The sequence below is a fragment of the Nipponia nippon genome, unplaced genomic scaffold (assembly GCF_047370975.1).
Source record: "Nipponia nippon isolate SJK-2023a ecotype South Korea unplaced genomic scaffold, ASM4737097v1 scaffold_1, whole genome shotgun sequence".
NCBI classification, from domain to species: domain Eukaryota; kingdom Metazoa; phylum Chordata; class Aves; order Pelecaniformes; family Threskiornithidae; genus Nipponia; species Nipponia nippon.
In genome coordinates this window covers 110,263,852-110,552,209 of record NW_028262290.1, presented here as the reverse complement: position 1 = coordinate 110,552,209, position 288,358 = coordinate 110,263,852, and the positions used below count along the sequence as shown (strand labels likewise).

The 288,358-nt window shown below is 43.0% G+C and overlaps 1 protein-coding gene across 4 annotated transcripts; it reads right to left on the bottom strand.

Moving 5' to 3' along the window:
- Nucleotides 1–64,191: 64,191 nt before the first annotated feature.
- Nucleotides 64,192–275,195, bottom strand: GLI3 (GLI family zinc finger 3). Of its 4 annotated transcripts, none has more exons than XM_087766885.1 (15): nucleotides 274,780–275,195; nucleotides 260,052–260,214; nucleotides 206,314–206,556; nucleotides 157,597–157,702; nucleotides 133,277–133,482; nucleotides 128,694–128,840; nucleotides 120,391–120,592; nucleotides 104,283–104,499; nucleotides 102,711–102,827; nucleotides 101,236–101,376; nucleotides 75,031–75,180; nucleotides 74,267–74,431; nucleotides 71,590–71,880; nucleotides 67,998–68,325; nucleotides 64,192–66,818 (listed from the first exon to the last, which is right to left on the bottom strand). In XM_087766885.1, the coding sequence occupies exons 2-15, from the start codon at nucleotides 260,173–260,175 to the stop codon at nucleotides 64,528–64,530; spliced, it is 4,728 nt and encodes a 1,575-aa protein (XP_087623011.1). In that variant the 5' UTR covers nucleotides 260,176–260,214; nucleotides 274,780–275,195; the 3' UTR covers nucleotides 64,192–64,527. The 4 variants fall into 4 exon arrangements, with proteins under 4 accessions (XP_087623011.1, XP_087623020.1, XP_087623027.1 ...); XM_087766894.1 differs by having other exon boundaries at nucleotides 102,711–102,824; XM_087766901.1 differs by lacking the exon at nucleotides 102,711–102,827.
- Between the last annotated feature and the right edge of the window lie 13,163 nt (nucleotides 275,196–288,358).

Genomic DNA, 288,358 nt, shown 5'->3' with positions numbered 1-288,358 from the left:
GTTTGGCAGAAAGACTGGATGCAGGTGGATGTGGAAGAGCCGTATTGCCAAATGCAATAGGACGCTGATCCCTTCCACTCACCCGAGGAGCCGCCTGCTTTTCCCTCAGCAGCAGAGGCCATAAGGACCAGAAACTCATGCGGTGGCGAGCAAGTTAATAGTTCTCCTAATGGCCTACATGCGCTACATGCATCAAATGAAATGAGTATGAAAATGGTTCATTACCTGCCTGAGATCCAAGGTCAGGTTTTTCAAAGGAATTTAGGTACATAAAGTTGCAGGTGGACAGCTAGTAATGTTTACAAAAGCACTTACATGCCAGATTCCCATGGATTTCAGTATTGGTTAGACGCATGGAGAGAGAGTGTCTTCAGGCATCCAAGTCCTCTGGGAGGTGAAGTATTTTGCATTTACTGCAGTGTCCTGCAGGGTGCATAAGGATTATTACTATAGAGCAGCTTGTGTGCTGTCAATCCAACATACTGGCTTACCCTGCAGTGACTTGTTCATCTTCCCATACCCAGTGGAACAAAATCTGTTGCGTACATCCCATGTATCTCCCATCCAGGGAACAATGCCTATTTGTGTTCTGGAAGCCTTCTCTCGAGTTTACTTTTCTTATTAAGAAGGGAAAAAGATGGGGTGGGGGTGGGGAGGGTGGAGAGAGAGAGAGAGGCATCAGTGTCCAGCACACAGCGCATTACCAGCTACACTGCCAATTAACGTGCCAGGATTCCCTCGCTCGCACATGTTATGTTGTTTTGATGTAACTAAACGACAGTTGCATTCAGCTGCTTCTTTCTATGGAAAAAATATCTTCAAAAGAGCAGATGAGCGTGACCCCATTTCTCATTTTGTTTCCCATTACTTTAATTGTATATATATTGAATGTATCATCTATCGTGGAAAATTGCTTTCGTCTCTGTAACATCTGCAGGACACTACTATGGCAAAGACTAGTGCATCTGCTGATGCAGCTTTTCCTCTCCCCATGTGTTATTCCATTTCATATTCACAAATTTCAAACCTGTTCCTAAAGCTAGCCTGCTAAACCCACTCGTTTCACTGGGAAGCGCAGGTGCTCAGCGACACAGCAGATCAGGCCATTTTTGTTTAGGTGTCTAAATATGCCTTTACTAGCTTAGGCGTTTGGACTCAATGCTTTTGCTCTGGGAGCATTAATCTTGCATCTCAAGTGTACACTAAATTCCAGTTTGCTTCCTCCGTCTCAGTCTGTTAAAAATTTGGTTCCATGTTTTTATTAATACCATTCAGCAGAGTATTTTTTCTTTGCTTCAACCACACTGTCAACCCACTGCTTGCTCACTGGTGATCCCAGAATGATCTACAAGGAATGTCCTGTGTATGCATACAACGTTCATTGTTAGAAGGTGAATGTAACCCTGGTGCTGAGTCCCATACCTGTAATTCCTTTGCGTGCCATCCTGTACTCCTTCTAATCCTTGTAAACTCGAAGAGACTCTGGTTTGACAGCAGGACTGGGAGGTTTGTGCGATTAATACTGAGGCTAATTTATTCTGTGAGTGGCTCTGTTTAATCCCGTGACTGTCTGTGTGCAGCGCATGCATATCATCCCCAAATGCCTTGGTACACATGTTGACAATGGGAAAAGTACTTGGTGGAAGAATGTAACTTTCTAACTCAGCTGCTGCAGTTGGCAGAGGCTGTTTCTCCCTTAGTCCACAATTTGTCTTACTTGATCTTGTGACTGCCTGTGGAAATGCCCCAAATTGTTTTTCTTGCATTTTCACCTGCAGGACTTTAAATTAGAGACAGGAAAAACATTTCAGCAGTATTGAAATAAATGTTCTTCTAATTGCATGCTTTACTTTTTTAAACTGAATTTTTCAAAGCATTTGTTTAGAGGTGAAAATACACTAGTTGGGAAAAAGAAGGAGGTAGGAAACTGCAGAGTTCCACATGCTGAGTTCCTTTTAATCCTATTTTTAGAGAAGTAAAGACAGTTTGCTTCCCTTCAAATGAGCTGTCAGTTTACTCTAAAGTGAGTGGAAGTCTTTCTGAGAGCTATAGAGATCCTGGGATATCTGCCAGGGACAAAGACACTCGTGACAAGGTTTAGTACCTGGTCTTTACTTCTCACCTTTTTTCTTCTGCTTGGTAGCATCACCACACGCCAAGGGGGGCATGCACCTTGGGAAGTCAGAGCCAAGATTAGTATTTGGGACTGGGCCTGCAAGCCACTTTTACCCACTCCTCCGAGTACAAGCAGTTCCTTCTCAGACCCCATTAGTTACAGAACCTGCCCAGTGACGATGCCCTGCAAGATAACGCTTTAGAAACATCCCAGATTTATGTTTGTGTGTGTGTGTGTACACATGTCCTGGGCAAAGCAGGGAGAGAATGTTGGGTTTTTGCTTCTCCTATTCTGCCACTGCAGAAGGGACCCCAGCTATCTGTAGGTGCTTTTCAACCAGTTTATGTTAGTTCAATTGCTGAAGGCCAATTTTTTGTGATAATAAATTTTATATATATATATAAAATATATATGTGTTTTATATTTTTATATATATATATAAACACAATCCAGGTTAGAGGTAGTGAGAACATTTCGAGAAGCACTGAGCCCTGTCTTGCAGCTCCCATCTGAAAGATGCACTTGCATCCAGCTCCTGAGGCACTATCTCTAACAGTGCGTGTCTGTAAATCCTTACAGCATTTTGAATCTCTCCTATATTGTACCTTTGATCAGACTGAGTTCCTTGCAGAAATGAATGGCTTTAAATTTGTAATATCTTGGGCAAGTAATAATTATCAGGGAATGTATTAAAGAATAAATCAGTTTTTGAAAAGGAGTGAATCTGCATCGTAAGTAAAGCTCATAGCTGATTTTTTTTTAAACCAAATAGGTAATTTAGTTCAAATGTCTAAATGCTCACATGTAACATATTCAGAAGACTCTGAGTCCTTTTCCAAGAGCCATGCAATTCCTAAGTTCCTGAGACTCTTCATGGGAATTAGGCTTGCTAGGTATTTTAAGAACAAAGAAAACAACCAAAAATTGATGTTTCTAAATCATTTTGCAAATGTTACATTCCAGTCAGCTCAGTTCTTATTTTAAGCACAAAAGCTTATACTTTCACCTGAAAACTGATGTTCTGGTTTTTGGGGTCAGGGTTTAATAGATTTGCTGGTCTCTTCCTTGCTTGATAGAACTGGCTTCCTTTTCTTTTTTTGAATCACAAACAGAATAGCCTTACAGTCGCCAGTAAACCACTTCTTGGTAAAACAAACTAACACACAAGTATTGTAAATTCACCACAAGCCACAGATAAGAGGGGAGAAGCTTTCGTTAGTGCAAACATAAACATGGTTTTAGTGTTTGTATGTATTTAAGCTATTTGCACATTTACGCCTCATTCCTGTGTGCAAAGTAGGAGAATGAAAAAATGTGCCAAAAGCTGTGGAAGTCAAATTGGAAGAGTCCTTGCAGATTTATTAAAGAAACCCACCACCTCTCTAAGTTTTTCCATCCCTGGCTCTAATACGTCTGCCGGATCAATCCTCTGTTGAAGTCAGTGGGAGTTTGCCACTGATTTCACGGGAAATAGGCTTCGGTTCTTCTGCCGTAAATCCCCTGTTAAGAGAATCATTCTGATCAGTAATGACTCATTCAAAAACAGAACTTGTGAGCTCTTCGAAAAAGCCCTTTTCCATATTTAGCACTGCTTAAAATGTATTATTTAAAAAATCATACAAAGAATTAGCTCAGGAAATACAACTGAAAAGTTCCCTTTTTTTCCTGAGACCCAGCCTCTTCCTCTCTCTACCCAGCTCCTCCCCCTCAAAAAAAGTGAAGTATACAATAATGCCAGTAATTATGTGTTATGTGATTTTTATTGCCTTGCAATTTATTACAAATGTTTTTGTGGGTGGTACAAAGTATTTGAACAGGTTTTCAAACTAGTCAGAAATTTATTAAATATTGGTGATTGTTATTACAGGTTGTGTTTTATGATCTAAGGTTGATTTATATGTACAAAAACCAAAAGGCAACGCAGTGTAACTCTTCCAGCATTCTTCTTGTGGTAACGCTCCACAATGCACAGCGAGCCTCTCCAAGCTGAAGGGGCTCTACGTAAGCTGAAGAACAAAAAGCGACCATTACTGAAGCAGAAACAAAAGCAAAAATATTCTGCATGCCCTGTTGCTTCCGCTAACTCATGTAGAGTTTGTAGATGGTCAGCATTTCCAGAGTTTTTTGCAAATTTTAGGGAACCTGAACTTTAGATGTTGGATTCAGAATGTTTTGCTAAACTAAATGTTGAAGATCACTTGAAATGTACACGTCGAAATGTCTTCCAAAGAAGCAGTCAAATAATTGCTGCTATGATGTATGTCTGATTAAAAACCTGTATGATAGATTCAAGGAATGGCACAGGGCACATCATGTGTAACAGCTAGAACGTAAGGTTACCCAGATTATTTCGTGACACACACATTTTAAACTGTGCAGTAATGAGTAGTAGTCAAAAAAGGACACATGGATGTACGTGCCCTGCAGATGTCCTGCAGATCCCAGGCTGTCTAGCTGATTTTCTCAGAAGTGCTGGTAGATCCTCCATATCCTATCCCATTTCAAATACAGATTGTAACATCAACTACACCGTGCAAGGATCCCCCATACATCTTCTCTCCTCATTTGTTTTATTTTCCCTGTTGGTCACCCATCAGAAATTACTCCCATCCTGACTGGTTTGAGAACAGATAATAATGAACAGCAACCAACCACAGAAAATCTTAAATTTGAACAGGATGTTTTCAGGTAAATAAGAAACATGCTTCTGCCTGGGAAAAAAAAAAAAAAAGGAAATTCAAATGCAATGGCTGTTTATGAATATAAAGGTTTTCCTGACCCTTCTTTCCTCCTAGCTGGTATAAAACTGTAGGTTGCTGATAAATTTATAATTGCATATTTGTTCCACCCTACTTTATGATGGAAAATCTTGAGGGAAAAGGGCATGGTTGTTGCATGCACTGAGGTGGCATCACCTCTTCTCCACAAGCCTGGTGCAGTTGAGCTTATAGACAAGCAACTTGCTGGCCCAGAGACTGGGCACTAATTTGTCTTCAGCTGCCAGAGGTAGTGGTGGTTGGGAAATGAGTCACATCTCCCTCTGCTTCTGTTGTTGAAGCAGAGGGATTACCAAACTAATGAGCTGCAAGACTGCCTAGGTTTCTCAAATTGTAAGGTCCCAAAGAAAAAAAAAAATGCATGGCTTGGGCTTTGGGCCATCTCTATGTACTTGTATTGCAGCCAGCAGCAAAAGGTTTCTGCTTCATTTCAGCCTTCAAAACCCATGGGATTTTTTTTCTCACATCCTCAAAAGCAATGCAAAAAGATTGGTATTCCTAAGCATAGAAGGAAGTAGTCCAAGTGACCCTCTGGACTGACAGGAGAGGGGAGAAATCCCAACAAGACATATATTCAAATCCATGGTGGGCTGCTGAAGAATAGTCTAAATTTTGATCCGAGTTTCATTCTGGCCTTGAAAGCAAATCCTGTCTAAACCAAGCAAGGATCCACACAGAGGTTTTCTCTTGAGCCCTTTCCCTCCACTGTGCTGTGTCTGTCAGCATAATCCTAAACCTTGCCTAAATTAAAACATGACACTGGACACACAGCTCTCCCCTAGGCAGCAGAAGAGACAAACGTCCTTTAGCTTTAGCCACCTTTGGAAAGTCTAAAAGCATTATACTGATGAAAAAAGAAGTATCATCCTGAATGACAATAGAGGCTTTTATTTATTCATTGGTTGTTGGAGATTTTGGTTGAAAAATTCTGTAAGCTCTAAATCTTTGGCACAAGTTTTAAGTCTCTGCTGAATCCATTAAAACACAAGGCTGTAGCAAAGAGGCACATCATTCCTTCTTTAGGCATTTAACTCCCATTTACATCAATGGAAATTAGATAATTCACACATCTGGTCCTTCGTCTAACATTTCCAACTGTGCGCTTGGGGTGCTGAACTTCAGACACTAAAAAGGGCTTATTTTTAATGCTAAGCAAGTCACCTTCAGACGTCTAGGTGCTGTTAGAGCGAATAAAATTTGGCTCTCCAAAGTGGAGGCATCTAAATTCCCTAATTATTTTTAATCTGTTTTGTATCTTCATTTCCTTTTCTGTAAATGCAGGCAAAAATATATACAGCTTCTCTAGCTATATTTGTATCTTCCATCATTAATTTCAGGTTTAGGGTATATTGATAAATATTCCTTTTCTTAACTTTGAGGAAGGTTCAATTTCCTCCACTGTTCCTTGATCCATCCTAAATGTCCTTCTTCTTACTTGCTATTTTCACTTTTCAAATTTATTACTAAAAATACAAGCATGCACATGTGCCTACACACATACATATACACCCATAATTATTGTTTAGGTGTTTACACATAAGGGCTGTGCATTTTGCTTCATAGGGTAAAAACACACGTCTTAAAATACAGTTTTATTATGTCATATTTGTAATGTCTGTTTCAGCATCATTCTCATTATGGAATATATGCATTTCAGAAGTATGTTTAAATTCAACACAGCTTAAAAGCCAGACAATTACTTTTCTCTAAAGAGCATATTCTTCTGTGGGTAGGTGAGATGCTTGCTTTTAATTTCTCATCACAAATCATTCTTTCGAGTCTCTTGGTAGTTTAATTGTTTTTTGTCTAGAACACTTCCAGGCAGTTAACTGGTTTCAGAAATAAATACAATAATTCAGATGATGTCAAAGCCAGCATGGAGATCCACACGCTGATCTTACAGGACACTAAGTGCCTTGAGTGCAATCCAGAAAACACATTTATCTGTAGGCACGCCCTTGTATCGTTTGTAGCCCATGACTGAAACTCTGAATCCAGCAAAATCGAAGTCAGATCTTCCTTTGAGCTCTGTAATGCTGGGGCTTCACCCAGCCAGTCTTTAATCAATGCATTGTGGGCACATTGCCGTATGGCTTGGAAGGGGGATCCTTGCCTACCGTGACGTCCTGCCCTGTGACATTATGCACCATGGCAGCGCCCCAGCAGTCAGCCTTCTCCTTGAGCGCTAAGTGCGTATTTGGGTCAGATAGCATGGCTTCATTTTGTATCTTCCTGGACACATATCTAGACATCATCTAGGCAGCTTACTGCGTTGGCTCTGCCTCAGAAATATGCTCGGATGCCTTTCTGGCTACTAACTGTAAGAAGCCACCATGATGCTAAATTAGGACTAAGTATACTAATCATCTTCTAGGTACTGGCCTTTCCCAGAGACTTTTTTTTTTTTACACAGAAAAGCAGAGAGAAAAGGGCCAGGAGTTCTTGGTGGGGACTCTGCAAAGGACAGCAGCTGAACATGGGTGAGTCCTGTGTGAGAGTGTGTAGAAAACAAGGATGGGCTCATCCCAGCCCTTGTATTCACAGAAAGGGTGACTAAGCCAGGAGTTTGCCCTTTTTCAGTCTATGATTTTCAATTCCTTTTAAGAGTACCATGTCTGTGGTTCAGACGTTCTTCAGCTTAAACTTTGCTCCTTGCTTTCCCATCACATTGTCCTGGTGGGGGGGGGTTAAACTGGAAGTGTGGAAATGCTCCCCTGAAGCCCCAGATGAGTTTCCCAAAAGTGTGTGTGAGCCCCAGGCAGCATGGCAAGGCTGGCTGCCCTGCAGGGTTTTGTTTCCCTGGAAAGGGGTTGGGGAGTTCCAGGGCCACAGGGAGCACAAGGAGAGGCCATTTGCCTCAGAAACGACTGGGTTTGAAGCAGGTGGGACCCAATGGATTGAGCCCACTCACAGCAGACTGGTGACCTTACACGATGGGACTGAGCCAAGTTGTGACAGATGGTATCCCTGGATCTGAGACTGGGTCCTGGCTCTTACTGTTTAGTTAATTAATTGGGAGGAACATACAAATTAACTTGGTAAATTGTGAATACAGTATAAAACCCTCTGGTTTTGTAGATACCTTGAATCCTATGCTGGAGTAAAATGACAAGTATAATCTAAGTTGCTGGTAGATTTTAGCATTTTTCTCCTGGCCCTTGTCAGTTGATTTGCAGAAGTAATTCTGGAAGGACACTGCTAAAAGACCTATGAACTGATGAGGTTTATTGGACAGGCATGACTGATGGGATAGAGACATTTCTGGCACTAATATGTAACTCAGTAGGGTTTATCTCTAGCAAGTCCTCATAGTAAAACTGACTTGGTGGAGTGTATTTTTCCACAGCATACATAATCACTGAAGTGACATATCTTACATCAGGTAGGCTGGAAGTCTGATTTCTGAGGCTGCTGCCCAAGATGTTTTACAGAGTTAAGAAAGAGAGAAAAAGAGACAGAAATACCCACCCTCCGTTGACACTGGCAGACATCCCTGTGCCAGTGGGAGAAATGGGTAGACTGGGTTCGTTGCTGTGCTTTGGGGTGCAGGCTGGTACTTGGGGAAGGGCTGTGCCTGTCGGATATAAATCAGCATTTTGTGGATCCACAATGGCGCAGGGAACCAGGGATGTCAGGGCAAGGGTGAGCATTGGCCACAAAGCCTTTTCTTGCAGGCACACCCTCCAAGCCAGCAGCTCACGGGGAGTCAATTGTCCCAGCTAAACCTCCAGAGGAATGTCCTCCTCTTTGGTGAGCTTCCAGATAATACATGCACTTTAAAGCATTTTTCTGTCCCGGCAATGCATCAAAAGGAGCTGCCAGTCTCAGAGCAAAAGCCCCATCCTCTTCAGTCAATTCTTTTGAGATGTGGGTGATGCCTCTGTGCCAAGATAGTCCATTTACCTCCACAGTGGCTTTTTCCAGCAGGTTTCCAGGAATGAGAAGAACAGCTGGAGAAACTGAATGTTATGCTTCATTGGTGGGGGGAAATTCTCTGTACTGCAATATTAGTACTCACTGCCTATTGTGGTCACCAAGCACTGTCATCAAGGAGGTTTCAAGGGGCTGGTAAGGAAGTGGGATGTACCGAAGCTCTCATGCTTGAGCAATACAAGTCCAGAAGGGTAATGCAGGGAGTATGTTTATCATGTAAACAGTGAACTGTCTGTAAAAAGGGAAGTTTTATGCAGCAATGGGGATGTGGGAAATGAGAAACCACAAATTAATGAGAAACCCTACCGAGGTTAAAGTAATTTACTGATTAATTTTGATTTCACTTCGTTGGGTCAGAGTAGAAGGAAGAGAAGACATAGCAATGCATGATAAATCTTTCATTGGCACGGATATGAGATTATTCATAAGTGAGACTAACCCACATCAGTACCAATAGCTTATGCTGTACCGTTCTACCAGGTATTTTGGATGTGCCACCTGGACAGCTGTTTCAGGCAAATTTTTTGAAACCTTATTGGAAATCATCTCTTCTCTGTTTACCTGTAAAGCTCCAGTAGGGTTCTCTGGTATTTGTTCTTTAGGGGGATTTTGGAGAAATAAATAAGTCGCTAAAAATACCACTGTAGTGATATTACGACTAAAAGCAACCCAACTTTCCAGTCTGATTTCTTGGGACCTTCCAAGTATAGTTACAGGGTTGTGTAGAAAAACAGGAATCTCTCCTTTCTGTTCTCCCACGCCTAGCCCTCAAGGTCATGCAGAAAATTACTTCCCTCCAATATCAGGATTTAATCCGATTGCTCCTTTTTGTCAAAGCAATATTTTTGGGGACTATTTCTCCAATTTGAGGAAAGGCTGAGAATGATGGGATGATAGAGGATAGCTTCATTTTTTTGGAACAGAGATGAGGCCCAATTCTTAAAGGTTGGGGTTTTTTGTTTTTAGTGAACCTTCTAGAAATGCACAGTTGATGCAGTTTATGACAAAATGCCCTGATTATACGGATATCAGAGTAACAGTGTAGCCCGGAACAGTGCCATTTGAGATGAGGGAGAGGTTTTTTTACCAGGACTGGGACAAAGGTAGAATCTTATTTTGCAGCTGAGTTCTCAGTTGTTTATTAAACCTTTGCCTGCCTGGAAAGTGCTCAGAAGGTCAGCTGTGGCACTGGTGGTGGCAGAGAGAGCAAGGCTCAGGTCAGTGTCTCAAAAGCACAAAGGTACACTCAGCTCCAAAGCGTATTGCTTTGTCCTCCACCTCTTCATACCCTAACACGTGGGAACACTTCCCACATTCCACAGCTGGCAGCAGTTTTCAAATTATTAAAAAAGAAAGAAAGAGAGAAAGAAAGAAAGAAAGAGAGAGAGAGAGAGAGAGAGAGAGAGAAAAGACAGAAAGACAGAAAGAGAAAGAAAGACAGAAAGAAAGAGAAAGAAAGAAAGAAAGAAAGAAAGAAAGAAAGAAAAAGGAAAGAAAGAAAGGAAGAAAGGAAGAAAGAAAGAAAGAAAGAAAGAAAAGAAAGAAAGAAAGAAAATGAAAAAAAGAAAAGAAAGCCAGCCACAAAATAATTTCCTTCTTACTTCCCAAATGTAGAATTCTCAACTTAAAGTGGCATGTGCCACAACAAAGGCTATGTTAAATGCTGGATTAGTTACAGGATGAAGATCCATTATCTTATGAATCATCTAGCAAGAAATGGGTGCTATACCAAAGAAGAGAAACTAGGAATGTCCCCACTGCAGTTTCCAATCAGAAGCAGCATTGCACTCTAGTTCTGGCAGACTGTGAGATGCCAGACAGTCACCATACCAATGCTGTTTGACACTGCTTGAGCAAACTGGCCTTCATTCATTGTATTTTATTATGAAGTGGTTTAGAAAATTACAAGCTTCACTCCTGAATCTGCCAAGAGAAACTGGTGTTTTTTCTAGATACCCCAAGATATTTGTATGAACAATTTCAAATATTAGGGACTAGAATCTCATAAACTACTGGATGTTGCATGTGCATTTGGTACACAGTTTCATATAAGCCTACTTCCATCTGCTTTACCTGCCATGTTTTCTCATTTCTTTCTCATCTTGGCTCCTTTTTTGCTCATAAGAGCAGGTCATTAAATAAAAGCTTTCTAGTGTATCATCGATATAATTACATAAGCATACAATATTGAGCGCTATGGTTCTGAAGTATGACTTGCATGGTCACAACAGACTTCTGGAAAGATGACTTAGAAAAATTATCTGACAACTTGGTTCACTAATACAAATTCAAACAGAAGAGAAACTTCTGGCTATAGAGGATCTTGATTAGCTCTAGGATGAAGGAGAATTGGGAAAGAAACTTTCTTAGAAACACTTGCCTTATCCTACTTTGGTGAGAGGTAGGAATGTTTTCACATGGAGAACAGGAAAAACAGGAAAGTGTGAAAACCAGCAACAGTCTCAACTCTTCCAGTCTTTCGTAGATGAAGAGAATAACCACCACCACGCTATTGTATAAGTAGTGTAGAGTCATGATGACAGAGCACAATTTGGCACTAGATTTGGCATACCACAGGCCATTTTAGGGCCTTCTGACTGCACTGTGTTTTAGCCAGCACTAGTATGATGCTAGATTATCTATGCTAAATTGAAAGTTAATCTGGCTGTTTCATCTTCCAAAGGAAAATTCTTCATTTAAATGCTTGGCCTGAGAGCAAAACTAAATCTTCATCTGTGCAAATTTATTTGCTCTTTTTATTCTAAAGCTGGCTGGCCATGAAGAAATCATGGCATATTTAGCTCACACATATTTGCCATGCATTCATTGCTTCTAGTGTGTAGCTGGCTTGCGTTTGACCAGCTCAACACATAAGAAAAAGAAAAGTTGTTTGTTGCGTCTGTCCCTTTGGACTTGGCTCAGTTGCTTTTGCTTGTTGCAATGTAAGGTAATTTATGCAGTATTACTGTAAAAGCGAAGTTGAAAGGAATAAGAAGACTTGGGGTTGCTTCAGGAACATTGTTCCTGTAGTGTGGTCATGTTGCACTTGTACTTTATGACCAAATTGTTAACTCCTTGAAGTTACGATATCACTATGATCTGAATGTACAAAGTTAATTTGTTAACAAGGTAAAAGCATGTGAGAAAGAGACAATATTTCCCTCCACATTGCATCATATGAGAAAAAAATAGCCATTTGGGAAATAACTGTCTCCTACACACAAGAAGTACCAGAGGGGAATTTTAAAAATGAAGTGTCTGCACAGATTGAAAGCAAAACTTTTGAAACTATTCAGAACTCTAACAGATGAGACATGCTTACAATGTTGACAGCTCCTATCAAACTCTACTTCCAAATATTTTTAACTTTCCAGGTGATACAGATGCATGGCTCTGTTTCAGAGCATCAGAGTTCACAGTGTTTCACGTCCAGCAGTACAGTTCTGACATTGTGTGTATAAGCCAAGAGAATAATTTCTGGATGTAAATCCAGCTTAGGTCAAGGTCAGGTCTGAGTTCAAGGAAGTCTAAAGTTTCAGTTCAGATTTGTTTACTGTGAAATCTTGCCAGACCTCTATTGTCCGTTATGTCCTCTATGTCTTTTAACACAACAGTTCAGTGATGGTGATTAATTCACAGGAGCCCACAAGGAGTCTCTTGATCATGTTTTACCACCTAATTGAAAATAAAGTTGAGAGAGTTCTTCTCGTGATGCTGATGGAGAAGTGGTATCCCTGGGACTCATAAAAATGTTCCTATCTGTACCACATTTTGTAACAATAAAACTTCTGATGCAGAAAACTCATCTCCATGTTCCAGCTCCTCCCCACTAATGATGCCTATTGTGCGATGCTGTCATTATAGTTACTGGGTCTTATTAACCTAAAAGCTCTGATAATCCCTGTATCTTGACTGAGAAGGAGCTAGATACTTCTCAGGATTTCTGAAAAGAAGTTCAGAAGACCTAAGTGAAACATTTTGATCTGTGAAAATATATAACCATTTTTTCGTAAGGCAGGTCTTTTGTAGGCCCCTTGATAAATGACTGGCAGGTCAGCAATGTGATGGCTACAATACTAAGTCCATGCTTCTAGTGATACTTCTACTATCAGGTGAAAGCATCTCAATATTTCACCTGATATCAAACTGGAAGCAGACTCTGTTTCCATTGCGGGCTGTCTCAGAACTGAAAATTCGCAGTGCCTGAATCCAACAGCCCCACTCACCTTCGGCATTTTGCATGTGACCACTACAGAGTGGTCATGGGTTTTGATTCAATTATCCCCTTGAGACCCACTGTGCAGAAGTACATTGAGTGGTGCTGTATGGGTGGATGTGTCTTCAATAGTACCATTCGTACGGTAGTTCTCAGCCTGAGTAATCTGTCAGAGTAAGGGCCTTTTGCTCTAGTTCAAACGTTCCTGAAATCCACAGGGGGGCTGATTTCATGGGTCCAGTAGAGGTTTCTCACAAAAACAGAGGTATTTTCAAGATATCCAGAACCACAAATCCAGCCCCCATTGAATTTCAGTTTCTTTTACAGGTCATTATTGTTTTCACCACTTTATGGCAGTACGGGCCAAAATCAATCTTTTACGACTTCACTTCCTACTCGTACTAAAAGAAAAAGGTTGGGGCATTTAATTAGAGCTATTTATATTTTCAAAATGAGGAAGACATTCTGAAAAAGAAATTGGTTTTGCAGCCAATTCGGGGACCTTCTGTCTACAAAATCTGCTCTAGACACTTTCCCACCACAACTTTCTTTCCATTATTAGGAACTTACACCACGTTGTATTTAGCTTGGTATTTTGCCAAAAAATGTTCTTTAGGTCTCTATAGTACAAAATCTGACAGAAAGCATAACACAAGGAAAAAAAGGTATTTTTAAGTCCTTACTTTTTTCCATTTTCCCATCAGAAAAATTTTTAAAAAAATATTAGTAATATAAATCCATCTCTGTTCCAGTTTTTGCTCTGGTTATTTATACCCTTTAAATATGATCCATGTAGAGAAGTCCAAAGTTATTAAATCCATTCAGATAGTCCTTCAATCTATTCAGGAGCTGAGTGTACCTGGCACAGGCACCAAGTATTTCCTTTTGGTTTCTGAGCTAGAAGTAAGTCTTGAAGTAAATGATTTTCTGCTATGATAATGATGATACTACCAGACGTCCTGAGTGGAAAAGGCCAGAGAGGTTCCAATCCTGACTCACGTTCTGATATTGTCTCTTTCTTTTTTACCCTAGGAAAACTCAGCTCAGATTCCGTCTGTGGTTTTCAGTAAGAATAGTGCTTTTCCCTTCTTTTCCCTGCACAATTTTCCAGCCAGATTGACTGAACTACCGAAAGGTCAAATGACTTACTTGGAGGGTAAGCCATGAGTCAGTAGCACAGCTAGCATTGAATCAAATCCTTTCCTGTCTTCCAGTCCAACCACTAGACAACACACAATTGCTTTCATTGACCAGAGGGCTTTAATGAAGTCAGCATTAGCTGTGGTATATGGTAGCATGAGTCTCTGAACAACGTTAGTATACATTAGTGTGAGTCTGTGAAAATCAGCCACCTTCTACCAGCAATTCATTTGGTATGTGGCAGACAGCAGACAGCAGACCTTGGGTCCTTCTCTTTGCATGCCTTGTGTCCTGTCTGTGCATATCGCTATTTGCACGCTTAAGTCATGCAGCTGTGCTCCCATCTGCACTTGGAGTTGGTGTGCACAGTTCTATTCAGGGGCTGAACTACAGCCTTCGTTCTCAATCTTCGGGTCCTGGGACCTCCAACAGGATTTCAGCTGCCCTTCCTTTACAGTCCAGGAGAGGGAAAAGGGCCCATTATCCTGTTCTGTAGTAATATGAGATCATGGTTTGGAAAATGTTTAGAAACGCTGGACAAGATAAACTCAACAATCTGTTTTGACCTTAGACTCTACCGATGTTTGGATTTAGCTGACCTATATGCATCTGCACATATTTTGGCAGATAGATGTCTGGAAATTTTGCGGAGAGACCAATGGAAGATGCTGTAAAAAACAGAAAACAAGGCTGAAAAGGAGCTTGAGCAGGCGTCTAATCTATCATCTAAAGCAGGATGGGCTTTATCTACACCATTTCTAACAGGCGACTCAACTTCTATCCTCTACCTCCCCAGGCAATCTGTGCTATCACTTCACAACTCAAATTATTAGGTTAGACATTAAGGGAACCTTTATTGCCCTCCCTCATTGAAATGAGAGTGTGCCACTCATGTATATGATGTAAAGCAATCAAAAAATAGAGCTCATGCAATATGGAATGGTGTGTATTACAAAGTCAATGGTACAGAAGTAAATGTGTCTTCAGCAAGAATTCTCTTTCTCTTATGGCACCTTTTGCAGTACAAAGAGCCTTTTTTTCCCCTCTTTTTACTGAATAATGCCTGGTTCTGCCTTTCTCCTAATAAGGGTCTATTTACAAAGATTTTCCAAACGTTATTCTACATAACTGCCTGTGTATGTGAAGAAAAGGTAATAGGAAAAAGAAATAGTTTTCAAATGACACTCAAGATTTGAGTTTCAACTTTTCAAAGCCAGGAAATTAATATTGAGTCATCTGACTGAATTTGCTGTGTTGTGCTGTGATGTTTTATCTCATACAGCACACAAGATAACCACTGTTCAGAGATCCTGCAGTAACTCAGCAAAATAGGTTGAATGGAGGATGACGTTTCTGCTATAAATCATCAGGTCTATTGTGTATACATGTAATAGACAGGACTTGGGAAGTAGGGAAATATGGGACTGTTATGGAATACCAGAAGGAACTTTTTAGCATGTTTCTTTTACTGATGACTGGTTGGCAGCTCAAAAAAACCCCCTCTAATATAAAGTCACCATATAAATTAGAAATGGAAAGAGCTACTATTAGATCATCTTTTCCATCCTCCTGTCACTGTGGAATTGTTCCCTACAGTGTGTTCTTGAGTGTTTTGTCCAGTCTTCTCTGAAATAACTTAAGCAACAGGGTTTCCATTGCTTCTCCTTGGAATCCTACCCCACACTGTACTAGGTCTTGTTAATAGGAAATGTTACTCTAAAGCATAAATTTTCCTGCGCTTAGTTTCATCTCATTAATTCCACTTATACTCCCTTCTCTGGTCCTAATCAATTCCTTTGCCTCTTAAGTGTTTATATCCTTCTAAGACTTATGGGGGATTATCATACCCCAATTAGATATCATTCAGCCAAGATATGTGCAAAGCCCATTCCCTTCATTTTCCTTCATCCCACATCTAAGCCTTGGATCATTTTTTCCCCTCTCTGAAGTCCCTTCAGTTTGTCATCGAGTCGCCCTCAATTTAAGTTGAAGAGAGTTCTGGTCCCTGCACTGCAGCCGGAGATGCGGCGATCGGGTTTCCAGAACTCCAGCAAACCCCAACTCACCACAAAGTCAGATGGAGAAGAGTGGCCACGGAGACCACTCAGGAAGAAGAAAAAAAGGAGAGTGGCGATTTGCAGGGAAAGAGCAACGTAAAATGCCAGCAAAACAGCATAAGCAGTGGTCCCGGTGGGAGAAGAGCCACAGCAAACCCTTGCAGGACTCCTGGGAGCTGCACTGCCCCATGGCAGTGGGGTATGGCACCAATGGCTTACACCCTGGCTGGCAGCCCTGAGTAGTGCCAGTGGGGTAGAAATGCCCCCAAATCACTCCACGCCCACCCCGTGCCAGTCGCGCCAGGCAGGGCCGGCATCACTGCTTTGGCGGCACTGCTAACCGCTTCGCAGTGTCCCGTGCCATGACCTCATGAGCGGCAGCAACCTGGGAGAGCGTGTGTTTCGCAGATGGACAAAGCCCACTCTGTGTACAGGTTTTTTCCTTGTGGCTGTAAAATTAAGGAGTGGGAGAGAAACCTGGGCTGTATCATAGTCTCCCGGTGGTCCACCCCCTCCGCCCAGCCCTGCAGACCATCCAAAACGTTGTCATTTTACCCCAGAAGGCAAGCAGGCCTGGGGTAGATCCAGAACGGATTACAACATAATCCAATTCACAGGGAGGGGTATTTTTGAAAGAGGATTATATTTTTTTTTCTGGCTGGCTGCCAAAAATAAATAAATGCTGTAAGTATAATGTAATGTTTTTAAAGGGCATGGTGATGGAAAGAGAAGGCTCGTTTCCACATCCACGTTAGAGAGCAGGGGGGAGTAATTTGATTTTTGCAGTGGTGTGCAAAGCAGTCTGAGGATATGTGAGGTATAAATGCTGGTATTTCACACTGGAATTTCAAACACACTATTAGCCTGAAGAAAGCAGTGCTTCGTTTCTAATCAGAACAATGTACTATGGGTGTCTGCATTTCAGCATCAAAAAGCCTCCGCCTGAACCTTTCGTGACCTTCAGAGAGTTTTGCATAATTAGCTTGATTAAAGACACAGAACAATTTTAGCACCGGGGACCAAAAACCACAAATAACTGAGGATCGCATGTTTTGCAAAATAATACTATTCATGTGATTATTTGTTTTGCTCTAATCATTTTTGAAATGTTACTCCATTGCTTCGACTTGAATTGCTGGTTGTAACAGATAGCCAGTTCCCAAATAAAATGTAAATCTCTATGAAAATATTTCCATTGCATGAGAAACTGTTCTTGGATTTCTCTAATGTCATAGGGCTGAGTTTGATGTTTGTATTAGGGATATGACTGAAAAAGGCCCGCAGTACAAATACTTCTCAGCTATGTATGCTGTCATTTCACTGGGCCTTCCTCAGACTTTGCTTTTACCATTTTGATTTTAGTGTGTTAATCTTGAATTTTCAGTGTGGCAAATCCAATAAAAAACAGAGCCAGAACGTATGATAATACATAGCTAGACTCTCGCATCCAGGGAGCATCAGGTCATCTTACAGAGAGCAGTTTGGGGACTGCTTTCATCAAGGGATCCTCAAGATAAACGTGGGGACTTGTAACAGAGGGAAGTACTGCCCTAATGCTCCTTGGACCGTGCGGGGTAGAAATTGAGTACACAGCGCATCCCCAAAGCACTGCCAGAATGGAGATACCTGTCCATTGATATAAATAAAAGGCACCCCTTTGGCAAGGCGACCCACCTACCTCCTGCATGCTAAAATGGAGACTGCCTAGTTGTTTTCTCTCCACTCACACAAGAGGTAGTAATTTCCCATCGCCTGAGGGTGGTGGAAAGAAAAATGCTCAGAATGTCCCAAGTGTCCCAGGCCCAGACGGAGAGCTCTTTTATAGGATCCTCATCTTCTGCCAAACACCATTTTTCCACACTGCTTTGGTACAGAGTGGCTGTGGATCCCTGCCCATCTGCTTGCCTTTCCTAACAGGTTTCCTGACAAACTCCTTGTCCCTCAAACAATAAAAAAAAGGAACCAGGCAAGTGCAGTTGGGTTCAGGCAATCTGTGTTCACGTGCCTAGGTAGCTGTGTAAGGCTAAGCTTGCATCCTTCTCCTCTGTCCAGTTTCCAGTACCTTCCAGACTGAAGAAAATGGTCGGCTACATTACAGAGCTTGCAGGCTCTTTAAAGTAACCCTGCCCTCGTCCACACTGTACCTGCAGCCCTCACGGTCCGCTGGCCTGCTGCACAGATTTATGCAACCCTCTGCTGTTAGCACGCCCTCATTGCTGCAAAAGATCTCAGCTCAAGACCTGCATGTGTTAAAAGAAATTAAGGAAGTTGCAAAATCTGTTGGTACAATAATAACAGTGGGTGTTCTTACAGAAACCAGTATAAGCTGGTTGAGTGGCACATCTGGGATGGTTTTAAGAAGAAACTTGATTAATACCACAGATGACTGCTATTTAAAGCCACTCGTTTTGATGCGTAGTTTGGGGGAGGTTCAGTTTACCCCTAAGGAAAAAGCAGGAGTTAATACAGACAGTGAGTGTACGTGCTCCGCTGGATGGTATTGATCACTAGCAATTTAGATTTGATATTTTAAAAGTGGGGAACTTGATTAGAATAAGTACAAGGAAATTCCAGTGGGGCAAAAATTACAAGGAAAACAGCAGCAAATTCTTCTTCCCCTTAGATCAGAGATTTAACCTGAAGATCAGGTGAGACGATCTCATTTGGAAAGTAAAGTGAAGGAGAAATAAAAGGTCAGTTATGACGTGCGGTTAAAGAGGAATCTGCTGCAGCTAGCTCTACAAGACTAACAAACAAACCAACCAATGACTTAACCCAAGGGAGGTGAGGTTTAAATGAGAAATGAACTGGGCCATGACAGTAGATAAAGGTAGGAGAGGACATGAGGATAAGTCCACGTTCATAAATGCTGCTTGTTGGATACCATGTATGACAGTTGAATGCCAGTGAAAGAGGATTTTGGAGCAGATAAATACATTTGTGTGTTGGTTCAAAGATTCCTGTTTCCAACTCTCCACTTGCAGGGATGTAAGGTATGATCAGGGTTGAAGACTCTCGGGTTGGAGGAACTTGGAAGAAACTCATATTCAGTAATGTAATGGGATACCAGAGTACTCATCCAAAGGAAGCGAATCGTGAAATAATAGGTGGGATACTGGCACAGATGTATTTTCTAAGTAATTAGATATAGCTGTTATTAACCAGCACTAGAAAGTCCACGCAGTGACTGTTTGTAATAGACCAGAGGAAGAAGCTGGAAACCTTTTACTTCAAAGGGGTAAGCTTCACATGAATCCTCGGGAAAGCGAGGAGTGAGTTAGCAACAGAGTGAAGCACCATATTTGCAGTGTGCAGTTTGCAAAGGGCCAGGACCACATAGACTTAGTACTTCCTTAGTAGAGGAAATTCAGCTCTGCTCTTTGCCAGAGAGCCTGATCTGAGTATCTGTGTTCAGAAGTAGGTGAGGATGAGTGGTGAATCCTCCATAACACACTGGAACTTTTAAACAGCCCTGTGACAATATCTGTGTCTTTGCAGGTCGGGGAGGGAGGTTCTTCTTTTGGTATAAGAGAGGCTAAGATCAGTGCAGATTTGGGGCTGAACAGATTTTAGGCAGCACTCGGTTCAGCATACGGCCTAGTTGCGGCACCATATGGAAGGTGATGATATTATAGCAGTAGATGTAATGGATCTGATTGTGGTCTGGCTTGTGCCAGTTCTAGGCAGATGCAACTCCTTCAGCTTTAATGGACTTACCACAGCTTCACACTAAATGAAGTGAAACGAGTTTTGGGTACAATATATCTACATTAAGCAATGAAAGACTTGTGATTTGTGTGATATCTTTTTTAATTTCTCTCTTTTTTTTTTTCTTTAACTAAAGTGCTAACATGTTGTGTGGGGAGACATTTTTTATTCTTATTAACAGTTGCCATTCTGTTTGTTGTAAGCTGCGTGTGGGTTCCTGTGCAAGACAAAGGCATGGCACTGCTCTGGCTGGGGAGCTTTGTGCCAGCTCTTCACTGAGGAACTTCACAGCAGTTTTGGCCACATTTTTCTTCATTGGGAGTGGAGGGAAGAAAACCGAGCATGTGTGCACAGCAAAGGCAAACTTTCCAAACCTGGTTAATCTCACCGTACCCTTGCTGTGCAAACCCCGGCTGCTGTAAATGAAGTGGAGCTGGGGGAAGCAAAAGCACACGGAATAGAAGAAAGGTAACAAAGGAGAGAAGCAATGGAGAAGATGGGGAGGTAACAAGCTAGGGAGAGAGGAGCACGAAGCAGCAGGCAGTCTGTGATAGCAGCGCTGTTCTTAGAAAAGAAGAAAGCAGAAGGAAATATTTCTTTGCAGATAAAAAAGACCTAGAGATTTGGAGCTGTGCTGCCTTTCCTCTGTGTGAGAACTTGCTTCCTGACAATCCGTTTCCCACCACTAGTCATCAGTTTTTCCTGAGAATGGGTGGCTGGAGTCAATGGGCATATGCTCTTCTAAAAGAAGAGCTCCTGGCTTGGTTTAACATGTACAGGCAATTCCTCCTCAGCTCCTGATCAGCACTTGGCTCTTCCCATAGCTGCCTAAATTGATATTGAGCAGCAGGTCTCTTGCCCCCAGTGAGCAGCCCTGCGTTTGGAAGGACAGGGAGGAAAATGGGGGAAGGTGAACAGGGTAGGGAAGATGGGAAGAAACAGAGAAGGCCAGGGCTGAAAAAAACAGCAAGAAACTCATTCCATGGCCCTCCTCCTCTTCTAGCCTCCTGCTTGGCTGTGGCTGGAGCACATCTGATGTGTAGGCAGCACTCAGGGCCCAGGAATTTGTATGGCCTTGTCATTCACAGGAATATGCCTTCTACAGTTGTTCGAGATGCTTTTGTCTTGTCAACATGGGAAATGCCCTAGTTAAGTCCAGGCCTGGGAGGCAGTCGCAGATTAGGGAAATTGTCTTTGGAGTTGTCTGTATAGGCCAATGTAAATTTGAAAAGGACAGTATGCTATTGTTTTACTTCTTTTGGCCACAGCTAAATAAAGAAAATATGTTGCAAATGTAAGAGGTATCTACTTTCAGCTTGCAGGCTTAAAAAGACTGATGATCTGGATAATAAAGTTTGGGATTTCATTTTCCTATAGGCCGCTTTGATGAAACATGAAGAAAAATTGCCTTTTAAGTGTTGTCCTTTGTGCAGAAACACATTACTGATTCTTTCAGCTGATCCGCTGCCTTAGCAATTGCTAGCTAGTAGAAGTCAACAGAAGGATGCACTCTGACAGCGTGGTGGAGGGGCTGGAAAGGCAGCCTGCAGGATGTTATTAACCCTGGATCATGCGTATTGGGTACCACCTAACTCCGCAACAACTCTGCATGACACGGTAGTGGTACAGAGCAAGAGTAGCTGCACTGAACTGCACTAGGATAAGACCAGGGCTTCAGCTGCATAAACGAGAAGTTTGAGGAGAGATGTGATGTGACCACAGCCAGTAGAGCAAGATGCACCCTGAGAGCGACTGCTTCGCCACCCTGTCTCTTCCTCTTTGCAGGCACAGTCATTCTGCCAGAGTTCACTGAGCCAGACGCAGGTCAGCCAACGGAAACGGCCCTGCGTCATTCCTCTTTCATATGTAACTGTTGGACCACATGACTGGTCAGAAAAGGCAGAAAAAGAGAAACTCATTGACAGTGCATGAGAAGAGGAAAATGATAGTTGAACCAGTGAAGTCCCCACGGGTCTTGGGGAACCGATGAGGTGGAATTGCAGCGTGAGGCACGTCATGTGAGTGCATTAGCCATACTTGCAGTCATTTGGGTTGCCACAGCAGCCGTGCAATGCCAAGGGCCAGGGCACACACCTCTGCAAAGTTGCAGAAGGGAAAACACAGCATTTGTTCTGCTCTTAACTACAGTTGGTGTCAACAGAGTCACAATCGACCCATGTGAAAGGAGAAGCATTTCTGGTTTGATTTTTGAATGTTTTAATCTGTTCCATAGTTCTGTCACCAATAACCTGCCTTTGAATGTAGCAACAATCCGCATTACACTTACCCCAGAGCAATCCTTAATAATATAATTTTTTCTAATATGTCAAGTGTTGCTAGGAAGCTACTCCTCAGTGAGGACTAGCTATGTGGAAGGTTTCAGCTCTTGGAGTTCAGCTGTTTTTAATTACCCACACAGATAAGTGTAGCCATTTATTTTCTTTGAACTGGAAAAGGTTGCTTTTCTATTTTTAACCCCTGAAGACGGCTGAATAATTCAAATGAAAGTCCTCAGTCCAGAAATAACCTTTTTTTTTCTTTTTGCCCTATGAGGACAAAACCCAGTTTCTCATGAGCCAAGCTTTAACCCATGCCTACTCAGTTCAGTTTGATTATATTCAGGTCAGGCTTTCATAGCTCGGTAATAACCATAGTATCTGAGACTCGTCCAGCAGGGCATTGAGCAACATGGCTTGCATTTGTCTTTTAAGAGGGAGTCCTTCTGCAGCAATGCTCACACAGAGAGGCACTGCTTAGTAGGATTCTTCACCGAGTAAGATGCTACTCAACATGTATAAGGGTGACAAGATCTGGTCCAAAACAAACGTGTATGACCAGTTTTCCAAAAGAGCTCCGCATGTTGCCATTAATGTCACAATGTGGAGAGACTGCGTGCTAAGCACTTACAAAAATCTGGCCCTTGTTTGGATGTGAATGGGGGCTTGAGCTCTTTAGAAAATCTGGCTGCAATTGTGGGTGCTGAGTACTTAGGAAGCAGTGGTGGTCTTCAACCAGGGCTGCCATTACTCCCTGATTTACACCCTTGTCAGCCATGGATTTTCAGCAGAGTTACACCCATCTGGAATTGGAGCAGCACAGTCAGGCTGCCATCATTTATAAATCAGAGCATATATAGATAGCTTATTTTATTATTTTATTTTATTTTATTTTATTTTATTTTTTATTTTAATATTTTAAGAAAATGTTTTTGAAATATTACCCTGTTGCCTGAATCCGGGCTGCTTCTGACTGCCTGCCAGCTCCTAGATTAAATGTAAGTCATTACGGAATGTTTTCCTCACATGGGAAAGACTGGAGTGGCTCGGTGTTAGTTTTGCCCTCCAACATTAATTCTAATTACCTCAAAGTGCAAACATGTTTGAGTTTCCAGCAGATGACATTATTTTCTCTTTGACATCAGACATCAAAGAAAGAAAAATAAACATGGGACAGTGACAGCATTAGGCCTCTAGTCATTTTTCAGAAGGTTTTTCATGTTCTGTTCCAGACTGGTTCTTCTTTAAGTCTTGTCTCGGATATTAGGGAGGGGAAAGGTTTACAGACTCAGAGACTGATGGAGCCTTTTCCCTTCCAGTTCTCTTCAAATAAGAGGGGGGTGGGGGGAAGGAGAGGAACAGTCTGGTTTAGATCAGGGTTGGAGTCTTGGTTTTTAGAGACGCACACACCCCCCCAATACTTGGGTTATTTTCTTAAATTTATTTTTAGCTTTTCTTCTGAATGTTCATGGATGATACTGCTGCACTTAAAAACTGCAATAATTCAAAGAGAACAGAAATTTGACAAAGGTGGAATATTTCGCCTGTGCCTAGCAAACACAAGAGCAGAATCTCAGAATTTTGCAGATGTTTAGTGCTTTCAGGACATCATTGTTCAGTCAGGTGTCACTGCTGCTGAAAGCTGATGTTGCCAGATATTCCCTCTACAGAGCACTGACCTTTCCAACCTTTCAGACAGGTCCATAGGATTTGAAAATAGACCAGCCAAGGGAGCTGCCTCTCCTTCTACTTGTAAGGGTTTGGGATGTGCTAGCTTTTACCCCCACGGCTTTTGTGAAGCCGTGGCGCTGGCAGCTCCAGGTCAACCGTCGTGCATCCTGACACAGTGCCAGGATCCTCTTGCCTGCAACCCTGCCTGCAGCCAGAGCCCACTTCTTCCCAGTTTTGTCCAGGCTCCTGGGGCGACCCTGGAGCTTGTGCTGGAGCCTCTCTCTGCATCTGAGAAATGGAAATAATACCACTGCTCAATCTGACAGACACCATGGAGAGAAGTAATGGCTCAACGATTAGAGCCCCTGACTGTGCTTTGGTGAGGCAGGCTATAGAAAAGTCTATACAAGAAATCAAATCATGGGAAAATTACAAAAGTCTCTTCCCAAGGACTGGGATAACAAGGTTATTGCAGGACATGGCTAAGATGCACTGTGCTGGCAGAGCTGTGCAGGGAAGCTTGGACAACACATCTGTGCTACTTGCTCCTCACTTTCTTGAGCACTAAAACTGACTCGCGAGTTTTAAAAAAGGTCAGCTTGTGATGGGTACAGCCTGCAGGAGCTGCTGCCGTTGCTGTGCAGTGACCCTGTTCAGCATGCTCCTTTCTTCCCCTGATGGAAAAATAGCACCTTCCACTGCACGGGGCAAGGAGTAGTTTTGTATAACGCGCCCCCAGCCCCCCTTTAAAAAGTGTAGAAACAGATTCATTTTCAGTTAATAAATAACAATAAATAAATAAATAAGCACTGCACTCTGCAGTTGTTGCCTGCGGTGTGAGCTCTAGCGTTTTGAAGTGTTCTTGTTGGGACGCCACAAATGTTTGTAATAAAGCTGACTGGCAAAATCTTGGGCCGGAGCCTCTGGGCTGCTCAGCCAGCTTCACACCCATTTTCCCTTGCTGCGTGCCCAGGGCAGACAGCAGATCCTCAGGGGCCCTGCAAGGGCTCTGGGCTGGGGTGGCTGGGCCAGTGGGCATCAGCCAGCGCACCTCAGGCTCCCTGGAGCACGTTTATCCTCATGCTGAGGCAGCTGAGGATGGTAGAAAGATAACAGGGCAGAAAGTTGCACTAAAACCATTTTTGCATTTCTCCTCTGTTCTTGCAGTGGACACAGCTGTAGCCTAGAGCCTGATGCTGCCAGACTGAAATTTTTCCAAGAGATTTTATTTAGTCATTCTGTGCAATACCTGGAAACTTCACTGCAACACTCCTTCTGCCAGGAAGCATGGATCCCTTCACAAAAGGTAGAGAGAAAATACTTGATTGAGGAACGCGCTTTACCTTTCCAAAACCACCTCAGTGACTCTGGGAGAGGTCTAGCAGGAGACATCCTGAAGGGCTCTTTTGAAAAAGACAGTACTGAAAACCTGCCCTACAAAAGTCAGTGTTTCCATTTGGGCACTCAGAAATGAATGTACTTAAAATCAAACTTTGTACGGAAATTTGAACCAGCCTGAGTACTAAGATTGGTAACAGCTCTGCATGTTGATAGAGCATACCAATCCTCTTTGGGCAGAGTGTATCATTTGGGGATATGTTTTCAAAATTAGATAACCAAAATGTTCTTACAAATGGATTTGATTACTTTCCGTCTATACAAGACCAGATTTTTGTAAGGGAATGGACAACTGCCTGAGGAGAAATGGTGGTGGAGTACGTGAGTATCCTTTTTCGCACACATCAGTGCATATTTGGTATATGAGGTGGTGCTTACACAGTTTTCCTTTCACTGTTCAGGCAGACAGTTTTTAAAATGTGGCCTGTGGTGTTTCTGTTTCTTTGATGTTTTTAAATGAGATTTAGTTATTTTAACATGTCCATTATATCTAATTCTCTGCTAAGGCCATCTCAGAGGAAATCTGGATCAGGCTTTATTATGTCCAACCTATTTTGCCCATCTCTAATTTAAAAGGAAAGGGTGCAGTATCCTCTGGTAAAATGACATTCACAACTTTGTGTTTATGATGTGAGAGATCCTCTCTTGCTTCAGAAATGCACAGGCCTTCCTTTCCACTTAGCAGAGAGTCTGTTGGCTGCTAGAAACATGGGGCCAATGAGGAGTGGGTGAGTTGTTCTTGTCTCTTCTGGATGCCGAGTGACGGATAGTAGTCAGTTACATGCACACATTTGGAGTCAGCCCAGTGCTTCACCCAAGGTCATAAAATGAGACCAATGATACTGGAAGAGGATTAAATCATCAGTGAAGTCTGAACCAGACACTGCTGGGACTCCACCACGGGAGCAAGCCTTACCCAAATCAGTTTGCACTCAAGCCATTGCTATACATCAGCTGCATGCTTTGCAGCATGGAGGACAACTCTGTACAGCACAGGCTTGCTCATGAGAGGTACTGGGCACCCCCAGCCCTTTGCTGGGATCATTGCACATACAGAGCTTGCTCAATCATTCCTCAGGTCAAGTCCTCACTAAATCGTATCCCTAGCAACAACATAAGTGTACAAAGCTGTACAAAACTATGTGTGTGTGTGATAAGTAGCAATGTATCCATTAATATTGTGTGACTTGGTGGAACAGAGATTTTTCTAGTGCAACTTCAGAAGTGCTTAGGACAACAAGATATTCTCTGTGGGAGCCGTCTACTTTCCACGTGGAAAATGCATGATGGTGTTTTGGGTAGGATTGGATATATTTTGCTGCTTTGAATTACTGTCTGGATGAGTCAAGCTACTTTTTGTCATGTCTGATCTCTGTGGTGCTGGCGAATGGCTGTTTCTGTGTGGACTGTGCGTTGAAGTTCCTGTTAATGGTCAGGTTCTCTTCAGCTGCAGATATTAATCTTTTAAAATTAAAATAAGTATTTTAAAATAATTCTTCTGTTATCAATACCTGTTTGGCAGTTTCACTCTTTCTGAAGCATATGTCTGGATAGGAGTCAGAGCTGGTTTTGGAAGAGATGGCCTATTGCCATACCCCCCTTGCTGTTTCTTTAAAATCTGTCTGTAGTGCATGTTAAAGCTTTGTGGATTTTTTTTTTCTCTCTCTATCTGTTTCATGCCTAGCAGTGGTGCTTTATACATTCACTAGGAATGTCTAGAAATAAAGATAAGGCATTTGGGAAACTGTAAATGTCCTTATCTCTGTTGCTGGTTTAGGTAAAATGAGTACCCGGGAGAAAAATATTGTTTTGTATGAGGTAACAGCTGCTGTTGCCGTAGGTATTGAGTGAGGCTGTGCTGCAGTCATTAATCTTGTACTCCTCCTGTAGCCTTCCCCTAATGAGAAATAAAAGCAAGAACATTGCTGTTTGGGGATTAGAAATGGAGACTCTGCCATTCAGGAGGGAAGACCAAAATCCACTACTGATAGTAGCTGAGCATCTTTGCAGATGAAGCTTGGTCTTCTGAGCTAACGCCACGTAACTAGTAGTATCTCTTGCAGAGAAATAGCATCTAGGTACTTTCAGTAGTTGCTGTGCTTTGGACAGGAGTTGACCTTCATGTGCACATTTATATTATTGGGGCGTGGGGAGGGGGGTGTAATACAAAATAACCATCGCTTGCTGAACCTACAAGCAGCCAGAGACTGATGACAACTGTGTGAACACCAGTAGAGAGCTCCCATCACAAGCTGGTTTATTATCCTGTCCATTATCACTATGCAGCTAGCACCCCAAGGAATAATTGCAACAAAAAAATCATGATGATTTAGATATTTACAGACATGATGTTTTATACTTGCTTGAAATTTTAAGATCTACTGGAAAGAAAAACATACCTTCCAAACCCAAAAATATGCAAGAAACATGAACAATGTGCTCTGTGCTGCCCTGTACTACCAGTGTTTGGGTAGCAGTCACTTGCTCCTATCTGCCAGAGATTAAGCTGGCAATATATGTACAGGAACACCTACAGAAGTTCTTCATAGCATGTTCAGTTCAAGATTAGCTCTTTGGGAAATGCCACGTAAGAAAGACAACAGGCAGTCAGGATATTCTAGTGATTTACTACGTGCTCTGTGGGAGAAAAGTGAGTGCCCTGGGTGCCTAGCAAGCCTGTTGTGTGTACAGTGGTGATAATCCATGCAAACTGGGCAGCTGTTTCACCTTGAGGCCCTCAGGAGAAACTGGTTAAGGTAGCTTCTGGTTCCTAGCCACTGGACCATGTCACATGCCATGTAACATGAATAGTGCTCCAGTTGTCCTATGTGGCCTCTTGACAGCCCCACTTCATAAGATATCTTTTGCACATGCCTTTCTCAGCACATCTGTGAACTCCTGAATGTGCTGTGGGAAACATAGACCAACCTAGTGGCCTTCCATGATGGAGTGACTACATCAGTGAACAAGGGAAGTGCTACAGATGTCATCTATCTGGACTTCTGTAAGGCTTTTGACACACCCTCCCACAACATCCTTCTCTCTAAATTGGAGAGATATGGATTTGATGGATGGACTATTCGGTGGATAAGGAATTGGCTGGATGGTCACATCCAGGGAGTAGTGGTCAAAGGCTCAATGTCTGGATGGAGATCAGTGACGAGTGGGTGTCCCTCAGGGGTCCATATTGGGACCACAACTGTTTAATATCTTCATCAATGACAGACAGTAGGATCGAGTGCACCCTATGCAAATTTGCAGATGACACCAAGCTGAGTGGTGTGGTTGACACTCCTGAGGGATGGAATGCCATTCAGAGGGACCTGGGCAAGCTTGAGAAGTGGGCCCATGTGAACCTCATGAGGTTCAACAAGATCAAGTGTAAGGTCCTGCACCTGGGTCAGGGCAACCCCTGGTACCAATACAGGCTGGGGGGTGAAGGGATTGAGAGCAGCCCCTGGAGAAGAGAAGGCTCTGGGGAGACCTTATTGCAGCCTTTCAATACTTAAAGGGGGCTTATAAGAAAGATGGGGACAGACTTTTTAGCAGGGCCAATAGCGATAGGACAAGGGGTAATGGTTTTAAACTAAAAGAGGGCAGATTCAGACTAGATATAAGGAAGAAATTTTTTACAGTGAGGGTGGTGAAACCCTGGAACAGGTTGCCCAGAGAGGTTGTAAATGCCTCATCCCTGGAAACATTCAAACATCTTGTTGTGGGAGGATCTCTGACCACCCATGTCCAAGCGATCAAATCCTCCCGGATAAGATACTGAGGATGTACTGGAAAGGGATGCATGAGCTCTGCTTCTTCCTGGCTGAAAGGAGCCCCTGCAGGATGTACAGCTGCTTGGTGAGCCAAACACGGTAGTTTATCCTCCAACTTGCTACATCATGGCCAAGAGGAAAGCATCATGGTTAGCAGTTGTGGTAGCTGCTTAACTTATTTTACACCTTTAAATTGGTATTTGGAGTGTCAAGAAAGCGAGGCCAAGGTTTGCTAAATTGGATAAAATAAGGCTTCTACAGCCATGCTTTTAGGGGTGTCTAATTCCTTTTGATTTCAAATGCTTGTGAAAATCAGAGCCTTCTTCCATATTGTGGCACCAAAGCAGTCTGGTTTTCAAATGCGATGAGCACTAAATAGCCCTGTCAAAACTGAGACCTCTCCGTCAGGCTGTTTATATAAGATATCAACAAAAAGCTTCCTTGGTACACATAAGGTTCCTGTTTGCTTGTAGTTCCAGTCCTTCCCGTAGCCTTCTCATGGCACACACATATTCCACATGCATCCCAGTACGAAGTGTGTGCATGGACTAATGTTTCTAGTGGAGTCCAACACCCACAGCTTGAGATGGTGCTCATCTTTCAACATGTCAGTTAGTAAGAAACCAAAAGAGAGACATATTGTCCTTTCAATATTGCTGGGTTCAGCCGTGAACCATGGGAAGAAACCCTTCTGTATGTAAACATAGGGACTGGGGCTGAGCCTGAGCAGACGGGATGGAAGAAAAAGAAGGACCCATCTGTATTTCTGGGACGACAAAACGGTACCAGTGGGAAGCAGGATGTACCAACTACCTGGTTGTTGGGAGAGAGGGCAGTGTTTCACGGAGGAGGCGTGTTATAATAAGAAGTTCAAGGAATCCGCTGTGATTCAACAGCTGGTTCAATCAAACCAGCTGAAACTGCCTTCAATACCATCCTGGACCAGATTTTTCAGAAGAATTCAGCAGCTTGGTAGCTAAGCCCTTTTGCAAAACATCTTGCCACTTATTGTCACAATAGAAGCCGCTGGATGCTGACCACTTCAGAGAAGCTGGACCAAATGCGAGATGCCAAGCACTTGAAACTCTGGCATTGAGCTCTGTGGAGAATTTGATCCATTATGTGCTGCTCCACTTCAAAGTGGGTAGCAGCTTGTGACAACCGTACAGCATCACAGCAAATGTCACTTTTTGTGCAAACATTTAACCAACAGAAAGCGGCTTTTTAGCGTGGTAGTAAATTTCACCCAAATTTCAATTTGCTTTGATTTTTTTTAGAATTTTCACTGAATGGAAAAGAAATACTGGGTTTGGGCCTTTCTGATGAAAATATTTACAAAATTTTTCAGGGTAGCTTGGGGTGCAGGAATGACAGAGGAAAGCAGTGTTTCCTCACCACGTCTTGTTTACTGTTTTCTGATACAACAAAAAGAACATTATTAGGACAATTTTAAAACCAGAAAGAGAGATGAAACCTATTTTTCTGAGATTTTGTTTTCTTCCCAGATTCATGTTTTAACTCTGGGAGAAGAGAAAGGACACACACCTCAAAGGAAAGAGGAAGACAGTTTAGCACAGACTAAGAGCTGCAGTTCAACTCTGCAATCTGGGTTCAGACGCATCTCCAGCTTTCAGTATAATCTTTCTTTGGATTTTTTTTTTTTAAATCAAAACCAGGAATTATACAGCTGTTGAGATAAGAATAATTAAGAACAATGCATTTCCTTTTAAAACTCCTCAAAGGATAACCTCTAATAAGATGAATTGAGCGTCTCATTCAGGCCACACACAAATGATGGCTCATATTTAGTAACAACATTTTTTGGGGCAAAGATAAGCTAATTTTGCTCAAGAACAGAGGGTGGTCTTTAAGCCTTGCATTTGTCAAAGAAACAAGCACTTTTTTATCTGTTGCGTATAATCTTCCACAGCTCAAGAGGAATAATGTAGGGGGAGGGAAATTCAGGCAATGTATTTATGTTGGAGCACAGGCCTGAGCATTTGAACAGAGCATAAAGTTAAAGATACAATGGGCTAGATTGTGGAAACCTCACTTGCACTCCAAGACTTATATGTGCTGATGCCATTGCTTCTGTAGGTATTCAGCCTTGCAAATAAGTGCTGGATGATCTGTGACCTGTGTACCACAGAGCTCATCTAGATTTATAAGGAAACTGAAAATCTGTTTTTCATAGCTAACATCTCTGTTGGTTTTTTTAATGCCCTTTTCTTTCTATGGAAAAGAATCACTACCGATCTACACGGAGCGTCAGCAAACGATGTCACAGTGGAAGCGAGCCTGCAGGATGCCAGGGGATCCCTGTGGTCCTCTTCTCCCTCCCCTGCTGGGATCTGTGCCTTGTGGGTGCTTAGCACTGGGTGGTCCTGCTCTCACGGGATCCAGAAAGGCCCAGTCAGACGAGGAAGTAGGACCCACCTCTGGTACGTGGCCCCTCTTGTTCTGAACGCCCGCTAAGACAGTGGCTCACAGTTTGCTCTCGCGCGCACCAGTGTGAATCCAGAGAAGCACAGTGAGGATGCTCCTCAGTAGCCTTTGTGCAGGGTGTTGGAGAGCAGAGCACAATCTAGTGCTGGTTCTCCATGCTTGTGAAACCGGCCTCATTTGGAAGAGTTCATGGGGGAAAGCCTTAATATGGAGGAAAGGCAAGACATAGTGCAAAACATGCCACTGACAGGTTCTCCTCCTCCCCTCGAGACATTTCACCTGAAAAAAGAGAAGTACCAGCTGGAGTTATAAACTATTCCAGCTCCTAATTGCCAAATGCTTCCCCTCTCCCCTTTGTATCTGTTACAGATGCATCATCCACATATGAATGTTTCCTGGAATTTCGTTCCAGAGATTTGAGCCTGTGAAGTTTTGGGGCCAGACTTACTCAAATGGAACTCCCAGGGAGCAGAAATTGCTTCTCTGTTTAAATCAAGAGGCTTATCAGGGAATGTTAAATGATTTTTTTACAGCTAAAAGTCAAAAGATCTGAGTCTTTTCCTTGCTATTTGCTGAATAGCTTTCAAATTAAAAATATGAAAAAAAACCCAAAACCAACAAAAAACCCCCTCTTTCCAGTCCTCCTGGTCCTCCAGACAGCCAAGTCTGTTCCTGTCACCACCCTTCTAATTACTGGAAAGACCCCACTTGGCTGGAGAGATCAATGCAGGATTGTTTTACACCAGCCCAGATATTTTGCCTGCTTAAGCAGAATCTAAAAGAGTAATAGAGTGATCCATTAGCCAATGAAAGAGCATTCAATCAAGCAGTGCTCTACATTTATTCAGTATTTTTCACCAGCAGCGATTAAGCATTCATTGATTACAGGCATTAATTAGGTCTAATCACATGCCTGCAAATGAGGTGTTATGAAAACATGAAAATGAGTGCTGTGTTTTAAAATGGATTTTGGTGGTGAAGAAGGAGATAGCCATCTCACGGGATTCTCAGGAGCCCCTCATGCACAAAATTTATAAAAACAAGGTACTCATCACCCCCCAAGAATCAGGCCCCCTGGTCCCTCCTAGGCAGGGCTGTCAAACATTAAAGCCTCTGATTTTGTTTTTTGCTGAAGTCCAACCACTACTCCATATTACCCCATTATAATGAAAGAGAGTGCAACAGGGGAGCACAGGCAAGTGAGCCAGAGGCCTGGCAGCGCTGAGATCAGTGGCACAGCCGCCCCGGCCAAGGACCACACACGGAATGGGGAGCTGCCAGGGTCAGGAGTAACTCAAAGCAGTCGTAGAGTTTGCCAGATGCTGTAAGATTACCTGATGTGATTTTGCTGTCATTTTTAATCCAGAGGGTTTTTTTTCTTTTTTTTTTTTTTTTTTTTTAAGAAAATTTAATTTACACATATGCCTATACATATTTAATAGATTTTGGCTAAAGGCAAGGTCATCTGGTTTGTGCCTTAGGCTGAATACTAGCTTACAAAACCTCTGTTAGCAACTCTATACCTGTCTCTGCTTTCTGTACCTACTGGGTTGGTATTTGATGCATACGTAGCACAGCTATAAGACAACGTCTAAATACATAAAAGGGCTTTTCTGTCCCAAGCCTGGTCCTGCTTTTCACAACCTCAACCTTCTTGTTTTTCACACTCCTCCATTCCACTCTAATTTCCATTGTTTTATCTCACCCAGCTCTTTCTGTCCCTCCCCTCAGCAGGACACAAAACAAACAAGAGGCAAAGCCTTGATTTTGCAATGTTGCAAAATTGGGTGGGTTCGTAGGAAAATATCAAAAAAACAAAAAGGAAACCCAATCCTTTCTCCCAGCACCCATGGCTTGATTCCAGGGCCGAGAGAAGAAAAGACTGCAAGGCTGCATTCGCAAGGGCTGGCATGGACACCTGGCTGCATTGCTGCAGGGCTGCCAAATTACTCCCAGGGAATAGCATGAATCATAAGTGAAGCCTGGATCCTCCACAGGCTTAGCTTTATGCACTTAGACGGTCCCTACGCCCACTCTACCACTAAAAGTTAATCAATCAGGGGCAAGGAGGTGGGGAGACCCGACGCGGTTGCATGAGTAAAATCTGCAGGCATGTAAATCCCACAGTAGCACGATACAGATCACATTCCCATCTCAGTCTAGCCTGCTCCACCCTTCCTCTGTGGATGGGGGCGGAAAGTAGATGCTCAGACTGACACTTGCTCAAAGGCTGTTCTTGGTGTTCAACGTGGTTTGCACCCAGCATAATTCGCATGCCTCGCTTCTTTTTGCATGATGCAGCAATCCTTTCAGCACGCTGATGGGAAGGCTCACAGCCCTAATGTCACTGGTCCCTGCATATTCAAAAGGGCCTACTTAAAAGAATGTTGCTTCAGCCTTGACTTTTCTCTTGCCAGCATTAATGAGGAGGAAGGTCAGGGGGCGTAGCACCACTGTAAACCAGAACATACGGCCCAGTATGTGGTGGAAAGGCAATCCCTCAACAGGGGTGATAATGATTATGATGGGGTATATTGCAATTAGGGTACCGGAAACGGAGCCTTTCAGCAAAGCGGGTGCTGCATTAGCTCCAGCATTAAAGTGGTTGCAATATATGACAGTAATTTAAGAGGAAAGGGAAATCTGGGCACCAAATGGTACGGCAAAGGACCCTTTAAAGCCTGTGAGCTGTGATGATTTGCAAATGGCAGAACGCAGATGCTAACATCCTTGTAATACTGCAGGTAGGCCCAAAACTAGGGTCTAGATAAACTGCTGACCTCTTACTCCTGGAGGTGGTCCCCCCTGGACTCATGGGTAAGACGATGGGCAAAGCAGATCGCGGAAGACCTTGCCAGTGCTGCTGCTATTGCTCAATGGATGAAGTGTTTGGGAAACGCATGCTGTTTCTTGGCATGGTAAGTAGGGTGGCAGCATCTGAGTCTCTGCTTTCTTCTGTCAGTGTTTAATGACTCCACAGGTCTCAGTGGAGTTGCCTCCATGTAAACTGGCACATCAGCAAGCCAAATCAGGCCTCAACATCTGTAGAGCTGGATAGGTTCACAAGGATTTAATTCCCTCTTAAGTATGTACAAATCACATGGGATGACACTGCCTAATTCCCTGCATTTCTACATAGCACGGTACTGTCACTATTCACTGGGAAAGAATTTCATATTTGCATTTTCCCAAATGCGGTAATACTGACATTGCTCATCTTCTCCTAACACTCAATAGCAATAACTTTTCTCTCTGTCTCTGGAGAAAAAGGCCCAGATTTTCCATATTGCATCGTATTGTCTATGAGGGTCATCATCCTGGTTCTGTCACCTCTGCAGTGAAGTGGAGAGTAAGCACATCTAACCATATGCGCTTAAAAATCAGAAATAAAAGCAAACACAGATTTTTGCCTATGGCACTCATAAAGGCGCAGGGCAAGCTGAAGTTCTGCTTGCATATGTCTGTTGGTAAGTGCCACCAAGTAAAACAGGTATTGGAGAGCAGACCAACGTCATGCAATGGATGCCTCAGTTACTCACTCCACCACCAGCTCCAAAGCTGGGAGTACTACAGAGCCATTGGGGACCAGGACTTCTTGTCCCGGGTGCGGTACTGATAACCTGGCTTTTCTTTCAAGAGTCATACTAGTCTCCCCACATGGATCCATGCTGAGCAGATGTACCAGCTCAGTTGTCTGCACCATGCACCACTAAGGGAGGTAAGTCTTGCTCTGAGTGTGCAAGTAGGGTTTTCCCCTTGAAGAGACATAATACATTTTTAGTTTTTTACTTAGAAGGGTGTGTGTCCAGGGAGCCTCAGGAAAGAAAAGGATGTGCAGGAAGCGTGATAGACTTTGCTCTTTAATTAGATGACAGTCTAGCTCAAATGCAAGAATAGAGTCACATTTTAAATGCCCTAGGGTGTCCTTCTCAGTGCCAGTAGAGGGCATGTCCCAGCCCCAAGCTGATACCTGAGGTCCTGCCAGGTACCCCAGAAGTGCCACATGCTCATGCTAAGGCAGCTAGATCTGCTTACATGGATTTCACACTGCAAAGGCATTGCCTAGGTGTTGAAGAAACAAGTGGGTTACATGTGGTACAATCAGATCATTTCAGTGTAGTTAAGTCTGTGATTTAAGGACCTGACCCTGCTCTGTTGGTTTCTCTGTCAGTGCAAGAAGCAGTCTTAAAGGACAGCATCTGACATTTGTCAATGAAGGCATGACACTGCTACCCAGAAGAGACTTTCTGAAAGGGTTGTCTCACTAGAGAGTGACCAGGAGCTGCACAGGTGTTACCAATCCTCCCACGCTCAAGCTTGCTCCGTCCCCTAACCAGGCTTCTCACACCCAGGAGGGCTGGTCTCAGCATTTAACCTGAAGGAGAATTTAAAGTTTCTTCTCAGCACACAGACCCCGATCTGTCAGTGTAGGCAGTGGCAGACTCATCTCCCCCTGTAGGGAAACCTGGCGAGGGGGCATAGTGCCACACAGAGGCAGCGGTGCATCACGGGGGGGGGGGGGGGGGGGTGCTGTGTGATGCTATCAGCCCAGCCTGTGTAAAGGCTGCATCGCACCTGTGGCACAAAATTCTGTACAAACATGTTTATGTAAGAAATCACACCTCCGGGCCCATGTTTGCCATAGCGTGCTGGGGCCGTGTTTCATTTCACCCAGGAGTAAAAGGCTGTGCTGCTCTGGAGCAGGGTCATTCCCAACCGTCAAGAGAAGTAGAAGAGGGAAAATTGGCTGTGGTTTTTTGCTCTGGGTCCAGCTCCCAGAGGCTGTGCAGATCCTGTACCATTAAACAAAGCTAAGCTCATGAGCTACACTTGTGTTTCGATTGTCTTTGCTGCTGTTCTTGTTGTTAATACCTTGGCTGCTGCTATTATGTCTGGTGTTTTTAGTGTGGGAGCCAAGAAAACAGCATTAACTGAACAACCTCAAGACAGCAGAGGTTGCCAGGTTGAGAAACCCTGTGATGCTGGGAAACAAAGCGAGCGTCTCTCCCCACCTCAGGGCTGTGACCTGTGTTGGCTTTCAACCACGGAAACCCACACAGCCCTGTGGCTGAGTGACTACCGTGGTAAGGGCAAATGGTAATGGCGGATGCTTGGGCTTGATTATGTTGTTTTGTAAACCACACCTGCTGAAGGTGAGAGCGTAGGTGTTGGACAAACAGGCTACTTGAAAATACATAGCCGCTAGAACAGGGGAAAAACAGTTGGTGTATTGGGGATTTTTTTTAATTGCTCTGAATTATTCGCAATATCAGTGGTTTCCTGTGACATCAAGCTTCTGAACATTGCCTGATTGCCATAAACTGCAGTCTATCCAATTTTCCATTCCCAGCTACGCCCAAGCCGCAGCTCATCTGAAAAGCTGCTTCTGCAGAAGTCACGTACCGGTGGCAGCCAAATAACTGATAGATAGGGGTGACACAGAGGCACCTGGTACAGGGCACTCAGCACTGGCATGGACGGATCCATGTGATTTCTTCCATTGAATTTCAAGAGAAATTATGGTAAAACAGCTAATGAGTCAAAGGAGGAAGGGAGAGCTGAGGCTAACGAAGAGTGTGTGAAAGAGAGAGAGAGCTCTGCGGACTGCTCTGCCTGTGCCAAGAGCAGGGGAGAGTTTCTGTCAGCTGGTTGGGAAAGTCGAGCAGCTGGCGAGTAAACTACTGTCTTGCCTGCGTGTCTGTGTGTCTGCAAGCACCACTGCCCTCTTTTGGGTGGAATTAGACCTGTGCGTCTGCTTCATCCACCAGCACACACTCCTGCGTCACCTGGGTGCAAGGAAGGGGGCCCGCTCCTGCGGTGATGCTGGCAGTGATCCTCCCGTGGGGAGAGCGGAGCAGTGGGATGCCAACGCGGGCAGGCGCTGCTTGGCAAGGCTGCTGGCTGACAGCACTGTGGCCGTGGCATTACAGGTGTGGCACATCAGTCTGCCCGCATGCTCTGAGCCAGCTATGGCAGGATCCTCAGACAGGCTTCAGCGCCTTGGGTGACCCCTGCCACCGAAGCCACAGTTCCTTCAGGCAGTGATTTTCCCCATCTCCAGTGCTGCTCTGTCCCATCATCTGCCATGCAAGAGGACCAGAAGAATGGCTGAGCAGCTTTTGGCTCCAGCCTCACTGCAGGCAGGTAATTATTTCAGGTGTCGCACGCCGGTGCCAAGTTCTGCTGAAAACAGTACATCTGAGACCATCACCATGGAGGTGTCGAAATTCGTCACGTTGGGGCAGGGCGCACCTTGAGCTGAGCTCTCTTCCTTTGTCCAAGCGCTTTGCTGGGGGGCTCCTCCGCAGCTGCAAGGGCTGTTGTTAGCAGAGGCATAGATTCAGGATATGGGTCGACCTACTGGTCCAGCATATTTGGTGGCCTGTGTCCAGCAGCAGTCAGATCTTGGAGGAAACGTGTAGTGTCTCAGACGAGAGAACACATCCCTTTGAGAGCCAGCTTATGCCCACGGAAGTATCTGATTACACTTAATTCAGCTTCCACAGCTACAAAATTTTATCGTGCCCGGTCACAATCTGACAAAGTCCTTACAGTGACCTAGCCATAAAATTTGACTTGATGAGTGACACTTTTTATAAGACCCAACTGTTTCATTATGAAACTTTTGAGGTTGGAAAAAAAAAAATCCCAAACAAATAAGAGCATGCCACTATATTAATAAGGCCGTCAGTGCATTTTTACGTATCCTCCTTGTAGCAATTGTGGCTGCGTGTAAAAGGCAAGCATGCCTTGTGATCGTGAGAGAGTGGCTAAAAAACATGAGTCACACAGTCGAACCTTGTGACTTGGTAGAACTAAGGAGGTCTCCTTAAAGGCAATTTGTGGAAGAATTGGAGAGAAACACAATTTTTCAAGGTCAGCCAAAGGCTAATGAGCGCTCTTTCATAGTGCGATTGTATTGCCTGAATTTCTGTATTTCAAAGCCAGCCTAACTACTTTAATGCTGAAGCACTGTAACTGAAGAGGCTGTAATAATATTGACAAGTAATCCTGCCAGAATCCGAGATGGTATTCAGCATAATATGAAACATTTTCTCCTTGCCTGGACGAGTACGGAACAAAGAGTTAAACAAATGTGTGGTTCCCCCGAGTACCACTTATCTTTCTTCCCAAAGGGCATGTGTACAGATGCTTTGTAAGTTGGGTTGTCAACAGCTGAGGCTTGTGGCCAGATTCACATGTTCTCCACCTTTTTGCTTGTGAGCTGCAGGAGACTCATCTCCAGAGGGACAGTTTTTCATAACTTAATTAGATTGGCGCCATTCGTGCAGCTACAGTTTCAGGTTGGCTCAGCTTTACTTCTGCTCCAGCTCTCCAGTTCAGGGGATTACAGTAGCACTGAAATTGGTTCTGAACTAAACGTTTGGCAACTACCTCGGGTCAAGGAGGCAATTTGTGTTACTGCTGTTGCTAAATTAGAAATAAATAAATAATCAATGTGCGGCCCTTAATGAGAGACTAAGTAAGAGACAAAATGTTTTTGCAGCTCTCCACTTTGTGTGTACGTAGGAATATGTTTCAATTTTTTCCCATGAATGAACAACTCTAGTCTAGTAAACTACTTTAGTTGAAGGAGAGCAATCTCCAGTTGCATCCTCTTAGCACGGATTTACACCATGCTTATTTCAGTGTAGCTTTAATCGGCTGGGAATCCGGATAGGCTAACCAAAAATCAGCCAAAGAAGAAGTGTTCCCACTGGAGTTTTCAGTGGTTTAACTGAACCAGTTTAGAAATGGATCAGAGTAAAATCACTGAGATTTTTAGCATGGAGACAAAGCCCTTAGCCTTGGCTAGCTGTATGCTTCATACTACTAAACTGCAACTCAAGAAAAAGGAGATTTACAAGCAGTGAGTGTAGACTGGAGGAAAAGAAAGAGTGGGGCCACCTTTCGAAGCGCTACATGTAAAATGGGTGCCTCCTGCCTGCGATGTGCAGATGTTCACTACAGAGAACAATCTACAAGTATCTGGGCTCACTTCCACTCCCCGTGAACCACAGAGACCCACAGCCCACCCGCTCCCCCAGGCTCCTCAGCGTGGCTCATACTGCACTTGGGCCCGCTGAGGTTTTCAGGTTTTACCTGGGCAGCCGGTAGCTGGAAAGCTGCAGGCTTGTGACTTCCTCACCAGCTTCAGTGATGCATTGCAACCCATCCCTAGCAAGCCGTTTTGAAGAAGTCAGCTGATAAATGGCACTTTAACAGAAGCCAGATGGAATAAATTAAAAGGCATCTGGCAAACCCTCTGTAAAGGAAGAAATATAGGTGTTTGCAGGGATGGAGAAAAAAAATGACCACTCCTGGTAGAGAACTAATAAGAGGGGGGGAAAAAAAGTGTCTTTTCACATCACTTCTGAGACCAAAACAAAACACAGACAAATCCACAGTCCAGATTTTCTCACCTGGATATAAATAAATGCAATTAGACCTTGCTCTGTCCAACTCAAGATTTTTGGTGCTACAATTCTTCCTGCTACAGTGCTTACAAGACTGGGTGTGCCTATTTACTGTGGGTACTGATTGCTTTATAACTTTTCACTTTCCCTGTGATATGAGCCATTTGTGAGCTGGAAGCAAACCGTGGAACTCTGTAATACTGAACAAATACTTTATAAATGGAGCCAAGCCTGTGGGGTTTTTTTGTGATCTGTTTGAGGCAAGTGCTCTATTCAGGGTCTGAATTTTATAGGTCATTGCTGGATCTGCACAAAAGCCCACATGCATCGTTTGCACCAGTGCCTGAATCCCGACCTTAAGAGAGAGTCTGTTGCACTGATTTGTCCGTAGAGGGTGGGTAGGACTTTTGTGCTACCCAGTCGCTTACCTGGCACACACCTGGTCTCCTTGGGATCTCTCGGTAATCATGGTGGGGTGAGGGAGAGAGAGAGATGGGCCTCTCCAGAGGGCAATTCAAAGCAGACGCTTAATTTAGGTACACTGAATCATCCCCTGCAGGAGTTGTTACCTTTCTCTATGGACAGGGGTGAGGCTAGAGAGACTGGCTGAGTGACTCGGCTGACTGCAGTTGGCGGTGTGAAATGTCTCCTCACTGAAGCCAGTGAAAACCTCAAGAAACAGAGCCATCCATGACCGCTCTAAGTAAATGAGAGTATTCACCCTCATTCTTAACACTTGGTGCCAGCTCTTTCATTTGATCTAGTTTGAGTTCTTCTCCTTGAACTGTTGTGATGGCTTTCTCTGCTAAAAGGAGAAAGATTTAGTAGGGACTGTTTCCATCCTTCACACAGAAATCGAGGCGCCTCTGAATTTTCTTTGTAATGACAGGAATAAACTCCTTTCCGAAAGTCGCTCACTCAGATGCAGTTTTGCCATTTATTGTGTGGCTTTTTGGCAGGTTTGTAAACCTCCTTTGGCAGTCATGGCTTGCAGCCGCAGCCAGCGCTCCAGGGCCAGAGAGCAAGGCTGGAGTGCCCTGCTTCTCCTCCACCCCCCCTTCTCCTCCATCCCACCTGCTGCTCCCAGCCCAGGGCAGATGGATATCACCCCCGGGGGTGTTCCGCTTACCTGCAGCCCAACTGTGTATTACAGAGTGGTATGTCTGAAACAGAGCTCTTTGCAGGATGCCTCTTGAAACCCCTTTGGCACAGCTGTCAGGCAGAAGACGACACTGCTGCATTTAAAAAGTTATCTGTTTCCTAATGGACTGGAAGATGATTTGCCTTCTCATATAAAATAAATTCCTTGCCATTCCTTTCCAACACAGAAGTAATAAGTAACTATTTCAGTCTTTTCAGGTCAGTTCAGATGATAGTAACTTCCAGTTACTGCTGAATTTGGGTAAGTTTTTAGCTTAAGCTCCAAGCTTGATTGTGGAGGGAAGAGGATTGACTACCTATTTCTCTTTTATTTTTATTATCCCTGCACAATTTTCATTTAAATTTCATTTATTTATATTTTACACGCTAACTAATTTGGTTTGTAGTTTTCAGAAACTTTGAGAAACCTCTTTGATACAACAGTTGGGTATATTAATCACTACGTGCAAATCGCCTCTCTTTGCCCATACAGAATGTAATCACACCACAATTGACGGTCCCGATGCAACCAGTCACTTCCATCTCAGGAATCAATCAGCTGTTACCTGCCTTAATGAGGTCCACAGTAAAGTCATCTCCTTCTGTGTGCAATTCCTGTGTAAATATTATCTGCTAGTTTTAGACGCTCTAGACTGTTTAACCACTCTATTAATGGGACCTCAAAAATATTTTTCTCAAACTCAAATTGCCTATAACAACGAACACACTTTTTCTTCCTGTGTAAAAGACAACTGCTGAAGGAATAAATCAGCCTTTTCTTTTCTTTGGCCAAGTGATCCTGAGAGCTCCACATATTTCCTCTTGGGTTTTCCCTATGAGAGCAGTCACCCAAATTCAAGATTCTTTGCTCTCAATGAGTCCCCCGAAGGCGATGGCACCCAGAACACGTTTGTCTTCTTGCTTCTCCCATTCTTGATGAGATTACAACATCCCGGTGTTGGAGGTTTTTCAGCCAGGCTAATGCCATTTTTTATCTCATTTCCTTTCACCAGTTACTGCAACTCCCAGAATTAATATGTAAGCATCTGGAAAAAATTTTTCATTCTTTGAGATTGTTATCAGATCAGCTTGATTCATTTTTGTTATGTCAAATTTGAGATTCCTGTCTACTTGCCTTGAGTTGCTGATTTAAAATCATCCAGAAAATAGGACCGGGAAGATCCAAGCCGTTTGGTCTGAGATGCGAGGCACCCAACCGGGTCTTCCTGCCGCAATGCGTTTGACAACACAAACACCATCAGCTTCATACCAGCCAACACAGCCCCACTATTTTCTGCTATCTTTAGTGTCAAAGAACCAGAAATCTCTGTCACTATTTCTTCAGTACTTCTCTTCTTCGTCCCCACTCTGGCACTCGTGCACACTTCTATATGCAGAGGATCCCTTTGACACAAATAGTTACAATGCTTTGATTATACAAAAAAGTAAACACCATGGGTGAAACTTTTTGAATTTTTTCTCCTGTTTTTTTGACGTGCCTAAAGAACCTAAACAGCTTTGGTGCTGGCTGGCAACAGCTAAGTGGTTTATTAAAGTGTATTTCTGAATGAATAGCTTTGTACATCGAGCTTCTAAGCTGTTATGAAAGTCCCAGTCAGAATCACCTTTCAACATTTTAGCAAAAAAAAAAAAAAATTCAGCCCTGCAGACTTGGGGTTTCAGACTAGGCTTCTTCCTGGCATGGCGATGCACATGCTGCTGCAATACATACAATCAAACTAATCTATCTGTAGAATAAGATTTTGCCTTGCATTTATCTTTTAACAAATATTTCTAGCCAAATAAGACTATAACTTAATTGCATGAGCTTATAAGTGAAAGAAAAAACACATATGTGTTTTGTTTAAAAACAGCATAAGCAAGTATTTGACTGATTTTTAGATCTACATAGGCATTTCTATTGTTATTTGCACTTTACAATCACAACTGAAATTGTTGTTGATGTTTTCTTTTACTAGTTAGCAGTTCCCTGCAGTTCTTTCCATGCAAATGATGCTCGATGTGAATAGGAAAACCCAACCTTAAAACTGTCTAGAAAGGGAAACAAGAAACTGTGTTTCTTGTGGAGTCTGATGCCATGAAAGTTTCACCAGCCATCTCTCAAAATTGTATGTTTCTAGCGAGAGCTGCTTTTTTTTTTTTTTTTTTTTTGTGAGTAATGGTTTTTCGTGTCTCCATTTTGTGCACTCAGGTTTGTGTGTTATAAAGAACCTGATTTTCTGAAGGCATTAACCATCTAACTTGGGTTGCTTTAAAGTGTTTCATGTCGAGTCCCATAGAGCTGAAGCAATCAATAACTATTAGTTGTTCCATTGTTTTTAATCAGGCCCCCATCAGAAGCATGCGAATGTTTTTGTTTTGCATTCTTGTTTGAAATGAAGACAGATATCAAAACCTGGAAGTCCTTTGCAAGTCAGGGCTTCCACTCTTTGTGCAGTTCTCTGGTTACTTTATCACGAGTGCCCAAGATGAAGCTGTGAAAAGAAGACGAAAGTACAAACGCTAGAAAATTAATTGTGCTTTTCATTGTTCTTGTGGTGTTTTAACCATCGGCAAGTTATGCCTACAGATGATAGTGGATTTATAGTGATTTACCTTTAGCCTGGCTTTGGTCCCCTTTACCACAGTACCTGGCGATTGCCTGAGCACCTGGGCTCTCGAATGAATCATCCGCACTGGCTTCGGAAGTAAACCTTCTCAGCGAAATAGCAGCAATATCCGGACTGGCCATCAGTTTCTATTCCATTCAGCCTCAGCTGATATATTTCATATGTTTTTGTAGCTGAAGCTGGGCCAGGACTTCTCTAGCTTTGACAGGAGGGCTAAATGAGAGCAGGGAATTTTATGTGCCTCTTCCCACAGCATTCCAGTAACCGTGCAGGAAGTCATTGATCAATGGGATTTAGGCAACGTGCACAAGAAAGGTACGTGTGTGTGGCCCGGTGGCCTTTGCAGCATGTGCTATGACGACACCACCCTCTGATTCAATAAACGGAGGGATAAGAGACTAGGTGGTAAGCCACACACGCCACATTTATGATGCATCTCTGTAGCCGAGCGAATGCAGTGTGGTCTGTTTTTAAAGCCCGTTCTATAAGGCTGCATGTTTCTTACTAACGCTATGGTTTAGATGTGGTCATAGCAGAGCGATTTTCCTGGAAAATTGCTTAACTTGCTGTCACAAACAGAGGACGAGAGTTCCCTGACCTGGTGGCTCATCCTTCCCCGGGAACAGGAACGGGATCTGACCTTTGGCAGATCACTTAGGTTTGTTTTATTGTCCTGATTTGTACAGCTCCTCCATGCCATAACCCAGGAGAAGATCTGAAAAGCCATGTCATCTCTTCAGCAGGCTGCAACGTATTCAGGCCATGCAGCACAGCGGGGGTGAAGGGGCTGGTGCGCCTGCACGCTCGAGCCAGAGTTGTTGGCACTAACAGTTTTGCAGGGTAGCTCTGCCCTAAATAAAGTCAAACTCATTCCTAGGATAAGTTTATTGACCTTACTGGAGCTGCATGGGAAGAGTCTTTATCCTGTTTTCACATTGGATATGCTGTGGATATGCTGGAGAGCAGGCAAAAAAAAGTATCCAATAAATGTAAGTAACTTGTCTGTAATTGTTGTAGGGCATTAAAATTGGCATGTAGAGGTCTTCTAGGCCTCTACCTGCATACATTGTACCAGGAGCAAAGGAAAATCTCACCGCAGCCGTTCGTGTGCGTTAGCTTGGGAGGTGATGGTTTGATTTTTCATTTTTCCTGTGCCTCAGTTTCCCCATTTGGCCACATTACGTGGCTCAGGGTAGGATGCAGCTGTGGCAGGGTGGACAGGGAAGGGGTTGATGTCAGTTCAGTCATTGCATGACTCGGAGCATAAACTAATGAAGTAAATCTGTTTTCCTTCTCTCTCTCTCTCTTATCTGTGATTTTCCACATACAGAGGAAATGGAGAGGGGGAGGCAGGGAGAGGTTTTTATCATGCAGCGATGAGACAGGCTGTGGAGAAAAAGATGCTACTCCTTCAGCGATCCCAAATGTGCTCCCAAATCTCAGAAGAGCTGAATATTTCAGCTGAAAGAGTCAGCTATGAAATAGTCTTTTCCCCAGACACCAAAATAGTTGTCATTATTGTACAGCATCAACAGTCCATTGAGCTGAATGGGGGCAGCCCATGCAGAGCTAGTGTTTCAGTCTGTCCACCTGCAGCCCAGTAAATAATGGCGAGGATAGTTTACTGTTACAGAGGGATCGGAATTGCCTGGCTGAATGGTCACAATCCAAGAAAATGTGTTTTAATTTAGCTAAATGAAAAGTAATACATCTGGGAACAAAGAGTTCAGGCAGTACCTACAGGACAGGAGATTCTGCCTTGGAAAACAGGATTATGGGGTCGTTGTGGTAACTACCTCTACAATAGTAGCTGCTGGTTCAATGTGGCTAAGAGGGCTCAGCTGACTCTGGGAACCTAGAAGCAAATAATGGGACTCAGGGATGGCAGAAGCATCAGTAGGAGCATCCCTGGGCTGCAGCACCGGGTGGTGGTCTCACCAGGTGTCCACATCTTAGCGAGAACATGGAAGCACCAGGGAGGATCACTGATCTGGTGGCTGGGAAAATAAAAGCCTTTTTGTCATGTAAGGGTTACGGTGTGCAATCCGGTCAGCTTTTTCTAAGGCAAGGTTTGGTATGTCTTTGTGACACCGGATCACAGCATTGCAGTGAGGGGACGCTGAAGTTACTGTAATTCAGCTGTGACATGAGGTCCTACTTCTCATGGGTAATGCTGACCAGGCAGGAGATGGTAAAAATCACCTCAGGGAGGTTACCTTAACAGACATGCCTGAGCCCACCTTAGGAGAGAAACTCTCCAGCGTGAGTTTGTAAAGTTTGGTTGGGATTGTTGTCTCTGAATTCTCATTTCGGTCCCTTTCTGTTGTGGTGGTGGAAAAAAAATGAATAGTCGGCATTGCCCTCAATTTGCTCATTGCTGCAGCTCTGCACTGAGATAGTGACAGCGCCCAGCCTTCAGCTTTAAGGTTTTGGCCCACGACAGGCCAGAGATTTTTCTTCTCTAGTACAAAACAGGCAGCATGTTATAGGGTATTGCTGGCTTTTGTTTACCTTCTTCTGAAGCATTGGAAATTGATGGGGAAAATGCTTTGGAAGGTGTGAGCTGGTGCGGTACATGTCCCTCCCCTTGGGACCTGCCTGTGGTCCTGCCTGTGATTGCCACCTCCCTGCCGACTTGCTGAGCTCGAGGGAGGCCTGCATTGCCATGCAGCGCGGCCTCTGAATCATCTGCCAAAATCACTTGGGCACATTGCGCGAGCCAGTTCCCTGGTTTGGTCTCTTCTGGTCTTTACCTGTGGCAGAGAGCAGCTTCGCTTTTAGAGGACTGTGCTGCCTTAGTCTAGCTGAAGCCTTCAGGCTCAATATCAGCAATGCTGACGAGCCCATGCAGCACAGGAGCTCCTATCTGTTGGTCATAACAGGCTTGTCTTGAACCCTGAGAGGTGGGAGGTCAAAACGTCACTTTGAGGAACACATCTAATCACGTCAAACAACAGGTCTGAAAATGTGTTTTTCTCTGTGGCTAAAAGACGTGAGATCTTAAAATACACAGAGAGGGCTTGAGGCCATATAGGCAATATTCCTGGGACAGAGTTCTGCATCATTGCCATTAGCTTTGATTTCTGTGTTGTCTCATTTACTGCTTCTGGAAAACAGGGCAGCAGCTGGCTTTCCCAACTTTCCTTAATGACTTTCTTTCCCATCAAGGAGTGCAGAAAGATATTTCACGTTATGGCAGAATTTAAGTCTTTGCACATTGCTTTGTCCCACCACAACCACAGACTGGCCTCACCTATGGAGTTTGCACTACAACTTATATTTGAACTTTTCCAGCTTTGGACCTTGGGTTTTGGATCCACGCTAGCGGAAGGCCAGCTGAGATGAAGGAGTCTGACTCCCGCTCCAGACCTTCCCAAACCGTGGGAGTGCTCCTCTTGCACAGCTCTGGTCTGGGCCCATCTCTAAATATAACCATAACGCAATAAGAAAAAAAAAAAACAAAACAAGAAATAACTGTAACCTTCCATCCAACAGTGGTTGAGTTATTACCGCAGTTACATCACAGCTGAAACAGGTGCAAGGAAATAAGCCTCCCAAAAGTTTCTATTCAGGAGGGAGATGACTGAAGAAAGCAGAGGGAAAGGAGGAAGGCGGAGGTAAGGGTAGGAGCCAGGGGACAGAGCGGAAGTTGTTTCTCTTGGGATGTGGCCAACTTAGTAGCTGTCCGAACCCAGGAGATGTCTTGGATGCTCCTTCTGTTAGTGTCTTTGCTTTTTCCATTTTCGGGCTGCCTGCTAGGAGAGAATGTGATAACGCCAGTATTGTGTTGCCCTCTGAATGCCCTGTTGCCTGGGACCTCCACGGCCCACTGAACCGCGTTTAGACCTGATGCAAGCAGACACACATCCTTCCGAGCAGATTTTGTGCAATTTTCAAGGAAACCTTCAAGGACTCATCAGCTCAAGTAATTCTCCCTGCCCCAAAACTATGGGGAAGGGAAGCGATTATGAGAAAGCTCATGTTCCTCCAGCAGCTGCAGTCACTTTGGGTGGGATTCATCTGACTAAACATAGATGTCTCCATCTGAGCTAGTCACGCTAGGCTCCCTTTATGGAGGAGAATATGGGGAAATATAGGCACAGCTATGAGTCATCCCCTCCCCAGGTCAGTGTCTAAAACAGGTCAGGCGAATCTTGCCCATTTCTCTTCTTTGCTTGTAGAAGGAGCTGCAACGAAGAGGCGAAGTGTAGGACTGTAAAGTTAGTTGAAGCCCGTACTTTATCTGGTGTCCAAACCCAGTGATTTGTTCTGGGACCAAAGGGCCAAGCTGTGGTGAGGGCATTGCCAGCAAATGCCGAGTAACCACAGCGGAGTGGGGTAAATTGGCTCAGCCGGAGCTTATTTCACTGTGGGACAGGAGGCAAGGAGTGCAATGCTGGAGAGGAAATGGCCTAAGAAAAATGCCTGTAAAAGTCACCATGGGACGTCGCCCTAGTGCCAAGACTATGTTTGTTTTGAATCAGAGCAGGTACCTCTTCTGTTTGCAGGCTAGAGTTTCTGCCTTCTTGACACCACTGCAACCTGCTGCATGACCAGTTACTTCTCCTCTCCCGGCCTCTCTTTCCTTCCCACCTCTCCTTTCCGGACTTCAATACAGCGGGCCCATCTTCACATCCCCGCGGAGCATCGGGGTGCTGCCGAGCACGCCAGGCAGGCGTGGAGCAAAGGACGTCCGTCGTCGATGGTGGAGCTGTGAGCCTGGAGCATTCTCAAGTGCCACGGACACTTGGGCGTCTGCCAGCGGGATGTTGGCTGTCTGCAGCCTGTGCTTTAGCTCCTGATGGCTCAGCTCGGCCCATGCCCTCTGCCCGGCCGCCTGGCCTAGCACTGAGCTCTGTGTTGAAACACAGGAGCGTTTCCCATGCGACGTGTGTGTCAGGGACACGTGGGGAAAGGAAGTGCAGCAGTTGCCAGAAGCACCAATGATGTTACTTTATGTTGTTGTCTGATGAGAAAAGTAATGAAGCAAAAATGCTTTGAGCATGCCGTGAGCCAGCTCCTCTGTTGAGAGATTACTGCTAAGGACTCTCAAGACCTTATGTGCACCCATGACTATAACCCATGAGTAAGAGCATGAAGCATGCACACAAGGTAAATAAATGGTTAGAGGGAGCTGCTCCAAGTCAAATTCCTCCCCCCACTTTTTTCTTCTTCTTTCTCACCATTCAGAAACAAACAAAAGCTCAAGTGATGTCATGAGGCAATGCATTTGGCAAGCTTCTTGCCGCTGTGTCCTAGTATGCGACAAGCCCGTTTACTGACACTGTCCTTGTATTCGCCAGAGGTGGCCCGTGCAGAAATTGCAGCAGAGCCTGGCAGTACAAAGCAGGGCGCAGAGGAGCGATGATGCCTTTCAGATCTACTGCAACTGGTTCTGCTCAGTGCTAACCTGAAGCTAATGCATGGACCAAGTGCCAAATTTCCAACTCCCTGTGGTAGGTCATTGACTGACAGAGAGGGGCTGGTGCCATAGGGGCCTTTAGTTTCCCTCCCAGAAAAAATCATAAAAGTGAGTTAGTTTGCTTAAAAACAGAGAAACCAACCCATGTGTGTATATGTATGTGTTTGCACATGCGCATGATGTACTTTGGAAAGACCTAAGGAGTGGAAGTCCTCAGAAGCTGATGTGGGAATTTAGGACCTCTTCTGAACTCAGCACTTGGGTTCCTCAGCCTCAGCAGCGCGCTGATGGACAGTTTTGTGCGGGGACTTTTCAGAGATCCCCTTTCTCTAGCTGCTAGGCAGAACTGGGGTTCTGGTGCCTTTAAACCTGCCAAAATATTTGGTATCAAAGCAGCTCCTTGCTCTGTGCTTGGATATTTCTGAGAAAGCTGGCTGGGAGGTAAGGAGAGGTATGTTCATTAAGTGCGCTCACTTGGATTTAAAGGGCCAGGCACGCTCCCGCTCCTTCACCCTGCTACAAGAAGCTCACTGGGACGAACAAAATGGTTAAAGGTGCATGATGAGAAAACAGCCTGGTAATTGCATTATCCCCCATGGTGGGGTGGCTGCTGGTCACAGGTATCGAGGTACAGCCCTGGGTGAATGCCGGTTCTTGTTCCATCCCTCCGGCCACCGTCCCTCTCCGGAAAATAACGTCTTTGCTCCTCATTCATTAACACCCTGGCTGTGGGATTTGTGTGTTTGAGCCAAGCAGCACAATCTGACCTGCCCTGTACGATCGAAACAAGCTGTCCCAGGTAATCACCTCCCTCGCTGGAGGTGCAAACGCATGGGGTGGGATCCCCAGGGACTCTGCATGCCTGCACCCCGCGGCTGGATTGGTACCAACACCCATTAATACAAACAGAGGAAGGGATTAGGAGGCGAGAAAATCATAGCTCTCTCCCGGTAGTGCCTGGCTCTGCTGGGGTGGAAAGGCCTCCTCGGGCTGCTGGCTCACTGCAGCGCATCACCCCAATCAGTGTACACCTTTCTTTATACCAGCTGTAACAGAATATGGGTTTTTTTGGCTGCAGAGAGCTGAGAGTCAACCCCACGCAGCTCAGCCCTCTGCAGCACACGAGCGGTGTGTTTGCCTCGCACCGAGGTGACCAGCCTGTATGAATTTGCTCCAAGGTGCATCTTTCAGCAGTTTGGCTAAGATGCTTGACGCTTTCCTGAAGGGGGTGAGGGGCAACAGCTAAAACCTCAGATCTGCTTCCTCCACTGAGAAATATATCCAGAAATGTTTCACTATTTCAGTCCACTGAAAAAGAGAGATGGACCGGACCCCGTGCAACTCCGGGCTTGCAGTACGCTGGGAGCCAAGCAGGCATGTAGGCACTCTCGCTTTAAGAATTGATTTCCTAAGTGAACTGTCAACTCCCGGTGGCTAGAAAAATCTGCAAACAATTTCTAGTCACTGAACAAAGCAAATCTTTGTACTGTGCTGTAATAGTTCATTAATAAATAAAGGCTCTTTTGTTAGGCTATAAGAAATAGTGTGTACTCCGCCGCTCTTCACAATGTGCCTTGGTGTGACTTTGCAATGCATATAAAATTGTATTTCATGTCCCGTGAAAAGATGACATAGTAAGTTATTTTAATTTCTGTAGGAAAAGCTCAGGGTGAAGCAAAGATCATAGTACAGCTCTGATGATTGAACTTTACTGTTGATGCATTTGATTCACGATCGTACGAGAGGACCTGGGGACTGGACTTTCTCTCATTTGCAACAAGGTAAATGAGAAACAACATGGGCGAAATTAGGAGGGAGGAGAGTGAGGGAAAACTTTAGCAGTTGCATATTCCTGCAAGTTGTGTTACTTACTGGGCTGACTTTTTTGCAGTTCCAGGCTTAAATGAGTCAAAACAGAAATCAAAGGGCGTCAGTGTTTTCCCATCCAGAAAAGCAAATGTGTTTCCAGCTCCCTCCCTTCTTTCGCTCTGCACCCAGCGAACTCCCGGTAATCTGCCAGTTTGGGCCCTACAGCTGCAGCAAGCCCAAGCCCTGTTACCCTGCTCAACATCTGCTTGTGTCGCACGTTGGCATTGCTTTGCAGAGGACCCAGCTGTGGTGCGGGCATGGCAGCCATAAGCCTTTTGTCCATATGAGAGGAGCTGGGGGAGGAGGCAAACCTCGCTTCTCGCGTTCCTCATCCACACAGCCCAAAATGCTTCCCCTGCCCCCAGCAGGCTTGCTTCGAGGCATGGGGTCCCCCTCTCCCTGCTGGCACACGGGCCCTTAGGCTTCAACTCCATTAAACCCGGTGTTCTCCTTTGCATTTTATTCAAACACATTTTGTCAGGCTGTGACCTTTTAACTAAACCTGTCAGACCGTCATGTCAGCTTGAACCTCCTTTAGTTTTTTTCTCTTGCAGTGTTTTGCATGGGGCTGGCAGTCCATGAACAGGGCTGTAGTTTTCCTGCTCCTTCCTTCCCCCCATCACGCCGTCAGGGCTGTGGGAGACCCCCAGCACCGGTGTTTCCCACTCAGCTGGAAGAGGCGGCAGCCAGGGTCAAAGTAGGCGTTGGGCAGATGGTTTCTCTGAGCTCTGCTCACTTTCGGCTCTTGGCTGGACTGTAAACAGGGCTTTTCCGATAAGTGTCCAGCCCAGCTCAGGCTGAGGCTGCTAACTCCCGTTGTGTGGGTGATTCATATGCCATCTAATAATAGCAGCTCCCGGCCATGCCAGCACAATAACTGACCATGGAAAACTCCACACTGCTTTGGGCTGCCGGCCCATCAGCTTTCCCAAGCTGAGCTGGCCGCGGCTGGTGGTTTACCTTTGAGGGCAGTGCTGCGCGGCTCAGCCAGAGGCTGCAGACGGTGGGCGTTGCTGTGAGCGGTGCTGGTCCTCCAGCCATGAGCCCTCCATCCCAGCGGCAATGCCACTGCTGGGCCGGTTTGGGAGCCGGTGGAAAGCGGACTGCTCCTCCTGCTACTTTACAGAAAGCAGTTGCCATTAATTACCCGCTCTGCTGGCCAGCAGCCAGCTCAGGTAGTTGCACTCTGCCTAACACCCCCGGCCCTTCTAGGGCAAACCCGTGTTTTTCCTTACTTTTCATCCCCAAATGCTGTTTAGAGCATCTGCAAGAAGCTGCTACATGGCTGCCAAATTCATCTTGGTGGCAGAGCCGCTGCTGCTCCTGCTACTGCAAGGCAGCAGGAGGTTTGCTGGGGATGCCTCATTCACTTGTTTGGATGCTCCCAGGGAGAAAGAGCGATGGCAGGGCAAAATGACACTCGTGTCCCCTGGCCAGACTCCTGCACTACCTTCTCCCGTGCTCCTGTGGGGTTTACCCTGGCTGGTGTTTGACCATCTAAAAAGGAAGGCAGGAAGGTGGCGGTGGAGGCTGGAGAGGCCTCAGCCCTGGGAACGTGCGGCTGAAGCCTTGCAGACGATGGGTCTACATCTTGGGTGCAGACCAGAAGTGAGGCCAGGGAGGGGGTGAGCAGCACGTCACCACCCTGCGTTACAGCCCCAGTCAGTTAATTAAGGATCTCACTTCACACCGGGACGGCGGTCCCGAGCAGAGCCATGGGGTGGGAGTGGGATGCCCAGGCTGGCTGGGAGTCAGTCGGCAGCGCAGCTCTGCAGCCGGGACGGCACCGCACAGTGAGCCGGGACTCCCACAGCGTGGCAGCACTGAACTGCTGATACAGTCGTGGGACCTCGGTCTCAAAGATGGCTCTTTCCCTGCTGCTTCGAACCCTGTGAGCTTCACTGTGGCCCAAGGGAACAACAGGCATCTATGGGAGACGGGGTCACTGCTGAGCCTTCAGAGGTGAGCATCACATGCTGGAAGAGGATTAATTAGAAGCCAGAAAGTCAACATGTGATGGAGCCAAGGAGACGTGTGTGAAACGGAGCGAGATGCGGCAGCACGGCAAGCAGTACTGCAGCACAAAACAGGCACCCATCCCCACTCCCGGGTGGAAGGATGGAGACAAGGCGAACCCCCCCTTCCCTCCTGCCATCGAACCCTGTGGCTGTGCGCGGGGCTGCCCACACAAAAACCTCACGCACAGGCGCCCCAGACCTTTGCTGACTTTAACTCGTGGGGCTGGCGGCCAGCAGGGCTGTCCAGGCTGTGCAGGGCGTGTGCTCCTTGGCCAGCATCGCTGCCATGCCCCCGGCTCCCCCAGCTGTCCGGCGGGGCCCTGGCTTCCCGGCAGTCATGGGGATGGGGCTGCACTGCCACACCACCCATGCAGCGGCCGGGGGATTTTCCTGGGAGGCAGCTGCTCATTGTTTCGCTTTTGCCATTTGTTTGCTTTCAGGAAGGTTTTCCTTTTGTTCCTCCCCTGACGTAAGCTGGAGCAGGGATTTTCCAGCCCCGGGAGCAGGGTGGCACAGGTCTCTCCCTGTCCTGGCTGCGCTACCTGGGGAAGCACCTGAAAGCCAGGAGACAAAGTCCAGCTATGCTGGCACCAGCAGTGGTGAGGCAGCTGTGGCCCTCACCTCCCAAGGGCCTCAGACGTGCTGTTTGGGGCCCTTCTGTAGTGCAAAAATCATGAAATGGTCCCTGAGAGGAGGAAGAAGAGCTGGCCCTGGAGGCCAGCTGCCTGCAGCCTTCTAGGACACCCCCAATTTGAAACTGGGCTGGCCCCATTTTTGCTGAGTGCGTGTGGTGGCTCTAAAATGACTAAATGCTATCATGTTTTTGCTTTGTTTTTCTTCCTCTAAATCTGATGTTTTCATTGCAGTGGACCAGCATTTACCAGCAAAAAGACTTTGACCAAATACTCATGCTCAGCAAACACACCACAGTGGCACCAGCAAACCTAAGCAATGCCACTGTCTAGGGCACACTGGGAACAGCAGTTGGGGTTTTGAGGCTCTCCATTTTTCAGTTTAGCACAAGGGCAGCCGGGCATGGGCTGACTTTCATGTGCCCATTTGTGTCTCTTTTAAAGCAAGGAAATTTGCATCTGAAACTGATGGACGGTTTCAGGACAATGTTGGCACAAAACTCATCACCTGGTGCAGGACAGGAGAAAAGAGAGCCTGTCACTCTGCAGCCTGCTCTCTTGAAGGAAAACACTTTGCTTGAGAACACGCACAAGGAGAGGAGGATCAAGTTCAGCCGTGCTCATACTTAACTGGATAAATCAAAGCCTTTACTACTTGCTTCAGGACTGTAGAGTTTGTTTGTGACTGGCAGCTCCTCCACAATGAAAAGTCCAAGGGGATTTTGTAATCTCCTGGGCTTTCTGCAAAATGGAGCCCTTTGCACCAGAGCTTCTAAGTGAAGCTTGGCAGAGAGGGTTTGCACACAAGCTGCTGAAACTGTTGGGAGCTGCTAAAGGCAGGGCCGAGCCCACAGCACGCAACCCCCCCAGACCCCAGCTGTGTTTCAAGCACAAGATGCGAAGACTGCGATCACAGATCCCAGGCAAAGCGGACATCTCACATCTCAGAAGAGGCCCTGGCTTCATCATCAGCAGAGAGGTTGCTAGGCGGAGGAGGACTCCCTACCGCATTTTGCTGGCCCGTGCACCAGCCCTCTCTTTCTCTGACAGTGCTCCAGCTAAACTGGAGCCAGGCACTTTCCATCTGCCCATGCCAAGCAGAGCTCAGGTGAAGAGCCGATTAAAACCCAAGCTGTTTCAGGGCACAAAGGTAAGTAAGAAGTGCTATAGTGGTTCAAGACTGCACTCCACAGAGCTAAGAAAGGCATTGCTGCCTCCCTAATTGTGTGGCTAGCCTTTGCACAGCTTCAAGCATTTTCTGTAATTGGGAGAAAATAGCAGCAATCTCCAAGGGACCAGCCAAGGAGAGGAAAAAATAGCATGCAATATTTTTGTTTTTCCCCTATGCCACAGCCCAGCCTCGAGAAGAGGAGGAAAGTGCAGGGAAAGGCATCCGAGGTAAGGAAAGGACTGGACATGGGGCAGGTGTAGGTGCTGTGCCACCAGGTTTGCTCACGCTGTGCCAGCCTGCAGCGAGGCCCCATGGTGGGCAGGGGCTGGGACACCGCACTGCGGACTTCAAAGTGACACGAATTCCTTGAGTTTAGCAATAAAAGAAACGAGTGTGGCATGGCGCATCCCCAGTAACAGTGCCCGAAGGAGAGCGCTGGGACAGCAGCGGGAGCTTGCCTGCTCCAAGGGTGATGTGAAGAGGCGAGAGCAGCCCTGGGGGACCGGCCACGCTGCTTCTCCCCGTGTGGCTGCAAAGGAGAGCTTGACATTTACTGTTGGTGGGAGGAAACCGGCCCCCATCCCCACACGCGCTGTGGCACAGCCTGCGACGTGCTGTGGTCGTGCAGACCTCCATCTTCTGCTACTCCAGCCCCCGGCCTCGCCGTGGGCACTGGGACCTTCTCCCACTGGTGCTGTCCCACTGGGTAGCAATGAATGCGAGGGACACAGTGGAGTCTTCCAGCTCAGGCACTCAAGAGCCTCATGTGCAGCCACATCTCTCGGGGAGCTGCTGAGAGGTACTGATTTGCCACTGAGCTCCACAGCTCTGAGGGTTCAGTGCCTGATTACTGCTTTCATGCAAGGTATGAGCTGGTTTTTTTTAGCCCTCTTTTACCTCTCTAACCTTCTGGTGAGAGCTCAAGTTCAGCTTCTGCAGCAGGACTGATGGGGATGGGGATGCCTCTGCCCATTATTTTTTTTTTTTTTTCTCTTGGAAGCTCCAGCCCAAAAGCCACATTCTGGCAATGCCATGGCTGTGGATTCCCACAGCCAAACTCGAAGGAGTTTTTACTGAAATTGATGGAGACCAGACTGGCTGGGGGCTGAAGTGGTCAGCAATGCCAGGAATGAGACATATCTGCCCTTTCCCAGCAACAGCCTTTTAGGCGGGTAAAGAATTTAGCCAGTGAAAACATTGCCATGACCCTTTGGCACTGTGGGATGTGCTGTAGGTCTTCAAAGCAAAACTGCCCCAAGGCAAGATAGGCAAATTGAGTTTTTCCTATGGCTTGGGAGGGCTGGCCGCTCACGTAGTGGAAATGGGAAGTCTTCCAGCAGCAAAGGTGCAGTGGGATCGATGCTCGGGAAGGGGGAAGCACACGCTTCCCATGGTCTTGCAGAGGATGCTGCCTGGAAGCACAACCCCAGCCCTATAGGTGCCTCTGCTTTGGGGTTTCACTGAGGGCTGCTATAGGAACCTAACTACTTCTGTGCATCCAGGTCTGAGCAGCTCCCTGCTCCCACTGCCCCTCACTAGCGTGGGGCTGGCAGCGCCAGGGCTCTGAGGACAGCGGAGGATGCTCAGGTACAGCAGGAGTGGGGTCGTTCAGCTCGGCTAGTTAGCGCTACTATTTCTGTCTCTGGCCTTTTCTCTGTTCATATCCATCTGGGACTCTTTCAGTCGTTGTAGAGCTTTCCACCCTCTTGTTCTTTTTCTTTCTCCTCCTTTGTCTTCCAGATTTTTGCCACTGTTTCATGTTGCTGTCCAAGTTATTTGTCTTTTCTGTCTTGCTCCGGTCATGGGAACATTAGTAATGTTTTTCTATAGAGCAGGGTGGCTTAGAGACTGCCTCGCAGACCTGACAGCCATCCTAGTGCTGCTGGCAAAGGCTGGAGCAGCTCAGCCAGCCCCGGGAAACGATCCTGTTTATGGTTCATCACCATCTGATCTACTCGCTGCTTCTTTCTCCCGCCTGGGCCCAACTGTGCCGCCACCATGCTTGGCCGTGCTGAGCTGGGCGGGGAGATGCAGTCCAGCCCGCTTGCTCCCCGCTCGCCTGCCGCAGCCGCCCCGCATGCGGCTGCGAAGGGAAGCGTGACTCACATGGGCCTCCCACCCATGAGTAACAGTGTTGGTCTATCACGTCTCAGCCAGCCGGGGCAGCTTGGAGGGAGGGCAGCTGCTTGCCTGGCGAGACATGAAATAGGTCACTCCATCCTCGGGACATGGGTGAAACAGGGGACCGAGGCTGCAAGACATAGCAGCTACATGCAGCCTTGCATCAGATGCAGCGGCTGTACCCTGCTAGGCGAGCAGGCAAGGAGGAACGCGTGCAGGCAGACACAGGGTGCAGGGATTCCCGTTGTACGCCAACATGGGTTCTGTCTCCTTCTTTGCCCAAACTCGCTTCTTTTTGCCTGGGAAATGCAGTGGGCCAGTGTGAAGGCAGCGAGGGAAAACAGGAGACAGTGGAAACATGAGGGGTGGAAACACAAAGTGGTTTTGTGCTTCTCAGGGTGGAAAGAGGCCAAGGTTATTAAATAGCAGGCAATTTTAGCATGAGTTATTAATATTAGTTGTTTGTACTGGGAAGTGGTGCCTAGGGGCTCCCATTGCACTAATCATGTAACAAAGCCATGCTCTAACACAAATAGCTTGTGTTTCAGCCTGTAGAGAACAAGCTGTCACCTTCCCATTACCCCCCCTTTGAAAAAACAGTATGGAGATTGCACAGTCGAGCCCACAAAAATTGGGAAAGGAAAAAAAATTTACATTGGGTTGCCCTGCGGTGCCATCGCTTACAGCCAGCCAGCCTGGTAACTCCGCCAGCACCTTGGGCCCTCAGCGCCGGCTCTTCCCCTGCAGCTCCCCTGCTTCATCCCTGACCCCGGCAGGTCTGGCCTCAGCGTTCCTGGGGATTTTTGTGTTGCCCTCGTCTGTGGTGTTAATATCGCATCACCTGTTTAGGATAGAGGTGGGGGCTGAGAGGGTGGGTCTTTTCCCGCCTCGCTGGTCGGTGCTGTGTATCTCATCTCCCATTGTATTTTTTCAGGCTTTGCAAACTGCCGTTCTCTTCGCTATGTGCCCTTCTGAAGTAAGAAACCGATTAAATGAATTCAGTTAATTAATTTACGGCCTTGGCACTAAAGCACAGAGTAAAGGTCAACAGCATCCACTAATTTTGGATGATACAAACCCTGGCTGCCCTGCTATTTCTTGTTTTCCTGAGGACTTGGCATTATTTTATCATATGGAAATGCAGGTCCTCCTGCCCCCGGCTGCAGCTTTGCACACACAGCCCTTCGGCAGCCCAATCCCAAGTCAGGCTTGGAGGCCAGGAAAAATGCCCTGCAGCTCCAGCCCTTCCCCTAGCAGCACTCACCTCTGCAAATGCTGTGCCTGACCTCGCACCGCCTGGCAGCATCTGCACCCCTTACGCAGCAAACAGCCGTGGTAATGAATGGGCAGGCATCCCCATGGCATCCCTGCCCTCTTGACAATCATCCTGGTGCAGATCCAGCTGGTGGAGGAGACGCAACTGAAAAATGAGCCATGTGTGAGGATGGCTAAAGGTAGTGGCGTGATACCCCGGTGCAAGGAACGTGGAGAGGGGCTGGCAGTCCGGGTGCGTGGGCTCCCCTATTGCAGCAGGTGTGCAATGCTACTGACACTTGTTTAGCATGATGCTCTGCACCTGTACATGCACGTGTGCATGTCTTCACCGCGTTAGCGTGGAAGAGGTGGGAGTCCCTTGTCTCGCACTAGCAGCAAGGGGCTGCTGGTAGGACTCAGAAATGCTGCATTCCCCCCTAAGCCCCTGACGGACGTGCTGTGCGGTCAGCATGGATCCCACTACTGACACCCCCCAGTCCCATAGGCTTGCTCGTTTCCCCGCTGCTCCGTTATGTCCTTGTCCGAGGTTTGGCCCATCCCTGCCTCTGACCTCCCGTTGGTGGAGGAAGCCAGGCAGAAGCCACTGTCAGCCCCCCAGTGAGCTGATGCTGGAGCACTGCCAGGCTCTGGGAGGCTTTCGGGTTGCAGCACATGAGGTGAGGCAGCATGGCCACCATCGAGCACCCTGTCCTGCTGCAGGGTCTCCATCACCCCTACCAGACCACTCCCAGGCCTCTCCTGCTTCACGAGCTTCTCAGCTGGGCGAGCTACACCTCTCCTTTCCACCCTTCGTCCCTCCCAAACCTTAAGCTCTGTGCTAAATGACAGAAGCTTAATAAGGGCTGAAGGGTGACCACAAAAAAAAAAAAAAAAAAAAAAAAAAAAAAGAGAGAGAGAGAGAGAAGTTAATATAAGCAGAAAACAATGTAAGGTTACTTGCCTCGGCCTTGGAAATGGCTCAACCGTTTTGGCCGAGGAAGGAGCAAGAAGACAGGTGCTGAGCACTGACAGCTCAAACGAGCGTCCTGGGTCTCGCCAAGGTACGAGCAATAAAAACAAAAGCTCTTGAAATGAGAATGGCTCAGGCACCTTAAAACTAAGCAGTGCTACAACTTCTTCTGTACCGTTTCCCCCAGCTAACTTGCCATCAGCCACATGACTGTTGCACTCAACAGCAACACTCACCATGGCCAAAATCCCAGCTTTGAAGAAGACTGCGTCTAGTTCTTCTGCAGACCATGCAATAACCCACCAAGGTGGACACCCACAGGCTAACCCAGCCAGAGGAGCTTCTCTTCCCCCTTCCCGTGCTTCTCTGTGGGTGGCCGAGCCTTTGCCAGGGACCCTTGGTGAGCGAGGTATGAGAACGCAGCCCCCACATAACAGCCCAGAGTCTAGCACAGCTTGGCTTTGACCTCTGAAATGACTGCTCTTGCAGCAGGGTTAACCAGGTCGGGTTCTCCCCTCCTTCCAAACATTTTATCTGTGTGACACCACAGCTTCATTTATTTCTCCACCCGGCACCTCTCAGCCATTCTTCTTTAAAGGGAAGGTAAACGCCCTGTGTTGCGTCCCCATCGGTTTTTAAAATGTGAATGAAATGAAGCAGTCGGCTGGGACGCAGAAACAGAAAAGCGAGCGACCATGAGTGGAAGCGCGCCGATTGCAACCAGGCGCTCCAGCCGAACGAAAAAAATCACTCCCTCCCCCAAGGAGATATTTTAAAAGCTGAAAGCTAAGAGCTAAGTACAAAGGCTTTTGTGTTTTTATTGACATTGTAAGAAACATTTTTTTTTCTTTGTTACAAAAGAGCTAAGTGGTTCTGAAAGCAGAAGTACAGTTTATATGTACACAGTGCTACAGACCCTTCAGATCAACCTAAGGCTCGAGAAACATCAGATCATAACTGCAGGTTTATCAAATGAAGACCACTAAGGCCCATTACAGCTGAACACTATTCCTACCGTACATAAATGTATTTACACATTTTCTTTTTTTTTTTTTTAAAAAAAAGGATTACAAGCTTTATAAAAAAAACTAAAAAAAAGTGGAAAAAAAATGAACACATTTTTATCTTACACATCTGCAGGACTGACAACAGTAACTGTTCCATAGGAGACATTCCACCAATCCAAGGACAATAACACGTGAATACCAGAGGTTTACAAGACGTTTCGGACACTATTAACAGTTGTATGTGCTATTAGCCGAATGGCGAGTACAGCCTCATCGGGAAAATTTGGCAACACATCTTGGTCCCTCTCTTTTACAGGCTCAACACAAAATAAGGCACATACATTGCGAGAATATAAACACTGCTGTTCAGAAGGACGAGCCATTGCGCAACAGGCATGGGCGAGCTGACCGGCCATTTCATCCCGGGGTGGGGTGGGAAGCAACGACTGGAAGCAAGCGAGCCAGCATCGTAACGCGCGTACCATTTGGGGCCGTTCCCCAAGGAGAGAGTAGCATCGTCTGCCGTGTGGACGTACAGGGACATCGTACTCACCAGCAAAGCCCCTCTGGAAGCCCACAGACTTCTCGGCAGAAGCATCTCTCCTCCACCCGGGTGTACCTGACGGATGAACTCTCCCTGGTGACTCTCGCTTTGTGGAAAGTAAAACTGCCTGGAGACGCACGCAGGCCGAGCGAGGCGGATGCGCCCAAGGCCAACAGTAACGGATCTGGAAGACCCCCACAGAGCCATTAGAAGAAAAGGTGATTTAGACTCAGGCTGCAATGCTTTACAAATAGGAAATTCACAATATTTTTTGCATTTTCTAGCACTCTAGGGTGAGCGGTGGGTTTCCAACTGCTATGGCCATGCCAACTGATGTGCCAGATGTACACAAAAGCAAGCTTTGGCTTTGTAACTGGAAGAGCAGGAGTAGAGGGGTGCCAGTAAACACGTGAGCAATGATGGTGGGACTTTCCCTGGAATGCCACACATGGAGAAGGAGGTTGACAAGTGAAAGCTGGTGTCCAGCCTAACAGTGCCATGCTCAGAGAGCCCACTCTACCTCATCAAAACAAACCCAAAACCCAAGATCACTGGGCTACGATGTATTGCGACCCTCACAGGTACCAGAACAGGCTCTTTAGCATAAACCAGAAAAACATGAGAAGATGCCAAAAGCTGAAAAGTGACACGTGAACATAAGTGGCACAAACGCTTGACGGAGCAAATGATAGACCATTTGCACAAACTCCCCGGGGATACGGTGGAGTCTCTGGTTCTTTGACATTGCCAAATCAAAACAGGCTGCCTTTCTGGCGCATGGGTTTCGGCCAAGACACACTGTTGGCCCAAGACAGGGGTAAGTGAGCGACAAAGGTCTGTCAAATCCAGGAAGGCAAATTAGCTACTCAAACAGTCCCTTTTAGCCTTGAGCAATATGAATGGCTCCTTCTCAGCTCTGATGGATCACATCTGTTAATAGCTTCCCAGCTTCAACTGGACCAGCAAATACAATTATGAACTGGAAAATTGAGTTTAAAAAAATAGTTTTTGTTGTGTTTTTTTTAATGTATTGGCTCTATAACAATAAAAGGCTTCTCTCCCAAGCCACCTACTCCCAAGCTGGTCATAAGTCTCCCTGTTGAAATTGTTTATAAACATGTAATTGATGGCTTAATGAACAGCCAGCGATTGGTTACCGACAACCATCTGAAACACATCCAGCACGGCCTTTCCTCATGCATACGCTGCTGTTTCTCAGCAGGGGCGTCAGCTGCATCATAGCGCTGCAACGTACGGCGCGGACACCGAAGCATCCCTCCTTCCCCGGTGACCTGCCTGGCCGGAGGCGTCCCTCCGCGCCCCGGCAGCAGGGCAGCTGCATGGGCTGCCTGCAGGCAGCGGGTCTCCACAGGGCTGCCGCCGGGCGATGGGAGCGCAACAGGGAGCAGCTCTGCCACGCTGCAATAGCAAACCAACCATCTGCCGTGGTGAGCTGTGCCTGACTGCCCACGCGGCCCAGGGAGGGCTGGAGGTTGGCCGTGGGCAGGGAGGTCGGGAGGCGAACCAGCAAAGGGCAAAGAGCAGGACAGGGGAATATGCGTGCATGAGACAGAGGAAGGAAGAAATGCTTGCTAAAGCTATGGAGAAAGACAGGAGCTGGATGATGATAAAAGCTGTAGGATATTTACATTTGTCTTGATTTCTGACATTCCAGCTCACAGTGCAAATCACTTGGTACGTGCTGTGATAAGCCCAAATATGGCCCCAGCACTGGATTCCTACGATGTTTTCCTACTGATTTACAGCTTCTTCCTCCAATTCTAACAGCCGTTAATAGATCAATGTTATCTGACAGCTTCACTGAGGTTGTCTTCCTCAGATGCCACGCCCTGAATCAGCTGGTATTTCACCTTTTTTTACAGTAAAAAAAAAAGCATGCCTTCTAGCCTATAGCAATCACCTTCTGGTGCTACCCCTAATTTGGACTGCGCTAAAGTATTTCAAAACTGACCACACTCCCCCTTCTCATTGTACGTCTAACACCAGCTCCTTACAGACATCAAACCCATGACTAAGCGCCTGCACCACTGACATCCCGTCGCAGCATTTTACTATCGGGATTTAACTGAGCAGCCTGCAAGGGCTGGACTTGCATGTGGCTTCTAGGAGCGGGTGAACTTAAACCTTGGTCTTGTGGCTGTTGTCCATCCCAACCCGTTTAACCCAGGAGCACTCTGTGTTCAGGGGCGCAGACGTGGAGCCCAGCACAGCAAAAAGCATCCTAGAAGAGCTAGCGCTTACAGAGCAAATGCTATTCACCTCTACCAGCGAGTAGCTTCACGACCGCAGTGTGTTAGTTCCAGCTTCTGCTGGTGTAACTGAGCCTGGGCGCTGACTCACTGGTTGCTTTGAAATGAAACGCGTGTTGGTGTCACCAAGAGAGAGAGGTTGGGTTGGTCTTTTTGAGTTTTGATTAATTACCAGGCATACTTGTTGTTCCACTTGTTTCTTTGCTATTTTTAATGGCGGTTTAAATGTACTAAATTTGTAAATCCTGGATACAGTGGAAAAACATGTGATTATCAGATTGCTTGCGATCACTTTGATTTATTTGGCTAGTCTGAGAACTGGGCCATTCGTTTTCTACTTGTTTTACATGCTGTGACTGTGATGGTTCTGAAGCCATGACTGTGTGTTATGTCAATGGGCATTTACTTATATTAAAACATCCCATCCATCCACACGGGTGTATGTGCTACAAGGGATGTACAAGACAGTTCTCCTGGCAAAGGAACTGTTACTGTGAATAAGAACCAGTGGCTCAGCAAATTACATCTCAACTATTTGCACTAACAAAAAAAAAAAAAAAAAAGAAAAAAGTCCCCAGTATGGAATACTGCAATTTCATTATTTCATTGTATGAAATACTCCGTAAGACCCTGATCGTCTCTCCACCAATGTGGTATGCAATGAAGGGATTACAGACTACCCAAATCACCAACCATGCACATAATTTTACTATCCAGTCATTTAAAAAAGAAGGCTGAAAAACAGACTAGCAAATACTGCACAAGAGAGCTGGACTAAGAATAGCTTTCTGGTCCCCTCCTTCCTCTGAAATGGATTCAACATGACACAATCTCAGTATCATTACGCAAGGCAGTGACATCTCGGTGTGTGTGTGTGTTTACAAAAACCTTCAACATTTGCTAGGGATGGAAGGGCTGATGGTTTTACATTTCTTATTTGCTCGAACCTCCTAATTTCATGTGCTCCCCGACTCTGAAACTACAGCCTAGGGGTATGATGGCAGTGTATTTCTAAATGGGTTGTCCACCTCAGTGCGACGTATCCAATGCATCCAGAGAGGGTTTCGTCCCTGTATGCTCACTTTACATTGTGCCTGCTTATTTTGTGCCTATATGTTTAGGGGGAAAAACTGCAACAGTTTTACAAGGTCTAGTTTCTTCTGAGTAACAGAAAATTGCAAAGTCATTTCATCAGACCTTTCTTTAAAAACAAAACAAAACAAAACAAAACAAAACAAAACAAAAACATGCACTTCACACGTTTACATTGGTTTACAATTTAAAAAAAAAGGAAGCATACAGACATTCAAAAAGGGGGGGAGAGAGAGAAAAGAGAGAGGGAGGGAACGGGTGTAGCAATACTGATTCAAAACTGAAATGGAAGACAGTTTCTCCCTAGAACACTTTAGGGTTTTCAGAGTCCTTATTCCATAAAAGGAATATACTTGAAACACATCCCATTTAGGTGAGATGAGATTGCTAAAATACATACACAACTAAAAAATACGAGTCTTTTTTTTCATCTGTTATCTCCTAAGGGGTTTTTTTTTTTTCATGTCTATTGCATAACAGCAAGAAACTTGCTTTCTTCTGCAAGTGAGGTCAACAAAGAACTCATGTCCCCAATAGCCATGTTGGTTGTGCTCACGGGCATAGCTGGGAATGTAAGAGACGCTCGGGGAGTGGTGAGGCGTGAGGAATTGCGGGAGAGATTCTGAATGATACTCGGGCTCAGGGCTCCCGAAATTAAGCTGACATGGTCCCCTTCATCTATGATCGCATCAAAATCAATCTGCACACCCTCTAGGCTGTTGCTGTCAATGCTGTCAACTGTGCTCGACACTTGGTTAGCCCCCGGGGAAAGAAGCTCGGATGAGTTTGCAGTCGCAGTCCCCTGCAGCAGGCAGTTAGCTTCCGAACCGAAGAAAGAACCTGTTTTCATAGCTTGGTGGCTAAAGCCCGTGGTTTGGTCATATAACTGACCAGAGTAATTCTGCACATTAGAGCAGAACTGCTGTGATTGACCTTGCATCTCCATCTTAATGGCATTTACCCTGTACGTCTGGTTGCCATCACTTACGTGTCCTTGCTGTTGTGCCAGGTTGTTTCTCAACACATTTTGCCGTCTGTTGCTGCTGTAATTAGAGCACGGCTGGTAACTTTTGGCCACCAACAGACCTGAAGGCTGGCTACCAATGGTGTGAGACACTGGTGGACAACTCTGCGGCCCTTGATACAGGCTGCTTTGTGAGGTAGGACTAACTTGCCCTAGTGTCATTTGACCAGACTGACTGACTCCCTGGTAATGAACGCCATCTCCAACTAGTTGGTTTTGCAAATATTCCTGTTCCATCATATTCCTGTTCTGCATCCCATTTGCCATACCGGTGGCTTGATCGCTGGATGCCATGGGATGGCCGAAATTTTGCTGGTTCCCACTCACTGGCATGTTGCTGCTTCTCAGCTTCTGCCCTTGAACTGCCATGCCACAGGAATTGTCCATTGCTCCAGACATCATTGCTTGCCTGCCGATGCTTTCGCTGTAAGGCTTATTGGGCTGCACGCTGAAAGAATTACCGGCCCCGCTGCCAAGAACTGTGTTTTGCTGTAAACCGTAGGAACCGTTGTTTTCCGCCAGGTTCTGATAGCCGTTCTGCTGGGCCACGTTGCTTCTCTCCAGGTTCTGCTGCTGAACCATCATATTGTTATACAGTCCGAAGGCCCGAGTCTGCTGCACCGCTGAGCGCTGACCGCATTTCAGTTTGGAAGGAGATAAGTCAGAACTTCCTGAGCTTACTTCGTTCCACTGAATGGGCAAGTCGCTCTTGTTTGCCTCGGAGCCTGCCTGCTGACTGCTCGGTGGAGGGGCTTGGTCAAAGTTGCTGGGGTTGTTGTTTCCTAACACTGAGCTGTGATGCATTTTGTTGCTGTCTAGGACATTGTTCAACAAGTGGTCGTACATGCCTGGGTTCTGGGAATTCAGATACTGAACCACGTCATCTGGCAGGAGATCCTCATCATTCAGACTGCCACCCGCTTCCATCGTAGCAGCCTCCAGGGTGACGTTCTCGCTGATGCTCGGAGGACAGGGGGAGCTGAAGCCGCGGAAGACGCCACCCTCAGAACGGGTATAGTTCTGAAGAACGAGGTTGCGCTTTTCCATGGATGGAGGCAAAGCAGGAGGGTTAAAGCTATTAAGACTGTTGAAACGCTGGACTCTAGGGACAGAGAGGTTGTCAGAGGCCATTCGTACTGGATCGCTGGCTCTCCTCGTCCCGTTTCCTAGAGCATCATGAGACAGAAAATGCCTCCTGCTGTAACCATTTGCCCCACCGTCACTACATCTTCGAGGGGCATTCACTGGAGGCAGCGGAGATACTCCGGACTCCCTGCAGTCACCCAAGAGTGCCATCCTTGTTTTGAGGCTCATCCTCTCCATGTTAGGCAGTGGAGTTGGTGGGGGTCCACCAGTAGCTGCTGCATATTTAGCTTTCAGCCTGTATTGCTGGGCCGGGGTGAGGCTGAGAAGACTTGGCAGGTCATCACACTGGCTCGCTTCACTGGAGCGCCGGGAGGCATCCGTCGAGATGGGGTCATAGGAGTCTGCAACACTCACGTTCTGCGGTCTTCCCTCCGCCTGGGAGGCATCGCTGGACCTCCGGCTGGAGAAGCAAGGTGAGATTCCAGAAGACCTGCGGCTGCTCAAGTAGGCTGAACTGATTGTGCTAGTATTGCTGTCCCTTCTGTTCAGCATGTTCAACACAGTGATGTCTGTACTTGAAAGTTCGTTCCTGTTCGGCAGAATTGTCATGGATCCTCCTACACTGCAGCTGCTGTTCGACTGGGTACCTGGAGGTAACATTCACAGTTAAACAAATGGGCATCTCCCAGAAACCGGTACAGAAAACACCCAGTAAAGAAGTAAGGGAAGTATAGAGCATCATCACAGAAATCATAGCAGTGCTCTATATTGAAAGAAGTAGGGATAAAAACTGTGTCCTTAGGTTAAATGCTAATTCAGAGACTCAAGGGTAACATTTCAGTGTGAATCCCAGCACAAAATTTATAGGCCACAGCCACAAACTGTCATCAGCTGGTGTAGTCCTCTGGCCTGCAGTGCAGCTATGCTGACTGATGTGCCAGAAGGACACATTCATAAGGGAGCTTTTTATAGGCGAAATATAATTGAACAGGCATTTGCGTGGAATAGCAAAATATACAAACTGGAGGCTATTCAAGGTCATTTCTAAGACTTCTTGAAATATTCTTGAAATAAGTCCTAACAACTGCAAAACATCTTTGCTGGTTTCCTTGTTTTGTTTTGTTTTTAGGTAAACAGAATAAATTTCTTAATTTACATAGTTTCTTTCGATTGAATGGGTTTCAGAAAACCTGGGCTGTCACTGCTGGGTGGAGTGCAGAAACCTATAGGCACGCTGTAGACAATGTATAGGCAGCAGGGACGTACATTTGGGCAACGAGCAGCTGCTTGCACGAAAACAACTATGGATCTTCAGGGTTCGATCTTGCCTTGCTCCCATTCATGGATATCTGCCCTTTGGAGCAGTAGTATCTGTAGATATGATTACTTATATGTCTGGAAACAGTTTATTTAAAGGGCAGCCCAACGCATCTGTGCAAAGGGTGCCTCGTTAAGGCCTCATCTGAAAGACTCCCGTACAACAAACTGGCAGGTATTTATTTCATCTGCCTTGCCTCAAAACAAGACAGGATTATGATGATCTTGGGTCCAAACCTTTAACTGTAGGGAATATTTCAAACGTGATGCAGGGTTCCCCTGCTCGCCCCTGTTCTGTAAAACATGGGACTATCTATCTGACTTCTCTCAGGGTGGGTGGTAGGACTCGTAATCAGGGGATAAACAAAAAGTGATCAATTTATGAACCATTCTCAGGGCTGCTGAGTTTCATAAGCTGCACTACTGTTTTGCAAGGGTTGCAAGATTGTGCTAGCAAGCAACGAATTTAACAACAAAAAGTGTTATCACTCCCGCTATGTGTATCTCACCATTTCCTATGAGAGGCGGCAAGGTCGGGGCTTTGGAAGGTGGAACGGGGTTCAGTCTTGGAAGCATTCCATTAACTTGTTTCAACCTTTCTAATTTCACTTGCTCCATCCATTTGGTCCCTGTCATATTCCTCCTGGCCTGTAAGCCAAGTGCTGTGGTGGCTGTGGAAATGGTAGAGTCCATGATTGGGGTTTCATCGATGACACTGAGGTCTCCTACACTACCGCCACCGCTCAGAGTAAGCTCGATCCCATGGTTGGAATAGTTGCTGATGGGGGACTGTTCGCTGCTGCATGTAGACTGACCACCAGGGCTTGGCTGAGATGTCTGTTGGAGTGAAGAAAGAAACAAAAGAACGTGAGGATTAAGCAAACAATGTTAACAAAGAACTTGCAGCAAATGCGGGCCTAAATGGAGCCAAAGAAACCCAAACGTAAAGAAAAGTTTAGCATTAAATGATGATGGTGATCGTACATTAAGAGGCTTTCTAGAATATTGATTTTAACTGCAATGAATGCCATTGCAAAACTCAAGATTAAAATCCTCTTTAAGATCTTGCTAATAGTATACATTGTATCTACACGAGACATTTATTTCAGTTATTCCTGTAATTGTATCTATCATTTCATGTCACTCGTGAGCATGTAGGTGTGGATACTCTATTTTGGGTATGCGCTCCTCCCAGTTGAAACTGCAGGTCAATAAACCAAGTAAGAACTCAGCCACGTTACGAGGTCTAATTTACACTGCTAGGCTTGCAGCAAGCAAACAAACAAACAAGACTCCAACAACACTGGAATTTGGGTTTTTTTAATTAGACTTGTGGCTAAAGAATGTAAGTATTTTCCAAGCTTAAGGCTCATTGTTACGAGCAGCGGTTGGCCTGAAGTGTTGGCATGTAATACAACAGGGACAAAGCATCAGTGCAAAAATACCGTATCATATTATCAGCGTCCTGTGACCCTAGCAGCACACTCTACCTTATACCATCTCTGCCCTGAACCAAAAAGGCGATGATCTACTGAATCAAATCCTTGGCTTCATTAGAATTTAAGAATTTAAAATTAAGAATTTAAGTACACAGTACACAGCCTGCTAATCTACAGGGATATAAACCTCCGCAGTAGCTTCTTCCTTCTTAACAGACAGTGTTCCCTCCTGCTCTAGTAAAATTCTTGCTGTGGGGAAACACGGGCTTGATTTATTTTTTCATACTCACAAAGTTCTTGTAAAAGAATGGGAAAATTTCTCTGAGAAACTGAAACACTCAGACAGATAGACTGACAGACAAAACAGACAGCAAGACAGACTGAAGTCTCTGGATGTAATAAATTAATGTAGGTTGTATCAGTGCGATCACAAATCTGTGAGGCATGCAGTATCATTTTGCTCCCAAGAACAGTTTCATGTATTTCACTTTTGGGGTTTTTCTTGGGTTTTTAGAATTTTTTTTCCCTGCCAGCCTGTGATTTTTTTGCACGTTTTACTGACAAACGTTGGCTAGAATTTCTGAGGTAGCGGTGACAGCTCTCACTCTTAACATCAGTGAATGAAGACACAGATTCGTGGCAGTACTGTAGCTTCATATGCCCCTGAGAAGTCCATTAAGATGCAATAACTATTTTATTATTTCTAACTTGAATGCTGATACTTAGAATTTATGAGGCCATGCTGAGCATGTTCATTTCCAAATCCTGGCCATGGCAGATTTGGTGACAAGAATAGAAATAACTGTTATTGCACGGAAGAGAGTTTGTGCTTCTGGACAACAGCTCCATGCCATATGGAAGAAGAGTACTAATGCTCAGAAGCCTGTTCTTGTAGCCACGTGTCAAGATCACAGTGAGGTAGGTTACAGAAGTAAGAACTGTATTATGGGGACCATACAGTTCTAGATGTGCAATGCAGAAAAAAACGGATGTCTCATCTAGAGGGGAAGGTATGAAGACATTTCTGAAGACATTTCACCAATATAAGCCAGATTTTTCACATGTCAAGTATTGCAAAATGCTCACAGCACATTACATTTGGGAATGAGTTTGATGGATTGCACATTACTAAATGAAGGAATGACTGGACAACAGGCAAAAGGCTAAAATAAAGACATAAATAACGTTGCAATAAGAAAAACAGCAGAGAAGTTAAAATGCCCTCACCTTATTACCCACTGTCCTTAGGAAGTTAGAACGAGACATTTAAGAGCATTAGACAGAAAAGACATTGGATTAGTTGAAAAACAGAAAACGTATCTTAATTCATACAAGCAATGAAAAGCAAGACATACAGAATTGTTTTTAGAACATATTTTTCAGTGAGAAATATTTAATACTATGTAAGCAATCAGCATTAATACCCCTCTCCTGCAAATGTTATTCATGTTAAAACCGCCTACGCTCAACATGCCTCAATAATGCTACTGATTGACCTGGCTAAGCAAGAGGGGAATGGGGTTTGTTCCTTTGTAATCCAAGGTACTTATCACCAAGGACGGCAGAGGATCTCTTTTAGACTTCAGCGGGAGTTAACTCTGGGCCCTTGGAAGTTTCCGAATTCAGGATTAATACCGCACAGTTTGGGCATAAGCCTTAGGCACAATATAGCAGTAACTCGTATTTCAATGAGTAATCACTTTGAATTGCAGCATGGTTAACAACATGAGCAGAACTTGGAGGGCGCGTATTTGTAGTCCCCAAGGGCTGGGTCCAGATGAATCGTAGACCCACATGTGGAAGAGGACGGACCGACTGCCTTGACTAGTTTTAACCCTTGTGGAGAGGATGGATGGCACAGGAAATGCAGGCAAATGAAAGAATTTCTTTATTTAAGATAGCATGTCAAAAAATGGAATAAGGTCCTTTGAGCGTTCAAGGCTGCACTGGTTTAATGCAATACATTAAGGTAAACCAGTGAAAAGGCCTGCAGAGACTCTTTATTCAGCTCAGTGTAGTTAAATTGGAATTAGGTGAACTTGGTCAAGTTCAATTAAGTATCAGATTAACATAAGAGGACACATCACAATAGAGATCAAATGTTACCAAAAGATCTCCTCCTGCTGTTTAAGAAAGTCAATTTACCCTGCTTCAGTTTGATCCATGACCCAACAACCTCAAGCCCCTAAAATCTGATTGCTTCCTCAAGTTCTCAAAAAATTATCATCGTCAATATCATCATTTTAGTCTTTTGGACTTGTTTTTTTTCACATTCTGGTTTTGAGCCTGCAGGATTCATATTCTCTAACTTTCTTCTGTAAACAGGAGAGTGGAAAAAAATGCCTTTTTAAAAATGAAGGCTGTGATTTTCTCATAATATGCTGATTCCAAAAGATGGAGCTTTAAGAGAAACAATTATTGTGAGAGTTGCCAACACTGCACTTACTGCATATTGCACAGATTAGATGTAATCTTTTTATTTGCTATTTCTTAGGCTTTAAAAACATTTTATAATGTAAACGAAAAAGAAAACCTCACAAAACCTAACCTTGTAAGCTAGAATTTACAGGCTTGAGCATTTCATAAAGTGATTATTATGAAATTCTTCTTGCCCATTGCAAGAAGAAAAAGGACAAAGGGAGCGGCACGGTGTATTGCATACCATTGGTTTTTCTGACTTGACTGCTTTCACTTGGAGGCATTCTTCACGCTTTGAGGTAGTGTTGCTGAGGTCCTTCTGCTCACCAATTGCACCCTGAGTCTGATGGCCTGGTGACCGGGTCTGAGAGTGGCTGCCTGGGTCTCTCGGTGGTGGAGGCCTTGGATGGATATCTCCCCGCTGCTTCTTGGTGACATGTGCCTCCGGGCCATGCACGGTCTTCACGTGTTTCCGGAGAGAACTGGGGTCTGTGTAGCGCTTTGTGCAGCCCGGTATCTTGCAAACATATGGTTTCTGCCAAGCGACGAGAAACAGTTAAATTAGATTTAATTCCATGTGGGACTCCTGAAGAGCTCCTTGGAGCACAGCTGGTGTTACAGTTACACGCTTTCACAGTGAATTTGTTATCTAATTTATGGTCTCTACAGTGACTGCACCTAGTCAAACCTATTAATTCCCCTTGGTTTTGAAGGTACCCATTAATGCTGCCTAGTTTGCAAAGGGCAGAGCCTCTCATGATATGAACCAGCACAGCTTTGACTTATCACAGCAGGTGAGTCAACAGAGCCACGGCAGTTTATGAAGACTGGCCTAACTTTCTATCCTGCCCATTGCCCTCAGCAGTTGGATAGCCTGTTTCTAGTATGCCCACTACCTTGACATTCAGAGGCAAACAACTCCCTTCAAAACATGTTGGGACGTATGTTCAGACAGGATTACCTGAAGAAGAATTTTCTTCCTGGCCCCTTCAGATCATCAGAATAATGTCAAAGCACGGGATTCGGTGCTGTAAGCATTTTCATGTTGCAGCAATATATGCAGTAGTACTATCACTGCTACTAGCATAACTAATCACTCATTTTCTTTAAAACCACCATCCTTTGTCTGTGAGCTCCTGTACTTCACTAAGCAATGCAGAATGAAGTAAATTTACTGTTTTATAATTTCACGAAGACTTTCTTTGTTCTTGTTTTGTAAGAGAATTAGAAAGGGAGAGTTGAGCCCTTCCTAAACACTTTACTTGCCTCAGGAAACAAAGTACATTCACTCACTTTTATTACAGAATTGTTTCCAAGAAACTACTATTTTTAAGTCTTACTTGTACCAGCCCTCGAGAAATAAAAAGAGATCCTCATGCAGAGTTCCTCAAAGAGGTTCTCTGTCTGCTTACACACGGCACTGTGGAGCCTTTGACAAATGTCGCTTCCTAATGGCTATCTAAGGCCTAAGCCTGCTTCCACGGACGTCAGCAGCTGAAAACCTCCCTTTGACCTGAATAGGAGCAAAAATGTCAATTGTGAGCAATTTGAAGTTGATGCTGAGCTACTGAGCAAGGCTTTCTCAAGATGTTACGGAAGTACAAATCAATTAGTTCTCTTCTATATATGTACAGGGCAGATCTCTATCAAGATACCTCAGCTGCTTTTACATCTGTCTGTAGGTTACCAACTTAGAACCAAAATGGCACTGCCAGGACGTACTGAATTGGGTCTGTGCTTTCCATAGTACTCATGGCACTATATCAGTATATGCTGCCTAAGTCTGTTAGCGCGTTTCATTGGGAAATAATGGTGAAGGAAATTTTTCATTTGACTTTGCTGGGGCCGCTACCAGAAATGATGCACAGCAGAAAATTTTTTTTGGTGACCTAGTGTTAGACGTGCAATCCTGATCTTAAAACAACAGAGACTCCGGGTCACGTCTGCATGTTTGTGAGGATCTTACTCATCAATTAGGAAACAAACAGATTGGTTCAGACAGTGAATGAAACGAAAGCTCTGTCAGCTACTGGCGAGACTTTGATGAACTTCTTTCCACCTTGGTGACAATTCACAAAATTGCTGCTGGGCTTCAATGCAGTTGTTGGGCTGCTGAGAGCACACACTGCAGGGATGGGGCGAACTCAGAGATGTGCAACGCGCTCTGCTTCCCTTGCGACTCAAGAGATGCTGCAGGGACCAGGGGACTGGAAGAAGATGAATGCTCCCAGGAGATTCTGCCAGCCCTAGTGAATGCCTGCGACAGACCTGACAGAGAAGGGTACAAGCCATGTGGAAATGTTTGGATACCCGCATTCTGCTATGTCCTGTCCTTCCAGTATTTTTGGCTTTAGGCTAGAAGGAGTATAGAGACAGGTCAAGGAGGAGAGACAGGGCTCCCCCAGGATGTGAGACTGAGATGATGTGACTCCCTGTGTAACCTGAAATGGAACAATAAAACAGGGACAAGACATGAAGATGGTGTGATTCGTGAAAGAGGGGGCAGCAGTAATGGGAACCACAAAGTAATAAAGAGCTGTTACACTCAGAGTCTGGGAGGCGGCTGTGACTGCCAAAGCTGGTTTGCTCGAGAAAGATCAAATTCCCTCCACTGCATCGCTACTCTGTGAGGTCTGTTCGGGACAGAAAGAAGAGTGAAATAGCCCAGAGAAGAAGAAAAAGGCGTAACTCAGAACCTACAAGGGCAACCCAAATTTTCCACACCCTCGACGCCTCCCTACATCTGTCCGCAGCAGCCAAAGAGGACGCTGCAAGATGCGGCGGGAGCTGCGGCGCGGCAGCCGCCAGGTGTCACCACCGACCCAGGCAAGGGGACGCGCTCCGGGCGCTGGACGAGCCCCTCCATTGTAAGTCTGTTCGACTCTGGATTTTGTTATTTTCTTGAAGCTATGCTTACTTACCTCATTGGAATGAGTCCTGTTTTGGTGCTTGGCCCTGTCGGACGCGTTGGAGAAAGCTTTGTTGCAGCCTTCGTGTTCACACACATATGGTTTCTCTCCAGTGTGAGATCTCAAGTGCGTTTTCAAGTTTTCTAACCTGGAGTAGGCCTTTGTACAACCTTCAAACTGCAGACAAGAATAAGTCTGGATTAACTTCAATCTTTGGACTTGCAGGAAATGGCAAGAGCTGTCCTATAAAAGTTTAGAAACTTTCCGAGCCTTCATAATCTTGCCCAATGTAATTTTGATTTGATTTGTTGGATATTAATTTTACCTAGGCAAACCCCTTCACAGCTCAAGTTAAAATGCTTCCGGCATTATGTAAATCTTCTCTTACAGGAGAGCACAGGATTTATGTACTTCGTCTAAGACAGAAATCCATTGCAAAGTCACTAGGAGGCTGGTGGCCAGCAATAACACCCAGACGTAGCTCTGTAAGAGAAAGTGCTTTTAAATAATTAAGCAAACTGAGCCGTGTTTAATAATGCCTTTTGGGGCTTCTTTGCCCTTTAAACTTGAGGAAGTGGGCCAAATTATCCCGTGAATCCCCTCTCCTAAAGCTCTTGTCACCTGGGCGAGCTGAATAATGAAGCATACGTGGTAGTCTCTTCTCCAACAAATGTCCGACAGACAAGAGATCAGGGAATGCAACATGTGCGCCGCTCTGTTCCCTGCGCAGCCCCAGCTCCCCTGTCCGAGCCTGGAGCTCAGCCCCCTTTACTCACAGTGCATTTGTGTGGCTTTTCCCCTGTATGTCTCCTCATGTGGACCACCAGCATATACTGGGCTTTGAATGGTTTCTGCTCCCGGGAACAGTCCAGCCATCGGCACACAAACTCTTTCTTCTCACCGTGTATATGGTCATTGTTTATATGCTGTTGAGGTAGAAGAGAGATTACAACTTAACAGAAATATAACATCGTCATCAGCCTTACTGTAACTTCGTACTGGAACGGCACCAGAGGCTCAGGCGTGAACCAGGATCCTGCTGTACTAAAAGAGTAAGAAAATTGTCTGCGCTCCAAAGCGATCACAGGATTCCAATCGTAGATCTCACTGGAAGCCCACTACGGCCCATGAATTTGTTTCTACTGACGTCAACAGGCTTTGGGTCAAGCCTCAGGGATACAGGGTGTTAAACGGATCCTGGATAACCTCACGCTCGGCACCACTTGCGTGATTCACACTGAGTAATGCTTTCCCAGATCAGGGAAGCCTCACTTAAGTGCCACTCACCACAAACAAGGTTTACAAAATTCGGCTTTTAAAACCATGTCCTCCAACCTGAAAAGTCAACAGAACTGCTAAACCACATTTCAACCAAAACTTTTAACTCACTGTATTTTCTTTCAGTAAATGTATTGGGTTAGCGTACATGTGGCAGCAGAAACAAAACGCTACGCGCTGCAGTAACTAAAAACTCTGAGCACAGAAGCATCCATCAAGCCAGCTTTTGCCATTGCCAAGTATGTCTCTGCCTGAAAGCCTCTGGGATTGACACCTGCCCCAGGCCTGCTGACAGGCATGCATGTGTCTTGCTGTGGTCCGTGTCACCTGCGTGAGTGTATCCAGGTAGAGGCTGGGGCTGTGTACCTTTTACTGTTCCAGAAAGGTAGCTTGCTCTGTTCCCTTCACTAAGATCCAGTTCAGCAGAGTATTTAAATATGGATTTAATTCCCGCTGATTGTGTTTCTGAGTAGAAACAGGCAGACGAATCAGGGCCAGCTTCAATATTGGTTTGTTTTTTCAAGGTTTAACTGTTTGGATTTTTTGCACAGCTTCAGAAAACAAAAAAAGCACCTATGCCCAGACTTTCAAAGTTTTATGAAGGCTGGAATTTCAGCAAGAGCTACCTGACTCGTCCTCCCGGACTCTTGGAGAAAGCCTGACTCAGAGACTTCACCATTGCTGTATTTTCTACCACAGCTTGCTAGCTGTGCCACTAGATGGCCACATTTCTCAGCAAATGCGATTATTTCCATTAAGGTACAAGACAAACTCCTTCCAGAGTTTATATCTGATCACAGCACGGGGATGAAATCTGTATCTGCTCCGTAAGTAGCGCACAGAAAAAGCCAGCCGTACAGAAACTCAGTAGTACATACTGGAACACAAAGAAGATAATCCCGATCTTTTCTGAAGTCCTGAAAACAATCAGAAAACCAAATAAAATCACTTATGTTCACAATTATGCAGCATTGCCATGGCAAACAGATGTGCATTGCCTATAAAAGATGACTGCTCTTTTTCTCTTTCTGAAACTTTATTGCCATTTCTTAAAAGTTGCGATGGGGCGCAGGAACAGAGCAGATGTGCTGGACAACGTACAACACGTAATCTGCAGGAGTTTATGTTTCAAGTGCAGACCCCTAGTCCATTTGTACTACACGCGCCTGTACCAAAAGTGTACAAACGCCCCGCGCTGTGAAATGGCATCGGAAGAGTACAAGGAGGTTAAAGTGCACTCTTCTTTCCTGAAAGAGAAAGAAGTAACAGGACAAAACTCAATGTAACTTAAAGTAATTCTTGGCCAAATCTTTCTGTAAACATTACAGACTGTGAGTTATTTGCTTAAACCTACATGGCCAAGAGGGAAATGTAAACTGAGTGTGTGACACAGGCTTTCCATCTGATACAAAAACTTCAAGGCTGGTTCAATCAGTTCACAACAGCACCTCCCTTTACCTCCCGCTGTGTGGACGCTCAGGCACCATGGAAGCTCTTTCAGAGAAATTCTCTATAGGACACTGTTTCTCTTTGTGCCTGCAAACGAAGGTGCTCCTTGCTCCAGACCTCTAGCCTTTATCAGCGTGAGCATCCTCCAAAACTGGCCTTTCTCATGGGCATAAGACTCCCTTCCTCATTCCCTCCCCAGCCCAGGCTCACTGCAGCGGCTGACAAAGCTTGCCCGGGATGGTGACTTGATCATTCGCCTCTTTATATCACTCCACCGGCTCACCTGTCAAGTATCTTGTGATCACCCTCAGGTCACTGCACAACTGTGTTCCTCCACAGTCCTCTGCCCTGCTCTCTTATCCTGTCACTCCTTTCCTACTCCCTCTGCCCTTCCTACAATCGAACACCTCTTTGCAGCGTTTTCCCTCATTGCTCTGATGCTCCAAGTGGCCTCTGAGAGCTCACCTGCAAAGCCATCTCATTCTCATTCAACCCCTCTGAGCATCCTATCCTCACCTTCAGGTAAAGCCTAGAAGAAATGAGCCCATGACATCATCTGCTAATCTTGGTGATTTCTTTAGCCCTCAGATGAGCTGCTCATTTGCTTTTTGCAGAGGGGTGATATTTTAGCAGACCTATACACATGCCCAAATACTGGAAGGCTGGTCTGGAAGAAGACACTTGCTAGACATTAAATCAGCACAAGTAAGAAGCCAACAGCAGAAACCAACAGTGCTCTCAGGTAAGAAGATTGACAGCATTTGTAATCCTGACCATGCAGGGCCAGATTCAAATGCCCTCACTCGCTCAAGTTATGCTTTGAAAACTGATCAGTCATCTGCTACGGACACGCAGGCAGAACTACACAAATACAAAACAGGAACTAAATCTACACTGGGATTTTTTATCATCATCATTTGGCAGAAACAATGTGCAATACTTACACCATGTTTAAAGGAAGAGGGAGGTCTCACTGTGCAAACAACGGCAATTAGAAAAGTTCAGAAGTTTGTGAACTCTGGCATTCAGGTCCTTTGACTCAGATAATTACCTTTGGATTTAGCACGGTGTTTTTGGCTCCCTGGTCTCTATTATGAGAGGGAATGAATAGTTTTGAGCTTGTAAAACAAAGAACAGTCAGGAATAAGAGTATTATGCAAAGCAGAAGCTTTGGTATGGTACAATAAGGATTTATAGGGTTTCAATTTATAATCTGTTTGTAACCTTATTACACCCATGAAATGTCACATTCCAGGGACTAGATCAGAAGGATTTTTTTTTTTCCTGGTGAAATTGAATTTTGATGCAGTTTCAGGGTGTGAAAAGGCTTTTCTTTTAATTTTGTAGGCCCAAACCTGCAAGTTTTACTTACACTGGTAATCCTTATTACAGTAAATAGGCGCATGAAAGCCAATGATATTACTCCCTAGTGTCAGGTTTGCTAACATAAAGCTCTGAAGCACCAGCTCTGTATTATTAAGAATTTCTGACCTGAAAAAAAAAGCCCCCATTAAAAACTGGAATTCTACTAGCTATCTCCCATTGCACACAGCTCCAAAAAGCTGCTGAACACAGGGGTCATTTGCAGAATACCAGTCACTTTCATGCCACTTCAATACTCATTACCAAACCTCAGTCTGTCCTGGCTCATTTTCTTTTCTTTAAAAAATGTTGCCATTACCATTTGGCTCCAAAATACCCTAAAATGAACAGAGGGAGCTGACCTAAATACGGATTTTGGTCTCAGAACACCCTGGCTTTGAAAGAGGAAGTTCTAAGACGGATTTCAATTCCAGAGCAAAAATACCACCAAATTCATTGAAATCAAGGTTGAAGTTGGCCTGTCATCTCTACTGGGGAAGCTCAAAAAACAGAGGCAATGTGAAGCACAACCTGCAGTGTCCTGGAAGCATAAATGCTTACAGGGTAACAAATACTATTTAAAAAGAGAACACCTTAAAACATACCTGTTCTCACATAATCACCACACGTGCAGCTCCATCTTGTAGCAGATGATGTGAGGTGACACTGGAGGTAGGATCTGCAATAATCTTAAGTGTTCTATTTCCCGCCTCCGCGTGTTTTTTAGAAGAAAAGGAGTATCTAAGCATATCCTAGCTGACTGCTTGGTACCCATTAGCTATTCAGTACATAAACAAAGGCCCAATGTGCTCTCACTGTAGTCAAACAGCAGGAGGAAAGCCCCTTCATACCAGTGGAAAGAGTTAGGAACAACAGAAAAAGAATGATTGCCACCTGCAACCGAGATTGCATCTGAAAGCAAAGCGTTATTTGGTGGATAAAGTAGAAAACACTGGGAAAATCTCCTGATTCTGCTTTCTAACCTAGACACACTACCCTAGCGTATGCTAGGAGACAACTGGGAAGAGACCATGCTGTATTGCTATAACGTGGTAAAGTTACTGGCACAGTGGAAGGCATACCACCATTGCCAAAAACTGGTTTAATTTCAACTATACAATGACAATTTTAGACTTTTATCTTCTCACAGTTATTTCCCTGTATTTTAAAAATTAAAAAAGGAGGTGCTAAGTAACTCCTCACTAAATCTCACTACTGACATCAAGCAGAAGCAGCATTTAAGCCATCTTCTAGCACAAATCTCCCCCTGGACTGTACTGCCACAGAAAGTCCCTCAAACCAGCAGAGCCACTGCATTTGCTGCGTAGGAGATGAAGAGCGACCGGCGAAGAGGCCTTACAGTGGAACGGCCGCTAAACACAGCTCATCCCGCAGCTGCACGAGGGAGTTGCAGAGCCCACGGGCTGCAGAGAGGAAATGTGCAGAGATTGTGTCCGGCAGTAACAGACTGGATAGCTCTGAGGCTGGTTTGGAAGGGGATGAGCTGTCCCTGACCTGTAAGTCCTGCAGGGAACACTCTAATTTATGTGTTTTGCATAGGGGATGTAGATTTGTCCTTAAGCCCACATACAGTTAGAAACAGGAGGAGGGTTCCTGGTCATCAGGCCCATCCCTCGCTGTGGCAAGCCCCGATACACATAATCCTGGTCATGAACGGAGCAAGCTTCGTCTTCTAAGTACACTGGTGATCAGCTCCCTCTGCTCCCAGTGGAAGGCTCTTCTAGGAACTTACTCCTCTACTGGTAAGCAACTAATTTCTAGCTTCAGTTTATTCACAGCCAATTTATATTCATTTGTTCTTGTGCCAACACTATCCTTTAGCTTAAACAGCTCTGCTTCCCTGCATGGTGTTTATTTCTCTCCTTCCCCTACTCCAACTAACTGACAGACAGCACTCTCCCTCTCTGCCTTCGTTTGCTGGATTAAATAACCTGGTTCCTTCTGGTCTTCTCTAGGATGACCAAGTCCTCATTCCCCCTCTTACCCTGCTTTGGCTTGAAGTGTGGAAGTCCCTGTGTCCTGTCTCCCATTTTGTTCCCAGGTTCCTCATTGCCCCTTCCAGGACTGTGTTAGTCCATCCCTCCCCAGGGATGGTCCTGTCATCCCTCCTCTTCACTTGCTCTAGTACGACTTCAACCTTCTTGACCAGAATAGTGTGAAGTACAGCAGAGCTCGCCAGACTTGGCCCAAGAGAATTCAAACTTCCCTGTCCTCAGGTGTAAGTATAGATCTCTCCTTCGCTTTGGACTTGAGACCATTACCAAAGCATCTGAGTACCTCATAGCTTGTGAATGCACCCCTCCTAACAACAAACCTTGGGAAATAGTACCTACTACTACAGCCACAGTAGAGGTGGAGACTTAAGACCCAGAAAAGCTAGAGCCCACATGCATAGAAGTATTTAGGTCTCTGATTCCCACTAAAAGTAGTCACTTGTTCACGAGTGGTGTGCATACTTTTGAGGTTCTTGACCCACACAGCTTCCTGAGATATCTGAGTGAAGAGTTATCAGCGTTCAAAAAAGTGACAGGGCAGCACTAGCAAGCAAGTACCCATGCTTGCCTGCTCCCCAGGGATGCAATCCATGTCTCATAACTGCTGCTCGCTACCATTTTAGGTAGTCAGGCGACTAAGAGATGACATCAGGCAGGCCTCCCTACCATCTCATTAACATCTCGATAAAGATTAACTCCATGATCCACAGCAAGATGGACAGACAAAAGCTTTGTAAAGAAGTCAGGATATGAAGGAGGTCCTGGTGAGGCAGGAAATATCCTGCAACAATAAAAATCCCATTGTGAGGAGGAAAAAAACCTGCATCTCCGTGGAGTGAAATCCCCAGCAGACTTTTCGGACACATTCCAATCACTGCAATCGAGTCTCTCTCTAACCTCTGTGACTCTGCTAGAACAATGCATGCATTTTAATTTCCTCTTATCTGCTGGAAAATAGGTATGGATCCCTTCTGTCCTTTCCCTACTAAAGATCATTTGCAGGCATAACCAGGCTAAACAACCATGAGAGACTAATGTCTCCTCCCTGCTGCACAAGTCAAGAGTAGGCTTTTGACCTCATGTCCTTAGGGTGGCATAAGTACTTAAGCCATTTTTAGTTCCTGAGACGGAAGAAGCACTTAAGCTGCTTTAAACCTTTATGGTGGCATAAACGCTTAAGCTGCTTGCAGTTCCTAAAGCCAAGTCAAAGTTATAGCTATACATGAAGAACTCTGCATTTCTGCATAGGCACATGCCTGTGGAGAAGCTCAGATAACTACCTCCACTCCTGCTTCCTTCACTTTGGATGCATTTGTTGTTATTCTATTAGAATTCTTGCAGCCGTCTTGCATACTTTATGGAAGATTTAAGAAATGCCGTTATGACAGATCTCTGCTAACGCTGATTAGCAACATGACAATTTCTACAATCCGCTGATCTGGCCCAAAGCAGGTCAGCGCCTTGACAGCCTTGACACCTTTGCTGAAACGGAATACCCACAGTTAAAATCAGATGGATCTTAAAAGCACTGCACGGCAATTTCCTCTCTATATAATGAATGCAGTGTTTGATCTTGTCATTCGATCTCAATACTAAATTTTCAAAGTATTCCACTATTAAAAATGAAGCCCCTCGCTGCCCTAGATTTGGTCATGATTGTACACGTAAATGAGGACTAGTGGCGTACCACATTTCAGTAATCAGGTATTTTGGAGTTACACATGAGAAAGAGGATTGTGACTTTTTTAAGTATAAAAAAATATGTACCGCAAATGTTTGTAACTCCACTGTGACTAAAAAGGTTTTACTCATTAAGAAAAATCAAATCACCAAATTTCAAGTTTCAGTCAAATTTCAAATTTCAAGTTTCAGTCAAAAAGATGGCTATTTCAGAAAGGAGCGAAGTATGTGGAAAATAGGAAATATAACTTACACGATTTTACAAACTTAATATATGAACTCCGTGTACACAACTGTTAATATTTAATTATAAGAAAAAAATGAGACCTCAGTCAGCATTCCAGCTGAATTCATGCTTGAAGCTCATTTATTACTGTGCCATTCTAGATTCCCATCTCTGTCCCTTGAGAACTGGCAACAGCAGTCAATGAAGAAAGGGAGGGATCAAAATTAGAAGCCCACGTCAACTGAAAAATATTGATGATTTATAACTTGAGACAGCCCACAGAAGTAGATGGACGGGCATGACAGGCACAGGAGAAGGGCAGCATGGAAACCAACGGCTGGAAGAGAAGATGGAAACAGTAAGAAAGGAGGAAAGTGGCGGTGGGGGCAGATCACATCGTGTTCTGGCCATGCTGAGACACTGTGTGGTTCTGCCCTGTAACAGCTTATCACCTTTTCTTAGCAAGATGTTGCTGTACTTCCAACATCACTGCCTCAGTAGCTCAGAAACTGCTTATTCACCTGCCTTGGTCCAAAGGGCTTGGGTTAATCTGGCTGTTTTGACTCCAGCATCCAAGGGGGCATTGTCATGTGAAAGGCAGCCTGAGATGTTGCAATATCAGTTGGGGTCAACAACTGCCTTGGGCCAGCACAGCTGCCACTGGGAGAAGACCAGGTTCACAGCCATGTTTAAAAATGTATTAAAGATCTGGGGTCAGTGCAACACATAGAAAGAGGCTGTTCTTGTCTCCTGGGGTACGCAAGTTCGGAAGCGAGGAATGCACAAAGACCGAGAGCAGTCAAACTAATAATAATTAATGAACATGTTCATTTTGTGCAGTTTACTTAAGCCTAAGCAGGAGTCATCTTTTTGACCCAAACGCTGTTTAACCAAGCCATGGTGAATCAGATAATTTTTTATGTGTGGGCTTGGAGAAGTCTTGTTCTCTAAATGTGAAACTGTATTACTATTAAACAGGAATACGCTAATTCAAAGGACACAACCCAGCAGGACTGTTTTCTTCTCACCTCCCTGTTTCAGCTGAAAATATAGGTCTGATTTTTTTTTTCTCATCTCTCTGCTCTAACAACAGCAATAAAAGTTCTCAATCCCCAAGTTGAAAAAAAAGATGTTTTCTTTCTGCTTCTCCTTTTGTTCTCTTGCAACAAATTCTGTAGTTGTCTTCATTGCCTATCAATAGGTTAAACATATCCAACTTGTATGTTTAAATGCTAAAGACACAGAAGTCCCCAAGGATACGTCAATCGTTGGCTCTTGTACAAAGAAAATACTGTATTTTGCTCAGAAGAGCTTTCTGTGGCAATTTAAACACAGTGAGACAGACACAATATCCTGGAGAGAGGAAAACCTGTCTTATTACATTCCTGACCCAAGAGAAAGGATCTGCCCTTAGGACATAAAGAGAATCAGTGGGGGGGGGAAAGGGGGAAGAGAAAAGTTATCTAATCCTAAAAATAAAGACAGCGGCTCATAATACAGCATGACCTTCTTTTAATCTCTGATATAGCAGTTATACAGTATGGATATGATATAATACCAACAGGGCAAACACAGCTTGCTCGTCAGGCTGGGAACCAATTCCCTCAGCCTGTATCTATGTTTCCAGGTTTTGGACAGCTTTTTGGTAGGCTTTGGGATATTCTGTGGAGGGAATGGAACTTATGGGATATTGCGGGGATTCTTTCCCAATAAGATCACATCTTGCTCTTGTTTCATTTAATATACATGTATTCACATATACAGTACAGCTAAGTCTGTTAGCAGCAAAATGCAGCTCCATCAAGGGCAATGTTTTACAGCTCTCCCTTGATTTCCTGTGTAAGAGCATACAGCTATACAGCAACGGGCAGAAATTGCATCTTTATTTCCTAAACCTGGAAATTTAATAAATGAGATTCTGCCAGAACATCAACATAAATGTTGTGGACATTAAGCGTTCCACTTTTACAGTGGTAGGAAAGATGCTTTGATGACTCTCAGCTTTGTTTCTTCTCTGATGTTCTCTTCCATAACTGTTTAAAATCAAGTGCCATCTCTTTCTTGAAGGTTGCATTCTTGTATTACTAGCTGGGAGGTTAATAGGTGAAGCTGGTATGTTACAGGAATTCCAGCTTTCTTTACTCTTTTTTTTTCCAAATGTATGGAAATAATTTTTAAATGCGTGCTGCTGTGGTAACTGGGCTTTGCCAGTTCCTCCAGCACTGATGCTCTGTATTGCACTTGCCTTAGTTCAAGCAAGGTATCACAGCTTACATATTTTGTGATGTTACCAAAAAAAAAAAAAGCTCCACCTCTCCAACCACCTGAATCCATGACCTGCCCAAGGACAGGGCTAACTGCGTTTGCGTGAGGCAGCTGCAGCAGAGAAGTGAAGGAACTGAAAGTGGAAACCACGAACCAGATGCTCAAGTCAACTCTTCTCAAATGGGGATGTTTTGGTTATGTCTCTGCCCTCCAAGGCCATGCCCTGCCCTCCTGAGAACTGCTGAAGCAGGGAAAGATGCAACAGGGTGACCATGAGGACAACTAAGTTCTTGGGGCACTGGGATGAAGAAGTCCACAGGGAAGCAGTGGCCCCACCACTGCTCCTGAAAGAGTACAAGGGGCGAACCGCAAGCTGACCGCTCCTGGCATTTCTCCCAACCTCTTTCTCCTATCCATCTGTTGTTTGCATGACTTCCCTGCTCTGGCTGCCCTCCCAGCTGTCTCCGCCACAGAGCACTCCTGTGCACAACTCCTGCCGTTTGTATTACGTGCTCCACGCCACTGCGTGGACACTGGTAAACTCTCCTCCAACTTCCACTCACTCCAGCAGCATCTTTCTTGGTGCAAACCGTGTGTGTTTGGATGCACAGTTTGAAAGCTGCACTGACCATGTAACCGCTGTGCTAACAGCAAGAAAGCCTTTGGCTGGAGGGTAATCCCTTTTGGAAAAGGCAACCTGACAGGTAGAACCCCATTGCAACTCTCACCTTCACCAAGATTTCAACAATGCACAGAAATCACTTCAAGAAAAATAATCTTACATAACCAAGTTTGGGTCACTTTAATTTTGTGGAGAAAAGCAGAGGGAGGAAGGAGCCAGGCGAAGTGTGCACCAGTGATGAAGAATTCAAACTTGGCTCAAAAGGCCTGGGCTGGAAGAAGAGACTGAACAAAGGCCGCTGGCTGAAGGGTTTAAATCCCGCTGCTGACTACGTGATGGAACTGTGATGTTGCTGGCCTTCGCACTGCGATAGCAAGTGAAGGTGGTCTTCTCCCAAATCCTATACCCTAGCCCTGCACTGATGATCCTCAGCCTGTTCTGCCTGCTTTCCTTCCTTCTTTCTCCATCACACATGCACACAAGCTCTCCCCGCAGGCTTTCTGAGAGCCAGCTACAGGCAGGAGTGCTACACCTTGAGATGCAGGAAGGATTCCTGCCTTCAGGAAACAGCTCTACGGCATGACTGCAAGGAGGTGCAATGCCTGTTCCTGCCATAAGCTCACAAGAGAGGAGATCCTCATTGCAAAGAGCTCCACATTCCCCGCAGATCTGTTACACATTCCTCTCTCAAGCTAGTCAAAGCAGCAGTGCACAAACAAGGGCAGAGTTTTTCCTACAGTTGGATGGGGAAGAGGGTAAAGACTGGCCTGGAACCAAACACCTGCGCTTTGCTAGGTCTGAGATTACCAGTGAATACTGCCTAGAAAATACACTGTCTGATACCTTCTAGGGGTGATTGAATATGGAAGGAGAGAAAACCACCTGAGGCTCGACTTCAAAATTTTCTGCTTCATGATCTTTGCATTTAGGGATAAAAATTTATTTTATGTGCAACTGCTACAAAATTTCCAGGAAAACCAAATTAAAACCCATTAAAACTCCCTCACAGCAGTACCCAACACGAGCAACGGCTGACTTCCTTCTTTACAAATCTGAACTCACATACAGCTGTGTACAATCTTTAACAAGAACATACGTGAAAAACAGGCCTTACCTAAAAAAAAAAACCAAAAAAAACCACAACCAAAAAAACCTGAACAGCCCGGCACTTAGCACTGCTGCAGATGTTAGTGTAACACACTTAAAAGCATATATTCTATTTCTGGATTTTTCTCACTGGCAAAAAAAAGACCACAGAGGACTCCTGCCAGGACACTTGAGAAGGAAGTCATCATAAAGAGGCATTACAATAAGGTATTTCTTCTTATTTGCAAATAGTATGAAGAATGAAAATACCGTCCTGATTTTGTAAGAAGCACACCAGCACACACGAGGCAGAAGAACTAAATACTTTGGATGTTTTCCCACACTGCTGCAAAAGACAAAAATCTATAGGCCTCCTTCCTGCCACCATAATTCATCTGACTTCAATGGAAATCAGACCTGCTGTATATATTAAACCTGAAATTAACTATTCTCCCCCTATATTGTTTGGCTTTGATAAATTCCAGCCGTTGCTCCTAGCTGAGATGCGCAGATCTTGATTCTGCGAGCTGCTCTGCTCGCGTGGGCTCTTACGGCAGCCCGGAGCCCATTAAATTTGATTGGGTCCAAACGCACTGAGCTCTCTGCAGGAGCAGGGCTTTAGCAGCTCTTATAGCTAGTTATTGAGCCGTGGGTTCAAATCACGCTCAAAGTAATAATATTTTCCTTTAAAACAGGACACGTTCACAAGAAAATAAAATTGGAAGATATTTCTAATCTTCACATTCCACAACACAGACCAGACTGGTGGAGCCAAGAAATAAATGCTCAACAGTAAAGATGCCTTGAGCAGCAAAAAATGGAAGTAAAAAAGGACCCAGCAAAATATCTCAACAACTGTGGTGCACCAAATGAATATCTAAAGCCAGAGCTGTTTTATAAAAATTGTATGGTTTTAATGACAAAAATCTGTTAAAATTTACACTGCCTGTCAGTGCAAGGGTTTGGGAAGAGACTGCAAGCAGGTTAGTACCAACAGGCTCTTTGAGTTAAAATGTAACCATACATTACAGCAGCTTTGTATCATTTTATATTAGCAGAGACAAACCGCTTAATCCCATGAGCCAACTTATAACTATGAAAGGCTATAGCAAGGTAGAACAAGGAAAAGCTAAAAAGTACTCTTTTGATAAGATTTTGAAGTCTTCCAAACTCCCAGACTGATACAATGGGTCATCTATCTACACAGAAGGATTAGCAAAGTACTCGATCCCTTACAAAAAAGTTAAACCACTGCCTTCTTTTACTGAAAATCCTATGCTCCTAATGGGGAAAAATAGCAAGGTAAATGTCAGACAATTAAATGGGATCTGCTCTTCAGAGTGTATTAAACATATGGACAGTAACACTAAGCATGTAGACAGGACTTGCTGAACGATATGCACTTCATTTAGTTCAACCTCGGACCAGGTTTTGTAAAACCATGTGCTTTCTTCTGCTTTTAGTACTTTTTGAATGATTACAGCACAGCTAACACTGATCCACTTAAAATGAAAGAAAAGATATTCCTCAGCAGGATCTTCCTGTGTAGATCAATCAGTAAGTCTTTTTAATTTTTTTAAAGAGAGTCCTATGCTTACCACATAGACACATCCAAATTGCCCGTATGATAAAAATACCAATGCTTTGTCTGCAGAAAGAGACTGCTGAATAGCAGCGTTTTTTTTTCAATAAATGCACTTAGTGTCTCCTTACACATAATCTACAAAAGCTGCAGTTCAGATTAGGAGATAATGCCTGATCCACTTTTTGCAATGAAATGCACAAAAACCCCTAAGAAAGTCAGGAATGTAGTGACTTAAAAACACACAACACTTTTCACAGAAACTACAAAGAAAAATTATCTAAGTGATCAGCATTACCAAAATCTTTACTAGACGATGTATGTTTTAATGTTTGTTTCATCACAGAGGAGATCCTGGTAGAATTAATACAACATTGGTAGGTGACAGAAGCAGCGTTGTGTTAAAGCCATGACATCACGACTCAACTGGAGATGATATTTTGGGCACTTCCTTCCTAACATCTCTAAGAAACATTTCGAACAAGTTTCAGCACGTGCAACAGTTTATTGCTCCTCTGAGACCTCCCTCAGCTTTTTTCCACTGCTCAAGCATTTAGAATTTATCTTTCACATCCGCACTAGGCTTGGTCATCCCAACCACATCCTAGCAAAGCCGGACTTAGCAAAGGCCTGTCATGTTCGACGTTAGTCACCCTTGGTGCTCCAGGGAGCGGCAGCAGAGATACCTTCTTTCATCTCTCTCTTGCCACAGGATAACATTTTCTATTCTCTTGTATATACCATAGACAGTCTTGTGTTGTAGCTAGACTAGAGATGTATGTTTGAGCTGTTGGAATGAAAACTGTACAGGATCTCTTAGTAGAACATGGGAGTACCACCTAACGCGCTTAGAAAAGAGCCAAGGCCAATTATTTTTCTGCCCTGCATTCCATGCAGTAACTTTAATTGACTTGCAGTGAACTTACAGGTGCTTCTGGTAACTAAAAATCAATCCTAGATAGTCTGGTTTAACTCAAAGGTTCATCTCTTCTATATACCACCATGGCACCATCTGAATGGGACAACTTGTGCTGGCAGTCAGCCCCAGAAGTCTGCAGGAGCAAACCAAAGGGCAGTCCTGTATTGCTGTAACTCTCCCTCATCCAAAAACTATCAGAGTTGAAGCCTGGCGCCTACAGAATGCGATATGAAAATCACTTCTTTGTCCAGCCTTTTTTACTAACCGTAAGTGTCAGAATCCCCTTGGCAATTAATTTCCTGGCTGGTAATCCCTTGGCTCTGATCCACGCGGAGAAAGTGGCTGCACCGGAGGGAGGTGTGCAAGGCACATGCTCCGGCTTTGCAAAATGAAGTAGTCTCTTGATTTAAATGACAGTGGCCAAGCCTGAAAACTTCATATTTCCCCTGCATAACGAAGTAAGCTAAGACCACTGTTAAACACTCTTTAAGCTGAGTGTAATGTGGCAAATGGACAAATACTGCAGGTAACGTTTTCTTGGTTATCTGTGATAATATTGGAAATGGTTTAGGCACAAGAAAGATACGCAAAAACTACCCCAACAGTAGCGAGACACAGAAATATACATTGTATGATAATTAGCACTGATAACAGTTTAAAGGATAAAGCCTTAATTTTACTAACTTTGAGAAAAATTACACTAACAAAAAAACCCCACATACCCACAGTGTATTAAGCTTCCATATTCTCAGCTCTCGTACAGAGGTACAAAACTCTTTTAGTAATCCTGCCTAGTGCTGGTAACTGGCAAAACAATCTACAATGCACAGTTCAGAGCTACAGGAACGCCTCTCCCTAGCAGCCAGACCAGGTGGGCTTGATCAGTTTTGACATATATATTGTTTAAGTTTTCTGAGACAAAGGGACAGAGAAGCTGTGTGGGCATAATTCCCGTAAGGGGCCAAACTCTGGAAAACATTTTGACTAAGTTTCCGTCAGTTTTAGACAAAGGCTGTCACAGGAGGAAGAAAGTTGGTACAGTGCTCACATGTGCTGTGAAGAGAACAGTGAGATACTATCTTTTTAATTAATTCAGGCTGAAGTGATGCAGTCTTAACTGAAGCACTCCAGTCCTGGATTCCTCAAATTAGGAAGCATCAGAGCTAAGTAAATACAGGAAACCCACTTGTCCTTTGCACTCCAGAATGCTAAAAACACCCTACAAAACCATAGTGGATCTCCCTGGCTGCATCCCCTTTCTACATCGTCCTGACGTGGAGAGCCGTTGTGGTTTAACCCCAGCTGGCAACAAAGCCCCACACAGCCGCTCGCTCACTCCCCCCCGGTGGGATGCGGGGCAGAATCAGAAGAGTAAAAGTGAAAAAACTCGTGGATTGAGATAAAGACAGTTTAATAGGGAAAGCAAAAGCTGCGCGCACAAGCAAAGCAAAACAAGGAATTCATTCACTGCTTCCCATCAGCAGGCAGGTGTGCAGCCATCTCCAGGAAAGCAGGGCTCCATCATGCGTAACGGTTACGTGGGAAGACAAACGCCATCGCTCCAAATGTGCCCCCCTTCCTTCTTCTTCCCCCAGCTTTATATGCTGAGCATGACGGCATATGGTGTGGAATACCCCTTTGGTCAGTTGGGGTCAGCTGTCCCGGCTGTGTCCCCTCCCAGCTTCTTGTGCACCCCCAGACTACTCGCTGGTGGGGCGGTGTGAGAAGCAAAGACGACCTTGACTATGTGTAAGCACTGCTCAGCAGTAACTAAAACATCTCTGTACTATCAACACTGTTTTCAGCACAAATCTAAAACATAGCCCCATGCTAGCTACTATGAAGAAAATTAACTCTATCCCAGCCAAAACCAGCACAAGGGTCTAACCACGGGCGTACCTTAAGCAACGATCATAAATAAAATCAGAGCCAAGGGAATAAAGGAAGGAAAAAGGACAGTAGTAATTTTAGGTACAAATATTTGCGGAGCAAGCTCTTGCCCTCACTGAAAACACTCTGAAAAAGGTCCCTGAATTCAAGGTGTGTTGCCCTCATCTGGCAGAAATCACTGCTGGGGTAAGGTGCTAACTAAAAGCAAAGCTATGTTGTGCTTCTCTCTGAAAATTTAGTGAGTTCCTACCTGCCGCTGTGCTGCTGCTGTTCTTTCTTTTAGTGCTTTCTTGACACATGTAGGAGAGGATAAAAGCCTAATGGGTGCGAGTGTCAGCACAATATAAATTACTGCAAGGAAAAACTTGATGCATGGCTTGGGATCTGAAAGAGGAATGTCCACCATTGTTTGTGATTATGGATCACATCACAATCTAATAGCAATTTTTATTTAATCAATAATTTCCATGCTGAACAGACAGCCCTGTTACAGGGAATCGACAAGCAGGTACTGATAGCGACAAGGCTTGTTATTAATCTTTACCCTGCCAAGATATCAACCAAACTACTGTAAAAAAGCACCACCAAGATGGATTTAGAAGTAGGCCTTTCTTTTTCATTTTCTTTCTTTTCTGTCTCTCTTTTTCTCCTTTTCTTTCTCCTTCTCTTTCTCTCTCCCCCTCCCCCCTTTTTCCTTTGCCTTTCCTTTCTTTTTAGCTACACAGCCCCATTACCCTTTTCCCTTTCCAGGTATGTAATGTTTCATTCACTTCATATTCTAAGTTTATTTGAAAAACCTGGGGCTTGAATTACACAAAAAGGCAATTCATATTAAGCAATTTCACAAATCAGTGGGACCTAGCCCAGTGCTCAGTGTTAGCCATTATAGGCTAATAAATCATACTTTCTCTTTGAGATGTCAATCGCCAAAGTGCTTTGTAAAAATGTTGGCATCTGTAATTCAGCGAAGCCTTTTCATCTTGAAATAAGATGCTCCAGACTGATAACAAGAATAATCCTCTCTTGATCAAAAAAAAAAATCTGCATTTTACCAATTAAAGCTGCTGCCAGAAGCCAAACGGAGCAGCACTGAGACTCCACTGTAGTTTATCTCTGCTAAACACAAGGAGGGATACAGTTAGAGCTTTGTTTCATTTTCAGCTTGACTACTTTATCTCACGGAGAACTGCAGCATCTCAGCCCTGCAATACACGTAAGAATGGTATATGCAGACCTCATACCTACAGTGCAAGCCACCAGAGGACCCACTCCTGACAAAACCACCACCCATTCATTTTATAGATTAGGCACCCGACACCTTGAAGAAAAGTCACGCTCATGCAAAAGTTTAAGCACTGGAAAACACTAATTTGTTTCACCATGAGAAAAGGCTCATCTGCCTTTTTTTTTCTTTCTATTAAGAGGTTACACAAACAAAAGAGACTGCAAAAATGAATCCATGCAGCCCAGCCCTCTCAAAACCAAATGCAGAAGCTGCACTTGTGCCTGCATTTAGCTTGCCTGTCCCTGCCTCCGTTCGTGCGTGCTGATCTGCCACTTCTGTCTAAGAAACAGCACTTCCACATGCAATAGCTGAGCCAGCACTCATAAGTTTCTGTTCTTCCAGGCACCGGGTTTCTGTGGGCAAACCTTTTGGGTAGAATATGGGCAGCTAAGAGGGAGAACACGGCGCTTGTGACAAAGATACAAAGATGGGCTGCACCATGGATAAAATCCTATTCATCAAGAGACGACAAAAGGAGCGCGGAGACACGCCGCACCGAAGAGCGGACTCCAGAAGGTTTGAGGTAGATCCTCGTAGATCATTCCACTGGTTCACCGTAAAAACACAGGCTACATAACAGCAAATCAGTTAGTCAGCAGTAGCCAGGCAGGAAAAAGCTGCACAGAAACCGCAGCTCTGTCCAGGCAAATCCGCTTTGTACCAGCCCATTGCTCAGGACTGAAAGGTACCTGGAGTCAATGCGCAAGCCCAGCCTTCCCTGCAGCTTGGAGGCAGCAAAAAAAGCAGGCAGGGACTTCCCCTTTCTCCCTTCTCCACGATAGGCCTACAAGAGTCAGGAGCCAAAGAGCAAACACCCTGCAGCTTTACTCTTGCCAACGCATTTGTCGCTCAGTCAGTAGGGGCTCCCCTGGGACCTGGCTGGCAGCTTCTTATCCAACACTTCTCCCCAAAACCGGAAGTCACCTATGAAACATCACTAACCTGAAAGAGTTCACTAGCTGAACTCTCAGGCAAAATAAACACTTCAAATATATACATATATCCACAAACGACCTAAATAGTGCTTTGTGATTAAAAGCACGGACAGAGGCCAAATCCTGCTCCCTGCCACGCACAGCCCTTTCCTCTCAAGTCCTCACTTGCTACGATTTCAATCTAAATTGCTAGAGTAACTTTTCGGGGCATAGGTGGAGCACTGTTCATCCCTACCCACAACAGTGAAAAAGAAGTGCTATTTACACGACATGTCATAGTTTAGCAAGCTCTTTCAGGGACACCAATTCAAAGACATTGACTTTGGCAACTCATATGAACAGTAGCCGTAGCAGCAGCAGACTAACAACAAGTTTTCCTAATGCTGTGAAGGAAATGCTAATTACAGAGGAATTAAAATAAAAAAATGATTACATTTCTCTCTCTAAATCCCCTCTTAATACTTCACAGATTAGGGTGGATTTATTTTTTTGTAAACCTTTCTCTATCAAAAAAAGAAATCCCCACTTTATTTTTTTTTCCCCTTCTCCTCTGTGATTCATCAAAAGCCAGACCCTAGGCAGGGGAACTGCTGATGCGCTTGTGTAGCCGAGTGCTTAAGAGGACCTGAGCCAAAGCACAGCTGGCCTTTGGGTCAAGCCCAGAGTGAATAAGATCTCTTCACAAGGCAGCAGCACTGATGTTTAACACTGCTGGAAGGCAGAGGGCATCGCTGTGGCTGGCGCGGAGCAAAGATGTGCTGGGAAGGCAAACAGGAGCCGTGCCAGACGCCGAGGGCTACTGAGGCTACAGAACAGCAGTGAGGTCCGTCTGTGGTTACTTAACCTTAAAACCCGACAGCACTTACACAGTTACCTTTGAGGGGGGGTTAAAGACATGCTTCATTTAAACAAGTCTGTGTTAGGTACCCATATGGAAACAAAGGGAAAACCAACATGCACTTAGGGCCATAGATTTGCTTACTAGCTTTCCTATGTCATGCAATGAATTGCTGGCCTATAAATGATGCTACCGTTCTGGCACAGTTTAAAACTATGGGCTCAGCAGCCTATAATCCAGCACAATAAGGTGGTGCCGTAATTATAACTCAGCCTTTAAACAGGCAGTGAGGATGAGACTTCAAAATCTAAAAACTGCTGGACAGATGTTTCCCATGATTATTTGCTATAATATCTCCTCCCCCTTGTTCTGTCACAGCTACAAAGACGAAATATACTGAGGGGATGCACAAACTGGGAAAAAACCTTTCCATGGTACTTGCTTGCCTCTAAAACAACTCCCTGCCTTCTCCATTTTGTCCCAAGCCCCGGGCTTGTCTCACTTGAAGAATGATTTCTTTTGTCCACAGCATTGCTTCTCCAAATATGGATTAGGGTCCAGACACCACTGAGTAAAATTAAAATAAGATGAAATAGAACAAAACCACCAACAAAACCCCCTTTGCTGTTGTACGTAAAACATTCTCCGTTTGTCAGGAAAAAAATGATTACTATAATGGATTTCATGTTCTTATCTATTCCTTACTCTTTTCAATTTAAAGGAAACATTTCTGAACCTTTCAGGGCAGTGACTGTCACTGCCACGCACAATGAGCCTGCAAACAGGCTGAAGCTTCTCTGTGTTACCGTGCTAGAGCCAAATAGAACTATAATGAAAATGCACTGAGAACTGCCTCTGCAGAGAAGAATTAGAAAGTAAAGAAATCCCTGCACGTATTTGGAGATGCAGGCGAATTGGGATGTGTAATTACAACCCTTTGGGACTGTGAAGGGACTTGCTTCACATAGCTGGGACTTCACCTGGGTCACGACCAGTTGCAAGAACACCTCCAGTGCCCAGAGAAAAGAAATCGCTAATGCGCAGTGGATAACCTGCCTTTTGGGGCAGTTGTGTGTCATTGCCTCCTTTCAGGCGTAGATGCCTACCCACACAGCTGCGAGTCGCACCCTGTCTGCTTTGGCAGCTTGGGGCTGTCCGCTCATGGGGCAGTTTCTCCTCCTGCAAGTGGCGGGCAACGCGCGACTCTCGTGGTCATTTACAGCTCTACCACTGCAGCTATTACTCAGGGGAACTGCTCTAATCTGGCTTATTCTTCTGTTGCAGTTGGATCTTTTTTTTAGAGAAGAGAGCACTCTCCAGTCCTTACCTACCACTCTCCTATGGGAGAGGAGCTGACGAAGAAGACACAGGCCAAGGGCAGCAAGGTAGCAGAGGGAATGAGACTTTCAAAAGTCTATTGACTTTGAGTGTCTTTATTTCTGGCATCCAACATGACCCACTCCAAAGAGGTCTAGTCCTTCAGAAGGTGGTGCGCTCCTCACTTCCCGATCAGACACATTCTTAAGTGTTTTGAGGCGCACAGCATTGATTAAGGCACCCCATCTCACTACAGATGCTGCAAAACCTGAGATGAGGCAGGCTGTAGACAGCCCAGGTTTTATGTAGTTCTCCATGGATCGCTGGCCAATTTCTGTCAGGCGGGGCTGAATCCACCCTTTTCTGTAGGAGCGGAGGGCAAAAACCTTAAGAAACCCAACTCAGGGAACTTCATGTAATGGTTCTTCTGGGTAACCTCAGTGCACCGCCATTACCTTGGGAACACGTCGGTACCTGAGAAACACAAGAATCTTTCCTCTGGTGCGATAAGGGAGCATTACAGTAGCTGCCCCAGGGACTGCCGGGGGAGCGCTCCAGTCACCAAGGCTTTGCAAACAGGCAGGAAGACCTCAGCAAATGGAATCCTGAATGTAAGCCACTGCTGTCAGTTTAGGGCTTTTTGATCTCATCTAATCAAATGTAATAACAATGACAGAATTTTATTGCTGTACAATTAAGGAGAGAACACTAACAAAAAATAGCTCTACAGTTCTTCAAGCATGTTTTTGAATAAAAAATAATTATCATCAAGGCTACACAGCAAGGGGGATGAGAAATAGGCAGCACTGCGTTTTTCTGATTGCCATTGTATTAATATTTAACAATAACTTCAGTCATTTCCTTGAAGGATAATTTTCTTAAACAAACTTTTATCTTTAGTGTCTAACCCTTTTGCAATATTTTATTCTTAAACTGATTTCTGGGGGAAAAAAAAGACAAACCGCAACAAAAAGCAGATTTATAAAAATATACAATATCTTATTAGCTTCTGGGTGCTCAAGTGCATTTATCACATATTTAAAACAAACTTGAGCTCAGCTAAACCTAATTATAATATCTCGCTGGGCAGAGAAATTAATTAAACAGCTGAATGATAAAGACCCCAGCAGCAAACTGAGGCTTTAAAATAAATAAGATCCTTTTTTTTTTTTTTTTAAAAAAGAAGGGAAAGAAAGAAACCTATAATACACATGTTCAAACAGTAATGTAAGCACTCTTTTCAGGAGTGCAATGCACTGTAAATAAGACGACCCGGCAGGCGGACGCCGTGGTGGCTCTAGCGCGGCTCTCCAACTTTGTGATTTGCTAACGTGCAACACGCGCACCCCCTTTGCACCAACTTCAAATAACCCTGGGATCCCAGCAGTGCAGCTCAGCGACTGAACCAGAACAAGGGCAGAACTTGTCAGGATTTAAGAGCTTTCAGCAAAACCCTTCAATTGCAGCCGGTACCCTATTCCATAGAAGGATATCAATTATAGATAGTGACTTGCTTTAGCAAGGCAGTCGGTACTGTCAGACGCTAGATAGACAACCATGAAGAATCATGAATCTTTCTATTAACTGTAAGGGGGCGGGGGGGAGGAAAGGATGGATAGGTGCTATAAATAAGGCAGAGCGTCTGAATGGTTTAACACCTTGCCTTTTGGTGTGTGTATCATGAAAATTTAACCATGCTGAATTCTAAGTGGCACATATCGCTTGAAAATAAGAGCTCCCACACCAAAATCATTGTGGTGTCAAACCCTTCTGGGTGGGTCAATAACGATTCTTTTATGTAGCTTTTAAGTTATTTATTCATAGCAGCCCAGGTTCTGTTCATAAATTCAGTCAGAAAACATTGTCTCCTGGGGCCTAAGCACACTTTCACTAGCACCCACATTTTACACTAATAACAGCAGGACTTTGCTACAGAAAGTAATGCAGAAAAACGCCATCAAATGCTGACTATTGTGCCCAAGATTGCAGTTTTTGCTCTAAAGCTATACCACATATTAAGACATAGATTATGTTTGTATTTACCGTTTCATACATGCTATACCACACATCACATTGTAATGCAGATATTGCTAGAATCTGATTCGCCTACAGTTGACTTCAAAGTAAATCAGGTCCTATCATTCCCAAAAAGATAATAAAGCTATCCTCATGTGACAGAAAGACCACAATATACACAAATTCATATTTACCTCTTTCAAAACACATGCATACGTGCTTGTGTATACACTCTATACATGATGGGAGTAACAACATCTATAATGTGAACTATGTGCATTGTGTATTGTGGAAAAGCTCTCCTGAGCTCTGCTCAACCTGGCGCGACTAGAATTCACGCTGAGGTATCTAACCCTTTAGGAAACAAAACACAGCTAGAAACATACTTCCATCTTTCCCCTAAACACTGCAGTTCCTCTAAAATTCCAGTGCTTTGGGATGCAAGGCTTGGATAACAGTCTGTTCTGTGCCATTGGACGTTTTGGGTCTGATATCTTACTACTATGTATGGCTACAAACAGTAGCTTTATTCCCCTGAAAAAAACCCCCACATTCATTAAAAGACTTACTGCTAGCCTGCGTAGATCCTGAAAATTTAGTCTTAGCAGTAGGTATAAGAATGCTTTTTAGGTCTTTTTTCTGAAACTCTGCATTTTACAAATTTCCTCTTCCCAGCTGAACTTCCAAAGTCCAGGGAATCAGTTCAGAGAGTTGTACAGGTGAAAGAATACTCTAAATACTTCCAAGTCAAATACACAAATGCATTTTCCTTTCTACTGAATATATGCTACGTACCACGTGCTCAATGAAGTGGGTGACAGGGAAGGGGTTTCTTGCAATCCTTTGTGAAGGTTTACATAGCTCGCTCTTAGTTTCACTACGCAGTTCACTTGACTGTGAACCCATAGTATGGGCGAGTAGGTGTGTGCACACAATGTGATGCAGTATCACGTGTCATGCTGTACCACGTGTCGTGCTGTATCACACCCACCCAGCTTCTGAACACATGACTGTAGCTGTCTGCTCATGCTAATCATCCTTTCTGAGTGTCAGGGAAGCCGGTAGATTTTATCTGGATGAGTCTTGCCAGGGCAGTTTAAGCCTTTATTGCCTTTATCTATGCCAGTTGCCCCTGCCTTGATGATTACTACCCCACACTAGAGTCAACAAAACAGGATGGTTATCTCTATTTTTGATGTCCCAGATGGCAGTCCAGCATCTGATTTCAGATCCCACTTCAAACTCAGCTGGAGGAACTGAGGCTCTGCTGAGCCTGCCAGCGGGTTGGGAATCACCTGCAGAGCAGCGGTGTGTGCAGCCAGGGGAGGCAACGTGGCAGAGCTCTGCTGCAAGATCTGAAGGTTAGTATCTATTATCCTGCAAAGCCCTGACCTTGCTGGGAAGCATAGCGCGATGTTCATAATACATACATACATAATACACGCCTACCCGCACACAAGGTAGCTCAGGTACCTCCAGACACCACCAAACAGCCCAATCTACATGGCTCCGGAGTCACAGGGTGAAGACCTCATGCCCATATCGGGGCCATTCCTTCTCTTGTGTTTGAGCAGCGTCTGGCACCACGGGACTCTGGCCTTGACAAGGCCTCCAGCTGCTACTGCAGTGTAAATATTACCGAGTAAAGGATGTACTCACGCCACTGAGACACATACTCTTTCTCTGCCTAGTTCAGGTGCACACTTGCACACGCCAAGTCAGGAACTCATCCAGGGCAAAGACACTGAGGTAAGCACAAATTACGGCAATTTGTATCTACTTGGATTTAACCACAAGTATTTGGGTAGGAGGCATACATGAGCCACATCAGTGAGGAGATTTTCAAGGGCTGAACTGCTACTAAGGGACTTCATGCTTTCTGCCGGAGTCACGCACCTAAGCAAAACCAGGACTGCCCTCCCGCGAAGCCCTACCGAGACCTGGACTTCATTTCCCTAGCTGCTGCAGGTGTATATCCGAGGGCTGTGGCAATCAAGGGCAGACAAAATGTGGCAGAGACAGACCGGGGTGAAGGACCAGACTTTCAAACAGAGTTAGATGTCTAAAGCCCTTTGCAATTCTGGACAGAAATAACTTGCTCAAGTCCCCACAGCAGGGCTCTGTCAGAGCAGCAAAAGAAATCACAAACCAGGGCCCCATCACTGAGTCACGCTGACTCTTAGAGCATGATTTGCGCTACTTGAATGTGATGGTTGCGATGATGATGATGATGATTTTATTGTCTTCAGGATACCGAGTCAGGACTTGCACCTCATAATCTTAAATGCCATCATAACATATCTGAATCCTGAGCCCTGCCAAAAAGAACTCTTTGTATCATAGAAACATTTTTTATCTGCCTTCTTTATGTCTAGAGAAACCCATTTCAGATGTTGCCATTGTGCAGAAACATAAGAAATAAGCTTTTTTTCAGAGGAGTCTTGCTATCAACCCTTATAGTACAGTCAGATTCGCTACAAAAATCACACCAAAACCAACAAACGCATTTAAATAAAAAAAAACAAACAACCAAACTATCAAACTGTCAATTTAATTCACCTGAAACTACAAAACATTAGCTATTAGCTAACAGGCACAGTGGAATTCAATTAAATTTTATGTCCGAAACTTCAAAAAAACCTCTTCCTTTTTTTCATTACCAAGGGCACCTTTATTCTAAATTTCTCTTTTATTTCATATGTTTTGTTGTAAATTATTTATCATCATTGCTGGGATCATTTCTGAATATTGAGAAAGGTTTGCCAGGCATCATAAAGCTTCAGCCTTACAATTATTATCAGATATAAAGACTGCCTGTGCAGAGCCCCAAATGATGTCAATTGGTCTGTTTGCATGGAATCAATTGCCAGACCAACACTTGATCTTTTAAATGTGTCTAACCCTTTGCAGCAGCTGTTCGTATGGCATTTTTTCCCAAAAAGTTATTATGACACTGAAAGAGTCTTTCCTCACGTTTCATCGTGGCCTATTAAAACGTTAGGGTATTTTTTGTGCAAAATGTGTCCAAAGGATTCTTAAAAAATGTCAGATTTTTGCCACTATTTTAGTTTGTGATAGTCTTTCCTTTATTATTATTGTTACTGTTACTACTACTACCTAATAATACCAAGAAACTGAAAATATATCTTGATGAATAACTGCAACACCAAGAGGCTCTCACACTCCAGGAAGTAAAAGCTGGCATTGCTTTACTGAAGTCAGTTTGCAGCATCAGTTTACCATTTTGCATAGTGTTTTGAAATATATGGTGGGGTTTTTTTATTTATTTTGGGTGGACAAGTACTTTTTTCAACAAGCTGTTTCAGTAGTATTGGCCACATTATGCAATAGATTTTGCATGATCTCCAGGAAAGTATGAAACAGTTTTCTACAACAAATAGCATTCTGACACACTGATCATTTGCTGAAGATGCTCCTCTCTAATCTGTACTAGGAATTCCTTTTTTTTTTTTCAGAGTATTTAGATATGTTCTATGATGCCGGTAATTAAGAGCGGTGCTGCTAGCTAACGAGGTTGGAAATGGGGAGGGATAGTACTTGCCAGGTTATATTCTAGATTTTGATTGTTCATTTTCTAGCTTACAATACTACAAAACAGTAAAAATCATTTATTTTGGAGAAGTGGTAGAGTTGAAGAAAAAACAAGGCAGATACAACTAATATTTGGGTAGCATAAATAAGACCATACAGTTTGCTTTTGCTAAAAAGACTGAAATAACTCGTCTCCATGAATTTAGCCAAATAATCCACTTCAGTTTACACACAACAGTAAATTGATACCAAAAACCCCCTTAGGGAAGGGGAAGAATTCCCCTTGCCCATTTCTACTGTTACAGTCCCTTTTGGGAGAAAAAATCAAACTTAGCGAAAGGTTAATAATAATTCATGTCCAGCTTACTATTACTCAATAACTATCAAAGTCTCTAACTCAAAATAGCGTTTGCTGGCTTACAGGATCAGAGCCATTACAATCTCTATTGAAGACTTTATTGAATTTTACACTAAGCTTTAGCTGACTGAACAGGTCAAGCACTGTGGCTCCGAGTTTTCTTTATTCTCAGAAACTCATAAACCCCTCTCCACTTTGCAGCGCTGTTAGCTAAGAAACTTGACTCAGCACAGGGTCAGAGAACCCGACCCCCATGAAAAAGGTCACGTAGTTTTAAAACCTAGTTCCTGAATACCATTAACTTACATGCACTAGCTGTTCCTGCGTGTCAAACTCCCGGGAACAGCCTTCCCAGTGGCAGTTTGTCTCGTAGACCACTTCAGGCTCCTGTTTGCTTTCATCTTTGTCCCCTTCCTCTTTTACCAGGGTCATTCCTTCTGGCTGTTCCTGGAGAGAGGAAAAAAACAGGGGTGAGGAGTGGAGAGAGGAAATTCTGAAACTGAGGAGGGAAAAAAGTTAATTCTTTCAGCGTGAAAAGAAAGATGGGGGTGGGTGTGTAGATTGTTTTACTCTCAGTTTACTCTGTTACTCAGTTCTACAAAATACAGAAGCCCAAAACAGGCCTGGTAAGCCAGAAAACATTTGCAGACTATACGCATAAAATACATTTTTCCTCCCCAGAAGTACTCACTACAGGGAATTTCTAATTTAAAAAAAAAAAAAAAATCCCTTTACATTTCAATTCAAAGCAAATCGTAAAGGCTTGGCTTCCCTCTCCCCATATTTAAGCAGCTCTTTATTTGCACGCTTACCTGTTACTATTCAGTGGCATCGCTAGTGAAAAAGGCACTATTCAGTATTGTTGAATTAATTGGAGTTTGACTTCAGTACTACAGTTAGACACAAAACAGATCACCAGTAATCCAAAGCGTGCTTTCATTGCTAATCCAGTGACAATTTTGCCCACAAAAACCTTTCCAAAACCAATTTTGGTGATTTGGTAATTTTCAGGCAACTTGTTAGCCTGTTCTTGCCTGTAATGTGTCCATGGAAGGGGCGAGCAGGAGAAGAGAGTATTTAAGTTTGGCTTTTGACTTTCCACCTTCAGTTCCTCAAGCTGCCTCATTCTCCCCAGCTTTTTATGTGCTCGGGGTAAGGGTTAGACATTAGTGTAAACATTTGGTTCAGATTATGCACTCACGCTCTTTCCATTTCAAACCTGCCGAAGGATTTAGACAGGCCTCTGCTTTGTTTTCATGGATTCACTCACAAGATCAAGGCTCTGATTCCCATCTCCCCCGAGTCACTGTAAATCAGGAGTCGCTCTACTAAAACCAGTGGTACTAACTGGCATAGAAAGTGTAGCAAATGAGACTGGAGCCTGACACTGAGGCCTCAGTGCAGTACAGTGCTAAGACCTGGTAAAAGTCAACGTGGTGTAAATATTCTTGCTGAACAGAAAACACGTCCTCAATAAAGACCTGAATGTCTCTGGTTCGCTTTTCCACGGTGAACAGAGGGTTGAGCACTCTCTGACTGATCAGAGGCGCCTCTCCATCAGCCTCCTTCCTCTCTGCCCTCATTCTGCAACACAGCCCTGTAACCCAGCAGCCCCTCACTGCCCATGTTTAACCCTTGCTGCCGTGAGCCAAGGCCGCCCACGTGTGAACTGGAGGAAGGGCTGTAGGCAGGCAGAAAGCCTGAAAACACGTTACAGGCAAGGTCCATTTTCTCTCTGGCAGTGAGATGAAAGGCTTACGACTGTAACCTGACTGCCATACCTGCACGCTGCCTGCTCCCGGGCTGGGGAGGTCCTCATCGGGCTTTATCTTGGAGCGCTTGTTGTGCATGGGATCTCCAGTGCTGCTCACTGCGGATTCGCTTGTGGGTTTATTCTGCTGCAGGCAGGTTGGTTTTTTTCCCCCAAAAAAAGACAAAATTAGACTGTGATAAATATGTAGCTCCAAACAGAAATATGCAGCATCTGCTCAGCAACTTTATTTGGAGAAGCTACACTGTTAATTATATTGGATATGCAATTACATTGTGCTTCAATTACATAGCATTAACTTGTGGAAGAGCTGCATCACTCAACCTTGTAATGGAGCAGGGAAGGAACAGGAAGGAGGGCATTTGATGTAATTCCTTGCTCCAAACCAATGCTGGTTTTGTCAGGCTGGAGGGGGTAGGAAGAACTCGATTTTCCACAGAAAGATGACTTCAGAAAGGCAATTTTGAAAAATGAAATCAGTGTGCACTGGTTTGAATCAACGTAAGGAAATTTTTTCACACTTGGAGGAAAGGTTTTACACTTAACATCTTGCACACAAGGCTCAGCTCTTTTTACTGTGTTTCCCATTACAGTGGTGGATAGGAAGAAAACTGAACACTAGTGTGAAACCCTCAGCCAAAAAATCCTAGATGAAGTCCTGGATTCTCCCGTCAATAGCAGAACTACTGCTGACATGAACAGGCCAGAATCTTGTTTTTCCCTTGCTGTGCTAGACTGAACACCACTATCTACACCTGCAAATGGATCTTGTAGGAATCCAGAGATCTTTTAGAGATATCTGAACTTGCATGGACCCCACAAAAAATCAATATGCTTCCTACAGCAGTATGTTCTGCTTTTACATTTGTAAAAGCTAGCCAGGAGATAAACAGCTCCTAGACTGATAAATAACCTATCCCAGGTCATCTGGAAACAAACAGCACTAGTTAATAACAGGCAAGCCACAAACTGTGATAAACTCCACATTATGGGCCTGATTCACTGCTGCACATCTCCAGCTTTTGAGAATACAACTTGGTTTACCGAAATGATTAGCTGAAACTCGCTAAGTCCAATTTTGCGCAAATCAGAGAAAAAACCTTCAAGCCTCTGCACTATCTCTGAGTTCCTGTCTTGCTCGCAAATGGAGTTACTTACTTTGATTTACTCACACCTGTGTCAGGATGGCAGAATCTGACCCTGTGTATATTACAGTCAGCCTAATTTGAAGGTGAAGCTGCTCATCTTTAAAATGCTAGTATTTTGATGTGGTTTTCCCCCCTTTTCTTGCTCCCTGCCTGCATTATGTTCCTGAATAAGATCCGGGAGAGACAGTTTGGAATGAGTAGCTGCTGCAGTACACTGAAATATTTATGAGGACAAAAAAACACGGTACCAATCAGGAACCGCGCATACACTCCTGTGATTTAATAATAAAGGGACTGCAAATGCTGTAGCTGCAAGAAAACTGTTATCGAAGGGTCTCCATGACAGTGGTGATTGATTGCCGTAAAGACAATGTAATTTGTTTCATTTTTTCATAAATTAATGGGGTGCAGAGGTTCCTTTTGTTGTCTCTCACCTGTGTGGACTCAGAAGGTCCAGAGCTGACCTGGACAGGGTTCAGGACACTGGGGATGCCAGGGATAGGTCTCTGGGTAGGAAAAGTTGGAGCAGGATGGATGAGTGGAGGGCTGTGTCCAAAGGCTGAACCTAGGGTTTGCTGACGACTTATAATTTGCTGATGCATTTGCTGGAGAGATACCGGTGTAGGAGGGTATGTGAAACTCAGAGCAGGGCTGAATTTGGGAGAAAAAGGAGGGAAGAGGAAGGAAAAAGATGAGGGTCATTACAGGATGGAACCGTACAGACGAAACATTTAAAATATATTTGATATATTTACATTAATTGAAGTCAAGTCCCTCCCTCCCCCTCATGTCTTTCTTCATGCCCCAAAGGATGATAAATCCTGCTTTTAAATCCAGAGTTGGTCTGGATCTACTAGTGAGTGCAAAAATGATACCATAACAAAACATAACATTTTTTCCTAACATTTACCAGGAAATCACAGAAAGCCAACTCAAATAAAATTCAGAAAAACTGAAATAAAAGGCAAGCAGTTCAATAACAGCTATTTATTGCAATAACAAACTTTATATAAAGAAAAAGAATGGGTGCCTACATGCTTTATAGTACTTTTATTGATAATGCAGTTCCCCTATGTTCGCGTGTATGAAGCAGTTCCTTTAATCTTGGCTCATGCTACGCTCTTTCATATGTCTCTAGATCTTATTACAAGAGGAGAGAAAATCAATTGGTTAAATGTGTTCTGAACACCATGCTTGTCATATCACTCATTTGTTTGCAAAGATGGAAAGCTCAGTTCATCCAGAATGTCACCTAAAGAATTGCCATCAGTGCCGTTTGGTTACAGAAACTGATGGATTAACCTTTCCCCTCTGAAATTGGTGATCAATGAGTTTCAATGTAGAAATATTCCAATGGGAAAGCACTTCTCCTTCTTCCAGTTAAACAACATTAAATGTCTATTAAAGCCCATTATGCATGTTAATACCTGTCAACACTTCATTACTTCACCGTATTTCCCAGACTACAGTGACTTTGGAGGAAATTACACTGCCATCTAAGAACCTATTTTGTGGGTAGTGCCAAAGCATTCTTTGTGTCACACTCGAGAAATAAATGGTGTGGAACTAAATCTTCACACACAAGAATATGAGATTCTCCCGTAAACATCTGCCAATAACTTACAATCATACAGGAAAGAAAAAAAAAAAAAAAAGAACAAAAAGTGTATTCATTGTTTGGTTTTTTTTCTCCTTAAAAAAACCCCAAACGACCATAATTCAGAAGAGCCATACAAATTTAAAACATTAGGTCTTAAAGGAGAGGCGTTCAGGCATAATACCTTTTAAAAATCAAGGCTTCTTCTAATATCAAAAGGGTGGATTTAATCCGAATTTACAGCCTGGAGTCTTAATTGCTGTTGCTGTTAAGTGCATTAACTGAAAATACTGTGATACAAAAAGAGCTAAAATCATTTCAACCATTTAAAATAATAATTCTACAGAAATTCTGTGTCCATTAATCTGACTATACATTTTGTCTATTTGACTACAATCCATAAAGAGACAGCTTCAATGTGATTACATTACTATTATTCCTGGTGAGAACTGCATTACAATAGTTTGCCCATTTAGGACAGAATATCATTAAGAATACCCTGGGAGAGTTTTACTGGTCTTTGAGGAACTCTCTTTTCATTTTGCATTGTATTCTTTTTAATAAAGGGAGGCAGAAATGTAGTGAAAACAGTAATTGTTCACAGCAAGAGTTAGGGAGAAATCAGTAATAATATTCAGTTATTGCAGCTCTATAGTCCCTGCTAGTGTTCCTGTAAGCAACCATGAATGATTACAGCACGACTTAGCTAAGGTAGCCACTACGGATGATTGATAGGACATTAATCAAAAGATGCATATCGGGCTCAGAATTTGTTCACAAGCCTTCTTCTAATAGCTGATTTCATGTTCACTGAGCTCTATGCCAGTTTGTTCAATTTATTCTTCAGTGTACAAGCCATTCATCAAAGAACACAATGATTTAACACCCCTTTTCCTTTTTAGTGAACAAACATTACTAAGTGTAACTACTCTGGTCTGTTCATTAAAAAACATACAATTACAATGTCATACATGAGGCTAAAACAATGCCTCCTTACTATACCCTGGCATCTTTTGCTTCTATATATACACTGTGAGCTCCATGTACTTCAAACACCAGACGGCACCATCCTGAAGATGCTATCAAATTCACCAAGATCAACAAATGCAACATACAAAAATTTGGATGAAGTATTTTATTTCTCTGTGAGTGGTTAATGCCTAGGACACCTTCACCCATCAGCTGAATCAGTTTAAAAGAAGAAAATAAGTGGACTGATTTCATTGGGAGCTGCAAGTGCCTAGCACCCTTAGAAATACAGGGTGGTGGTTTGGTTTTTTGTTTTTTGTTTTTCTCCTTTCTAGGTGTTCATGCATGCACAACAATACTTAGCTTTGCAAGTCCAGGTTCAAAACTTTGGCAACATTCTTCAGATCCTACACAGTAAAAAGACAAACTTACGATTCAGCCACAAGACATGACTGACTTAAGACCTCAGCTCTGAGATGTAGATCCTGTCCGTCACTGCTCTGACTACAGTTGCAGGAGCACCTGCATCTAACATTAATTTTTTAACCTATCCAAAGCAAGAGCACGGGATATCCCTCCCAAACAGTGCAGGAGGGGCAGGAGGGAACTGCTGTGATCTGAATATATTTTTATCTCAGTAGGAGGCTGTTAAGGTGCCAGGGACTAGAGACTCAGGAAGCTGGATGCTGAAGGGGAACCTCTGGCCCCAAGTAGGAAACGGACTGTAGAAGCCCCAAGACGTGTACGTACAACTTGCACTTATATTTACTGGAGTTTGGCAATATTCTCCACTCAGTCCCTCCAAAAGATGTGAAAAGACTGCTGCGTCAATAGAGTATTTTTGGTCAAGCATCCCTCCTTCGCATTCTTTACCCCACATAGAGCAACGCAAAAAGCGATGATGCCTCCCCAGTGGCAAAATACCTTTCTAACTGAAGGACAACAGCAGTTCTGCTTTTACAAATACAGAAGCTAGTTACACTGGCCTGCAGTGACACCCCTTACACCAGTACAGTGCAAGTGCTTAAACGTTAAGTAAGTATATTTGCTATTCCCCTCCCTATATAAATAAAAATGGCTTCCATCAAAAGGACAGATTTTTACCTCATAGAGATGTCCTCTTTATCTACAGCTGCTTTAACACCATATGAGCCTCCAGAAGGAGGATGCTAAGCCAGGCATTGCCAACTTTTGTCCAACCTGCAAGCAAGCAAACTTGTAGGGTACAGCAGAGGAGACAGGTATCATCTTAGCTAGTGGCTCTTACTGGAAAACAATGACACCAGCAGCAGGTGCATTAAGACACAGCTGGACAGATGTGCTAAAGAAAGAAGGAATCCTTATTTGTTTTGTATCTTTCTTTTGCCCCGTGCTCAGCAGCAAGGGTTGAGTCTGAGGTACTAGGATTTTCCTATGGAGCCTGGCAACCTGCACTTCATTCCCTCTACCTCCGAACTTCAAACATCTCAGACTGAAATGAAAAGGAGATCACGAGGGAGCAGAGGAATAGCCAGCACAGCTAAGGGGAGTACTCAGAAATGGTGACAAAGGTTCAGCCATCAGGGTGATTTCTTAAACAGCTCAGATAGCTGCCTTCAAATAATTCTCTCTAGCTGTTTCTGGAGAGCTCTTCATAGGCAAAATGACCTGGCTGGGTTTAACATCACCCTCATGCAAGATGCTGTCACAGGGTAGCCTGGACAATTTTTCTGATCTGAAAAGATCAGAAGGATCTAAAGAGAACAGAAGGTGGAAGGTCTTTCTCTGTCTTTCAGAAACCATTCAGGCTGCTTGAAAATAAAAGTTGATGTTGTGGGCCAAAAAGAAGAAAAAGAAATCAAAGCTCGCAATGTTGCTGGCATGGAGTGCTCTGTTGGGAAGGGGAGACCTGGATTCCTGCCCTCCTTCCCAAAGTTCTTAACGTGCTTTGTTCAATAACTCTTGAATACAGGATGTGTGAAGAATCCCTGTAGCCCAGAGCTCCCTCAGACCCCAAGGGATCCCTCTGCCTTGACCGGCAGCCGTATGCCTTTTTGCTGGCCTCACATTGTTTTCTAGCCAGGAGGCCAGCATCAGCAGGAAGGGTGGGCAGTGGCATCACCTGGCCTTGCCTGGCTGATCCAGCCAGGTCTGCTTAGAAATGTGCACCAAGATGGCACTGGTGTCACTCAGTTAACTGTCTAAAATTCATGCCCAGAGGCAGTAAACAAGACCTGAAAGTAATCATTTTGAGAGTCCAGAACTACTAAACCAACAACTAGGTTTTTCAAAAGCGATGAGTGGTTTCAGAGGCCTCAATCTGCGTCATGTTTCTTTTAAGATACCTTAAAGGGGCTGCATGTCAGACAAGGGGTGCTCAACACTTCCAAAATCCGGATGCCAGAAGAATGCAAGATGCCTGTCCCAATCGTTCACATTTTCCAAACCACCAGTCGCTTCCAAAAAATCTTGGATTCACAGAAGTGTACGTGAATTATGAATCTTTTTCTTCCATCTACCTACTGAGAAATGAAAATCTACACCACTGGAGGGAATCTGATTTGTATTTCTGTTACAGACTTTTTTTTTTTTTAAAACAAAGTAGAAAAGGAAAAAAAGAAAAAAGACGAATGCATGTAAGACCACTAATAAACTACATGCAGGTTATCTTTTTAGTTGTTGAGTTTTATGGGGGATAAGGGTTAGAAAAAATGTGCAATACTTCTGCTTAAGCATTCAATAACTCATATACACTGACAGAAAAGCCCATCAGTGATATCATTTATTTTTCCATACTGTGGGCTTCTGTGTCTGTCTGTCAGTCTCTCTCTCTCTCTCTCTTTCTCTTCTCCTTCTCTGTGAAGTCTCAAACTCCCTTCACCGGAGGTAAAGCAGGGCAGTGAACTACATTGCAATTACATGAGCACATCAAATTTTAAGGAACAGACTTCAAGAAGAAAAACAGACATTATAATCAAAACCAAACTTTGTGGCTACTTTGTGGCTGTCCTACTAACAAGGTCATCCAGTTTCTGGTCACAGCTGCAGAATCTACCGCAAAACAGCTGTGAATTCAAGTCAGGAAAAATTCCTTCTTTCCTATACGTTGCATAGGTGTGCCTAAGGAGACAGGCTGACACAAAAATGCCGAGGAGATCCCAATTTTGTGAATACTGTGAGGATAGTTTCGTTACATCACGATAGTTTTCTTTTCTTCACAAAAACTTCAAAGATATCTTCCTTGCATCACAAAACACATGCAGTTCTGTAACACCTGATGCATATAAGTCTACCAAAAGTAACCGAGTGCTTTCCCCTTTCTGGTTCTGCTTTGCAAAGTTTTAGGAAAAGAGCTTTTCAAGTGTGTAAACTGGGGGGCATTCAATAAAAGTCATAGGTGAACAACTTAAAAAGAGATGAAAAAAAGCATTGGTGGACTTCTGGAATAGCTGCCACAGGAGGCAGACATAGCCAGCACGTTCATATGGGACTGCACAAGTCCGAAGACAACAGGTCCATAAAGAAATACTAAAAGGAATAAGCAAGGGCATATGCTTTGGGATTGCTAATCTAATGATTATTGATGTTAGGAGAGCACAGACAGAACGTAAGTCAGAAAGCAAGCGGGTTCATGTGCTTCTTAAATAGCATCTGTTGTTTCCATCATCAGAGATAGACTGTGTGACTAGATAGTATCTAACACCTCTAGTTTGACCCAGTGGGACATTTCTTATGTTTTAAAATCTCTTTTTTTCTTTTCTAAATTTCAAAAGGATATATTTGTTTCTTTGGGATATCTTTATTTATTCATATAGAACCACGTTATGTTTACTGTATTAAAATTTTCTTTCCTATCCTCTATCCTAAATCTTTCCTGCAGCAATTCAAGACCAGCACTTTATTATTCTACCCAGCACTCAACACTCACCTTCCCCTTTGCAGTCTCTTCCTTTTTCTCTTTTGCATATTTGAAATTATTACTATACTCTCTTCCTGTCCAGTCTTCTCATCTTTAACCTGCACAAACTAAGTCAAGTCTATTTTAACTCAGCAGTATAATTTTTCAGGCGCCTAATCATTTTTCCTGCTCTTCCTTGTAGTCCCCCCAATTGTCTAACATCTTTCTTGAAATAAAACGTACAGAACTGGTCACAGTACAGGAACATGTGTCATAGTGAGACACATTGGCTCTGTCTACACCATCAAGCAGGAGAAGGCTTCAGGTCCTTTTGCCTGAAGGGCCTTTGATGTCCAAGCGGTGCACTCACAGCCCAAGCACTCACTCCATGAGGGAGGGTGCACCCTGCACTGCAAGGGGTACACAGGCCCTTCCCAACTTGTGGAAAAGCCTTGGCACTCCCAGATCACTCTGCAGCCTCCATCATTTGTTCTTGCCATCAGCGACTGACACTAGGTAGACCAAATGATCCAAGTCCCTCCAAAAAGGACCCCAGTTCATGAAGGGAAAGGTAATTTGTAGGTGGACTGGCTTAATGTTCAATAAAGCTGATCGTCAGGTACTAGAATAACACCATGTCTGCTTCTCGCTTATGCTCAAGTAGGTACAGATGTCACTACTTTGTCTTACTCTCCCTTAAGAGTTGCATGAAGCCTGTGGGCAAGTGAAACTGAGAAACCAGGGTGCAGAAACCCACTAATAAACGTTGGACGAATACCTGGACTCACTGAATTCAATGGAGTTTTTATCCTTTCCTTACACCAGGACAGGACCTTCAGTTTTTGATTTGGATTTTCAAAGTCCTTATTTATTGTTTAGGAACGTTGCTAAGGAGCAAACAAGCACCTTTCCTGTTTTACAAATGTACCCAGCTACTCTTCAGGAATGCACCCCTAATAACTCTTAAATACTTCTGAAGAGGGACTGACTTCAGCAAGTCCTTAAGTGCTGTCCTAAAACCTGGGCCCTATAGACATTGCAATCTTAACTGAGTTAAGTCATAATACAAGTCATAATTAAGTTAACAGTAATCAAATACTGCTTTTCACATGCTCAGATGCTCTTTTTTATGAGTAATGTAAGAAACGGCTTCATTCATCCCATGGTAAACTGACAAGTAGGAGCCACTATCCAAAACACAGGATGTAAGTAAGGGTGGCTGGGAGTTGAGCCACGGGTGCTGAGGGGGTCTGCATAAGCTGACTTCATACCCAGAAGTTTATGTATGTATTTTGATGGAATTATGTAGGCAGGAACACTGCACAGTCAGATGTGGAAAGCTGTGGACAGTCAGCAGGACAGACTCAGTAGTCTGACCTGAACAAAGACATAGAAGAGAGAAAGCCAATGAGTTCTCCTTGGACAGGACCTGGAGGAGAAGCAGCAGCTAGGAACATCATGTAAGAAACCCGTCTCCTGTTGTTTGAGTTGGCATAAACAGAAATTTGTGTACATTCTTTGTAAACAAACAGGAGTGAATAAAAAGAAGTTTCCCACTCTGTCATCTCTACTTGTCCTCTTGATGGAAACAACCTGCAGGAATGACTGTTGACAAATTGCTCAGGCCACAGGAGCGACAACGCACTCAGCAACCTCGCAGCCCAGAAGAGATTCGTGAAATTCTTACTGCTTCAAGTCTCTTAGGTGCAAAACGAAAACCAAATGGTGTTACAGGAAGGGAGACTTTAAAAATGCACTTCTGTTTGGAGCAGTTTACCCAAACACTTCTGTAACATTTTTAGTAATATGTAACATTTTTAGTAATCCGAAAGAAGAGTTTTGCTTTAAATCCTGTTCTCTTCCCTCTACTTTCTAACTGACAACACTGAGTTTCGAGCAGACAATGAAGACAAGTCATCAGTTGCTTTTATGGCTTGTCACTTAACAATATCAAACTGTGACTACGAAACCAGACATGTGGTGCGATCTTAAAGGCAGGTATGAGACCTGAAATTCTTTGAAATGATTTTTCAAAACTGTCTGGGTTTCAGGAATATCCCTCTGCATTTGTAATGTTGACACGTTTCATTAAAAATCACTAACTTAGAGACAAGTCATCTAACTGCATTTGTAAAAAGACATATCCTGCATCTAATAAAGCATATATTATACTATTTTTTCCAGTTTTCATCAGATAATAGCCATCATTTTACTATTGTATTTAACTCACATACATCGTCTCTTTTTTCACTTTTCTATTACCAGTTTAAAATTAACAGAGTCTGTGGTTTGTACTTTCTCTTCAGCTTACCGTATTATCTATTCTGTTTTATCTGCTAGGCTAGGTGAAATTTTTCTTCATGAATACATTGCCATATGCTGGAGTAAAATGGAATGGTTTCACTGAGAGCAACAGAGCCACACTGATTAACCTGATGTGCTCAGACAGCATTGACAGCTTTGTCCTTCTCACTGGGATGTTCCTGCTCAGGAATCCTTAGTATCCTAACTGGACTTTCTATTAACACTACCTTGCGTAATTCATCTGTGCTTCCTCCGTGCAAGCTCCTGGCACTTCTGGCAAACATCATTTTGAATTAAATTCACAGCTAAGCAGTTTTGGGTTTCTAAAACTGGTATCATTAATTACATGGAAAGTGCTAATTAATACTTGCTTTTAGGGTCTGAAAATGAAGTAATGAAGTGTTAAACTCCAGCACATTTCTTTTAGCTCCAGAACTTTCCTGGAATTAATAATGTGCTGGGTCCAATGACTTTAAACTCTTTGAGTAACACTGAACCAGTCTGGAGCAAGTTGCTTCAAACTGACTTCTAATTACAAGATCTGTGACATACACATTTCCAGGCACACATACATAATCACACTTGTATATATGTGTATCTGTACATGTAAATGCGTATGCAACATGCACCTGCATAGTCTATATTCTTTATGTTGCTTGACTTCTTACATTATACACTTTCTGAAGGCAGAAATCTTGCCATTCGTGTTTATTTGTGGTGAAGAACATCCACCACTTTCTAAAGCAAGATGCAGGTGATCTCCAAAACAATCTCCCTGAATGTCACCACCCCATAATCTATATGAGCTTTCTATAGGAGGCTAGCTGCAAAATTACATTTCAGCAGTACTTGAATTAGACTAGCTGCAACTTTCTGTAATACTGACGAATTTCATTTTTATTCACTTTGTAGCACTTCTCTGCCATTCACACTTTTTGAAAGAGGGTATAAAATGACGCTATTATGGCATGATAGAGCATTATATTTCCTTCTTTAGATTAACCATACACAGTACAAGACCACAGAGAATAAAGCCCTGTGCTGCACATATGTGACATGTCTAGCTATAATAGAACCTGTTTCAGTGGGGTTACACCGGGTCTGAATTTGACTCAGTCTGAACTCAACTTAGCCTTCATTTACAACATATTATATGCAATTAACTAGAGACCTTTTAATGCAAGAAAAGCTTTCACTCAAAGTCAGCTTTGCATCTCACTTAGGCAGATCCCAATAAGAATGATAACAAAACAGCAGAACACCTGTAATACTCACATAATTAACACTTTCTACCCTGTACATCCTATCATAACGAGCTTCTTGCAAAACACTGCCGAATATACGGTGTTCTACCTGTCCTACTCTAAACACGTCCTTTTTAAGATTTATTTCATTAAGCAGCATTTGATTGTGTCCTTTTACACAGATTTAATTACATAAAAATACAATCTTAAAACCTACAGTCTAAAACGGAAATCAAAGGTAAGAATTAAGCAGTTGTTTTTTAGTAAAAGTCAGATACAAATTCTCAGATGGGGTCTTCCATTTTTTAGTGCAATGGTCATCAATCTGGGCATGGAATTGAGCAATGAAAAAAATGAAATCTGCATATATCACAAAATTATTTTGAGCAGCATGGTGAAGAGCCAAGAGGTTATCTTTAGAGCCAAGTATGCTAGATGAATGAGCAATACTGATAGCAAGACGTATATCAATACTGAAGGGCAGTCTGAACTACTCATACACTGATTTTAAATTAGCTGAGCCAAGTTGCAAGAAGCACTTGCTTGTCTCAATGCAGAATTCAATGGAAGAATGAAAATTTGATCAACGTGAGGCTATGGCAAAAACACGTTAAGACAAATGGAATGGGAAACAAAACAGAAAATCATGGGGCATTTGAATTGCTGGTCCTCTTCTGGAATATTATTGCATGTAGTAGAGGGAGACTCTTTCAGACAGTATCGGCAGAAATGACAATGCAAGAACTCTCTGAAGAGCAGAGTGAAAACAACCATTTGCCTCAGAAAGAAGATGAATAAGAGGAGACATAATAAGAATATATAAAATATTGAATAAAGAAGGAAGACTGAGAACATGAGGGCTCCCTGTCTTATAACTATGAGACATTCTGTTAAATTAAAAAACTGGATAATTTAAACCTGATAAAAGGATACTCTCTGCTTTTTTTTTTATACAGTGCATAATTAGACTGTTGGGCTCTCTGCTGGAGATACTTTCACTTTTCTCTGTGATAACCTTACACTTTCCTCTGTGATAACCTTACACTTTTATTTGTGTGTCTTAATTCTGTTTTTATTTTTCTCTGCTTTTCTCTACGTGTTTGCCAAGGGAAACTGGAGAAATTAATACATGGTCACTTGTCTCTAGATATAAAGCAGTTCAGAGAGGAGGGCACCGACTAATTACACAACAAACGCTCTATACAAGGAGCTTATATGAGATGAGGAAATCATTGAGAATCCAATACCTGCTTGCAGAAGCACCGACTCTTGTCTTCCTCACTGGTATTAATCTACTGCTACCTAAGTTCACCCTACAAACCCGGCTATCTTTTTCTAGCACTCTGTGAAAGTATCCCCACCACCATTCCCTGATGCTCAGCTTCAGATCAGCCCAGAGCAAACTGATGTGAGCCAGAACAACCAGGATCTGGCTGTAATTAACCACACTATGTTAATTACTCGTTCCTGTTCTGATGACATCAGGGAAGCAGGGGCAGAGCCTGGCGGAAAAAAAAGTGCTGCTGTGCTTTCTCAGCTTCTTTCAAATCTTAGAGGAGATCCCAAAGGGCTCCCATGCTCACATGAAACTGAATTTTAACACTTTATGAGATGGCTAAGGTGTATTCACAGTTACATCTGCCTAGACCCAAAGAAAGTCTTTTGTAGTAGGTGGAACTACTCCTGATTTAAACACCTCATAGCTGACAGGGAATTTGGCTCATTTTCTGAAAACTGACTTTGTAAATTTGGTATCGCAGCAGTGCTAAGGGACTAGAAAAACACAGAGGTTCTGAATTTCAGATCATATAGAATATGAAGTCCCAGCCTCCTGTGTTTACTAAAACGAGCTAATCTTTTGTAAAGGTTTTGAATCGGTAGTCTTAATATCATGGGAAGTGATTACCTCCTCTGTACTCACTCTAGGCCATGCTGCCTCTCAAAAAGAAGTGCTACTGAAGTTCAAAGTCTAATAATTGTCACAGGTAGCAGATATAACATTAAGTACATCCTGACAAAAGATTAATAGCAGGGGTGCTGCACTGCAGGACTGAGGCAGGTAACCAAATGAGTAAATGTCAAATGAAGGATTATCCTCATTTGATGCTATTTCATATGCCTCCTTTCTGCATAATCTCTCTCAGCTGAGACCTAAACCAGGTGTTTTCAAATGCACAAAGTAGAAGCTCTACCTGGTGTGCTAAAGGAGATCCACTATTAGCTGTCAGCGGGAGCGACATCTTCTTTTCAAGTACTCAGCCAGAAGTCAGGATACAGCATTACACTGCCAGCTGACAATGACAAAGCATGCGCCAAGTCAAGCCCTATCTGGATTGTGCTAAACTATTATTATTTATTATTTGAACTGCAGTAGTACCCATGTCAAGGATCAGAGCCCTTCTGTGCTCGTCTCTGTAAAAAGAGAGCCCAAAATGTGGCTCCTTTCATTTGATTTCATCCTCAACATCCCGCAGCGCTCATATAGAGGATCCTATGCTGAAAAGCTGTATGAAGCGCGGGATGTAATCTTTTAGCCAAAAGATTTACTTTTTTTAACCAATGCAAAGACCACTGAGGTCCTAGAGACGCTTTCTTAACACAAATAGCACCTTTGCAAAAACAGGTTAAACGACCACTGAGCCTGCAAAATCAAACATACCAGAACTAAACCTGCCCGTACCTTCATGTGCTGACTCATCAGCTTTTAGTTATGTGACCACGCACCCTTTTCCCCCCTGCAGGATTCATAACTCGTTCAGTGCACAAGATGCACAATCGTCTTCAGTGAGAGACCCTCTGGTATTTTTCTTGTCCTTGCCCAGAGTATTGCCCATAGGCCTTCCTTCCATTGTATTTAAACCATCAGTGAACAGATAATTACTGATACCCTCCTGAGCTTCTCTACTGTGCTCATCACTGTATAATCTAAGTGCTTCACAAAACATTAATGTTTTCAACCTCCCTCTGAGGTGAAGGGGGAAGGACTCATTTTGCACAGGAACAGGAATCAAAGAAAGATGAAGTTAAGAAGCGCCACTCATTGTGGTTGCCCAATTTCAGACATGGAGACCAGATCTCTCAGGTTAGTTAACGTGACACAGCACAAGAAATGTTCAAACCAGCTGTCAGTAGCTTCAAGCCATGGCTGTGAGCAATTCGGCTCCTCTGCAGAATTAAGAGTGGTAGGCTGGGCCTCTGGAAGGGAAACTCTATGAACCTGGTGGTCACTTCCGACTAGTTCAGTTTGCCCAGCATCAGGCTAGGACCGTGTTGCTAGAGCAGGGTCTGCCCTCCAGGCAGCAGACAACCTGGTAAGAGGCTCCCTCCTCTTTTACAGCTGCCTGGGACAGGTGAGGCGGGGTCCTACGGCTCTGACTGATCCAGGGAGGATATTCAGCCTGTGTGCTGAAGCAAGCAGGGGCCCTGCAAAAAAACACTGTGCAAGCCTGAAATTAAAGATGGTATCAAAGCACAATCACAAGGGGGCAGTACCTTCCTTCACCTTAATGACTGGCTTCTGCATGCTTTATTTTGCAGCTTTTTCTCTCTTCTAGGGAAATCCTATGCTGTGCTATATAAAAGCATTTTGACCCAGCTTCCTTAACCTGGACAGTTCCTGGTCTGACTCCTGTCTCCTCTGAAGACCACTTTCTTCTTCACATTCAAGGAAGGCTGTTACGGCTGGGCAGACAGCTTGGCCTCCACAGGCTTCCTAAGGAGGTACCAGATTAACCAGAACTGCAGCTGCAGAAAAAGGTCCTCCTTCCTCTCTGTGGGCCCTGGACTGGAACATGCTGAATGCTTAGTCTATTTAACATAGGCTAATAGAAACCTCTTAAGGGCTTATCACTTGGCTGAATGCAACAATTTCTCAAGAACAGCAAAGGTCACATCTATACCATCTAGGCAACATGCCTGGCAAATTGTAGCTTCTCAGCAAAGATGTAGCAAGAGGTCTTTTAGTTTGTACAGAAAAGTCTCTTCTTCCCTACCTTCATTCTAAGAAATTAATAACTTTGCTGATGCTTTTTGGAAAATACTCATCATTAGATAGGTAGCTGCCATGACAAAAGCTGCCAAGTGTAAACTATTTGGGCTAAGTTAAAAGTGACTGGAAGCAAGATCTAGAAGTAGCAAGATTGTGTAACGTTAAGTATAGTTAATGCTACCAATGTTGCCTAAAATACAAATCCTTCCCGTCTCACAATTCCATCTAGTGGCCTGCTGAACCGTACCATTTTCTTGCAGCAACTCCTATAAGATTTACCTGCAAGTTTCCGGAAGCTGGGGTTTTACACTAGGAAAAGTTTTTTCTACACTTTGATTACTGTTGTAGGCAGGATATTAAATGGGATGAACCTATGGTTTGATTCAGGACAGCAGTTCATGTGATGAATGCATTATTTACAAGACAGTGAGTTGCAATAAATTAAGTTTTACTCATAGTCTTGTTGCTATTTAGTCTTGGAATTTATGAAAGCAATGAAATGTGGCTTAGGTTTAATACCTTACGTCACTGTTTATATTGGTGCAACTCTTTAATAGACAGGTGGACACGGGAGAAGTTAAAGGGCATCAACAGAGGTGAGCTGCAAAGCTGGAAAAAGAGCTAGCTGCCTCCCTTTCCCTGCTTTCCACTGAGAAGAACGGAGAGGCGCGTTTCCCACTTTTCATGTTGAACAGGCATCTCTTATCAAAAAGAAAAAAAAAGATTAATTCAAAATGGTGTGAAATTTTGGATTATGCATGCCTGGAAAGCGCTTCAAGCTTCGGTCAACACAGTCTCAGTCACACAAGCCTTGCTTTCTTCAGCGACATCAGTTCACAAGACTCACTATTCTACTCCTTAGCATCCTTACTCAGTCTCTGCCCATAACTCACTCCAGTTCCACAACCGTCTTCAACAAAACTATTCATCTGACTCCAGCTTTGCAGGGATGGCCCTTAGGTTTGTGATTCTATGTGTCAAAAACATATACCAACCATTTCCAGCCGTGGAGGAAGAGTAAAAGGAGAGAAGACTTACTCCACTGTGGAGACTACGCCAGCTTTCATTTGCTTTACCAAAGTTACAAGCAATGGAAAAGGAGGTTAGTAATTGAAGTGCCATCCCATCTTAACGACAGTGGGGATAGTACACCTCCACATAGTACATCTATTTAACAGATGTGGTCCAAAACTGCTGCCAGGTATTGACATAAATCATATTCCACATTATGGAGCTTCGTAATTGGGCCCGTGGTTACACAGACTGCAGAGTTGTATTGCAGAGCTATGATATCATACCTGTGAAATACTATACAGCTATTCAAGCTGTATCAGAGCTATGAAGCACAACTATTGAAAAGAGGTGCTTAAAAAAACCCAGCAGCACTTATGTTAATACCAAATATTTACAGTGCTGTCACTTTCAAAGTTCGGCAGGCTCAGGGTTTCTAACACACCAGTGGCATGCCCCATTTTCTCCAGAAGTGCAAATCCCCATAGCCAGTTTTTGAAGTTGCAAGTGTGTCATTTTTGCTGGAGAGGCATGTCTGAGCCTTGCCAAAACGGGTCTTTTAGATCTCAAGAAATTGCTGTGGGGACTTGCTCCTTTGCTTCATTGCAAATTGAAGGTGGAGGCTGCTTTTAAGCCAGGGACCAGCAGCACTCTTTGTTTGAGTGCCATAAATGCAAAACCAATATTTTCTGAGACTTTGGAGAGATGGGGGAATTTTTTTTGGAATACTAAAGGAGCTTTTCTCAGTTTACATATAGCAATGTCACAAATACAAGAATGTTCTGCAGTTGCATCTCCATTTTTTCTGCTACTTCTCCTCATTTTCTTCCACTCCTTTTTTTTGACATTCTTGCTTTTGTTCCCTCTCCCTGTGCCCTGTTTGCTTCCCTTTCCTGTACAACTTCTGCCCACCTCTCCCCTTGCCACTCTGCTCTTCTGTCTCCAGAACAACTGTTTTCTTGCACACGCAAGTGAAGCGGCCAAATGAAAAATCACAGCATTTCTGATGATACTGGATGATAACAGTACTTCCTTGATAGGGGAAAAAAGATAATTTAACCACAGAAAGTCTAATCTTTCAATATATGAACTAAAATAGGAAAAAAACTTGGAGATTAATACCAAGAAGTTCTAGCCAAATATTTTAATTGAACAGTACCATGCATCTGTGCTTTACTCTCTGATGATTGTAATGTACGAACATTTCACTGTCTGTTACATCTATGGCCAGAAGAACCCAAGTGACTTAAGTCACAAACCTATCCTAGAGCCTCTTCTCTGAAAACAGGTTCCTGAGCGCACACACACACACTGTTACTGCTGGTCAGGTACAGCATTATCTGCACTGGAAAATAATAAGCCAGAGAAAGAAGAAAAGTATTTTGTACTTTAAAGTAAGCTCCAGTGAACATACACTGCAGAAACTGCAAAATAAACATATTCACAAAACAAAACAGTTACTTAAAGATGTAAGTATACATTCGCATTTGCATGTGTGTGTATGACACAGAAAATGAGAATATACAATATAGGTAGAAAATGCTATTCTTACCTTATTGCACTTGCAGATAAGTGACCATAAGAACCACTGGCTGAGGAACTGCTACGAGAATTATTGAGAATTGTGACCAAGGAATTCGGAGATGTCCGTATCATGGTCTGAAGGTCAAAGCTGTGATCAGATAGGGGGGATATGGACAACGTACGCTTTCGGCTTGGTCTAGCTGACAATCTCGGACTCGGAAACCTGGCGCCTGTTATGTAAACACAAATAATTATCCACCAGGGTACTTAATGGCATTTATTTTTTATCAGTGATGGGTAGAGGAAGTTGCAAGACACCAACACGCTGTGACAAGCCCACTCTCTCCACTTGTGATCTACTGGCTATGATTGAGAAAAATTAGGAAGAAAAATCTATCTTCCTGTGGCTTACCTCAGGGGAGCTCTGTTTATTAATGTGCAAGCAAAATGATAAATTGCTAAACAAAAGGAAAAGACTTTTATGAGTTATCCCTCTTATTTCTAGTGATTTATGAATCTGATGGCTTCTTAGACATTCACATCATTAATTCAACCATGAGCAATGAGACAGTGGTTCAGATCTGGGCTACCAGCAAACCCAAACCCCCATCACTTTAATACATACAGCCAAAGCTAAACTTGTAAAATATAGCGTAGAAATGAAGAGGCAGTGTTTCCTTTGTTGACCATGATTCTGCCTGGTCGATACTTGATGCAAAATTAAAAATCAGGACTGGAAAAACGCTATAAAAGCCAGCTCTATCAGCAGAAGTCAAACTGACATTCACAGCATTAGACCAAGAAACAGTAGGCTTTATTTGAATTAGTCCAGGATTCCATGATATTCTTGTGTTGAGGTGTAGAGGGGCCTACGGTTGCCAAACTTCCTTAAAACTAGAGATGAAGCTTTTCAAAACAGCAAAGAGAAGGCAACCCTACAGATACCAGTTCAATAAATACATACTACATTTCTAAATTCTCTGTGCTACTCTGAAAATCTCTACCTCTTCTGGTCTATTTTACCATGTTATCCCAACACTCTGCAGTCCTGACAGAAAACACATCGTCTCAAATTTCTTCCCTTTATTTAATTATTTTCAATCTCAATTGAGACCGAGAAGGACAGAATTAGCTTCTCCGCTACATACTGAACTATTTCCTTTAACAGTACTGCCGCTCCTACCTTTTTAATCCCTTTAATCTGTAGTAAAGGACTGAGTCCTAACGATCCTGACAGCCAGGGTCATGTAGGTCTTGGGTTTGATGCATACCTTACAGCTACTTCTCCCAGAGTCCCTGACATTCTCTGTAACTTGCTAATAATTCACAGTTGGCCACAAACCTCCATTACAGATCTGCTTTTCCTCATTCTTGCTCATCTCTTGGTGCCCAGGACCTTTTCTCCACAGGGTATAGAAGCTTATGTGCCTAATGTTAACCAGGGGAAGAGCCCAACCAATTAGACTCACCTCAAGGACAGAGCTGGATTAGTATCTGCCATTACGTTCTCTTCACACACCTGAGGGGGTTGTCCTTCCTTCTGTGCGTGCTATCCAAGGTTTTCATCTGGTATTAAAAGCTGCCACATTATTGCTGTTGTGATTGTGTGATCAGATCTCTGTCTATAGTCCTTCTCCTAATCTGTGCTTAGTTTTGCCTCAACCAGCCAACATGGGTGTCAATTCTCTTTGGCATCTGGCTAATAGAGAGGCTTTTTTCCTACGTGCTCTGTCCCCGCAATAGGCGTCAGCCCATACCACTTCAGTCTTTCAATGAATATTCATGCTCTTGATTCACCATCTAAAACTTAAGTATAGCCATTTATTTATTTATTCCTAAAGCTACTACATGTTATTTTATGTAATCTGGTTTATCTCCTTTTTATAAGCTTGCTATGGTACTGTGTCTGCTTGATATTTTATTAGTGCTGTGCTTCGTGTCTGTCAAAGGCAGATATCTTTTATTTGGGCTAAAATAAAAACCAACAAGGATGGGCAGCTGTAAGAAGCTGCAATGTATTTAACAAGGAAATACAAAATACATGTCATGGTAAAACAAAAATAGTAATACTTCGCACTTGTATCTTTCATCCACAACTCTCCTCTGCTGATTGTTCAGCCAGCACGCATGAGAACAACTCCTCTGAAGTCAGTAGCAGTAATGTAACTTGCCTCAGCTAAGGATATTCAAGTGCTTTACCAGTGAATAAACTCTGTTATCACGGTTTTACAAGGGGATAGCTAAGTACACATGTTCCTGGTTAAACAGCACGTGAAGGGGACAAGGAAGACCTGCTAGACATTGGCTGACCAGCAAAATAATATGTTACTCAAGCACTGCTACCACATTATCATGTGTTACTACCAGCCATCCTAATGATGTGCTATATATGACACCAACAGTTTGCAGTCATGTGAACATAATTATGAACCCTCTGTTTTCCTCAGACTGATGGGCACAGCCCTCATCACGGCAGCAAGAAGGCAGCAGAGATGCTCAGAGGGGACAAGCATGGCTCCCTCTCTTTTGATAAGCAAGACCTAGTTAAATTTCTATATTTACAACTGAGAGTCACCATGTGCTACTGATGGCCACGTACGAACAGTTTCAAATGTGATTTCCAGGAGAAACACTTTTGAAAGATTACTTCTTATGGATCTGAAGTCCGGTTTTGAATCTGTACAACTACAAAGGGATTGCTGCTTATTTGAGAAATCCATTATATGCCTGCTAAACATGGACTGATGGCTACTGATGCTAACTAGAGAAGGGGTGCATAGTTTGATCAAAAAAGTGGAGCAGTTGTTAAGAATACTAGCACCTGAGCATCTCTCCTTTGAAGCTAGACTGGGCAACAAAAGCAGATGACGACAGTTGTGTTTTGCTGCTGATCAGACACCACTTATTTTCCGTGCCACAACCGCCCAAGTGGACTTGTTGGTACTACAGCCCACATCTCAGAGAGGACTGAGCAAGCATTACCAACAATTGTTCGAGGCTCTTACGATCTCGGAGAGAAGAACAGTCACCCTCGACAGACCACACAGGAGGGCAATTTATACTTCCTGCAGTGCCCTCAGGATTCTCAAAAACTGCAACGACTTCCCTCCTGCTCCTCCCTGCCCTTTCTGGACTGAGCCCGTCTCCTTTACCCCTTGCCTAAGTCACGCTACAGCTCTTGTAAAAGGCTCCTCTCTGCCCACCACTCATTAAACCTCCCCCTTGCCTGCCAGCTGCTGCCAGGGCATCCCTGTCTCTGCTCTGTAGGGGACGCGCCAGATCTGTGGCCAGTGATGGAGAAAGATGCTCCTTCCAGCTGCGAGGGGCAGAGCCCGGGCTTCAGCCACACCACACAGAAGTCTCGGGCTTCCTCTTCTCCTCCAGGCAGCATCTGTTTCAGGCCTCACCCAGCGGTATCCGGGAAATTCGGCAGTCCCCTCCATCTACCTGGGATGGGAACAATCTCCTAAGGGCCAACAGTCTCCTGCAAAAACGGAGTATTTCTGCTTCACAGCAGGAGCCAACGGCTGAGGCTGGGCAAGAGCTCTACGGAGTCTAACCACAGGAGAGGGGGAATGGCTTCACGGGAGGCCATGACTTTCAAAATTGAAAATACAATTAAATGGAATTACTGTTTTTTCAGATCTTCGTGGTTTAATTAGGTTTCACATGCCTAAAAAGTCTTAAGCATGAGTTGACCACTCATTACACTGCAGGACGTTTGCTAAACCATTCATTTAGCATAACATCAGTCTTAGTTAGTACGTTACTATAAAAAGGAATAGGTCATAATTTGGCAATGCCTTTGAATACTAAACCAAACTTTTCAGCCTTGCCCAGGCATTTACTTTAAACACAAACACTCCAATATTTATTTAGCAATTTGAGATGTTCACTTGCTCACAGTATTCTCCCACCGAAGCATTACATTCCCCACTCAATAATGCTTTAAAACCAAAAAATGCAGGAGCACTGATTCACTAAAAATCCATTTACCTCTATGCAAGTGCTGAAAAAACCCATCAGCTTTGGCAAAGCATGCAAATGGAACCTGACAGTGAAGATTTGTTTAGGAATGTCACCTTTTTGGAGCAGATGTTACAGTAATAAAAAGTCAGTAGTTGATAGTAAAGACTTGAGTGTGCCGACAAAAAATCCAGCAGGTGTCAGAAGAAAAGATCTTATTCCTGGGATGGAGATCAATTCTAAAATAACAGATATCTATCTCCATCATAAATTTCAAAAATTGAATATGCCATCCAGCAAATTTGCCCATGAATTTGATTTCTGAGTTGAAGTTTTTAGCATTGCTTAATCATTTATAAGGCAATCTTCAGACATGTATCATTTATTCCATCCCTTTAAATCAAACTTCATCAAACCTTTTTTATTCCATCCCTTTAAATCAAACTTCTTTGAACCTGTCTCAGGCAGTAGTTTTTGTTGAAGGCTGTGAACATGGGAAGTTTGATTATTTTTTTTTTTACATTAAAGCTTTTTTTCTTTCTTTCTTTTCCTTCTGGTTTCTGCTCACAGATGTGTAAACTTTAGTTTTCAATTCATGAAAGTTTGTCATAAATTTTGCCTTAGTTTTCAAAACGGTAGATCTGTCATCGGTACGAGAGGAAAAGGAATGGCTTTGCTACTCCACCCTCATTCTCCAACTGTGCCTGAAAATCAGAAATCAAACCCAGTCCAAAGCTTCTCACACTGGCTTAACTCTTCAGGCTGGCCAAATTCTTTACGTCAATTGGGTTGCTATCAGTGTCTCTAATGCCAAAAGGGGTAGGTCAATGACGAATACCTTTGAAAAAGAAAAACCTCCCATTCTGAGTGAGCATAGGCAAACATTAATCAGAGTGAGGATATTAATACTCTCAGGGTAAACCTAGAAACCTCAGGGGACATGCTTGCCTTCAACTGAACACCATTTAAAAGCAGAGTAAAACATATTCCCCAAGTGAAAAATGCAGGTATCAAACCCAAAATGCTGTGATTTTTTGAATTATTTAAGCACTTAAAAGACAGTTTTGGCATACAGTATCTTTACAGCCACAACAAGGAATTTCAGATGTTGCTATTGTGGTACTGTCAATGCCTTCACCATCTACTCCCCTCCTAGTTACTTTGATGTTATACTTAAAGGTAGCACATCCAACTCTTTGAGATCAAGCAAGAAGACAGAAAGACTTGGTCAGGGATTCTGGCCACCAAAACTGTAGAAAAGCTTTATAGCAGCAAAGAAAATTCTGGTCCACTTTCCATGCCACTCAAGACAGGATGAGGAAAAATGACAATCAAGCATACACAATCTTGGCCTTATTCTTCCACAATATATCAGACAGTTCATGGACAGTGAAGTTCAGAGCTTCGAGAAGTCACTGCTCTTTAGGCAAGATTTGACTTTCTGGTTAACATGTCTCCCACTCATATCATCCCTATTTTGAAATAAGTTTTCCAGCACCACAGAGCAAAACAAAAGACCCAAAACTGCACAAACTGTATGTAACATGCTTTTATGCCTACTGCATGCTGGTGTTGGAATTATTATTTGTACTACTGGAGAGAGCAGAGATGCCAAATTACTGTGCTAGATGCTGTATAAACACACAATTAGGAGACAGACTTGCTTCACAGAAGAACAATGTCTTGCTGGTATCTATTTGGTTGTTGTGTGGAATAAATGAGCAGCAGCCTTTGAGTGAGTTGAGTCAACTTGCTAAGAATTTGATAGCAGATAATGAGGGAAACTACCAATCTCTCTTCTGTTTCCTTTGACAAGACTGGGCAAAGGCGAAAGAGTACTTTTAAGATCACCATACAAACCCTTAAGAAGAAAGATCCAAACAAATGGCATTGCTTTGCATTGATCATTGTACTTTGTTATTAAATACAAACATGGGCATTGTTATTGTTTTTTTAAAAACATCCTAATATCAGCTTCCTCCTAATTGTTTTGTTCTAGTTTCTAATCTAAAATTCTGACAAAGAAGAAAGGGGTTTTCTTTAGCATGATGAATGATAGGACATTCAGAATCCTACTTAATGACAATTAATTTACTGTATACCCATGCAAGTTAAGATAGTTTTAATTAGTTTTTACAAAGTAAAAGGGTAACTTCATACTCTATTTAGATAAAAGCAGCTATTGCCTGACTAAACACATTCTCATCAAACACAGAAGGTGAGCTGAGTGACCTTACTAGGATTCACTCTTGGTTTAATTCTCTATTTACCGTTTAAAAATAACCCATTTGCATAATACTGCTACACATTTTTTGTCTTTAACTCTGAAATAATCCCTAATTGAAAAGTTGCTGCTATAATGAATCTCAAATGTGTGATCTTAATTTTTAAAAACAAACACAAAACAAATTAAAAAGTGCATTTCAAATATATCATAGCTAAAGCTGGTGACAGCAAATATCCTTATTAGAGATAGTGTTTAGGTTCCTTTTATGAATGGGCTGAAGTTATGGGCAAAGGTCAAAACATTTTCCCTTAAGTAAGAAGCGATAACATTCTTGGGATGCAAAAGCTTAATTCTATGAAGATTACAGCATACACAATGTCTACTAACACATTAATGTCCTTTGTGCAAATGCCGTTATTTGTATGAGTACTGCAATGTCTTCTGTTTTTCTTAAGTTCTCTGGCATACATCTGGGTATCTATCTTCCTATAGACTGGATAGGCCCATTCAATCAAGTCTGCATCCAAATATGTGGTTTGGTACTGCTACCTACATGCATTGAGAAACTCTCCCAAAAGGAACCAAAACATTGAGAGTATGAAATATTCCTGCTCATTGCAGGGGTGGTTGGACTAGATGACCTTTAAAGATCCCTTCCAACCCAAACTATTCTATGATTCTATGATCTCTTTACTTCAATGAAGTCATGTCCATTCATACAAGCTGGGGATTTGTCCTTGTAACTGGAACACAGCCGCAGATTTACATTACTTGAACCATCCATAAAAGAGTTTCCATTCTGCAAGGTATTATTAATATGCATCAAATGCATTAGCAGCATACCTCATCTCTCCCTATCCCTCTCAAAATCCAAATCAGGAAGTATAAAATTCTTAGGCTTTCAACCACTGAAGCCTGCACATTAATTTCTAGTTTAAGTCCAGACTACTTGTGTGGGTTTATTATGTTGCTGAAGTGGGTTCAAGGTATGTCACATTACTGTAAAATCACTAGGCATGCTACCACTGCAGTAAGACTGATAACAGAAACTCAGTTAAAAAATCCTTCACTATCAAGGTAACAGGAAGAAAATAGTTTCCCTGGCAAGTTCCACAACTGTCTTGCTTGATTCTTGTAAAAATTGTTGGTCAGTCAACTACTTCACACTCCCAGGCACGTGTTCTACAGGGGTAGCTATCTATATTCCCATGCGTTCCAGAGGTGAACCTCCCAACTCCCACACTCCTTGAGACCAGCAGCTATGGCATGCAGCCAACAGCAGGCAAGAAGAAACTGCATGCTAACAAAGATTTTAAAAAGCTGTGGGACAACAAGGTGGTCTAATGCTATTGTATTGCTTTGCACTACCAAGCAAGAGTCAACAGTCACCACCTTTTCTTGTCACAACCTTTTATTTATTTCCCTTGTTGGAAGGAACTGAGTACATCCCAAAAAGCACGTAAGCATCTTATGACTAGAAGGGAGTGCTCTGCATAATCCCTTCTGGCTGATCAAAAGCAGCAGTAGTGAGCAGTTTGGGATGGGGTGCTCTCTTTTCCTCCTTCACCAGAGAAAAGGAGACAGATTAGAGGTCTGAAAGATGCTGAAGTGGGTAAAGAAGGCTCTTAATATTAGGGAAAACTAAGTCAGGATCCTTGAGAATTCAGCAAACTGCTTAACCTTAGAAGTGGTCTCAAAGTCTATCGGTCTATGATACACAACTTGTAAGCACGGCTCTCTAAAAAAGAGGGGAGCATGCTCTCCTAATGGAAAAACAGATGTAAAACTTTTATTAACAGGGAGCTCATCAGGGATATACTCACCCTAATGACGAAAGTGAGTTACTGATTGTGAATAGAAAAAGACATTTTCAAAAGCACTCAAGCCCTGCTGGAAATAAAATTTGTAACCTGTTTTCAGGAGCAGTCCTGTTCCTCTCCCTACGTCCTTTCAAAGTTTACTTTAGACTTGACGTAACCCTTGTACATTCGGCAATCAATGCTTTGGCCCTCAAGCCTCATGACGAGGCTTACGTTGACTCCCCCTTTATCTGCGTGGAGAGCTTTTGGGTCAGACCAGGAACAACCCATGTGGTTCCCTTTGCAGGACTGTCTATATTTCTAGAAAACATCACTTACTATCCATGGCGTGAAGATATTCCATATGAAGAGCACCAGCTCCAGCAGTGGCAGCTGAAGGAATGATGTCTGCATACGGGCTGCGCTGGCCTGCCAACAGAGCCATCTGATGATAATATTCAGCTGGACTGACGCCAGCATGTGGAGCTAAAAACACAACATAAAAAGCACCGTTAATGACGTAAGATAAATGAGAAGGAAAGTTTTATCACATTGCTGGTTTCTCCGGCTATTAAAACAGCTTGTTTATTTTTTAATGTAATGCAACATCTGCAGTATGCCACCACCAGTCAATATATTTGAACCAATGATACTGCAAAGACACCATTCAAAAAACTGCAAGGCATAAAATATTAATGAGCTTGGTGATCTCATTTTTTTATATTTATTATTAAGTGACTCAAAAAGTGACAGGCTGACAGAAATGGAAACCAGTATGATTTATTTAGTGACATAAAAAAGCAGGAAAACCTTCCTGGAGCTTTATTCCCATTTACCTCATCCCTGGCCCAAAGGACTCCGTCTCTAAGGTAACAACGTGGCTGAACTTCCATAAGCATTCAAGTTTCTGGAGTCTCTGCTTAGAGCACTGGATTTTTCACTCGCAGTAGCAGTTTGTGTATAAGTTTAGGAGTAAGAAAGGACAAAGTATGTTTTCAGGACAAATACTGTTTGTCCATGACCAACACAGGGGCAGTTTTTTTGGAGGACAGACTGAAGTCAACGAATACAGCCATCCCATCCTTCCAAGTTCATCTATAAGTGTACTTGACATAGGACTATGTTTGCAGAGTCAAAACCATGGACCGGATAGGCTCTACATCCTGTCAGTAAGCTTATGACTGATGCAGTCCTCTGATAATGACTTGTATTAGCCTTTCTCTCCTGTAAAAATAACGTGCAAGCTTTCTCTTCCCTTGCAGTTTTCAAGCATGCCATCAAATAATGGGCAACTCTGGACAAACACAAAAATCCACATAATTTTAATATCATCTCAGCAGGTTTCAGATGCTACAGTAAGTAGAGGGTAATTTCATGGGCTTGTGTGAGAAGTACTCATAAAATAAGCTGGGCTTCATCTCCTTGAACCTGACTCTGCCTTGCTACGTGACCTGAGGTGAGCAGCCTTCCTCTCTGCTCTCTACTTGTCCCACTCACAAAACAGTTAAAGTTTCCTTACACTCTGCTCACCAGAAGATGGTAGGTAAGTTTGCCTACAACACTTCAAGTTCCTTACGTTAATGGGCTACACCCCAACAGATTATTTTTATATTCTTTCATATTATTTAATGAGATTTTTCTTTGATCCCAGCAACTGAATCTTGAATGGAAACAAAATTTTAAGCTGAAATTCTTTGAATTACCAACCTTAACCTGAATATTGTATAACTAAATATATATATACTTAATACAGTATTACTAAAAAGGATAATTTATGTTTACATTAGAGAATTGGATCCTAAATGCAAATCTTAGAAGCAAAGTATCAACATTTACACTAAAATGAGGCAAACATGGCATTGGAGTTTTGAGAAAAGTTTATTCAGCAATGGCATTTCTAAAGTGTATAATCTGTCTTTATTTTTACCAAAGAAAATGGAAGAATGTGCTTTTGATGTTGTAATGTTAAATATAACCAATGTCAGGAAAGGTTCAGAAAAACAAAAGTACATCAAACAGGAACAGGAATGGCATAAAAATGAGCTGAGATAAATTAAAGGTTGTTGGCATTTTTTCCAAATGACAAATTGATTTCTCAATTAAATATAACCTACTTCAGCCACCACCACTTTCTGTGAAATGGCAAGAAAAATAATCAGACCAAATTTTAAAAGTGGAGTAACTCACACTGAATCACTGACTTTAAAAGTTTTACAGTAGTAGGCAACCACCGTATCTTTCCAGACACACTTAAAATACTTCCTGAGCTTTCTGACATAAGTGTCTGGGTTAACTAACAATAACATTGGCTGCAAACTTTACAATGAACTGCTGCAGAAAACACAGTGAGCACATAATTGCATTACTAAATGTTCCATATGCTAAGAAATGCTTTGGTGCTCTTTAAAGATCATTCTTTACTACCTTCTTCAAACATAAAGAATTAGCCTACTAAATGATGTACTGCATGAAGGGTAACTGAAGAGTAAATGAAGGATAAACGGGAAGGTCCGCGGCCCTGAATTTTCTTCTGTGTATTCCTGGGTAGTTTCAGCTTTGCCCTTGCTTTCTTTACAAGGGGAGGTATTTGCTTCTGCATTGTGGGCACTGCTGAGCTTCATTTGAGCATTCTGCTCTACACACACCAACAACTCAGTCCTTACTCCTGCCCCAAACCCTCTGGGTTACTCAGACAAGTCCTCGGCCACCCCCGGCCCACCAATTCTGCTGGGTAAGGTGAAGTGACAGGACAGAAGACACTCTACCATTACTGCTGCTGTGGCAGTCATTAATTACAGCTGGCAAGACTTGCAGTGAACATGAAACTGTTCTTCGTTATGTTCCAGATTGTTTTGGCTCCTGGCCACCCCCAGATCTGCGAGTTGACAGACTGAGCCCAATAGCACACTGACCTAATTATCTAATGGGCCTAAAGCAATTATGGTGGCAAGAGAAATCTTGCTATGACTTTCAGAAGAACAATAACAACTTACAAGTTTTCATAGTTCAAATGCAATATGACTTAAGCCATGGTGTCCATTATGTTATTAGTACATTATGTGGATGTACCCCTTTAAATCACAGGGGCTTTTTATTTGCATTCTAGTAGTGCCCAAGCCATGACTTGGACTATCTGATTCCAGGAACCTACACTTGAAAAAAGTATTTCATTGTATGTCTGACTGATCATACAACACACTATGGATTCCAAAGAACAAATGTAACAGCTTTTCAATAAGCATATTGTTTTACTGAAATATCTCCAATGCCTCAATCAAGTTACTGTATTTTCACGAGGTGCTGCACAACACCTGGGCTGCAGTAACTGATCAAATATGAGCTGTGAGCCTAGAAGAAACATAAACTAAGATGTATTTGTTTAAAACCCAAAGAAATAAGCTTAAGCTAGTCAGTTTAGCTTGTACTTACGAAAGGCTAAGGTTGTGTATACACTCAGTGTATGGGCAACTGGAGCACACCTTAAGCATAAATGAAATTCTGTGGGAATGTGATCTGAAGATTACTGAAGGAAAGATAGTAAAGTGTTCTGCATATTAGCTTTTGGAAAAAGCCCAAATATACATTGCAAGAGTTATCTCAATTAATGCCATTACATTATAGCTCTATCATGTTTATCCTATATCGAAAGCTCCAAAGCTCCCTGAGTCAAAACATGTATTTCAGAGGATTTGAATTGTTCCTTCAAAATATTTTTTTAATGTTTTGGCTAAAATCGAAAGGGTAGAATTAGCAAGGATTCATACAACATCCAAAGTGGTGCTAGGAAAGCCCTACGTGCATGCCATATACCTTGACTGACAATAGGTCATTAAAATTTATTCTCATAAGAATATGTGCCCATAACTAATGGATTAACTGTAAAGGTATATGTTCTTATAAGCGAGGATTAATTAGTTATCCGTTTGGATAGGGTGCACCACTCATTTTTCAAATTCAGCTAAAGGCAGTTTAACTCTGGTAAGTTTCTGCATACACTGGGAAGATCTTTCCCATAGTTAAAATAATAGTTTCATTATCTTCACTATATATTTGTTTGTCAGAATGTTATATTTAGCTCTCTTCAGCAAATACTACAATTTTAAAGCGTTAAACCACTTACTCTATTACTGAAAAACCTACTGCTAACAAGACTGAGCCTTTTTGCAACTCTATTAATTGCTCACTTAATGGCAAAACTCCCATTGAAATGAACAGGAAATGTGCCAGAGTAATGACAAGAGTGATCACAGGAGTTCACTTCAACCCAAATAACCTGGAAAGTAATAGCCATGGTCACACCAAGACCTAAAGCATCAATATTTCAAGTATACCGCCCACCATTTAAACTAAAGGGGCTAGTCCTGATCACCAGCCACTTTGTCTACATCAGCATAATTTCATTAGGCCATATCGTTGGCTAGGGTAAACTGAAATAATTCTACGTAACTTTAACAGAACTATTGACTAAATATAACAAGTCAGCGCATGCTTTACATGATTGAAAAATACCATTTTAATTAACAAGCCTTTCACACCTGAAGAACTCCATAGTAATACACTGATTTACACTCACAAAGAATCTGGCTCAATTCAGTGGAGATACAGCGGATTTCTTGGGAGATCAGACTCACACCCCATGTCAGCCCCACAAACAAAAGATGTCACAAGACACACGCCACCCTTCCACCTTAAATTTTGAATGAGGCAGGGCTTTTTTTTTCCTTCTCCCTGAAGTTTCAACATTTGTGAGATGTACAAATGAGCTGTGATCGGCTGATGAAGTATTGAAACATTTATGACATAATGAATATGTCTGACAAACCTGCTGAAGCTGCTTTGAACAAGGGGGAAAAAATGTTGACAAGATTAATATAACTTAAGTTGCTACCATGACAGAAAACAGGAAGCCTGTCTTAACCCACCGTCTGTTGGGCTGAGTCCGCGGGCTGCCGAGATCATGGAGAGGGATGGGCTGCTGTGCAGGGACCTTATGTAGTCCATGTAGGGGTTAATGTACGGGTGAGGGGTGCTGAAGGGAGACTCTGATGTTGCAGCAGGATTTCGGTGTGGGGAAATTCTAAGGAACGGAAGCTCTGAGTATGTCGGGCTACTAGATAAGGCAGAAGGCCTGGGAAAAAAAAGAAAGAAAAACAAAAAACAGCCAGGTTATCTATACGACAAAGAAAAATACTGTAAAGGTAACACATTCATTTCTTGAAGAATAACAACTGGGTTGCACATGTAATAACTTCCACTAAAGTCAACTGCCTGGAAAGGAAAAGGATAGGGAATGAATTCTGCTCTGTACCTGTTATTAGCAACATTTGTCTGACCAGTTTTAACGTGAGTTTATATTTGGTTTAATCTTTACAACCCTCAATACCCTTTCCCCAAGGAGTTCAGCAGAAAATCACTTTAATTAGTGTGAAATATGCACCCTGCACACCACATATTAATTCTTGCTGCAATATGGAAGACATACTGAGATGCTGAATCATTTACATCTTCAAAACCATGTGGCTATTGGAAAAAGAGTTTTGAGAGCTACACTGCGCCCACTCCCTTCATTTGCCAGCTTACTTTTCCTGAAAGTGCAAGATTGCATGTTTATACAGAAATCATGTCAGAAGACCCAAACTTTGTAAGCCATTAAGACAGTTGGGTCCTTTGGAGCACTTTTTTGTTGATGTCCCTTCCCGTGAAAGATGCAGCAAACTCGGTGGCAAAGGAAGAAAGATTGCTGAATATGTTTGTTTTTAGCATGGCACCAGAGACTGATGCCTTTAACAGGACCGCATTACTTAACTATCTCATTCTTGTGAAGGGAGAGCTGTGGTGCCTTCTCAGGCTACCTGTATGAAACTGTGATGAACCACGGCTGAAAGCTGAGTTCACAGCTGACAAAAGATAAACAACCTGCCATAACCCTCCCCATCATCCCACCCTGTCGATATGACAGCATCCAAGCTCTGTGTGGAGACCCTTCTCTCACAGCATCCCGCCTCCAAAGGCACTGGAAAAAGTCCAAATTTCATCAGAAGGGGTTGGAGTGCCTGCCCTTGCCAACTTGCTCTTTGGCAAAAGACAATGATTAAGCCTGTCATGCATTTGCTGTAGCCTAACTGGTTGACCTGAACTAAACGCCTTTTTGTCCCTGTTTTTCCAATTAATTTAGCATATATACAGCACAGACACAGGCAGCAGCTGTGAGAGCAGTGAGGGCAGCCTGTTCCTTTGATGCTGTTGTCTTACAAAGAATAATAAAACAAGAAATGTATTTTTTTCCTTTAACGTACACATACCGTGATCAATGGAGATAGTTCTCATCACCTAAAAGGCCAGCAGAACACAATCTTACATAGGAGCCAATTCTGCCCTGCCATCAGCTCGGAAATGCTAGTGTATGAGCAGGACAAAGATCAAAGTTATGCATTCCTAACATAATGCCACAAAATCCATGAGGGCTCATAAAACCTGGGGAATAAAGATTTTTCCTGTTGTGCTTTTCCCCGTCTATTCTCTTCCGTTCCTTATTTGGCTTTTGTGTGTTCTTGTCCTCCAACAGCTTTCTGCAAGGTAAACCTGTTTAGCCGTCCTGCATGAAACTACCTCCTAGCTCCCAAGTTTGTTACAGAGCTGCATTTGCTGTGCATGAGCAGCAGGTACCGGCAGCGCAATCACTCCTTTGGCACCCGAGCAAGTGACCCACACGAAGCCCAGCCACTCGCTGGTATGCCTTCACTGTATTTAAAATGCACCGAGAATGTGAAACCAGAAGCCGTTTTCCACCACCGTGCAAAACAGGCATCTCCTTTCCACAGAGCACTTTTTCTCTGCACGGTTTTGAAGCACCTTTGTTTTACAGTGGAAATGCAGCTTTACTCTTGTTGGTACGGTGAAACCTGACCAGCCGTGAAGCATTTGCTGTCTCGCAGTTCCCTGTCAGGCCATGTGTGGAAGGCAGGAGCCTTAAAACTCACGGTGATGTAGGAAGCAAAAATACCACAGCTGGATATCACATTACAGAGTGAATTTCCCATCCTGGCAGTGAGGAAATACAGTAGTAAAGCAAATTTAATACAAGAGTAACAAAGGAGCTAAGTTTGGATGTCATTTTACAAGTCATTTTTTCTAACGTGATCTCAACTCAGAGAGTTAGAAACCTGAAGAGCACGCAGGCAAGCAGGAACCCTGGCCTTATCTGGTGCATATCAAACAGAAAACTGTTTAAAAGCTTTTGCAAGAAGGCTGAAAGTCTGTATCAGCCTCAGCGATTCACTCTCCAGCTGGCCAACAGCCAAACGCTGCTGCAGGAGCAAGATTAAGAGCCAGGCTGTCAGCTTCTCCCTCCAGGTCCAGTGGTAGCCATTCAAGGACACTGGGACTCAACTGCTTCTCTCCTCCTCAGCCCTGCCTCTTCCTCCCTCCATTCCTCTGAGCTCCTCAGTTTTCCAAGGATGCTAGGGAAAGGACACTGACCTGGGTAACATCAATCAACAGCAGGCATATAAGCTGCATTATCAGCGGCAGAAATAAGGAGTCATCAGATTCCACATAAAATTCCCAGCTCTGGACTCTAATGTTTACTAATCTCTCTCCAACATCTGATTTTAATGTGCTGCTCACTTCCAGCCTGTACTTTTCTTACTCCTCTGTGTTTCTGGACCCTCCTTTCCCTACAGCCCCATTTGCCCTCCTGCCTCCGTCTGCTCTCAGCTCCCGCTGTCTGAGCCCTCCTGATTTATTCCAATAGATGTCACATATTCTTTCCTTCCTTTCCTTCCAGGATAAACTTCAATATTCCCTCCTTCAAACTAAAACATGACTTTTAGAAAGGGTGCAGCCAACACACTTACTATTAGCTGTTGCTTTCCAATACTGCATCTCATGTTGCAACCTCTTCGTGTACCAATAAATCATGACTTTTGTCCCATGTACATAACAAACAGTACAGCCCAGCAGCAGCTCTGCAGACATTCATTCAGTGACAAGCAAATCAGATCTCCAGATGTGGGTGGCAGTTCCCCCCATCATCTTTATTTCACATGTACTTTGTCCCTGGCCTTGGCAAATGGTGTTCTGCCCTGGGTCTGAGGCTACTTCATGGGACTTGAGTGATACTGCTTGAAACTTTATGCCTCACCTGTAAACCACAGGAAGGCTCCGCATCCTCTCCTACAGAGGGGTTTTCCTGTTCAACGACATACTCAGAGCACTAAGGCTTCCTTCAGAGAGAGGGAGCAAAGCAGATGCGTGCTCTTTTCTGAATCAGGACCTTTGTATCTACTCCCACAGATCCTGCAAACTCAACTCAAATTTAATACAAAGCCTACCATGCTTTCAATACTTATTTGAAGTTGGAGGTCTTCAGGTTTGGGAGTATAAGGGCTCCTATGGCTGTGTTTTATCACTGCAATTTTTATCCTGGCACATTAGGCCGATTTTACTATTTTGTCAGTAATCTTGATTACATCTACACCCCTGACGTAAAAGAGAAGCAGCAGAGAATGGGGCTGGCTGTGAAGGCGTCTTCCTCCTTTCTGTCCAGACTGCCTTCCTGCTCACCACTAAGGCGCCAAAATACCGTGAACGCTGCACAGCTTCCATGCTTAACACAGGTCTTCCCACTCCCCTCCCATCTCCAGCCTGCCACCTCCTCCCTGTCAAGACTCTGATGCTCTGGAGAGTCTCAACTACTCAGCAGGAGAAGGGCGCACACGTGCCGAGGCAGTGAGATCAGTGTAAGGGCAAACAGGTGTATTTTTTCCTATTAGTCATGACACTTTTTTTTGATGAATGTTGCAAAGGTGTCTGCATAGTCTTAAAAACTTCCATGGTCACACCAGTTCAGCAGCTGCAACTAGCGTCAGATGCATGGCAAATCACAAAACACGTAAAGCCACTTTTTTTTTTTTAATGCTTTTTCTGGCCACTGCTGAACTACAGGTGAGCTGTGTGTAAGATTTCAGTTATTACTCATGAAAACGGTGTGTCATTTTGTTTTGTTGCTTACAGCTACAACAGATGAACTCTGCACAAGAAGACTGACCAGCAGCAGGTTTGGATTTTAGCCATCACAAAAACTGAACAAAGTGCAATTACCTTTTCAGCCCCTGCAGCCCTTTTTTTAACTGGGGAAGGAAGATTATGGGAATCTGAGAGTTGATGTGGCAAGCATGAGCAAGTTATATGTATTTCAAAATGATCTGCATGCACAGATCATTACCTCATATTAACTTGAAAGGATCACACATTTTTTCCATCAGCAGAGAGAATGGGGTTAGGGGGACTCATACCACACACTTCAGGTTGTTTTTTGTACCTAAGCATTAGCCAGCTTTTCAATGAAGAAGATCAGATGCTCCAAATCCAAGTGGAAATCCTCTCCTTTTCTTTGGTAGTTACAGAGTAGCTACCTCATGCAGGTGAAATACTGCTGTCTGGCTATGACTAGAGGTAAAAATCCCTGTGTAGGTAAGCAAGCAACAGAACTTGTTGACTATGTGGCCCTTCAGCCACCCTCTCTTCTCAGTGCCATACTGACAGGATTCAGGAGCACAATTTCCAGACTCTGCCTGTGTCCCTGGTCCAGCAGGGTGAGGTGTGACAAGTGCCAGATTAGCTCCAACTATTAGGCTAGAGAAGGCACACAGCATTCCCTACCTTACCTCATTTTTTTCCTTCTAACTTGCACCTTTCCTCCCACCTACGTTCCCAAACTGCTCCTGTGGCACGAGGCAGAAGGAAACCACAGGTGGGAAGATACAACTTCCTTGAATTCTGTACATTCAAAAAATGAAAATATTTGGTGATTTTGAGCCTCTAAAAAATGAAGACTAGCAAAAATATTAATGCATTTTTATTTTCCAAGGTAATAAACCTGTAACTGTTCAGAAATTTCATAACAAAACAAGAACATTGAACTCCAATTTCCCATTCTCCTTTTTTCACCCCCTTCCCAACTAAGTCACACAGTTTTATCACATAGACGTAGTGAAGAGCCAGGCACAGGACCAGCTCAAAGTACCATGAAACCATCTTACATGGATTTACCCTTGTAACTCAGTAAGGGTGGTTAGCCCAGGAGCTGAAGAAGAGGAGGGGATGGGAAGAAAAGAGACCCAGTCCAGGGTGCTGGGGAGCAGCAAAGGCCAGCAGCTCTCTAAGGGAAGGCAAGCCAAGCCAGGAGCCAAGGTTAACCCCAGCACAGGCAATGCGCTCCATGCCACCAGACCTGAGCTGAGTGACCAGAGCCAGGTGCTGCTAACAGGGTCTATCAGCAGTCTGAGACAAGGCAAAGTGACAAACCAGGTCTGGGGGGGACCAGTCAAGTGCAGAAGGAGATAGGGCCAAAGACACGACAGGAGAGAAGCTACACCATAGCTCTGAGGGGTCTATCCAGGAGAACGGGTACCTACAGTGCAGGTCCCAAGCTCAGCCAGGAGCAGGACCAGAGACAGGCACTACCTACAACATAGCTCAGACAGGAACTGAAGGCCCCAGGGCTGAGCTTAAAAGGGGCTCCTGGGTGCATGGGGTGTGGGTGTAGGTCCCAGGTGAGGCTGTTCAAGGCAATTATGGCCTATTAGTGGCCTCAGGGTCCTCACACTGGGTTTCTTTGCTTTGGAGTCCTTGAACTTCTCTAAGGCATGCCAGAATATCAATACAACGCACGTTGTCCCTGTTCTTGCATCTCTTCCAACTGTGAAAAGTACAGCAGGCCCTGGGGTGTACTGCGACCCCCATGCTTGTCAGAGAGTGCTCTTCAATAGCAATGTATTCTGGAAGCAGATGTAAAGCCACTCAAGACAGCTGCAAAGGTCTGTGTCGCAGGAAAGTCTGGATGGAAATTTTGAGGTTGGTTTGGTGTTTGAGAAGTGATCTGTCACAAATGGTTTCCAAATAGCTTTAAGCTGTGCTTGGGCAAAAACCTCTTCTAAGCACAACCTATCTTAAAAAAAAGAAATCATGGCAATTTAAGCATTTCCTGATTTTAAAGGAAACTATAACTCCAGGACTGGAAATTTTAATGCCAAGTTTTGTCCTGATAAATTTTTAAATGGCTCTTTTATGAATCTGTTGAAAAATACATTTATATTGAAAACAGCAAGTGATCCTTAACTATAACATTGTAAATATGACACTGAACTGAGGTTACAGATGGAACAATAATCTATCTCACAGAACAAAGCTTGTCAACGAAGTGGGATGAAATATTGTAACATAACCTAATTTATTATTGCCTTTTCATCCATCTTGTTATATTATGAAAGTGTCAAAGTTCAAACCTCGATATTTAATCATTTAACAGTACGTTATTCAATGCTGGAGCAAGCATTGATGGCATAACTCTCATACCAATGATATCCACACTGTTTCTCTGATACCTGTTCAATTCAGCCCTGCCTGGCGAATTGAAAAATGTTAAACTCATTAAACTGCCTATGATCCTTTTCTTTTTTCTTTTTCTGGAATAATCTTCTGATGGCTGTCCCCAAAACATTAACTCTTTTATTTCTAGTAGATCCTGGAAGATGAACAAACAATAAGGACCTTCTCGTTATGTAGTGACTCCTATTTCAAAGCACATGGCTCAATTCCTTTGGTAATATCTCCCACATTAAATGAGTATTGTTTGTTTAATGCTATAGGTGCTGGTACAGAATGACCCTTCAGCACCAGCAGTCAACGACTGGCTAAAAAATGGTTTTTATACTAAGAAAGCTGAGCTTTAAGAAAGTAAGGCTTGATCCTGAAAATACAAGTGAGAACAATTCTAATAGTTATGATTAGCCCAAATGATCAAGTTACTCCTCACTGTTACAAGCACATATGCAGTTGTAGGTGCTTGATAAATCGGGCTCAGGCAGCTAACTATACACCTAAAATGATACGGAAAAATTGTCAAATAATCATCCTGCTTCTCAAAATCTTTAGCTGCTATTGTAGGGTTCAACCCTATATAAACTGCAATTGACGGGAAACTGTCCACTGATTTAGTTGATAAAATCCGTAAGTGATCACGGACATGGTCTTCATAAGCTGACCCAATTCTGCTCTCCCCGAGAGCCACCAGTAAAGCTTCCACTGACTTCAATGCAAGGAGAGTGAGGCCAGCACTGAGTATTTTTAAAATGCAATTCCACAGTCCCTTTTCTTTTTGCACTTCTAATTGAATTTGTAAATAATCAAACCCATAAATATATAGTATGGGAAATCAATGATATCATCTTTTAATACTTAATTTTTTTTCAGAAATTGTGTCTTAAAATAGGCAGTCCATTCCCCTAAAATCACTCACTGCCTCAAAGCTGCTGTATTGCATTCTTGGACTTAGGAAAACTAAGCAAATTATTTTGAACATTTAAAGAATTACAATTCATTGAAAACATGGAAACGTCAGAGCACGCTTCACGTAAAAGAGCTCAAGTGCTACAAAAAGGTAAGCACTGTTAACTGTATTTTCTTAGTGTTGCAAATGAAGAAGAGGGAAAATGAGAACACAGTTAAGTCCCAATATGAGAAAGAACCTTGATTTCCTATACTCCTTTCCATGTTCCAACACCTAATCAATATTTTGCTCACTTTTCCTCTAAAATTCACACTGGAACTGTAGTCAGTATGGGGAAATAAGTCACAGAATTGCATTTGGTAGCAACCTTCCATTCATTCAGATATATGTACAAATAAATCATGAACGGGTCAGTGTCTATGTAGCTTAAACATAAGAGGAGCTAGATCAGGGTTTAAGGCACACAGGCTCTGGTTTGGTTTCCATCACTTATCTGCTGTGCCACCATGGACAAGTTTGTTGACTTCCTCATTCGCTGTTTCCCCATCTGTAAAACTGTGGTAAAGCACTCAGAAAATGCTTGGTATCTACAGTGGAAAGGTCAAACCAAGAGATACTATGTTATTAGTATTTTTTCTTTGAGGCAAGGAAGATGCCTCACAAAACGTGTGCAGTTCTAGAATGTAAATTCCTAAAATATACAAATAACCTCACTTTAGGTTAGAACAAAATGTTTCTCCCTCATAAAGTTAAAAGGTATCGTTGCAGGAAAAAAAAAAGACACAAATGAATGCACAAGAAATGTTCATGGTGCTGGAAATCATGCACGACAATTAGCTGATAACCCACAACAAAAGAATATTACTCTGGTTCTCCTTTCCTTCTTTGGGAAGTGTTAACATCATGTAGTAACAGTTAAAAATTGGCTACATTAATCAAGGCACTAAATCCTTAGTCAGGGACTGTATTCCTGTTTTTCAACTGACGGACTGCCTGAATGCAGACCCAGCTTTTTTACATACACCCTCTGCTACGTGTACTACTTCATAAATAACCCAACCATCAGCTTATGGATTCCCTTAAGAAGAGTTTACACTGTAAAAAGCAATGAATTCCATTATTTAACATTTTGTTTACATAAGGTCAGCTGTAACACTGGTGACTTTCAGCCCACAGAAACACCCCTATTGACTACAGTAAGCAACTGCTGCTTCAGATGCCCCTGAGTCAAGGTATACTCATTTCATCACACGAGTCTTGACATGTATTCCTTAAATGTGTATGATGATAGATACAGTTTTGACTGTTTTTTTTTTTCTTCTTTTTTGCAAATAAAAATGCAAATGCAAATAAAACCATGTACTGTCTCCCAGTGTTTCTCCAAGTCAAGCCCAGGCTTCTTGTTCTCCTCCTCACATGATGGCAATCTCCCCACAACAACCTGCCTCTCCTTTTCCTCTTCCTTCCATCCCGCCACCAACCGCTGTCACTGCCTCCCAGCACTCCTCTGAAATACTGTCCACTCGGCCTTTGCATACTGAGCATCCCAGCTTGCCTCCTTCCTCCAAATCCTTCTCAGGACTGCTGCAAAGAAATTGGTGACCAGGGGAAGGATTACATGGATTTGCTCGGCAAATTATTTGCTTGTACAAATAAAGGGTCCAAACATACAAAAACGTGACCAACTATAATTCCTCCATCCAAACGCCACTTGCCTTTTAGGCTTCTAGCGGACGTCCTCTTGCAAATTTTGCGGCAGTTGACTAAGCTTTTACTGCCCCCAACTACACAGCTGGTGCCCCCCCAGCACAGGCAGCACATCTCTGCCTCTAACCACTTCAGTGCCTGATTTCAGTGAGCCAGAGCAAAGTTGCCAGGCTGTAAATGGGGCAAAGGCACACTGTCTGACCGTGCTGATGGACAAGGGATAATCTTCCGGGCAAGGAAAACAGCTGGGGCTGGTAACCCCCGAGGCCATCAGAGTCACTCACCAGAGTTCATTTGCCAAAGCGGCCTGACCATGAGCTCTTGCTGGCAGAGCTCCTTGTATTTGCACAATACTCAGCAGAGCTCTGACCGTGCACAGAACCGGTGGGTGTTGCAGCAATGTAAACAGTAAATAAAAGTAATGCTAACAAGATATGCTGTGATCATTTGCTTCTGGTAGAGCCCTACTTGCTCAGTTCACACTGACTTCTATGAACTGTAAGTAGGGTAAGACCCAATACCTGCACAGCACCCCCAGTCTCAGTGCTGGTAAATTTTTCCTCCCCTGTCTTCAGCTGGTTCCAAGTCTATTGACTTGTGGTCATTAATATACCAAGGATAATGTATTAATGTTGCATTTGATGCAGAACTCATGATCATGAATATAACACAGATGCACACGACAACCAAATGTTATTCGAATAAACCTTGGAAAAGTGTTGCTACATATTAGAGGAGAGACTGCCATGGACCTCCACATACTATTCCCACTTCAAACCATGTTGTAGCACAAAGTGGAGCAGGGAAATCTAAAAGGTCTACAGCATACTCGTTATCTGTTGTTATTAATAACAGACCGGACAGTGAAATTACCCACTGCGTTCCTACAGAAAACTTCCCTGCTCTGCAATTCTCTTTTGATGCTCTAGAGGTGGTCTCATTTGCTATTCAAATTTTAGCCTCCTCTCGGTTACAGGCAAGGCCTGCCGTCTCTTGAAGTGTTTAACCACAGCAGCACCATCATACAAATATGTGGGCATATATAAATCCTGACGGCATTCATGTATCCCTTTCTTCCTTCCTTTTCCCCTTCCTCTCCTCCCGCAAAAGAGAGGGTCAAAGGAGTGTCAGAAGCCTTCTCACACTTAATGCTGTTAAGTCAGCTAATTGAATAAACATTTGTTTAACATTTGCTCCTATTTCACTAATGCACTGGGAGAATGAGAAGAATTTTATTCCCCTTCTCCCCCGTCCTCCCCCTTCCTCAGGAGTGCCACTAGCTGTTATCGCAGTGACTAATGTGCTGTATGTGGCCATTATAGTCTTCAACTCTGAAATTACACCCAGGATGAACGATAGGCTCTGCCTGTATGCTGATTGGAGTTGGATGATGATTGATTAGAAGAAAGTCAGACTACGTAGCCATGCAAAAAGAACTGCACTAAGCCACAAGCTTAAACACTAAAGAGCATTTCACCACTGGCTTCAGAGCTATTAGATGTTTTCATATGAACAACATTTCTCACATCCAGGTTTGCGCATTTTATCTTTATTCTTTCAAATCCTGAAATTGCTTGGATAAGAGGGTTTTATATATATATATTTATACGCATTTCTAAGAGTAGCCTGAACTTTTAGGGGAAATTGAAGAGGCTTTGTGTCAAGTACAGCTAAATCCAGCCTTTCTGTATCAAACCCCTGCTAGAAAATTACTGTGCAGATGATAAGGCTGAAAGATATAATAAAAAGTGACTCTACTCAATTTACACTGCAATATTGGTATGACTGAATATTTTTCATTCAGGTGACTGATAAAATCACTAAACTGTATTGCAGATAAATAAAGGAGGCTTCTGTCAAGAATAAACACCATTAATCATGAAGTCTCACCCTCTGAGTGGCTGTGCTATGCAACTGCACAAATGCACCATCGCAAGTGGCATGTGACCCAGTGCCTCCTTTCTTCCCCCGGCTCCCTGGTGATGCTGTCTTCTTAGGAGACCTCTATTTTTTTTTTTTTTTTTACTGCCTTTTCAACATTTGGAAGTCCTGTAAGATCTTGTCCATTCGAGTTTACGCACAATTGCAACTGAAATCTAAATTTCAGTGATGATACATTCAGCTAAAAATTGATCCCATGAGACAAAGTGAACCAAGGCAGACTGTGGCCGTATTGCTGTACATTCAGTGTTACGGTGAGAAGTCTGTATTTAAACTGGGGAAGATGAGATCTTTGTAATTCTAAAGCTGAAACAAGTTAAGAAAATTTTATCAGCTCCCCTAAGTCCTCTTCCTTTCTTCTCCCAAAGCCACATTTTCTTACCCATTTCACTACTTCGATTTGCTGTTTCCAAATAGGTGCTGAGTTTCTTTTTTAACATAAAAATATGGAATTTCTCAGCATCACAAATCCATCTGAGCAGAACTGATGGGTCACCTTTCAAAAAGCAACTTACACGCTAAAACTGGACATGTGCTGAAAGAAACTGTTATCCAGCAAAAGAACAGTCATACAAAAAGAAAACCAGACAACTTATGTAACCTTTTTGTAACCTGTTTTAGAGCTAGTGATGATTCAATAGAGGCCATGTTATTAAGCTGGAATGAAGCAGTGCCCTACACGCTAATGAGGTTAAAAAATGTAGTTAGGTCTTCATGTTAAAGGCACTTAGCAAGCAGTTTGCTTGGCAAAGACCAACTGTGTGTTGGAGCAGAGGACTAATCACACAGGCAGGAATCAAATCGACTGGAAGAATTAGGAGACTTGCGGCCCCGCGGAATGTAATTCATGCAGAAAAGCAGTTGTCAGAGCGAGGCCAGGGAACTGTGTGGGAAGAAAGCAAAATAAACAGTTCAACAAAGAAAACAAAGACACTCAAATAGTGGCTTTTCTGATGCTTGAGTACACTGAAACTTCAGTGGGTGCGTATGTCAAAAACCTCATCAAAGACGACCTCTATACAAGAAATACACCGGTGAACGGTGCACTGGTTCAAAAACACGCAGAAAATGCCTGAAGGTCTTTAAAAAATAACCTTGAAGTCATTATTCAGAACAGAGAAAGTGCACATACCTACGTGTATGCATGACTGGGAGAAGAAGAAAAACATCCAACTGGTACAAAGCTAAGAAGAGAGTTGAAATGGTTTCTACAATTACTCCTGATTTCTCTCTCTACTAGACCAGAAGAAGATGCAGCCTGAATGCAAAGAGCGCTCCTGCCTATGTGCAGCAATACTCTCAGTGGAAAAACAGCATTGCTAATTGGGATCCACTGTCGCAGCGTGAGGACCAGATTACTGCATCCACCAGGGGGATTACCTGACCAGAAAGAAGAGCTTGAGGCTGGTCCTAAATCTCAACAAAACTCATGTGGTATTCACAGGAAGTTTTTCTTGTGATGGGTATGACCCGTGATAGTAAAATCAAACTTTGAAATCAAACGATATTTCAAAAACACTCTGTTCTCTCAAAAAAAAGTATTTTCAAACTAATGTTTTTTTACTCCCATAATTTAATATTTTAAAATTTTTAGAGAATGCAGCTTTTAGCACTTTCAGTACTTAAGTACCTCTCTCCTCATTTCATTCATTCACTGATGATTTTTCTAAGCCCTCCCTACCTGGCACCGGAGAATGCCACACTAACTATCGTTTCAGCAAATTTCAGCTCCTCTTCTTCCCTTAACTCCTTCCTCCTGCTAAGGCAGGCATTCCTTCTCCTGCAAAGCACCCAAAAAGCCTCTCACATTACCTCAAGTAAACACTCGTCAATGTGATGCCAAGAAACATTCTTTTTCCAAATTCAAAACCAAAGCAAAACAAACTCCTCAGCTTTCATTTCCAGTGCCCACTGTAAGTCACGTCCACAGTATTACAAAAATGAGACTTGGGGGAAGAGAGAAAGCTTTCCTTCAATTCTAATTTTACATGCTAAAGTAAGATCTTAGCAGTTTAAAACAAAAGCGAGTTGACAATAGCAAAAGACAAATTCAGTGACTGAATGTCTCTCATATTGCACTTGCTACCTAAATCTTGTTGTGAACAGAACATTTGACTACAACTTTAACTTTAAATGACTACAATCCTGACAGAAATGGTGACGTGAAGGTTCAACATTAATCATTTCAGTTGAGGTATGGCTGGATTTGCTTCACATCTCCGTACTAACATTAGCAGACATCCCAAAATTGATATTCACAAGGATTAGTGACTATTAGTGAACAGAGAGTACCAGCGAGAATTTCTCACCTTACTTGCATAAAAAAAAAAAAATATACAGAGGTACAGAAATGTCTGTATAAAAATTTCTGTACATGCATTTCTGTGTAAAATACATAGACTATTTTCTGAAATGCCCTCCCCCCAACCCCCTCCCCGACAAATCCATGACAGTTGATTTGGGGAAGAAAAGTAATTTTGAGAGCGCACCTCAGTGACGGTAGCAGGTGTGCGGTACTTGTGTATGCTGTATCCACGACTATGAGTCAAGCAGTGACCCTATGAAAACACAACTGCTTCCGAGCTTCTCCCATTTTCTCTGCCAGTATCAAAGGTCTAGGTGCAGGGGCTGGCTGGGGTGCAATCAAATGAGAATGGGGAAACACTCAGTTCTCGTGTTAGGCTAAGAAGTTTTGTGTCAGCCAGGCCAGCTTCCTTATTTGATCCTGCAGGCACTGAAAGCCATTGTAGTGCTACGTAATCTGCACTAAAAGTCAGTTCTCACAAATGGTGAATACATATAATGGCTGGAACACTACAGCCATCGGAAGAAACAAGAGACAAAGACTTCACACTGCTGTTCTTGCTCTATTTGTGTGCAAAACTGGAGTTAAAAAAGCATTCCTTGGGCAAAGCTGTAAATTTGAACAACCTCAAGAACCAGAAATGGGTGGGAACACCACTTCTAATGTGGCTGTGGGGAGAAATCTGTGAAAAAGGAGCATTAAGTGTAAAGCAAATGAATGTTCTGGCTGCACATTTTTTTAGAGAAGTAGTAAATTCAATGTGGAAGTCTTTGAAGTAAATGCGCTATCTAAATGCTGGAAGCATTATTAGTTCCCTAAACAGGACAGGTAGCTAGGCGTGCAGATGAAAACCACAAAAGGGAACAAACTGGACAACGCCGGACGCACCTGCGCCAGCAGGACGACCTACCCACACGTTTGCTACGTCAGCACCTTTGTAATTCAATCTGATCACAGGAGTAGAATCGCAGTTCCCACAAAAGACGTCAGGATGGAAGACTGACGTCGGAAGAACAAGTACGGCAAACGAAGACAGAGGCAGCTACGTGAGCTTTCTTGGTACTGTCTTGATGATGTACGCTGATAGTGATCTTCCAGGGTGAAGCAGAGAACACCTGATTGCCCCTGATTATTCAGCTCCTGCCCCCTGCCCTGCCAAATCTGTCTACAATGTTGGTAAATGGGGCTATTTGCGTTGGTGGCCTCTATAAACTGGACTAGACTATCAATCTTTTCTTCCACAGGCCAGTGGAAAAGGCGTGATAAATCTAGGCTGAATTTCAACAGGAGATACAGGACTGAAAGATCTGTATCTTTAAAGAGATAGCCATTTAAATCTGATATGTTTAGAAATTCTCCCTCATGCAAAATACTCCCTAGTTTTCTGTTGATCCTTAACACCAATGGTCACAGCACCTCATAAATAATGCTTTCAAGAAGAAGATGGGTCAGTTCGTTCCTTCGGAAGCTTTGTATTTCTGGTTCATGGGCCTCAGGATGTTTTGCCTCTGTGTCTAACCTCTGTGGGGTCTCCAGAAAATGTCCAATAACCCTGTAAAGTTAACTATAAATGCAGTCATAATCTATTTCAGGATCAGACCTACACATTCAGTGCTGGAAGGGACTAAGCAATATATTCTTGTCTGGTCTCTAATGGCAACTTCATAGGGCCCAGCTTCAATGAAAACCTTCTTCTAAAAAAAGGTCCCAAGTCCTTCCTTGGTCACCTAAAGCATTCTAAGAGCAAAAATCAAACAGCATAACATTTTTCTTTAAATCATTTCCTCTATTAATTGATAACATCAGTCACAAACATTGGCCCAGCCTACCCTGAGGCACACAGATAAAACACCCGTTGAGCACATTCCTCTGGGTGGAATTAGGGTCTTGCCTTTTTTTTTTTTTCCTACCATCATGTAATAGAGACTATGCAAGGGGCAGCTAGTTAGTCTCCTGCATCTCAGAAGCACAGCTGACACCAGCTCAAGAGCCTGCTTTCTGTTACAAACATACAAATGTAGACATAAACATACACTCACACACATATATATATCAATATAAAAAAAACATATAGTGGGTTGAGTAAGGGGTAACAAAAAGGGAAACAAGGTGTTATTTAAACTTCTGCTTTTTCTTCCTTTGGGAAAAAAGTCTGAACTAAATTCAATCCATACTCCAAGAGCATAGGACACGATGCCTTTGTTGGGGGAGGAGAAAATCTAAGTCAGGGAAAGATTGTGTGAGAGTATGATGAAGATGCTCTGTGCTCCTACACTGCAGATGTACTCATTGCTCGCATTTCATCCAGTTTATACCTACTCTCACTTTAGAGACTTCCAATTCACAACACAGAAATCTCACCAGTACACTTTAAAAAAAAGAAAGCAAAAAAAGAGAAAGAAAGAAAGAAAGAAAGAACGAACGCTAAGACTGTAACATTTCAGTTCTCTTTGAAGCAAGATTTAACATGAGTGGAAGAATTGTACTGAAAAAAAAGGAGTCTGTCACAGTCCAGTACCTCACAGGCCACTGCAACAAGTTTGACAGCAGCCTCTATAGAGTTGGCTTGCTTCTGGTTCACTGCACGTGAATACCACAGTCAATATCTGCTCACTCGACTAATACTGCTGACTACAGCACAAAGAACACAGGAATTTTGTCCAAGAAACCACAGGCTCAGAGCCTCTGAATGTGCACTATATTTAGAGCTCGCATTCTTTGCGGCTGATAACAGAATGAGATAATAGAAATTTCAAGCAGCAGAACTCTAGCATTGCAGCTATTATATGTATTTTTGGTTAAATGTTAAATTAAGGTAATGATCCACATGTTCTCAATGTTTTTGCCCATGAACATTTTTCCTACTTGTTTTGTTCACCTTTTCCCTCTAATTTTCCATCTTTCTCAGACTCTCTGTAGATCCTTCCATTAGTTTTAACTGTAAAGATCTAGAATCACTCAGTCCATGATAAATGCAGGCAAAGATATTCACACTATTATGTAAAGATGCACACACACACAAATAGGCACATTTGTAAACACATCCGTGCACACGGAGTGCCCCAAAAGCTCAGTCATGACTAGTTATTCCTCAGCCTACAGAAAAACGTTCCATACAATACAGTGTCCCGAGGCGTGACTTTGCTGGCCATTCATTTTGCTTCCATCATCTCTTAATTCATGCTGGTTTGAACGCCTGCCCTAGGGAACCACTTCTCACTGGCAGCCGAGAATTCATCTAAGCACTGTTAACTGCCCAGATGGGGTAAATCAGTTAAGTGGCTATACTGTCTAGTGCCGACAGATACCTTACTGCTGATACACCTAGATGCTGTTTCTCTGCAACAACATAATCCGTACAAACCTCTTCAAGAACTCCTTTCACTGGGCTTGGGTCCTACCAGACAAACCTGCGCCATTCTGCCTCTCAGGTGGGGCTCAGGCAACTGATTCCCTTAAGACCAGCAGAGGAGCGTTCCTGAGGACCACCGAGGGCTTTCCCCTCTTTTTCTCCCTCCGCATCGCCCCGGGAAGTTGCCCTGAGAGCTGTTGCTGCTACCGAGTGACTGTATCATGAGAGGTGGTCAGCCAGCAGCCCGCCGGGGAAAGCATGCCTTTCCCATTAAGGCTGAGGGCTGCTGCCTCTCGAGCACTTTTCTCGACATAAAAAAATGAATGGAAGATTCGGGGAAAGTTTCTACCAAAGGATTTTTAACAAAACAAACCATTGCTTTTTACAAGCTTTTCCTTCTACATTAAAAACCTCATCAAAATTTTCCTCTTACTTCAATCGCTGTAACTCTTCCAACCATCCCAAAATCAAGCTGGCTGTACAAGAAGAACAAAGAGCCTCTGTTAACGCAATGTTTATCTGCTGCTATTGTTTCTCCTTTATAAATCTGTAGTTCCTTGGCATTACAATTAGCTACTCCAGAGAAAATGATTATGTCACAAAGTATTATCCGCCGCAGAAACAGATGAATGATGTGAACCAAATGTAATCTGGTGCGCTTAGAGGCAATTCTGTTGACTTTCATGTAAATGTGCTTGCTAAAACCGGCGATGATTTTTAGCAGTGAATCCTTATTTGATCTAGAATTTATTTGCCAGCAGAAATGAACTTTTAAATAAGATTTCTCTTCCTACTAGGAAGAGAACAAACTTGTGAGAAATATAAGAGCTGAATTGAGCGTGCAAAAACTTTTAACTACAACTTACCTAAATAAACCAACATAACTAATGTAAAACAGCTACACTCACAAGTATTTACCTATTTTTACCTACATTTTTACCTTTTTTTCCAAGTGTCTCAGAATCAAAAATTTAAGATAATCATATCCTTTTTTTTCTGAAATTCAATATATGCCACTAATAATTTGCTTTCCAAACTCTTCCCAGTTTCAGACAGCTTTTAAAAACACAGTCTGTTTCTGAAGCTACTCTGCAAGTGTGCTTGCAAAGGAGAATTTATGATCTGCAAGTCTTAACGTAAATATTACTAAACAAGTACCAACAGCTAAACAAAACACTGATTCACTATTTTGAATGATGCAACACTATATACTGAGTGAGAGATCGCAGTTCTGGTCTAGACTCAGGCTCCCTCTTCCCCACTTTGTAAAAGGCCTGGCACTGAATGAAAACTATCTGCTGAAGTTTACGTGCGGGCATCTGGCCCTGCTATTTTACTTCTGTGAATTACCATCACCGTGCTGTTCTGTCACTAAGAGCCACACATGTTGCTTGCAGAGCCTACCACACACATATCCATGGCGTATTTAGGGTTGGACTCGATGATCTTAAAGGTCTTTTCCAACCTAACTGATTCTATGATATAACAAACTCTGAATAACCTTAAAGAGTCACCAGACCATGCCGCTTCCTTCTCAGAGACTCGCTATAAAAATCTGCCAGGCTATTAGCAGCTGCTTATTCTCAATGCTGCACTTCTCCACTTCCAGGGGCAGGTTTCTTGGGGTGCTTCCCATTTAATACAAGATTTCTCCCTGCTTACAGAAAATACTTACATGGATGATTTTTGGAAAGCTGTAACTACAGTCATCTTTTCATGTCCCAAGAGCTCCTCAGTCTTTCTTCTTCGATGGCTCCTGGCTAAACCATAAAAACCCATTCCAAGTTTTAAAGTAATTAAAGCCAACTCAACGAGTGATGTTCTTCACACTGGGTGGGGCTCTCCTTCCCACTGTGAAAGGATCAATGAATGCTCTGACAAGCTGGCAGACTCCTTGTCAAGTCTCCAGCTTAGAGGTACACTGAGGTAAAGCAGCAGGTAAAAGATTTAAGAGGTTTAAACACTGAGATTTTTAAAAGAAGTAAGAGCTTAGGAATGAAAGTACAAAGGAAAAATCAAAATGTCAGTGATGGGGCTGGGAAAACCTAAACGTCCTATCAAACGTATGGCAAGCAGTTTCTCTCATGTAATCACAGATATTTTGCGGAGCCAACGCTTTAATCTTCTCACATTTGGACATCCCTCATTGTAATGCGTGGTCCAAAATCAGAGGTTGATGAAAGCTGAGAGTCTGGGCCTGACTTTCCTTTCCTTTCCTTTCCACCCTTGTGTAACTGATGTCTATATAAATTAGATATGAAAAAACATATCCAAAAATTAGACTCTCTTTTTATCAACTTGAAGCTGACTGCAAGCAAAACACATGCTTTGCTTCAGTACCGGCGCATTCACACAGTTCAGAATATCTGTTCAAGGCATTCGTGTTAGGCACATGCACACTTATCCGCACATGCATCATTTCAGGGAGTAAGACTGCCAAACTCGGATGCCACTAGCCTCAATCAGCAGTTAGAAAAAAAGGAGCTTGGAGTATCTTTGATCCTAGGAAACTACAAGACAGCAGCTTTACCTTCCAGCTTCCTCTTTTCAAGGGCAACTTCCCCTGGCTGTAAGCATATGGGTAACATCAGTGCACCTTCCCTTAGATTTACCTGCTCACGCTCCCTTACTCACAGTCCAGGGCAAATGTAAAATGGGATGGCAATGTAAAATGGGATGGCAAATGAAACAGAGATGGAGACTAAATGGATGAATGTTTTGGGAGTACGCATGGTGTATCTTGGAACACCTCTCCTATGAGGAAAGGCAAAGAGCCGGGGTTGTTCAGCCTGGAGAAGAGAAGGCTGCGGGGAGACCTTATTGCAGCCTTTCAACACTTACAGGGGGCCTAAAAGAAAGATGGGCATAGTCTTTTCAGCAAGGCCTGCTGCCACAGGGAAAGAGGTAATGGTTTTAAACTAAAGGAGGGTAGATTCAGACTAGATATATGGAAGAAATTTCTACAGTGAGGGTGGTGAAACACTGGAATGGGTTGCCCAGAGAGGTAGTAGATGCCCCATCCTTGGAAACATTCAAGGCCAGGCTGGATGGGGCTCTGAGCAACCTCATCTAGTTGAAGATGTCCCTGCCCATTGCAGGGAGGATGGACTAGATAACCTTTAAAGGTCCCTTCCATCCCAAAGCATTCTATGATTCTATGATCTTGTAGGATGTTCAGCCCTGAAACTTTAACTTTCTACTAGCCTCCTACGACTTGTCCATTAACCGCTCTGAGATGTACACAGGCCACCACCCTGGAGCTATTCCTGATATTGCCAGCTGGCAGTTGTCCCCTGCCCCACCACTGCAGAAGCATGCTTCCTTCACAGCCACATTAACAGCACCTGGAAATAACCAGGTGAGGTCACTTTCAAAGGCTGTCCAACCCAACTTTGCAATGAAGCAGATTGGGAGCAACCTACTAACACAACTCGGTAGAGGTGTGAGAACAAATGAATGACCAAGAGTGGTAACTTCCTAAATTGCTGTGGCTAAATCTGTCAGTAGAAGTTTGTCTCTGCCTTAGGAGCTTTTTTTTTTTTTTTTAATATAAACTCTCATCATGGCTAAATCAGATTTTAAAAGTTACGGGACTATAAAGTTATTTACACTTGCACTGTCATAAAAACAGTCAAGACACCCTTATTCTTCCTCTGCTCACTGCTTAACAACTCTCATTCCAACAAAGCCAACATCAACAAAGACATCAGGCGACTGGAAGTTGGCTGATAGTAAAAATTTATGATTTGGTTCTTGGAGTGAAATAAAATAGCATGCTCAAAGTATTAATTTATGTCCAAATAAATACCCTCAGCAGCAGCATGATTTTGAATCACTGCACACCAATCAGAGAAGGCGTCATACTCTACTGGATGGCATAGCAAACGTCAAGGACCAAAACATACTTTAGCTTCAGTTTCTCCTTTAGTACCTTACTTTAGAAATCAATTTTGAAAATTAAGAAAGAGCTAGACAAAAAACAACAACAAAGAAAAACAAAGTGAGAAGTGGGATTCCTAAAGCCATGCTTCTTTCGGTGTGCTTTAATCATATGATGTTTAATAAGTAATTTAACTTGCTAGTTCAATGAAAAGTAGCAAAATTGAATTACAGTTTTCTGCAATACTTTTTACAACTAAGATTCATGCCTTGAATTTGGAAAAAAAAAAAAAAAAAAAAAAGGAAAAAACAAGCTCTAGCGCCAATTACATCATTCATGTGTTGCTGCTAAAGAACAACTTAAAAGTTTCATACATCTTCCCTGAAGTACAAACCAAAGATGTACTGTAGAAATTTCAGGATAACTACACAGTCCTAACAAACAGGTTTTGGTAACACAAAGTGACACATTTCAGTACATATTCATAAGGGTTGGGGGTTATTATTGGGCTGTAATTGCAGTTGTTCTAACACCTAATAAGCCATGGCTGGAAAAAAAAGGCAGGTTAATTTGTGATTTCCTCTACTCATTCAGAGGCAAATTAAGTGTCAAACAGCTAATACAGAACATATTTCATTTTATGAGATTTTAATTTAATTCTGCACCATATCGTTGATGCCTTAATGTAGGGTGGTTTATCTAAGAAGAAGAACAATTTATAAACCTCTTCCAATTGAAATCTTTAATGATAGGATACGATAGCATAATTACAGCAATGCCTGCTAGTCCTACTATACATAAGCATCTGTCAGCAATTCCATCATAAACATAAACCCTTATTTTAGGGGTTTATAACTCAGTTATAAAATTTGGCTCCAGGCTGAAATTTGGGATACAACAGTTCTGCCCATCAGCAATTAAACTACAAGAATTATACATATAAATACATATATATCTTTAGAGCTGAAAGTACATAAGAGCCCTGTAACACCTTAAAAATTCCTCCTTTCTTTTTTCTGTTTCACTTGGCCATTGTTCAAAATTATGTGCACACGTTGTAGGTATCATGCAGACAAGGCTCTCTCCACATTTTTTTCTGCACTTGTATTACACCTAAACTAATTCCACTAAGGCTTGACAGGTTCTGGAGCACATTTCTTGGAGCCTGGATAACTGGAATGATGCCAAATTTTTGCCCTTTTTTAAATTATATTTCACACACACACATTTGAGAGTATTATGAAGCTGAGGTGAAAACCACCTATACAATGAAGTCATTGATGAAGCCGTGGGTAAACATTTGTATCCTGACTGGTATTCTTGCCATTTTCTCTCAGAATTCTCAAATAACTTCTCAGACCCAGTTCTTTCTCATTTTTTTTTTTTTCTTTTTTTAAAAAATGGGTGTTAGGACAGCAGTTCAAGTAATGGCTCCAAACAATCCCAAATCTAACATTCCTAAGTGACACTCACACCAGGCTCTGTGAAACTTGCAAGAAAACTGCTGGGTGTCTGCCTCATACATACATGAAAACATATTCCTGAAAACTGCAAAAGCCTGACAAACCTTAACATCTACAAAGAATCTGTTGGAGTATGACAGATTTTTTTTTTTAAGCCACTTATTTACATATTTACATTTAATTACACCAACCACAAGAGCTCCAAGGGTCCACTACAGCTCATCATTCCAATGGCAACACAAACCAAATGAGCAGAAGAATTGACAGAAGTTATTGGAAAAATAAGCAGCCGCTATCAAGGAAATTTTCAGTTTAACGCTTGGGCTGGTACCAGAGTGTCTTTCTAAAGCAGCTGCCTGCAGTCGTATCAGGTCACGCAAAGATCTCCTCATCCCTAACAAGCCTCTGCCGGTCCCGCCTGAATCACCGCTGCATTGCAGGGTATGGCGGGGAGCGGGGGTGTGCGGCACCTTTCCTTAGAAGGGGCATTGATTTTGGCGTCAGAGGGGACTGCTGCTGAATGCCAAATGAGGGATGAAGCAGGCATTTTCAACATCTTTTGGGGCTCATACAGAAATCCTGGCACTTTTAGCCGTGTACGCTGCTAGTCCCGATTTCCCACTGTCACCCAAAGTGGGGAACAGTGGTCTACCCACCCAAAAGCCCTGCCCGCAGGTGCAGGGTGTCACGGTATGGGCTGGGTTCATGGGGCTCGGGCTCCGGAGAGGGCTCAGCACAGCAAGCGCAGCCAGGCAGTGTCCCACATGGCACGGCATCCAGAGGCCTCCACGAAGGCTCACAGGCGGTACCCAGGTTTCGGATGACGGTCCTCTGCTGATACAGGTTACAACAGCTCCTGGGGCTCCCTACCCCGTCTGCCTCGCACTGAAGACAAAGGCAAATTCCCTGCTAGCTTCAGAAGGATCAGGATCGTTCCCCCAGCTCCCAAAAACATCCAGGCAGACTATTCACTGCACCGCAAAATCTAGGATGACCATGTAATGACTCTGTCTGAGCCTGCCACCTTCAGCTTACAACGGTTTTAAGCAGCAAATTTAAGCGTATATTTGAGTATATTTTATGATGTGGTTGACTGTGGTGTAAATAGTGATGCATCAGAGAAATTCTGAGGAATAAATCACAAGTTTCTGTACTCTCTCTTTCTATAAATACCCACTTTTCCTCTAATGCCCAAGAAGACTGCAACACAGATTTATTACTTACCTCCAGGCAACTTTGCTCTGAAATTACAATTCAGTAATAGAGGACTGACCCAAAAAAACTGTTAGTAAAATATTGTGTGTGTACTTGGGCATGTAGTTAGGATTGTTAATATCAATTAATTCTGCTCACAGAGGAGGACTTGTTTTAAAACAACTCCATTTTTCTTCTGCATATATGTAATTACACAGCTGTAACTAATAGCCATAGCAAAGCAATCTGCCATCTAAACAACTAGCATTATTCTTCAAAGTATTACTTGTGCTTTTCTTCTTGTATTTTCTCAGTATGGAGAGGTGATTAGTAGATATGATTAAATGTATATATCAAGCCTTTTAGCAAAGTACCAAGCCCTGCTTTTCGGCTCCATTTTTAATGGCATATAGCAGTTTTCTGGACACAACAACTGTTCTATTCAGCAATGCTGATATCCGTCTCCCCATATAGAATAAGATAATATTTATTTCTACAGGATTTCACCACTACCACCCTTTTCTAAAGCACGTTATCACTGGTATTCATTTCTTTTATCTTTGTGTAAACCATGTGCTCTATCACATTTGCCATTTTGTTTGGGTGACATTCCCATCAATCAACCGATTGCCTCTGTGTGCACACAACAGGGACTACGAAAATTCACCAAAAAATTTCATTATGCTTCATAGCAGTCACTGAAAAAAAAAAAAAAAACAACACAAAAAAACAAAAAACAAAACCCTTGGCATGAGAGGGAATTTTAGCTATGAAGAATCCCAAGCCTAATACAGACAAAATACATGTTTTGTCTGGCTGTATTTCACAGGGTTCAGCACTTTTTAATTTAGTATTTATGGAACAACAGCACACAGAACAAACGTCAGCAAAACATATAGGTAACACTTCCCATCCACATATTGTAAGAGGAATTCCTCCGGCACCAGCCTGGGTTTTGCTTCACAAACAGATAACCTCGACGCTTTCCAAAAGTAAATCTCGCTCTCTGGCAAGACTGGCAAAGCGCTCCAGGTGCATGGCTTTAAAGGTTCGTATACTTGCCCGTTCTTCCAGGCAGCTGAAGCGAGGGGAAATACTGAATACTCACACATGCAGAGGAGGAATGGGAGATGGTTCGTAATGGTAGCGTCCCTCATGATGTCTCGCATCAATTGGTACAGGAGGATGGAATGCTGGAAAGAGGTGAGGCGGATCTGAAAAAACAAGCGAGGTTCCCGGATCTGAGTATCTCCAACAACTCTTTAAAAACAACATTCATAAAGACAGAACAGATATTGAAAAGCATGTGTCAACAGTGCTACGACTTACGGGTTGCATTCTCCTTCACTGCTGCAGTGAGTCAGCTCTGTCTGAGAGGAGAGTTTGGCCCACAGTGTTTGCATGAATATGTATTTACTAATTTTAATATTCTCTTTTTATAGCTTAAATGGAAAGGGACATAAAGAAGTCTTTAATAAATAATTATGTGCCCATATGTGAAGTGTCAGATCAAAAGGACCATCAAGCCTTTCATAAGCATTCCTGATTTATTTATTTTTTATTAAAACAAGAAAAAAAATCATCCCAGGACAAAAAGCCTAAGCAGAGAATACAATACAATAAAAAAAGTATATCCTCAGAGATGTACACACAATCCTACAACAGAAAACAAAACTGAAGCCAGCATGCTGAGAAATGACTATCCAGAGTAAATCAGACAATGGAGTTAAAAGGGAAACGCAAATGGGAAAGGCCATACTGGAGATGCTTAACTGCATCACACTGATAGCCGCACCTGGAGGAATGTGGCTGAGGACAGGGGGACTCGTTTCATACACCGCTCTTAAAAAGGAAAGGTGCTTTCTTTGTCCCCACAGCTGGAGACCCGGGGACACATAGCTGCAGTAAGCTCCCCTGCCCCGTCTCCTCCAAGGCTTTCCAAGGGGGTTTTGCAGCTGCCAGGGCTCCTGTTTCCCGCTGTTTCCCAAGAGCCTCGGCAACAAGGCTGACAAAAGGGGGAATGTGCCCCTGCCATCCCCACGGGCTCTGCCCTGAGGGGCCAAGCATAAGCCCGCCCTGCAGCTCCCCACCGCTTCTGCAGCAGGATTGCCTCCCTGCTTTGGAGGACACAACGCACACAAACCACAGCTCTTCGCACCAGCACACCGGTGTGATTCGGGTGCCTAAAGGAGGTTATTGCCAACCGTGCTGCTCACCGCTGCCTCCCAAATGCTCAAAATTCAAAGGAGATGCTGAGGATCTCCAGCAGCATGAAACAAACCGATCCTGTCCAATTACTACCCGATTGCCACTTTGGATGAAATCATGTGTTTATCTGACACCAAAAGCTGAGAAGTACAGACATCAGGTCATGACATGGATTTACTAAAATGCTTCTATTCTAGAAAGAAAGAAAATTATGCACTGGCAGTAAAACTAAGCCTATTTCGGTTTTGCCTTCTGACTCTTGAAGGTATCTTCTCTTTGTATTTCCTGCCTTTCCTATTCTGCAAAATGTAATCCTCTTCTCAGATGTTATCTGTGAAAGCAGTTCCCTCATATCAACTAGAGATAGTTTAAAAAAAAAAAAAAAAAAAAAAAAAAGATTTTTCCCTTGGTGTTTGTCAAAAGTTGAGTTGGTTTATTACTATGTTTTGAAGCGGAGGAAAGAACTAGAGGAACAAACCTCATGGCCCTGAGGGCGTAAACGGAGGGGACGAAGGGGAACTCGCATAACTTCTGAGGATATATCCCCAGTATTTCAGGAAAATATGGAAACATCTGACACGGCCTGTCCATTTTCATGGCTTGATTTTGTGAAACATCACCAGCATGTGATCAGCCACAGCACATTTCTGCCATTGACTGACTCAGAGCTTAGGCACCATAAATGAAAAATAATTGTGGCTTACTACTGTGAGCTGGGAGCTCAAACTCATAGTAGCTCTAATTCCGGTTCTGCTGCACCAACTGGACCTTGGCATGCAATCTGTTACAAGCTTCCCTCCCCATGCCGAGCACTCCCGGGCTTCAGCAGGAGTAAAGGTGGGTCACGGATGACCAGGTAGCCCTGTGAACACACTGCCATCGTCCCAGTGGAGGACGCTTGCTGCCACCTCCTGAAACCCATTCCTCACCAGCCGTCAAGGTAGACAAGGGGAAAAGGGGCACAAGAAGTGTGTTTTAGCGCATCTCCCTGCCTGCCCTGTTCCCTGCTTCACTGGTACTTGACTACAGCAGCATAAGCTGAAGAAGGGAGGAGGTTTTAGAGCAGATGTCTGGCATTTTACCATAAAAACTCTGCCACCATTTTTTCAGCGAAGAAGGAAGTCACTGATGCGCCCATAAATGCACAGGCAAGTCCTTCTCTGCCCTACGCATCTCCAAAGGGTGAGTCTGAGGAGCACAGGTGAGACCACAGAGATTTTGTCACCCTTATTCATGTCAATCCCGCTCAGGACACTGAGCCTCCTCACTGTCCCACCCTCACCCAGCCTGAGCACCTACCCATTAAAAGTAGTCCCAATATTTATGCAGCAAAACACCATTCAACCCTCCTGAATGCAAACATCTATCTTCCCCTACCTGGGAAATGAAAATGAGTATTAAATGACCCATAAAAGGGTATTCCCCTTTGTGGGGCCTATGTAGTGAAGAGCATCAACAAGTTGTATTTAACACACGGGATATAAATCTCCAAAATCACCTTTTTGAGTCCTCTCACATTAAGCTCCTTTGTATATCTTGGTTGCATCTTGTTTGCAGTTTCCATCTGGGAAACAGCCGTACTCCATCACGGCACAGGGAGCTGTCTCTGTCAGCCCTGCGCCGACCGAAGCAGAGCTGCATATCAAAACCCAACATAATTATCCAGCTCACAGTTTATTATTTACACATGAGCAATACAGCTGGTGAACATCATAACTCAAGTGTATGTGTAATAAGTTACTACACTGTAGCCATCTCCTGTTGCAACCCTTAAGAAAAACCACATGATGACTTTTCCAAAGTCAGGCTAAAACTGCTGAAGCAGAATAAAGTGCCACTAAACCTGGCTACCTCCTATTTATCATATAATTTCCTGACTGATGGCTCCACAAACCAGCTGCTAAGTGCTGTGTACTCTACTGTCAGCAGACTAACATGCTAAATGGGAGACAGGGAGAATAATGTGCAGAACTAGTGGAGTCAATTTTACGGAGGGAATTCAAATTCTGCCGTGTTTGGGTCAGCCCTCAGCGCAGAGGTAGGCAGTAAATTCTATGGGGTCCAAAACCACTCAATTTTGAAGAGCATTGAATATTTATATGGAAAGACTCTTAGGTCAAACAGAGACCTGCCAAAGCACCCATCGTCCAGGGCTTCACTTGCAATTCACTTGAAACTCCATAAAAATGTAATCGGTTGACACGTAGTTATACAGAAATACATAGTAAGAAGTTTGCAAAGCAGTAACTCGGGCTGTAGCCAGCTTCACATTGTTTTTTCATATCCCACCCAGTAACTATTTCATTAAAGGCACCATCAGAATATTACAGGTACATTCTGCCACTATTATTTATGCTGTAGCCGAGTAAAGAACAAGTGAGACTACTCACAGGCTAGAATTGAATCTGGACCTACCTGACTCCTGGCTGTTTGAGAAATGCTCTACCTGTCTAGAAAACCAGGGGGCAACTTAGTGTAAAAGACAGGATACCTGCTCTGACTATAATGACATTTTCACATTTCTCGTTTAAAGTGTGAAGACCAAAGCTCTTAGCCTTAGCAAAGAGGAACTCCTCTCACCAAAATGAACTGACAAAATCTAACTTCCGTTTCTGCCAGGGAAATTATTTACTACCATTTGCAACTTCTTAAAAATTCTGGCTGAGATACAAACTACCACAGCGTATGCCAGGCAGTTTTCTTCTAGACATCCAAAGGCAACCGTGAATTCCTGAACCAATCCTTCAATTACATCCTTGCAGAGACTCCCTGATGTAAGTGTACAGTACAGGAGTCGAGACAGACAGATGCTGCCTGTGTATGTGGAGCCCTCAGCTCCAATTCAGCAGAAGTATCTGATTCTGTGCTTAAATTTCACTATTTTCAAGAACTTGTAAGGACATGCCAAGGCACTGGAAATACACTTAAACACATTCCTCACACATTGCTGAATTTGGTAGCTGTTGCCGCCTTCTGAATGCTCTGCTGCCTACTACTGTAAGCTTCCTTGGGATGCTCTCCTGTCTCCTGCATAGCTAACAGGGTCTCCTCAAAACAAAATGGGAGACAGAACTGCCTGAAATGCTACAAACTCATCAATTTTTAGCACTGTGAGATCTTCTGGAAAATATCTCAATTTATGCTGACTTTTTGTTGTGTAAAATGTGCCTTTTTATTTCTTCTTCAAGAATCTATCTTGCCTTCTTAAAGAAAGTGAATAGGATCATCTCTCTCAAATTACAATCACTCCCATACAGGAAAAAAAGAAGAGACCTACACTTGTTCTCTGAAAGCCAGCAACCTAGGGCTCTGCTGCAGCACCAAGGGAAAGAAACAGAGAAATGACAGGTATGGCCCTTGCTGCTGAACAGCAAACCTGAAGTCTGATGAGATGTAGCAGGCAGCAGCAATTCACTGCAAGACTTGCTAGAAAGGTAGACGATGCCAGCTGGCTCAAAGGTGTTGTGCAACGCCTTCAGACAACAGCAAAGAGGTTAGGCTGCTCCGAAGCTCACTGAAGTTAAGGATAATTTTTCTGTAGACTCTGTAGTCTCTCAAATAAGCCTTACTCAGTTAGGGGATCACTACATTTGGAAACTTCGGCCATGGTGGTAAGGCTAGTAAAACACTCTGCCCTCAGCTAACCGACTTGCTCAAGCACCTTGTGATTCCTGCAAAACCCTTAAGGAAGACGGCTCCTGAAATGACAGGTTGCATTTTTCAGCACCTCAAGAAAACATTTGCTACAGTAGAAAAAGCCTGTATCAGCTTGAACATGCCCAGTGTGGCCCTGATGCCTGCACCTGTGTTGTGAGATCAGGCCCAAGCAAACAGAGGACTCAAGCCCAACGCAGGAAGCCCTCCTTAGGTTTTAGCAGAGTTGCCCTCAGGACGATCAGCTCACCAAAGTAAACGCCAGAACTGAGCCAGGTGCAAAACTCTATCTCAGATATAACCTCATCTGAGGTGAAATCTCCTTCCTGCTTAAATTTATTATGGTCTTGATGCTGAACTCGGTGGTACCAAGCTTTCACACCAGATGTAACAGAGACAATATCAGCCAAAATACAGCCTCCCCGCTAATGTCTTTTCAATACGCAGAACAGTTTTGAAGAGTTTGCCAGCAAATTTCTACACTTCCTTTGGTTCATAAGCTGATCACCAGATGGGAATTTTCTAATATTCAGGTTTGCAGAGTCCCTAAGGGCACCACTGTTTCTTCATGTACATTCACTTCAACTGATCTGAACTTAATGGTATTGCCAGGTTTTATGGCAAGATTTAGGTTCTTTTTTGCCAAGCAAAGACCTTATTTTGGATTTCTGTTTAATTACAGCTTGTGTTAGGGCTCAGTAAGAGCACATGTTGTCTTTGGGGGGCTTTTTAGTTCTCTTTCAAAAGGGGTGAGTTATGTTCTCTACGTATGCTTATACAGAGACTTTAATCAGGAAGAAAAATGACTGAGCCATAGCCATACGTTAATGCATGCACTTAACTTCATGCACTTTGAAGAGTCTCCCTACGGTGACTGGGGCTGCTGCTTCAGCGTGGCTGGTTGCCATCTGAAGCACTGTTTATTTGGAGGCTGATCCACAGATGTGCTACAGCCAGTGATCTCAGGAGGCTTTTCCATGTGTGTGTGTCCATGCATGCGTACGCTTCCAATGTGGCAACCGTCGTGTTGACACTCACTATCTGACTTCACAGAGAAGGAGATTTTAAGTAGGAAAAAGAAAAAGCCATGGCAAAACCAAAAAAAAAAAAAAAAAAAGGGCAAATATATGGATAAAGCCAAGAAATGGACAGAGGGAGAGTGAGAAAAAGAATTTTTAATTGGTAAGTCCTCTCCATTTCAGTAACATTAAATGTTAATTGCGATAACATCCAGTAGATGTAACACTTTGAGAGAAAAACACAATTTTCAATCAGATCACATCCCTTCCATGTGTCTGTGTGTATTAATGATGATCAGACTCCTCCCTACCCTCTGCTTGTGCTTGCACAGCCTATACACTGATCTTAAAAATAAACCACAGGAGTTCCAGGCCAAACCTCACAAACTAGAGCACAGCTCCAGCTCTGTGCCTCTTGTTATGGCTGAAAAATAATTCCTACCTTTGCAAAACCAAAAATTAAGACTTCGGGGCGTCTTAGATCCCTGCCATCCATTTTACCACTTTTTAGTTTGTAAACTTAAACACCTTGTGGGAACATGTTTTATTGGTTTTAGTAGCTTCACAACAATCATCATGCCAAACACACAAAGGAGGAGCAGTTATCAGTGTGCTGGAAGAAAAGTGGCTGGAAATTATTTCATCAGCTGGCACTGAGAGGTCTTTAATATGCCAAATTTGCTGCAGGTATTGGCTAAATAACCGCTGGATTGATTTCAGTTTGAACACTTTATTATTCCTCCCTGTCACTGCAACTCTGCTGTCTGAGGAGCAGGACTGCCTTCTGGAATACCAACTAAACTTCCTAAAGTCCATTCAACTGACCCCAGTGCTCCCTACTGTTGCCCATCCAAAGAAGAAAAAGAAAAAAAAAAGTAGTAAGAGACAGACCTGCAGAGTAATAAATATATTACATGTACAAAACACCTTGGACTGAAGAGTCTCAGATTCTTTAAGAACATAGTTTGTGATTCATGAGAGCACAGTGACTTACAAATGACTGTTTCCACTGGGATGGACTCACCAGTAAGCGAAAGAAGGACTCCTTATGCTGCCCTGATCATGCATTCGTGAATTTGCCCGGTAAGCAGGGTGGACAGAGGACTGCCGCCCCACAGCCCCCCCCAGGACACACATTTTCGGAGGAGGAAAGCCAAGGCACTCCACCAGCACAGTTTGCCCCAAGAACAAACAGCAAATTGATGGAAATGCACCAGGAATATCCCACCTCAGTAGCTTCTTCCACCCAAACACCACTGGTTGCTTCATCCTATAAAGCAACCTTAGAAAACTCACATGAACATGAGCAACAGTCGCATGTAGCCAGCATCCGTACATTGGCCCATGCTTTCAGGAAAAGACAATGACGACGAGACATCTTAGCCTCATCACCACGTTACTTGGAGGGAAAACTGTTTCATCTAATGCAGCTGGCTCTTGGTATGGCACAGCTCATCTTTTTCATAACCTCTGGATCCCACGCAGCATTTCTTAACAAACTTAATAATGTGGTCTCCACAAGAAAATGACAAATTGTCCTCTGCCAGGAAGCTGACAAAAGAAACCCCTCCCTCCTCTACCTCCGATGGACTCTGCAGCAAAAAAATAATTCAGCTTCTGCCTTGCAACACACTTGCTGTTCCTCCCTCTAACTTCTCGTGCCACCACATGTCAGTGCATCCTCCACCGCTTAAAAATCCTCCCCCAGGAATTATGGAAAATAAAACAAGCATCCATGTTTAACTCTCAACAACCCCAGCTGCTCTGGAATGCTTCCCACCTCTGATTATACATGCGTATGAAGGATCACATCCTCAGCGTTTCCTCCTCCACGAGCAGCAAGTAACTGGATGCATAACCACAATATATACACAAATAATTTGTACCTATGTGCGTGTGCATACCCATTTCTGTAACACACAGCAAATTCCAGTGGTTGAAGGTGAGCTACAGTGGAGTGAGTGGAAACTAAGAAAATGAAAAGATTATAAAAGAAATAAATCCTGATCCACACTGGAGAGAACTAAAGGAGAAATCTCACAGCAAGGGTCTCAACTCCAAACTGCTCCCAAGCAGAAGTTTAACACGAACTTCCTGACCAGTGGGAACAAGGAGCTGCCCCACAACAGCTTGGTTATTTCCTACGGCTCAACACAGCTCAAGCAAAGCATTCGAATGCCCTGCTATCAGCTGCATGCATTAACTCAGCAATGACAAATATCTCTAAGATGCAAAGGTAAATGTGGGTAAGGAGAGGTAACAGAAAGCTAAAAACTAGAAAAAAATCTAGAAATATCCTTGTATTGCTGCTGATTTGATGTGGGAACAAATAAAGACAAGTCAGGTAATTCAACGAGCTTTCTAAAGCAGCAGCATGAGTCAGTCTGCAAACATTATTTGTTTAATGATGCTTTGGAGACTTGTGTGCTCTTCTGTGTACCAGAATCAAGTCTAAAAGCTATTTGAAAGGCCAAACCTCGAACAGTTGGGTATCAGTACAGCATGATGAAAATCATTGTAGCTAAACAGATTTCCAGCAGCTGAAGGTCTGGACCACAGGGTGAAAGACTTGGAAATACGTTATACTTAGCAGCTTTGATGAGTAATTTATGGCATGATAGGAATTAGAGAGGGGAAAGTATAATTAGATCAATTACGTCTATTTTTAGATATTAAAACAGTTCAGATTCTATGGGATGCACAATCAGATGAACACTTGGAGAGATTTCTTTTTCCCTGCTGTTCAGTCTGAATTTTAAAAATTTCATCCAAATATTCATAATTATTTAGCTTCTCTCTGTACCATCCTTAGCAATTACTCTCCTTCTGTGGTGTTTACACTCTTCAAGCTCTTGCAGATGAGCAGATAGTTATCACATGTGCTGTCAGGCCACTCGATAATATACATTTATTGCATCCTTTAATCTCTATGTCCATATTCTAAATTAATCACAGTCACTTGTTTTTGCTCCCTGGGTTTCTTCCAGCTTGGGAGAGATATATAGTTGTCACCCCTGCACTCTTGGGCATCAGGTTTTCATCTAGGCTGACATGACACTGTTTAGGAGGAGGCAGCCTTAGAAATTCATAATACAAATAACCTATTTCTGCAAATTTCTCTTTCCAGCCGGGCTATGTGTTTCTTACACACAGTCTCAAATACCATTACTTTTCATTTTCTCACTATGAGACAGTGCCTTCATCATATGGCAGTGACCTACCCTACCATTTCTAGGGGACTGCTGGTAAAATGGGCACCGCTCAAGTCAAGTAAAGACAACACAAACTGGCTCTTGGTTATTACTTCTTGACATTTCTAAATACTTGACTTTAAGCTGTTTTCTTCCTCCTTGTTCCCTCGTCCTTCCTCAGCTTCTTAGAGTTTCTCCGCTGTATTTCATTTTTATGCTGGGTACTTTTTGTTTCAGATCATTACTGAAGATGGAAAGTATGGTGAATTCCCTTAATTTGCCGTATTGACATTTATCCTAAGTGCTCATTCAACCTATTTCTGAGAATGTCATATTGTCGATATTCCAGTCAATCTGAGTTAGTTTTTTCAAGCCAAGCTTTGAGGCAAATGTTTTTAACGAAAAGGCCTATAGTCAAATTATGTCACTTCCCTATACCTCAGTCGGGTCACTGTTAACACGGAGATACGCTTTGAGACACTCTGACCCTCTTCAGTGAAAAGTCCCAACGAAGACCTAGAATAATAGTATTTTATCCACTACCCATTATTTCCTTAATTCCTTAAAAAGAGTGGTTCAATTGCTTAAAACTACTCGTTCTTTATGAATCTCTCCTGGGTTTTGCTTATGATCTTTTTTTTGTTTTTCTTTACAGACAACTTCTTCTTTGTTCCCTATTACTCAGACAGAGGGTGTGAGTATCAGCTTTAGATATAACCATGCTTTTCATCGGGTTTTTAGGACTATTGTTAGGATCCCCCCATTTCCTCTTCCCCACCAACGGGCTTTTCTCTCTACAGCATATGGGAAGTTCCTCACAAAGTCGTATCAACACCTTCACCTTCATCCCCTCTCTTGTTCCCTGCAGATGTAGTGGCAGGATCTGGCCTATGCTTCTCTTGCTTTGGGAACTAAGTGCTGCTTACCAAAAGCGGCCAAGCCTTTACATCATCCACTTACAGCTAGCACCACTGCTGAGAAATGGGATGAAGGGCACATCTGTCTCTGTGTACTTGCTTAAAATCACAAATGAAAAAAATCAGAGTCGACAACCGCAGCTCAATTAACGCTCATGGTCCTTACGCCCTGTGAGGACAGCCCCAAGTCAGCAGCCTGATGTGTCAAAACCAGACGCTGCACCTGGTCACATCAGAGCTGCGGAGCAGGGGCACACAACTGCAGAGGGCACCTGGCTGCAGAACCAGCTCCAGCATCTCCTCAGCTCTCCTGCCCACACTGTGTCCTACTCCCACAAGCCTCACTGCTAGGACTTGAGTGTCACAGACTATGTGGGTAGGTCCAGCCTCACTAGGGAGGAAGAACACTCCCGTTAATGAGAGAAAAGGAAAAATGGAAGAACGGAGACGTGAACAGGCAGAAACGTACAAATGCAGTAGCAGGCAAAGCAGCCCATGGCATTAGCAAAGATTTTTCTGCATAGCAACAGCACAAAAGCAACCTCTTCAGGGGAGTTTCCATCTTTACATCACCTGTGTACAGTGCTTACCGCAATAGGGCCCCAGTCTCTGACTGAGCTTCTTGGCACTACCACAGATGATTACAATAGCATCACTTTCTCCAGCCTCCAGTCCAGGTGGACCAGAGAAAAACTCACATTACCTGCCTATGCACAGCCATGTTCCTCAGCTTGGTGATTAAGGGACAAAATGAGAGAAAATGCAGAATTAGGTGGAGCACAACCCCATAAATATGAGGGAAGTGGGAAAGGACCATTATTCTGCACCCCCAGGTAGGTAAGCAGACACTGAAGAGGCCGCCACTGTTTTTCATTCCTCTCTTTACATTCTAGAGGAGAAGCCAAGGGTGCTATGAGAAGACCACAGGAGCCAGAAGAGGGGAAAAATGACCAAATGAGGATGAGGTGCACAGACTACCATTCCCTGCCACATGGCCAACTGCCACAGGAGGCTATGGACACCAAAAGTTTAAATGGCCTCAAGGGGAAAGTCACAGAAGACAAATGCAGTAAGGGTCCAAATGCATAGAAACCACTTATGGAGCAGGAAATTCCTGGACTAAAAATTTTGGTAAGTCAGGAGAGTGCTTCGGGGCAAAAAGGAGAGGAGAATCACCTGCTGTGTTCTTACGTTAACTCCTGGGCATCTGCTTTTGGTCGCTGCTTGGAAAGGATACCAGGCTAGAGAAACCTGTGGTGTGGGCCAGTATGGCCCCTCATGCCTGCACACTCCTGGCATGTTCCCCAAGGCCAAGATGGCTGCAAACCCCTTCCCCTGACACTCAGCCAGCACATCACCAAGAGCAGTGCCCGAGCTGCGGGACTTCAGCCCATACAGCTCTGCAGCACAAGCATGAAGACTTCCCAAGCCTGTAAAAGCCCATCTTTCAGTTGTATGTTTGCACAACATGCTGCACAAAAGAGGGCTTTGGTCTACAGCTAACATCAAGCACATGGTGGTAATAAAAATAACTTAAGATGTCTGTCCCCTGCCCACCAAGATGCAATCCTCCGCATTTCTGTGTGGAGTTCAGACTCAATCTGGCTATAGGAAAATGGGAGACTTTGCGGGGGACTTAATTTACCCACGGTCAGAAGAAGAGGGGACAGCTCTCCTAAGTCCCACCCTCTGGCAATCTTGGAGCTTTTCCAACGCATTAAGCATCAGTTTCCCGCCAGTGAAGTGTTTGATGCTCTACTAAATGCAGTGGCACTCGGAGAGGTATAGTAACCCTCCATATGGAAAAGCCATTTGACACAAAGGTTGGAGGTCAAAAGTTTAAATGTTCATGACAGAGACGACAGCAGTCCTTTTCTGGTCAATAACATCAAAGGATTTGCCAGCTCTTAATGCTACTATTGTCGCTTGTTTGGATCCTATTGAAATTCTAGCATATTTATTGCACTCCGGGAGCATAAGGACTTTTTGTTTGTTTTAATCTCTATGCTGAACTGAAGGAGTCTGAAGTGTTGTGACTCCCCTTGCTCCCGAGGAGAATGTGTGGGGAAACAATGCCAGAGGATGCGGCATTGTAATCCCAACCAACTTGGCGCTTTCTTCCCCACCGAAAAAATATAAATTATGGATGGAAACATATGGTCTCTATTGGACAGGGCTGGAAATCTCTGCTCCTGAACTCCCCACATGACCGGTTTTAATTGTTTTGTGCTATGGCAGGGGGTGAAGAGTGCTCGCCACCACCGAGATCTCCGTTTTGCCAGTCATTGTTGAGAAACATTGTGTCGCAGCCGACTAACGCTCCCATTAGGCACAACTGAGTCGGAGCTGGGAACAGCAGTAAGGTTCTCAGGGACGAACTGTAATGCCATAACCACAGAGTATCACTTCTCCCAGCCCTCCTTTACTCTCTGAACTTCTGCCTGCGGTTAGGCAGAGACTTACTACCAGAGCTCTGCAGTGCGCGTTCCAAGCATTGTTATCAGCCATCGATACCTCGTGCCTTGCCAGGAGCCAGATCCAAGTTCATTTGTTACTACCTTCCTCAGATTCCTGTTCCCCTCTCCACAATGAGGATTAGCAGTTTAAGTTATGTTTCTGACCTCCATCTGGCTAGGCAGAAACAGATATCTGCATACTCGGGCACGATCTTATTTCAAAGTGGGGACTCTGGGTTACTAATGACGTTATAAAGGCAGCAGCATATGTTGGCTCTCAGCAGTCCATTGTCTAATTGGGATGGTTTTAATCAAATATGAATGTACCCAAGTTTTTGCAGCTAATGAATAAATCCCCTTTTTAAATAACGACAGTAATTTTGAGCTCTCCATCGAGGCAGCATCCCGAGGAATGCCTACATGAGCAGCAGGCACCACCGAAGGCCTGTCAGAGGCCGCAGCAACATCCGCTGCAGCCCCGTTCGTTATTTAAACAGCTCCTAACTGCCCTTCCCAGAGGTAAGCTGCAGCCAAATTGTTTTCCTTCACTTCACAAACCAGATATGCGTGGCTTATTTGAACAGCCCGAAAGTTTACTTTAGTCTCTGTTTAAATACCTTCTACCACATATTTCAAACAAACAGTTCACTTCATTAGAAAGGCAAACAGCGTAGCCGCAGAATACGAGCACTTGAGGAGAACCACGCTGGGCAGTGAAATCCTCTGCCCCTGTGTAAACACCGCCTGCTCTGCAGCTCCGGGCAGCATCCGCCTGCAAGGCCACTTCAAAAGCCTTTTCACAAATACTTCACACGTCTGTTTGTAAGTAAATGATAACCCTGAAGAGATTATCTGCAGGGCTGAGAGCCCCGATGACTATCGCTACCGCTGCACAGGCAAAGAAAGAAAAACCAAAACGTTCGCTGCCAGCCCTGGGTGAGTTATGAAACCATAACAAACTCGGTGGCAACCCCGTAACATCAGCTAAACCTGTTAAACTGGAAAAGCAGTGCTGCTTTGGTAGCCTGCTTTGGCGTATTTGGCCCCACAAAGGGAATGAAGTTTTACCCTTAGCAATGGAAAGGTTACTGCACCTCCATCGTTATTTAACAGAGTTGTTAAATTGGCACACGGCAGAGTTGTACAAAAGGGCGAGAAAACTGCATAGCCAACAAATCACTAGATAAAGCACTAAGCTATTTCTTTCTGGACAAAAGACACATGGTGGTTCGAATGTCTCAAGAGCGGATGACATACTCTTGAATCCCAGAAACAAGTATGAAAGGAGGAGGAAGCAAAAAGACAAGCGGACACGGAGAGAAGGAGAGGCGATGGAAGGCAGCCAGTGCTAGGATGCGGCTCCTGGGGACGCTCACTGGGAATACACCCTCAGGAGAGCAAAGCAGCTCAGAAACAGAGTTTGCTGTCACTCCCTGCTGTTTCTACTGCTTTGTGCCAACTGAAAAGTTTTAACCAAAATACTGGCATTTGCATGTTTGAGGGAGAGGACATGAGGCAGCTCATTACAAGTAAGGGCACTCTCACCACATCGTCGTCGTCGGAGCAATCACAGCAAGCTATCAGGACGGCATCTTTTGGCAGCAGTCATAAAGCACAGGTGCGTGGTATGCCCAGAACTTTAGCATAACCTTAAAAAATAAATTACCAACTATCCATATGCTCTTAAACCCATTCTCAGGCAAAAAGAAATAACAAAAAAATCTAAAAATCCTTCAGAAAGCTCATAAGCAGGGACTGACTGCTGACACCCTGGCTGTAGGGTGAGGGGTCACAAGTCATGAGACTGCTGAAGTTATTCCAGCTATCACATAAAGAGGAGAGGAACAGATAACATTTTCATTAGGGGGAATCAAGTATTGTCACGTATGAACATGAAGGTTAGGATACTTCACCAACCATAACTTTAGCCTTGCAGTAAGTGACTCAAAACATCATTTTCAGTTATTTTCATTCTCAGGGTGAAACTAAGTCCCACTATGTCAATGACTCTTTTATCAGTAATTTCAGTGTAAGTCAGTGTAGCCAGCTCTTATGATTTTATCATGCATCTTATTTTTCTTTTTATTTTTTTTTTTAAATCTCCAGTCTTTTCAGTCATGTCACTAAGTAAGAATCTCAGCTTTCATTTAAAAAAAAAAAAACCAAAAAACAAAACCAAAAAACCCACACATATGTTTCCAGCTGTTATGGTTGCAGAGAAAAGCTGGAGAATGAGAAACCCCCAGGTTTTATAACCTGTGAGCAAATAAAAAGTTCCAACAAACACACACATGAGCAAGTATGTAGGTACAGGATCTTTCAATAGGAATGTGTTTTGCATGCTCACACACACAAAGTTATTATTTTGAACACCTAGATACTTGGGGATGGCAGGACAGTACATCTGTGTTACCAATGATATCTGCTGGCATTAAAAGCTGTGGGTTTTAAGTTTGATCATCTTTGTTGTTTGCACAGGTTTTGGTCCATTACCAGAATTGCACATCACATATCAATGATTTTTTTATTTGACTACACAGATGCTTCCCGTACAAAGGGTATTTTTTGTCCTCTCTATTAAGAGTTGAGGATTCTTCTATGTCCTGCTTTAAGACTATAATCTGGGTTTATCAGGATTGTTTACTAAGAAGATGTGAGGTAGAAAGATCCTTTCTGAGCATTTTAGTGGAAAGGCTGAATTAAGGTTTGAAGTGAAAATAAAACCCCCAAGTTTCAGCATGAACTAGAGAAAATAACAGTCTTATCCAGCTCTTTGAGGGGCTAAGATAATACAAGCAATAAATTTACTATTATTATTACAACTGATAACACAAGCTGAGCTAATGGAACTAAAATATCTTCTAAACCAGTTCTTGGAGAGCTGATAATATTAACCTTTAGGTGCCAGGAGCTGGGGATTTCCCAGCATAGCAAGCTGGTTGACTTACTAATACTAAAAATAGGAATCTAAACCCTGCTGCTCTTGTGGATTATGTACAAACAATATGATTTTTTTCAAGCAACTCTGATCCACTCAGAAGGGTAAAAAAAAAAATCCAGTTCTTTCAAGATGTTTATGGCCTGAGGCTTTTCTAATACAAAAAGGGGAAAAACAATTTATTTTTTATTATGCCATTCCCCAATCTTCAACTTCAAACAGACCACTTCTGTAGAATTTTTTTTACAACATTCCGGCAAGTCCTCTGTTGCAGTTTTTTGTTCCCTGGCTACTAGCTGAAATTTGTCTGGCCATTCTCCTTAAAGCATCTCTGGTAGGAATAACTGTAAGTTGAACAAGACTTAACAGACAACAACGTTGTCTATTCCTTTATTGCACGTATTTACTTCATATATTATTAACAGCAAAATAAGAATAGCTTGCATGTACAAGTCCCAGTTCTACCCAGATCACCCAAATCAAGGAGGAGATGCACCAGTCTGCCCTGGTATTTAAAAGACACCTCCTAAATTTTATTTCTCAGAGTGATCTCATTCAGCTTCTGCAAGAAGTTATAGCTACCCAAACAGCACATGGTTTGTTGGGCTGGTAGTTCAGGGTGCCAGAGTTAATCTAAGCTGCTTCTCAGGCACCAGCCAACAGACTACAGCTTTCCTTCCAAATCCAGTACACTCTCTTGCCACAAACAGACAAGCTCCATGGAAGAGTCACTTCAGAGATAAGGAAATCACGTATCCTCTGACCCACAAACACAGAGTCCTAGAAACACAGGAAAAGCATCATCTCTTCTTTCTCTACAAGTGTTATTTTTGCTCCTTTCTTTACTTGAGCAGTCTGCAATTAGTTCCATTTCATCTACCCATACCGCAGCAATAAAAACCTCAAATGAGCTAAAGAGAACAACTCACGTAAGCATCTTATGAATGTACTTTAAAGAGTGAAACACATAACAAGCATTCACTGAAGAAATCCAGGTCTCTGTTTTAGCTCCACAAGAGATCACCATGTCTTGTCTTTTCCAAGTGTTTAACTTGGGGTGACATCTCTTTGGAAAAAATGACCTCTCACTTGATGTGCAAGCCCAGGGTCATCCTCGAGAGACTCTCAATCACGCTTGAGTTCAGCAGCCTTCTTGATAGAGGAATGTGAACAAGCGGCATCAACAATAGCCTGTGCTCCTAGATTCCTCTTGGTGACATTCTCATTAGTCAAAACGAGATGGCAACACTTCACTGATATTTACAATAATGGTGGCACAAGCTGCCTTTCAGTGCAGATGAAGAGCAAATAAGAGGAGCTTGTCCCTTTCTCGTGTGCAAACATCAAGGCTATAAAGCAGCAACAAGTATATTTAGCATTTTCTTCAGTTCACCAAAATGGATCTCCAGAACTTGCTGAACATTCCCAAATGCTTAAAGCTGGTGGGGGCTGGAAAGCTATTTTTTCACAGGCCTGCAAATTCATTAGTACATCGTGGGTAGAACTTGGGGGGAACCAATGACAGAGACAATCGCCAACAACAAACCTTAAACTGAGACGCAGTGAACGATCCTATGATGAGGTACGACAGAAGCTGAGACCAACAGAAGATGTTTCAAAAGGACTAGCAAATACCACCTTCTCCTTCACACGCAAGGCTGGTCTGTTCTGGAAGAAATCTAAGGAGCTACTTCCTAAAGCATGTAGGCTATAAGCTCCATTCCAGGCAGACATGGCATGTAAATCCTCAGGATGAGAGGTACATGCCTTTCCTCCCCTCTCACCTGAAAGACTTTGGGAAGGTCAAACTGAGGCAGCAACAACCAGGACTCAGTGGAGTTGAGAGTCAACACTTGAGCACCAGGCAGGCCCTCATGGGCAACTCAGGGAGGGCTGACCCATCGTGCCAGGCACATGCAGGGACTTCTTGGCCAGGTAGGAAAGTGGTTTTCAAGATGAAAAGCTCCCTTTGGCTGCCTTCGCTTTTGGCATTTGTTCCTATTTGTATCTGATTACAGATTTGGCGTAGAATTTGCTTTTTGAAAAAAAATTCAAGGGAGAGTCTCCTTTTCAGACACAGGCTTAGAAGGAAAACAAGAGCCTCACTCTCCCTCCTTTCCCCCCTCCCGAGCTGCACATAACAGGGTGGGGGTCAGGGGGGAAGCAAACCCTCTGTAAGTAATCCCCAATTAAGTTCATTCTTAACCGAAGCACTTGGCTCATGGGCAGATGGTATTTCTCCTGCACACGTGAGCTCAGCAGAGAGAAATCCCCAGCTCAAGGCTGCATGCCTCGAGCAGAGGGAAACTCCTTGTTCCCTGGCGCTGAGCTGGCAGGCAAGGAGGAGCATGAAGACCATGCTGAAATGAGAGCTATGTTAAGGGACATGCGTAACTCCTGATTTGCACCGACAGCCGGCTGTATGCACGGTAAGATTGAAATAAGCCTGACTGAGAACGCAGTTCACTCACCTTGTTTATGCAACCACGCAGCAGACTCCAAACGTAACAACTTTTTGGGAGCCTGACGGAGGCCTGGCAGAAGGAACTTAACCAACCCAAAGCAGCCTTGTCAAATGCTGTGTTGTGTTCAGTTCTTTAAGGAAAGCATTTCTGCCAGGACCAGGGACATTTGGTACACGTACAGAGCAGCCCGCTGAGGCTTTGCCTGCATGCAAGAGATGCGACCAGCATGTGCAGACACCAGAGAACAGCGAAGCTCTCCTAAGGACTGGGAGCTGCGTGTCCTATGCATGAGCCACACAACGACCTGGTATGCTCCCACAGCCCAGAAATAGCAAGGACACTTAAACTATCTCAGGGACTACCACCTGCAGCCACAGAAAGAGGGCACAGCCTTTCTCCTCTTCCCTGGCAACCCTCCTCTCCCGTCACCACAGCCCCCTGCCATTGCTAGTACAGCAGGGACAGTGAAGCGTGACAAGAAGCCTGGAGCCGCTGACCCCCATGAGCGAAGCCATGCTTGCACTGTATCCACCCAGTCTGGTTCACAAGGTCCCAGCAAGAGCAGAGCTTTGGTAATATAAACCCTGGCCTTGCAGCTACGGTCCTGGCCTGTTTATTCAGGCAGTGAGCCCGGAGCCAGGGTAGCCTGCATGGTGCCCACAGCGCTCAGCATCAGCACCTGAGCTGGTGGGACGCCGGTGGGCGCAAGCACCAGCACCAGCCACACCTCTGACTGCGATGGACCCGCAGGCTCTGTGCTAACCCCCTGGCCTAAGGATAAGTGGGAAGAAGCCCAGCTGCAGCCAGCAGGATGCTAAACTAATGCTATAATTATGCTCCCAGGGCAGCGGTGAGCAGAGCCAGCACCTCGAAGCGGGGCACGGCTGTACTAGGCACTCTTCAACATACACAGACGCATTCACCCTCCTATAGAGGCTCATACCTTACCAGCCCTTAGCAGGCTGAAGGCTAAAGCAGGCCAGGGAGTTTCCAGCCCATCACATAAAATATAGAAGTGTCTGCTGGGAAGAGCTTTTCCAGCCAATGTTCTCTATTTAATATCCCAGTGCCTCTTCATATGGTGTTAACCCCACCATGGAAAAGAAAAAAAAAGGGGGGGTGGAAATCGGACTTTGGACACGATCCAAAACCCACATTCCCAAAGCAGCTGAGGATCACTATGGGGACAATTCAGTACACACTGTTTTTCATTTGACAGCTTCAGACTCAAACCCCCAGGCACTGGCACGTTGAACTGTGCGTTTAAATCCTGCCACACTGCTCCAGCCACAGCATCTGGAGTGACTGCAGCAGCCGCTGCTGCCATAACAGGTATTACTTTTGCTGCCAAACCAGCTGGGGAAGAGGTATTGGCAAAGATCTGGCGTACGGATGTGTGCAAGGGCTTTTGAACTTTTTTTTTTTCCCCCCTCACTTGCTGGCAGCAGCCTATGCCAATACAGACACTTTGAAACAACAGGCAAGAACACAGAGAAAGCCAATGGAGAATCAGGAAAGAAAGTAACAGCTAAACAGAAAAAAAAAAAAATCAGCAACAAGCCAGAGTCCAGGATAAATGTAGGTTTTAGGAAGCACGGGGAGGAGGATCTGTGTGGATAATGAGCAATACTAGGGGACGTCTGTGAGAAGGCCTCATAGCGCTCATTTGTTGCTGAAATAGGTACAAATCTGGCAGGCAGCAACCGCAAAGAGGAGTAAGAAAAGAGGAGGGGAAAAGAGACCGGAGCTTGGCTCAGGGATGAAGAGAGAAGGCGAAGCTGGCCTCCTGCCAGGATTTTTGTGAATGGGTGGATGTGTAGTATCCATTTCCTCCCAGTTCCAGGGGGGAAAAAACAACAAGAGGGTAGGGAAATGTTTCAAGTGATATGTTATTTGGTCATGCTTCAAAAATGTGCAACTACTGTCACATAATTCAATATTTTCCTAGTATTATGGGTATTTTCTAGCAGCCCAACTTCTTTCTTAACAAACGTATTTTTCATCATGTGCTGAATGTATCCGACTTTTACACACTAAGCATCAATTCATAAAAATGCAAGCCCTTTAAGTGAAAAATTCTGAATTTGAGTATAAAAGACTTTAATGTACCTTAACTGTCTTAAATTCTCATGATGATTTCCGCCGAGCTAACATTTTCTTCTTCCAGCATAAAGGGACAGCAAGGGGTGGTGCAAGAGGTCTAAAAGGCAATTTCACAGGTGTTGCAAAAATTACAGTTTCTCCAAAGTATGTTTGAAGCATAAATATTGTACTGCATTGCTGGCAAGACAAAGATGGAAAGAAGAACATCTGATGACGAAAACAATGAACTAAACACATGAAAAAAATTAGAGCTCTAATATGGTGAGGTTTGGGCTGTTGCTGTTTTTTCCCTAGCTATATGATCAAGGCTTGTCCTTGTCTTTCATTGTTTGGATCTAGTTTTTCATTACGAATGTTTCTTAATTATAAAGCACGTGAATTGTGTGGTGGAGATATTCTAAGCTGAAATAATCATGTAACGTTGAACAGATTACAGCAATTTGAAAGTTAGCTGCAAAACAAAGCAAGCAAAACTGTTCAGAATACATCACAGAACTCAAAGGAGGGACTGAATCTAAGAGAAAGGAGTATACAGTAATTAGAGCCAAGACTGAAAGAGAAGGGCCTAAAATTAGGCTCCTCAGCAAAGATTAAAGTACACAAGTTATAGATTTCCTCAAGTTACAGTTCCCTAAAGTCAACATGCCTAAAAGCAGGGGAGGAGAGGGCTGTCTGCACAAGGGGAAAATTTTCACCTCCGATTTTCAAATATATTTATTACGCAGACACTAATCAAACCCAAACTTCACCTTTACTGATAGTTAATTTTCCAAATTTTCTAATGCAGATTTTTAGAAAATGTGCTGTTTTCAGTGCTCAGTAAGAACTGTAAAGCTCCCAGTAAGAGATTAGAATAAGAGAATGGCATTTATTCAGGGTGAACACCAAAAATGAAATAGAACTTAGCCCTGGCCCCCCAAAATGAAGGAGTTTTACGTTTCCCCTAACCAGCAGGAACATTGCAGGATTGCCCTGTGGGGACCCCAGGAGCTGTTTCTTTAGGTTGTACGCCAACAGCTTCATAGAAGAGCTTCTAAAGAACAGCGCTCAGTAATCACAGGTAAAAGGAGACTTCTGCTCACCAGCCACAACCCCCAGAGTAAGCCAACCTATTTCAGACTGTTTCTGTGCCACAAAGAGCGAGCAGGGACCAGTGAAAGCAGAAACTCCATTTGTAACTCCTCCCCAGCTCAGCTCCACTGCAGGATTTAAGTAAGAACTCGAGGCCTGCCTGTAAAAAAGAGCAGCCTCCAGACTTGCGAACTAGTGCGTGCTTGAAAAGTGTTTTGAAGATGTAAAGAAGAGGCTGTCACTTAATAGAGCGTAAGTATTAAATAACGATAACCATTTAACATTCCTGCAGAGCCTTTTGAGTCAACAACTTGTCACCTTCGGCTTGGCTGACAGAACTGTAGAACAGCCATGCAGAACAAAGTTCTCCTTGCATCTCTTCAATCTCTCTCTCAGGGTTTGAATTTCTTACAAACAATTTATTTTTCTTCCAATATCTTACCTTCAGAACAGGCTATGTATTTTTGGTGCTGCCCTGCCACCTTGCATGACTTCAATTTTTATTCAAGTACAGACATAGAAATGAAAAGAGAAGAAATTCCTTTTGGCAAGATTATTTAAAAAGAAATATATATTCAGTCCCTGATGGCTACTGATGTTTCTGGCACCGCCTATTTTGTTTTGTTTTTAAATATATATATTCATAATCATTATTACAGATGGACCTGGTAAGCTGTGTACACTTAACTAGGGTATATTGTACATGTTATCCATCATTCACCAATAAAAAGATTCTTATTTTCAGTTCAGCACAAATTCATTCAACCAGCAGGATGCAATCTTCCATGCTGAACAGATGTATCATGGTATATTCTAAAAGGTAACATCAGTTAATCTGAGAAGACTCCATGCTTCCAAAGTTAAATGGATGTTTGATTGAGAAAAACATCTATAAGGTAGGTGGGACTACAGATACACCTATCACTTTAGACATGTCCCTATAGATTGATATCTCAATGTGTCCACCAAGCTGTTCCTTACCAAACCAAAACCTCTGCTCCCATCTTCAACTTTAGTGATGGTTTAACAGCCCTTTTTTTAAAAAAAAAAAAAAAAAATTCTTATTCCTGTATCTTTTCCACAAAATTTGTTGACCTGTTGGGACTGGCATGCAATATGCCTTTTACCACATTCCTAACGCATCCTCTCGGTCTTCCCACCTCTTTGTCTGTGTTATTACCTTTAGTTGATGTTACCACTCTGTGGCCATCTTCACTACTTTGGGAGAATCCACGTTATTCATGTCTGTTGCTGATATATCTAACTTCTTCTGATCTTCCTAAAACAGGAGGGCCAATTGCTGAGTCTTCTGCTTAAGACCTCTTTCTCCTTTGCGTCAAGATGTGGCGCAGCCTTCTACAAAGCTAATTTCCCCTTTGCCTCTTAATTATTATGAACTACAGCTTCTTCATATGAATTGTGTCTTGCTACTGCTTACGTCAGGCCATTCCCTTTCTTATTGTCTTTTGTTGCTTATTTGTCTGCCGGACATAGACAAACATCTAGTGACATCAAGAAGTCCTTGGGATCCTCAATGTAGACGACTTGTTTTAACTTTGTTTCTTCACACCCACTTCTTTGTTCTGTCCATTGTTTCTCCCACCACTGTAGCACTGAAATCCTTGCTGGAAGCAAAGGCCAGATTCTCCAAACTAACCCATGGATCAGCGATCCTCTCTGCTCTCTAGAGTTTATTGGGCATGCATCACTTGTGCCTGTTCTGCCTTTGCTGCCAGGTGGGGTTTTGTCCAAACACCCTTCCTGACAATTCCTGTTGTTCCAAAGGCATCCTGGAGAATATGCATTGTGTTCTAATTCCCATTGACTAGTGGGCATGCTACAGGCACCAGGACATACCTTTATGACTGAAGTTCACTATTGCTCGTCAGAAGAATTGGGTTTGTTTCATAGTTGACAGTTGCATGAAGTGCAAGTACACAACTGCACTACAGAAACATAAAGACCATTGAAACTTAAACTTCTGTGAGATACCACTTGCTATAAAAGCTTCCTAAGGGGAAGAGCTTCTATTAGTTTCTTGCTTTTTTGGGACTGATGAGTTAAACACGCAGGTTTGGAGGGCCTATGGAATATTTAATTTGAGATCAGATTAGAGCAGGGACTAGAAGCTCCAAAAACACCCTATGATTAATGCTTACAAAAAAACAGTGAGAATTTGCCATTCTGTCTGCAGACTAGACCAGGCCAGATTTGAGTTCACGTTCTAGAGGGAAAACAAAACAATCACAAAGTACCAAGGGTAAGAAGCCTCAGATCTGTTGAGGCGAGCAGAAGCGATACTCCAAGAAGGAGCCTACAAGATGCAAACAGCGCGACCTTGCAAGAGGCAGCAGGAATCATGGTTCTAAGTACAGCGGAAGCTAACACAGCCATAGGAGGTGTCCAGCCTGTGGACAGAAACAACAAGGTTTTTAAAAAATTCTGGTAAAAGCTACAGAAAAAGGATTAAAAAGCATATGTGTCCAAAATAAAGCAGAAGAATTGCTTTGTAAGAAGAATTTAAAGGATACTCAATGAAATAAAGCCCTGAACACAGATGCATCCCTTTTTACTTACAGGTAAAAATCGGAAACAGAGTTCCACAAGAAAACTTAGTCATGAAAAACATGAACCACAGAGTGGAAGAACAGCGCACACACACACGCGGCACCTGAGAGTTTGGTGACAAGATTGCCATCTGGAGTGCTGACACGTTTTCATCCCTAGGATGGGTATTCTGTTTCCTGAATGCTGTTTACATCCACTCTTACATGTGTCTTACACAAGGCACTTGAATGACTGAGAATACTGACAGCTAAGTTGACCTGTCCAAAAGTTTAGTGCTCAGTCTAGGGTGTTTTTTTCTATGCTGCCAGAAAAGTCAAAGACTCAAGTACCTGCAGGACCAATTCACTCCATCTTCATGAAGGTGTCTATGCGCCACAGGCTGCTTTGAACATTTCCAGCTCTCACCACTGACTAATGGAAAACGCAAACCTTACACCAGCCACCAAACTTTATCTCCCCTCATTATGTTCATCTTAATCCTTAGCTTTCATCTTTCAACCATTCCTTTCTCAATAAGGACAAACCAAAGGAAAAAAGGAAGAACCAGACCACAGACTATGTAATGAAAGCTCTGCGATACAAGTCACACATACATGTGCAGAGCAACAGAAACACAGGCAGCAGAGGTATTCCCACACCAGGAAGTTGGTTGTGACTTCCATGTGGAAATGGCTAACCACAGGCAGACCCACAGAAAACACCTGGAACATCTTCAGCTTCTTTCACAAAAGAGGAGGGAGGTACCTATGGATTCTGGAGCATGGGGAGTAAAGACAAAACAAAGTGACACATCAAATAAAACCTGTGGGGCACTACAGAGACCCAAGCTGAAAGCAACTGACAACAAATGCACATATATCAGCTGCATATGCAGTTTTCCCCTACATGGTGGGGTCTGAATACAAGAGATTGCTGTTTAAACTTGATCACCAGAATGAGGTACGTGGGCTCTTTGCTCTAAAGTTTGCTGGCTTATCCACTGTTAAACGAAAGACTCACTGTAGCCAGGTGTTCTGAGTCACGGTTCCCATTAATCACTATCTAAGCATGCTGCAGAGACACTGTATGAAAAGAGAAGGAAAAAGGTCTGACAGAAATAAAGTACAAAGCAAGCAGAAGCCAAGAAAAAACAAATAAGAACAGAAGGAATCCAAGTCGGGAATAGCTGTAAACCGGAATGGACATTCCTCACTTCTGCTATCAGAAAGACATTTTCAGTTCTGCTGAGAGATTTTGTATCCTCTTCCCCTGCTTCTAGCTGGTCTGTAACACAACTCAATTAGGAAAGGTGGCATAATTGGTGGGAACCCCAACCATGCTATAAATCCCAGGTCACATCAGCATGGTTCTACCGTATTTTCTCGTTTTTTTTTTCTTAAGTAATCAAGAATTTATACACACACACACACAGAGGTATTTAATGAATTACTATTGTTAAGACAAATTCTCTCCTCTGATTTCTTGGGCACTTGACCCTGCTTCCAAAAATATGGATCTAGAGAGCTCATCAGAATAGACCCAGAAGACACAGGGAGGTTAATCCACACAGATACACTGAAAGCCATCAGCTGCCCTAGTGATGACTTGCAGACCAACACCGACTTCTGTGGAAGACTTCAGCAGGTCATCAACCCATTTGTTGAATCAGGCCATATTTTTTAAGGGGAAGACATTTACACTAGAATACATTTTCTTTCCCTTGCAGCTAGAATTCTTTCTATTTCAGTTTACTAATACTTAATGCTTTCTTCAACATTAGAAAAACAACAGAAGGATCTACATTTACATATATTACTAGATTTAAAAATAAATATATACATGTATATCTAGGAAAAAAAAAAGATGAGTACGGATATAGCAAAGACTTCCCGGTCATTTTTAGCTGACATAATAGGTTAATTCAGTGCACTGAAACCTATCAACTAGTGAATGACTACAAAATCACTTGTTTAATGAAGGTGAAAGATCTGTACTGAACACATTCCAGTCATTTTTTTCTATGCAGATATGACTGCTACCATGATTTTTTTATCTTGAAGTTGAATGACATTAGATTTATTAGATTTAACTATGAGGACATAATTAAAAAAAAAAAAAACTTGCTTGAAAATATGCAAGTCCAGAGCTTTTTAATGTCTCTTACTTATTAGTGGCGCCTACACAATTAAGCAGAGCAGTTAGGCACAGGACAAACTTTATCTGCTCTCTTTAGCAGAAACCTTGAGACTGTATAAATTAAGCGACCCAACGTGCAGTCAAGCAGCCCATTCTCTCTCCAGCTTGCCCCGTTATGTTGTGAGCTCAAGTCAGAGCTCTGAGCTGAGACAGATCAGACACCACAGCTCACACAACAGACAAACTGCATGGAAATGTCGCTTTACTTTCCCCCAGATACACAGGCTGCGTGAATGGGTTTTTCCTATAGTTTGTTTTGGTTTTTTTCTCATTGCTATAGATTAAGATGGCCAAAACTGGGTTACACTTACAGAGGACAAACACAGCATGTCAAGTTTCATCTTCCCCTTTCCACCCCAAAACTGAGTAACAGTCACCTCATTTCCTGTTGACAACGTATGGTTGTAACCAAGTCGTTCACCGGCCCAGCCTCAGTGGTGCTTCTGTGATAAACAGCACGTGCTTTTCCATGAGGTCAACGGAAATGGTTAATTCAAACAAAACCTTTATATTTATGAGCTTACTTTGGCACCTGGTTTTCATGTCAGCATATGAGTATCAATACGGATGCAAAAGACTACGACAGAATCATCCAGGTGACAGGCAACTGTACACATAACAGCATCCATGAACATCAACCAGCTAATGTACCAGTTGTGAGAAGAAAGCCTCCTCACTGACAACAAGTCACTCATGCTAATTGAAGTCCCATGCTTGGTTACAGTAAATGACAAACATCTCGGGATCTTACATGAGAAAGCTTTCCTTTGATACATCTGCAGGCTTGTCACGCTTTTTTGACTTATTGTAAAATAAAGACACAGGACAGGAGGCTTTTGAGACTCCAAAAACATGAAGAAAAATAATGGAACTCATTACTGAGCACAGTTTTGACTTGTTTGAGGTCTGCTTTTGCTAGTGAATGGAACAAATGATGTTACAGGGCGAAAGCTGCCAAGTTTCATTAGAGTACTTCTGTGAAAGTATATGATCTCAGAGGCTATACATGTTAATTTACAGTGGAGTTTAGATTAAAGTGATGAATGTGTATCTAGTGCACATTTAAATGCAATTTTAAAAGAAAACCAAGCTGGGGCCTTCCTGTTCAACATGCCACTGCAGATTCTCCAGCGTAAAAGCAGAGTACCTCAAGCAGTTGTTACAGTCTCTACTGGCAGAACGACACTGTATTTAATTAAATGTCCACTATAACTGTAAAGTTCATTTCCTAACCCTGGGTTCAGCTATCAGAATACAAGTAGTTTGAACACTGTTTCATATCTGCTTGATGGGCAAAAGCTGTCAGAAGGTCCTGTCAAACATGAAACAGAGTAAAAGATAAGATGAATTTCCCAGTAAATTCAGTTGCGTCTTTTTTCTGTTTGGCTCAACATGCCAGTTACCGTTTCGCTGCTTCCCTTCACAGTGAGCAACCCTAGCACTCGCCCCTTCTGAAACCATTTTAGCATTTTTCTAGTCTTTGTACACACAAGGTCATACACTGACCCAGGTGCCTGAAGTAAACAAGATGAGCTTGGGTGCTACACACTTATAGGAGTGCAGCAAGTCCATTCTTATGTGAGGATGTATTTATATATTTTTGTTTTTCTCCCCATTTATCACATGCACCCAAACCACAGCTAAACTTACACCGCTAGAAACCCCAATTCTGTCATTAATTTAATGCAGTACAAGAGTAGGCCTCCTGCTTATGTCTCACATATTTCTTTTGAAAGGGATAGGTGGTGTCAGGCCACCTGGGCCTGCACGAGGAACTACATGTTACCCACGAAGGGTAAAACACTGCAGAGAGCCTCCAAATCGAAACCTCCCCGACTGATAACTTGCTGTCAGTGCACAGCAGCGTACAGATGATGTTCTGGGGGACGACACCACCACATGTGCTGCAGGCTCAGCCCAAGCTTCGCAGGAGCGGCTCCCCAGGCTGCGCTGACACCTTTGGTCTCTCGAGAGCTGGTCCAGGCAGCAGCTGGCTGGGTACTACTTGAGCTGCGCTGGTTTAGAAAGCAGCACAACTTCATGGCAAGTAGCTGCATGCATTTTGAGGAAAGTTCACTTTTTTTTTTTTAAATCAAGTCTGTTTAAAACTGAAATTGAACATTGTGCTTGTAGAAACAGGACCTACCAGCATCTGCTGACAGCTGTGCTGATACAACCACAGCTCCTCTTTAGTGCGTGACATGGGAAACTGGGGAATGGATTCTGCTTTCTGGTACATGTCTGCAGGTCTACTGACTTCAGCTCTGGTATCTGGATGTAGCAGACCGAGAACCAGAGCCAGAGATGCAGGCAGACACCAGAGGATCAGGAACATTGCTTCATAGAAGGGACAGTCTGAAAATCTCTACCATTCTCCACAAACTGTAGTAATATCCTTGTACATTTAGGTGAGAGCAGGACTTCAAACCATCTAATTAGCTGAAAAATGAGGTAAATCGGCGGCAAGCTAATGTATAGAAAATAGGTACGCATTTTTAAATGTCGAGGGAGATTTCGGAGGATAAGAGTATGGGCTGTAGATAAGCAGTAAGGCATCAGAATGATACTCGAGTCGTATTTTCTTTTACACTGAAGGCCTCAAGTTAAAAACAAAGGCCAGTAAAATAAGAAGTTGTGTTTACTGGGTCCCTAGACTTGCCATCTAATACAGCTATTCATCAAAATACCGCATGCTTTTTGCATGACACGTGTGTCTTGTTCAATCAATGGAAAGCTGCTAAAAATCTCCTAAATATCCTATTCTAAACAACGCTTAGCAGCTACAACCAGAGCCTGATTTTGATTTATCGAATAATTTGACCGGAGAACACCTTAAGTCACAATAACATTAACTGCAATAACTTTTCATTCCTTTGCTGAACACCATATGAAATTAAACAAAATAAAAATTGACAGCACCAAGTTATCCTGAATCTATTCCAGATGGATTAAGTTCACTGTACGTATTAAACAGAGATTTTAGCTTGGGTTTGACATTGCATTTCACTGACTCCCAAAAACAAATCAAAAATAACCCAGGATGTGTTACCAATTCCATTTTAAACCTAAATATTTCTGATACTAATTACGGAGCAAAGGGAAAATGTTGAAGACATTTCAACTTTAACAGCCCTGCCATTCTGATTAGAAAATATCAGCTTTACATCTGCAAGAAATTTATAAAGTGGACTCTTTACAAATTGTTATGGAGCAATTTGTGCACAGTTAGTTCTTTGTTTAATCGAGAAATCTGCCCAAACCCTGATTGTGTGCTTATTTCCCTAAGGCTGGGAGTGAAGGTTATTTCATTATGCCTTTTGGGAGCAGCAATCTATCTAATACGTTTCTGAATTATTCCAGACTGAGCCGAAGCTGAACATGAGAACAAAGCCCTGCTTCCACAGCAGAAAGACCAGCCTAACTCCCAGCTGGGAAGATTTAGGCAGAGATTTATAAGTACAAACACTGAAGAAATTTGCAAGTAATTGCATGTATTTGCTCTCTGTTGTGGTATGCAGTAAACTAATATTTATTAAAACATATCAGCACAGTACTGCTCATTACACCCTTCCCAGTCTCTTCTTGCAAGGCTGTAATGAAGGTTTGTTTTGGTTTTTTCCCTGTATTCTTTACAAGCAAGAGTGCTAAGGAAAGAGGGCAAGAAAATCAGGATCATTGATTGATGCTTGATGTTTATAGAGGTTATAATGTACACAAACCCTATCTCTGTAATTAAATATAATATTGTAATTGCTGCCAATGAGCAGACAGGAAATAAACTACTCCCACCTGCTATGTTTAGCAAGAACAAAAATCTCGGAGAGTACGCATCTTCACTAACCATCACCTTTGGAAAGTGAGATATTCAACTTTATCATTACCTACCTTTTGTGTTTCTTGCTACATACAGAAATACTCATGTATTTCATTAGTGCCTACACACTCTGTCGGTACCTGTTTTGCAACAACATGCAGTTTAATTATGCTGCGGTTTGAAGCGTTGGTTTAGGCAGCACCAGTAAAGCCTTAGTGGGCTGGAGCGCTAGTTACTTTGGAGATCGTTTCATTCACTGCATGGGAATGTGGCACTAAAGATCAACACGTTTCATTGTCATGGTGGGACCACCATTTAACTGCAACACAGGTGGGGTTTTTGGAAGAGCAGGATCTTCCTTCATTGTATTTATTTCTCCAAAAGTTTTGTCAAGGCTCAAGTTTGAGCTGAACTTGAGCCACCTTAGAAGCCATTCACTTTCTAAAGGTTTCCTAACAAAGGGGACACCTGGAGAAGTCATAGCAATATCTAATTTTGGAGAGTGCCAGGGATAACCCGGATTTATTCCATCCAATGACGGTCAAAACTGCCTATTCCAAACACCATTTGTTTCAAAAGTCTGTTTAATGTTGCTAGGTGACAGAAGCATACCCAGCTAACACATCACTTCCAAAACCCTAGCAATTTAAAAGCAAAGAAAGGAGTGGCTGTGGACACAAATTTGACTCTGTCCTCACATCCTCATCAGGTAAGGGAACATACATTCCCCACATACCTGAACCTACAACATTGCAGCCTAAACTGATGAGATTTTACAATTTTATTGTATCACATTATCAAACTGTTTGTTTCAAGAGAGCACATTCTCTGTTTCTTAAGTTTATCTGAAAGCTAATATTCCTGTCCAGCACTTCCAATGTCCAAAAGAGATTTTCCTGTACAGTCCTGTACAGAGCGCTCAACAGGCAATGTTTATAACAGACTTTTGGTAAAAATTTAATGTATAGCTAGCGACTTGCAGTTGGGGTTTTAAGGAATATATCATTAATAAGTACTTAGCATAATACACCGGGTTTATTACTCTTTCATGCAAGATTTTTGTGTAGTTCTTAGTATTTTGACATTGCAGCCACAAGAGCAGCCCTTGGGGTTTTCAAACCAATAGTCAGAATTTAGCCTGTCTCCTACTCCAAAATGAAAATTTCAACTAGTAATTACTTGGGGTTGAGTTAATGTAGTTTAAAGTCATCAAGAATAATGTGCTTATTTACTATGTGGGTAGTGTAAGATTTATGACAGCCTTAACTATTAATTTTCACATTTATAAGTGCTGGGATTATATAAACTATGAGACAGGTTAACTCCACTGTTGTCACTTAGCAACTGTAGCTGGCTATTAAAATGAGTGTTTTCTTTTGGGAATTTCCCCATGAGGTCCCTGCACTACCTTCTCCATCCAAGTTCCTTTTTTTCTTCTGGGGGGGTACCCACAGTTTCAGCCTTGTTGCATGATAGCACTTTATTAAGGACAACAATTAAGCAGATGCTCAACTTCAAGAGACTTTTTGTAACAATCTGCAGTTTGTGGAATATAAGGACATGAGTAAATGCTGCAATATGACAATAAGCTTAAGAGTATTTGTTTTGGTTTTTTGTTTGGGTTTTTTTTTGGTTTTTTTTGTTTTTTTTTTTCAAAAACCTCTTTCAGTAAGTGGGGAAAAAAATGGGCCCATCATGTAAAAATCTAGGTGTGAGTAGAGCTGGCCAGGCTGATAATTGCTCCTCTGAGACCTGCTGCATTCATTGCACACCTGACAACACCTGCACTTTCATTATGAAGCAAAATTAACCACAGGCATTACAGCACAGCCTACTTTCACCTTGGTTACTGGCAAAATACACACAAAGAAGGTATCCAAATTCAAGACCAGAAGTTAGGGCCAAGATTTCAGACATCAGAACTCTAAGTTAGGCTTTAAGAGTGGGATTTTCAAAAAAATTCACCTTACTGGGAATTCAGAGTGTAATTCCTATTAATTTAAGACCTGATGAAGTCAGAGAAAACACTCTTCATTTTCAAGTTACCATGCACCCAAGAGCTTCCAAAAAAAAAAACCACCAAAACTTTTTGATACTCAGCACCTCTGAAAATCCAGCCATTTATTTACATTGCTGCATCAAGCTGTAGTTTGACTCCACATGGTTCTTGAAGCAACGTTTACAGCTTAAACAGTAATTAACTATCAAATTACTGACCCAATCTCAGTTCTTAAGCAGTTTCATGTGAAAAAACTGTGGCCAATAATCACTTTGAAAGAGCATCTACAGAATGAAGGGTTAAAAAAATTACCCAAATTGAAAACCAGGCTAGGAACAGATTTGAATCCACTTTGAAAGTCTTTCTAGTTAATTAGTAAGGCATGGGCTTAGCACATTAGACAAAGATTTTTATTTGTGGCTTTGCCACAAACTTCCTTGGAGATCTCCAACAATTCTCAACCTCTCTGCCTGTCAGTTGCTGCAAATGGGAAATGGGTCTGTCATACTGCTTTGAGAGAAAAATAGCACTTCATACAGAACACATGACATGGGGCCTCCCTTAATCAACCCCTAGAGTTTTGTTTCATTTTTTTAAAAAATAACTTGGGTCAATGATGAAAACATTCTCCACTATTAACTGTTCTATATTGACTTTATTTATGAGGAATCATGTTTAACAAGTCCTTTAGTATCTTAGAAAACTGCTTTCTTGAGCAGATGGAAAGATTTACTTTCCTTTTTTCCCCAAAAATTACACCTTGTAAAAAATAGGGTATGTACCAAGGAACAACAGAACAGACAATAGACCAAAATATCAAAAAGGAATCGAGTGTTGTTTTTTTTTTTTAGAAGTACTTCATCTGTGTTCTTGTTTTTAAACCATTATAAGATCTAATCCTGAACATACTTGCAAGTCTTCAGCTGTTTTGGGTGGGGTGGGGTTTCATCCCTAACAAGTCCAAAATCAGTTTGTGTGTTTTACAGGATGAGACCCTCAGCTTTGCTGAATGAGTTACTTGAGTAAGTTAACTTGTAATGAGTAACTGAATGAGTTACTACTTACCTGCAGAGCCAAGGCCAGACCCTTTTTTCATACTGTACCACCCACTCAAGGAAAACCCCTGCTTGCCACCTTAGATCCAAGACCCGTATGTTCTTCCAAAGCTGCAGCCAGTGCTCAGACAGATACTGGGGAACTCAGCTGATGCTTACTGAGTGCCCAAACCCTGTCAGAGCTGCTTGAATGACATTTTGATTCTGTCCTGCCACCCAGTATTCAGGTTCTTGCTGTATCTGACAGGCTATGCTTATACTGCCTTTCCCAAGATGGAAAGCTTTGCAGCACACGTGAGCTCAGGACAGGATCTAACAGGACAGAGTACACAGAAATAACCTAAGTTTTGAAGATTTTCTCTTCTTACCGTATGAATGGAAGTCAGACAAGTAAATCCCACGCGGCTCTAGCTTTAGGAGACAGGGGCCAGGAAGGAAGTATACAGACACATTAGGAAAATGGATGATCCTGTGGATATGCAAGCATGGATGAAACTAAGTCTGGAAAGTAAGGGAGTCTGCACAAGATTTCACAGAAAATAGGAGAAAAGTTTGGATGACCTTGATGGAAAGAGAAGACCAAAAAAAAGTTGTACACAAGGAGACCCTAACAGGCTCTGAAGGAAGACAATTTGGAAATCCATTCAGCTTCACCCCCTCCCCCCCCCCCCATCAAACTCTTTGTTAGTATGATTTGAATCTATATTAAGCATTCAGCACAACAGTTGGCAACTAAAATTCACTGAAACAATTTAACTAAGGTGAATTCCTACAGTTCTCACAGATCGCATTGCATTTAATAGACTTTTTGAATATACGTTTCTTCTTGCAGGGCTGGCACCTACAATTGCTATGGCCACTTCTAAAAGAAATTTATATGTGCTAACAGCAGTATTCAGCAGCTGTATGGCATGTATGTATGTAAATACTTAATACACACACACTTGTGTTGTATTGCTTTTTTCATTTTCAGATTGGTTAAGTATTTTCTAAATGCAAATAAAGACAATCTGGTGTAACCATCAGACTTACTTTGAACAACTCCTAGTCCATTCCACACTTGTTAACCTGAGAGCAGTTTTCATTACCATTTTGTTCCTTCCCAATAAAAAGGTAAGATTCTACTGCTACTAATACAAAACACAGAATTTACTGGCACTGAAAAATTTTAGACTGAGAGGTATAAAGCCCCTAAGCCACAAAGAATTTTTTAATATGTAATATAAATATATATACACACATCTATATATTTATACACATATAGAGAGAGAGGTTTGATTAGCACCTGCTGTAGTAGATTTATATAAGGACTTACAAGATCCTACTTTTAGCCAATTATAACTTTCTGGAAACCTCTTTTTCTGGAGTTATGTTTTCCATGCTTGTTCTCCTATTGAGCAAAATCAAATACCATATTTTTGGTTTATGTCACAGAAAAAAAACCAACCAACCAAACAAACAAAAAAAACCACCCAGGTTTTCATTTTCATATATTGTTTTCCTCTCACAATGAAAGAATGGCTGAACTTTACAGTTTGAACTCCCAGGATGGCTGATCCCCACTGATTACTAGGTACTTTTGTTATTTAGAAAACACTAATAGTAATATTAGTAAATGTTACCATGGTAGATGTACAAACAGTGCAAGAGCTGGCCATTTTACTTCCCTGTCTCCAAGAGACATTATTTCTTAGAGCCTGGGTGAAGACAAGCCCAGGAGTCAGGCCCAGGGCCCAGAAGGTAATCCTATCCGTTTCTTGCCTCGCTGCAGACGGTGCAGCTTGAATCCTTGGACCACAGCATCACATTGCCATCAAGCTGTCTGAAATCAACGCCTCCCCTTTGTCCCATCCAGCCCACTTGCATTTAGGATGAAAAAGGAAAGGAGGCAGAGATGTTTACAGAATGGGTCACAATTTGTCTTGGTGTAGCCAACCGCGTTTTTCCACCTGAAACAAACTTAACACCCATGTATGAACCATTGTTAAACTGTGGTGTAGATTCTCGGTTTGAAAACATGCTTCATAATGGCACCTTACATTGAAATTACACAAACAGCCATTAAATTCAATTAAATACTTAGCACTGGCAATCTTCACGCATTTGTCATCAGGTGGAAAAAAACCATCTCACATTCCCTGTATTTTATGGAGTCAGAAGTGTAACAGCAACCTTCAGAATAGTTCTATAGAAGTCTAAATTGCTGACAACTAGCTCCAACGTGAAATTAAAAGAAGGGGACATAAATTTAACATCACGTTATTCAAAGTATTTGTATCTCGGAGACAGTAAGTATAGATTATTCTATTTATATACATATTCAATGTATTCATCAAGACTACGGCTAGAGCACTTGATTGCATGTGTATATATAAATCAGACAGGTGTGTCTATGTGTATAAAGTTAGGCTGCCAAGAATTTGCCTGTATTTCTTCTGAAGACAGGTCTTTTTGAAGGGTTCTACAGCACCTCACATCATGACATATTTTATTACCTTTTAGTTAATCTTTTTTTCCCTAGTTTCTGCTTCTCCCATCCTCCCACCCTCTCAGAATTAGCTATTAGGGAAAAAATTCGTATGGGCAGAATTTAACGATCTTCACAAATACAGTAAAAATTAAATATGTGCATTACTCTTAAATTATGTGCAGTTTGGAAATGTAAGAGTGTATGAAGGTCACAGGCATATTTATGGTAATAATGGCACCATACAGTTTTATATAGCTAGCATTAGCTATAGGGTTTCCTATAATACTTTTATATATAAAAGAAAACTAATCTGCTATACATGCATTATGAGCACTTTTCAACATACCACATAACTTCCAAACAGAACACTCAAAAAACAACCCAGAAGGCTTGTGAAGGCGCTCTTTTGCTTGCTTTTTCTTTATAAAGTAAAGTAAAATACATAACCAATGACCAGTTATTCTGTAGGCAACAACGCACAACTCATTATTTTACCCCCAAAGGATTCAACATATAGCTGAATTTTCTAGGTAGAAATATGTTTGGTTTGTTTGTTTTTTTTTTAAAAAAAACAAAAACACAACACACTATCACCTTTCATAATAATTTGAATTAGGGCCATCAAGCTGCTTAATATGGGTTCAGAAGAGCTAAACTTAAAGACTTCCACTGCAAGACAGAGATGAGTCCCTTAAGCTATTTATTACCCTCAGAGCAGTAAGTTTACTTTTACCTGTCAGGGTCACTGATACTGTTTCCACTTATCCAACATGAACCTTTGTCTTACTTTTACCTCAACCACCATCTTAAAGTTATAGTATCAAAATGACTTCGTAACACTTTTTTCGATTAGGGAAATAATGAATGTCACTGAAGAAAAAAAGAAATCCAGTTCAGAGTAATGTTCCTTTCTTTGGAATCAAGGCTGCATGCCTTTTTTCCATCTCCAAGATGTAGATCTACAAGAGAGTTACACAGAAACAGTACCAATAACAGAATATATCAAGGAGCTGGGAGGCACTTGCTTCCCATTGGATCACCGAGCCCAGGGTATGATTCCTGCACGCGTCATTGCTGCACTCTGCTTGCTGCTATTTCACTGAGAGCAGGCTTTGCCCCTTGAAGAAAATAGTAAAGGTTTTTCATAAACAAATCCTTATAAGTGCAGATGCATCTTTTTAATAAATTAATGCTTATAATTTACAACATTTCCATATCCTGAACCCTTCTCCCTGAGCAGAATGGCGTGAATGCAAAATCCACTACTGCAGGCACAGGAATAAACCGGCAACAGGACGATTTCTGATTCTGAAGCCAAACATCATCACTCCCCTCCTTTAAAAAGGAGAAAGGAGGGGTGGGCGCAAGAGAAGAAAAGAAAAAGAAGGACTGCCAAAACCAGCAGGCTAAGTAGAGTAACCGGAAGCGTACAATTTACTGCTAATGGTTCAGTGTCTGCAAAGGACTGCTCAAGCTGTGCTCAACAAAAACTCAGTAATAGCCAAAGAGGGAAGCAAAAAAAAGGCGAGATGTTTGGTTTTACTTTCTGTCAAATACTGTTAAATATGAGCCACTTAAAAAAACAGAATGAAAGAATGCAATAATGCTTTGTACAGGTGGTACCGAGGTCCCTGGCTGGGCCTTCAGACAAAACCATTCCCATGTAAACCTTAAAGAGGATTAATCCTCAAGGACCACTGTAATGAGACCTTAAAAAGCTGAACAACAGCAGCCTATCACGGAGGGAAGCAGTAGCTTGCTCCCAGAAGTCTTCTCTAGCAGAGTTACATCAAAGCAAACTGGGACCAGATAGCAGGATTCTGCAAGAATCCCTTATCTCGGCGCTAGCGGATGCTTCTCCTCTGATTGTCTTGAACTGCCACCTGTCCCAGGCATCTTTGAAGGCAACGCTAAGCCTGTGATGGATCTGACCTCCTTGAGCTGAGATTCTTTTATGTCTTTCTTCATTTTCTGCTCTGTTACATTCTTCCCCTGCAACACACACTACATGAAACAAAGGGAGTTCTCACTCCTTGACTTACTGTCCCCAGCTATTTGAAAGCAAAAAAACAATGTTAAGGATTATACTCCACCCGCAATATGGAGCTGTCCTCAGGAGAAAAGCCTCTTATTTTTGAGAGTTATAACTAGATGGCTTTTACACGAAGGGACTTTACAATGAGGTTCAACGTTGCTGGGAGCCAAGATATGAAAGCTGCATATCAGAGATAGCTTAAAAGACAAAAAGGTTCATAATACAGAAGTATATGAAAAATCATATTACAAAAATAAACAGGAGAATAACCAGGAAGCAACAAGCCTCAGAGAAAACACCAAATTACGGGAGTGTATGCATGCATCCCATACTGCACATAAATATCCTGTAATACCAGTGTCCAGCATATTGTAACAGTGCCAAATTCATCCTAGATTAAAACAAGAAGAGTTGGCCAGTTTGAATAAAATAGCAGCTCTGCCACCCGAGAAACACACATACACTGACATAAAGTATACACCCAGCTCACACACAGGGATACGACTTCACCATGAATACCACGCATCAGGGTTTCACTTTGTAAACAGTGATACGCTGACAACCATGCTCCCACCACCTTGGCGAGATGTACTTCCAGTAGGTATCAGCCAGAGTTTCAGAGAGCTGAAGATGGGTTCAGGGGGTTGTCATCAGATTTTATTCTGATAGCTACAAGCCATAATACACAAGTCACTACGGTCCTAAAAAGGCTGGGCTGAGGAGGAACGCTGCTACAGCTCCCACCTCTGGTTTCCCACTCTTGCACTCAATCAATTCTGGACCAGTTTTTAAGTTCGTTTCTTCTAAGTGCATGGCACTGTCAGAAGAACAAGCAGCGAAGTATTGCTAGGCTGAAGAGGATGTTGCTGCCAGCAGCACCTCTCAGTTCCCTGCACTGACAAAATAAAGGGTTGTCACTAGATGCAGTTAGGTGGGGCTCATGGAAGTGTTATGCAGTAGGATGGAAGCAGGAAAGAGAAAGCACCTTCTGCTTGTGAAGCTTCCTGGGAAATCGCATCTGGGAGAATTGCATCAGGCATGTAAATGGAGGGCTTCTGCATCAAACAGCTGAGCTGGACACTTGATCTCTCATCATTACACACAGATAAGCAAAGACTGCAGCAAACAAGGAGCAGATATATAGGGTCTGAACGTTAATTTAAAAAGGCATTACGTGGAAAACACCGAGCAGACCACAGCACTTTCTGGAGCCAAGACCTATCGGCATGTGTTGCCAAACTAACCTGGCCTAGAGGCATGCCCTGAAGGAATTTAAAGATGACTTCTTCCCATCCGTACAACAATTCCCGTAACAGGGCGTTGTGCTTCAGGACCACAGAGCAATGTCAGGCTAGCACCAGCCTCCCACAAGAAAATACAAGTCATTTCTCAACAGCTAGCAGACCACACCGTTTCAGATGTCTGTCTTCCTTGGGGAGCTGCGTCAATACCTTGTGTAGCCTTAACCAAGCAGTATCCATGTCTACATCATTTCTCAAAGGCAGCCCAGAGGCCACCCCCTTAGGATAAGGCATGTCAGCCTTCCTCTTTGCCAGCCTTCAAGCACGGTCTCAGCAGTAACTGGCCTACACCCCTCTGGTCCAGCAGGACCCTGCATGCCCAGGCACGGCCCACATGTTAGCACAACACAGGCAACGCTCCCACAGGCTGTCTACCAAAAAAATCCCAGAGAGGGAGGCTGGTCAGGATGCAGAGGTGTGGCATGCTTTAACCTCCCCAGACAGACCACCTTTCAGAGCAGTATACACACACAAAACTAACATCTATGGGAGGAACCACTACAGCAGCCCATGTCCTCAACCTGCCTGTCTGGTTTATAATGCACAGAGGATGGAAGGCACTACTAAACATAGGACGTATTAATTTGTGACATAGATGACAAATAACTACCATCTTTGAAGAGATGTGCCATTTCCCCACAAGAACCCAGAAACGCTTTCACAGGCCAGCATTTGGGGTTTCATTCACGTTTTGTAATTTTTTCCATGGGAGCAGACAAAGCCAGATCAGGCCTTTAGTCTTTATTTATAAGGGGTTTCTTCCAGTTGGCTTTATGTGCCTATAAGCTTGTTTAAATTTTCTGTACTCAAGTTGACAAATCAAGAAAACCTGAAAACCTGTAAGAGCAAAGATAAGCATAGACCATGGTCACTGCCAGTCCCAGGCAAAAGTAGGGGCATATATGAGCAGGCCATACAACAGACTTTCCAAATCAAACAGCCCAAGCACTGTGCAGCTCAATGATTAGACAGCGATATACGACTACTGCTCCTCTTCTCCCTTCTAGTTAAAAGAAGAAAAAAATTCCACTCCTATCATAGCAGCAATTAATGTTTTTGATGTCTGGCACCAATTTTATTGCTAAAAGCACCGTACATCACTGGTGTTGATGCCAACTCAAATATCGTCCAGCATGAAACATGGCTTTGGGGCCAGCAGCTTCCTATCACCGTACCATGCTGGTCCATCCCGGTAAAGTGAGCAACCACTGTTTATATGTAACACAGGCCTTGATCCAACAAACCTTATTCACCCAAGTAACCCAGTTTCATTTCAACAACAATGTCTAACAGAAGTCAAGGCCAAAGCTGGAGACTTTCAACAGCTGTATCTGTGGGCAGGTTCGTGAAAAACATACCAATCAAATGCAGTACCTTTTTACACTAAGGAGCATGACATGGGGAATGAAATTAATTTCAACACATTCTACCTCATTAGTTATTTACTTCAACACTTGGTATGGTGTTACACTCAGCTGTTACCATAATCAGCCATTTATTCTAAAGTATGTCATATGCCATTACTTTTGGCTTGTTACCATAAGCTACCTCAACAGGGGACTGTAGATAGAGGATGGCTCTTCATTTGAGAAATAGCGACATGGATCCTTGGGAATTATGATTTTAAATTACAACTAGCACGAGGAGCAGGTAAAATGAAACGGTAGAATATAAGGCAACTGGGGATTATTACAAAGTTCATTGAAGCCAGCAGCTGTTGATTCATTGAATTCATTGGGTTCTGGATCAACACCATTTGACTGTTTGGGAAAAATGATGGCTTGGGGCAGCACTGAAATGTGAAAGGGAAACCAGAATGAACAATGGGGGACTCTCTTCTAGCTTATTCAGTGTGAAGCAGGAAACAAGCATAATTTAGATTAGAAAGCGATTCCATTATCAGGGCAGCTATCTGTGCTGAACTCCAAAAACTCAGCAAGACAAATTCTGAAAGACAATACAAAACATTCTTCTGCTTTTCTTTTTTTTTAAGTGATTACTCTTATTTTTAAAAGGAAGTAAGAAGATGAGGTACAAACCCGTACATACAAACACTCCCATGCACGTACTGCCTCTCCTGCTGCTGTGTACCAACCACCACCACACATGCCAGTGACCACACGGCAATACAGCAGCTGTACTCTTTAAAACACAGCTACCAATACACTGGTATTTAGTACAGCACTGGTTCCCCACACTGGTAGTTGCTGCCTCAGCTCTAAGTTATATGATCACAAATGAAAAAAGGTAGCCAGTACAACCCTGACTGAAGGGGGAAGTGTTCCTGACATGATCTCCAAACTCAGATGTGACCCACCGAGCAAGCTCAAGAGCCCCAGTTTTAAGTAATTAGAGCAGTGTTTTAATAAGATGTTAGAGAGTACTGTGTAAACTACCCAAGAGCCAGGCTAAGAGGAAGCTAATTGGGTTGCTAGGTGTGAATAAAAGGAAGCAGAGGGTATGGCTAAGAGGCTCTCCTCCTAAGTACTGAGCTCAATCAATAGGAATAAAGCTGTATCCGCTAGTGATCCTGAAAATGGTTCAGCAACCAAAGCATTTAAACTGTATTAAAAGTAAAGGCCTGTTCAACCCCAACACTCCAACAGGAGGCCAAAGCTGTTGCTGAGACTTCCATAGGACAACCTTGAAACTGCACCTTGTCACCAGGAACCACGATGCCTTTCAAAACCTCCCTTGACAAGTCCATGCCACGGGGAGAGCAGGTCCACGGTGCCCCCACACTGCCATTACACCCACTGCCCAGCCTGAGGCATCCTCTGGGGCACAACACCCTCCTCCTGTGCCCACACATTTGGGCTTCCCCCCAGTGCCAAGGGCAGCAGCAAGGAAGGGTATGCACATCCAGATCTCAGTGACGAGCACCCAGGACGCAACAAAATTAAACACAAGGGACGCATGAAAAAGGAGCACCCTGTAGACATTAGCTACTCTGCAATCTAATTATTGCCACAGATTTCTTCACAAGAGCTGGACGATGACTGTGGCAATGGGGATAAAAAAAAAAAAGAACTGAACTTAAATGTTTATTGTCTACATTTGGACACACTGATTTGAACGCCCAGTGGCAATACTGATAAGGATTCAGCTGCCTGAACACGGACACATAGTGCCATCTTAGAGCCCTAAGGTATCTGAGACATTCATACAGAGTTAACAGATATAACACAGGATGTGCTGAAGACCAGTCATTCCAGGGTGGCAGACACAGATCAGCCAGGAACCTCCCAGTCATGAAAAAGGCACTTGAAACCTCTGCTTAGGCAACTGAATTCCCTCTATCGCATTAACCAGATGGAAGGCCACCAATGCAAGAGAACCATGCCCCCGGCAGTGTAAAGCACTGCACAGTGGTTAAGTACTGGCTTGTACGCACCAGATCAGGAGAATCTGCTTCAGTTCTTGGTGAAAATCATGATCACTGAACCAGCACCTGGTTCACACGTTCCCCATGCTTTGCCACAAAGACTCGAGTTGTTGCACCCACAAAGCTCCTTACAGATACAGGTAACATATCTGACACCAAAAACTGCGTGAGGCTGAGTTTTGCTAATCTTTTTTTAAAGCTCTAAGCAGCCAAGTCAAAGAGACCACTTTTCAAACCATGTCCCCTTGGCCAAGAAATGCTCACAGGGCAAAGCACTCAAAAAGCTGACTGAAAGACAGCAACCTCAGGCATTATGGGATGCTTCAGAATTTGCAACAAATGATGTTTATCTTTCTTTGGCCACTAGTTCTCTACATACCTGTCATAATTGGCTAACCCCTTGCACTACACAGCCTCAACAGCACAAAGATCACTCTGATAACTAATAAAAAGAGAAAACTAATGATCTTGCCTGTTGAAATGGCAGTCATGAGCACAACAGTTATGCGTCAGGCTGTGGGGGTTTGGGGGCTGGTTTTTTTCAGAGAAGACAGCAATGGGAAGTAGTGTATCTCCTGCATGCTAGCAGATCTCCAGGAGGGAAGAGGAAACTTTATCAAAACTTTTCAACTCAGATTTTTCTGGCTCCTGAATTTTTTTTCCCCACCTTTCACTGCTGATGCTATAGAAGTTACCATGTAGGGACACAAGATCAGTCCAAACCCACTACAGATCTTGTCACAGGGCTCTTAAAGACAGAAATGTCCACGTATCAAGGGACACAGAAACTTCTTAAGCAGCTTTTCATTCTCTCCTGATTTAGGGACATCTGATCTGCCTTGAGGCTAAAGAGATGGATTACATTATTTCTCAGCTTTTTTTCCAGAATTCTTAACTATGATTCTATGGCTCCAAGCAATGTATTCTGTCTCCTTCCATGAAGACAGTATACAACGAATACATACTGTAAAGCATCTAAAAAAGCTTTAGCTGACAAACCAAATCACATCTGTGAAAGACATGTTTTTGCATTTCTCCTCTGTCTTTATCTTCCCTATTCTGTTAAAAAAAAAAACACCACCAAAAAAACCCAAAACAAAAAACCTCACCCCACAGCTTACATGCACTTGAACAACCAAAAAAGGCAGAGACTAACAGAACCCATCTGCTTCTCAGAAGGCTCCATACCCAGTATTGCCTGGCAGGTAAATCTTTCAGGTGCCATAGAGGGATAATTAAAAAAAAAAAATGTGATCCTCAGGATATTTTTAAAATTTAAATCCAACAGAATTATAGGGTCATAAGAGATCTCATAAATATCCTATTCTACCCTCTACACACAAACAGGATCATCTCTTTCCATATCATTGCCTATAGTTTCCAGCTGAAATTAATACTACTGGTAACAGCAAGAAAAGAAAGTCAGTATTTGAAGATATGTATTCACCTAAACTTAAAAACAAAACAAAGCAAAAAAAAAAAACCTAAAAGGACACCTTTCAGCTTCTCAACCACATTACATTTCAAGGCCTTTCATGCATTGGCAGTTCTGCAGTCTCATGCTGAGGAGAGAGAAAATTTGGTAGGAGAAAGGACATCTCTATGTGCCACTTCTAGCTGTAAATCTATGGGTGCAACTGTTAACTTCCAAATGAGAAGACCACACAGGGGCAGGAACTCCAGGGCTCTCAACAGACCCCACTTATTCCACAGGACTCCAGAGAAATGGACAGGAGTATTTGTAGTGAGCAGAACTTCCCAAACACGACCAGGGCAGTCTGGGAGGCATCCTGGAAAAGAGATTTCCATTTATAAGCTGCTGTTAAGCTTAAGGGGTCTGCAGCACCTTCCAAAATTTCAAATTGAAGTTGCCTCTGACCCTAAGTTTGATTTTTTGAGAGCAGTAATGTTTTTTTTTTTTGTTGGAGGATATTGAAAGATACCATTACATTTCAGATTTTTATCCCAAACACTTTTTTGCGAACATGCTGACTTTCTTAAAGACCAACATTTCAGTTGCTCAGCTGACACCAGTAATCTGACATTCACTTTTGTACTAGAGGCTTTTTTTCCTGTGAGTTTTATTAAAAGCTTTAGATTTTACTTTTTTCAACTACCCCTCCTTGACAACATTTGGAAACCACCCCATAAATCACTGTCAGTGGAGAGTTTTGTTACTAGAGCGCTTAAGTCCCTCCCCTGCAAAATGCTGCTGAAAGAGCTGAAGAAGTAGTACCCAGATTTTCAGAGGTATTTAAGAGGCCAAACTCAGTTTGAAAGTGAAAAGCCCCTAAATGTTTTTAAAGACCCCAGCCCTAAATCTCTACAAGGATTCCTCACTGACACTCTCCTACCACTCTGCAACAAGGCTGGGGGTAGACCCTCTACAAAAAGCTGTCCTGGACTCCTGCCACCCTCCTGCCACCCTTCCTGTGACGCTGGGAAGCTAGAGGTGAGCTAAGACAAGTGCCCACTTTAGGACTATCCAAAAGTGCCTCAGTTGTCCCTCCGGGGCCTCAAAATGTGCCCAGGAGAGGACAAGGGAGGCCACCAGCTCTCCCCTCTACAAAGCAAATGGACACCCCCTTCCATGAACTCATCTGTTGGTGGCAACCTGGACTGCTCTCACCATCCAATGTGCTGCACATAGCTGGCCATCACGGTTCAAGCCATGCTGTCATAAAAAGTCATTGCTTTCTAATTATTGCATTTTAAGGCACTGTTTACAGTTACCAGTTTGCATTTGCAGAAACAGAATCCAATTTCCTTTTTCGTTTCCTCCTTTTTCCTTTTCTATGGGGAGATGAAGGAAGGGGAATTCTTGTCAATAGAAATTAAAACACAGTAAATGAACAAGTGCACCTCATGAACCAGCACTGTATTTTCCTTGCTGTGGTCTTTTGTTCACATTGCAAATTGATTTTGAGATGACGCTAACACTGGGTAACCTAACCCAGGCAGTTATGAGGGGCCTGATCCTTACAAAGCACAAGTCCAGGCACAGTCAGTGGGAACTGAGAGCAATCAATACCTTTGGAGGGTTAATCCTATGAAATGTGCAATAAGCAGTTCCCACTTCCCCAGATAGATATAGAAGCTTCACAACCAGCAGAATAAATCCCCAGTAAGGAAAAAGAAAAAAAAAAAAAAAGAAAAAAAAAAAAAAGAGTGAGTTCCTGCTTTCAGCTACTTTCAGTGCAGTCTCTTTCAGATGAAGGGATGTAGCAGAAAGAATCCTGCCAGGGCCATTCCTATATATATGAATTTTTAAGATCAGAGCCAACTGAACTGTCACTGCTTCTTACTTAAGATAATTCTTCAGGCTTTACTAATTAGGAACTAACAATTCTTTCAGATGAGCTGTGAAACCCAGGGAAGAATACCAACAGTATGTTTTAAATCAAAGTGTTTACATCAGGAATGATTCATTTTTTCCATGAGGAATGTCTTGTGAGACAGGCAGTCTTAGCACTGCCATAAATCTTCGTGGGAATTAAAACTGGGGAAGAGAATAACAAAGGGAAGTTGCTATCCCCACCTCCCCTGCCTCAGCCCCACCTCTAGAGACAGAATTTACATTAACAAGGGGTCCAACTACTACTGCAATCAGTGTTTGAGAAACACAGGGTTTTAAACCCATTTAAGAAACACTGTGATTAAGCGCAGTAACCCTGCTCTCCTCAATAAAGAAGAGGTGCAAAACGTGATAGGAAACTCCAGCATTTTTGTCATCTGCCCTAAAGCTTTTAAAAAGAAAAAAGTTTTTAAAAAGTTAAAAGAACAAAAACAACCACCACCACCACCCCCCTTTGTGAGCAGTGTTTAAACAGTGCTTAAGAAATCCATAACAGAAAAAGGACAGAAAACAAAAATTTCTGGTTTAGGCCTGTACGTTTTCCCTTTTGTCTCCTGGAGGACAGAGGCTGTGGACTGAGCACGAGGCCGCTCTCGTTCTCAGTTGCTAAGTGGCTGAGGGGCTCTCGGGCATGCAGAAGGCCTGCCAGCTCCACAGCATGTTTCATCCCAGCTGTTTGAAAAGCTGGTCCACTTGAAACACAACCATTATCCCCACCCACACTCTGCAGGAGAGCAAACTCCCCCTCAATGAGGTATTTATTCCACATATATGGTAACTATTATTTCCAACATTTACAACATCAGTCATTTTAATTAGGAAAAAAATTATAACAACAAGAAATCCTGCAGCACACATACGGAGACATGCATATTTACATATAGAAATGCAAAGCATTCAAGTTGTTTCTAATAACTGCAGCTCCTGGAGGGGACATGCGTTCCACACACAATTGACTTAAATGCTCTTTTTCTTTTCTTGTCATAAAAATATACAGATGTCCTTCTTCAAAAAAATTATTTTTCCTTTTCCTGTGTTACAGGAAGCCTGCCCACACTTTTAAATACAAAGTGGGTATAAATAGAAGCACAAATTAGGCATCTTGAAAAGTCTATATTTTCCAACCACAGGGAAACTAAGGAATTACTGTGAGTGTTTACATACCCAACTATGTTGAATTAAAACAGTATTTTCTATCCATATGCCCAGCAAAACTGGCAAGAAGCTAAGGAAGGGAACGATAGCCTTGCTGGTTCTTCACCTGTTACTACAGTGGGACTGGGGTATGTTTACATTATTCAGCCTTCTTCATATGGACCACTGTTAAGTGTCAGCCTGAATACAGTCACCACTTTGATGAAAGCATGTCTTACATATATGATACAACTACTATGAAAATTTCAGTAAGCCTGTCTGCTTTCCTATAAATCTAACTAGACATTTGTCTCTACTTGTCCTTCTCTATCACATCTATTAAAGGTAAATAAAAGCATGATGGCTCTTTATATGACATTAATAGCTTGAGGGATTTTATAAATCAGTGAGAACAAATGTACAACTCGCTCCAGCAGTGGTGAAGCAGGTCTGCCCATCTGATGTTCTCTCAGACTTCTGCTTTAAGATCATGTTGCTCATTTAAAATTAACTCATCTCCTGTTTCTCTGCTGTTACATGCTGGACAACTGCTGCTGTTCTCTCAACTTCTGACATCAATGTTTTTCTAGTAGCCCACACATCCTAACTAGCTAGAGTTATTGGTCACAACACAGACATAGTAGCTTCATTAAATCTTGAGAACTCTCATCAAAAAGGCAAATTCAATAAAGTAAAGCTAAATAAACTAAATGCGAACCACTCAGACTCATTCTGACCAGCCGACTCTTTTTCTTCAGTGTGAATCTTCAGTAGTATCAATAACACTTTGAACGAGATTTAAGGGGTGAGCTGGCAGCTGCTCAGATGGTCAAAACGGCAATCGTCACCACTAAATTCAGCATAAGGTTTGTTGTTTGTTTGGGGGGTTGTTTTTGTCACACATTTCATCTCCCCAGCTGTACTGCCTACAAACAGAGAAGCTATTTTGCTTCCCCAATAAGACTTTTTTTTTTTTTTTCAAGTGCGATTCAGGGGTTGCATTAACAAACTGTAAGCGACGAATGGCGTCTCCGACCCACAAGCTAGCATTTCTACGCGCTGCTGCTCGTGAGCGGTCGCTTGCTCTGCACATTCATGCCTCTCTGGCAGGCACGTCTGCTGCTGGTGTGCTGCGGCACATCCTCCTCAGAAGAAAGATGAGTAACTCCCCCAGAGGGCTTGAGCAGGGCTGTGCGAGAGAGGAGGAGGAGGGTGTACAGAAACCATACACTGGAAGAAAGCTCAAAAGCTTAACTGCAAACTTTCCCCTAAATACTGATCTAAACTATAAAGACAAGTGTTCGTTTTCTGATAATACCTCCATCCTTATTAACAATCAGTCTTTTTTTTTTTTTAAAAGGAGGTTGGTGAGACTTAAGGTTGTGCGAGACATACTTTGATCTGCACCCTGATGAGTGAACATTCCCCTTTGCTGCTAGCCCAACTAATGAAGGGATAAAATTAGCTTTTATTCCTGGCACTTTCTTTAGCAAAAAACATGCACTAATCAGCTGTCCTCACTAATCAGTCATCTGGCTAATGACCTTTTGCCTTAAAACACTAAAATTTCTGAATGATGTGGAAAAAAAAAACACCCTATGCAGACTGGCCCCTCTTTGTGGGTCTTAAGTCTATCATCTGGAACTGCAGACGGGAAGGTTAAATGGCAAATCTGTATCCTGACTGGGTGATAAATCTATAATCAAAAGGCACAAGCCTTGACACCTCAAGATGTACTTCATTACTACACAACTAAATGATTTTTTTCTTTCTTTTGTAAACTAGAAGCAGATGAAAAAAATTGCTTAACTCCCTCATATTTTGCCTGTGGAGAAATCCATTCCACATCTGTGTTCAAGTGTCAGTTAATTTCTTACTTTTTTATTAATGCCTGAGCAGGAATTCAGAAGTTGAAAACATTTGCCTTCTCCCCACCCCACCCCCAAACTTCAGGGAACTGTAGCTGGGGAAGAAAATTGCAAAACCACTCCATCAGCCCACATACTCAAAACACACACATGTATCCCTAAAAAACAGCCAAAACAAAACAAACCCCCCCAAAACACAGAAATAAACCCTCCAATCCCCCTCCCTCCAAATTCTCATTGTACAAGGCACGGTCCTTCCTCCTCTTAATACCATACTTCAACATTGTTTTAAAAGAGGGATTTTTAAGGCCTGTTTCATTTTCCTTCTGTGCTTTCTTTAATGAGGCTTTTTTTCTTCATGTATTAAGGAGGTGGAGCAAATGCAACCCTGGATGGCTGAGGAGGATTGGCAACAGATGAGATGTCCTGTGGAAGTTGCCTTGCAGAGGCCTGTGATAATTTCGAGCTGCAACGCAACAGCCTCCTGGTTTTTAACTTCAGAAAAAAAAGATTGCATTACCTCACACACCCCCCCAGACAAAGCAGCTCTCCCTGGGGATGATGCAAGGTGACAAATAAAATAGCATTAAATTCGACAGCCTTCTAACTTTGCATCCCCAAACAAACCAGCAGTCGATACTCACGGTAATGAGGGTCCATGTAACCGTTTCGGGGGTCCATGGTAAAGAGTGTCCCACGGTAAGGTACAGAAGGTTCGGGAAGGTGCGATATAGATCCATGGATCTCCTTCTTGATTAATGAGGCCCTTTCCTCGCTCGAGGTGGAAGGCTCTTCACTGATCTTGCCGAGGCCTTGCCCACCCTGCGGCTGCATTGTGATCGCGTTCCTTCTCTCTCTGTGATAGGTCTGCCCAGGACTTTCATCCTCTGCAAAAAAACGAGGGGGAAGAAAGAGAGAAGGGAAGGAGAAAGAGAGACACAGACTTTTAGCCCATTTATAGCAAACACAATAAAGAAAAGTTCTCCCCCCCCACCCCCTCCTCCTCACAGTGTAAGTTTGTGACAGTAGGTGCATGTGTGGCTATGAGAGATGGCCAGGGAAGCCCGCCCGTTCGGAGCGGGCAGCTGCTGAGCGGTAGATCATCGTCACCCATGCGCTGATGCTCCTACCGGTGGGGCTATCAATCCTGTGAGAACAGACACAGGCTCGCTGTTTTCTTGCCTCTGGGACAAGGAGACTAGGAGTTTGGGCTGCCTGACAGGGAGGCAAAAAACAATTTGTCACAACGAGGAGAAGATGAACCCCACTGGCTGGGCCTAAATCAAACCTAGCCACCCACGGCTGCTCCGCAGCCCGGCTCCAGGCCCTGGAGGTTTGCTTGTGTGAGAGGCTGGAGCCTTGCAGGAAGGTCGTTCGCAATCAGAAGTAAGGTGGGCAACAATAAAATGGGTAGAAATGCTCAAGATACAGCACCAGCAGCATCAGGCAGGCGCAAGTGAGGCCACCCGCTCTAACAGTGTGACCACGAGGACGCATATGGAGGGCGGTGGAGCATGCTCCCCCCTCCCTTTTCCCCACGTCCACACATACAAACCCACAAATTCTTAATGACCAAGGGGGGCAGGGGGGAATAGGAGGACCAAACCCAAGCCCTAGCCTGGAGTAAACCTCTAGGCCTGAGGTACCACTTGTGAGGGGAAAGGGGCTTCCTGACGATGGCTCCACCAGCCTCCCTGCAGGCAGCCCCAGGACTGGGTGCTGAACCAACCCTCTGCTCCCACGTGAATTTTAACCCCCACGGACCACATGCACCCTTCGAACACCAAACCAAGCAGTTCTGTTCTTCAAAGGCCAGATGCACGTTCCTGGGTACGTTTCACATGTGCCATGTTGTGGAGGGGTTTTGTTAGCTACACGAGTCTCTACTGTAAATGCTCTCCTAAAGTTGCATTATTGCATTACAATTACAAAGCCTTTTCTCTAAACGAGTGCGACTGCTGGCTGTAATCCTGACCCATATCCACGCTCCAGGTACAGCCTTGTTCAATCAATCACCCTGCACGTGCAGGCATACACCAATACATCTTGAAGAAGTACTGATAAATATGCTTAGCTTCAGAAGTTGCTCAGCAGTTCTCTAAGTGCATGAGGAACCTCATATTATTAAACACCGAGCGCAAAAAAAGGTAACTGGAAAGGAAATTAAAACACCCCTAGGAAACAAAACTAAGGTACACGGACTCTACAACCCACATGCAAGGAAGGATCATTGACAACAGTGCCAAGTTTGCACTTCAGTTGTCAGAGATTCAAGGTCAGGGCTAAATTTTTACTTGTACCTTGCCCTGGTGTACTTGTTCACACAGCAAAAGCACCAGTGAGCAATTCACCAGGAGACTACTTTCACCGAGCCTGACACCAGCATAACTCAACCTATTCGCCTTCATATGCATTAGATTAGAAACAGGCTCCGTACGTATAGATACCTGGACTTGAATTTTAGCCAATATATGCATAAACTAGCCATACCACTGCTTTGAATGCAGTGCTTGCTAGGCTTCTCCCTGCCCCCTCTCCTCCCAAGTAGCAACAACAAGAAAACCCAGCAGCATAGCCTATTGAGCACTTCATTATTTTTCTATCTCCAACTATTACAGCAACTGGGGTCTGCTGACTTATCAGCATCTTCCAGGGACTGAATTCTTTTTACAGCCAGCAGTAATTCTCCATACAGAGCATTTCCAGGATTGGGTCTGAGAAGAAAGAGTTAATGGAAACAGACAACAACACTGCAGAGTTTAAACCCTTTGCCCTTTTCTACTTTTTATTAATATGCACAGGCACTGGTCCCTGCTCTGGATTAGCAGGGTTTAAGGTTTCAACTTTTTACACCAAAGCTGGTTTTAGTTGGAGAACTGCAAAAGAGTCTAAAACTTTAAAACTTATATGAGTTTTTTAGAAAGCTGCTTGTATAACTAAAAAATAAAAAATAAATCACCCCAAAGTCATATTTTCCATCATGCTTCTCCCTTGCTGGAGTCTTTTATGTTAAATTTCAACCTAGAGTGAACTTTCACTGATGAGATGTAAACTCTTGTAAAAATAGGGGATTACACTCTATTTGAAATCCTGACAGACCCTTAAGCAGAGAGAACTAACCTGGGCTACCACAGTACAGAAAGAAGCAAGCTGGAGTGATTTGTGGGGCTGTATAATCAATCTGAGGATCAGATAGGATTTCAGTTCTTTTACTCTTCCATATAAAGATGATATTTGTTAAAACTGCCATCCTGGGATACACCAAGAAGCTGACGTCTGTCTGCAGACTCCACTTTTATTCTTTCCTTCTCAAAACATGCATGTGCAATGAATCAAGGTACTAGTGACTGCTATGGAACAAGCCGATTTTCCAAATTGCTGAATGAAATTCAAAACCTACTTTCAGTAACTTTGAAACTGAAGAAAAAATGTGTTTTGTTTTAATAAGCTTTCCTTTTTTTTTTGGTTCCTCAAGGAAAAAAGGAAAGAAAACAAAAAAGCAGTATTTTTCCTTCTGCATCAAACCCTCTCTCTCCCCATTTACGAGACGACTGCCGCGTGCTGTTAGAAGGCAAGCATCTCTGTGCGCTGTCTGCCATGTAAAAATTTCCCCAAAGGTATTTATTTTTTTAAAAGTAAACATGACAGCATTTTTGCAATAGTATGGCATATTCAACGGCCAAACATCTTGCTAAGCATTTACTTCACACTCTGCACCACTGAGCTGCTTTTCATAGGGGGCAGATGAGACCCTTGACAGCACCTGCGCTCCAGGACACGAGCAGGCGAGCGGTTTGCCGGAGCTGCCCGGCCGCCGAGCGGGAAACTCCTCGTGCAGTAACGCTGCCAGCTCTCACAACGGCAAGCGAGCCACTCCAGTGCACCAAAAGGCAAAAGCTGTCTAATCTTGTTCTGTTTCAGTTGAGTTGTTCAATGAAGTTTTAAGAGTAAGTGCAGGCGAGCTGCGCCAGGCCAAATTATTGACAGAAACATACTGTCCACCATGGCAACAAGTGGGAGTCTATAGCAAAAATGTAAGTAAACAGCCTACTTCTTCAGCAGCATCTGCCAAAGGGGTTTACAGCCAAATACACAACAACTGTTACTGCTCTGCTCACGTTTTAGAAGCGGCCAGCTTTAGGGTCAAAAGAAACATCGGATTTATTAAAATCTTGCAGAGACCCGAATGCCAAAGTTAAAGGGACTGATCCTCCCTCATCTCCACCTGCTTCCCACTGGTGGGACCCCACTGGCTCCAGAATAGTTCATCCTACCTTTTGCGGGTGTAAGAAAGAGGGGTTAAATAAGAAAAGAAAAAAGTAATCAGGCCCCAAGAGCAATCTGCATAAGCTGCTCTTTCTTCATGTGTACTCTGCTCTGTCTTAACAAGCCGGTAGCCAGAGACACGTGTTACAAGTGCCCAGACTGGAACGATCACATTAATCCAACATTCTCCCATCCACTGAGAAATACCCAATGTAGTCCCACTATTCTGATCAGAAGCGGTTTTTATTAGAAGTGCTGAGCACCAAGGAGTACCTCATTTAATCCACAAGCTTTTTCAAAAAACTCACACTGGACAGCATGCCTGAATAAACGCACTTTTAATTGCTCAGCTAATTTACCCAGAAAATTAAAAATCAGGACAAACCAAAACCTAATGCAAAAATCCATTAAACTTTCTTTCCTTGTTGAACTTTTTTTTGCTCTTTTTTTTATTGTAGACCACAAAGTAGAAGCTTTTTTACTTTAAACCTCTTCAAGTCAGCAACCAAAAAAGTTGAAATCTACTGATATACCACGCTAAAAATCAGTCTCAACACACTTCAGAGAGACCCCTGCTTAAACGAGACAACACCAGCCCAGTTAAATCTGTTTATGTATTAAGTTTCATCGCCACATTTCTGCATGCAACTTGCAGAGAGCATTACTGTCTCATGAGCGATCTGCCGACACACTTCGGCTGGGTAAGAGAAGAGAGAAGGTACTTACAACTCAGTCCAAGAGACCCTGATGCTCCCTCCAAGCTCTTCTCTTCACCAAAATTCTCTGGCTACCGGGACATGGGCATTCCTCGCTCTCTTTTCCTCTCTCTCCCTCCCCCCCCCCCCATCTCCCTCCCTCTCTCCGAGAGGCAGTGCTTCTCCCATTAGAGGAATTAAAAGTGGTTGGTGCCATGCTAAATTTAACAAGCTCATTAGTATTCTTCCTGTGTGCTTCCTAGTGAACTCTCCCTATTCAAGCAGCTCTCTCTAGCTGAGGGGTCAGGCGGCTAATCATTAAATCAAACTAATGTCACCCTATCACAATCGGCCTAAGAGAAGGAGGGTTTATTATTTCAGTTTATGCTAAATAAACGGTTTTACAAATGGTCTCTAAGCAAGGTCAACAGCAGCTTCAATTACAAGACAAACTTAACAAGAGTTGCTATAAACCAAGTGCTCCATATTGACCTAAGCACAAGCTCGGCTCCGCATATTGCCACTAGCAGGATTGTACAGGAATGCATATTGTAAAATAAAGGAAAGGGTAATCTTTTCTTTGCCAGAATTTGTGACTGCACAGAGACTGCTCATTCACCTCTCCCCAACCAGCTTGCTGCTCAGCTCAATTCACCCCACACAAAGGCTGAAGACCAGACCTCAATGGACCGAGTGAAACATGTTCAAAACTAGGCTCTCTATTGTGACTGAATTTCTTAACATCTTTTCAAAAAGCGGAGAATGCCTTGAGGCTAAAGGAAGAAACAGGCTAATGGTGAATTGGGAATACTGAGCAAATTTCAGAGCCCTTTCCTCCTAGCTTTTGAGGTTGAAAGCAAGCTCTTTCCTTTCAAGTTTCAAAGTCCTTTTTCCTCCCGCAGTGTCACAGAAGGATTTGAAAAGAAGGTAATTGTGCTCACAGTCCCCCTGATCAGAGCTTACGTCCTATTTCTGGTATTTCGGAATACTTCTTGCAATAATGGTGCATATAGCTCAATCCCTTAACCGTCCTGCACTCTGCAATTGCTCATTAAATGAACAATTGCTGGTATAAAATGCCTTTTATGTTCAAGGTCTGGATATAAGATAAGCATTCTAGTACTCTAAATTTGGTTTACTAAGGAAACTCTCCATCATTAAATTACAAAACTGAAGTCAGAATATCAGTCTTTCCCAGAAAAGTAGCATTTTAGGCTTCTGTGAGCCAGAAGGAAGGGGGGGATGGAATGGAAAAAAGATTGACTACTTAGATTCTTAATAGAATAGATACCTAAGTAAGAAAGCAATTTCCCTCAGGTTTAAGAAGGTCTAAGTTTTTGAGACTTGATATTTTCTTCCTTGAAACGATGCAATAGAGCAATTGCCAGGCTCATTAGGACATGTGTATCTGCGCCTTCTTGCATACACATGCTGATCACTACTCTCTGGCCACCTTAGGAGCAAAGCAGGAGGAAATACATCTGTGGGATTGTGCCTGCCTTTAAAAACAGTGCGTGTTGTAACCAAAGTTTTGGGTTGGGTGGGTACAGTAGTTTAAATTGGGCACTCTTGGTCTTTGTTATTTTCCTGCATTTGGAGCAACTGCACATGAAGGATGCGCTCTGGAAACACTACCACAGATATGAAGCACAATAGTCATAATTGGTTTTAAAAATAGACTCCAACCATACAAGAGGCTACAAAATCTGTTAGATAACAAGTATGGTACTCACTTTATTTACAAAGCTTAAGCATACCTCATACAAGACTTTTATGCTTATAAATAGCATACGTTATCTGAGCTCTCAATTGAAAATGTATAGATTTATATTCCCATTTGCAATGGATTTTCAGCTTAGTTATTTTCCCATTACCATATGTATAGTATTTTCTAGGAACTGATTTGTGACCTTTGGAATACGAATACACAGCTCTTTTCTGGGTTTTTTTTGTTTGAGAAACCTGTTATATTCTTTTGTTTGTCACCTTTAACTTTCAGTGGAAGAAAAAGGATTTAACAACAAGGCAGAAAGCGGATCCAATCCCAACAATACCTACATAACACTCCACACCCCCCCATTATTTTCCACAAATAATACGTACATTCATTTTTGCTGCACCTACAGCACAAATCAATTCAGTCCTTTTTCTGAAAGCACAGAGGAAGCCAGAACACAGTGCATCAATACAGTTTCTACGACTTTCAAAACAGAGCCTGATCCTGCGCTCTTCTGGGTCAATGGCAGAGCTCCCACCGACCTGGAGGAGACAAGACGGGGCCCGTGCAGAGATCACACTGCTCCAACACTAAGTCAGCCATGCATTGCTATCAGCAGAACACAGCTCGCAGCCTTGCCAGCTGTGCACGTAACTCTTCCCCTAAGACTGCTGGGGAACCTGCTAATGGTACAAAGCAGCTTAAAATTCAGGTAAACTTTTTCAGACATTTTCAGATCAGAGAGCGCCTTGTTAGTAGCGATGTCTTTACCTCAATTTCTTGATTATCCACATGAATTAATACTGCTTGGTGCCTCCCCAACTGCTCCCAACTAAAACCAAGTGGCTGAAGTTAAGCAGACATATGAAAATAAAACCATCTTTAAAGTTTCATACAAGCAAACACCTACCAGATTTAACTGGGAGTCTGCATCTACAAACGCCAGCACCAGACCTATAGGGAGATGCTAAAAATCTCATTAAAGCTAAAAAAAATCCTGCTTTGAGAACACAAGAGCTGCAGACACAGCTACATACACACAAAGGCACAGGGTGCTGTGGAAACCTCCTTGTCAGTCCTGGGACTCTCACCCTCGGAAGGCAGAAAAGGAGGGCAGGAGGCAGGGCTGGGCTGCCTTGCACTTGATCCTACATCTCACTGATGATGCAGAACGTGGAGGGTAGAAAAAAAGGAGTAACATTTGGGTACATGCCTGAAGTTACTGACCTGACGCTTGAGCCATCCCACTGACTTCAGCGACTTTGGATCAAGCCGCAGAAGTTGCTTGCTGCGAACCAGAGTCCCACGGTATCCTGTTGGTCAAGTTTGCCTAGAGCTGCCCAGCTGAATGGCCAGCCAGCCGATACGTGGAGCCGGAGCCCCTGCAACGCCCAGCCCCAGCCCGCGGGGCTGCGAGTCTCAGGGAAGTTAATGGAGGCACTAATTCTCAGCAACTCGCAGGGTCAGACTCCAAAGAAGTGGGAGCCTCACTTCTGAACAAGCCCTCTCCCAGCCCATTTCCACACAGGCTTTAAAATAACAAAAATAAACAATTTAAATCAAAACAGCTGAAAATCATTTTCTCCATTCCCAAGTTCAGGGCTACGTGTTTCTCCCATGGCAGACAGTGGATTATTGCAGCGATACTTAACACCGCTCGCGAGCGCAGCCCCCAGCACTCTGGTCTAGGTGTCAGTGACGACATCGCCTGCTGCGGCAGAAACACTAAACCCTGCACCCAGGTACCGAGCAGGTGTTGAGCTTTTAAGTTTACCTTCATGGGGCCTACAGGGCCCAAATCCCGCTTGCTTTACTTGCGCCATAATCCCAGGGATTCAGTGAAACTACTCGTGCAAGTAGAGCAAGAGGGATTCACGTCCAGCATCAGAAATGGTCTGGCCGTTGGGTGCGAATGGTCTGTGCCTGGAAAATGTATTGGAGATGTTTGTTAACATGTGGAAATGCTGTATCATTAGCTTGATGAGAAAGGGACTCTTAGTAGTAAAAGTGCTTTGTAGTTCCATTGGACAAGAAAAAAAAAAGCAAGCCTTAATGCAGAAGAAGAAGATATTTGAAGGTAGAATTAATTGGCAAAATTAACATGTAGTATGTGATTTCTCCTTTTAAATTTGCAGAACTAGAAGGCAGGCAAAACCATCTCCCTTTCTTCGTATAGTAAATTTTATGTTTTGATTTTGCTACTTGTGGATTGGGAAACTCGCACAAGAAAAAAATCTCTTGCAAAAACAATCTTACTTTTTCATTTCCTCTTTTAAAAAGTGTTGCACCTTACAAAATTCAGCAAAGGCTGCAAGTAACTGTGTGACAGCCCAAGCAAACTAAAATATTTGCTCCAAGTCTGCTGATCAGGGCTAAACCTCAAGCTTTGCACTTTCAGAATGTCTCCAGGATTATTGCTCCTCTCCAACATCGAGACTCTTCAAAGAGCCTGGAGTCTCAAATATAACTTGGAGAAAGACGACTATGGACATCAGGATCTGACCATTGGCAACCTTTTCTCAGAAGGGAAAAGCTCCTCAGCCTCTTGCAAGACACTCAAAAGGATCCTGATTTGAAAACATTATGAAGTTCCTGCCATTAGCCAGTTATTAGACTGTTAGTCACTGCTTACTTCGAGCAGGCTAATTAGTTACATCAAAGGCACTACAATAAATTCCCAGGAGGGTTGTTTTTTTTGGGGGGGGGGGCGGGGGGGCATGTATTTCTCAACCATCTAATAGCACATTTACGCCTGTCTGAGGGTAACTGCCTCATTTCACTCAGACACTAGGGGACATTCTGTGGTGCTGTCACTTTCTACCAAGCCAGCAGCAACATAGGCCCTTAAAGCTGTTTTACAAAGCTGTTTGCAGCCTGATATAAATTTGATTAGCCATGCTTAGAAGCTGCAAGAGTGAAAGAGAAGTTATAAACCTTTTGGTGCACCATCTCCCTTTGTAACATGTACAGCCCAGACACCTTGGCCTTGACAGAGTAAGAAAAAAGTTATTTTAGTGTTGCATTCAAACAGAGTTGACATTTCTTCCCTTTTTCCTTCAGTGGGTTCAAACTGCTAAATACAATCATTAGCCAATCGCTAAGTGATTTGCAACAACCCAGAGCCATGGCAACCCTTCAGTTTACATGGCAGATATCACCTATTTCATTGCGAAATTTATTTATTGACGCATCCTTTTGCACAGTTGCAGTAAGAGTCAGTCTTTCCATTATATTCCTGTACTTCTGGCCTCTGAAGCATACCAGCTGTTTAAAAAATATGTTATGGGTTACTCTGCCCTGATTTACAGTGGCTGCAATCTCAGTTGTGAATAATGACTTCATCAAGGTCTCAGGGCAAAAGCTGAATGCCATTTTTTTTTGTGTGCAGATGTATATGTATTTCTATATACACATATGTATACAGATATGTGTGGTCACTTGCAAATTCAGCTCCACCTTACATTCCATAAAATCCAACTGACTGCAGATGATCTGCGTGATACATGGATGTCTGCACCCAAGTGTCCACGCAGGCATGCTGGACACCTGAACACAAAAATGAGACTTTTCACGTTCTTCATTGGAAGTCTAAATAATGCAGGAGAATGGTGCAAAACCAATACAAGACTTAAAGCGAAGGATGTTTTCAAGCCAAGAAAAAAACCTCCCCAGAAAACTCGAGTCCTGTACACCAAATGATTCCATGCTTTGAATGATCTTCTGATTAGTCCATTAGTTAAAAACTGCAGAGCTATAATCCACAGATATCATAAAATATTCCTTTTATCAACATTGCTTCTCCCCCAAGAATTTGGTATTCTGAGAACCCCAAACCTGATGCCATCTGTTTACCTCTCAAGTAGATGCAGTAAGTGTTAAAGTTCAGAGGCTCTCTTCCCTGCCTGGAGACACCTCCTTACAAAAGAAAAAAAAAAAAAATCTCTCCTTAAGCTTTAAAAAGTGCTTGGCCTTCTCAAAGACCAACCTGGTTTCCCCCCTGCCCCCCCACTCACTTTCCTCTCAGTTTTCTCCACTAAGGAGGATGCAGGAGCTCTGGCAGAAATGCGCATTGCCATACTACCTCACATAGCTACCGTCTTCACATTTCAGCCACGAAAAATACTACTGCCAGACACAAGCATCAGACTGGGTCCAAGGATGGCTGCACGCGAGTGGGCAAAGAGGGATGGAGAGTGTAGAGCCTGGAAAGAAAGGAAGGAGCAAATTCTTCATACCATGATCTTCACTCGCCTCACCTAGGGAAGGAATACTCTTAAAAGCTTTGCAGAGGCTTGTGACACAGAGTTGGAGAATTAAGATAATTGAGTACAGCTCACTAGCCTCTGGGGTCCCCTTCCCAGGACAGTGGGTTCCTCCTTGCCAGTGCCTCCCTCCTCCCTTCTCCACTTCCACTGCACACCTCTGGCCAGGCTTCCCAGCCTCTGGCTGCGTCCGCCAGCCTTGCCTGGTACATTTGAGAAGGGGCAAGAAAGCCTGAGACACACCAGCTTTTTCCAGCTTCTCAACATGACCCCACAGCAGGAGGAACTGCATGCCAACCGGATCATTTTATGCATTAAAACAAGTTAATGGTTAATGTTTTCTGTTGAGTTCTAGGGATGAGCAAAACCGGTTTCGAGACTTCACTTTTTTGACTACTTCTGCATTTGTCTTTTTAACCATCATGCTGTATAACATTTTAAAAGACACTGGAATATTGCCGCAAGCTTTTAACAATCCAACTGCATGCAGGTACTTAAGTACTTATAACCGTCTTAAGCAATATTATATATTTCCATTTATCATTACGCAATTGACACTTGAGATCAGAAAGATAGCCAAGTCAGAAAAACACTCATGTGTTCAGAAAGACAACGTCAGAACGATTTTATTAAAACAGCACCCTCTCTTCCTACTACACCAGCCACGGCAGCTCAAAAAGAGCATTCTTAACTTGTTAATCATGTTTTGGTGGCTTCATCCATGCACAATCTGGCAAAAGGAGATGTCAATGTTTCCTTATTATTTTTTCCTTATTATTTTTGGTTACCTAGATTTTCAGGCAATGTTCATTTCATAGAAAAATAAACTAAGTTTCATCCCCCCCCCCAAGTTAAATAAGCATAATTTGTGCAAGACGGAGGTTGGGGAAGGGAAAGAGAACCACCTGAAAAGTTCATGTGGCTATATACAAACAAGCAAAAAATAAATAAATCACTGCACACTGCCCAGGAGTATAATCACTTCTGTGTGCTGAGAAAGAATGAAAAACTGTAGCCAGTAAAGAAGGATCCATTCCAATCCAGAAAGTATTCCAACAAAAAGAATTACCAAATTTTACTGAAAGGAGCCTATTTTTAACAAACAAATTAAGACTGCCTTTTAAATGTACCACTAAGAATTCTAACTATTTCTAAGTGTGCCACAGACTTTTTCCCATCATGGCAGAATCAAAACTAAAACCCATTTTCTTCCATTTCTGTTAGTAAGTTTTGTGTGACAAAAAGGTGCAGCACTGTTGCGCTGACCAGAAGTGAGGCAAAAAGAAACAAAACTAATGTCAGAAAAGGTGCTCCCTCTTGAAAAACAAAAAGAACCAGAACACTTTTTAAATGAAAACACAACTTCCGCAAGCATTTCACACACAACTGTCATGAGGGACTGAACCTCCAAGTTCTCGCAAAAGTAAAATTGTTATGGGAGAATCCACAGTGGACTCTGGACTCGAAAATCTTCCTGCTCCTCAAATCTCACCCTGGCCTTCCATAAGCCACTTCCCACAGCTTTTGTCTTCTTCACTCACCGAATGGGTAAAATACTGGTAATTGATTTAATAAGAGAAAAAGTATTTTTATATAGCAAATAAGCACAGTAATGGTGGAGGGATTCAAGGTCCATTTGATTTATATACAGAAACAGTTAGATCTGAAGACATATGTTGGTCAGCCCAAAGCTGCCCTACAAATCACCCTGTATATTAAATGTTCCAATTCTGCAAAACATAGCATGCCTCCCATTTCTGTTATGTAAAACAGTTGTCCACAACTTGCACAACTTGTCCACAAATACATAACTATTGACTAATAACTATTTACCACGTCCTTCTGAAGGGAAAGAAAAAAAAAACAAAATAAGAAAACAAACAAATCAACCTTTAAAGTGTTACTGCTCTGAATTGACGATGCCTACCGCATCCAACCCTTCTGCCTATTATATCATTAGCAGAGAAATCTCACCCAAAACACACTGCTTCCCCCTCTTTATATCTAAACTAGCTTCAGTTCCAAATGATGGCTTTTAATAAGCTTCCTGAAAAAACTGAATAATAGCAGTGGACTTGATTTACCAATGTCCTCTACAGACTGCTAAATATTGGAAGAAGCTTTTTTCCAAATAGTGGCCATTTTCTTTCTTCCCCAGTGCAGGACAGAAGGTCCATCTTGCTGGCACCAACACGAATTCATTTTTTTCCTTTATAGAAAAACCATAGTCTTTTGGAACTATGATACAGATCTTTCTCACATCATACTGCCAAATCTTTCAGATTAAGAATAATGCTTTTATGTTTGGACCAGTTTTACCACAAGTTTTGTAAATGTGAAAAATAGCAGAAGATAACCTATAGCCTAAACACCTTAAGGTAGTTCTACAATGATCCGTGACAATGCTGTCAACTGTGCCACAACCATTTGTTGTATTAACATATCTTCCTTGCAAAGGATATGAGATTTAACACATTTGTCCTATAAAATTCAATTAGCTTTTTTAGATGTACCAGAATTGTAACATCAAAACCGACTCGCTGTAAAGACGAAATTCCCATTAGAAAATGCTGTTTTTTCATGGCAAAAGGACTGACAGTCCACAGCCTTCTCACAGCAGAATACATATTGGGCTTGCTTGTTGCAACTCCTTTCTAAAGACTAGAAAAAAATCTTTTCCAGAGCAGTAAGGTTACCACTGTCAGCTGCACTGAACTACATACTTCCCTCTTTCGGGTCTTATCTTCAAAAATCACGGAAACAAAGATGTAAACTTGGACATTAAAGAGTGTTAACATCAAAGTACATGCACTACTTTTGATATTAACCAAAGCCTTGAACCAGCAATCTAACTGGCACAAATCAGGGGTGTCTATGTAATTTCAGAAACAGCTGAACTGAGCTCTCCAACGTGGCCTGCATTCGTTCACCGACTTTTCAAAGCACGCTATCGCTCTATGTTGTTACAACTAGCTGCCGATCAAGCAAGCAGCAGGAATCCAAATTCACTTCTTGGCACCTTCACAATTCATCTGTCTACATTTCTGAACACATGGAGCCTTCTATTTGTTTCTTTTCCTTTAATACATTTTTTAGATTTTAATGTCTCCATGCAGAGCAATTCCCTCACACAGGGCCAAACCATGGCCTGTATCACATCACTGCCCTTCGGTTTACATAAAAATTACTGTATACCATTTCAGAGACTTTAGAGACATTCGGCCTTTTTCAGCCTCGTCCCACCACGAACCCCCCCCAAAACACACCAGCGTAACTACCAAACCCTTTCAAGTGAGCCTGAGGTCATGTATGATGCCATGTCAAAAGAAGGTGAAACTTGCCATTTTCTTAGGAAGTTAAGGGAAATGAAGTTGTGAAAGACATTCTCCGAGAGGGAGCTTGTCCAAGCCTCAAGTTAAGTGGAAAAAAGAATATACAAGTGCATAAAGAAATTATGTAAACAGATGCTAATAATATACTTGTATGATGTACTGCATGTATCCACTCTTATGTCTGAATCAGCATATCCCAGAGCTTCAAATTCTCTCATCGAAAAGAATATTTATTCTCTCCTAACCATCACCATTTCCCACAAAAACCTGGGTTTTCATCAGCATTCACACACGCTCCCCCTTGTTCTTCAAGAAAGTTCCAACAGCATCTTCATAACTTCGATTCAGATTTGTCTGGTCCTGAATTTAAAGGCATGACCTTACAACAGGCTAGCTAACACGCTCAAGCTAATGTGACTCCTGCAGAAAAGGCATTGAAAAACATGCAGGTAGATGGCTGGACAACACTTCGTTTCTCCTTTCCCTTATGCTTTAACCTACCTGCTTAGTTCATATTAAAGTCTACATAAGACTCTCAGAACACGGTACCTCATAAAATGTCATACAACTTGAGCCAGGACAACACATTAAGGCTTCAACTAGCGTAGCTTATGCACCTCAAGTTACAAATATAAACTTCAGGGTAAATGGGAAGAAGAAAAAAAGATACACTCAAGTCTGGATTCCTAGCATTTTTGGTACCCTATTAATGTTTTATATTAACAGGACAAAACCCAGGATGCACTCTGTGATGCAGTAGTAAAACACCAAGCAACACACTGTAGTACATAGCTGTACTCAGGGGGACTGCTCTTCTCCCATGCCACATCCTTCTTTTGCCTCATTTCTGAAGGAAACAAGGCTAAATAATAACTATCAAGGTAGGGCAGAAAGGAGTTTGTTATCTACTCTCCATAACTTTCAAGCTCACTGTTCAGATTAAGCCATTTTTGTCTAAGGCAGGAGTTTCTGTAGTAGATCTCTACAAAAAAAAAAGCAGCCAGGTGAAGGAGATGCTCTGTTACCAGCCCCTCTAATGCCAAGATTGCAGAGTGATTTTTTTTATCATCCAAGAAAGAATTTAAGAAGCATGGTGTGATAAGTGTCCCACCAGAAGAAAAAAAAAAAATCTTTGATCAGAACCAGCACCTTATTAGACACCAGAGAATCAAGACAAATCCATGCCCTGAATGAAATTCCCAGGGAAGTCCATTCCTACTCCAGGCAGCTTTGTGTTTCGAACAGAGATGCTGATTAGGGATGTGACTCAGAGCAAGTTTCCAGGATAAATCTTACAACTTACAGCACCAGAATGCAACAGATGATTGACACACGGTTCTGTGCACTACAGCAGTACCTGGATGATTAAGATGTCCATAGTGTTTGCAAGTAGTTGTGTATTCTTCTGAGGACCAGGCAGTTGTCTTCCACAGTCCCCCTCAACCACTAAGGAATAGAATACACAGGAATGCCTTCACATACCCAATGGGCTTGTCAACCACTCACAAAACTATTGCAGACATGAAGATGAAGACTTACTATAGAGTCTGTTTTGCCAGGCTGACCATAAAATCTGTCACAAACTGGAAATTAGGAAATTTATACACGCACAGTCTTAATGAAGGCTAGCGATTAAAAGTGTGATCCAGGAGTGATCATAGTCATCTTCATAGAATAGGAGCATGGTTGTAGAAACATCAGAATTGTACATCAGAAGCTGGGTTTAGTGGCAAAAGGGCCTTCTCCTCAACTCCTCCACAAGACCAGACCACTGTTCACTTCAGTGGAAGTTACAAGCAGGAAACAATGGCAGGAGCAGGCCCAAAAGAAGCTGGGAACAAATTGCACCTTAAACCCATAAAATACCTGTGGCCCAGCAAGTTGTCTCATTACTGAGGAGTCAATAATTAAAATTTTAATGGAATGCAACCAGGCTTCTAAATCATTAGGCAACAGAACACAGAGTGTCAACAATATGGCTGAATGGGGGGATAGAGAAAAATCAACCAGCACTGCTTAATCACCTAGGACTGTCCTGTAGCATTCGTCTGAGGAGCACCCGTCAGGAAAGTCCGTCACATGATTGCAACTACCTGTTCTGCAGCAGTAGGTCATTAATCTGTCCTCCCTCTTCCCAAACTGTAACGTTTTACTTGGAAGGACTTGAGAGTAGGTATGCGTTTTTGCCACAAGTGTAAAACAAAACTACCATACACTGTTTATGAAGCATTACACATTTATGCACACACAGAGCTATTCGAACATAAATAATACAAGAAAGAGGGTAATTTGAATGTAACATCAAGCCCGCAAAAGAAAGGCATGACAAAATTAAGGTTGCCTGTGCACCATCGGTTATGACCTCACATGTGTAACTACCATCTGCTTCAAGATGAGTACAAAGTACCATGCCATTTTTGTGCTGCAGGGACCAGCTTCAGCCAGTGCAGAGGGTGGACAGCGTGTGTTTAATGAGCAGCTTGTCACTACCTGGTTCTCCTCTCGGAGCTCAACGTGTGGCTCCTCCGCTCTATGCACTGTGCTTCACTGAAGCCCAGCTCTCCAGATAGAATTATTAATTTCCTCCTGGGCTTTCTCTGGCACTCATCACAATAATATCTGAGTGCTTCATGAATATTAACAAAATGTATTTTACAACAGTTCTACGAGGTGAAAGGATGGTATTATCTACTACCTACAGAGACTATCCATTTAGTGTCCCTAGTTGTAGGTGCTGAGTTTAAAGAGCCTGAGAACCCAAGTTTTCAGAGTATTTAGCATCGAATCTACTTTATACAGTTTGTGTTTTCAAGAGTTATCTATGACTGCCTTCGTTAGCATGCACAAGTGCTCACCTTTTTGAAAATCAGCTGCAAGTCACATACCAAGAAAACAAGAAACACACCATATTGGTGGTGTTGATTTGCTCCAAGTAATTAGAGTTCTAGTTTTGTGGTGTTCAATTAATGACACCACAAAAGTTCCTACATATTTGCACTTTTGCGGTTAATGTGTTTAAAAAGGTGGGAGTTGTGACTGAAGATTTCCTCACTTCTGGGGCATTTATAAAAAGTCTCCCTCCTGAGCAGATATTTTATTATCTAAAAGGTGATTTCAGTCTATAACATCTCCTTCTATGGTAGCAGAGAGACACTATCATCTACTTGCTTATGTATTTTAATGAAAATACAGAAGTTTATATCACTGAGACCTGCACCTCACTGTCAATGCAGCAAAAGCTGGCCAAGGGGGTGAGAGGCTATTGTAAGAGGAGAAAGAGGGTGGGGGAGAGAGGGAGAAATGCTACAGTCATATGTCCTGTTTCTTCAGGCCACCACACTAGGAAGAGATTAATGCATGTGATCATATAATTAAAGAATACGTTATAATGCACAGGCACAGAGAATCACGTCGGCATTCCTGATTTTGTGATATAAGTAATATTCCTTGAATTTAATGACTTACATGTAGCTTCATATAGTATAAAAAAGCAACAAAGGAAAAAGCAGAACGGAAAGCTGAATATGGCAGCCCTAAGAAACGGGTGCTTTTGATTCAACCCACTGATCCCTTTGAAACCTCAAGCAAACAAAATACCTTGTAACCTTAGTAAGTTATCATCCCCCAAGACATCCAGGGCAGAAGACGATGGACGGCTTGTCAAGGGTTCACAGACAGTTGCTGATAACAGCAAATTTTGCATGTTGAATCCCACCCCAGGCTTTGAAGAGGAGGGTTGCTCCAGTGAGAAAAAACTTGCTGCTTCTTCCTCTGAAATATACTTCTGCTGTTCCATCTTTCACCTTGTTATTTTTAAAATGCTGCATCTTTCCCACTATCTTCTCCTCCCAGTCCTATTTGCTGTACCAGCCCTGCTCTCCACAGACCTCTCATCTCAGACCCATTCTCTTCAGCTAATATGTATTAGCCGTGAAATCGAAGCTCTTCGTCCTGTTCCTTGTGGGAACAATCTCCTTGCTCAGCTATTCCCATCTTCCCTCTCAATCTGTTTCTTAATCTTTAGTCATGCATGCCAGTTGGTGTGCCCTGTTCATGATGATTCCCCATCTCTCCCTCCAGGTTCCCCATCCAATCTCAGCCCATTGAGTTTGGGCTGGTTTCTTCAGCTTCTTTTTATGGGATCTTTTCTCTCTCGCCCCTTTCTCCTTTCTGCCAGGACTCCCACTCGCCAACCCACATCCAATTAAACAAACTTTCCCCCATCATTCTCAGCACCAAACCCTGAACTAGCACAGGAAAACAGAGGTGGGGATGTCTTTCACAAGACATTCAGAACAGTGGGGACCCTGTAGGATCTTCTTCAGTTTCCTCTCACTTTTCCTTTACATTGTTAGCACTGCCTTTTCTTTGATGCAGCTGGCTCATAATAGTGACAGATAAAAAACACAGACCTAAGGTCCACTTGCATGCATTGCAGAAGGAAGATAATACCTGAGAAGTAATTATCCCTGCAGCTTTCATAGTTGCAGTTAAGTCTACAGAAGCTGAGAAACGCCAGTTCATACCATCAGAGGAATAAAGTAGGATCTGTCTCACCTAACTCTAACATAATCTAGCTGTCTAAGCTCCTTCTATCATTAGCTGAGAAGACACCTCCAGATGGTGATTCAGCCTATCTCAAAACGGAAGGACTCATCCTTTGGATGGACATCACTGACTATAGATCACCTGGATGATTAACGCCAGTTAGACATCTACCTTTTAGACAGCTAAAGGTAGGTAAGGTGAATCCATGTCCCAACTTTCAGATATACGGGGAATGCAAAGTGTTTTTTCATAGTTTTCTGTAGAAGGTACCGTTTTGCCATCCAGTAATACTAATACGTGCATCCACTCTTCAATTTACTTCTGCAACTGTTTGATCCGATTTAATCTTCCAATAACATAAGCAGCTGAACTGAAGCTAACCAATTTAATTCTCCATTTTCATTACAGCAACCAAATATGGCAGGGGAATTTGAAGAGCAGTGAGTAATTATCTCTTTCAAATGATTCATCTAATCTTTACTGGGAAAACCTAAGTCCCAGTGATACATGCAGTTGCTTGGGACAGACCAGATCCCCTTCTCACTGGCTAGAGAAGGAAGCCAGGCCAAACAGTACCAAAACTGGAATAACAACACTAAAACAGCAACCAAACAATATTGCTCCTACAAGTGAATAATATGCCTTCTCGTCCTGATTGCTTATTTTCATCAAATACATAGTCTACCATTTTGTAATAAGGGGCTATCAGCTACGATTGCAAAGGCAAGAAAACACAGCCAGATCAATACAGCCATATTTTTCTAAAGTCTCAGGAGAACACCTAACACTTTCAGCCTTATAACCAGTAAGACTATGATAGTAATTTTTTAAGATTGGTAGATGGCCCCATTCCCAAAAAAATCTTCTCTGGGTCAGATGTCTCACTTTAGAGATGCCTCACTATAGACACCTGGGTGCCCAAGATGCAAAGGTACTGAACGCTCTCAAGAACATTTACACCAGTGAATCATTCAGAAACTTTCAGAGTCTCCTCAAATTGGGCAACTGAAAGTCAAGGCCTGAAACAATACAGACTGTAGCATCACTACGTAATTGCAGTCATGATTTACTGATCTACACTGTCTTTAGCAACTGAATTTCAAAACCCTGTGTGTCCTAGTGAACAACTGGTATCAGTCTGTGCCTGCACAGAAGACTGGAGATGCAAGAGAGCAAGATCTCCATGAGCGTTGTGCAGCCAATTACTCCTCTGACTCTTTCTCCATCTGCCTGCCTCTATCTGTTTTGACTGTTTGGACTACAAACTCTCCACAGCAGGATCTGTCTGTTATCAGATACGTATCCACAACCGAGTGAAGCGATGCCTCTCAGGATGGGTCCTTCAAGGGCACCACAAAAACGTTTTTCAGGCTGCACAATTTGAGTCTCTCAGAGGTCTACTGGAGAGCCTATATGTAAGTATCAGTTACCCAATGTGCATACCGTTACCTTTGCAAAAAAATGGCGTGCTGCCCATTAAGCGCAAACATGGTGAGGTCTCAGTCGTGGCTGAGTCTCACAAAGGAAGCACAAGAAATTCTCCCTTTGTTGTCATGTTTAACTGGCATCACTAATGTTTTAACGAAGTAATCTCTTGAATGCAACACTCAGAATATTCACCCTTCCCTTTTGATTTTCATTTGAATGTGCCTTCCCTCACTGCTGCAGAGGTAGTTTGCCTGGACAGCAAAAGGTTGTAAACTTTGAAGTGTTTCCCTCTATCTCCATCACTGTTACCTCCAATAATGACTGGAGAACATCGCTTGAGTTGGGGGCTGTCTGGTACCACTGGTCTCCTGATCACATGGAGAAGGAAAAGCACATGTACCCTATCTTGCTGAGAACACCCTTTTTTTTTTTAAATCCAGGATCCTGTGAAGATTGATGAACTGTACAGTACAATTAATTGTCATTGTTCCCAGATGAGTTATTAAAGCTGTGGAGTAATTAAATCACATCCCATCTTCCTTCTTACACAGTCAGGACAATCTCCATGTTAGAGAAACACTGGTAGAAATAAGAAGCAGGAAAAAACCTCTAGATCTCTATTTGCAGAGCTTGACTTAAGACAGCTTTGAAACAGCCCGCTGCTGGGAGACAAAATCGCAGAAGAATCATTGTGAGTAAGTGTGGGTGTTTGTAAATAAGGCAAAGGGTAACCTTAGTAATTCATGAAAAATTCTCAAGCGTAGCTGGTAAACATTTAGATTTCATCTTCTGAATTTTAACTTGCATTGCCAAAATGTTTCATTTCAAACTTGGGGGAGGCTGTATTTACCATTGAGGGATAAAAAGTTTTAAAACACTGTTGCCATCTCTTAACAGCTAACCAATCTGGAGAGAAAAATCAACCACAGAACAAAACTGGGACAAGGGAATTGTTAACAAAAAAAAAATACTTCTCCCTTCAGCTCTACAAAGAGATCACAGAACAGTTCTTTACTCAAACCAGATTTTAGATGCTTCCTTCCGTGCACAGTACATATGGCTTGCATCTATTTTTTCTTTAAAACAGAGTTACATTTCTTCCTGTTAGTAAACATATCAAGGCTTCTATGAGAACTAACAACAAAACTTTTCCTGCTTTTAATGTAGATTGAACATGGGTATTTTAAATAAGAAATCATTTCTCTGACCATCTGCATAAACAGAATGGCTTCGTAAGAGCTAACTAACAGGTAAAAATATAGCCTTACATAAACCTGTGAAAATTCCTTCATTTTTACACAACCAGCATTTGAGGAACTGTGTCTAGCACAAAAGTACTTTGACAAAGACTGAATTTAAGCAGACAAGAATACCTGCATTACCTTTTCCCCTCCAAGCTTACTTTCCCACCTTTCTCCTTATTCCACTTTTTTCTTTTATTTGCCACCCCTTTCTTACTTGCCTTTTTTTCCTTATCAAAAAGTCACTGCTGAGTAAAATATAAAATGCTACCATGTGAGCAAATAATTCCTTCCCACTGCCCTATCACCCCTTCCTCTGCCATCCTGAAGGCAATACTGTTGCTCAAAAAGAAAAGTTGGGAGCGATTTTAAGCAAAGCTAACAAATGAAATATCACAGGTTTTCATGCTTCACGCTTCCAAAATAACACAGCACTGTCCACCTGCTCCAACAACTGGCTCGGAAGGATTTCATTTCCTTCCCAACCTCCTCACCTTGGTTTCAAGTACAATCGTGAACTTGACCGCACACGTAAGCCGCTATGCAAAAGTCCAAATTACTAGTAATGCTCTTTGTCCATTTTGCACACAGAAGGTGGAAAAAAAACCAAGCAAGAAATCTGCATAGAAAAATGTGTAAAAACCAATTCAGCAGTTACATCTTGCTAATATTACGGATAGACTCAGCTGGCAGAAACCCAATAGTGGATGACAGCGTAACAGAGATGTAGAGAGATAACAGGATCTGGGGGCAGCTTATGCAAATGCAGGTAAAAAAATGCTCTCTGCTGCATGAAAACAGTGCACTGGGGGTGAGGTGACACACAGCAAAGAGGAAATCCTAGCTAATCACACAGGCTACCCAGCTCTGTACATGGCACTGGCCTTCACCAGCAGCGCAAGCCTGCGGTGGAATACAAGGGTGCTGGGGAAGACAAGTCTATAAAGGAGCTGATATTAAAAAGCTCTACAAATAAACTCCAAAAACTATGCACACAAAAGAAAAATATGCCACAGTGATGGCATCCAGCATTATCTTGGTGACAACTGCATACAGCGCACCAAGCTTAGAAATGGCCAAACCAACAACTACAAGCCAGTAATTTTGAACAAAAAGGTCTGATGCATCCACCCAACTCTGACAGACTAGGCATTCGATACTAATTGGGCTCTCCTAACAGCACAGCCAGAAGAGGCTGCCCTGTGAGGCTATGGACAGCAGTCATTTAGCTAATCTTAACGTAGACCTTCATTATCGCAGCTTGGCATCAATATTGTACTGTCCTCCGAAAGCCTCCCACTCTGGTATTTCCACAGTTGCTACTATACCAATCAAAATTACTTTCTCTGAAGCATCCAATTTTCCCAGCAAAAGGCACATACCAAATAACGACAAGCCTGAAGCTCTCTCATTAACAACCTTTTTCATCTGTCCATCCATAATAAGAGCATCCAGCACATTATTCCAACCTTTGCCCATACCTCCTCTTCCCATGGCCAAGCTGCCCAGACATCACCGCACACAAAAGCATCACAACAGCATCCTTGTTTTCATGGGTGCCATACATCTCTTGACAGAACTACAAACCAAACGATGTTTCTTCCCTCTCAGAACAGATACACATAAACAGGTCATTGTCTTACCAGGCTTGCACACAAATGTATACCACAGACTTTATCATCACTGATATTTTACTTCCAGCCTTTAAGTCAGAGGTCTTGTCCATATAATAAGTATATTTCTTTCAGAATAGATGACCACCAGTGTATCTGTGATGGTAACAAAAGCAACTGAGCTATTGTCCACAGACCACTTGGAAGGGCCTTGGCTAAACCGCTTGTACTTTTCCTGGACTCATTTCTGGAAATATCTGGCCAGCTACCCCTGCGGGTAGCAGAAGGCAGAGTGCAAGCAGACCAGTGACAACACGCACTGGAATGCCTCACTGCAAGAAACCGGGTGAGAGAAGAACTGCCCAAACCAGACACAGAAGGATGGTTACAGCAGCCCATCGAAATAAAGGCACGACCATCCAGTAACAGAAAACAGATCTGTGCAGTTCCTAGGCTGCTGGCCTTCATTAGCTCTCAGGATCCAAACCACATCATTGCTTATAAACTCTTCTAAGAAGTTGTAACTTAGATGGCAAGAGAGGAGGGAGGCAGGGTTCAACAGAGGACTTCTTTAAAGCCCCGACAGCTATCCCTCATTAGCAGAGATGAACATTTCTTGCAATCAAAAAGACAAAATTTCAGGCTAAAGGAAGAGCAAGTTTGGTGTCACAGTATCCATAAGGACATCACTTTGAAGTGTTGCTTCTTTGAAGTACGAGTAGTAACTGCAAAAAATGTGCAATTCTTGTGAATGAAATTCAGCAACAAGAAAAAAGTCAATACTCCTAGCATTCCTGAAGCATGCCAGTAAGCAAGAAACTGCAGCTAGGCTAGAATAAGTATACTCCCATTCATGATACTGCAGTACCTGGACCAACATGAGAACAAGACTTGGGGAGGAAGAATTTTAACTGGTACTACCCCATAAAGTCTCCCTTTTTACTTCCCCTTCTTTCTCCTTTATGCCCTTTCACTTACCAGCATGAAAAAAAAGAAAGCAAAACAGCAAACTAGAGAATATGATTTTAGTCTAACTGTCATGTCAGCTGCCAGGACCAGCTTTCCAGGACAATAAATCACCTGGTTATGGATACAGAAAGTTCACATATTATTAAAGCTCACTTTAATAGCAAGGGATAAAGATCCATCCTTTCTGCAGCAAAATCTCAGCAGTGAGGATCCCTCACCAACAGCACCACATTCTGTAAGACCTCTAGGTTTTCCCAGTAAGATACTGGCAGTCAGCTCCAGGGACACCTTTGAAGGACATCAGCAGTAGCAGCCAGTTCCCAGAGCCAAGGGTTTAGAGTAGGGCACACCGAGGCAGAGAGGTTACGCTATCAGCAGCGGAGCTGGAATCACACCCCAGCAATTGCAGTTTGTCAGAACCCCACTCAAAACACTCAACATCATCTTTGAACTACTGGAGCCTATGCAGTCAAAAAATCTTCCTCTTTTGGGGCAGTAAAAATTATATTATTGAACTAAGTCCTATACCTTTTGGCAAGCTGAAAAGCAAAAGACACCTTGGTCTAAATGCAATGCTTTTGAGATCAGTGTTTACTCTGTGTGACCTTGTGTGTTTCTCTGACACATACTAGCTTGATATACTGGGTCAATATTAGTTCAGAACAGTCTACATTTTATGCCAACTGCTCTTGCATCAATTTTTATCAAGTCAGATGGAGTTGTTGTAACCAAAATCCAAATGTTTTGTTTTATGCCTTTCCTGTACAAATTGTTAAAGGCTTTGCACTGTTAAGCATCTGGCAAAAGTTGATTATGCACCATTAAATCTCTTCTTGCACAGGAGCATAAGTGGGTTCAGGGCAGCTATTAACATATGCCAAGGTAAAACAGCATCATCCAGCAAGATCTCCATTTGAAAGAACATCTTAAACATTGAAAAAGAAAACACATATCTTTATCTGTTCAATATTATACCTCTTCATTTAACATCTGTGCTGTTATTCTTCCACTTACAGAACTTTCCCACCTTCTTGGGTGAAGACAAGATGTGCAGCCTGATCCTTTAAAAGAGGAAGTTTTCAGCAAGTCTTGTGCTTGACACAGTAAGCACCATCTAGGTGACAGCCAAAGAATGTGTATTTGATTTATACAGGTCAAAGAGTTGCTTCAGAGTATTTAAAAAAAACACAGAAGTACTCACATCCACAGAAATCATTCATGTCAAAGGAAAATACAGCAGGGTGCCTCAAACTTCTTATGAGGTTGTTCAGAACTTAGTCATTAGGTTGGCTTAGAATCTAACATTCGTAATATTTACATAAAATATCATGACAGCAACTACGAAAGTTACCTGTCCAGAAAGTGTAACTACATGCATCTTCTAGCTGTGCCTAATGCATTTTAGCAGCTTCAAGCAAGCAAGAAGCCACCATTATGTGACCAGTCAGCAGTGGTGCACCAGTTTTTCCTAGAAATAATCTGGTACGGACTAAAAAAGTATTTATGGACCTGTTGTCTATTTAAATACAGATGACTGGTCACACTCAAGTTGCCACATACACACAAGTACCACTTTCTCCACACCCTTAGAGGTTCATAGAGGACAGTGAATAATCCCACATCTTTTACAGACTTCAGCATGGAGAAATCACTAGCATCTGTCTTTAATGTTATAAGTACATATAGGCAGCACACACAATGCAAACTATAAATATGATTCTGTCTCCATAAGTTAACGAAATGTTATGAAAAATGTTAAACGATTTCAATGGATTTCACAGAAGTCATGTCTTCAGCTTCCCTGCCTCCCAAAGGCATGCTAACAAGCACAAGTAGCCAAATATCAAATCCTCACTAGTAACTCAGTGTTACACACATGTCATTACTCCCCCTTTTGCACTGAAAACCAAAGGCTGTTCTTCCCCACACTCACCTCATCCAGGCTGCAGAGGGTAGCTGTGGGAAGAACTTGAAGTTTAAAAATAAAGGGAACTTGCTTCTCCTTTATTTTTTGAATTTACGATCAGTCTAAGCAAGCTGAAAGAGTAAGAACTGTTCTGTCTCTGAAAGTACTCCAAACACCACAGCGTGACCTCTCCAAAAATACTCCAATTTCAGTTTGGAGAAATTCTCTCCATGTTTTGTTTTGTATGTCAGAATAAGGGCTGGCCTTTTACTGCGGAGTTGTATCATTCCTAGAAATGTGAGAACACAGAAATCAGAGGACTTTCTCTTACAGCTTCATACCACAGAAAAACAGACACATTTACTCATATACATTTTAGTTAATTATATTGTGTTCATCATCATGTTCAAGGAATCTGGTAGTAACAGTTTATAAACAATGACACACTTGTTCTGTATCATTTCTGTTTATAAACCACACGGACCCAGTCATTGCTACCGGTCCTACACAGAAGGCACCCAGCACCACCAGCCCTGTCCAGTAGTGTAGGATTCCACACACATCAGTCATTCTGGCTTCCACGTAGCTCTTTGCTGTGCGCCTCGCCATTGCTGTGCCTGCAGACAACGCCTGCTGAAGTGACACATGAGTAAGATGAACTGCTCAATAGGACATATTCCTACCGAGACCATTTCCAACAGCTTCCCTGCTGACTTAGCCTGAACCAGTCTCCAGGACAGTGATGGAACAAGAGAGGAAAAGCTGCTCCACACCTGGACATGTTCTTAAGGGAAACACTTAAGTTATTCTGGGGATATTTCTGTTAGCTTTTCCCAACTCTTACAGGCAGAACACTTTTGGGAAAGGAGTTAATTTCCCCATCAGCTTCGTCTGGAAAATAGCAACCGGTTAGCACATCAGAATAAATGACAATGAGAACAGAGCAGCAGGTAGAGTATAGGTGAGGGAAATGACAATTACAAAATAATCTTTCATTGCACCTTTAAACACATTCTGCGCATGTGCCAAACTTCGTAGCATCTTTAGCACTCAGAGTGCAGCCCCTTGACAGTAATGAGAGCAATACCTCAGAATTGCTGACCAGTATTTACAGGACTAATCAAAGTCTAACAAGCCTTGGCAGAACTTCATTTAAGAAATCCACTTATCTTAATATCAACATTTGGCATTGAAGTAAATGTTTATAAAAAGAGAAACAGTTTTATTTGGACATACACACTATCAATAAATGAACACAAGACACCAACACATACTGTTTGCTTCCTGCAAACCTTGCAACAGTAAAATCTGTATCACATTCATTTCTAAACCAAGTCTGAAGCCACACAATGCCTACAGCTTGTAAACATCACCATCATGTGTCTTTGAAGAACTACAGTGCCAGTATCTGCAACCATTTATGCAACGTGATTCACAGATTTTTCTGTGTTTTGTGTATGTTGGCATATCTTGAGGGCATGCTCAGTCTAGTGTGGTGCCTGCTTTTCATTAAATGGGAAGACTTTAAAAAAAAATAAATATAGCTTTTCATCAGAGCCCTGAGGCATCCATTCATCACCTTATCTTGTCCCAACCAATTTTTGAACAGAGACATATAATAAAGGAGTTCTCATTTTGCCAATTGCATAAAGGGTTTAGGGATGGTGAATTAACAGAAGCAAAATCTGATATACATACTTCCACCTTTTTTTTTTAACGTACTAGCAATGTTGCCCATTTCATTCTCTCCATCCTGCACAGTGATTGGACTCAATTAATTCAGTGCTCAAGATTCTCACTGGAAACTAAAATATCATTATAGAGGTAGCAGAAAAAGGGAATCTTTGCTAGATGTCTAACCCACCTGAAGAAAACTAGAATTGCCATTTCCATAAATAAGATGGAGCTGAAGAACAGCTCTAGAAAGCTCCAGGAACATAGAAGGCAGTAAATTCTGCTCCAGTTATATCAAACAGTGAATAAAGTATCAGTCAGAGACACGTACTGCTGAAACCAAGTAAGGTTATGCTGTTAAAGCAGCAACCCAACATAAGTGACCAGGCTGAGATGCAAGGAAAATCATGCAGGACAACTCCACCAGAAAGGTAACAGTGGGGAGGGCTGTAGTGAAGATGGGGAAGGAGGAAAAGCAGACACTGGCCTCAGAAGTGCAGGGCAGTCTTAAATGGGGTAAACTGAAGAAATGGAAAGGGAAATGGAAAAGTCACAATGAGCATATGTGAACACAAAAAAAAAATATTAAGAGAGCAAATCAGAGGTGGAAACAACAGAAACCTGGCAAGGAGAAATACTGAGCTAGGACATCAGAAGATGATGGACAAAAGGGTAACTTGAGAAAACTGAGGAAGGAAGGGAAGAACACTGAAGAGGAGGTAAAGCCAGGAGAAGAAATAGAAAAGGTCAGTCTTGCCACAGCCTACACAAACAGAAATGGCTAGTGAGAAGAACCAGAAGTATCAGACCTGAAGTACAACATAAAAAAGAAATCTAAAGAACTATACTAAAAAAAAAAGCAGGAAGAGCAAGCACATTGTCTTCAGCACCACGTCCATGTTATGCCCCTTGGTAAGTCAGGGTTCCAAATACTGGCAAATTCAGCAACTCCTCATGTTGTTTTTCCCTGTCGTCCCACTTACACAGCCTCATCTCCCCTCCCTGCAGCAGGGCAATCGTCCCACACTAGTCACAGCTCCTGTCATCCTCTGCTGGGCAACTCCACTGGGAACTCTGCCACCAAAAAGCCAATGTCAGTTGATTTATGCTGTTTTTGTAAATCCTGCTGTACTTCCATGTTTACCACTACACACTACACCACTCATCACTTGTACACTTAGGGTAATGAGAACCCTAGTGACTCAAAATACTTGCAAACTGAGGTTTCCTGTCATAAGAGTCATCAGTTTGGGCCTGCCTGAAGATTGCCATAAAAAAATCCAGGGGAGAGGTTATTTTTGTTTCAGGTTTGTTTGGCTTCCTTCAGGAAAAAAAAATTCTACAGGCCACTTCTTATGCATGAGGTTGCTTCAGCAGAATCGCTGCGTTTCAGCTCAAGCTCTGATCTCACTATCTCCTCCAACTTAAAACACTCTTACAGACTATTTTTGTAACTCTCACCATCCTAACCAAAACACGACATCACTCTTTCTATAGGTGTAAAAACGCGGTCTCTTTACCACTCACAGTATTGAATTACTTCATTAGTCAGACAGAAAGAAACTCTCTGAGTTTGAGAAGCAGGAAGAGTAGGGCTCGAAGCTGGGGTTCAGTATATTGCACCAACAGTACGTTGGTTTGTCATTAAATTGCCTCCTCATGCATCTCTCGAATGTCTTTCTCTGGTTGGGGATTTTCTGTTTATTTTGCTCTAATCTCAGTTCTGCTACTCCATTTTGCTTGTGATTCACCACAGATGTTCTCTTTCCTAAAAAAATGTTCACATGCTCATCTTTTTTTTTTCCCTCTTGTAAGCTTGTGCCTGTCTTCCCCCACCCATTTGCTCTTTCTCCTAGGTATCTCATTCATCACTTTTTAGCTTTTTTCCAGCTGTTTTACCTTCTACCCATCACCATTTTCAAAACACTTCCCCCTCACTTTTTTCCATCCAGCTGTCATTTCCCTCATCCTATGGAGAAGTCTTGTTTCTTCATCTGCCACCTTCCACCACTCTCCATTTCATTTTCCAACATCCTGCAGCCCAGTCCTCCCAGCCAGGATTGAGCCATGCCTCTAGCAGGGACTGCAAAGTGCAGGCAGGGGAAGATGAACCAAAGTAGGCAGCAAACACAGCCCTGCCCCATGTCCCCCAGGTCAGAACTGGGCTGGTGCCACCACCAGCTGGTAGGGTCCACTCCCTCTTCTGAAACAGGGGAGCAGCCGCCTGGCTGCAAAGGTACCCAAGCTTGGGAGCCCTTGCTACCTTTGCTGTCTTAGGAGAGCACAGGATCTACCTCCTGCACTACTCTTGCCACACGGTAGATCCCTCCTCGTTTCTCCTCCCTTGCCCTAGCAGAAGGAACATCTACAGCGTTAGCCCTGCTCTGAGCAAGGCCAGTTTGATCTATGCTGCCGCCTCTGCCAAAACCTCCAGCTATAATACCTGCTGGGTGTTACCAGAGAGACAACACACCATGGAGGCAAAAGGCCTGGGAGGGGAGAGCAGCAGGAGCTCAAAGCGGTCTTTCATGGGGACGCAGCCTGCGCACCAGCCTCTGCTTCCCACTCCTCCGCTTCCAGGCAGGGGGGAGCGAGAGCCTAAAGAGATCCTCCCTCCTGTAGGCAGCTAGTGGAAACCACTGCAAATTGTTTTATTGTCCCAGCGTCTCTCCTCCTTCTGCAAGGCTGGGTAAGGAAAGGAGAAAGATCTCAGCTTTTTCTGGTGAAGCGAAGCAGTGTGATACCTGGCTTCAGAGCAAAAGCAAAGTCCTCCGGGAAGCAGGACAATGGGCCACACGCAAATCAAGGTACCATCTTAAACAGGCACGTCAAACAACCCCCTGCATGTCAAAATCTTCCTAAACAAAAGAAGAATACGTGTGGAGGCTGTTGGATGTATAATCCTACCTTTACAGATAAAAGTAACTTGCCCTGAAAGAATAAAGACCCAAGCCACATACCAAGTTGATCAACCTCAGACTGCAAATGGTTTGGTCCCTACAAAACCAGGCTGCCTCATTTAAACCATAAGAGACAGCTTAATATTTAACAGTGATTTTTTAAGACGATCTGGCTAGTGTTAGAGTTCCTTTTATTGCTCAGAAGCAATTAAGGAACAGCATTTACAGGCTCTGTAAAGCTGTGCTCAGTGACTGAAAGGCTGGTTGGAGTGATTACAGCCAGAGCAAATCACAATTGCTTTTAAAAAAATTTAAGGATCCCACCTCATGCTCAAATAGTCCTGGGGAAGGTCTCAAAAAGCACTTGCAAAGGGCACACCACACACAAAGTGCTATGAGCTAGACATTGAAAACTTGTTTCCACTCTCACACAAAGCCAATGTAAACCAAGAGGAGCCATTTAGTGAAGCAACACCGAGATAGAACTGATCCAAGCGTCTGAAGAAGCACAGCCCTGGGAAAGGAGTTTCCCCCTCACTTGGGCTGGCTTACGATCAATGAATGTCATTATGTTCTTGCTGCTGACTTGCGACTTCAGAGACTCTCATCTCAAAGTTTCATGAACAAAAATTACCCTCTCTGTAATAAAGCCTTCCTAGGGCAGGCTATCACTTATTTAGATGCTAAGCCAATCTTAGCTAGCGTGCTAATACCAGTAGCTCCCTATTGGCATCCAAGCTGACCTTTCCTATGTTCCAGCACAATAGCTCTCACCATACCTTGATACAACAGCACTGCCTGCTTGATTTCAACTCTCACAGGTTACTGCTGGCTGTTTTGTTTTCAGGTCTGGAGACTGACTCCTTGTTATAAAACTAAGAAAATATCATTAAAAATGCTTTGTCACTGACAAATGGAGCTGTAGCCGCACTGTAATAAGCCAAACGGAAGAAGTTCAGTCCGTGATTCCCAGTAAAATTCTCAGTGAAATGGAGCAAGAAATGCCACCGCCTCCTCACAGAGCTGCGGAGCACAGATTCTTTCAAAATCTCAGGACCCATCAGGAAAAAATAAAATCTGAACCCTCACAGTAATGGGCTGTTCAGCCTGTTCATTCCGTACAAAAGTGATTCTTTTGGGGGACAAATATTCCACATATACAACAGCCAGGGACTTGTTTTTCCTGGTGCTCTGGAGATTCCTGCAGAACTGGAAGAGACTGGCAGAAAAATCAGAAAATATTTATACTAGCTTCCTGCTAAATACAAAACTGAAACACCTGGCATTCTTTTGGTTTTAACTTGCCAGTGTAATATAGTGATACCTTGAGATCAACCGAACACAGCTGGCACGGTTTTCCAAAATGGAATACTTCAACTCCACCATCTCCACAGGAGGTATCCTATTGCATGTTTTGGGTTGTGTTACACACAAAATATAATGATGCAATCTGCCTTTTGACTTCAAACATTCAGCTTGGTTTACATTTGCACAGTACCATCCACTTGCAGCAAATAGTTTGGGGCAGTTGGGAAGAGAACATTATGTTCAGGATAAGAGCCTAACAGATAAAGTTTGAGAAGGTGTCAAGTCCCCTTGGGTTTTGGTGGGTTTTCTTCCCTGTGTTAGAAAGGAGATAAAAATAAACACATGATGAATATTTCCAGTGCAGTGGCCATTGCCAAGTTTGAAAAGAAGGATCATCAGGCTGTGTGCACTGATGCAGCTCTGCGCTGCAGAAAACTCTCACTGATTTATGTGGAAGCAGAGTTTAGACAACACAAAGTATAATGCCACACTAAATGCCTGCCAATGCATGAATACTAGACAATCTCCCTTGTTTCTCCAATCTTCACAGTCCAAATCTGTGCTCCGGACTTCACTGGAAGTGAACCCTACACCCTTACTCCCACACTGCCATTCTGGGACAGACTAACTCCTGACATCTTTTATTACCATGTTCCTCTAAAAAATGAAAATGATACACAAGGGACACAGCTGAAGTAAAGCCCTATGTCAAGGAAGATCATTCCTGTATTGTGAAGTCTAAGGTTTTGTGGAAATCTCAGTTTAACTCAACCTAATGTTACAATATTCCTATCATTATAGCTTTTATCAAGCTACACAAAATCAAAATAGTCAAAAATAATCCAGAAAGATCAAGAAATCAACAAGAAAAATCTGACAAAATTAACAATCATACTTTAATTTAAATATGACTTCTGTGAAACAAGTATTAATCTTGGACCAAATTCTGACCCATTACACCAGAGGAAATCAACTTAGGCTCATTACAATGGGACATTAGTAGGAACAAAATTTACTTTCTATGCTTCTTTAATCAAAAGACACAAACTTTGATAAAAGATTTAGTAAGTAACTAAACAGATTATTTAAGCTCTCAACCTGTGAACGGTCTATGTATACACTTAGATTTACACACTTAAATAATCCAATTCCTAGCAGCAGGAGTGTGCGCGCTTCAGGGCATACCTTGAATGTTACGGTATTTTGGTTATAGCATTACAAGCCAAAACCGAAGTAATCTATGCCACTGTACAATTGTCCTAGTTTTGGCTGGGATAGAGTTAATTTTCTTCCTAGTAGCTGGTATAGTGCTGCGTTTTGGATTTAGTATGAGAATAATGTTGATAACACACTGATGTTTTGGTTGTTGCTGAGCACTGCTTACACTAGAGTCAAGGACTTTTCAGCTTCTCATGCTTTGCCAACTGAGGAGGCCGGAGATACACAAGAAGCTGGGAGGGGGCACAGCCAGGACAGCTGACCCAAACTGGCCACCGGGATATTCCATACCATATGATGTCACGCTCGGTATAGAAACTAGGGGAAAGCTGGCTGGGGGGCCACTGCTCAGGAACTGGCTGGGCATTGGTTGGCAAGTGGTGAGCAATTGCATTGTGCATCACTTATTTTGTATGTTCTTTTATCATTATTATTATTTTCCCTTCCTTTTCTGTCCTATTAAACTGTCTTTATTGCAACCCATTAATCTCCCTCTTGTTTTTTCTTTTCCGATTCTCTCCCCTGTCCCATTGGGAGGGGGGAGTGAGCAAACGGCTGTGTGGTGTTTAGCTGCTTGCCAGGTTAAACCATGACAGCAACGCAGCTGTATCTACTGGTTGAGAATTACTGTAATCAATGGAAACAGAAACCCAGATCTCCAATAATATCACACATTTGCTCAAAGAAACTTACCTAGAGATAGATAAAATTGTTGTTTTCTACTCAGAAACACAGGACAAATGGGGAAGGGGACAAATCCTGGATGTTAACTACATTCAGTCACCCAAGTACGACACTTCTCTACTAGTAGTCTGCTAGAAATGTAACCAAGTCAGGTTACCAGTAATGGCAAGCACAGATCAGCTCTTCAAGTAATAATCAAAATATTTACTTACAACTCTGATGGGGGGGTGGGGGGGGAAGAGCTGGTAGGGGAAAAGAAGAGATGGGGAGAGAGCTTGTATGTGTGTGTATAAGGAATGTGGGCTCAATATACAACAGCACTAAATATTTTTTCTTCCAACCAAGTTGCTACAAAAGAGTCGTGATTAACATTTCATTGCAAAAGATGCACCACTATACTAAAGGCCTTAAAAATCTACATTTAAATGGAATACAAAAAAAAGTGTTATACAAAAGCATCCTCTAGGCATTTCCTTTTAAAAGCAGTAGGTTAAAGGTTTGATTTATATAGACTTTAAAGAGGTTATATATTGCCTTTGTCACATCACAGTTTAACTGTGTAGTTTCACCTCAGCTTCACATTTATGAACTGGATGAAGACAATACCATTTCTGAAGTGCAAATCCAGATTTTTTTATTTTTTTATCTGTTAAAAATTCTCTTTGGTACATATAAATGCTAACATCTAGCCTTTGAGGTGTTCCCTTTTTTTTTTTTACCTATTTCCCTGAAAAACTAACATATGCTACAGGTTTTAATTTTATTTTACAGTAAACAACACATGAAAGTGCTTGCTGGAATATTTATTAGATTCATGTGTTACTCTTTGTTACATGATTTGCAAAGAAGAAAAAAAATATACTCACAGTTACACAAAAGAGCATGGTTGGTGCACCATAACTGCCAATATGGACTGGTTGATCTTTACTGGACCCTATGCCACAAATGAAAAATCTTTGGCTTTACTACATTTCAGCGTGTTACGTGTTGGCACAAGCTACGCTGTTTGAGTTACCTAAGCTCTGCTGCGCATCACCTATAGACTAATAATTCTTGCTCCGTGCAAAACCCAGCTAAGCTAAATGCAAGCACTAAAGATAAAATTCAACACTTTCTAATCAGTTGTTCCGTAGCAAAACATGGCACAGTGGGGGCTCACACGGCAGCCAGCCTCCACGGGATGCCAAAGCTTTCAAACTGGGGGCCCATCTTCTCATCTAACCCCCAGTGTTTACACAAGGAACTGGTGAGAGATATTAAGCAAAGACACCAAGCCACAAGAGAGCGGCCAACACTTAATAAATGCAAAACACATCACAACCTAAATATGTTAGCCTAAATGTTGAATGACTCCCAATTATTTATAATCGGCAGTCATTAAGAGTCATGCTTTTCCCCACTGATTCCTTCAGTGGAGAGGAGGCAACCGTGAAAAATGGGTTAGCATCCTTTCTGTGGGCCAGTTGCTCCTGTTCTCCTAAGGACTCAGCCCGTTAGGGAGGTACTGACCTCAATACACTGTGGATCAGGCCCTAAACTCCACAGAAGTCTCCAGCTTCCAAGGAGGTTATGCTCAACCTTGCTTTATAGGCAGGAGGGAGAAGACATGGGCAGCCTCACACTATACCCTCTTTCCCAGAAGACTTTTAAGCTTCCCACAAAGTGCAGTCAGAGGTTAAATACTGCATAACCACCAGCCTACCTCCCACAGACTTGCAAAGTGGTGGCCACGTTCTGCAGAAAGCAAGGGAGGGAGGAATAATGCATTTATGGAGGAGTAATGCATTTATGTGTAAACACAAATGCGTGGCAGGTGTGCCCAGCACTGATGTGCCACTGCAGCACACATGTGCACCTGCAGATTGCCTGCACCCACCCTTGACACAGAACCTGTCTGCATAAATGCTGCACAGGTGGGTCCCCCAGGAAGGCAATGGTGATCTGATACAAAAAAGAGCATTTTTAAAGCATTTTTCAGCATTCAGAAAAAAACGTATTGCAACCCTCTTACGTATCCTACCTCACATCAGACCTTTGTTATCTTTAGTGAAGCCCACTGCTTTTCTGCTGGGAGTCCTACCCAGACCGAATGTAGTTTATATGTAATGGCTACAAATTAAAACAGCTCCAGGAGTCATCAACCGAATTCTCTCCCCCATCATCCTCCCTCAACAAAATAAAACTTCTAACCAAAAGTTCAGTGATGCCAACTGGTATACACCTTTCCTTGATGGTGTTGAAGATCCTAAAAGAGAGATACTTAACAAGCTGTTTGTGAAACATTAGAGAGCCACTCTGCAACATTTTGTAAATAGATGATCCGGAAAGTTGTACGGCGTTGCTGAAAAACACCTTTTGTGTTTCCAGCTGCTTACCACAAGCTCATAATCACAACACTTCTAAAACTCCGGGAATCTGCACCATAGGATGCTCGATGACATAGCGTGTAACTCTTGCATTGATGCAGTAGTAGCAGCTCTCAGACAAAACTCTGGCGTGTACTCCCTGAGAAGTAAATATTGACTTAACAGCAACTCCCAGAGCATATGAAAAAGCCATATGAACGATCACTTCCACCAGTGCAGACACAGGCGTTCAGAATGACACCTGCCACTTTATTCTAGCTCGCTCAGTGTTGTAAATCACGAGAGAGAAATCTCCTCTTACATCTGCGATGAAAAGAAGCCAAGAGATCCTCCTCTAATTTCATCCAACCTATAACTCTGTTCTTAAACGGGCATTTTACATACAACATCCCAGGCCCACCAACAGACATACATATAAATGATTCCACGGTAGCAGCCTGTGGAAGTAACACCCATCAGCATCCAAAGACAATTTTACATTATGTGGATCTGGGATTTTTAGGTCAGGTCCTTATCTTCAAGCAATCACTGTTTCAAGTTAATTTTTCAGTAAAAGGCTGGACTAGTGATAGTTTGGAAAGCACAACGCCATGGAATTTCCTCCACCCAGCCTAGCAGGTTTCAGGCAAGGAACAAAAGGGACTTCTCAAGGAAGAGGAATGGACTCTACCAGTTAGGGAGACAGCAAGGAATTAAAATAACATAAGCAATTGCTATACAACCCCACAAGGTGACCTGTGTCACCTCAGCTCAGTGACCCTGACGTTACCCAACCCACTTCCCAGCCTCCCCTTCACACTGCCCTCAACAGATCCGCTCCACTGTAGGTCTCCCTTATTCTGTCAGGAGAGCATCTCTCTTTGCTCTGCATGGGAGAACCTTCCTGCTAAGTGTCTCTATGGACAATAAATAGCCTAACAGATTATTTTTTACTCTGAAATGTGCCATAAGATGTCCTCGTCACTTCAGGCCTCACAGGAATCCTCAGAGCATTCCAGCCCACAACAAGCACTATAAAATGCAAATAACTAGCATCATCAGACTTAGTACCCAGTTGGAAAGGTTTATTGCCAAGCTGCCGGCAATTCTTGACATAAAATTAGGCCCGTAGATAATGAAGCTAGATTGCTACCTACTAGCACAGTCTTTTGAGAGCATGACTTCATGGTCCTGCATTAAGTAACCCAAGCAGAAGGATGCAGTGGTAAACTGGAGCATGTGTAGGTGCACCCAGTATGTGCTTGTTTGCAGGTTCCAGTGAGGAATTTGCATGTGCATCCATAAGAGAAAGGGTCTGCCTCCACAAACAGATGTTTCCCAGTGCTACCACCATGAACAAAGACAAGAAAGTCTAGTCTGCAGTGCTTACAGATTCACAGCCATCTCATCTGCCCAAACGGTGAATTTACAGTAGTGGTCTCCAAAGTGTGAAACTCTCAGGTATTTCCTTCTGACATGAACAGCTATCTAACAGAGGTAAGGACAAGACCTCAAATCCCATCTGAACTGTAGCGCAGCCAAGAGCTGAACATCCATCTGCAGAGATAAAATACCAGCATATAAACAAGCTGCGATGGCTTGTTTCTTGAAACCCAGCAAGAAGGCAGTCTAATAAGGGAGTCACTTACACATCCTTAATTATGCTGGCTCCACAACAAGTTTAACTATCATCTAGGCAATTCCAAAAACATGGCAATTGCAAAATAATTTATAACTCAACCATAACTGCTTATCGTGAGTAATGTACATTGCATGCTATTTTCAGATGATAGCAACACAGCGAGGGGTAGCACCCTGATTTGGCAAAGGTCCCTAATGACTGTCTTTCATTAACCCCAGAAAGAAGAGAGAGAAAGCCATCATCATCACCACCACCACCACTCATCTACTTCTGGCATCCCACAGCTAAAGGGAACATAGGGATACTCATCCTGATATAACATGTTACAAAATAGTATTCCCCAGAGGACACAGGCAAGCTTACGTAAGTGGCAGTGAAACTGGGCAACCTTCCAGTGAATTTATCCAACTGCCTGCAGTCTCCCATTTCAAGGTAGCTGAAATGCTGAGCACTGAATAAAGTCATTTGATCCACATCCCATGCATTTTAATAAAGAATGGGAAAGAATAGACACCTATTAGTGTTTGCTAATTTTTATTTCCTAAAACACTGAAATGTAAAATATCTTCCTCCTTTCCCCTGCCTTCACAGTCCCTTTTAGTTTTAGGTCACTCACAGGCATCTCCAGCACTGAAACAAAAAGAAATATGTGTTTATGAATAGAAGCCTTCTGAGTGTTTTTAAAAAATAAAAATGTTGTACCAGATACGAATTTAAAAAAAAAAAAAGTAAAACAAAAAAAAAAGTTTAACGAAAGCACTGTAAACTCTAAGTGGAATCTCCTTTTCCCTTTCCAGCTCCTTCCCTCTCTCTTTTAACTCCATTCCTTGAAATAAACTGGGATCACTGGGATCATGTGGTAGTAGTCACATGAGCCAACTTCACACTCTTTGCTGACCTCTTAAGAGAAAGTTTAGACTGGATGGACCTATCTAGTAGAAGGGAACAGATGAAGGAGCAATGCTACCGTGTTGTTTGCGATATCTGCACATTTTTATTTTTATGTCTCACTTCTCAGGTTGGAAATTGATTCTGCCTGACCTCCAGAATGAGTGAAAGAAACGTCTACAACCTGAAGGGACGGAAAGCTGGGAAACAGATTTTCAGTGAGATCACTTCATAACTCTTCATAGCTTATGTTTACTTAACATCCACCTAACTTCAAGGACCCTTTACGTTTTGAAGAAGAACTAACTGTTGCTAAGTTCTGAACGCTCTCCCTTTCAGTTACAGTTTGACAGCCTGAGATGTACACGCTGCTGCCCTCTGCAACTCCTCCACCAGAACCAAGAAAAAGCAATTTCACTGCTCTCTTTATTGCTATAACAAAATATAAGCCCAACAAAATACAGCATTTTCCTTAGATTTCCCTGAATTTCTCATTGTTTAGGTATCTTCCATGTTAAAATAAATTTAATCCTGCAAGAGAGGGGACTCTCACAACCAGACTGCCAAGGATTTGGTTTCCACAGCAGCCAAGATTCCTGGACATCCAGAAGCATCTGTACAAGGCAATACTGCATACAGCCAGACCACGCCTGAGACCTGCGGATACCAGGGGTGCCCGTCACACCCCACCGAGCACATGCTCAAGGCAACCCCACTTACACAGGGGCCCGGCCAGTAGGTCTGACTTATCTGGGATGGCAGAAAACCAGCAGTCAACACCGTGCCCACGTCCTGCTCTGTTCTTGCATTGGGCTGAGGTTCTGCCGTCACTTCCCAAAGAGCCTACACAGCTCAGAGGGTAAGCGATGTAAATCCAACACAGTACGCCTGGCCAAGTGCAAACACAAAAGCAGCAGCCTAAATTATGTTCAGACACTCAAACAAAAAACTCCTGTTGCTCTCCCTTTGTGTCTAACGTTTACTTCTAAAGGTAACGTTTTTCCCCATAATTAAGGAGTCTGAAATACAATGTTTTTCTGAGATTCACCTATTATGAAAATTCATGTTAAATTATTCTGTATCAACTACTCTGCACCTACATACAGGCTCTTACTCTGCAGTTAAAGTACTGGTCCCATGAACGACAATGACTTCTGTCCAACAATGCTAAAATACTGATTTTTGACAGGTTCTCAGTCCAACTATGGCAACCAAAAAATTCACCCGAAATCTGTTTAAATAAGAGCACCACAGAGGAGCACAGAGCTCTTTCTTTCCTTCTTTCCTTCCTTCCTTCCCTTCTTCCTTTTCTTCCTTCCTTTTCCTTCAGGTCCTGCTTTTCTTCCTTTCTTTCACTCTCGCTCTCTCTCCCTCTCTTGTAAATACCTGGTGGAATTTTTTATATCTTTGCTCAAGGTTCTTATTCAATTATTATAGACATAATTATTTTTTTTAAGAGCAGGCTTATTTTTAGCATTTGTTTTGAGCCTTGAAGATAAATGTAGCAATAAATCACAGTCACTTGAAATATTTTTTCTTACTTGAGATATTTTGGTATCCTTCATACTAAGGTTATTTCTCAGAGAAAAAAAAAAAAAATTGTGGTGCCAAAGGAAATGTATGCAAGGCTTTAATTCCGATTTAAGTTAGATGGCTGAAGAGAAAGGTCTTTGGGAATTTAAATAGCAAAACCAACCTACCTCCCCCTATCCTCTGAACAATCCAAAGAAAGTGTTCAAAGGTGAGAACAGGACTATGAAATTGTTTCCACTATATACGCAACATTAACCTCTATCATGTCGGCAAACAAAATGGTATCTTGGAACAGATATTATAAGCTCAGGGAGACTGTCAGAAGAAGATGCTGATGCACATCAAATTTAAAATATTAAATAAAACCTATCATCATAAATATTTTTCCTTGACCAATACTTAGAAAACATGGCACTGACTTAGATTGGGATGAATGTTGGGAATGAAGTTGGAAGAAATCCCTTGAGGGATTCCAGATCCATGCTTTTTGGTAGAGGCAGTGTGATCCTGTATCCGTCCTGGTGTTTGAGAGATGCCAACGTCCACTCACTCTAACTCTTCAGCCAAAAGTCTCCGAAGGTAAGAAATAATTCATCATACACACATTCGTAAAGGAGGTTTAAAATAATGTTCAGATAACAGCTTAGAAGTCTGGCATTTCTCTAAGCAAAATTGTGCTATTTTCAATTTTGCTTTCCAGTGAGGGGCATGATCCATTATGAAGGCACTGTGAAAAACAAAAGAGTTCTGTAGCAGTTTGTGACTAATATTAAAATATCAATTAAAATAAAAGGATTCCCATGCTGCTCCTGTGGAAGTCAATGGCAGTTGTGCCACTGGCTTCATGACAGAACCAAAGTTTGTATCTTACCAAATCCCTGAAACCTGGAGTAGTTCAAACTACAAGGAGTCACTCTAATTATTACAACTGCATGGGAACTAAGTCATAATTATTTTTTTCTTTTTTTCTGATCATACACAAGAGTCTTCAAATATGACATTTGCAAAAAAAGCACATTTCCAGGATTAGGTTCTGAGATAGATAGCTTCATGAGAAGTTATCTCAAGTTTCAGAGATTAATGTTATAATTCAGTGATCAAGGGTGTTGGCATGTCCCATGGAAGGGAACCAACTAAAAGACAATGGCTTGAGTAAGGAGACTGGAAAGCGATACATGAGATTAAATATTCAGAGCCTGGACTAGTTGAAGTTGCTAAAAATCCTTTCACTATTTCAGTGAGTTCTGGACTGGGGCCTTAAACGAAATAAAGCTCAGTCTTACCACTAAAGAACAATATGAAATTATGACTATGAACACATCTTACCACGCACCTTTACGGGGTTAATTTTGTCTCATTCCTGTCGATCCTGCAAGTCGGCAAGCTAAGCGCAACAGTTGAGGTGTTGAGGTCTCCCCTCTCCCGTTCAGCAGCCACCATTCCTGCTGAGGTATCCTCCTGGCTGTGAGAAGCCGCAGCTTCCCGGGCACTTCCAATGGGAAAACCCATGGAGTTGAGAGGGAAACGTGGCAGGCGGGGCAGCCGCCTCCTGAGCCCGCTCTGCACGGCTACGCCTTGCAGTCAGCACTGAAATCAGCCCAGGGTTAAGGGCTTAATCATCACAGGTGCCGAGCACCCTGGGGAGCCTCGAACAACTCGCGGGGCCCAGCCTCTGCCCTCCTCCCCTCCAGCAGAAATACAAATCCAAAAATAAAAGCAGGAAGACAGTTTACGAGGAGCATTTTATCTGAGTTAAAGTTGGAGCGGGCTGTAAACTCCCACGGGACATCTAGGTTTACACACTTCAGATGAAACTGTAAATTGAATATTAAACATACATTTTTATCAAATCATATTTCTCCCAGAGAAGGCTGAGGACTGCCAGTTTATTTTTTTAATCTGATTCGCTATGTTTACAAGTGGTAGGAAAGCTGGTTGTATCAGCTGCTCCATCTTTTTAGTTCTATTCGAGTGACTTTGATTTTGTTTTTCTAACACCGCTAAGAAAACTATAATGCAAAAAAAAAAAAATCTATAATCTGTGAAAAGGCTCTCTGAAATCCATCAACCAAGTTGTAGCCATAATTGCTTCTCTGGCTTATCAAAAAAAGGCTCATTTGCATTATCTGTTATCTTTAGATACCCATCCTGGTCTATAAACAGAGTTATCAATCCCGTTCAGAGGCCAGTCCACAAATTGAAGTTTTCTATAAAGGGAATTAACTATAAACAAGCCCGAGGCAATTTTCTTTGACAGCCAATGGTAAACCATAGGAAGTAACTTTAATAGTGATTTACAGTTCTTCTCTGGTTTCCATCCAACTTTTCCTTCTTGTGCTTCTGTTCCATCCAAAAAGGAATTTTTCAGATGTTCTAATTTCCCATTCAAGATGCAATCAATCCCAACTCTAGGTGTGTCTAATCCAATTTTTACGGTATGTTCATGGGCCAGCACCAGAGAAAAAGAACTCTCTTTTTATTTTCTTTCAATTGCCTCTGCTGCAATCACAAGACTTGTCATCTCCTGGTGTGAAATGCACAACAGTAGAAGAGAAAGCGAAGGAGATTTGAGAGAGAGAGAAATGAGCCAACCTAGCAAAAAGAAAGGGGAAAAGAGATACATGAAAATAACATTAACACTTTTGAATTATCCTACATACCGAAAGCTTCCATTTACCAGAATAATTAATTAACTCAAGATTTTTAAAGCCTGTGCAGAGTTTTTAAGTTCCTCATTTAAATCACAATATGCTGTTAGAACTGGGGTATTTAGGAATGAACTCCAGCTTCACACCACCCATCTCCCTCATCTGTACCACAGTGAAGTCAGATTCCAGTCCTGTATCACTTGCTCACGCACACCACCCTTACGGACACAAGCAAACCCCGTTGCCCGACCTCCCACACCACCGAGAGTCAGAGGACTGCTCCTCCTTTCTGAACAAAAGATCTTTTCTCTTAACAGCTTAACATACATTCTGGCTAACTCTGAACTTCCAGGAGACGTACGTTTAAAATACTTATTCTTCAATCTCTAATTAAAAAAATATCTCTAAGCCACTGACACACACAGTGGATCTTAATGGGCATCACAGGCACAGCAAAGAAATAACAAGCAGGGGTATGGTTCCTCTCTGGGTAAACTACAGCAAATTCAGGTAGAACAGCCAAAACCCCACTGACAAGAGACCTATGTGGTTTTAAATCTGTGAGAGCTGCTGCAGAACAGAGGAGAATTACACCCAAGAGTTTAGCAATTAATAAATATACCCTGTATCAACAAGAGACCAATAAAAATTGTTTCCTTTTACATTAAGGAGAAATAGATTTCATTCAGACCATGAAGCCTGTACACCCTCCTGTTCCTTTTCTCTATATATGCATATACGTGGGGGGCATATATAGATATATATATATGTGTATATGTGCGTGGGTTATTTTTCCCCTGATTGAAAGCTACCCTAATGGGCAGGCACTAATGGATTTGAAGTGATAAGGAAAAGGCGGACATGCAAAATGCTCCAGAACTTCTGTTCCTAATCAATCACCAGAGGATCAGTGACATCATTCAAGCCTTTGATCAGAGCTCCCCTTTCAAGCTTAAAAAGGGGGATAGATTGACCCACACCAGCGGAGGGACTGAAGAAACACCTAGGATACAATTCACAGTGAAATATGAGAAGTCACCGGCATCCCTCTTCAGAAAAACTATCCCTTCCCACCTTCCTCAAGGAATACAGCACGCATTCCAGAGCAACCAAGCACAAACAACAGATTTAGCTCTTTCCCCAATAATTAGAAAACAGCCAGGGAAACAACACATCACAAAATCCTTTCAGATTTTATTTTCGAAGCCTGCATGCACATTTTATCCCGAGCAGGCGGTTTATTACGTTTGCTTGCGTTTAAAAATCTTCTCAAGTGCATTAGTACAAAAAAAAAAAAAAAGGGGAAGGAACTTATTTTTCCAAAATGCCTGAGCAGCTTTAACAACTAAAGGCTGACACCCATTTTTAAAGAAGAAATAATTTTCAGGAGAACCAGCATCACGGCAAGCATTCGCTACACTTAGCCACCGGCCTTTGTCCACGTCAGGGCATTCAGGGAGTTGGGATCACTAATCCCACTTCAGCTAAAATTGAGCTCCATTGTTTCTCAGTTCATCTGAGTTTCCATGGCACTTACTAGGACTTAAGTGTTATTTGCTTAGTGCGGTTTGTTAAAAACGAAAAACAATAACTAAGTCTTAACGTGAGCATCAGGTTTGGGTTTTTTTTTTTTTCCTTTTTACTCTCAATAAGTTCAAGATGCAGTCAACATTTTACAGCCTCGGAGACTTCTTCCATCTAAAAATCTTCAAGAAAAGCAAAAGTTGAAAATAGACCTGAAACCGTGCACTTCATTGTTTTGGCTTGGTTTTCCCCCATCTGTATTTTTAAAAAATCTAATTGAGCTTCCTGAACAGCAGCAAAAATGTAGTTTATTATCTCCCTCATCAGGTGATCAATGATTTCATTAATAAGACAGATAACAAAACTGTCATATCATCGACACAGTTATGAAAGATGATCCTGGCTTCTTGCTCCATTTTCCAAGGTCTGGGATTCTCTGTGGCAGCTCTGAGTCCATTCAATATTTTCCACAGACAGAGAAAAGTGAAAATCCATTTTGAAACCAATTTCAATTAGGATCTAGAAGCTGTTATCACAGGTGTCGCAGAATGGGCCCGTAAGTGGAAATGTCGCCTATCCATTCTGAAATGAAACCTTATCAGGGGCTACGAAGATGGCTGAGGACAGCCTATCTGTAAATTACTTTTCGTCCTGTGTTAACTCAACCCTAGTTCTGTCATATGGAATTCTTTCCAGCCCCTCGTAATAATCTAATGACTAACTAGGCGCTGCACCAAAACGGCTTTTATTCTGCTTGGGCTTCCCCCGCCAAACGGGGCTGCAAATGCAAATAACCGGAGGCGGCCAGGCGAGCCGGCGTATTTAGTAATATCATTTAAAGCTCTCATAGTTTATTACGGGGAAGTAACGGGCTTGCATTCTGAAGCCTGTCTCCACCCATTGCATTCCTGGTGATTTTTCAATTGCAAACTCCAAGGCCCAGTTATTTCATTAATTCAGCACCCAAGTAGTGAGGCTTTTCTCTCACATCTTTCAGTCTCCTTTTAGCAAATTATCCCATGACGGAGGATTTATTCAGTCAAAGACCTCGGACTTTGAGAGGCAACAAAAGAATCAAGAGACTTTCTGGTCCACCTGCCTGGCGAATGATGAGGCAGGGTAAAGCCTCCCCTAGAGAAACCAATCAAACCATTGTGTGGCACAGTCAGACCTTTTCAACTGTCAAGCCAGGAGAGCAGGAAAAGAGATGAAAGAACTCAGGATGAAGCTACCATTTACAGAACCATGTGGGAATGGTCTCCGAAGATTTAATAATTGGGATGGAACTCAACTTTCTGAAAACTAAAAGAAAGAACAAAAAAAAAAAAGAAAAAGAAAAGAAAAAAAAGAAAAGGAAAAGGAAAAGAAGAAGAAAAGAGAGAGAAGAGAAAGGAGAGAAAGGAGGAAAGAAAAGAGAGAGACCAGGAGGAGGGGAAAACAATACCGGTCAGGCCCAGAAGGAACTTTTCTACAAAATCCTCTGTTGTTATGTATGAACCCCCTACGCTGGAAAAGAAGAGAAAAGCAAGCACACGACGGGGACAAAGAGAGAGCAAGAAAGAGAGCGCACAGTTTGTAATACTAACTTAAGTTTCAGCAATGCATCAGCTCATCTTAGGAAAAACTCCATCAGTACAAATCTGTTCTATTAAGCAGAACAAAAAAAAAAATCCCCTTAGTTTGGGGTATCTGCGTGCATTTTCAAGCTACTGCATGTGTGGGACTTAAGTTTTCACATGTCCACTTGGCTGCATGTGGAACATGCATGAAAAGTCCTACTAAATGCACGGAAACCAACGTATTTTAAGCGGTTGGCATGTGCAAAGAATGTGCACGCACAGCTCCTGTGTAGCAAGACTCCAGCTGATTGCAGGCACACGGTTAGGAACTGCTTTTTGATAATCTGACCCATAAAGCCTTACGAGCCAAATTTTAAAATCATCTGAACAAAACCCAGTATTTCCCGTGTGCTTCTCTTCTCCAAAGTGCCTCTGTGCACTTGAAATATACATCCGTCAGTAGGTCCAGATCACATTTACAAGTAAATCAACGTTTTTCTGAATTGCCAGCCTTACGAACAAAAATAGAATCTGCAAATTAAATTGGGACCACTTGCAGTATACATCAAAGGCAAAGACTTTTAATGGGAAATAAGATAATAACACAGCAATAAAATCCATCTCATTCCCTCTTAGCTGGGATGGCAAAAGAATGCATCTCCCTCTCCTCCCACCCACACCCCAAAGTAATGAGATATGGCTTGGAAAGAATACAGAGAATGTAGTTTTAATGCAGTACCTTCTTTACATGATCACATACCATACCCTAAGCACACTTCTCCCACTTAATGGTGTATGTATTTAGTAATAATTTCTATGTAAGCAGAAGCTGAGTTTTTTTCCAGTAAAGGGGAAGAAAAAAAAAAAGGGGGGGGGGGGGAGTAAATAGAAAGATACAGAGCAGGGATATAATCAAATGCAACACTGACGCCTGATTATTTCCTTTTAACTGGAGACAGATATGAAATAGAAAAGATCTAGAAGAGGAAAGACTAATGCCATTTGAAAACCTGTTAAGTAATTTAATTACTTCAACTGCCTTAATTTATACAATCGTAAAGCCAAATACTGTGCCTGCCAGAGGGGATGCCTGGTTTTAAGTCAGTTAGAAGGATTTTTAAAAATTCTTTTTATTTACTTTAAGAAGAAGATCGACTCCATGTAGCTCCTTCACTTGCAGATTCCCAAGGCTGGTCTCTTTTCAGGACCCAGGAAAACTCTCAGGATGCGAGAGTTTTCTACCTTTATTTTTTTAGTCCCCTTCCAATCCTCCCCAGCCGCCTGGCACGCATGTGTTTGCTGATGCCCGTTCCCAGCGGCTGGGAAGAAGGTGCCATCACTCGGAGCAGCAGTCCTGCTGCAGAGCCTTGCCATGCTGCCACGCAGCCTCTCCGCTTTGGTGGCACGGGCTGGGCACAGCGGTGCAAGGAGGCCATTTCTCTTTTAGGCTATCTTTCCCAGAGACCAGCATTTAACGGCAGTGAGTGAGCCCTTTTCTGGAAGGCTAACAATGTCACTGATGCTTCAGCTGCCAGCAACCTTTTTCCTACTAAAAATCAAACCTCTTGGTTGCTCCCCCCCACTCCCCAGTACTGTGGGCTGTAATGCCTGGATTTTTTGAGGTCTGATTGATACTGGACTCCTGTGAAGCACAAGCTACAGAGCGTGGCACCGTTGCCATACTGTAGAGACCCATTTTAAACCTTTTTTTTATTATTATCTCTTCTTACTCCATTTCAAAACCCAGGTTTAATTGTAATATGGTTGCTTGAGTGTTTTGGCTTTTTTTTTTTGTTTTTCAGGAAAAAAAATCCCCAGTGTATAATTCCCTAAATTTAACCTCCACCTTGTCCAGGTGGCAAGCTTCTGCTGCTAACTAATGTTTTCTCCCGATTCCACCTCGTGTTATCCAGCAGGATGTTAAGTCATTACTTACTGATTACAGTGATTGCAGGGATAAGCCACTCAATCATCTCTTTCTGGAACTTGCAAAGGGATACAGGAGGATTGACATTTAATATCCCTTATGCTATTAACCACTGCAGGGAGGGGAGAGAAGGGGGGAAAAAAAGAGGGAAATCTAGGCAGAATTAATGAAGCAATACTGTATTGCACTTGCAGATCATTGGCTTTAGAGCAAGGTAAGGGTAGGGCTGGCTCACTGCGGAACAACACTAGAAAATAGTATCAGGCAGAATGAGTTATTACAGTCTAAAATAAACCCTAACTTGATGACCGAAATTTTATTAGTAAGCATAAAGGACCACGGGTGCATTACTCCAAATGAACATGTATTTAATCAGCTACTCACATCAGATTACAATATACCAAGACATGCAGTCCCCACTTAATTACAACCTCCAATACTTTTGGTTCCAGCACTTCCAAGCATCAGGAGAACCTATCCTCCCCAAGGATAGGTACCTTCTTTTAGTTTATCCTCTTAGGACCTGGACATGATTACTAGAACAGAAGTGTACACAAAATGTTACAAGTTCAGGTCTTTGCCCTTATTCTTCTGCTCTACCACATCTGACCATTCTACCCTTACTTTTTAGGCTGCTGTATGCTGCCAGTACAGATAGGAATTACTCGCAATATTTGCCTTGCTGAAAAACAAAACCCTCAGAAAAACCTACACATCGAAGTCATCACATCCAATATCAACATACTACAGGATGTTGGTTCCTCCTTGACCTGAAAATGAGAAGTGAAGAGGGCCCCTCCATCCCCTTTGATTTCAGGGGACGAGGAGGGCATCTCCTGATCTCTTTGTAGAATCAGGTCTCATATAATCAGTTTGGGACTCAATTTGCAGGCCACTAAAATAGTACAGGCAATGTTTCTTGATACCTAAGAACCTCTTTTGAACCCTGACCTCTCAACGGGACCCTGAGCACGTCAGTCCAATGAGGGGGCCAAGAATGGGTATTATGATTAACACCTATTTTATGGTGAGCTTGAAAGCAAGCAGCAGGACAAGTAACCAACTGAAAGTTTAAACAGGAAATGTGATTCTTATGGGGTTGCAGACTGCTGAATACTTCCCTCACTCAACCCTGAAAGCACTACTAGGAAGAAAGAAAAAAAAAAAAAAAGAGACCTAGATGAAGCTGGCTCTTCTTCTGAAAGAATCAAAGTGGACGCAGGAACTTCCTCTCATTTATTCATCTATCAAGCTTGGTTTTAAGTTACATCATCATTAAGATAATTTCTGCTTTCTATCACTTTAAAGTATGTTCTCAATAGCTATCTGATTCTGATAAAGGTAGTCAAGTCCACAACCTACATACGTTTATAATTAGCTTTTTTTTAAGGCAGAGTAATAGGTTAATAAGAAATATCAGATTACACTGGAACAAGCTCATGGGTCAAAAACTAGACAAAACACATCAAACTGAAAATAAGTGCTTGCCTGTCAGACACTGAAGGAGTCCCTATACAATAACGGCATTGTTTTAACGCAACATTAAAAACATCAGTTGAGAGCCAAAATGTGCAAAAGAGGAAAGCATTTTAGTCACCAACAAAATTCACAAGCCAAACAGTAAATAAATCAGGGCTGAACACAGTATTACAATCTCCTAATGTTCTCCAAGCAATGCTGCAAAGTGCAGCTTTGCCTTGTAAAAGTATTAATTCAACCCTCACAGAAATTCCCTGTACTTTCTAGAAAATAAAGCGAAAAATTAATTATATCCATGTTACAGATTAAGCGAAAAAAATAAATTGCATATAGCTGAGGGCTGTGTTAGGTTAGCGTGGGGTTTTTTGGTCAACACCTCTTAGGAAGTACTCTAACAATAAATGATTCACCTACAAAGCAGAGCATAGAGTCTAAGCGAAGCACCCAGCCTGGTGAAGCATTAAAGCGACTGCCTAATTGTAGGCATGCAAAAACCGACATTAGGGCCAACAGAGCTATTCCTGTGGCTAAGGCGAGGCGTTGGCTTGAGTACTTGCTGGACTGGAGCTCAAGACTTTACTGGGACTCGGGAGGGCTGGTGATTCCCCGTGCCGGGGCGCAGGAGGGTACTGCACAAGCGTGGGCAGCATGGCTGTGCAGGCAGAGGAGCCAGAGGAGTTTTCTGCTCCAGCACTGCAGTGCTCAGCCTGACACACCAACTCAGCGTGCTGCCGATCTCAGCGACAGCTCATGTGCCAGGCTGCGAGGTATGGCAGCCGAGGCACAGGCACGCTCCTCGCCCTGCCAGCCCTGGCACGCGCTGGCAGAGCAGCATGGAGGAGTAGCCGAGAACAAGCCTCCATGCCGGCGTTCATCACACTTCAGCAAGGCAGGTCACCGTGCAGACTCCTGTAACGTTCACAGCATTCACCTGAAGATTTCTTTTTAATCCTCGGATTACTTGAAATTACAGGAGGTATCGTAGTATCCAACAGAGGTCTAGCAAGGCAGGTTTCATGACCTGCAATATCAGGTGAAGGGTCTCCAAGGGGAGCACAGAACTAATTTTAATGAGTTTATCAATGGATAGCTCCCTTCAGAAAGCCATTCCTCGCACAACTTGACAGAAACCTGTGTGTGCATGCAGGAACTTTCAGGATGATGACCTAAATCCATGCACTGATACGGTAGGCAACAGGGTCTTACTGCTTTGTCTCCAGGAACGTGGCAGGGATGCGCATGTGAGAAGACAAGGCCTGACAACACGGCACCGTGGTAGCATGGTGGTCCGGGACACTGGCCTCATTACTCCAATGTAATAACAGTGACATGGTCATGACATAAAAAGTATATTTATTTGTTACTGTTATTACTTTGCCAAAGCGATCAGTCTGAGGCTATCAAATCACGCTATACACAAAGAAAGCTTACTTTATACCCTAGCACAAACTTTTTCTTCATACAGTCTTTCGTGAATTAACATCCCCGTTAGCAATTTTCTCGAGCAGTCTTCCCCTCCTTGGATCTTAGCCTAGCAGTAAATATAGCAGCCAAACAAAGAAGGAGTAAAAGGAACAATTTGCAAAGAAATGTATCCTAGTAAACAGCGTGGTTTGGTTGAGATACACAAAATGAAACACAAAGGAGAAAAAATCAAAAGCTTGCAAAAATGAATTCAAAACAAAGCAAGAGTGGTCCCAAATTACAAAGTCCCACTGGGGATCAAAGTGCACCAGAGACTTTTGTTGGTTATTACAAATCATGATTTTTTTTTTTTTTTTACTTTTTTAATCACATGTATTTTAAAAGAAGTTTTAATTTGCTCCAGCACTAAGACCTTCCCCACATGTTTCAGCCTGGAGCACATTTTAATGGCTTAGTTATAAATCCTTGAAATTAGGGGTTTATAATGGAAACGCTGGCAGGCCCTTATCTAACACAGTACAAGCATCTTAGCCATATAGTCAGAGTTCGTAGTTAGGTGAGTGCAGCAGAAATCTTTTTTGTATTAAGCAATGACAGGAACTCAGCAGAAGTGGCTAACGTGTAAACTACGGCCTGTGCTTGCTTATTGTTTGAGTCTACAGCGCAGCTGGTGCTTTCCAAGGGGCACCCTCAAGTCCAGGCCTCATAACTTGCATTGCGTAGTTAGGGCTAACACACGAGCTGCCCTTCCAGATCACCTTTCGCACTTTCCTTCCCTTGCACCTAGGTTTACACCGGGCTCTTCAATAAACAGTTTGCACATCATATGATTTAAAAGCTTTCCACGCTCAATATCATTTTAACATAGATTCTGCTACTGGATGTGTTACTCACTTTTGGGAGCTGTTGAAATAATGGCATGTTCTTTGTTTCTTCATGATTGTAAGCTTTGCATAAAACTTGTAATTAACCGCTTTCAATCTATTTATGATCCAAGTTCTGACTCCTTCAGAAGACAGCAGAGCTACTGAGAAAATACTAGTTTCTACATCACACCTCAGACAGCTGTCACTCATGTTACCCTGCACATGTTACCCTGCAAACTTTGCTAATTAATGTGTTGTCCAGAAGGAGAGGAGCACTTCAGGCATGCTTACGAGGTGACATTAGTATGATAGGCAGGTGCTGCTCTGCAGTGACAGCAGAGTCTTCTGATAAAAACAGCAAGGATCACTCCTCTTTTTGTTATTTTTAAGGGTACCTTACCTTGTTTAACAGAGTATTCAAATGCAAATCACCACCATTTAACATTACCACAGCCCTCTGCAAAAAAAGAGGCACTGAATCAACAAAAGCTGCCTGTTTTGTAGGAGTGGTGTCTTATATCAACTGATGATGTTCCTGTAGTAATACTCATTCCAGCATTAAAGAACAAAAGATGCAAATGCGATGCAAGCTCCAGCTTCCATGCAAATTGGTCCTTGTAACCAAAAATTCATTATCATGACAATCACATCTGCAAGAAGCAAAACTTTAAAACACTGTGACAGTGAAACTCATGTTTAATTTCCTAAAGTTTTGGTATTAGTATTTGTTTTGGTACAAGTTCCATGGAGTCTCTACACTTAGAGGAAATTTTTCATATCCAGGAAGGAATGGAATTTTTTCTCTCTTTGAAGCCCAACCCTGTATCTTTGGGAAGTCGTTTTCTTGAATATACATGAAGGTAGATTAGAAACCCAAACCTTGGAGATCCTGGTGACTTCCCTAAATGCAAAGACTAACAAGACCAACCCTTACCCAGTGAAAACAAAGGTAACTGTCATTACCTTAACCAAAGGCAACCTCAGGCCCCAGGATGTGTACTACATTAGCATCTCATTCCATTAATAGGAGACAATTCCAGCGACAAAAATTTCTAGGTATTCATTAGACTTAGAATCATTCCAGCTCTTGGGAGTTTGATGCCCCTGACATGCAGTAATACACCACCTAGATGAAGCAGGTAGTTAAGAACTAATATTACCTTTAAAGCTGATAGGTAGACTAGAGAGAGAACATGATTTGACCACAGGGCAAATCAGTGGCAGAATTAGGCAAAAACAGCTTGAAGGCTTTATTTGTAGCCCTCTAACTCTAAATGTTTAACGATAATGTTAAAGCTAGCCCAAACAGTCAGAGGTATATGCCAATATTGAGTTTGAGTACAAGCCCCTGACACATCAAAGAATACGCATATGTGTTTAAGTGTGCATCTGTTTGAAAAGTTGGGCCAATGTGAAAAATCCTGTTATCGAAAAAAAGAAATACAATGGGGAGCTCTTCAGCTAATGCGAACCACTGTAATTCTATTGACAGCAATGGATCTGTGCTGACGTACACCAGCTGAGGATCTAATTTCATATGCCTTAGAAAACTGATGCAACTTTTTCCATAGCTGCTCAAGAGTTCTATGCTCTCGTAGGGATCAACTCTCCAACTAGTAGGTCAGCAGGTGCTGATTTCGCTTTGAATCTGAAGTCCAGTCGCACAGAAGGATACTGGGACATGCGCCGTCTAATTTTTACTGACCCACAGAGATTCTCCTCTAGTATGGCTGTAGGATTCAGGTATGTTCTGCTTTGTCTAGTGGGAGATGATACATGTTTCTTTGAGAAAGCAGAAACCTTTCTTCAAGATATCAAAGTGAGAACCTGACCTGGACCACAAGCCCAGATGAGTGAGCATGATGGAAGCAGAAAGGGTGAACAGAAAATGTTTTGCCAGGAATATACCAGGACTCCAAAATATGCAGAAAGACATCTTCCATTTTTAGCCATTATTAGACTGATTTGCAAAAACCAACAGTTCATCTGCAACTATCCAAAATCCACAGGTCTAAACTCTGCCCACACTTTTTCAAGTCATTTTCTTTCCTAATGCAAAGGGAGTTTTGCATTAGTAGGGACCAATACACTCAGCCCTCTTACACTGAACAATGAAACAGCCAGGGCTGGGATTACACACTCTCCAGAGAGGCAGAGAATATGTAAAATTGTCAAGTGAGGTAATCCCTGGGGAGAATTAAGCAAAATACTCCAGTTTTGCAAATCTACAAGCTGTACATTCACAACTTTGAAATGAATTCACGGGAGGATACACTCTTAGCTTGGTGTTTTGTCCCTGGCCATTAAAGAACTTTGGGGAGGTGGGGGCAGCCCTTTGCGTGGGGCAAGTTTATTTGTAAAAGAAGAGAAGAAAAAAAAACCTTTGCCATTAATTTTGACAGAGCTACTTCTGTCTTTTTTGTAATAACTAATTATCTAACTAGCGTAAGGGATTTCAATGGCTAAATGCAAAGCGCTCACAAGCCCTGCCAGGCTAATCAAAACAATTTCCAAAACGCCAAAAACAGGAACTTCCTATAATAAATAACTTAGCACATTTACATCTCAAATTAGAACATCTGGAAGAAAAAGACTACGCCTTATGCCAAAACAGGCCTTATTGTATCCTACCACTTTCCATCACCACCACCCCACCCTGTTCGTTTTCTTAAGCCTTTCCTTAGAACAAACACTGATCCAGGTGCAAATGCTCAATTCACAAGGAATGCAGTGAACATAAAATTACTGTAGGTTTGGCTGCTAGTAAATCCCTGCTGTTACTCACCATTGGAAGTTGTGCTGGAGGCAACAGCTTTCTCACTGACATCTGTTCGACTGGAGCATTTCACGATGGAATTCTCCACTTTTTTCTTCTCCGTCGTGGTAGAGCTATGGGACTGCGCCTCCATGATGACTTCTCATTACTTCAGCTCTCCTTGTACTAATACCTGAATGGAACAAGAGAGCCATAAACTTTAAATACTATGCAAAAGCCTAGCCCAAAACCACTCACACCTCTCACCTGAAGAAAAGCCTGCAGCACAACTGAATTAGCGGTCTACAGGCCACTTCTGTATGCCCACCAAATCATGTTTGTATGCATGAATTCCTGAGAAATTTAAGGAAACACTAACACCAAAAGTAAGTATGTTTGCCTTTAAAGAGAATCAGCATCACAAACCACGACGCTGCTTGATGGGTAGCTCCATTTTTTTCAAGCCTGTAGGGTTTTAATGGACCCAGGGGAAAAAAGCCAGTATTTTTCTCCTATGTCCAGAGCACTTTGAAACAACGCAAAACAAATCAAGACAGACCTTCATGTTGACTAGAGAAGCCAAATATTTAAATTTCAGCATTCATGCTATCCGAACACACTGCAGCAAGAATTATCCTGTCTATCTCTACACCTTGTCCTACTCGTGTAAACATCTCTCACTTTGTTTGTTCAGAAATCTAACTCAAACAAAAGTGCATTGGAGCAACACCCTGAAAACCACAGGCAAAGGCAAATATTATTGCTAGTGGCAGATAATGAGATCACTTTCTTTTCCATGAAAATGCTGAAAATTGAAAACTCTGCAGAGGTGTGTATCTGGTTATTCTGCCTTTCCTGGCTGTTCTCAGTGTCATCTCCAAACGATACATTCATTTTATACGCCACAGATCACTTCTCCTTATTCTCAGAGCTTTGACATTCCTGGCATAAACCCAAGAAGCCCACAAGCTTCCCCAAGGGTGACACTGCTTGTGCAGCAGTGTATCCACGCCAGGCCCCGAGACTGCAGGGATCTTGGGCTGTGAAGAACACAAGCATTCCCAAGCGCTCGTCTGCAGCTTAACTTGACGCACGCCAGTCTGTCCAAGTAAGCTTTACACAAATCATCAATATTCAGCACACACCATGCTTAGAACCCAAGTACCTAGGTTCTTTGGTAGTTTGAACGTGATCCTATGCAACAACAAAAAATAGTAATAAATAAATAGGGTGTTTTCAGCTCTGAGCAGCACCGCAGTCATTAGCTAAAAGGGTCTGAAACGGAAGGAAGTCGCACTATTCTAGAGCAACATTTAAATGAATTAAAAAACCAAAGGCTTCAAAACAAGCCACAAAGTAAACTATAATGAACTGTAATTACATTAGCAACCTGTTTCCCCAATTCTGACAAGCAAAAAAACCCCAAAAAACAAAAACCAAAAAAAGGCTACAAAGCCAATTCATCACAAACACAGCTGTCTAGTAAACCTTCCCCTTCCCACCTCCCTAGTAGTTCTTTTTAATAGCACAATAAAACACTCCAAAGCCTCATTGTTATACAGTAGGGATCAAAGAAGAGCCCAATCACTAAATGAATCATTATTTAGCTAGGCAGCACAGCCAGAGAATTGGACTAGATACCAGAGACTCTCTGCCACCGACCTACTGGTCTAACCTTCAGCTAGGCATTTTTCTTCCCTTGAGATCCTTTCTTGCTAAAAGCAGGAATAAGAAAGCTCTGCCTGCCATGGCAGAGTAGTTATGAGAGTACTTTCAAGCTCTACCTGTGAAAGTGCTATAAATATTATTGCGATCTGCAAAATGACTTCCTACCAGAACATGAAGGGGAACGTCAGGTGTCTTCAAATATGAAGGAGAGATCTAACAACACTCAACTTGCAACAGCCCTCGCTGGTACCCAGCAATGCACAAATCTCCTGGAGGTGAGATCTCATACGAGCTTTGTAAACAGCACCTCTCCAAATTTCTCGTATGCTTTCTCTCCCCTTCCACTTGCACACCTCACGCAAGAGCGTCCACAGCTTTAGTCAATTATCAAATATATCAGGCTTTTCAGTCCCTTGTGTTGGCAGAAACTGGGGGGATGCCGGCACTGCTGCCAAGCTGTTCACCCCACGCTGACCAGACCATGCTTGTTTTCTCTGTACAGCCCTGGCCACATAAGTACCCAGATCTACCTCTACCCAGCCTCCGGCCACCGCGTGAGCGAGTCCTTCAATGTACCCTCTCGTGCCCTGACTACCCTCCTTGAAGTTATTTAATATTCTCTAAATAGAGTAGTTTTTTCTGCTGTCAGTGAAGGAGTTTTAAAAGCTATACATTTTCAGTTGTGATTATTTTTCTTCTGTTTTGCCTTTTAAGGGCCAAGTCTGCTATTCAGGCAGCATCTTCATTTACATCAAAGAGATTGACTGTGTGAGAGCTTGGAGGGGGAAGCTGCAGAATTTGTCCCCCATTTTCTTCTGTCTTCGATTCACAAGCCTGTTTCTTTTGGCTAAAAGTCATGAAAGGAAACAATTATGCTCCCTATTCAACTAGAAAGGAAGAAGCCCCATACTTTGCCCCCATTTCACAAGGCCAGCAGAGTGGTGTGAAACATTTGGGTAAAGGTCACAAAACCGATGACAGGTATCTACAGCCGTTCCACCGCCTCCTGCCATGCAGATGTCTGTGCAGACATGAGCAAGGAGCCCTCACTTATCTACACCTCCTTCCCCGCTCCTCCACAGCAGGACAGTACCTCCATTACAATCTGATCCTACCACTCCTCAGAAAAGGAAGGAGACGAAGGTACTGTAAGGAGTTAACACAGCTTTAATCTCCTAAAAAAGCATCTTTGGATCATCTGCAATTCAAGAGCAACATGGGGCTGCTCAGACTGGCATCCATCCATTCTCTTGGCTCTTTTTTTCCTTCCCCAACAGCCTACCAATGAGATTTTTCTGGTGGTTTGGGGCCGTTTTTTTTAAGAGAGGGAAGCCTAGGCGACATAATTCCACATTTCCCACCACTTTCTATCACTCTCCTCTTTTATGCTACCTAGTGTGGACAATGGTACAGAACAGAGGCCTGAAGTAGCAGCTTAAAGTGAATTTTTGGTCAGAAAATTGCAGAATTGGCCATGAGCTAATATAAACATCTGCTCTTGGTACCTGTTCTGGTTCATGTCTGCTTAGTTTACATCCAGAAGGCTGTTTTTATTCATGTTAGCATGGAAGAGGGAACGCCGCAAGAGTAAACTTTCTCACTCGGCTCTACACCCTGCACCATGAGCCGACGGCCCCGCTGCTGCAGACGTTTCCTCCCGCGCCTTCCTTCCTCCGCTCCCAACCCACGCACGTGTGGCAAGGGCGTCTGCAACAACTCCAGCACCTCCAGTTACACGCCAGTGCCGTATCAACTACATGGTGATATGCGTGGCTGGGAGAGTAAGGAAAGCCAGGAGAGATGGCAGGACTAATGATTAGAGGTATGTTTTGCCAAGCACGCCTGATAGGGAAGCAGTCAACTGGAAATCAGTATGGTGCCCCAAAAATCTTTCTTTTCCTTAAGATGAACTTAAGCCCAAGTTGAAAACGCAAACCAGACACACATGTCTTCTAGAATAATTCTCCTTAGTTTTGTCTGTGATTTTTATTTTCTCTCAGAAATTGTACTATGAGAATTGCAGTCTACCAAACAAAAAAAAAAAAATGTCCAGGACGATGTGAAGATTTCTTTCCACTGGCTGTTAATCCCTATCAAAAAGCATTCTGAAAATCAGCCAGCCTGACGTCGTCTTCCCATTAAAATACGCCGTGGTTTGTATGGTGGTGTACACGGCTCTCCCCAGCATGTGGGTCACTGACTTCCCTGTTGCTGCCCCCAGGCCTGAGACAGTATGTATCTATCCTGCAGCACGGAGCTCCGCTTTCAAAAAACCAGAAAGCTAGTTTCTGTCGGCTATCCAGCATCTCCATGTGCATATGAATGGCAAGAAAATGCTGTAACAGTATATGGGCAAAAGCCTGAACTTTCATAGGTAAATAGAGGGATAAACATTCCTTCCTGAAAGCAAACATTCATGGCTTTTTCCCATTCAACCATGCTTGAACCTTTTGTAATTTCCCTAAAGCCTGAACCCACTGCACAATTAATTCCAGATCCCCATTTTAAAGCTAATCCCTCTCAAAACAGCAACCTGCCTGCAGGTGTGTCTCTTCTTTTGAAATCATAAATGCAAACTTTCACCAATTGCATATTAAATTGGAGAAATTTTAGGAACAAGCTACTGGAGTGAACGAGTTAATGGAGGAAAACTCTCTCTCTTAAAAGGAGCGTCAACAAATGGCAATATGTTGGAAATGTATTTTGAACAAAAAAATCCTTTCAAGCGATTTGAAATTATATAATTTCTGGTCCCTATGTATGCTGGTCATGAAAGCGTGCCCCACAGTAGTAAAAATAATCATATTAATATACTGGGGAGAAAAAAAATCTTTTTGTTCATCTACTCACAGTGCCAACTAACCGAAACCAGTGGAGCAGCCCTCTGTCTGGAAGAGAAGGAAACAGGACCCTTTCTGAACATACACTTCGATTTTCCTAGAAATCTTCAGCTCTGTGCTCCTTTTCCTCTCTGAATTACTTTTTAAATCATTACATTTATGTTGAACAAGTTAGTTTTTAAAGACAGATCATGCAGATCTTTACTCATGTGAACAAACTCACTGACTTCAACAAGACTACCTGCCTCAGTGTAAGCGCTTGGGCAGGAATCAGAATCTAAAATTATCAATTTGCTAGTTAGAGTGGTTTATGTTTCTTGCGAACTTAAACCTTCTTCTGCCTTTATTTATTACTTTTTTTTTTGAGAAGGTATCTTTTAATGTGTTGGGTTTTTTAAAAAAAAAAATCCTTTCCCTGTTTTATTCGATGCTGCCGTAGTTGTATTCAATTCATTAACAAGTGGTTTGCATCCGCTGAGAAGAGCTGTCTGAAATAGCAGTGTCACAGCATTCATCATCATTACATCAGCAGTAGGGAAGTTCATACTGATTGCTATCAGCAACCAGAGTGCCCCAATCAGCGTGCAAGCAAACATAGCATGTTTAATTTCTCAGAAATGACTCTGGGTAGTTAGGGTGTTCATAGGTACTACTTTGATCCACGCTACTGGAAGCGGTCTTTGGGGATACAATACATCTTGAACAGCACAACTGTATGAAAGTGAAAAACACAAGGGGAGGCATGAAGAACAATCAGGAAATTACAGTCTCTCTCAACCATAAAGGACCCTTTATCAATTTTATCAAAACCGGTTACACCGTTCCTTGGGATTATTTAAGGATAAAAAAAAAAAATCTGTCTTGTTTAGATACATTCAAATGCAAAATTTAAATGAGACACTCTTATGCTATTATATGGGAGCTATTTCACACTGATTTATACAGGCTCGATTCAGGTACATTTAACTTCCAAAACCCACCTAGACTTCAGCATTGTTTTCCATCAAACCTGCTGGCAAAGCTGCACTGACAAAGTTACCCCTGACAGGACTTGCTGAAAAATACACAAGTGCTCAGGTATTTTAAGAAATATCTTCCAGTTGTAACATTAACCTCTTGGTACACCTCACCATTTTTATAATAGCTATAGGAACTAATCGAAATACTACACATTTTTTAAATAGTTTTATCTTTTCTCAGTTCTTTGTAAGCTAAACCAGAATTATGCAACCCCCATTAACTACTCCTGGGCAAATTTTGTTCAGACTCTTCCCTGTTCAGCCAACTGGTCACAATAAGACTAAGATCGATGTAAACAGAGGAAAAAAATAGTCTTATATCCGCTATATATAAATACACAACAAAATGCTAGCCAAGTTGGGGAAAAAAGGTATCCTATACTTCACAATACTTACCTCCATTTAAATGACTTGCATAATCTATAATTGTGCTAGTTGCAAACTGCGTACTTCTCCTAAATCTGTTTTGAAATGCAAAGTAAAATTAGAAAGAAAGAAAGAAAAAAAAAAGCCCTGATAGAATCAGATAGGCGGATTTGTTGCTTGAAATTAAAAAATACCCCAAGTTATAGGGCACGACATGTATTAATACAATCTTTCCAAATTCATTACTAGCTGCTGTCTTTTCCTGCGTTACATTCCTTTGATTTCTTCCCCCCATAAAGACTGAAAAACAACTAGACCTAAAGCCTGGTTAATGATGATCTGATCTGTTCCTGATAGGTTAAATAGCTTGTAGCAACAATAATGCAGGATCACAAACACAAAGGCAATCAGCTAGGCAAAGCAGTGCTATTAGCATCCTCATGATTAAGATCCTAAGTGAGAAACTATTCTATGGCGTACATTGAACTACTGATCATGTCTAATAATTGCTCGACTCCAGAGGAATTACATTTGCTTACATCTTTCTGCTACAGATAAACTGGATTGCCAAAAGTTCCAAAAATATTTAAAACATACACATAAAATAGGGATCAATAAGTGGCACTTTCTACTGAGGCAGCACCTCAGTTGCTTTTAATACACGTCATCACCCACATACTCTTGCAAGTAGATTATCTCTACTTTTGTTACGGCATTTAGAAAGCTGTTAAGTATAACCCCAATTAAATGTTTTTACTATTACTTCAACAGATTAAACTCTGTATCTAAATAAAACAGTTTTCCTACAGGCAAAAAGTGATTCTTACCCAGTAAACAGAATTTAATGGATAAAAACACTGAAGGATTCAGGTCAAACTGTCCATACTCAACCAGTCCACCCCTCACAGAAGTTGTTGTTTGGGGACAGGCAACACAAAGCTGAGGGATACAGAGCAAAAAGTTGCAACACATCTTAGTGGCTTTACATTTCAGATATGATGTATCCTCTGAGGTAAAAATTCATAGTCCATTCATTATCAACAGTCTTTAGCGTAAGTAACTGAACTTTAAAATGAGAAAAAACCCACCAAAAACCAAAACAAACCAGGTCATTAACTCTGCATCTCAGCATTTGTTATTTTAATCACACGGTCTTGAGTTTCTTTATTCCTCATTTTGACTCTCTTACAAACTACCTAAATATAGACAATGGAAAGAACAAAGGTTATTTCTTAAAAACAGAAAGTGCCACACATTTTTGAAGTCTCCACATCTGTAAATGTATTTGGGGAGGGGGGTGGTTTTAAAAAACAGTAATGCACTTACCCTTAAGAAATCAGAACTCCTGCCAGTGAAACTGCCTAATATTGCTAGAGAATTCAGAGTAAGCTGTGCTACTGCTTGTTTTGCAATCCTACAAGTCCCTGTGCTTCAAACTCTGCAGCAGGAACAACTCTAATAATTATGTCGAAGTAAGATTAGCTGTAAAAGAATTAGCACAGGGGAAAAAAAAAACTGTGGACTTCACTGTTTGTAGCAATAGGTTAAGAAGAGCGGTGACACTTCAAACTTCCCTACCAGCTCTACACTCAGTTTTTGCCCCTATCTTTCTTCAGGAATTCAGCAGCGCTGAATCCAAAACAAACTTAAATAACAGCACAGCGAATTCCTTCTGTAAAACACTTGTTTTATGAAACCTGAATTAGAGCATTCACATGCTCAAGATTTGAAAGGACAGGAGTATGCAGAGAGAAGGACAACCAGCAAGACTTGCTGTGTTGATAACATGCCCTATGACTTCCTCTGCTGATACTGTTATTAGCAGTAGGAACACGATGACGATAGGATAGGATGACTAGCAACACGGTGACGATATAGGATGTTTTCTTCGTTCCCTTCTTGCCAGTTTGTCAACAAACGGCTTGGTAAAACAGATCACAAACATCTGTAATGGGCTGCATCACGATTTAGTTAGTTCATCAAATAAGAAGTCCCTACAGCTGCCACAGAAAAATGCAGAAATATTCTAATTTAGAGCACCAGAGCTAAATGCGAATTCCAATGGCACGACCACTTTCTTCACACTTTTTGCTTTATCTCATCAATCCCAACAGATGAAAGTTTCCTTAGAATCAAAACTAGATCTATATATCAATGTCAATCTATATAGGAACTGAAGACAAGGAAGAACATATTTAATAGACATCTATTGCAAAGATGTGCCTTGTTTCCAACTTATGATATGCAAATGAAAGAAGAAAAGACTGTATTCCGTATTTCACTATCAGCATTTTAAAACAAGATTAAAGGAATCAAGTAGAATGTTTTTGAAAGTGCCATGTTTTGATCACCAGTCCCATTCTTGGAAGGCTGTTTATCTCCTCAGCATACTCTCAGGCTAAGGGATGCCTTCATCCAGAATTTCACGTTCTAACCCAACACAGATGTTTTAACACGTAAAAGAGCTAAGAAAGCTCCATATATCCAGGAAGAACTTCAACTGCGAAAGGTACTTTATAAAACTTTATCTTCAGCTTTTACAGTTTACTTTAGGTTTTACACCTGTCTCATAGTAGCAGTAAAACTTCATCATGATTCCTTCACGTTTTTGTAGCTTGACAAAATACAACAGGACAACTCTGAACTGCTGCAGTATAAATTACTTCGCAATCCACTACCCCTGTTCAAATAGTGTAATCATAGAATTATACAGCTGTCTTATTTTCCCAGAAAAAACATCCATAGTGAATTGAAGAGCCAAGCAAAACCACACCAAACCACATGGCCTGTTAGTTAAGAATCAGTAGTGAGAGGATTTCATTTTAATATACGCTGTTCAGAACAGCAGACGTTGTACTGAAGTGACACTAACTTGATCTGTGTTTCTGACTATTCGGTTTCAGGTGTCCATACACCCTATCTAATGAAGGCTTCGTTCTCTCGGCAGCTAGATGAAGTATTCTTTACACGCAGTTGATTTTCTTGACATTAACGGATTTGTATGTAAAGAAAACAGTTATCATAGGAAGCAGCAAACATAGTTGGGGGACGTTCAGCTCTAAACCACCAGAAGGGTAGTTGGGTCCTTTAGCCCTGACCTAAATATCAGATACCAAATCAAAAAAAAAAAAAAAAGCAGCATTTTGAGCATCATTTAAAAAAAAAAAAAAAAAAAAGGATTAATTGTCATGGTAATCAGTGCAAAAAAACCCTGACATGAGAGTGGAAACTTCAGCTAAGAAAATTATTCAATCAGATGTCTTGGTAGTGGATTCTGATATTATCAGCTCTGACACCCAGCAACTATTTAGAGACAAATGCATTCTATCCTAATTAGTTCACCCCTTGTTGTAATCTAAATAATCTTGCAGGCGTTTTTAAGATCAATGTATCTCTTGTTTCTTGTTTTGTTCTTAAAAAGAGAGAGAAACCAACTCTTCAGATCAGCAGCCAATTTAATACACTTTCAAGGTAACAGAGGTACCATTTATATGTACAGCGTATACCACAACAAAACCACAGTACGATGCCAGCACAATCTTTAAGAAAGTTTTCCCCTAAATCTCTGCAGAAAGCGGCCTTAAAAGAAAGCGGGGATTAGAGTGAGCAGGAAGGTAGGGAGGGGACTTACCTCAAAGCCAGCCAAGCAGAAATCAGAGCAGTAATTCCGCAAGCCGGCAGAGTACACTTTTAGAGCTATAATGGTGTGAAGAAGTGCCGGGCAGCATTGCCTGAAGGCAGCACTAATACACTGATGACTAATGACTGGGCCATGCAGACAATGAATTTGGGGGTTGAAAACTAACAGAAACCGTGCAGTACCTTGACAAATGGGCTTTCAAAATTTCATTCATTGAATAACCTTTAAGCACAAAATTGGCTCAAGTTCTCTCGGGAATAACATGACACATGTTGTTGGGCAATAAGTATTTTCCTTTTTAATTAAAACTATTACACCAAATACATAAACATGATTACAGTGAATAAAACATAAGAGTTAACTATTTAGCAGCTAGAAAAGAAGCCCGGACCCAGAATCTGAGGTGCCACACCATTCGTTCAGAAGGGTCAACAAGTCCCAGGGTTAACTATCCGACTCACTGAAATTCACCCTTGGCAGAATACATTTTCCCTTCTTTGACACTTAAAGGAGAATAAGAACTTCAAAGGTATGTTTAACGAGCTGCTACAAATACAATTGGTTAAAAGAGGCTCAGAAATTATGTACTAAAAGCTGCACTGTGCTTAGAAGCACAACTGAAAAAGCCTGCTTTTTAAAGAGCCCAGTCAAAGTCAAGCCCCCATAAAACAAATCAAGCCTCGTATAAACTTTGTAACCCTGTGTACTGACAAACACATTAAAACAACAGAATCCCTCTTTAAAGGGGCTCTTTCTTTCAGCGCAACGCGACTTCCAATTTGAAAATAGCAATTTTGGCTATTTTTACAGACAGAATGGAATAGCTGAAGTGTCTCTAAATTAGCAAGCACCACTTGCCATAGACAGCATCGCCTTTAGCAGCTCCTAAAAACTTCAGAAAAGGATCTTAAAACAGGAAGCTTAGTGAGCTCATAAAACTGTTGTTGGAGCCAGGAACACATAGCATATTTAATCTGCAAACTGTGAGAGTCTACAATGATTTCAGCAAGATCTGAGGCATGCCCTCAAGGTTTGCTGGGATCTGGGATTAGGGAGTTGATAAGAACCCTCTACTGCCCATGGACATGTTTTTCTTCTGCAGTTAAACACAAATGCATAGAGACGTTTGACTGCTGCTTGGCGTTACTGCTCAAGTTATATGAAAGCTTTGCAGCTCCTTTTGCTGTCAATATATCAAAGTTTAAAAAAAATCATCAAAGTGTGAAATTTCATTTAAAGTCTTTGCCAGTCTACAGCTCTATTTCACAGACCTATCAAATAAAAGTAAAGATGAAAAATGCACTGAAAGAACTTGAAAAGTTTGCAGCAGCACCCATGCCCTATTTTTGTTTATTCTGTCTCATTTTATTTGATTTTAAAGTATAACAAATCAATTCCCTTATAAAAATGACAAAGTCTAAAGGGAGGATGTCTATAAAACCTACGGTTAAAAGACAACTTGAAATCATTATTGCAGCTGAACCTTTTGTTGAATAAAAAGCTTCCTCTGTAGCCATTTTAGCATTTTAATTGCCTAACTGCAAGTTGGCAGAAAATTTCTTGAATCTTCCAAAACAATCAGAATGACTACAGAATATGAGTGCCAGAAAAACTAAAGCCTTCTTCAAAGTATTCTTTAGCTAGGGATTTACAACAATTGCATAAAGAAGAAAAGTCTGACTTTTAAGATAATCTACTATAGTCTAAAAGCATTAACATTCCATTACTAAGGTTTTCCTGAGGATTTCATGACTCATTGATTCACTTTTCCTTCAAGTCTGCTTTTTCTTTGTACGTTACTGTCTCCATATAGTTGAGTGCATGCAACACTGATCATTAAACTGCTTCCTTCCATAACTCCAAATAAATCCTGCTTTAATAACCATCAGATTCCTTATTTATCAGGCAAAGACGACTAACTTTTCACTAACACTCTGCAACACAGAAATATCCCATTCCTTCCTCGAATGCGCAGGATGAAATTCAAACACGCTACGGAGTGCAGGTAATGGAACAGCCCTCCCAAAAACGAGGCAGGAAGCGTGACTGAAACTTTCGTGGGTCAGTATCAAATGCACACATTTATCTTGTTAAAAAATTGAGTAACCTGCAAGACGAACAGATTATACTGGTATCTCAAAACTTGAGTATTTTGGTTTCTCTAACACCGCTTCCAAAACAAACAGAAATGATTTATAACCATTGATGCTTTAATTTCTTAGTTACAAAATGTTTTTGTGTTTCAAAATGCACAACGCATCCTTCCCAACTGAAGATTACTTATAGCAGTAAACGCTGTCTTGGCCACTGCACGCCTTCGCCGGCCAAAAACATTACTCCACTTCAGCAGGAAAACGCAGGTGATGTCTTTGTTTTGTAGTACTTCCGCAGAAGTGCTTTGGAAAACAGCATGTCCTGCTGAAAACCATGTGCAATTATCGGAATGCAAGAGTGCATTCATTTAGGCACCTTAAGCCACAGCTTTACTTCCACTGCTGCTTAGAAGAATATATATACACTGAGGGAGTCCTTTTCTTACTCATTCTTCTTACTCATTCAAAATCACATAATCCTGCTTTTAAAGAAATAATCCTCCCCGTTAAAATAGCCTTCTCTCATAGTTACTATTATTTATGTTTTAGAATTGGGCTATACACCAAACTGAAAGTATTTACATACTAGCTAGTTAAACCCAAACCTTCATTATATAAACAAACTCTCAGGAGGCTGCCTGCAGTTTACATTGCTAAACTCATTCACCATTACTTTTCATATATATTTCCTCGGCTGAAGTACAGTGGTGTGGACACGGCAATTTTTACATTTTAAGGTTACTTTACTTTTAAAACACTGCATTCGTCTTCCTTCAAAATAATCATGACATATGTAATTAAGAAACTGTCAGATCATTATTAATTTTTAATAAAGGACCTAAATGAAATAATTATAGGAATCAATCAGTGAGGCACCTTTCCAAATTACAATGCAATTGCACAAATATTCAAACTACTTAAGGCCAGTTCTTGCAGATTTCAATCCGTAAGCTCACTGAACACCACATCAAAAACAATTCTGTAACCCAGAGAAACTTGGTGATTTCTCCCTATTCCGCCGAGTTAAACCGTTTCAAAACAGATACCTACATCACGCACAGAACGAAGGGCAGCCGTGCCCTCTTAAAAATGTTTGTTGATTTAATCAGCCACGTATCTCAAGGCCCCTGAAAAATTTCGCTTCCAAGTTTTTCTGTAGCCCACACAAAAGAAATGAAGTCTGCACGCTGAAGCTTAAAAAAATCACGTTTATTGAGCCTCGAAAATCAAGCGGGAAGTAGCAGGGGCGCGACGGCGATGAGCATTTTGCTGCGGGTTGCTACCTAATACTCCTTTAGTGAAGTAGCCTCTAAAACGTGACACCGTATATCAAACCGTATATCAAACGGACAGCTATCCGTACCTTTGACTAAAAGGCTCTTTGAGATCCGTACAGTCCATCATTTCAAACTGAAGTGGCAGCTGGAAAATGTGGAACAGCTGGCAAGGAGCTGAGAGAAAATGTTTTACATAAATACATCTACATACGAACTGGCAGAAGGCCACGGACACCGTACCCACAGGACCGGATCAAAACAACGCACCAGAGGGTTAAAAAGAAAATTTGGGGGGTGTGGGGGGGGTTCCTTTTACCTTTTCTCTTCACGTGGTGCGAGGATTTGGGAGCGGGCACCGGCGGCTGCGCGCCGGCCAGCCCGTCCGGAGGCGCAGGACTTGTGTCAACACCCCGACTTTAGGGGCTAATTACAACCGCAGAGGACCCTTTCTCCTCGGACCCTTCAAAGTTGCGCGACGCCAGGAGGGGCCGCGCTGCCGGCCCGGGGCGGCTCGCAGCAGCTCCCCCGGGGCGCCCCCGTCCCGCCTCCCCCCCACCCCCGCCGCCGGCCGCGGGCAGCCGCCCCGCTCCTCCCGCCTCGGCCCGGCCCGGCCCCGCCGCCGGCCGCCCGGCTCCCCGACTTGACCCAGCGCCAGCGGCTGCAGCGAGGAGCGGCGCCCCCCGCCGCGCCGCGCCCGCCCCGCCGCACCCCCAGCCCCGGGCGGGACGCGACTTCCCCCTGCCCCTCAGGGGAGCCGCCGGCGGGGAGCAACGGCCGCCCCAACGGCCGCCCCTCCGCCCCGCCAGATGTGACAGCGCCTTCCCCCCCCGCTCCTCTCGCCTTTCCCCCTGCAAAGTTTGCGGCCGGGCTCCCGCCTCACGGGCGTGAAAATGCCCGGGAGTTGCTCGGGCGGGAGGGAATAAAAAAGCAGCTGCCGCTCGCAAATCGGCAGCTCCGCCGCGGGACGTGAGCGGCCGAGCCCGGGCGGCGCGGCCCGGCCCCGGCCCGGAGCGGGGAATGCCCCCGCCTCTCCCCGCGCCCTCCACTCCCGCGCTCCGTGACAGCCATTTTGGGGGTTAGACCCCTCGCTCCTCCAAGTTAGGGAAGCGGGAAAGGGGCCGGGGAGCGGGGAAGGAGCGCCGGGAGACGGGAAGAAAGTGGCCCGGAGCAGAGCCCGGGGAACAAAGAACTTCTCGCCCAAGTGGGTACGTACCTGCCGCCGCCGCCGCTGCCGCCGAGCCCCCGCGCTGCCCATGGGCGAGGGCCGGGGCCGCCGCGGCTCGCCCCCGCGCCGCTCCCCCGCCGCCGGGGCTAGCGGGGCCGGCCCCCGCCGCGGCCCGCGGGCATTCTCCGGGGAGCGGGGGGGTGGAGGGGACGGAGAGGGGCCCGGGGCGGCAGAGGAGGGCCGGCGGGTGCTGTCGGTGGTTGTTTTATCCCTGCCCGCCTCCCGCGGGGAGCAGCCCGCGCCCCTGCCTCTGTGTGTGTGTGTGTGTGTGCGTGTGTGCGTGTGTGTGTGTGCGTGCGCGGATCCGACATCAGTTTCAGTGATCTTGTAATCTGATCCCTTCTGACTCACTCGCACTGACTGACATTTCTGATTTGGTTCAACAAAAAGGGGGGGGGGGGGGGGAGGAGAAAAACAAGAAGAGAGGGAGAAAAATAAAATAATAATAAGGAAAAAAAATAACCAAACACAAATCCACCGCCTGGTAATCAAACAGTTTTCGGAGGGAAGGGGAGAGCCCTCCGTCCCGTCCCGCCCGTGCCCCCGGCCCCGCCGCCGCCGCCCGGCATTGTTTTGGCTCGGCGCGGCCACCGAAGGAGGGGAATAAACACATCGCGCCGAGATACTCACGTGTCGGAAAAGTTGTCCCTTTCGCTTCCCTCCCTCTCGCACACTCCTCTCCGCCGCCGCCTCCAAGTTTTACAGATGTTGCAGGGCTGCTCGCCGCCGCCGCCGCCGCCCCCTCTTCCCAGCGCTGCCCTCTGGATCAGAGCAGGGGAAAGGCTCTTTAGGGATAACTCCTAATTCAAACGCCCTCCGCTAAACTTTCCCCCCTCCCTCCCCTTCCGTGTGAGCGGCGGAGGGGGCTCCGCTCTCCTCCCCCCCCTTCCCTCGGCCCGTCTGGGACGCGGCTGGCTGCCGCCCGGGCCGCGGATGCCCCGGGCCCGGCGGGAAGCGGGGCCGCCTGCCTGGGGGAGCGGCGGAGGGCGGAGGGCTGCGCCCCGGGGTGCGGGTCGGGCCGCGGCCTGGCGGGCTGCGAGGCGCGCTCTCGGCATGACACCCCCGCTCCCCCCTTCCTCCTCCTCCTCCTCCTCCCCCGCCATCCCCCCGGCCCGGCCCGGCCCGCCCCGGCGGCGGCCCGAAGGCGGCGACAGCCCGCCCACAGCCGGCAGGCAGCGCGGGGCGACGGCGGGCCCCCCCCCGCAGCGGCCCCCTCCGCCCCGGGTGGCGCTTCCTCCCTCTCCTCCTCCTCCTCCTCCTCTCCCGCTCCATCCCTCAGCTCAGCCTGCCTCTGCAGCCCCGCTTCCCCGCGCCGTGCGCCCCCCCCCCCCCCCGCCCTGAGGGGTCGGGGCCTCCCCCACCCCCAAAAATCAGGGGTTTTGGGGAGAAAACGTGCCCGCCGGGTGGGTTTTCGGTGTGCGCTGCGGCTTCTGGGTTCACCTTGGCTCTGGCGCCGCAGGCTGACTTGACCGGCGGACTTCAAGGAAAGTTTCACCTCAGCCATGTGACACTGAAAAACAGCGCTTTCGGGGGAAAACGCCAGCGCTTGGGCGAGGGGAAGGGTGGCAGTGGCGCCTTCGCCCGCTCCTCCTGCCCCAGCCCGCCGGCCGGCCCCCCAGCGCACCGCCCGGCTCCTCGGGCCCTCACTTCACGCCGCAAAACGGGGCTCCTCGCCCCTCGTCCCCGTCCCCGCCCCGGGCTCCGTGCGAGCAGGTCTCCCGCAGCAATGCACGCTGCGGTTCGGAAAGAGCAGGAACTAGGATGCCAAAACTTCAGCTGTTCCAGTACGTCCATCCTTCGGGAAATGACACATCCTGACAAGGCACCTTGCCTTTTTCTAGTCCCACAGGTTGCTCCTCTGGTATTAAAAAAGTCCGAGAAACCCTAAACGAAGATTATCATAACCATTTTCCATCAAGTCAAAAGGTGGGGCTGGCTCTCAGGAAAAGCGTATATACTTAAGCTGTTGCCATCACAGTGCCAAATATTTCATGTGCACCTTTGTTCATAACTTGGCTCACAACAGAGCCAAGTAAAGATTTGTTACTGATGTAGATGATTTAGCAAGGTACCTAAGCTCGGGCTACCCTAAGCATCTGAGAAGTCTCACAAAAAGTCAATGGTTCTTGAGGAAAGGCATGTTTGCTGATGGAAACGAAAGACTGGCCTTTGCTGCTGTGCATTTCAAAAAGCTTCCCTTAGTCTCGCCATCGAAAATGTTCATTTTATTACAAAACAAAGCTGCAGGTATTTGTGGTTTGGGGTGACTTGGTTCATGAGGGTTTTTAGAAACAAAGAGAAGGCAGTCTTATCTGACCCAAAGGCCACTTCAACCCAAATTTCCTCAGACTCACTGGTTTGTTTGTTTTTTTTTTCACCTGGAAATCTTCTCTGGGTGCAAAGAGGTAGCTTTGGAGAGATGCCTATAATTTACGGATGTCCCAGGCATGGTCAGGCCAATCGCACTGGCAGTCCCAGGCGCGCTCGCTTGCGTGCACATTTTAGAGCACTGGCCCCGTACACCCTGACTTTCAGGACAGACGCGGCAGTCAGATGCTTTCGCGTTGAGCGAGAGGTGCACATCATCCAACCTGCCACGCGTGCCTGGGCCGGCAGATCCCCAGCGCCCGACTCCTATGCACCGTGGGGAGTTAATGGCGAGCGCTGGGACCCGACGGAAAAGGACGGCAGTCTGTGAGCCTGGTGCCACGACTGCCTAGCCAGCAATTTTACCGCGTGCCAATGGGCAAATCTGCCCCTGCTCAGAATGAGGAGCACTTGGTTGCCCAGCCCATACTGCTGGCAGGCGTAGCGCTACGTGGGGAGGAGGCATGTGCAACAGCAGGATCTGAACACAGATATCAAGAGTTGATATTCTTTGACCATTTTTTCATCTTGCAGGACTTAATTTTCCAGTCCCATTTTTCTGGGGAAATATGTTGGCTGTTCCATGATATTATGATAATAGTGATATGGTACTGCGGATGTTTTGTTTTATATATATGTATATATACTGGGGGGGTTGGGTGCAGTATGTTTAGTCAAACCTCTGGTCCCTTTAGAGATCCGTTTAAGAGCTGTATGATTCCTTCAGCCTATAGTTCCCTTCTCTCTTTTTCTGCTTATTGCCTATTCCTTTGTATTTTTGCAATCAATTTTTTTTCTTAAACTTTTTTTTTCCTCTTTGCATAATGAAAGCCCTTAAAAGTAACAAGGGAAATTAACGAACATGCAAAGTGTTACTTTATGAAAGAAACAAATTAATGTGGAAAATCCTGTTTGCCTAACCATTTATAATTCTGTATTGGTGATCTTAAGATACTAATTTTAACAATAGGTAGAAAACATATTCAAACGGGGGCATGATTTTCCATTGAGGGTAGCCCTTCAAATCAGTATTCCTCTTGGACTTTTGAAAAAAGAAATTCCTGTTTCCTGAGAGTTTGGACATCTTGTCTTGTCACAAAAATATATTTCATCTTTCTTTTTTTTTTATTTTATTCTGATTCACACCAGCTCTGTTCAAGGCACACATTTCTGATTTAAGATAAAAAATCCTAAACATTTCATTACAGTCATCTCCCACCAAAATTCAGACAGTCAAGTAATTTTAAAAACTAAAGAGCAGATAGAACGCTTTGAGCTCTGCTTACAAAAAAAAAAAAAGACTCCTGAAGCATTTCTGAGCGGTGAAAGTCTTGAGAGAAGGGAAACACAGAAACAACAACCAAGGTTTCTGCCTGTGCCTGTCTGAATGGTCAGGCCAAGCAGAAAATAAAAACCGACGGAGAGTGGGTGACATTTGCCATTTGAAACGTATTGTAAATGTTTCAACACCTTGACAATGAAGCGCATAACAGAAGCTTAGAGCATCCAAGACCCTTCAGCTAAACAAAATGAAAATGGGCAGCTCTGTTTAGGGAGGTGCCTTTCTTAACATCTTTCACGTCTGCTTCTGGGGAATCATACTTGAAAGACGCAACAGCAAGACAAAACCTATATATTAATAAAATGTAATGATTTTTCCACACATCTGGATTGCCCCTCCAAGAGAAACCGACCTCTGAGATTTGTCTATAATGTTTCCCTGCAAATACAAACTGGCTCTTGCAGAAGATCTGTTGGTCAGTGCCAAAACCCATCTCTCTGACAGAAGACACCACAACCACAGGACATTTCTGCCAAAAGTTACATCACGGACAATACTCCTGCATTTCTTCAGCCTACCTTATGTCCCCACTTCTTCTCAGCCTGTGCCTTGGAAATCACAGGCCTCCGGGTCGTGCGGTTATATTCCCTTTTTGTTGCACCCGTTGTTCCAGGAAAGCACAATCAGAAGGAGCAGGCGCTCTGCTGACCTGAGCTGCAATGCAAAAGACGTGATATTAACTCACACCAAGAGCCGGTCTTCTCACCACTCCCAGTTGCACCACCCTCCACTTTCTATCCAATCCCAGTGACTACTTGGCCTCCGGAGGTTGCTGTCTCCAGCTTTCCTGGTACCCGCTGCCCTTCGGGCTTCTCACCCCCTCACACGCACACAATTTGGACCATCAGCTTCAGCACCCACCTCCCCCTCAGCAGCTGGACACCCACCTAGCTGTTGCTGGTTATCCAGGTAAGTGTCACCCCCCAGGAGATAAAGCCATCAAGATAATAATGTTTTTGCCAATAGGCAAATACCTTATCGGAATAAATTCTATGAAATGGGCACATCTGCTGTGCTTTCCCAGGGGCAACCTCAGGGAGCACGGGTGGAGCACTAGAATATGGAGCAATCACACCGATTTCTGGTCATTTATGCAATATCCATCATGAGAGAACTTGGCCAGTGCATCTCGCTCCCACCCATGCAATCCTCTTGTTGCTTGGCTGTCTAGTACAGCAGAGAGGTCTCAAGAGATAGCTGGTGGCAGAAAAAGAGGGGTATGAGGTGGTGCCATGTCAAAATCCTCGGAGTCTGCAGAAGGAGCAGCTGGGGGTACAGGGAAAGGTGCATGGCCTAAGGTGGGATGCAGAACTGGGGTGTGGAGGTGACCAAATTTGGGAGGGATATAACAGTCAGGGCAAAAACCTCAACAGTTCCCTGTTAGTACTCAACTGCAGTACTAACAGGGAATTGATGTAGGGAAAAGCAAATGGGTGGATGGGGCCTGAGTAGGGGAAGAACTAATTAGTTGGAATCTCTTAGTTTTGAAAGAAATTATAAACTGATGTACCACTGCACGCTATTCTAATTTAGGTCTTTGGTGGAAGCCAAATTTCTTTTATTTTTCTGTGAGAAAGGCAGTATAGTACCCACTATATTCCTGGAGGAAGACTTTGGAGGAAGAATTTGGAGCCACTATCATGATTTTTCTTGCAGTCTGCTTGCAATTTTTTACCCTTGAAGATTAATGGCAATATAACATAATATTGTCATGTTGTGGAACATACCTAAACTTACATAAATATCGCAGACCTGAAGTTTGTTACTTACTTACTCTTAATTCTTTGCATTTCATTTATCTTACAAGGTTAAACTGGTCTTATGGATTCCACTATCAATTTCCTTTTCAGAATTTCTTTTGCTGACACATTTCAGTTTCCACCCTCACAGAGAATTTTTGTTTTGCTTTACATTCTTTCATCATTTGCATTTTTGATTGTTATTAGTGCCATTGAACAAAAAGGAAAATTGTCAGCAAATATCCAGATTTTTCAAAATAAAAAGCCTCATTCAAGAGTCTGTATTTTCTAAGGATGCTCGCTGTAGCCCTTCACAGGCTTGGACATAACATCATTCCTTCTGGTGGCCCTTAGCAAGGAAACTCTGTGTCTTTCTACTTCTAATAACATTGGGGATCCTGCTAGATTTCAGTGAAAGAAGGACTGATCCCTAGCGATCAGGATTATCTTTCTACTCTAGCAGATCATCTCTTATCCACCATCCTCTTTCTTTGAATGTCTAATCTAACTAATCTAGCTAGCTATTTATACCATATTCATCACTAGGTTTTTTGAATGCCATACAGTAAAATCAAACGGGTCAAGGCCCAGTGGTTTGGTTTTTATCCCCTTCCGTCTTAAATATGTAAGGATTTTTTTTTTTTTAATTCTGCTGTGATTGCTGAAGGAAAACTAAGGCCAAAAGCTAGATTTTACACATGCATAAAAAGAGCATTAGCTTCTGCAGGAATTCCTGTACTTTTGGGCTGGCTACATAGAAAGCCTGAGCAATCCAACTCTTAAATATAAACTTTTGTTCATGATGCTTCTACCCTCTCTCACTTCAGATACATGGCTGCATTAAAACTCTTCATTATTATGAACATCATTTTAATAAGAAAAATGTTTTCTTTTTTTTAGTGTGTGATATTTTGGTATCATATATCATAAACACATCAAACAAGCAAGCAGAGTGAGTTTCCTTTGTTTGCTATTTAAAAGCACCCCATACATGTTAATTATCAGGCAGGGAGCATACGGGGAAAAGCACGGTCTCTCTAACAGGCTACATCCAATAAAGACACGAAAATCATAACACTCCATGCAGAACAGGCATAAATAATCTGTTTATCTCCTTTTTACCATGCTATAATAAGAAATGAAATTGCTAACGGTGCTGATATTTAGGTTGTTATAATTAGATAGATCATCATTAACATCCCCTTTAAATGATTTGGGATACTTTCAACCTCTCTCTAGGGAATTGTCTCAGCTTCTCTCCCGACTGAGCCATCGGACTACGTGTGAAAGGGTTTAGCAGTATTTTGCAGGGTGTAGCTACAAGCCCTACTACAGGAGATGGAGTTTATATAGACTCTTCCGACAGAATTTAAACCAGTTCCTTGAATGAAATAATCTTTATCACAAAAAAGACAGTTTTTTCCTACCATAGCCAATCCTACTTTAACATGGCCTAGTTGTCCTAGTTTTGACTGGGATAGAGTTAATTTTCCTCCTAGTAGCTGGTAGAGTGCTGTGTTTTGGGTTTAGTATGAGAATAATGTTGATATAACACACTGATGGTTTGGTTGTTGCTGAGCACTGCTTACACTAGAAGTCAAGGACTTTTCAGCTTCTCATACTGCCCTGCCAGTGAGGAGGCTGGAGGTGCACAAGAAGCCGGGAAGGGACACAGCCAGGACAGCTGACCCAAACTGGCCAAAGGGATATTCCATACCATATAACATCATGCTGAACAAAAAATGGGGGGCGAGTTGGCCGGGGCGGGACGTGTCTGCTGCTTGGGAGCTGGCTGGGCATCGATCAGTGGGTAGTGAGCAATTGCATTGTGCATCACTTGTTTTGTATATTCTTTTATCATTACTATTATTTTCCCTTCCTTTTCTGTCCTATTAAATTGTCTTTATCTCAACCCACGAGTTTTACCTTTTTTCCGATCTCATCCCACTGTGGGGGAGTGAGCGAACGGCTGTGTGGTGTTTAGCTGCCCGCCGGGTTAAACCACGACACGAGTATAGTTGTGTCAGTCATGGGTGGGAAATACAACATGTATAAAGGATCCGTCAAAATGTCTTTTTTTTTTTTCAGCTGTTGATGCAGTGAATTGGAACTGCACATTCTGAGGTGAAACATGGCATTCAGACACTTCCCTAGGAAATGACTAGGTTTTTCCCTAAGCCTTAAATCTACTAGCCAACATTTTAAAGTTAAAGCATTCTCAAATACTATGGAAAGCTTGCAGTCTTCAGGCTTTTCATCAGCCTCTTCAATAATTATTTCCATAGCTGGTGGATGCCCATTGTCATAGTTCAAATGCACATACAAAGGATTTGTTTGCTTTTTTAATGGCAACGGGAAAAATAGGTAAACAGCACCTAAGTAATTTCATCTTGGCCTTACATATCTATAATGAGGCTGCTTAGTGAGCATTTACAAATGCCTTTTTCATAAAGTTTTAATGCTCTACTACTACACCACTAGCAGAACATCCCCAGTTAAAGTTGTTCCAGATAAAGTGTGACAATAACAGTTGTAAATCAGGTAGCATTCCATGGGCAATAAGGAGCCCCTGAGAACTGCTAGTTTATCCTCTCTGGCCACCTGGGTGCAAACCACAATCTAGTCAGGAATCCAGCCAGTTTACTGGCCTTAATCTGTCCTCAGTGGACATTTGTCCTTACAGAAAGACAGAGTGCAACATATTTGATGGTATCTAGACAGGAGACATCTGGGATTAGTGAATCTAAAGCATGAATTTCTCATCCCCCAAGACCTCATGTGATATAGCTATCTATATCTACCTCGCTCAATCTTTCAGTCTCGCATCTATCTGCCTATACCAATTGCTGGCTTAGTCCTGCTGTGAATACAACGCTGAGCTGTGCACCCACCAAATGGATCAAATAAAATGTATATACTGCACCAGATGATACTTTGAAGTGACTGTTGGTGACTTTGCTCCCACCTTTACCCCTGGCATCATGCCCCATATCAGTCTACGGTTCAGAAATACAGTAAGTCTAGCTTTATAGCTTCTAGTACTGGACCACTTCAATATAAAGCTATTCTGTTGGTAGAAAGTCAGGACATCAAAAAATACTAACGAGCTTGATCAGTCAGGATTTATACCGGGTAAGAGATTTTCTGTTTCCCTGCAGCCAGCATAAAACCAGCACAAGCTCTGTATCTGGTTAATTCAGCAGAAAGGTGGTCAGGTACTCATGGCAGATCAAGTTATTGCTGATGCGTGACCCAGCAGCATGCACAGCTCTCATTAATGACAGAGGGCAACAGTCCCGTGTACACATACGCCTACACACACATATACAAAAATGCTTTTATAGCCCTTCATTTTCACTATAATTATTTTTCTTTGCATGTTATTTACATCAGACTGTTGGAGTCCTCTCTATTCCTCTTCTGTAATGAAGAGCATTCACAAGAGCCTGGGAGGAACTGACTAGCAGGAGACTTGCACTGTTTCACGAGGCAGTAACCTGAATTACACCTCTCTGCTCCCCAGATTGGAGGTTTGGGTAATGTCTCATTGGAGACAAGAAGAAATCTGCAGTTCATGCAGTGGTGTTCAAAGGGAAGCAAAAACCTGGTACTTCAGAAACAAAAAAATATATACACTGGTGTTCCCTGTGTCCTTTCACCAGAGATTACTGTTACACCCTTGCCTATGTACTGTTAGCAAAACAAGCCAACCAAACATGGGATCCCAGGATCACAACTGACCCCACAATAGGGCCCCCTTTTTTGAAAATATCCTCATATTTAGTTCTTTGGTACTACGTTTTAAATTTCCCAGTTGCAAAAGTGAGGAAGATAAAATACAGTAAAGTTGAGCTCCCTCCATCCAGATTTGAGGTCCTGGACTAAAACACTAAGCAGATGATAGTTCTCAAAATTACACCTAGTTAGTTATTCAAAGTGGAAGTTTGGAGAGGAGCCCAGTGCAAAACCAGCCGTCCTCAGCACCAGTCTGGCTGTAATCCCCACTGCTAGCAGTCTGAAGTGAAATGCAATGCCAGGTGGTAGCTAACAGTAACTGAACTTTCTGTCTCTTTTCAATGTCCTTCAGCAAGCTGGGGCATCCGGGGACCTGCAAGTCTTAAGTGAAAGCAGATGTCACATTTTGACTCGGCAAGTATTTTTACCATTCGTGTCAAATACGAATCTTGCCTCTCAATTCAGTATCAAGGCTCCTGGGTTTCACTGAAGTTGGTGGAATTTTTGCCATAGGCTTTGATGGGCATAAGGGACATAATTTCAACAGTAAATTTTGTTGAATTTACTGGAGTTACCCCCACACTTAAAGTAAATGGTGATTTTTTGTATCTTTGCAGGATTTCATCCTAAGGAAGCTATTTGGAAAATAAGGAAAAGAAGAGCATTTTCCTTGTGAAATTATGATACTTTGTCAACATGTCTCAAATTTGTCAACAGTTGGCAGGAATGTCTAAAAAATACTTAACAAATTGGAAGAGCTGCATGTTATTTTGCTTGAACCTAAAAGGTTTCAGTCCTGCAGTGCTCAAGCAAACAAAAAGTCTGTGAAATTTTACTTGAATAAACATTGGAGGCTGGTGCTAACTTGTTTTTGGTACTGACACAGCCCAGCAATTGGCCAACCAAGAAAACACGAGACAAGGAAAACAATGTGAGAGGTGCTATAATATATAGTCCTGCCTTTCGAGCCAGTAAGACAAACCCAAACACAAGTTTTCCAAAAAAAAAAAAAGAGAGTTTTTAGGCAGGAAATATCACTTCATGATCTGTACATTTACCCAGCGCAGTAAGACCAATGCTTCATCAAAGGCACTAGAATATTTTACAATGGAGACCAACCATGGTTTTATGATTATCGTCATCAGTTCAAGTAACCTCCACAAATAGCTACAGAGAAAAAGCAAGCTTGCAGAATATCTCAAAGTGAAAAAATAAGCTATTAAAAATAAGACAAACAAACTAGAAAAAATCCCAAGCCACAAAGAATCGTTCCAGGTATTCATTTTACACGCATTTAGGGTGAAGCACAATCAAAAGGAAGAATGCCACATACCATAAATGCGCATCTATCCTATGTTCATTGTAAGCTTTCCACTTTTCCCTTTCCAAGAGCATAGCCATGGTGCAGATGGATGAGTCCTTTCTCTTCTCCTTGATTTATTATTTTACCCTCTCAACTTTATTCTGTCCTTATTCTTTTTTGTTTAGTTTGTTGAACTATTAAACTAGATTTGGAAATCAGATTCTTCCTACCTTTGAAAACATTAGTTCATAGGAGCACAAACAGGATCTAAACCACTTTCATTTTTATATAGCTTTCTGAACATGCTGTGTGAATGATGCACATGGTACCACACAGCACATAATCACAATAGAGACATCAAAGTGTTCGAAACCAATGAATTTGGCTCTCATACGTCATGAAGTGTGCTTAAAAAAGAAGATTAAAATACAACTGAAATACTACTGAAATCTCCTCAGTTCCTTCTGGTTAATCAGTTAGTGAAGAGTATGCTATAAAAATTGAAACTGCAGTAGGCTTGCAAGTTTTGCTTTTCAACTGCGAAGGCAGGGAAGACACAGGTAAAGCAGAATGATAGCTGATGCTCGCATGATTCTGGGATCCGCAGTTTGAAGAGAGAGAAATAAGTACTCACAAAAACCCACATAGTATAGCGGGATACCTGAGCTAAGGATTGAAAATCTGAGGACACTGCACAAGGGAATTTAACAAGGCTGACAGGAATCGAGGGAAGGTACTTTTCATTTTCCTAAGTAGATAAAGCAGAGGAAATTCATAAGGAGAAGACAGTAACATGATCAAAAGATGACAGAAAGCTCTACTCATCCTTCACCATATACAGCTTCATGACTACTCATACCATGGCCCAGACTGAGATAAGATCAGCTAATGGATGGAAAACAGGAAAGTAAAGAAACAAGATAGAAACGATGCTGGTGAGCAGACGAGAGCTTTATGGAGAACTTGCAGCCATAATACTCTCTCCTGCACCAAAACCTATATAAAAGCATTTGGTCGGTGCACTCTGCTGTTCACAAGAGCTTCTTCCTCACTCACATTTGTGAGCAGACATCATGTCAACTCCACTTTCATGGGCTAAAAGCTCGTCCTCCAGTTTGAACTTCTCATCTGGACATCCTTGACAGTCCTCGCGTTGCAATTCACCCCTCCCAAACAGGGGACAAAGACAGGGTAGATGAATCAGTCTCTGGAAATCTAGGGCCAATTAATCTTGCCAACTGCAAGGAAGTCACGGGAGGAGGTTAGGCGCAGGCATCCGTCTGCCCCAGCACTGCCTGGTAAGACAAATCCCACCTGGGCTCTGACCTTCCAGCTCCCTGAGCAGTGCTTTCCTCCACCTATGGTTCCTTCCTGGCAGCCAGTGACCTTGTCTCCGACTTCTGCATTTGCCCTCTTCACCTTTGCCTGATAAAAGTGCCCCATACAATAATTCTACTATAATAACATAAAAACAACCCTGCTCATGAAGCCTCCTCAACAGCATAGACTACTGCAAGCAAATCAAGCCTGTCCTTTGTCCTCTATACTGGCTTCCCAAAGAATCCCAAAGAATACGAGATTCCTCAGCTTACTGTAGCTAAAAACCATGCCTAATGCTTCGAGGTGATAACCATAATAATAACATCATTCCTCAGACACACTGGAGCCTACCAGAATGAACCTTGTTTGTATAGGAAACTGAGGTAAGGCAACGCCGAGAAACAATCTTCACTGTCTTCTGTTCCAACCGCAAAGCTGCGAGCTTCTACCTGCCATCTCCATACAGGGAGGAGAAGCACAAACAATTAAAAACAAACAGAAAACCTCCAGCCATCAAGGTAGACCTCCAAAGTCTGTGCGCAGTAAGACAACAGACAGGGCTTACTCAGCTCTGTGGAGCTTGGAAAAGATACGACTTATGAGCAATATGGAGGAGGAATCGTTCTGAGGTGGGGTAGAGAAAGCTTAATTTATAGTTATGCCCCCCAAATCCCATTTAGCAGGCTAAAGCGTGATTAATTTGTTCTACTGTGTTGGGTTGTGTAAGAGGATGTGCTGAGCCCTAAGATAAGAGCAGTCTAATATCACTCACTATATCAAACCATTAAAAGCTCCTTCTTCCAGAGCCCAGCCTCCTCAAGGAGGTTACAGACAGCTAGCGATCTACCTTTGGTGTACAATCTTAGATGAAATTGTATCACTCCTTATATCTATTCATAAAGAACAGAAGCAATGGCCAGAGAACACACACTTTATTAAAAAATTCTTGGATCATACATAAATTCTTTTGGTATTGATGTTCTTTATGTACCACACAAAGAGCAGCATATCTTTATGGTCTAACCCAGGCAATTTCCATGGAGCAGGGAGAAAATGTGTTCGCTTCAGAGTCACAGATGCATTATACATTTATACATACTATTCTGGTAAGCTTTTTATAAGCCCAGGCATCAAACTGTGATTGACTGGTGTGCTCTGCTCCTTCTGCCTGGGCTAAGGTCAGTGGGCCATATTCTGTAGTCCTCATCCAGTTGCCTCTCCGTTTTTTACTGCCTGAGTCTGGGAGACATCAGGGAGAAAGCTGCCTTCAGCAAGAAAAGCTGAATAAAAACTTCAAAAACTGGTCCTGTATTTGGTCTGCTATCTTTTGAAAAATCTGTTGAGACTTGTGGTAACAAAATGAGGCTGTAGCTTCTCCAGACCCTGCGTTTTGAACAGCACAGTCTGAAACACAGAGCCAAATCAGCGGCAGCTCTTTCCGCACCCCAGATAGCAAAAAACCAAAACAGGAGCCTATTCTGCAGAGAAGGACAAGGACTCCTCGCCTCTTCCCAAGCGTGTGAAGGGATGAACTTTGCAACGTGGCCTGCAAGCAGCAAACGTGAGCCCCTCGGGGCTGGAAGGAGCTCAGGGACTTACTGAGGTGCCTTCCTCCCTGGGGCTGTGCCAGAGGTTCCCTCTCCTACAGGGAGGGAGCGTCAGCAGGAATGCTGCTCCTGATGCTGAGCAGCCGCTTGGCAGAGGATAAGAGCCGTCCTTGCAGGTAAGCCAGCCTCGGGACGTTGTGGGGCTTTACAAATCAAAGCCAATGCCAGCACCGCACGCTCAGAGCAAGGCAGCCCAGCTGCAAGCATTTCGAGCCGGCTTCCAAATATGCCTGAGACAGGGCCTTGGTGGGGGTGAGTGAGGCAGTGGTGAGTCTGCAGGTGATAAAGGCATGAATCACAGGAACGAGGTCTGCTTTGGAGAAAAGGTAACCGGAGATAAATGCGAGGAAAAATGTCCTTCTCAGTTAGTCTTGGATTCCAGTTATCCAGCAAGGAATGGAAAGCTAACCAGGACTGGGAACATGAGTAATAAGTGGCAGGTACACACCCTCCCAAAGGGGCAGATATTATCCCTACCATAACTCCTGATTGTTTTCCCCGTGTTATTAACAGCAACGCGCTCTTATCTGGATGGCACCGCAGCCAGCTGGCCCTCCTCCATGCTCCAGCCTTGCGTGCCAGGGAAGACAATCAACCCTCCCAACCAAATCGGCAAAGACAAAAACACAGATCTCCATTTTATCTGCAAAACCGAAGACACGCAGCAACCCACGCGTCCTCACTACCTGCCCGATCTGCAAGTAAAACAACCCGCTCGCTAAAGTGGATCTGGCAGCTCCAAAATTGAAGGGGAAACCCTCTTGTGTTTCGGGTCAGACAGATAAAGGACCTCAAG

Excerpts from the sequence above, each read along its gene's own strand:
- GLI3 (XM_087766885.1), bottom strand. The coding sequence starts at position 260,175 with ATGGAGGCGCAGTCCCATAGCTCTACCACGACGGAGAAGAAAAAAGTG. Across the intron at positions 74,432-75,030 it reads AAAAGCCACACAAATGCACT|TTTGAAGGTTGTACAAAGGC; the intron begins GTGAGTAAAGGG and ends TCTTGTCTGCAG. Across the intron at positions 71,881-74,266 it reads ACAGGACTCATTCCAATGAG|AAACCATATGTTTGCAAGAT; the intron begins GTAAGTAAGCAT and ends GTCGCTTGGCAG.